This window comes from Nannobrachium achirus, assembly GCF_963921795.1.
Source record: "Nannobrachium achirus genome assembly, chromosome: 9".
Classification (NCBI taxonomy): Eukaryota; Metazoa; Chordata; class Actinopteri; order Myctophiformes; family Myctophidae; genus Nannobrachium; species Nannobrachium achirus.
Window position 1 is genome coordinate 56,645,390 of NC_137818.1, and position 288,358 is coordinate 56,933,747.

At 43.8% G+C, this 288,358-nt stretch overlaps 9 protein-coding genes and 3 long non-coding RNA genes across 17 annotated transcripts; 3 read left to right on the forward strand and 9 right to left on the reverse strand.

Moving 5' to 3' along the window:
* The first annotated feature begins 4,975 nt into the window (after positions 1 to 4,975).
* Positions 4,976 to 134,481, forward strand: LOC308291709 (nuclear receptor coactivator 3-like). Its single transcript, XM_080733832.1, has 26 exons — positions 4,976 to 5,066; positions 62,268 to 62,361; positions 83,430 to 83,537; positions 84,771 to 84,931; positions 95,299 to 95,399; positions 96,462 to 96,636; positions 101,596 to 101,784; positions 102,639 to 102,725; positions 102,937 to 103,077; positions 105,111 to 105,258; positions 106,439 to 106,692; positions 107,539 to 107,871; positions 108,467 to 108,858; positions 109,431 to 109,989; positions 110,872 to 111,158; positions 114,874 to 115,009; positions 116,367 to 116,525; positions 117,488 to 117,721; positions 118,131 to 118,236; positions 118,806 to 118,977; positions 121,193 to 121,516; positions 123,244 to 123,345; positions 125,560 to 125,821; positions 127,158 to 127,335; positions 128,403 to 128,607; positions 130,061 to 134,481. The coding sequence occupies exons 3-26, from the start codon at positions 83,446 to 83,448 to the stop codon at positions 130,070 to 130,072; spliced, it is 4,809 nt and encodes a 1,602-aa protein (XP_080589958.1). The 5' UTR covers positions 4,976 to 5,066; positions 62,268 to 62,361; positions 83,430 to 83,445; the 3' UTR covers positions 130,073 to 134,481.
* A 2,616-nt stretch (positions 134,482 to 137,097) lies between these two features.
* Positions 137,098 to 169,153, forward strand: rbm38 (RNA binding motif protein 38). The gene is made up of 4 exons (XM_080733845.1): positions 137,098 to 137,725; positions 143,739 to 143,862; positions 145,961 to 146,015; positions 166,658 to 169,153. The coding sequence occupies exons 1-4, from the start codon at positions 137,477 to 137,479 to the stop codon at positions 167,160 to 167,162; spliced, it is 933 nt and encodes a 310-aa protein (XP_080589971.1). The 5' UTR covers positions 137,098 to 137,476; the 3' UTR covers positions 167,163 to 169,153.
* Positions 156,125 to 162,336, reverse strand: LOC308291716. The gene is made up of 10 exons (XR_013962358.1): positions 162,236 to 162,336; positions 161,986 to 162,073; positions 161,762 to 161,882; positions 160,229 to 161,424; positions 159,972 to 160,059; positions 159,540 to 159,657; positions 158,537 to 159,004; positions 158,169 to 158,247; positions 157,227 to 157,347; positions 156,125 to 156,400 (listed from the first exon to the last, which is right to left on the reverse strand). It is a non-coding gene; the product is annotated as an uncharacterized lncRNA (long non-coding RNA).
* Positions 169,154 to 171,138: 1,985 nt separating the features above from the next.
* On the forward strand, positions 171,139 to 172,400 carry LOC308291655. Its single transcript, XR_013962349.1, has 3 exons — positions 171,139 to 171,215; positions 171,577 to 171,658; positions 172,295 to 172,400. It is a non-coding gene; the product is annotated as an uncharacterized lncRNA (long non-coding RNA).
* Positions 172,401 to 180,491: 8,091 nt separating this feature from the next.
* Positions 180,492 to 182,090, reverse strand: mipb (major intrinsic protein of lens fiber b; the record flags this gene model as incomplete). The annotated part of the gene is made up of 4 exons (XM_080733168.1): positions 180,492 to 180,677; positions 180,941 to 181,021; positions 181,157 to 181,321; positions 181,731 to 182,090. 4 exons carry the CDS (start codon positions 182,088 to 182,090, stop codon positions 180,492 to 180,494), a joined length of 792 nt encoding a protein of 263 aa, XP_080589294.1.
* Positions 182,091 to 186,719: 4,629 nt separating this feature from the next.
* Positions 186,720 to 190,750, reverse strand: LOC308291330 (aquaporin-4; the record flags this gene model as incomplete). Its single annotated transcript, XM_080733316.1, has 5 exons — positions 190,565 to 190,750; positions 189,729 to 189,890; positions 188,242 to 188,412; positions 187,808 to 187,888; positions 186,720 to 186,935 (listed from the first exon to the last, which is right to left on the reverse strand). The coding sequence occupies exons 1-5, from the start codon at positions 190,727 to 190,729 to the stop codon at positions 186,720 to 186,722; spliced, it is 795 nt and encodes a 264-aa protein (XP_080589442.1). The 5' UTR covers positions 190,730 to 190,750.
* Positions 190,751 to 197,968: 7,218 nt separating this feature from the next.
* Positions 197,969 to 231,446, reverse strand: baz2a (bromodomain adjacent to zinc finger domain, 2A). Of its 3 annotated transcripts, none has more exons than XM_080734208.1 (30): positions 231,326 to 231,446; positions 228,720 to 228,849; positions 226,568 to 227,467; positions 222,876 to 225,089; positions 222,362 to 222,631; positions 221,470 to 221,895; positions 221,154 to 221,214; positions 220,425 to 220,533; positions 220,184 to 220,285; positions 219,671 to 219,893; positions 219,203 to 219,264; positions 219,045 to 219,110; positions 218,488 to 218,949; positions 217,561 to 217,815; positions 215,633 to 215,847; positions 215,442 to 215,516; positions 215,117 to 215,327; positions 214,674 to 214,736; positions 214,442 to 214,586; positions 213,687 to 214,333; positions 212,251 to 212,599; positions 211,294 to 211,449; positions 210,153 to 210,313; positions 209,626 to 209,691; positions 208,872 to 209,158; positions 208,014 to 208,149; positions 206,152 to 206,298; positions 205,236 to 205,510; positions 204,617 to 204,772; positions 197,969 to 200,753 (listed from the first exon to the last, which is right to left on the reverse strand). In XM_080734208.1, exons 2-30 carry the CDS (start codon positions 228,847 to 228,849, stop codon positions 200,585 to 200,587), a joined length of 8,538 nt encoding a protein of 2,845 aa, XP_080590334.1. In that variant the 5' UTR covers positions 231,326 to 231,446; the 3' UTR covers positions 197,969 to 200,584. The 3 variants fall into 3 exon arrangements, with proteins under 3 accessions (XP_080590334.1, XP_080590333.1, XP_080590332.1); XM_080734207.1 differs by having other exon boundaries at positions 204,629 to 204,772; positions 222,876 to 225,356; XM_080734206.1 differs by having other exon boundaries at positions 222,876 to 225,356.
* Positions 231,447 to 233,804: 2,358 nt separating this feature from the next.
* On the reverse strand, positions 233,805 to 240,698 carry ptges3b (prostaglandin E synthase 3b (cytosolic)). Its single transcript, XM_080733645.1, has 8 exons — positions 240,554 to 240,698; positions 237,965 to 238,078; positions 237,751 to 237,820; positions 237,554 to 237,652; positions 237,315 to 237,404; positions 237,104 to 237,160; positions 236,767 to 236,794; positions 233,805 to 235,181 (listed from the first exon to the last, which is right to left on the reverse strand). Coding segments are annotated over exons 1-8 (480 nt in total). The 5' UTR covers positions 240,556 to 240,698; the 3' UTR covers positions 233,805 to 235,161.
* Positions 240,699 to 245,891: 5,193 nt separating this feature from the next.
* LOC308291256 lies at positions 245,892 to 248,329 on the reverse strand. Its single transcript, XR_013962324.1, has 3 exons — positions 246,546 to 248,329; positions 246,216 to 246,311; positions 245,892 to 246,004 (listed from the first exon to the last, which is right to left on the reverse strand). It is a non-coding gene; the product is annotated as an uncharacterized lncRNA (long non-coding RNA).
* A 1,581-nt stretch (positions 248,330 to 249,910) lies between these two features.
* On the reverse strand, positions 249,911 to 261,864 carry LOC308291255 (nascent polypeptide-associated complex subunit alpha). Of its 4 annotated transcripts, none has more exons than XM_080733232.1 (9): positions 261,802 to 261,853; positions 260,590 to 260,664; positions 257,022 to 258,185; positions 253,270 to 253,355; positions 252,624 to 252,701; positions 252,226 to 252,372; positions 251,974 to 252,102; positions 250,283 to 250,405; positions 249,911 to 250,042 (listed from the first exon to the last, which is right to left on the reverse strand). In XM_080733232.1, the coding sequence occupies exons 2-9, from the start codon at positions 260,657 to 260,659 to the stop codon at positions 250,028 to 250,030; spliced, it is 1,812 nt and encodes a 603-aa protein (XP_080589358.1). In that variant the 5' UTR covers positions 260,660 to 260,664; positions 261,802 to 261,853; the 3' UTR covers positions 249,911 to 250,027. The 4 variants fall into 4 exon arrangements, with proteins under 4 accessions (XP_080589358.1, XP_080589359.1, XP_080589360.1 ...); XM_080733233.1 differs by having other exon boundaries at positions 261,749 to 261,852; XM_080733234.1 differs by lacking the exon at positions 257,022 to 258,185 and having other exon boundaries at positions 261,802 to 261,864.
* Positions 261,865 to 262,962: 1,098 nt separating this feature from the next.
* Positions 262,963 to 268,844, reverse strand: prim1 (DNA primase subunit 1). The gene is made up of 13 exons (XM_080733722.1): positions 268,635 to 268,844; positions 267,490 to 267,647; positions 266,514 to 266,620; positions 265,992 to 266,065; positions 265,700 to 265,836; positions 265,501 to 265,559; positions 265,019 to 265,130; positions 264,454 to 264,543; positions 264,222 to 264,354; positions 263,817 to 263,886; positions 263,582 to 263,706; positions 263,333 to 263,431; positions 262,963 to 263,243 (listed from the first exon to the last, which is right to left on the reverse strand). Exons 1-13 carry the CDS (start codon positions 268,744 to 268,746, stop codon positions 263,224 to 263,226), a joined length of 1,296 nt encoding a protein of 431 aa, XP_080589848.1. The 5' UTR covers positions 268,747 to 268,844; the 3' UTR covers positions 262,963 to 263,223.
* A 3,130-nt stretch (positions 268,845 to 271,974) lies between these two features.
* On the reverse strand, positions 271,975 to 280,668 carry LOC308290998 (inositol monophosphatase 1-like; the record flags this gene model as incomplete). Its single annotated transcript, XM_080732911.1, has 8 exons — positions 271,975 to 272,126; positions 274,305 to 274,456; positions 275,187 to 275,295; positions 276,665 to 276,773; positions 276,894 to 276,939; positions 277,571 to 277,675; positions 278,198 to 278,331; positions 280,609 to 280,668. The coding sequence occupies 8 exons, from the start codon at positions 280,666 to 280,668 to the stop codon at positions 271,975 to 271,977; spliced, it is 867 nt and encodes a 288-aa protein (XP_080589037.1).
* Between the last annotated feature and the right edge of the window lie 7,690 nt (positions 280,669 to 288,358).

Below are 288,358 nucleotides of genomic sequence, written 5' to 3' on the forward strand. Positions count from 1 at the left end.
TAGGCCACCGTGCCACACCCAGCCTGCCAGCTCGCATATGGAGCCCACATATGGGCTTCATCTATAAGAGATAGGGGGTCTCCCTGTGCCAGGGTCCCCCACCACTTCCTCAATGCCTACATCACAGAATCCTCTTCTGCACTTGTACTGTACATTTTTCTGAATAGATTCTTCTAAATAGGGTGGTGCAACAGTTAATTGAACTAATATATTTAATCGTTTATTTAAAATAATATATTGATAATGATAATAGATGATCTAATCTAATAATAGATTTTCAAAAATACAAAAACGTGACAATCTATACAAGCTCACAGCTAGATTGGCATTTTTTTTTTTACACTAAACTCTTTGGGCTTCAGTGGTTAATCAGATTACTTGATTCAATCAATTATACAAAATTCTTTAAAAAATCACGTTGATTCATAGATATATAGATATACAATGTTTTGATTATCCCAAAAACCATCCTTTTCATTTATTTCATTAATTGAAAAAGTAATCAAAGAAGATAATCGATAGTTGCAGCCCTGTATCTTCCCTCAAAAAGGCTGCAATAGGAAAATAAATCGCTTGACGGTTATTCTCTTTTATTCCACTGCATGGACCATGGTGTAACCAGCTCAGTGGCCTTATGGTTAGAGTGTCCGCCCTGAGACTGGGAGGTTGGGATTCGATCCCCGGCCGGGCCATACCAAAGACTCTACAAACGGGACCCAATGCCTCCCTGCTTGGCACTCAGCATCAAGAGTTGGACTGGGGACATACTAGTGTCATGTCCAGGTGATGTACTTGAACATCAAGTTGCCTCACGCTAAGGAAACAGGACACAGGCTCAGGGCTCGGCAAGGCTTATGGACCATGAACACAACTGTAGCTTGCACTGCAGACAACCAATGACAAATGACATCAGTGATGATAGCAGCGTTCAACAACCCCCTGTGTCGAAGAGTACTAATTTACTAAAGAATGCTATAAAGGTAAAGCTAATGCAGTCTGCAAATGATCGCTATTTAACCTTTAGGCAACAGTCTGAAAGTAAACAGCTTCTGATAAGATTTGGCTGAGAAATAGGCCGTGATGCAGTGACGCAACATGGCATCACGGCCTATTGCATCATGGCAATAGGTCATGATAGAAAGGCTAGAAAGGTGTGCTCAGTAGCACGCACATCTCGAGGCATGCCCCAATAATAATACTTACAATCAAACTGTGTCTCTGTCTGTCTGTCTGTCTGTCTGTCTGTCTGTCTGTCTGTCTGTGTCTTGCTCTCTCCATGACAAATTGTCAAACATAGTCGAAAATTCAGTAGTGGTTTGATTTTGATAGACTGATTGAATACTTTATTAATAGTTTGCCAAGATAAGTACAGGGCAGTGCAGTACAATACATAGTCTGCCAAAAGGATTCTTTTCCAAGAAAGTCTATAGTTTGTTTCCATTGGGGTCCAGTTTGGACTCCAGTTTGATGTGGTGTCTGTCCGATGTACAGTGTGCACTATGTTTCCCACTGGGAAGTGCCGCTTGAATACATTATGTTGGATGAAGTCAGGGAACTTGGAAGGCCCCATGCAACACCAACTGGAAACTCTTCATGAAGTCAGCATATCATTTGACTGCGTGGTCAGTTACAGTCGACTAATGTATGTAAATTTGCCTCTGTAGGAACAGTGGTTACATGACCCTAAAGAAATGAGGTTGCAGATAATGACGCTATAGTGACATTTCTATTCTAACCTATTACTGTAGTAGCCAGCAGTGTTTTCATGTCAGCTTTTGATATTGCTTCAGCTTGCTTAGAATATGACTCGAGTATGTGACAAATAAAACCCTTCTTCGTTGGTACAAAAGAAATACCAGGTACTTTTACCATAATGGAAAAGAGACATTAAAACCTGTAGCATGGTTTTCAAATAGCCTACTTGACAAAACGCAAGGTCGAATCAATTTTCTTTTTGCTGCTGCTTGCTGCTGAATAAAAAAATACTTGAAGCATTCTAAAGTGAGTTGTGAGTCACCTTGACTTGAGCTGGAGTCATTTACATCAAAGTTTGGTTCAACATACAAGATGATGATTGCAATTGATTTTCTTTTTTTTGGGGGGGGGTTGTTATGGCAATGAATTCCTCCCCACACACATTTCTGTGTTGTCACTGCTGTTGTATCCTACAGACTCAGGAGCCTCTGCTGGGAGTATGTTGAGCCTTGGTCCTATCCTCCCACCTAACATGCACTTTCTGCTGACAGGTGACGCTCTGGTGGCGGCAGTGACTCAGAGGTAGAGTTGCCGTCGTAGAACACAGAGGGTTCCCAGTTCGATCCCGGGCTCCCCCAGAGTTAGTGTCGATGAGTCCTTGAGCAACACTCTGAACCCCTAGTTGCTCCCAATGTGCAGGTTGGTGCCTTGCAGGGTTTCCTCTGCTGTCTGTGTTTGAATGCGTGTGTGAATGTAATGCACAATCTCTGTAGAGCGCCTTGGATAAAGGCAATATATAAATGCACCATTTACCATTTGCTCCAGCTCGTAGGATTACAAACAGTGACAATTATCACCCTTTCATCCCCCAAACACGGGCCAATTGTGTTCGTGTAGACGCTTGACAAAGCCGGTTGCACCACGGTGGATTCCAAAACACAACCTCAGAGATGGAGGGCAGACACTTTGGCACTGCGCCACCCCAGCTCCTTCACCTTGACTTTTTTCATGATTTTGCTGTTTGCATTTTGGCCCAGCTCCAATGACAGAGGATGTGCATTACTTATGTCGTTGAAGGACTGCCAAATACGGTATTACACATATATTTGTTTGTGGACCCAGATCTGAAAATAGTTTGTGCCAGGGACCCCCACACAAGATTTGTGTTGTTTCAAAAAAATATATATACTTTTCTTTTTAAGTATAGCAGATCTACAAGATCACACGTGACATGCCGCAACCCTTTTGCGAACTTGTAGATTGGCTAACCACTGCTGTACAGAGCAGGAGTCATTTACATCAAAGTTTGGTCCAACATTATAAGATGATGATTGCAAGATTATAGTTACACTATTGTAATCTACTAGAAAATATATACGTTATACCCTCACGTCATGCCAAAACTGGATCTATTTTATTAGACAAAAATGATACTGTTTTGTTTACAATGATCACTGCTCAACTTTTTGTATTGATTGAGATTTGCATTTAATGAATGCATTGTAGTTGTTTTCAGTTGTATGAACTGTTGTGCAATGGAAGGTACAGCAGATATATAAAGTCAGTAAAACTCAGTTTACCTAATTGTAATTTTGAGAGACATAACAACTCCCCCATCAATAAAAAAAGAAAAAGAAAACTGGTAGGCCTAATTATATGGCACATTGTTAATTACACATCAGTTAGGCTACTAAAGTATTCCAGAAGGGGAGGAAAAGGAACAAAAAGAGCAGGGACGTGCAGAGAATGAGGCAGGGGCTGAAATTTCAAAGAAAAGGGCCTTTTGGTGAAAATATCGAAAATAGCAGACCTCCAAGCTCACAACGTGTTGCAGCATGGAGGTCGGCTACTTTCGTTACTCTATATCACACTAAACTAAGCAGTAAAAAGGAAATACTGGAGATGTGGCATACAGCATGGATTTCTACACAGCGAGGGCAATTCTTTCAACATAAAATGCTGCATTCAAGTTCTGGAGAGTTTGGACAAGGCAATTCTCTTGAATGCTGCCTTCAGGTACGGCATGGAAAGAGGGCATTTGCATTTCTTTCACCATAGTGAAAACGGCATTCATGGTCTGAGAGGGCACTTTTTACAGATTGTTAAAAGGGCAGGGGCTCAAGCTCCCTTTCATGTCTATGTGTGCACGTGCCTGAAAAAGAGAAATTGTAAATGCTAGCTAGCACAGAGGGAAATTATAGGCTACTTGTTTGAATTAACTGAACATAAAAGGAATACTGTAGGACAGCAGTAAATACTATTTAAAATATAATGTTATACACAAGAAGAATACATTTGTGTATATTTTTATCTAGATACAATACAGATAACAATACATGCCCTGTCGTCTTTGATCAACACATTATTATCGTTATCAGATGAGAAATACTATAGGCTACCTCTACCTGAGACAGCTGATATTTAATAGTCTTCAAGTTTTGACTGCCTTATTGTTATGCATCATCTTTTTACTTCAGGACCGGTTTCTGCTATAAGCAATATAAGCGGTCGCTGCTGGGAGCCACAACCACTAGGGGGAGGGAATATTTGGTTGGTCAAACTGCAGTTTTCCATGCATTTCGGGAGAATTTGGGGGGTTTGACTGAAGAATTTATTAGAAGTTTGCAATAGGAAAAAGTACAGTTTCACGACAGCACAAATCACTGGTACACGGTCAACTAAAAGGAGATCCTAGTAAGCTTTAAGGCTTATTTACGCAGGAACCACTTTATTTATCCCCCTAAAAAGCAGAGATGTAGTCTCTCTGAGTTTGGGCAAAAACTTCAAGCCACTTTCACCCCTGTTTTTTTGGGAGCCACCAAAACAAGTCCTGCTTAGGGCCACCACAATCCTAGAACCGGCCCTGCTCTATACACACAAAAAATGCTATGACGTGAGAGACAGAGGCACTCTAACTGCAGGATCCTGCAAACAAGGCGGTGTTTGCTTTTCGAATCTCCCCCAGGTTAACTAAAAATAAACACCGCGGTGGCATCTTTCTGCCTCTAATGTCATCGCATGACAGCCGTCTGCACTCTGCAGCCAGGCTGCAAGACAGTGTGCACGTCGTTGCATGAGCCCCATCCCTCCCCCTGGCGGTCAACGCGGTGTAGTCTTTAATTGTAGTCCGTATCCGGGTGGGCAGGCGGTGGCCGCGGAGGCGGCGCTCCGCGCGCGTTCACTACACTACCCGGCAGCCCCCGCGCCACGCCGCTGACGCCGCTAACGACTACAAGCTTGGCTTCTTGCGCTTCGCTTCGGGAGTCAGTCTATCCCATTTAAACAAACAGTGCTGAAGATGGCGGAGAGTTAATAGTGAAAAGAATAAATTAGTGATCCGGCAGTCAGAGAGGTACCGCCTGTTCGGTAAGGTAAGTTCATGCCGCTGTTGCTTCGCTCTTTTTTTACACCTTTATTCTAACCTGCTGTGTTTCGCTAATGCTGGATTTAGTTTGCATTTCGTGTTCTGCAATTTAAAGCCTCGGCTCGCTAGCGAGTAGTAGTAGTAGATAGATAGATAGATAGATAGATAGTACTGTACTGTACTGTACTGTACTGTACTGTACTGTACTGTACTGTACTGTACTGTGGGCAAAATGCACAGACTTCAGTCTCTAAACGACGGTGCATGCACACACATAGGCTACTACATTACATACGATGTTGTTGGCATCGGAGACGGTTACGGTGACACTGTGTGTGTGCGTGCGTGCCATGCATTTACGTGACTGACAGCGAAGATTTGAGTTGGCTGTGCTGTCTATCTATGATGTGTGAGAAGTGGACGTAGCCTATATTTACATGATATTATTGTGACTGCACGTATATTCTAGACATGGCTTGGTTTGTAGCGTGGACTGGTTGTTGTTGCCCACGAAATGAAGGCACGCTGGTGCTCGTTTTTTGAACTTATTTGCAAGGCATGCTAAATATTTACACATCAGCACACAGGCTTGTTTAGATCATAGAAAGGAAAAGTGCTTTTAGAATGGATACACGCATCACGACATGGCATGGGGAACTTTTGATGATAGACGGGGACATGACAGAACAGACAGATACATGTAACCACCACTCAAATTGTGTCGGTTTCGTGTCGCTCGCTCGCTCGCCGTCCCTGCAGAAGTGGCTACACTGTTACACATGATAGTGTCACAGTAGGGTGACTGACTGTAGCGCGCACAGCCCCGCACACACACAGCTGATGAGCCTGGCTGGCGCACTGGATACATTGTCGCAACTGCACGAGAAATGTTTAGTAGATTTGGTTGTTGTTGGGTGCAAAGAAGAAGCCGTTCACTCAGTCAGTGAGTCAGTGTACTGCTGCTGCCACGTTTTAAATGTTTAAAAGTTGCCGTTTTTTTCTTTCTACGAATACAGACCCATAATATGCTATTATCATGTCGCCTCTGTATGTGTTCTGTCGCCGATACAGAGTGTCTGTCTGTCTGTCTGTCTGTCTGTCTGTCTGTCTGTATGTCAAGCTGTGGTCCCAGAATGCTGACAGATAAGCTACGACCTCTGCAACTACAATGGAGTGTTTAGGGGCAGGCAATGAATGCTGGTTGGTTGTACACTACAGTACTCAAGTCAGCGAGTGCATTAAAGAGACATCACCATCATGCCTAGGAAAAGTGTGTGTGTGTGTGTGTGTGTGTGTGTGTGTGTGTGTGTGTGTGTGTGTGTGTGTGTGTGTGTGTGTGTGTGTGTGTGTGTGTGTGTGTGTGTGTGTGTGTGCTGTAGAGGTAATAAACCACTCATTTTCTTTAAATGTCCCGCACCCCCTTAATAATCGCTTCACAGTGGTGCTGATATCCAGGGTTTTATTGCGAATGTGTCTCTCTCAGTATGCACTATGTGTGGAAACCTTCATAAAAACGGGGGGGAAAACGGCAGGGAATTGTTGCAGACAGACACAACATGTCTGTGTTTAAAGGAGCTGACTACCAGAGAGTGTGTGGTGTGCTGGTATGATGATGATGGTGGCCTGATGGCCAGAGGGGCTGCTGAGATGATGATTATAAAAGAGGTGTTTAAATTTAGCACCAGTGTTGGCGGCTTTGTTCCCGGATGACCCGGGCCGTCTGCTTGCCCCAAGTGGAGGGGTGTGGCGGAGAGAGGAGCCCTGCATCTTGTTCCATAACACCCTCCTGACAGATTTACAGGCAACGCTTGTGTCCCAAACCCCTCAATTAAACGCACGACTCTACGCACGCACACACACACACACACACACACACACACACACACACACACACACACACACACACACACACACACACACACACACACACACAGGCACGCGGCGGCGCGTATAAATCCAACCACCAGGGGCGTCACAGGGGGGGGGGACTGAGTTACTAGGGCCCAAGGTGGAGGGGCCTGGAATTATGTTATACTTTAGCTGTTGAAAAATAGCAGATCTACAAGCTATTCTAGCTTGTAGATCTACGGCTATTGTTGAAAAGTCGTGAAAATGTGTGCAAACTGCAAATCTTTGAATATATGTATTTTTTTTTTAAGCGAACATTTGTACTTCAAATTTTGCTTCTGGGGGGTCCCCGGAACTAAATATTTTGAGATGGGGGTCCGTGGCCAAATACAAATCATTTTGGGGGTCCTTCACATGAAAAGGTTTGTGCACCACTGACATAGAAACATAGGTTTTAAAAAAAAAAAACCTTCAAAGATTTTCACGATTTTTAAAAAATAGCAGATCTACAAGCTTGCTACAAGCTTGTAGATCTGCTACAAGCTTGCTACAAGCTCACAGCCGCGCTGTGAGCTTGTATATCTGCTATTTTTCGATAGCTAAAGCACAAAACAACGCAGTGAATCCTCATCCTTGTACCCAGGGCCCAGAATTTGGTGCGACACCCCTGCCAACCACCCACACCCACCTCCTCATGCCTGTTGACTGAGGACAGAGGGCTGCTAAATGGAATAGAAGGGGGACGGTGCATGCATGCATTGGGAGGCGATGCGTTGGACGGGCAGACATGCAGGCAGGCTGCTGCCGGTCCCGGCCCGGACCTGAAAGCAAAAAGCACCCCCATGGCCGCGATGGGTGGCGGGGCGAATGGCCGGACGAGGGACGACGGTGACAGTGATGCATGATGTTGGTTGAATGGAGAAGGCAAATAGAGGGGGAAGGAGGGGTTGGCTGGCTGGTGACTGGGGTCATGCAGCCACTGGGGGTACGTATGTACGTTATAGGGATGGGACGATAATCGCCATTATCGTTTATCGTGATAAAGAAACGCTCACGATAATCGTATCGTGGAGATAACATTTTTCGTGAATTCGTCCTCTGTCATGCACTGGGATCAATTCAACTGTTATTTGCCGAGCTGCATATCTGGTACCACTTAAACCCTATGTAATTGACCAGTCGCTATGCCCCTCCTAAAGCCGTCCTTGTCCAATGCCAAGTTAGCAACAGGTTACTAACGCAGCAGACTTGGCAAGCTGCCATGGCGGCGCGCATCGGTGTCTGGCTGCTAGATAGAGATGGGATTTATGGTTCTTTGAAGTGAACCGCATCTCTGAGATCCGTTCCTTTCAAAGAGCCGTTCAAAAGACTGTCTCATTTTAGTTACTGGTTACTTTGTAGATTTTGATTATGATTGTAAATCACTTCCACCCATATAGGCCTATACATTTTGGCCATTGGATACATTTCTGGCATTTGAAAATAGGTGATCTACAAGCTCACAATGTGTCACGTTGCGATGCATTGTGAGCTTGTAGATCGGCTATTTGCAAATGATTTTTCTACATTTTACTCATTGGAAAACCTGTGAAACAGGACATTCTGCATAATGAGTACGTTCTAATATTACTTTAAGTACATTTTGAAACCAATACTATTTTACTTTTACTCTAGTACATTAATAACATTCCAAACTTGATTGCAGTATTGATATGTTTACTTAAGTAAAGACATGTAGTACTTTTCCCACCACTGTTCATTAGAAAGGAACGGCTCCCTACTGTGAACCGAATCATATCGTTCATTTCAAAGAGTCGTTCAACAGACTCGATTCGTTCACGAACGTCCCACCCACTCGCTTCCGTGTCACAAACACTGAAACAAAAACAGAACGGATTGCACTGACCTACACAAACCCACGGGAATAATTTAGGAGCACTTCATGAGAAAATATAACTGGTAACACTTGTGTACTGTATACTCCAGTATCTGGCTTAAAGTCCTGTTCGCAATTTGGTGTTAGGGGAGTTTCTCACCTGAACTGAGTCAGTGGGTCCCTAGACATGAAAAATCACAGAGGTGCTCGTCCGCCATAGTGCCAGGAATGGCGCAATGGCCAAATCAAATATGGCTGCCATCGGCTATGATGAAAATCCAACTTTTCTGTTTCTGCACATGTAATACCTCTATTTGGACTAATTGTGGTGTGGGGAATTCATTTCTGATATTGTTTTGACCATTTTGGGCGATTTGGACCTCACAAGGTCATGGTCAAGGTCATTTTGCTATTCCGAAGACCGTGGGCCATAACTTGGCCATTGTTAGGAGTAAAAACAGGTGCAGTAGGTCTAAATCAACTAATGCTGACATGTATAATTCATTTCTGACATTGTTTTGACCATTAAGGATCATCTTGTCTTTGAAATATCAATGTCAATGCCATTTTCTAAAAACGATTTTGTTCATTACTTGCACTTTTATAGTATTTTTTGTAAGTTTGTTACTATTTTATAGTAAGTTTGTTTTGTTTATAACAAAAGACATACTAGTGGGAAATATAACAAGTAAACATCCACATTTAACTTTAAAGGGGGGTTTTAAATGGGTGTTTAAATGAGCAAATAAGACTATTTACGAATAAAAGTGACAAATAAAATCACACAACAAAAGCACACACAAAATTAAATAACAATTTCCAAAGTGCACCATATTGGGATTGTGTGCATCCAAGTTAGTATGATGTGTTTTTACAGGATGTATTCAGCAAGGCAGCCATATCCTCGAGAGTCGAAGTGTTCCTTGCATCCGTCCATGTTCCATTGGTTCTAGTCTTTCCTCAGGTTCCTTGGCTGTTGCAAGCAGGTGGCAAGACATGCACTAGAAAGGTGCCTTGTTGGTCTCAGGCAGCAGTTGTACTTCTCTGCTACCAATGCTGTCTTGTTCTGTCAAGGTCTTTGCCTCTCCAAAGTTTGTTAGATATTGTATTCGGTGGGGACTAAGCTGCATGCTTAGTCCCCACCTGGCCCATGCAGTCATCTCCAGTTTCCAAGGCATATGTCCCCTGATCACTGTCTTGGCTAGTGGTGCTCCAAGATGAGAGACTGCTTGATGCTGTAGAAGCATGTGCCGCTGCACACCTAGTGCCATACTGCTACCAGATCTACTTAATCCCCAGTGCTTGGAAGTATCACTACGACAACTCTCTGGGGTCCACTCATAATCCTGACGACCCATTATTCCCTCCATTAGGTTAGGGTTATGGGTAGGTTTAGTTATAATAGGGCCAGTTGACTCCACATGTACCAGCAGCTTGGTGACAGCCTCCTCAATCTAGTTCAATCTTTAGGATCTCTTCACCTCCAGCCCCTTTTGCAGGGAGCCACTCATCATCATCAGAGATAACAGAGTCTATAGACGCACCCATCCCTCATCAACTTTACAAATTCTGGGTGTCTGAGGTGAACAAACAGCTCTCCAGCTGTGTGTTCGGAAAATGGTGTCCATTCAAGCTTGTGGCGATGTAGGTAGAACGGCTGCCTTGGAATCTGAAGGTTCCAGGGTCGATTTATGTCTCCTCCTGCTTATTTGTCGAAGTGTGCTTAAGCAAGACACTGAACCCCTAACTGCTCCCGATGAGCACCTTGCATGGTTTCTTGGTGTGAATGTATGTGTGAATGTGTGTGTTAATGGGTGAATGTGAAATCCATTGTACAGCGCTTTGGAGAAGAGCGCTATATACTGTAAATGCAGTCCATTTACCATTATCAGCTCTGTTGTCTCTGTTGATGATGTCGCTAGTGGAGAAGAGATCCCAGACATCTTGAATAGGATTGAGGAGGCTGACACCTGGTGCATGTACAGCCTCCATTATAACTAAGCCTATCCCTAACCTTCACTAACCTAATGGTCAGAATAATGGGATGTCGGAACTATGAGCGGACCCCAGAGAGTTGTTGTCTCCTTCACATTACTGCTATACTACACCCCATATTTCCAAGCACTGGGGATGAAGGAGATCTGGCAGCAGTATGGCACTGGTGAGACTCACTTGAACTGCATCAAGCAGTCTCATCTTGGAGCACCACTAGCCAAGACAGTGATCAAGGCACATATGCCTTGGAGACAGGAGATGACTGCATGGGCCAGGTGAGGATTAAACATGTAGTTATGGCTTCTGACCGAGTACAATGTCTAACAAACTTTGGAGAGGCAAAGACCTTGACAGAACAAGACACAGTATTGGTAGCAGAGAAGTACAACTGCTGAGACCAACAAGGCACCTTTCTAGCGCATTTCTTGCCACCTGCTTGAACAGCCAAGGAACCTGAGGAAAGACTAGAACCAATGGAACATGGAACAGGGCATGACATAAAGGCTTGTCCTGTTGTCCGGGACAAGTGCCCATACTATGGAGTGGAGGGAGCAAGGGGGGTCATTAGCCGTCCTTTTGTTATTATTTCAATGTATGAAATTCTTATCCGGACAAGTGACTTTTGTCTCCGGACAAGTGAATGGGAAATATACTTGTCCAAAGGACAACTGCCTCAAAAAGTCAATGTCAAGCTCTGATGGATGGAAGGAGCACTTTGACTTTAGTACACTCCTGCCATGTCTGAAGCAAGACACTCGACACTGATGGAGTTCTGTGCATCATATTTTGCCATGGAACAATGCCAAATCCATCCTGTAAAAACACCTCATACTAACTTGCATGCACACAATCCCAATATGGTGCACTTTGAGGGAAATTGTTATTTAATTGTGTGTGTGATTTTGTTGTGTAATTTTATTTGTCACTTTTATTCGTAAATAGTCTTATTTGCTCATTTAAACACCCATTTTAAACCCCAATTTAAAGTTAAATGTGGATGCTTACTTGTTGTATTTCTCACTAGTATGTCTTTTGTTATAAACAAAACAAACTTACTATAAAATAGTAACAAACTTACACAAAATACTATAAAAGTGCAAGTAATGAACAAAATCGTTTTTGAAAAATGGCATTGACATTGATATTTCAAAGACAAGATGATCCTTAATGGTCAAAACAATGTCAGAAATGAATTATACATGTCAGCATTAGTTGATTTAGACCTACTGCACCTGTTTTTACTCCTAACAATGGCCAAGTTATGGCCCATGGTCTTCGGAATAGCAAAATGACCTTGACCATGACCTTTTGTGGTCCAAATCGCCCAAAATGGTCAAAACAATATCAGAAATGAATTCCCCACACCACAATTAGTCCAAATAGAGGTATTACATGTGCATATACACCCAGAAACAGAAAAGTTAGATTTTCATCATAGCCGATGGCAGCCATATTTGATTTGGCCATTGTGCCATTCCTGGCACTATGGCGGACGAGCACCTCTGTGATTTTTAATGTCTAGGGACCCACTGACTCAGTTCAGGTGAGAAACTCCCCTAACACCAAATTGCGAACAGGACTTTAAGCCAGATACTGTATTAGTATGTTAATCTGACTTTAGTATAGGCTATTGTTTTCTTCCTGGACGTGCGTTAGTTTGTGGCAGGTTAGTCTGCAGCTGGGTGCTATTGCTGCACGCCGCCATGGCAGCTTGCCAAGGCACCCGCCTTAGTAACCTGTCGCTAAACGTGGCATTGGGCAAGCACGGGTTTAGGAGGGGCATAGCGACTGGTCAATTGGTAAAACGGACCTTTAAATAACATACTTGATAGTCTTTTTTTCCTCACTCTGTGAGAAATCTCTTTGCCAAAAAATAGCACAGCACGTTGTGAACTTGTAGATCGGCTATTTTTTGGCAAATGTTCCACCCCAGGATAATGTTGGGGATATTTAGTTTTTCACGATAATATCGTAAATCGCAATAGCACAATATCACAATAATCGTGACATTACATTTTCATATCGTCCCATCCCTAATGTATGGTATGTACGTATGGACGGGAGGGTGGAGGAGTGGGCAGGTTGTTGGATCGGGGGGTGCTAGGCTTGGGACTGGCAGGGGTGGAGAAGTGGGAGTCTGGAGTACCTCACACTTGTGGGGAGGGGATGGGATTGGGGGGAGGATGAATTCTTGAGGGGAGGAGCTCAGGTGGAGCGCAGGAATTCTACCTGGGCGCTGTTGTCTTTTGTCTCTCCTTCCTGTTCTGTTCTTTTGTCGTTTCCATTGTTGTCGTCTTCGCCACAGCTCATTCAGTTCCGGCGTTTTTTCTTCTCTCCCCCTCTTGCTTTTCCTGTTGGTTTTGTCCCAACAGGAAGTTTTGGACTCTTAATAGGCCACATCCTTTGGCTTTCTCTTTCACTCTCTCACTCTCTTTCTGCCTCTCTCTCTCGCACGCACAGCTGCACTATGGCGGTGAGCTGACTGAGCTGCTGAACTGTTGTGCTGTTGTTGTTGAGGCTCCACTCCCATGTGTCAGTACATGTTAAATAGGAATTAATCTTCTGCAGCTCTCATTGATTTGGCTCTGAGACGGAGAGAGAGACAGAGAGAGAGAGAGAGAGAGAGAGAGAGAGAGAGAGAAGGCGAGAATGAGAGAGTGAAAGATTTTTATTCCATTAATTTTCATCCACACTTGTCCCTCATAGAGGCTGAGAGGCATCTCCAAAGTAGAGGTGTCTGCAGGTGTTTGTTTTCATGTCCGTATGCCCCCAAAACCGGACGGTCTGGCATGTATACTGTACTTACACCAATCATGATCAAGGATAGCCATTTCATCAATTAACGAACTCATAAAAGGCACTGCTCAAACTAGGTGATATTTCTTTTGTGTCACGGTTGGATCATGCACGCCTATAAATGTACGACCTTTCGGGCAGTTCTGTCAGTTGGATCACACAATGATCTGTTTAGCATTAAAGGGTTTTTGTTACTTGTATGATCATTTCTGTGAAATCTTTAACCACTTAATAAAACCCTACCAGGACCCTACTAGATCCTCTAGTGTTTCCCTCTACACCTTGCCAAAAATAGCTGATCTACAAGCTCAAGCTATACTTTCGCCGAAGTTTCGGCCCTGGAATAGTAGACGCTAGGTTTTTAATTGGTCAAAACTTTCAAATATCTCTCAAAGTCGGTAGCCATGAAATCATCATCAGCATTGGTAATGAATTCTATATGGACCGTATGGATTTAGGCTACTTAATTAGTTAGGCTTGAAACCCAAATGAGCTTCATTTAATAGTATTGCTGGCAGTTCTGAAGCACAAATCTGACCCATATCCAAGGAAAGGCTCCCTGTGTACTATCGCAATGGTTCTCAACCTGTGGGTCAGGATCCCCAGGAGGGTCCCCAGATGATTAACTTTAATGTGCAACTTTTTAATACCTCTAAAATGACAAATTAAACGTTGGCCAAATTGTCAAATATTAGAGACAAAAAAATTGAACATTTTCACAATAGAACTGTGTTATACAAAATGTAATGCCTCAACTCTTAGTGCTCGTCAGGGTTGGGGGTCCCCATTTAAAATATGATTATTTTTTGGGGTCGCGGCCTGAAAAGGTTGAGAACCACTGTACTATCGCGTGTTCAGAACAAAGCTCATCTCATTCAGTTCAGTGCTAACGCGAAGCTTCTTCAAAGTGTTTATTATTATTCTTATTTATCAGAGATTGGAGTAGCTTCCATCATCCTCCATCATAATACAACTGTCAGTTTGTCATTACTTGATATTTCAGTTTTATGGTATAGGTGTTACTTCCTTGTTACACTTTTGACTCGCACACATACGCTCGCACGCACGTTTACACACACACACACACACACACACACACACACACGCACGTACACATGTGTTGCTCTCTGATATATCGTCATTAATGATTTACTTCAGAATTGTACATGTGTAGCTGTCAGAGTGAGATTTAACTCCTTCCCAGTCAGTAAGGTCTTGCTGTCAGCAATGTGTGTGTGTGAGAGAGAGAGTTTGTCTAGCTATACTTATGGGAACTAAACGCATGTTCACACACTACACACAGTCACCTGCAGGGGACCTCTGACAGTGTGGGGACAAAATAGTAGGTCCCCACAACGGCTAGGGGTTAGGTTTAGGGATAGAGGTTAGGGTAAGGCCACAGGACTTGCATAAAAATGAATGGAAGTATATGTAATGTCCCCACAAGTGATGTAAAGTGTGTGTGTGTGTGTGTGTGTGTGTGTGTGTGTGTGTGTGTGTGTGTGTGTGTGTGTGTGTGTGTGTGTGTGTGTGTGTGTGTGTGTGTGTGTGTGTGTGTGTGTGTGTGTGTGTGTGTGTGTGTGTGTGTGTGTGTGTGAGAGATGAGACTATCAGGGAAAGATGTGACAGGACCATGTGTTGCTCTTAGAGTGTACGTGTGTGTGTGTGTGTGTGTGCGCACAGGAAGTTGACTGAGTTTCATAAGTCAGGACTGCGCAGCAGCAGCAGCAACACAGAATTCAAGAAGAACGGAGCTCTGAGTGTTGTCACCCTGCCAGCAGTTTGTCATTAGCATAAATACCCAATGCCCTTGTACTGCAGCTCCTGCTGAAAACCAATCCAACGTCCAAATGTGTCGGGCGACGTAGAACGGAGCAAACGCATCACTGGGCGTGATAGTCTTATTAACCACCGAGTGGACATTTCCAAAGTCACCTGGACTGTTTCCTCTCCTGTTGACTTTTCAACGCACCGCTGCACAAACCAGTCGGCCAGGCAAACGGTTGTTGAACTAATGTGAGGTCATATGTTTGTTTTTTGTTTTTTTGTGTAACTTTTATACGACTCTGATACAGTGGTGGAAAAAGTACTCGCATTTAGAAATAACTCTTTTACAAGTAAAAGTCCGGAATTCAAAATGTACTTGGTATGTAAGTATTGGCATGAAAAAGTATCAAAAGTAAAAGTACAAAATGTTTGAAAATAGCATATCTAGCTCACTGCGCGCAGCGATGCAACATGTTGTGAGCTTGTAGATCGGCTATTTTCAAATAGCCTAGGTATAAAATAGTAGTGTAAAAGTACAATATTTGGAACCGAAATGTTGTGGAGTAGAAGTAAAAGTATTGGAAATTGGAAATACTCAAGTAAAATATAAATATCTCAACATTGTACAGTACTTAAGTAAATGTATTCAGTTACTTAAAGTTAGTTTCCACCACTGCTCGGATATACAGTAGCCTATTTGCAAATATGCCATCGGGAACTCTGCAGCATGCGTCCTCTCAATGTGTAAAATGTCTCAGAGGAGGTACTTTTATAGCAGTGGTTCTCAACCTGTGGGTCGGGACCACCAGGGGGGTTCCCAAATTATATTGGGGGGTCTCCAGATGATTAACGTAATGTGCAACAATGTTTTCTCACTCAACAGTAAACAAACCAACAAAGTTTTAAGTATATAGAGGGTATACTGCACAATGTGCACATCTATAAAGTGACAATTTAAGGAATTTTTAATACTTCTAAAATGACAAGTTAAACATTGGCCAAATTGTCAAATATTAGAGGCAGAAATTGTGAAAATAGCCGATCTACATGCTCACAGTGAGCATGTTGATCTGTTATTTTCCACAATAGAACAGTGCTATACAAAATGTAATGCCTCAACTCTTAGTGCTCGTAAGAATATGATTATTTTGGGGGTCGCAGCCTGAAAAGGTTGAGAACCACTGCTTTATAGGGCTGGAGATCAAGTAGACACAAATAGTGAACTTCTTCTAACACAGTTAATTTATAATCTTGTAACTCTTATGTTGTACACTCTCTGAGTTAAATTAAGACTGATCGTTTTGGGGGGTGACGGGGGGGCGGGGGGCATCAACTGGCTGGACAGTCTGTTCTGGAACTCTCGTCTTTTTATTCACAGAACGCTTCGGTGAAGCTACTGTCCTTTGCTTCCTGATTTTCTTTTTTTCCGAGAGCTTTACTCTGTGAGAGGAATGTCAAGTGCCTGTGTCCACCCGATCCCCAAGTTTTCATCCCATAGATTGGGATGAAATCAGCAGCACATTATCCCATAGCTATGGCCGGTTTGGGCCCAATCGCCCCAGTTAGTTGGGGCTTTGGGTCGTTTATTAGCCTTTCCTAACGCTGATAGAATGTGTTGTTTGGGGCAGATCAGCCTTCATTATGGGCAACTCGGTCACGTGACCGATGTCATCATGTTGGCGATGGTTCGAATCTACTTGATTTTCTGAAATGATTTCCACCCCTTTTTTAATCCCAAAAGCTTTCCTGTGGCATTTTCGTGCCGACGTCTTTATTAGTATCAATACAAATCCAACCCAATGTTTTATAACCACAATTGTGACGTGGTTATTCCTCTGGTTGATTCCCGCACCGCCCCACGGCCTGTGGGCCACGGGATCAATAAAGGAATCTATTTACCAATCAGTCAAGTCTGTACAACACGGCTTTTTAATGTACAGTACTTTTTTTTTTTTTTTTATCGTTTTCGTACGTGTCAGCGTGTATTATGACATTCCAATTCTAATTTTAACATGTTAGATAGTGTAGTGGTCAGTGCTGGTGGCTCGAAGGATTTTTGCCTCTTACCAAATGCAAATGGTAAGGCAGGTTCGAATCCGGGAGAGGAAAGAGGTGGTCATTTAATGATTTGACTGCAGCGTCTCTGCATTGGCTTTTTTTTTGCTTAAAAGTACATTTGATATAACTAATATGTATAAATAATGTAAATATAAATAGATAATTGCGACCGTAGGTCGCATTTACTACCAAAACCTCCACCGGCTGTCCGTCTGTCTGTCTGTGAGTCAGTCACACTTTTGCCCTGCTCATATCTCCACAACTGTTGCTCCCATCCATGCCACATTTTGCACACACACTCCTTACCTGCCAAACTACAACCTCCAAGGACCCCCGGAGCTTCAGGGACCCCCAGGTCCCTGGGGGACCCCCAGGTGTAAAAAATGACCAAATGTGCAAAAATGACCAAATGACCACCCCAACGGGGCTGCTCACGGGGAATTCCTGGGGACCACCCACTCCTGCTGCTCCAGAACGGATGCAAAAGTGGTGACGCCCCCAGTGGAGGACCCCCTCCACTGCAGCTCACATAAAATGCCGTAACTCGGCCTAGGAGCGTCCGGGAGAGCCGGAGCCGGTACCTATTCGTCCGCCAAGGCAACGCGGAGACCCCACCCCTCATTTCTCACATGGCCCTCTTCTAGCGCCACCTTCAGGCCGATTTTTAAAACACATTTTTGGCCACTGCTCCTACAGTTTTGGCCCTAAAATCACACAAATTGCTACACAGTATGTCTACACTCATGTCATCAACATGGATCAGGAAGATTTTGGAAAAACAAATTTTTGCCCTATTTGTGGAGATAAGTGACCTACGGTCGCTTATCTCCCGATTAGGGAGTCTTACTGGTTAGATATAAATGCAAGCAAGCTGTGACCCTTGTTTGGAATGTGTCTGTCATTCAATATGAGTTTTTATAAGAGGCTTAATAACTTTTATTCTCAATTTACCATATTGTTAAATGGTGCATTGATCTACTAAGACTATTATTATAAGTGAGCTTGTAGATCAGCTATTTTTGGCAAATAGATTTGGTAGAGAGTGAAAAAAGTATCAAGTACGTATATTATTGCGACCGTCAGGTCGCAGTTACTATCAAAACCTCCATCGCCTGTCTGTCCGGGGGGGCTGTAAATTAAAGTATCAAAGTTCGGTGCAAGTTACACTTTATTCTGACTCGCCTTTTGACGCTGAATCCAACTAACCCGGTCTCGTGTCTCTACGACGCTCCTAACTCCAAAGGTCAAGGAAAGGTCAATCTAGGCTTCAAAACGGGCCCTCTGTCCTTAAAATCAATAGAAAATTTAAAAAAAATCCTTCTGTTTCAGGCAGGGCATACTTTTCATGTTTGAAGGATGCCCGATCCAACGGAATTGGTTTCGTGTCTCTCCGACACTTTAAACCCTTTCCGTTTGCGGAAAAGACACGAAATTTGCGCGCCACGAACACGATGACACATTTTTTTGGATAAAAAACACTTATTCCGACTTACTTTTTGACGCCAAGTCCGTTGGTGCTGGTCCCGTTGTGTGAAAATCTTTCGGTCCGTTTCTAACACTCCTAGAAGGGCTAGCGCGGGTTCTAGAGGGCGTAGAGACAAAAGGCAAACAGATTCTTGATCCGCTCACCGAGACGAACGCGCTGATGTGTGTTTCATTTCTGAGCGACCCCTAGGGAGATAACTCTAATTCCAACTAGGGTTAGCGTTCACTCCGTACAGGAACATCGTAGGGAGATGACACACACATCAGCGTGTTCGTCTCGCAGAGATGAACGCGCCTATATAACTCTCCTCGCACACATACACTCCTGTGAGGAGATTGATATCTTTGGCGTGCTGGCCAAAGCCCTCTAAGGGCTATAGACTCTATGAGCCTTGTGAAATTGGAGATCCCAGGGGAAAGAAGGTTGTAGAGGAACATGTGAGACATCAAAACGTTCGTCTCGGAGAGCACTACAACATATCTCAGAACCGAGTTCTGACGTCTTATCGTCTTTGAGTTGTTAAGGCTAAAAGGCTAACCCTAGGCTAACTAGGGTTGGCGTTGGTTCACGAACCGACGCATCTCATGGGCTCAACTTTTAGTATGTTGTAGAGCGCATTGAGATGCACACGTGGATATGTTTTTCGTTTCTGTGCGACATTCCCGGTGCGACGCTAGGTTTAGCCTTCTTTTAATTACTAGAAAATCACAATAGAAATATTGGTTTACTGAGTGTCGACCTGAGGCTTAAAATTACATGTAGTTTAAATGTAGTCTAAAACACACCAGGAAGTGGCTATTTGAGGCACTTCCTGTTACTCGATTGAAATAAAACCTGTATATTCAGATTCAGCGCACCTTTTTAGGGGTGTCGCGTCCACAGGAAGGGGCGGAGCCATTTGCAACCAAGTCCTATATTCATAGCTCCTCATTACCTTTCATTTGATATGTGGTACGTCTCTATCAGCCTTAGTGGTAAAGTGGTGCTAAAATTGGCTCTACATGGTTCTCATCGCGGTTCACTAATATTCTCTGTATCGTTCCGATTTTAGCCCAAAAATTGAGAGAGAGACGTGAGAGAGAGAGAGAGAGAGACAGACAGACAGACGGACGGACGGACGGACGGACGGACAGACAGACAGACAGGCGATGGAGGTTTTGATAGTAACTGTGACCTGACGGTCACAACAATTGACTCTACATGGTTCTCATCGTCTTCTCTAATATTCTCTGTATCGTTGATCGATTTGTTCATGTTTGCACTATTTGGCGGCGGTGGCAGGGGGTCCCTGGGGGTCCGTGGAGGTCCGGGGGTCCTGAAGGTTGTGGTTTGGCAGGCAAGGAGTGTGTGTGTAAAATTTCACATGGATAGGGGCAACGATGGCGGAGATATGAGTAGGGCAAAAGTGTGACGTGACGTGACGTGACGTGACGTGACGTGACGTGACGTGACAGACTGGTGGACGGACTGACGGACGGACAGACAGTCGGTGGAGGTTTTGATAGTAACTGCGACCTGACGGTCGCAATAATATACGTACTTGATACTTTTTTCACTCTCTACCAAATCTATTTGCCAAAAATAGCTGATCTACAAGCTCACTTATAATAATAGTCTCCACTGGGGGCGTCACCACTTTTGCATCCGTTCTGGAGCAGCAGGAGTGGGTGGTCCCCAGGAATTCCCCGTGAGCAGCCCCGTTGGGGTGGTCATTTGGTCATTTTTGCACATTTGGTCATTTTTTACACCTGGGGGTCCCCCAGGGAAGCTCCGGGGGTCCTTGGAGGTTGTAGTTTGGCAGGTAAGGAGTGTGTGTGCAAAATGTGGCATGGATGGGGGCAACGGTTGTGGAGATATGAGCAGGGCAAAAGTGTGACTGACTCACAGACAGACAGACGGACAGCCGGTGGAGGTTTTGGTAGTAAATGCGACCTATGGTCGCAATTATCTATTTATATTTACATTATTTATACATATTAGTTATATCAAATGTACTTTTAAGCAAAAAAAAAGCCAATGCAGAGACGCTGCAGTCAAATCATTAAATGACCACCTCTTTCCTCTCCCGGATTCGAACCTGCCTTACCATTTGCATTTGGTAAGAGGCAAAAATCCTTCGAGCCATCAGCACTGACCACTACAATATCTAACATGTTAACATTAGAATTGGAATGTCATAATACACGCTGACACGTACGAAAACGATTTAAAAAAAAAAAAAGTACTGTACATTAAAAAGCCGTATTGTACAGACTTGACTGATTGGTAGATAGATTCCTTTATTGATCCCGTGGCCCACAGGCCGTGGGGCGGTGCGGGAATCAACCAGAGGAATAACCACGTCACAATTGTGGTTATAAAACATTGGGTTGGATTTGTATTGATACTAATAAAGACGTCGGCACGAAAATGCCACAGGAAAGCTTTTGGGATTAAAAAAGGGGTGGAAATCATTTCAGAAAATCAAGTAGATTCGAACCACCGCCAACATGATGACATCGGTCACGTGACCGAGTTGCCCATAATGAAGGCTGATCTGCCCCAAACAACACATTCTATCAGCGTTAGGAAAGGCTAATAAACGACCCAAAGCCCCAACTAACTGGGGCGATTGGGCCCAAACCGGCCATAGCTATGGGATAATGTGCTGCTGATTTCATCCCAATCTATGGGATGAAAACTTGGGGATCGGGTGCTGTGTCTCTCTCTCTCTCTCTCTCTCTATCTCTCTCTCTCTCTCTCTCTCTTTGTTGTTCTGTTACTTGTTGTTCCATCTCACTCGTCCCTCCTTTTTATCATCCTCTTGTTCAGTCCATCTCAGCCTTCACCGCGTCTCTCTCACCCTTTTCATTACTCACAATTAATTTGAGACTTAATCCTCCTCCGCTAAGTCAAAATCGCACTCCGGCTAAATAAGTTAAGTCTGCACTTAAATAACGGAGGTGAGCGGATTTGGACATACTTAAGAGTTGCGCTTGCTCGCATGCGTGTGTGTGTGTGTATGTTTCTGTGTGTGTCTTTGTCTGTGCCCGTGCCCGGCTATATCTGCACGGACGCAGTGTCTTTTCAGGTCACCCTAGTGCGGTGTGGTTTTTTGGTTTGTTTGTTTGCTCTTGTTGCAAGTGAATTATTTAATTTAGTTACTCATCCTCTGTTTTATTTAATTGTACAAGGATTATTAAATCACAAAAGGCTGGAAGTCCGAGCCTGATACCAAATGGTCTCTCCGGTTCTTTTGTTGCGATTACAGATTCATGCTTAAGTGAGAGAGATAGACGGACAGACAGACAGACAGACAGACAGACAGAGAGAGAGAGAGGGGCGGGAGAGGGTGGATGGATAGATCAGTAGTAGGAGGAGGAGGAGAAGAGAGTCGTTTTATTAACGTGGCGCGTCTCCCGCTAAAATTCAGGGAGTGCTGTTGCATCCAGCTGTTACTGGTTGCGCGAGGCTTTGGTTGCCATGGCAACACAGCCCTGCGCGCCTGCTCAAGGTCGTTCATCCACGGCTCTGAACTGAGCAGCGCGCCGCGCACACACGCGCGCGCGCGCGCCGCGCGCTCGCACTCACACAGTGCATATGGAGGGAGAGAGAGAGAGTGAGAGAGAGATGAAGAGGGAAAGAGAGAGAGAGAGAACTTCAAAGTGAACAATCAAAGGCACTTCGGCGAGGTTGGTTTTTGGTGAACAAACGCCAGCCACCCCTCCAGTGTGACCCCCACCCCTCCCTCTCCTCTCTCTTCAGCAAAGAAACAAACAAAATAGAACCCCTGGCCTTGGGGGTTGTATAGGTTCCTCTGGCAGCTGATAAAATATTTAGCTGGTCAGTGGGAGAGCGAGAGAGAGCGAGAGAGAGTGAGAAGAGGAGGATCCATCGGCGGCGAGAGGAGGAGAGATCTTTTGTGTTTGTCTCTCTCTCTCCTCTCTGATGGTGCATTGCTGCGAGGCTACCTGGGGCTTCTCCCACCCCTCCTAGCCTTATCTTCCTTCCTTTCCGTCCTTTCCTCCTCTCCTCTCCTCTCTTTACTTGGAGCTCCCTGGAGAGCAGAGGGCTGCAGCATCCCTCGGGGGAGGAGGAGGAGAGAAAGAGATGCACGCTGCAGGATGCACGCTGCATGATGCACACATTGCCAGCATTGACATACAAACACACTATACCAGCGGTCTTCAATGTTTTCAGGCCAAGGACCCCTTAGCTGAGAGAGAGATGAAGCAGGACCGACCCCCAGATTCCATATAGTGTCGTTGTTTGACAGCACAATCATCAGTGTATTTTGGATTCGTGTCAATTTGTGTTTTCAGATATTTAACCACGTGAACCGTCAATACTTAATACACTTGACCCTTCACTCTGTACTTAGTCCGCTCTTTTTTTCCCCTCTACACCAAACCTCTCTGCCGAAAAAATAGCCAATCTACAAGCTCACAACGCCTCGCAATTCAGGTGATTTATATAAAAAGAAGAAAAATGTTTCTATCACTCAAAGATTTGAAGGACCCCCTGTAGTAACTCTGAGGACCCCCTAGGGGTTCCGGACCCCCTGTTGAAGACCCCTGCACCACTCATCGGCACTCCATCTCTGTCAGAGACACACGGGGGGAGGGTGGTGGTCATAGGTGTGGAACTGTGGAGATGCCACGCTTCGCTTTAGGACACCCACACTCGCAAATGGACATGTGAATGAGTCATTGTTGCAAAAACACACAGAGCAGAGGTGCAGGTGAGTGGAACGAACAGACCACAGAGCAGTGATGGTCAGACAGATACCTGTCAGAGTTTTACGGTCGGATGCCGATTCCCAATTTTGGAGAGTACTAGACCAGTGGTTCTCAACCTTTTCAGACCCCCAAAATAATAATATTTAAACTGGAGACCCCCTCCCACCCTGACAAGCACTACGAGTTGAGGCATGTCGCAAGGTGTTGTTAGCATGTAGATCAGGCTATTTTCACAATTTCTGCCTCTATTATTTGACAATTTGTCATTTTAGATGTATTAAAATTTCCTTAAATTGTCACTTTAGACATGTGCAGATAGATACCCTTCACCCACTTAAAATTTATGCTGGTTTGTTTACTGTTGAGTGAGAAAACAATGTTGCACATTAAGGTAATCATCTGGGGACCCCCCGAAATAATTTGGGGACCCCGCTGGGGGTCCCGACCCACAGGTTGAGAACCACTGTACTAGACCGATGTTTAGAGAGAGAGAGAGGCTCAGGGGTAGAGCGGCCGCTTGGCAACCGGAAGGTTCCCAGTTCAATCCCGGGCTCCCCCAGAGTTATTGAGCAAGACTCTGAACCCCTAATTGCTCCCGATGTGCAGGTTGCTGCCTTGCATGGTTTCCTCTGCCATCGGTGCATGAATGTGTGTGAGAATAGGTGAGTGAATAGGTGAATGTGCATTCACTCAATCTATGTAAAGTGCCTTGGATGCACCATTTACCTTTATTCCTCTCACATCTTGTGTGTGATGCTGTTGGTGTTCTGTGGTCAGTGCGTGCACATGGCTGTGGCTCCATGGGGTTGGGGGGGGGGGGGGTCAGTGTGTGCACGTGGCTTGCAGCAGGGTGCACGCAGAGTTCAGCAGGCAACTTGGGTCCCCACACACACACAAACCATCGCATAGAGTCTCCATTTATTGGTAGAACATTAAGGAAACATGTCACATTTGTAGCGAATGACGTTATGGCGCGCGCACGAGTGTGTGTGTGTGTGTTGGAATAACACAGGCTGTCACTTGGTGTTGAGCCTGGCGGGGGGAAGGGGGCGGGGTTCTGAGAGGAGGGAGCCACAGTTTCACGTTTCCCCCTCGCTCTCTCCTGGCTGTAAGGTAATAGATGCTTGTTAAAGGGGTCCCTAAGAGAGGAGGTGTGTTAAAAGGGGTTCTGTTTTTTTACTTAGTTTCCATTGTAAACCTCCCCCCTCCCCAAAAGAAAACGGGCCTAGTTTACGTGTTTAAGAGCTCCCTTTCCACACACACACAGACACGCACACATACACATACATGCACAGTCGTACACAGGGGCGTCACACCAAATTCTGGGCCCTGGGTACAAGGATTCACTGCGGGCCCCCCATGAATGTTAACTATTGAAAAATAGCAGATATACAAGCTCACAGAGCGGCACCGAGTGCCGCGCTGCAAGCTTGCATTTCTGCCATTTTTGAAAAATCGTGAAAATGTGTGCAAGAAACCTATGTCAAGGACCCCCAAGATGATATGTATTTGGCCACGGACCCCGACCCGCAAAATTTAGTTAGAAATGTTTGCTTAAAAAATACATCTATTCAAAGATTTGCACACATTTTCACGACTTTTCAAAAATAGCAGATCTACAAGCTATTTCTCAATAGATAAAGTTATTAGGGCCCCTCCACCTTGGGCCCCAGTAACTCAGTCCCACTTTCCTACCCCTTGTGACGCCCCTGGTCGTACACACACACACACAATCTGAGGTAAATGTTACCAGCTGGGGCACAGCTAGCGACTGGCTTCAACTCTGCCTGAACCCGGACATTATTGTGTCTCCATGATGAGCATACCTCCACTCTGGACGTTATTGTTGTCTCCATGATGAGCATACCTCCACTCTGGACGTTATTGTGTCTCCATGATGAGCATACCTCCACTCCGGACGGCAGGAGAGCATGGCGCTTCCAAGGGCTGAGGTCCCCCGCACAGCACCACACACACCTGGTGGTGTCTTTGCCTCCGAGGTGACGTCATACCGGCCGTGGATTTTGCGGTCCTACAGGGTCTCGCTTGTCTGGACCAGTGGTTCTCAACCTTTTCAGGCCGCGACCCCCAAAATAATCATATTTTAACTGGGGACCCCCACCCCCCCACCCTGACGAGCACTACGAGTTGAGGCGTTACATTTTGTATGACGCGGTTCTATTGTGAAAATAGCCGATCTACATGCTCACAACTCCTCGCAACGTGACGCGTTGTGAGCATGTAGATAATTCACCCAATTATTTTTTTTTTCCTATCGATTACTCACCCCATGGAGACTTGAATTCATGGATATATTTCCGTTTTTGTCGCATTCCTAAGCCAATCATTTGATGACTAGCAGTGGTTCCCCCTATTGGAGACACAAAAGAGTCTCCTCAAACTATTGGTTTAGGAATGCGACAAAAACTCAAAAATATCCATGAATTCAAGTCTCCGTGGCCGTGATCGATTTTGTGAGTAAAAGTCATTTTGGTGGTGAAAGTATCCCTTTAACCACTTACCCTACGGTATATACTTTATTGACTGGAGTCCTTAAAGGGTACAGTATATACTAGGCCCCTACCTGTGTCCCTCTACACTAAATATTTGCCTGTGGTTCATGTGGTTAAGTATCCAATCCGTTCTCGTAGACTGTAGTTCCCAGCGTGCATAACCACACACACAGTATTTGGACTTGCATGTTTCCAATCAGAGTGTCGTAGACAAGTATTTTGGACTGGCCTGGACCAAAATGAGAAATGTGAGGATGCAGTTTCTGGAGCCAAACTGCTGAATTTCACATTCGACTGTCGTTGGAGAGATGACTGCCTTTGCCCACCTGTCTGTGGCTTGAGTGAGAACATGAACCCAGCCCTTTTTCGATTCGGCTGAGTTATACTTGGCTGTGCATTGTGTGCCGCGCGTGCCCAAAATAGCCGATCTGTAAGCAAGCACAGAGCGACGCGGGTGTGAGCTTGCAATCCGGCCAGATTCGTTGCGCAGCACCGGCGCGCAACCAAGTATAAATCAGACTCTAGCTGCAGCACGGTCGGGGAATGTCTTTGGTCGAATCAGCTTTTCCTCTGTCTTGCATTCTTTTCTCTCTCTCTCTCTCTCTCTCTCTCCATTCCTCTGTTTCTCTCTCTTTCTGTCTCACCATAAGTTTGTTTGTCCCGAGAGCTTTGAGTCGTAGTAAACACTAACAGCCAGCGACTTCGGAATGTTCTCTTTAGTGGAAAAAAAGGGGGCCAGAATTTAAATATTGATTTGAGGCAACACAAGACTAGACAACAACAGTTCCTTTAGTCTGCGTGTTTTCTCTTTTGTGCATGTTCAGCCGCTGTCCTGTATGCTCTGCATTAGGGAAAGTGTGTGTGTGTGTGGGAGGTGGGGGGGGGTCACCTGTGTTAATGTTTCTCTTTCACTGTGGAGTTGATGTGTTTTCTGGTGCTGTCTGCGTTCTCCTGTGACTGGAGACTGGCTGTAGACTAAAGATGCCCATGGATGTAATATCATCTTCTGCTGTGATCGGCCGGCCGCGTGCTCAGGTAACCATCCGGTGAACGGACTCGTCTCCTCTCCTGTGCGGAGGTGCGGGAGGCCAGTGTTAACTTCCTAGACTGAAACTACGACGAAAAATGTTTGTCGAACTGCCTTTATTCACAGACAAAAACCAGATAAAGGCTAAATAAAAACTTTAGCTATGGTGACTAAACTGACTAAATAATATACTGACAATTTTGTCGACAAATAAAAGCTAGACGAAAATGTTCCGGATGGACTAGTGGAAAAGATATCCAGTAGAACTAAGACGAGTAATTTTATGTTTAGCTGCGTAGGTGTCGCTCTCCAAAAATAGCTGATCTACAAGTGCACAACGCGTCTGCCGGTGACGCGTTCTGCGCTTGTAGATTGGCTATTTTTCGGCTAACAGGTAAGTATAAACCAAGACAAAAATAGACTTGCCATTTCCGGTTTACTTCCCGTATCTGCGTGAAGTAGGCAGACTCCTTTGTAGGAAACCGGAAGCAGGTTGGAGTCTATTCATTCCAATGGAAGAGTGAAGTTGAACACAGCTTCTGAACCATTCTTTAGCCCCATGGTCACTGAACTAAATCGTCATTGTCGGGTGAAAACCTTGTATGTCCAAAACCGCTCGTTTTGCATTTTAAAACATTTAAAAATGATTAAAACAAAAGTAGTTAAAACAGCCGATCTACAAGCACACAACGCCTCGCGGTGCCAGGCATTGTGTGCTTGTAGATCTGCTGTTTTCACTACTTTTGTGTGACGGCCTTGTATGATGAAGCAGGGCTTTACTTTGCGAAAGAACGTACAAATTTGAAACCTGGAGATATGAGTTTTCCACCCGACAATGACGAAATATTGGACCGGATAGCCACAAGCCACACAATATTCCCAAGAATTTCATTCTAAAATGGCTTTTTTCTGAGAGAAATCAGGAGATAACTTTATTATCGACCTTTCTCTGTCCCAGCAACACACAATTTCAGGGTTTAGTACCAGTTAATATTGAAAGTACTCTTTCAGAGTACACCTTCAGGATGTCGCTGATCACATGACCCCACAATCAATACTCCAGTTCTAGTTCTAACACAGAAGGTGGCGACTTTTTTCTTATTTCCTCACAACAACTCTAAGGTATATTAATGACATAGTTCAAAGTTGAAAATGGGTGTCTCATTTATGGTTCTGTGCCAAAAGTCTTACTGCTGATGGTTGTAAATATAAACTACTATTTTCATCTGTGTGTAGAGGCGTTGAATCCTTTTTCAGGTGAAAATTACGTTTTCCCTTTTCTCGAATGACATCTTGCACGACACATGTGGTTTGTGGCCAAACCATAAGCGATGATCTCACCTGACTGTGACGTATGACCGGTAGGTATTTGACAGGTCCACTGGCACAGCCATTCGGTCAGAGACGGGAGGGGTGAGCAGCAGGTGAACGAAACACGGTGGACAAGAAACCGTTAGAGATGCCTAGGCCAGTTATTCTGCAACTGCAGTGCACACTGTACACAATACGGTATGTTCTAACTGTACATTAGTTACATCTGACACACTCTTCCTTTCTCATCGCGGCGTCCCAGTAATATTCGCACTGTACTCCAATAGCCTATAAACACACATACCGTACACACACTGGTAATACGCACGTGTGGTACGTGTTAACTGCAAACCATTTTTCACTTGCACGTCTGTGACAGGTCCCCAGAAAGCCCTTGTGGAGAGTATGTGCTAGCCCAGCACGATCTCTTTCCCTATCTCACGGGGCTAAAAATAACACCATCTCCACACACTAGACGTAGAGAGAGAGGGGGGGGGGGGGACAAACACACACAGACAGCGAGAGAGAGGGTCAAAACACAACCAAAAGGAGAGAGAGGAGAGGGAGAGGGAGAATGAAGAAGCAAGCGTAGAGGAAGAGACGGTGACAGAAGATTAGAGGTGCAAAGGAAAAGGGGGTGTCATTAATAATTTACCTGGAAGCCATGTTTACTGTGACCTTTAACTGTGGTCACTAGTGTTCTGCCACAGCTAGCTAGCTAGCTAGCTAGCAGGCGGACTGACTGACTGAAACGCTATAAATGCTGCTTTTTAGGGGTGGGACAAAGAAAATCGATATTGTGATATACTCTATAATTATATGGAATTGTACTCTTATCATATATATCGTCGTTGTCGTGTGGAAACCTTGTATGTCCAAAACCGTTCGTTTTGTATTTATCGTTTTAAAAATGATCTAAACTACGCGAGGGGAGAGAGGAGTGAGCTTTTCCACCCTACTTTGCGTTTCATGATCGTTCCGTTTTTAACCCCCAAAAATGCTGTTGTCGTCTGAACGGAAGGCCTATCTGACTTTTCCTTTTGCGTTATTCTCGTTGCCAAAACGCAGTGTGAACGCCGCCTAAGACGAGTCATTTTATGTTTAGCAGCGTGGGTGTCGAGCTCCAAAAATAGCTGATCTACAAGTGCACAACGCGTCTGCCTGCGACGCGTTCTGCGCTTGTAGATTGGCTATTTTCGGCAGGTAAGTATAAACCAAGACAAAAATAGACTTGCCATCTCCGCTTTACTTCCCGTATCTGCGTGAAGGAGGCGGACTCCTTTGTAGGAAACCGGAAGCAGGTTGGAGTCTATTCATTCCAATGGAAGAGTGAAGTTGAACACAGCTTTTGAACCATTCTTTAGCTCCATGGTCACTGAACTAAATCGTCATTGTCGGGTGAAAACCTTGTCCAAAACCGTTCGTTTTGCATTTATCAGTTTAAAAATGATTTAACCTAGTGAAAACAGCCGATCTACAAGCACAACGCCTCGCACTGCTGTTTTCACTACTTTTGTGCGACGGCCTTGTTCAGGGCTTTACTTTGCGAAAGAACATACAAATTTGAAACTTGGAGATACGAGTTTAACTGTGCTAGCTAGCAAGCAGGCGGACTGACTGACTGAAACGCTATAAATGCTGCTTTTTAGGGGTGGGACAAAGAAAATCGATATTGTGATATACTCTATAATTATATGGAATTGTACTCTTATCATATATATCGTCGTTGTCGTGTGGAAACCTTGTATGTCCAAAACCATTCTTTTTGTATTTATCGTTTTAAAAATGATCTAAACTAGTGAAAATAGCAGATCTACAAGCACACAACGCCTCGCGGCGTGAGGCGTTGTGTGCTTGTAGATCGGCTATTTTCACTAGTTTTGTGTGTCAGTCTTATATGATGAAGCAGGGCTTTACTTTATGAAAAAACAAACATTTCTAACTTGGAGATACAAGGTTTCTGCCCGACAGTGACAATATATTATATTTTATTAAGAAAGCACTGTTCAGGTTTACATGCTTAGCACTTTAATGTGTCCAGCTTTATATATTTTATCCGTGTAAATTTAATTTGCACAGGAGATTTCATGAATGAAATCTTGTAAGAGTTGAGAACAAATGCATAATTATTCCACATTACTAGTGGACTGGCATACTCACCGACACCAGCATTTTGGCCAGTATCGGCAGCTTTTCCGATACCCATTTGTTCCATTTGTACACTCTCAGATTTATGTTGGTCCTTGCAAATAAAACAGGTCACACCACCAGTACTAGTACGGTGTCATACTGTACATATTCTGACAAAAACCTGGAGACTTGACATTCATTTATTGGGTATTATGATCAAAATAAGAACATATTACAAGGCGTGTAAAACAGAAAATCTAAAATGTGCCACGGACAAGGCCAAGTCTTTGCCACTGACACATTTGTCCGTGTACAGACATATTGATGACCCCTGGTTTACCTGCAGACCCCCGTCTCTGACTCCCGCTGTCAGGCCAATTCAACAAATAAAAAGTTGTGGCTGTTGAAATATCGTAAACTGGGTCTCAGCATCACACTTTTATACAGTCCAAGACTTGTTTTCCATTTTTATTTGTGCCACTTCAGTGTGATGTTTGAGACCTATTTCATCATACAATGTGGGTGAATGGAATTGCTACTTTCTGGTTCCTCGCTCGCAGAGCACCGTAGTGACGAATAGAGATGACAAGTGTTTGGACTTACATCATGCCCAGATATATGGCTTATACAACCCAAAGTTCTACCAAAGTTCACCATGGGCTCATGCCCTGGTTGGCCTGCTCCTGTACTTGCTGCTCCCACCTTAAGACGTTTTCAGGCACGTGCACAAATAGACATCAAAGGGGGCTTGAGTCCCTGCCCTTTTATCCATCTGTAAAAAGTGCCCTCTCCAGACGATGAATACAAGTAGTGAAAATAGCCGACCTCCAAGCTCACAATGTGTCGCAGCTATTTTCACCAAAAGGCCCTTTTAGATATTTCAGCCCCTGCCTCTCTAACATTCTCTGCACGTCCCTGGATGTTTTGTTCCTCTCCAACGGAGCCTGTCGCCCTCTCAGCTTTCCTATAACGTCTGTTTACAAAAAAAGGAAAGAAAACTTAAACTATATTTGTCCCTTTGACATCACATTAAACAACTTTGAGTAAACCCACGTGTGTATACACACACACACACACACACACACACACACACACACACTGCATTTGACTGGCTAATCAACAGTAATTCGTGACTGCTCCGCATTTAACCTTTGTCACGAGTCTCATGACGCACTCAAGTCGGAGAAAGAACAGAAATACAGCCGTGAAGTTTAAATTTAGAGGGAGGGCACTTGTTGCTCTGTGATTACCCCTCAGTGATAGACATGGCACAAGCTTGCGTCGTTGTGTGTATGTGTGCGTGACCGTGTGTATATACGCGTGCGCCGTGCGCATGCGTGTGCTCGAGAGTGTTCAGAGTTTAGACTCGCTGACAAAACAAAGCCACGGCACCGGTCAAGGGTTAGAGACATGTCGTTGCTGATTTTCCACAAATGTTCCACTACTCTACACACTCTGCTTGAATCTGTTTTTCCTGAGCGGCAAAAGAGAATGAAGGACAAGAAGGAAGAAATAGAAGAGAGGGGAAAGACTGAGAGAGGCGAGAGTTCGGGTTTAGGGAGGGGCCTCTGGTTTTCATGCCGGAGGGGGTTCGAGGACTGGGATTTGGAGGGACAGGAGAATGGGCAACGCCGTTGACATTGTTAAAATTCAAGTGTTTTTCAAACAGGCCATTTAGTTTGTAACGTTAGCCTATAAGGTAACATTACCCCTCTTGCTCCCTCAGGCAAGGTGTTAAAGACCACTTTACTTTGGCAGCTAAATGTAGGGCTGCATTGCTCAATGAAGCGCTTAGATTTGAGAGAGAGAGAGAGAGAGAGAGAGGGAGGAGGGGGAGAGAGAGAGAGAGATTGAATGAAACTAGCTTACTTACTTTTATTCTAAGTAAGTAAGATAGTTTTTGGGGGCCTTTGATTTTCTTATTTTGTTTTACCACATAGATTTGTATGCAGTCAAATATGTTGTACAGCCTTTACACACCGGTGCCAAGGCGAATAAACAACACGGAAATGCAAAACATTCGGCACCGGATATTTAGCATCCAATATAGTTGATGCCTTGTCAGTCATTTACTGAAGGTTGATGCCATTATTTGCAGTGCAGAAGCTCTGAAGAATCTCAAGGAACAACATGCCCTGGTGTGTAAGGAGGCTCAACATGGATTCAGGTAGACTCTAGGGCAGGGGTGGGCAACTTTGATGATGGAGAGGGCCACTATATTTCCACCTTCACTCCAGAGGGCCACATTGCATCTTGCTACGTCCTAGCATCTCATACAAAAGAAGCAAAAATAGCAGATCTACAAGCTCAAAACGCATCGCGCTGCGATGCGTTTTGAGCTTGTAGATCTGCTATTTTTACTTATTTTGAATTGGAATCCTGATTTTTTTTTTTTTTTTTATATCCTTTTGTTTTTGGAATCCTGAATGTTAAATGTATGAACTTAAATACAAATACATTGGACATAAAAAAAATACATTTTAATACTACTATAGCCTAGTCATTAAGCAACTAATATAGACTGACGCAATTAAAGCAGGTCATGCTTGGAATTGTAACAGCTGAAATCAATAAAATATCAGTATTCCAGTATTAACCAGCGGGCCCGCATTAAGTGAAGGTGGGGGCCGCATGTGGCCCCCGGGCCACCAGTTGCTCATGTATGCTCTGTCTAGGGAGAAAAAACACAGAAATAAAAACACCCAATCAAGTTTGCAAGTCTGGAAATGAACTCCCATGCTTTGAAACAAACTCTACTTAGAGGAAAAAGACTTGCGTGCTCACACTGGGGGATTGGATACATCATGATGATAATAATAGCAGCTTGTTAGACCGGCAGCACAGTGACTGTTCCAACACCTTTTAGCTCCGTTCCTCTCCTCAAGCTGACAACTGGCTCAGAACAACCCCTCCGCTCGCTCCTCTGCACAACGCTAGCGTTGGGTCAGAAGACTAGTGTCATGTAACAGAAAAGCGAGTTGAAAAATAAATGAAGCAGTGAGTGAGAGCATGAGAGCGGGGTGGGGGCGGAGGGGGGGGGTGAACCATAACTTAAAGGAATACTCTGCTTTTTTTGAGTGGTGCCAGCCACTGCAACGAGTGACCGAGAGTGTATGTCTGTATGTACAGCATGCTATTATGGAATCCGTAGAAGACGGTGGGGGAAGGAGCGCTTGTTTTCGGGTCTCCAGCGTCGGCAGGTTAGCTACTCACCGGCGTTAGGGTTACTGAGGTTAGGGTTTGGGTTAGGTTTAGGCATAGAGGTTAACATTCACCGGTGTCGGCAGGTTAGCTACTCACCGGCGTCTGCAGGTTAGCTACTCACCAGCGTCTGCAGGTTAGCTACTCACCTGCGTCTGCAGGTTAGCTACTCACCTGCGTCTGCAGGTTAGCTACTCACCGGCGTCTGCAGGTTAGCTACTCACCAGCGTCTGCAGGTTAGCTACTCACCAGCGTCTGCAGGTTAGCTACTCACCAGCGTCTGCAGGTTAGCTACTCACCAGCGTCTGCAGGTTGGCATTTTACCAGGTTAACATTCACCCGCGGCGTGCGGTCCAAGTGAACACATCCGAGCGCTCCCGACCTCCGCTCCAGCCAATCACAAGCTGCGCCTTCTAATTTATTCAACCCCGTCTCGAGAACAGTAAATGGGAAATGGTGCATTTGCAGTATATAGCTTTACAATACATAAATTGTGCATTACATTCACACACACATTCATATACCGATGGCAGATTAAACCATGCAAGGCACCAACCCGCTCATTCACACAGCGGCCATCTTGCCATTATGTTAATCAAATGCCACCCTGGTTTTTCAATGCAAACATGACCGCCAGTGATATGGTCAATTTTGTCTTGCTCAAGGACACTTTGACAATTCGGGGGGAGCCCGGGATCGAACTGGGAACCTTCGGTTGCCACTGTTTTCATAGTAGACAAAATATCTTTGCCGAATGCCGATTATAGCTGATCTACAAGCTCACAACGTGGCGCAGCACGCAAGGTTTGGACATGATTGTAGCTTATAGATCAACATTTCTTGCAGAAAGTTCACCCATTCAAATTGCTTTCAACCTGCCGTCCCTGTTTTGGGCCTGTGAGTTTAGTCGGAAGATTTTCTAAAACTAAAAATAAAAAAGAAATCCAAAAATGAAAAGAAAGAAAATCCATAAGCTCTCGATACATTATTTGTGTGACAGAAGTGTATCGTGCTTAAGTACAGTATTCTGAGAAGTTTGGGAGGTTTCACCTGCAGGCTGAGTGAGTGTGTGTGAACGCTTGTGCTTTGCTTACTGCTGGCCTCATGTGCCTGCACTCCAGATCGCTAGTCAGGCATGTGCACACATAGACATCAAGGGGGGCTTGAGCCCATGCCCTTTTATCCGTCTGTAAAAGAGCCCTCTCCAGACCATGAATGCTGTTTTTACTATGGTGAAATAAATGAAAATGCCTCCTTTTCCATGCCATACCTGAAGCATTCAAGAGCCTTGTCCAAACTCTCCTGAACTTGAATGCAGCATCTGATCTTATGTTGAAAGAATTGCCCTCTCTGTGTAGAAATCCATGCCGTTACGCCACATATCCAGTACTGACTTGATTATGCTTAGTTCAGTGTGGTATAAAGCACTGAAAATAGCCGACTTCCAAGCTCACACTGCGACGCGTTGTGAACTTGGAGGTCGGCTATTTTCTATATTTTCACCAAAAGGCCCTTTTTTGAAATTTCAGCTCCTGCCTCCCTAACATTCTCTGCACGTCCCTGTCGCTAGTAGGTACGTGCGTGCATGTGACGCGTGCGTGCGTGCAATGCCGTGGATGCGTGCCAGAGTGTGTGCATGTACCCCGATACCGCAGCAGTCAGGTGGAGGGGGTTGGGCGGGCGGGCGAGCGGGGAGCGACGGCGCTGCTGTTGGATGGTGGCGTTGGAGGAGAGAACGGAACAACAGGGAGCTTCTTCAGTAACCATGGCTGTTAATTAATCACACATACGCACGCACGCAAGAGGAGGCTATACATACACAGACAGTGATGAAGAGCCTAGAGAAACGCCCGCACACGTGTGTGTGTGTGTGTGTGTGTGTGTGTGTGTGTGTGTGTACATGCATGCATGTTGAATACACGTGTGTATTATTACACACATGTGCACGTAGGCTATAGGCACACGCAAACACACACACCACCTCGTTTTCAAGAGGCTGGAAGCCATTCTACCCGCCGCCGTTCCGTTTTCCCAACTGTTCTCATCCTCTCTCTCTCTCTCTCTCTCTCTCGCTCTCCTCCTCTCCACTCTTGCTCGCTCTATTTGCAGAGTGGCCCCTCCCCTCGGTGATGCTATGATCTAACTGCAGCAACCCCCACCAGCCCCCCCACCCATACTGCCACAGACCCCTGTTTCATACACACACACACACACACACACACACACACACAAACACACATTAAAAAAAGAGAGTACTACTTTAGACGCCCACCATTCAGCATGCTGCGAGTGAGGACGGGGCGTGCCTCTGCAGTTTGTGTGTGTGTGTGTTTTGATTAACTGCCATAACATGTAGTGTAGACTCTGGCTATGTCAATACTATGGCATGCATTGTTTTTTCTTTCTTTTTTCCGTCAAGGAGAGTTGTTGATCTTGCGGTTTTGACCCTCTTCGCTGTCTCAGTGGGAACGCTGCCGCCGAGAGGCTAGAGATGAAGCACACGTTGGTGAAAAACAAGACAATGAAGGCTCCTCTCTCTCTCCTCTCTCTCTCTCTCTCTCTCTCTCTCTCTCTCTCTCTAGATCAACCACTGTTTTTTCCCCCCCTTTCTCGTCCTCTGTGATCAAGGACTTTCAAATAAACAAGCAGCAGGAGGAGGAGGAGAAGGCAGCGGCGTCAGTTCAGAAAAAGCTAAGGTATGGCAACATGACTGCTGTCTTCCACGCGCGCCTTTGCGCGCGTGCAAGACACCAGTCATGTTGCCATACCTTAGCAACGGGGCACGATGAAAAGTACATTTTATTATTTCCCCCCTGTAGCCAAGGTATGGCAGCTGCCATAGCTTGCCATACCCAATTGACGCCTCTGGGGGAAAGACGGGTGGTGTGTGTGTGTGTGTGGGTACTTGGAAAAAGGTGGAGGGAGAAGGAGAAAAAAAAAGAGAATTGAGTGGAAAAACAAGGTAGGGAAAAGAAGAAGAAGAGGAGACTTTCAGCCTCAGATCTTTACAGTCTAAAATTCTTTGGAGCGGGTCAAAGTTCCCCCTCAGCGCGCCCGGAGACGCGCTCTGATTGGCTGCGCAAAGGTGAAATTAAAACCACGGTAAACTTTTGACCCCGCGAGGAGCCGGGGAGGAACGCCCATCTCGCTGGAGTGAGATCGTTGTGCCCCTCTCTCTCTCTCTCTCTCTCTCTCTCTCTCTCTCTCTCTCTCTCTCTCTCTCTCTCTCTCTCTGCTCCCTCCCTCCCTCTCCGTCCTTCCCTCCCTCCCTGGCTCCTTCTCTTTTTTTTCTCGATCTCACTCGACCCTCCCCTCTCCTCCCTCGTTCATTCCCCACCAGGCTGTCTTTCACTCTTCACTTTGCTCCCTTTCAGCTCCTCTACCCATCTCTCTCACTATTCCCTCTCTCACCCTCCTCCTCCTCTCCTCTCTCTCCCTATCACTCTCTCCCCCATGAATTTGTGCCTTGCTGCATATAGCCTGTCGAGAGTGAGAGAGAGAGGGAGAGAGAGAGAGAGGCAGAGGCATGGAGCAGGAAAGAGCCGGGTGGGGGAGGGGTGGAGAGGGAGGAGACAGACGGAGCGGGGGGATGGGAAGGGAGCGAGAGGGTGAAGCAGCAGCAGAGAGACAGAGAGAGACAGAGAGTGAGAGAGAGAGAGGGAGAGAGAGAGAGAGAGGCAGGAGGAATGCAGCCTTCTTGACTGTGTGCCATGATTGCACAAACTGCTCCCTGTGTTAAAGTGGAGGAAAATGCAGAAGAGAAGAGCGGTGCATGTATAAATAGACGTTGGAAACCATGGGGTCGGACGGACTGAGCGACAGGGTGGGGAGGGGGGGTTGGATGGGGGGCGTTTTCACTGCTAATGTTTTCTCTCATTACACATCAAACGGTTGATCGTGGTGGGGGGGGTCTGGAGTCGGCTGATTTAACACGATTCCATGAGCATCCCTCTCTCTCTCTCTCTCTCTGTCTGTCACTGCTTTGATTTCCACGTGCGGGCGCACACACCACACACATGCATGCATACATGCACACACACCCACACGCTCGCTCGCTGGCTTACCCGCCTGCCTGCCTGCATCCCCAGTCGTTAGGAGTTTCAGTGATGGGTTACTGTCTGTAGTTAATTGTGTTCACCACTCTCTCTCTGTCTCTACTGCATCTCTCTCTCTCTCTCTTTTAGAGCCGACCGGTGGCTTACAAGTTATTCTAACCTCGTCCCCTCGTCCGTCGTGGACCATGCACCGTGCACGGTGCATGATGTTGTTGCACATGGGCAGCCAGCAGCCGTACCGTCCGCTTTCCCCCTGATTTGAATGCGATAGATGTCATTTTTTGGGGGGGATCAGCGCAGAGCAGGAGGCGAGGAGGTGTGATCGGGATATAAAAAGAGACCCGCCGTAAGGACAGCTAGAGGAAGAGGCAGCGGAACTTATTGAGTTAAAGAGAGAGAGTGAAGTGGGGAGGAGGGGGGAGAGAGAGAGGGAGAGAGGAGCGGACAGCTTTAGTGAAGCTGTGTTCTGGTCCTCTGCCTGCTCTCACTGCACAATGGGCACCATATGGTCTCATAAGGTATGGAGATCACATCTAGGGATGGGACCATATGAACATGTCATATAGGGCTGTCACAATTATTACATAATCGTCTAATCGCAATTATTTGACATAATTGAGATTATTTTTCATAATCGTCATAATCGTTTCCATGTTGAAAAAATGTCATATATTTAAAAAAAGTCAAAAATAGTGGAAATAGCAGATCTACAAGCTCACAACGCGTCGCATCGCGACGCGTTGTGAGCTTGTAGATCGGCTATTTCCACTATCAATGTTATTGTTTAAGTATAAAGTTGTCAAATATGTCAGTAATTTCTTTGTATATTTAGGTTATGTGTCATATCAAAGAGATACCAAACAGAAATGTAATTATCAACGACAAAAACACAATTAAATCGTTAATCGCCAATTATTTGAGTGACAATTAATCGTCATGTAAAATGTCATATCGTGACAGCCCTAATCATGATTATTTGTGACCAAAGAAATCGCGATTTACTATATTATTGCAGTTTAGTATGTGAACGGTCACAGCTTTGTCTGTATGTATTTGTAACTCTGTCATGCCTGATACGGTTCTATGGGTTTGTCGTTCTGACATCATGCTCTGACATCACTGTGATGTCAGGGGAACCACTCTTAACAGAATGGGTTTGCTGCTCTGACATCACGCTCTGGCTTCGCTGTGATGTCACCATCATCAATATTAAGCCCATATCTAACAGTACTTCATATGGGAATGCCCATAAATGGAGGCCACATACCACACTAACAGAATCCATATATGGCCTGGGGCGTCCAGTGGCCTACTGGTCAAGGCGCATACCACATAGGCACTGCCACATAGGCATGGTTGCCGCGGCGTCGCCGGTTCGATTCCCGATCCGGACGATGTTTACCGCATGTCACTCCCCATCTCTCTCCCCATTTCCTGTCAGTCTACTGGACCTCCCTTGGTCAATAAAGGCAAAAGCCCCCCCAAAAAATAAAAAAAAATAAAGAATCCATATATGGCCAAGACAGATGGCCAAGACAGCCCATATCTGTGTGGCTGGCTCTACAGACAGGGATCTCCATGTATGGGCATAAAAGGGTATGATGTCAGATGTCATAGACATCATAGGACTTTCACATAACTAATAACTGAGTAAGCATGTCTGGGGTCTCACAGCATATCTCCATATACAGTACATGGATCTCCATATATGGGTGCCAGAGGTCTCCATATATGGGTAACTGGTCCGATATAGATCACTGGCCAGATCAAAATATCCCCAACATACATTATCCTTGGGCGGAACATTTGCCAAAAAAATAGCAGATCTATGTTGCGACGCGTTGTGAGCTTGTAGATCGGCTATTTTTTGGCAAAGAAATTTGGTAGAGAGTGAAAAAAAGTACGTTTTACCAATAGACGATTTCACGATAAATGAAATCTCTGCAATACGATTATCGCGACTGATTCTTATCACGATAAACGATAATATCACTTATCGTCCCATCCCTACTCACATCAGCTCCTTCCAAAAACTCTGCTCCCTGCCTCTCCTCTCCTCTGCTCTCCTCTATTCCTTTCCTTCTCTTCCCGTCCTCCTAGTGCCCCTCTTCTCACCTGTTCTTCACCTCCCCCCCAGATTCTCTTCTCTTCAGCTATACTCCCTTCCCCACGCCACCCGATTATCTTTCCCGAAAGACAAAGAACACACACATACAGTATGCACGCACACATGTGCATATCGTTGTCGTTGTCGGGCGGAAACCTTGTATGACCGTTTGTTTTGTATTTATCATTTTTTTAATTATTTAAACTAGCCGATCTACAAGCACACAACGCCTCGCACCGCGAGGCGTTGTGTGCTTGTAGATCTGCTGTTTTCACTACTTTTGTGTGACGGCCTTGCATGATGAAGCAGGGCTTTGCTTTGTGAAAAAAATTTACAAATTTGAAACTTGGAGATACGAGGTTTCTGCCCGACAGTATGTCCATACCAAGGGCGCACCCCGCCGACTATGCCTCCGCAGCGTCCTCAACATGCAAGAAGTGTCCTCCCAAACATTTTGGTGCACGCACACCCGCACCCGCTCACACGCACGGATAGATAAGGGGCCCCCATCCCCCTCTAATGGCAAAGGAGATGGATACTGACACAAGAGAAGATTTCTCAAGATGTCGCTCTCTGCCGTTTAACTCCCTCCGTTTTAAATATTTAAAGCGGCCGTGATATATACCGCTACCCCCTCCTCATCCCAACCTCGTTTTGTGCCGTCAGAAAGTTGCTGGTTTTCTCTGACGCTAACGTGAGTTGGCATCAGAGAGAGAGAGAGAGAGCAGCGCACGTGTGCGTGCACGTACGGCACCTCGCCGCCGGTCCGCGCAGACAGACCATGCTTGTTGCCTGCGAGTGAACGCCGGTTGATCGCTGATTGGGGAATTGTGCGTTTTTATTTTTAGGAGAGACGGGTTATCACTTGCACGTAATCATCACGTCTGCTTTTTCACAAGGTGTGCCCACTCGCTTGTTCCTCTTTCTGTCTATCGAGCGACTCGGCCAGAGGCGTCAATTTGGTATGGCAGCTGCCATACCTTGGCCACAGGGGAAACAAATAAAATGAACTTCTTAAAATGAATGCATCGCGCCTGTTGCTAAGGTACGGCAACATGACTGGTGTCTTGCACGCGCGCCTTCGCGCGCGTGCAAGACACCAGTCATGTTGCCGTACCTTAGCTTTTTGCTGAAGTGACGCCACTGGACTCGGCAGGCGTTTGTTTGTTTGCGGGTGGCTCTGCATGTTGCCATGCAGTTCCCCCCCCCATCCAGTGTCTGTGGCGTGAGCTTTTGTCTGCACAAAGTGATGGATGACTGGGAGCTAATGTGATTTAGATGCTACACCAGGAGCGAATGCACGTGCACGCATGTATGTGTGCGTGTGTTCGCGCACACACACGCATGGCTGGATCTGCAGTGCCTGTGTCGGTGCGTCTACTTCCCTCTCTCTCTCTCTTCATTTGCTCCTCTTTTCCTCACGTCCCTCTTCTCTTGTTCCTTCCATCTCTCACACTCCCCTCCCCATTATTTTCCTGCGCTGTGCAATTTTTGGACTCTGAGAGGGTGTGTGTGTGTGTGTGTGTGTGTGTGTGTGTGTGTGTGTGTGTGTGTGTGTGTGTGTGTGTGTGTGTGTGTGTGTGTGTGTGTGTGTGTGTGTGTGTGTGTGTGTGTGTGTGTGTGTGGTGAATCTGCTTTCCTATTGTCACCGCAGAGAGGGGAGGTGTGAAGACGGGGAGGGAGGGAGAAGAGGTGGGGGCGAGGTGGACGGGTGGCGTAGAAGATGGTGTTCCTTCTCTAAGACCTCATTGATGGGTTATTGTGAGCCAATTATGTTCCATTTCCACAGAGAAAGTCTCGCGGAGGAAGGTGTGCGCTCTGTACGCACATGTCTGTGTGTGTGTGTGTGTGCCTGTGTGCACTCGCATACTCTCGTGGCAACTTGAAGTGCGAGGAGCTTGAGTTTTATCTGCATGCAATTATCTCGAGAGAAAAACACCTTTGGTGTTGCGTACCGTTCTGTGTGTCCTACATACGCAGAGCGGCCCTTTTCTCTGGCAGTCTCAGACTTGAGCGCGTTCGTCGACCCCCTTTCTTGTCTACTTCACAGCCTCTACGCGGTCAAATGCCAAATCGTGAGTGTTGATTTAAACTCAGAACTTCAGAAGAGTGTGCGAAATGGAACCAAATCGGGTCCATTTGGTTTTCTATTTTGGTACGCTCTTCTGAGTTAAAAGGCCACTCAGGATTTTACCGTGTACAGCTGTGGACCAATGACCTGTTGATGATGCTACGATATTTGATATTTTGTGTCATTTGATATCGGGTGGATATTTGATGCGTGTGCCCAAAGCGTCGCCTTACAGCCACCATGAGCGCATACAGACATTCTTCAGACTCCATGACTCTTGGTTCAGGATTGCAATCTTTTTTATCTTCTTTGGCCGTCACAGTAAAAGTTCATCGCTCAGTGGTTTGCCACACGTATCAAAGCTCTTTTTTTGATCGATTTAATACTTTGTATTAGTGTGGTTGCTCCTGCAAGGAACCCAGACTTATAGTACTTGTCCGACTTTATTCCATCCATCTTCCATCCCCTCCTAGATTTTTTTGCTGCGCTACTTCTCCCTCAGTTTTGGTGACACACATTTGGGCCATTTGAGTATAATTTCAGTCGGGTTATGCTAAAAGGATAGGGACACAAAAAGCACCAGGGGATTTGTTTCCATTACGGTCCAGTGTACTCAATTCACCAGTAAGTAGGGCTGTCACGATTATGACATTTTACATGACGATTAACTCATTTTCTGCTATCCCCGTCGAAACCGGAGATTTCCCGCTGTACCACTCTGCTATGCCTGAGGAGCCCGAAGATTTAATTAGCTTTAATCATTGTGAAACGATTAAAAGTATGATCGCTGATTATAGCCGATTCTGGCTCTTTAGGCCCGCCTCCTAACTGTATCCGGTCGTATTTCCGGTTTGGACCGGATCTAGGTTTCCATATCTGGTCTGAGGTCCAATCGTAGCTCAGGTCGCATAGCTTTCCATTGTAAACAAGGAAGCTGACTGCACAGCCATAGAATGGTATTTTTTCACGCGTTTTTTTATTTATTTTGTAGCTGTTTGATTCTTTTACCCGCCTGGCATATGATCTGCGCACATATCGTCTGCTATGTGCGCGAACGTGTACACATGTTACCATAGCGCACAGCTGGCTGTTTTCAATGTTTTTTTATGTAAACACTGGCGGATACAGCAGGGATACAGCCTGGCAACGGATATGTCTATTTCAATGGGGTTTTTTAAAATAGCAGCAGGGGTTTTTAAAATGGCAGCAAATTAGTTAATTGTCGCTCAAATAATTGCGATTAACAATTTCATTTGTTGTTGACAATTACATTTCTGTTTGGCTTGTAGGCTTTGAAGTTGTACATTGCAGATATGACATATAAAGAATGACTGACATATTTGGCAACTTTATACTTAAAAAATAACATTGATTGTGGAATGGCCGATCTACAAGCTCACAACGCGTTGCATCGCGACACGTGAGCTATTTCCACTGTTTTTGAAAATGTTTGAAAATATATGAACATGTTTTAACATGGACACGATTATGACGATTATGCAAAATAATTGCGATTACGTCAAATAATTGCGATTAGACGATTATGTAATAATTTTGACAGCCCTATCAGTAAGACAGACAATACAATGCATGCAATACAGTTCATATCGGTACAAGCTCAGCCGTAGCAAAAGGTATATTTACAGAATAAGGTGGGGTGGGTGTTCTGCTAAGCAGAGGATGCCACTACCAAGGTGTTCAAAGGTGTTCTGCTGAGCACAATATTGTATTTTAAGGTCATCCATTATTTTATGTTAGTTTTGAGTTTGAATGGGGAGTTGATATCTTTAATGGCGTTTGGTAATTTTACGTTTTGGTGGAAGCATTCCCCCCACGTTGGAGCCGAATCTTGGGGGGGACGAGGTCAGATTAGCTGCGAGGCGTTGTGTGCTTGTAGATCTGCTGTTTTCACTATAGTTTAGTATATTTTATAGATGATAAATACAAAACGAACGGTTTTGGACATAGGCCTATATAGTACAAGGTTTCCACCCGACAACGACGATATGCTATAAATATAAGGTGCTGGGAGTGAAAATTATAATGTAGGGGTGCCTCGGATGAAAAAAATATTTAGGGGTGCCCTGAGACAAAAAAGTTTGGGAACCCCTGCTCTAGAGAAGTAGTTGGACAGGTATCTGGGCACTGATCACCTGAGTATCTTAGATGGCATTCACACCACGCTGTTTTACTGCGATTATAATGAAGTCTGGAGCGCATTGTCAGAAAGTGTGCTTAGTTTGGGCAGGTGTGAAGGCTTATACGAATTCTGGTGTGGATCAAACAAAGAAATTCTAATCCACAAAAAAAGCGGTGGTCCACATAATTTCGACCGCGTCATATTTGTTGTTTGGTGTGTTTCCTTGCTGCGGTTGGGAAAGTGCAGTGTGAATGCAAACGCACTAAATTAAAAATGCAACAATGTTGCCCCCCAAAATTGCATTGCATTGAGTCTACCGAACTAAGGGTAACCCAGAAGAACTTTACATAACTTACAATTTTCCCAAACCTGTCAAGTGCAGTGATGTTTTCTTTTACCTTGGCCCGTGATACTTTCCATTGTAAACAACAGAACCACCCCTGACGGGGGTGGTATGTCGTCGTCCACCCCTCCCTCCCCCGAAGAAATTGCCGATCTATGCATTGTGAGCTTGTAGATTGGCCATTTCCGCTAGTGTTCTTCTGTTCTAGGGCAGTGGTTCCAAACTTTTTATGTCGTGACCCAAAATAAAGAGAGATTAGACATTTGCCCGGGACCCAAACTAGTGAAAACAGCAGATCTACAAGCTCACAACGTGTCACTTTGTGCTGCGTTGAGAGCTTGTAGATATTTTCCACTACTTCTTGAACATTTGTCTTCTAATTTATGGAATGCCTTTGGTTTGTCTTTGATTTATTTGTCAAATTACCGAAAAATCATTGATTTTTCTTTTTAATTAATTAATTTTGGGAATGTTTTTTGAAAATATTTGTAATTATGATAATAAAAAAACGAAATGTAGGAAACACAAAACCAAGGGGCCCGTAAAAATCTGTACGCGACCCCCAAATGGCTCCCGACCTACTCTTTGGGAGACAGTGTTCCTAGGGAAAGCTCTTCTGCGACTGCGATACCGTAACCTTTGCTTGAAATCGACAATTAGTAACAGCGCTTTGGCAATTAGGACTACTGTGCTTTGGAAGAGAACAGTCGATGCAAATTAGGACAGAAAACAGACTTTGTTCCTTTTTAATGTTTCCAGCAGTGTTTTAAAGGTCGCTTTTGTTATTCATTAACACCTCAGTATCTCCCTTGTAAAGTGTCCATTTGCGTTTATTGTATTAAAATGTGTGTTTCCTGTTAATAATGTATGTAAGCACACTTATTATTCAAATGGTTTTGTTGCTGTTGTTGTTATTAAGGACTGCCATAATTATTGTGTCGCCTGTCTAAATGCTACAGTTTTTGATTTAGTTTCCCCCGGAGCCTTTTTGTGAGTTTCTAAGCCTTCACGTCTCTCCCTGGGTTGCAGTTAACGTGCTGCCACCAGCGTTGCCAGATTTTTATTGAGAGAAATATGCAACCAGGTCTATAAAAATTAGCCCAAAAGAAGCGATTATGTATATTAGGCCACACGAAACACTCTAATCCTACATGGGCTATTTGAAAGTAGCCGATCTACAAGCTCACAATGCGCCACGATGCGCATAAAAAAAATACAAAAGACAAGGTTACAAATGTTTACGTACATAATTTGTCCACAAAATGTCATTTGTCATACAGATTGTTCGTCGTGAAATTCACCGTCCGTCCTATGCCTGAGCGTCCCCAGCCGGGAATTTAAGTCTGAAATAGTTAAAAAATGGCTGCCAAACCTTATAGAATTTCTGGACAGAGCCCCTGGTGGAATACTTCAGCTTCTCCAATTTTAAGTGAGCCATCACATCTCCGACCCAACGTCTACTATCTTTATATATCTTGAAAAAGAAGTCAACATTTTGGAAGATTTTCAAATCACACTTGTATGGGGGTCTCTTAACACTACTACTGCCTTTTAATTTGAAGGGATGCTTGGTGCCTTGGTACCGCGCCGCTTTCTCCGTAGGCCGCCGCTATTATTTTGAAGGGCCGAGCGGGGGTTGTTTTTGCGCAGATGGATTATCACTTGACGTCAATGTTTACATCATCTAGTCACATGACAGTGTGGGCCCAGAAAAGAAACATGGCTGCGCCCTTTAACTACCAATATTTAATGTACAAGCAACTTTACAGAAAAAAACAAAAAGCCCAAAGTAGCTTATAATAAGCAAACATGGCAACACTGGCTGCCAGCACGTTACTCAATCAATACGTCAATGAATTCCTAACAGTGATGGTATCCATGTTCCCTGCATGTCCACAGTACATTTGAGTTGCAAAATGTACAGTAACTTGTACCCACGGTGGTCCATTTTCATTTGATCTCAAAGAGGGGCGGGAACGTGCCCGAGTCGAGGGCACGTGGATGTTTTTATCTGTTGCCATGGCAGCGGATTGACCATCAGGGCGGGGCTAGGGGGGAATGGGGGGAGGAGCTTATTGATTGACCTACTACACTAATGACTTTTGAATAGCCCTCCTGTGTCTGTCCTCTCCTCCTCGCCCGGGGAGAATCCATCTCTCCTGTCTATGGGATCACTTATATCTCTGCTAATTCCTGATGACATTATGAAGATAATCCCGCTCACTTTTCAGGGAAATAGTGCTTATTTTTCCACTTCAATCTTCCCCGCAATCCCTATTCTGGGGTGAACATGCGGGCGGGAAATAGCAGATATCTACAAGCTTATCGTCGTTGTCGGGTGAAAACCTTGTATGTCCAAAACCGTTCGTTTTGCATTTACCATTTTAAAAATGATATAAACTAGTGAAAACAGCCGATCTACAAGCACACAACGCGTTGTGTGCTTGTAGATCTGCTCTTTTCACTACTTTTGTGCGACAGCCTTGATGAAGTAGGGCTATACTTTGCGAAAGAAACGTACAAATTTGAAACTTGGAGACACGAGGTTTCCACCCGACAACAACGTTATAATGCAACGTGTTATATGAGCTTATAGATCAGGTGTAGAGGGGGAAAAGGGTGGGATCTACTAGTCTAGTCCCCTGGGGGGAAGTATACAGGGTTATATATATGCTAAATATTTTACCAACGCTTACACTGAGACATCTATTGCTCTTTAAATAAATATGACAGTCATGCTACTACACTCATTTGGTCTTGTATCATGGATGTGATCCTCTATTGTGGATAATGCATAGGGGGTCTTGCATAATTTATCAGCTCAAATGAGGTGTTCTAAATAGCCTAGTTATTTTCTTATTGATATAGAGTAGGCGAGACTGCACTCCATTGTTTTTACCCACATGAAGCCTATATATAAATACATATACTCGATTGACTGGAGTGGAGTCCCCCAGGGGTCTATCCGAGGCGCCCTACTTTTTTTTTTTGCCTCTACTACCCCAAATTTCTTTGCCGAAAATAGTCTGTCTACAAGCTCATGACGCATTGTGTGTTGAATGTTCCCCCCCTTACCAAGAGGTTAAGCACATGATCATGAACTCTAGCCGTCCCTGTTCTAGGGCAGTGGTTCTCAACCTGTGGGTCAGGCCCCCCGGGGGGGTCCCCAAATTATTTTGGGGGGTCCCCAGATGATTAGCTAAATCATCTGGCGTTGCGAGGCGTTGTGAGCGTGTAGATCTGATATTTTCACAATATAACCGTGTTATACAAAATGTAATGCATCAACACAATATAATAATTTGGGGGTTTGCAGCCTGAAAAGGTGGAGATTAGAACCACTGTTCTAGGGTAAACCTTTGAAACGAGCAGAACGGCTGTTTATGGTGGAGATGTTGCTTTTGAGGTGAAAAAAGGACCAGAACAGTATGAACCCCTGGGTACTCCAGTCAATGAAGTATACAGGGTTGAAGTGGTTAAGGTCCTATACTGTGTAGGTGCCTCTTATTATGACACCTATAGTATGTGTGACTCCCAACCTATGGGCCGTGAGGGCATTGCAAGTGGGCCATATAATTCACAAAACACTTAGAGATTTGATAGATAATATTACTTCAAAAGAGTTTATGTAAAAAGAAAATAAGTAGGTCACAGAGGCTTATTGTTATCAGTCATAGCACGGGAGTCTATCCCTTTTTCGCAATGTGTTAGACCAGGGTCTTCAATGTTTTCAGGCCAAGGACCCCCGGCTTAGTTGAGAGAGAGAGATGAAGCAGGGACCCCACACAACCTTTTCATAGATTCCATAGTTTCATCGTTTGACAGCACAATCATCAGTGTATTTTGGATTCATGTCAATCTGTGTTTTCAGATATTTAACCACTTGAACTGTCAATACTTAATAAACTTGACCTTTCACTCTGTACTTAGTCTGCTCTTTTCCCCCTCTACACCAAACCTCTTTGCCAAAAATAGCCGATCTACAAGGTCACAACGCCTCGCAGTTTTGGCTAAAGTTCGCAGAAAAAAAGTTTCTATCACACAAAGATTTGGAGGACCCCCTGGCCTGTAGTAACTCTGAGGACTCCCTAGGGGTCCCGGACCCCCTGTTGAAGACCCCTGTGTTAGACCCCTGGGAGATGGATTGCTGAGCTGGAGCGCAAAACCTACGATCAGCTCCCAGTACTTAAAAAGAAAGTAATTTGGGGGGGGGGAACTATCCCTTTTAACTGTGTCAAGTGGTCAGAGATGGGTGGGCCACGAACATAAAAATGTTGAGATTTTCAAGTGGGACCCTGATCCAGAAAAGGTGGAGAACCACTGCTTCAGCAGGATCTCCTGATGACGCGTGGCGCGTGACGCACATAATTCACACAAGCTGTCAACACTGCGATCACGCATTTCCGCCACACGTGGCTCTTGTTGTTTCTTCTGGGTTCAGTGGAAGGTAAGGTGACAGATGACACGAGTGTTTGTGTCACCATGCTTTATCTTATCGGGACTTTGTTTGTAGCTTCTGCGCAACTTTACAGCCAACGCTGAGCGACAGGAATGTGTCTCTGCCTCTGTGTGTGTGTGTGTGTGTGTGTGTGTGTGTGTGTGTGTGTGTGTGTGTGTGTGTGTGTGTGTGTGTGTGTGTGTGTGTGTGTGTGTGTGTGTGTGTGTGTGTGTGTGTGTGTGTGTGTGTGTGTGTGTGTGTGTGTGTGTGTGTGTGTGGAAATAAGCATGTGTCATCGTATATGCACACACGACACGATCAGCGTGGATCAAGGTTCACTCATGATAAAGTAGGACAAAACAAACAGTACTGACGCCTGCATACAGTAACAGTCATGATTGCATATAGGCTGCGTCTGATACGTCCCACAGTAGATGAGCTTATGGATTTTTTTCCCTTTTTTGGGGGGGGTTGACACTTTATTTGATAGTCACAGTGGAGAGACATAGAGTAGGGGAGTGACATGCAGAAAGTGGTCCTCAACAGAGAGTCCGGGACCCCACCTAATCTTTGTGTAATAGGAACATTTTTAACATTAACCACTTCAACCCTAGAATCCCTATTCTGTGGAGAACTTAGCTGATCTACAAGCTCTTGTATTTTCCTGCAAAGAGGTTTGGTGTAGAGGGAAAAAAGAGCAGACCAAGTACAATTTTTCTAAGTATTGAGGGTTTAAGTGGTTAAATGTCTGAAAACATGAACATTGAACATGAACAACGCTACACTATGATAGTGCAGTCAAAGTCTTTGAAGCCATCTATGAAAAAGTTCGGATCTGCAACACAATTTTATTCTCTCTCCAAGGGGTCCTTGGATTGAAATATTTGTGAGCTTGTAGATCGGCTATTTTTGGCAAAGAGGTTTGGCGTAGAGGGGGAAAAGAGCAGACTGGTACCGAGTGAAAGGTCAAGTTTATAAAGTATTGACAGTTCAAGTGGTTAAATATCTGAAAACACAGATTGACATGAATCCAAAATACGCCTGCTGGCCTAGTGGTCTAGGCGCATACTGGCTCTGATGCGTGACAGCACGTTGCAGGTTTGAGTCCCTATCCCGACGGCCCCTGCTTCATGTCACTCCCCATCTCTTTCCGTTTCCTGTCCACCTACTGTTCTACAATATACAAGCTCAAACTTTTTGTAGATTTTAGCAATTTTTTTTATTAGAATCCTGAAAATTAACAGTAACATACAAGGTTTCTACACGACAACGACATACTATAATATTGTCTCTGTTGGGTGGAAAGCTTGTAAGTCCAAAACCATTAATCTTCATGAAATGAGAAAAGAAAAAGCTGTTCCAATGGATATAATGGAGTTATGAGATTTAGTCACATGCTCTAATACTATTAATTTGTTAACCACTTTCAACCTGGAGTTATATTCATAACTAATTATAATCGCATTGGGGACGCATTATGAGCTTGAAACTATTGCTGAAAGTTTGCAAAAGTGTAAGACCGATATTTATTGATCTATTAAAACAAAAGAATAAGTGCAAGGTGACGATATCATTTCTCAAAGAAGATTTGTGAATTTAGAAACGCGGCTGTATCAATCGTCGATACTCAAATCAATGACGTCACATCCCCGCGTTTTTCAGCACAATGGCACAACATCCACGCCCAGCTGACCAGTATCATTGACTTCCACTGTATTGACCTTATTATGCATATCGTCGTTGTCGGTTGGAAACCTTGTATGTCCAAAACTGTTTGTTTTGTATGTATCATTTTTAAAATGATTTAAACTAGTGAAAACGGCCGATCTACAAGCACACAACGCCTCGCACCGCGAGGCGTTGTGTGCTTGTAGATCAGCTGTTTTCAGTACTTTGGTGCGATGGCCTTGTATGATAACTTTGCGAAAAAATGTACAAATTCGAAACTTGGGGATACGAGGTTTCTGGCCGACAGTGACGATATAGAACATAATAACTCATCCTAGACGGCCATGAGTCTGTTTAGAACGACTTAAACATACGCTGGCTTCATGCTGCTTCCTCTGCTGTCAAAGTTTATTTACAGTAGCAAGAACATAATGCATTAGTAGCCAAAAAACAAAGGCATGTAAGGTGAGTGTACTGTGTACATTTAAATGGCTGTACAAGTGGTGCAAAGAATGTAGTAGAGTCTTTAAACCAAGACTCTGACTCTGTGTCACCGTGTTGTGGAGAAGCTGGACCACTATGACTAAAGGCCTCTGAAACCTATAAACACACCACCACTGTTCAATGTGGTTAAGGTTGCTGTATAGTGATATTGTTTGGCTAAAAATAAACCTTGTTTCTTATAAGGTTAATCATCGCTACTGTACAAAGTGTTTGTTCAACAGGGCCCTCCTCATTCTCTCCAGCGTAAACAAAATAATATTTTTTCAGTTGGGTCACTGATTTCTGACGATCAGGACGATCAGAGAACACATTTAACTGCCTCACTTTTATAGTGTTCCAATTCCAATTTTGTGTGCTAATTTTATTTTTATTTTTCATCGCTTCCAATTTCACTTAAATCCTGCTTGATAGTGAAGTGTAGCCATTTGGCGTACTTGGTAAAATATCACTTTACTTTAGCACTTTTAAATAGCAATTTACTTCATGGCCTTGAATCAATTCCCTAGCATGTGATCTGAGTATTATTAAATGTCCTAAGGGAAGAGACATTACTGGCAGGCATGTGTACACATAGTCATGAAAGGGGGCTTGAGCCCCTGCCCTTTTACCTGTCTGTAAAAAGTGCCCTCCCAAGACCATGAATGCAGTTTTTACAATGGTGAAAGAAATTCAAATGCTCCCTTTCCATGCCATACCCGAAGGCGGCACTCAAAATAATTGCCTTTTCCAAACTCTCCTGAACTTGAATGCAGCATCTTATGTTGAAAGAATTGCCCTCTCTGTGTAAAAAGCCATGCTGTAGTAGCCATATTGTTGCCTTTTTTATGCTTAGTTTCGTGTGGTATCAAGTACTGAAAATAGCCGACCTCCAAGCTCACAACGTGTCGCACCGCGACGCGTTGTGAGCTTGGAGGTCTGCTATTTTCAATATTTTCACCAAAAGGCTCTTTTAGATATTTCAGCCCCTGCCTCTCTAACATTCTCTGCACGTCCCTGATTGCTGGAGATGTTGACGTTCGCTGTAGAGGATTATCTTTTGCCTAGTTTTTTTTTATTCTTTTTTTCAGAGTTGAATTAAAACAATAGGAATAAACATAATGATTAAAGAGCAGGGCAGCATGCATGCAGTGTTCCAGGTTTTTCAAACATTGCTTTGTTTGTACGAGATAAAGTGGAAGCTGAGATAAATCGCCTGTTTTATTGTTGTGAGAGTCAGCTCGCCGGGTGCTCTGCAAGTTAATTTGAAAGCAGTCTGTAGTAGCTTATGCTGCTATTATAAAGGCCAGCCAGTAGTTCATTTATTCGTTTGTCTTTTTTATGGTCTCCATCCACCATACTCACTTTTGGGTCACGACCCATCAGTTGGGAACCACTGTGAATGAATTGGCTACTATGAACTAGGCCTGTTACAACATTGCAATTATTGGAGATGCAATTGTTATTACATTAAGGTCATAATCGTCATGATCATTTCCATGTTGCATTTTCAAAAAATAGTGGAAATAGCAGATCTACAAGCTGAAAACGTGCCACGTCGTGATGCGTTTTGAGCTTGTAGATCTGCCACATCCACTATTGATATAAAGTTATTAAATTATCTGTTATTTGTCGTATCTGCCTTTTGTTTACAAAGCCTAAAAGCCAAACAGAAATGTAAATATTAATCATAAATTTCCGATCCTCAAAGCCAAAAACGGCACAATTAAAGCGTTAATCACAATTATTTGTGTGACAATTAATCGTTGAGTAAAATGTGCAATCGTGACAGCCCAAAAGCTTGTAACAAGCCCAAAAACTTTCTTGAGGTGTCTATCCTTTTAGTTGACTGTGTACCAGTGAACTGTACTGTCATGAAACTGTACCTTTTTCCTATGCAAACTTCTAATAAAGTCTTCAATCAATCAATCCCTATAACCATGAATGATTGAGAACCACATAGTAAAGGTCGTTGCACACTGCTGCGAGTGAATTTCGGAGCACCAAAAAAAAAAAAGAAGCTCACGTTATGTCAATCACGTTTTTTCGGATCAGGGTTGATTTTTTCAGATTTTCGCAACTGTCGCCACTGGGTCCTTTGCTCTCTCTCTCTCCTGAAAAATGCTTTTGAGGATTTGGGATTTCCAAAACGCAACGAAAAAACGCAGTGCAGTGCGCAACCAGCTTTAGGCTGAATAGGCTCATGTTAGTGTAGCGTAGTGAGTTTGGTTTCATGTTGGTGTAGCATATAGTGTCGGTACAGTGTTGTGTGTTTGGTTTCATGTTAGTGTACAGTAGCATAGTGTCAGTACAGTGTTGTGTGTGTGTGTGTGTGTGTGTGTGTGTGTGTGTGTGTGTGTGTGTTTCCTCTGCGTTCTTGGAAAGGATGACTCACGCAGAGGCTTATTTCCTTTTTTGAATATGTAAATGGTGTTGAGGGCACGCTAGGCTACAGTAGACACACCCTGGCCTGGACGGCTGCTTGGATGAGTCCTAGACCTGCTTTGGCCTATTTCTGCTTTTACACACACGCACACCTCGTCACCTCCCACCTTCATCCCAGTCTGTAGTGTGAAGCCAGACCCATATCGTCATTGTCGGGTGGAAACCTCTTATCTCCAAGTTTCAAATTTGTACATTCTTTCGCAAAGTATAGCCCTGTTTCATCATACAAGGCCGTCGCACAAAAGTAGTGAAAACAGCCGATCTACAAGCACACAACGCCTCGCGGTGCGAGGCGTTGTGTGCTTGTAGATCGGCTGTTTTCACTAGTTTAAATCATTTTTTAAATGATAAATGCAAAACGAACGGTTTTGGACATACAAGGTTTCCACCCGACAACGACGATATATTGGTTTGTTTGTTTCCTACTTTTAACCATGCACTTTCAAACTGAGGTGGGTCCTTATTTTGTGTATGTTGTTGTTATAAGAGTAGTTGCTTTTCAAAAGTTTCGAAAAGTTTTCCAAAAACTAGGCTTCAATGTAAAGCCTGACAGCACATCGCGATCTTTGCTGCACGTCTCTCCCCATCTCTCACTCTTCCTGTTTCCTGTCTGTCTCTACTGTAACTAATACTAACTATAGTAAATAAAGCCCAAAAAAGCCTCCAATATATTACTGTATATAAAAAATGTGCAGATCTAAAAGTCAAGTCACACGTTGTAGATCGTCTGTAAAGCTTGTAGATCGTCTGTTTTTTTTGCTTTCTTTTTGAAAAACTTTGATCAAATTGCTTTTTTCAAATTGACGTCAATCGATTTTGAGACGAATTCTAACTCTAGTTCTGCACATGCGCGTCACGTAGCCAAACACAAGCAGAGACTTCAGACCTGCCGATTTCCCATGTTGTCTTGCGGGTGGCTGCGGGCAGTTCCGGCAGGAGGAGTGCCGGTTGTCTTGTGTGCAGTTGGTTTGGCTTAAAGGTATATTCAGTGATTGTATTTCATTCAAATAAAAATATAATTGGTACATTTTCCTTTCATTCTCCTCACTAGAATGTGTGCTGACCATATAAGGACTTCCACCATGGCCCGTGTTACGAGCATAGCTAGATTTGTTTTTCAGAGGTGGCCAGCCAGTCCTCGACCAATCAGGGTAGAGTATGGCCGTAGTTATGTCAAGTTTTGAGAACCACAGTCACTCTGAATTAAGAACGTCTGCTAAATGCCTAGATTGTAAACTACTGAACTCATTCAATGCCACAGTCTCGTAGTAAATCAGTATCATACATATCCTGGAGCTGGAGACGTAGGCCTACCGATATTCAGTGATTGGGTCTAATGATCAAAACGAGAACATTATAATGGTGTAAAAAATCTATAAAAAAACAAAACATTTCCACGCTGTAAGGCCAGTAAGGGACAAGATGACCCCCGGCCACTTTCATTATCACTGAATACACCTTTAACGTTGTCGTGGTCAGTTTTCACTGACAGAACCACGACCCAAATGTGCTGCCAAACAGGGTCAACGACGGCGCGTCTTTCCTATTGTTTGGTTCCTGGTCAAAGTTCACCACGGTTGAACGACGCATCATGTGTATTGGTCGGACACGCGTAGGCACTGCAACACTTTGGAAGCACATGTGTGACCGTCCCTTTGTAGCAGTAGTGGCTCAGAGCCTCTGAGACCCGGGTTCGAATCCCGGGCGGTAAACCCTTTTACTTGGTCACACAATATTGCATAAAAGCAGTTTAACTGAACAGTGGAGGTAGTGACTCTTATTTGTGTGTGACTTGAAAGGCATTTTTTTTTTTTCAAATATGTCAGTAATTTCTTTGTATATTTTTTTTGTGTCATGATTGCCATGTGCAACTTCAAAGCCTAAAAGCCAAATAGAAATGTAATTGTCAACAACAAATACACAATTAAATTGTTAATCACAATTATTTGAGTTACAATTAATTGTCATGTAGAATGTCATAATCATGTCAGCCCCAGTCTTGTATGTTCATTTTAAAAGGAGCATGGCAGCGGTGGGGTGTGTCTTGTATGTTCATTTTAAAAGGAGCATGGTAGCAGTGGTGTGTGTCTTGTATGGGTGCATTTTAAAAGGAGCATGGCAGCGTGGAGCAGCGTTTCGCTCCCCTCTCGGGTGCCCCCTCTCTAGTGGAGACGGACTGTGGATTCAGTTTTTTTATTAGCCTCTGCGGTCTGATTTGTTTAAGGGGAGGCAACGTGCCAACATGTGGCTTGGCTCCTATTCTGCTCCAGTGTGAGTGCTGGTTTTGTTTTGAGGGGGGACTGGGCTAAGAAGACTAAAGCGGAGTCACCCAGAGTGCACGCATGCGCGCGCAGCCGGCAGCCGCTTACACACACACGCACAGACGCGCACACGCTCACGCACGCACGCACGCACGCACACACACACACACTCTGCAGCATTATGTATGCTTTTACTGTCCTGATTTTGTGCATGCTGGATACCATTCTCCATTGACTGTTTCCCTCATTCACAGCCATAAGAGAAGGAAGCAAAAATACATACATACATACATACACACACACACACACACACATATGGACGCGCGCATGCACACGCGCATACACACAACGTGCACCCCCTTACAAACACACAATACAGTTATATACCAAAAAAAAGGTAATAGAGATTGAAGGAAACAAAGGTCTGATAAACAAACTCTGTACTGTAAGTGAGCAGGGATTTGCATGGATGGCAGATTTCATAATCTCTCTCTGTCACTACCTGTACATGACGTACGTGTTCTCTGGACATCAGACAACAGGAGGATATGTATTGTATGTCCTTGTACTTTTAGAGCAATGGTTCTCAAAGGGGGTTCCAGGGGGTCCCCAGCAAAATGAGGTAGAGTTTTGACCACTTTTATACCTATTTCTTATACTTTGGGCAGTGGCGTCAGTTCAGCAAAAGCTAAGGTATGGCAACATGACTGGCGCGCGTGCAAGACACCAGTCATGTTGCCATACCTCAGCAACAGGCATGATGAATTTATTTTAAGAAGTACATTTAATTGTTTTCCCTGTAGCCAATGTATGGCAGCTGCCATACCCAATTGACGCCTCTGACTTTGCGTATTTGGAAATGTACGATCTGCAAGCTCACAAAGATTTACAAAGCGATGCAAAATGCAACAAGTCATGGCACTACCACCTGTGGCTCGTTATATCCAGATCTACTCTACTGCCTCGCCAACACAGCCCGACCCACGAGTTGATGTCTAAAGTTTCATAAAAGATCAAAATGTATTGGATAATAAAACAAACGTTTAATTCCCATCGAAGATAACTCGTATTTGTTTTAACGAGAGGAAGGCGCATTGATGCAAATGATTATGTGCACAGACCTCTCTCTCACGCATGCATGCACCCACTCACGCACGCACACATGCAAGCATGCACACACACACACACACACACACACACACACACACACACACACACACACACACACACACACACAAGTAGTACAGTATAAAATGGGGAGGCATCATGGTAACGACGAGACCTGAACGAGGAGGACAGTGTGGGTGGATGAAGAGGGTTTTACGTACTCTGTAAAATCCTTCGTTTTAATCTAATCTTACAAAGAGTGCACTCTCTTCAGAGAGAGTTAAATGGACGCTAAAGAGCGTGTGTGTGTGTGCTTGTGTGTATGTGTTTGTGTGTGTGTGTGTGTGTGTGTGTGCGCGCATGCGTGCGTGTCTGTCTGTGCGCGCACGCGCGCGTACAGTAGTAGTAGACGTGTTGAGACATCTGTCTCTGTGCCAGTGCGTCTGGGAGCTTAATTAACACTGGGCTCTTTTAACACAGAGAGTCGACCTCTGTGCGTCTGAAGCTCGATCGTTCGCTCTCTTACCACTTTCATATTCCAAGGTTGTTGTTTGTTTACTTGATGTTTCTATTAACCCTCCGTTACGAGATGAGCAGCGCGACACGCAGCCACACTACTGTACCATTAACTAGCGTTTATTCAGACCGTGTGATGTCAAAGCAGTGCACAAAGAGCACTGATGAGCCCACTGAAATGAATGCTCTCTCTCCCTCCCTCCCTCCCTCCCTCTCTCTCTCTCTCCCTCTCTCCCTCTCTCTCTCTTTCTGTAAAGAGAGCTGTGTGTCATATTGCAACTTAATTAACCCATTAAGACCCTGTGGCCGATTCTATAAATGCCTTCTAAATCTGTAGTTCTTAAACTTTCTTTGTGCCAAGGACCCCCGATATGATGTGTTTGGCCGCGGATCCCCCTCATCTGAAAACCATTTTTCAAAAATAGCAGATCTAGTGCCGCGCTGTGAGCTTGTAAATCTGCTATTTTTCAATGGCTAAAGCATAAAATAATGGTTAAATCGGTTCAAGTGCGAATCCCCCTCACCTGAAAATGTTCTGAGGCAGGGACCCCCAGGAAGAGAAGATTTTGTGTAATTTTTTTTCTCCAAAATTACACTTTCAAGATGAAAAAAAAGTCCAGATACATACAACATCACAGCAAACTTCGTGCCGCGCTTTACATATCTGCTATGTTTTAATAGCCAACTCTAGCTTACGAAACACCATGAAAATTGTGCATTTCCACAATTTATCTCTCTGTCATTTGCACAATATCTCTCTCTCTCTCTCACTCACTCACTCACTCACTCACTCACTCACTCACTCACTCACACACACACACACACACACACTCTCTCTCTCTCTTCCGCGCTCCGACGCTGCTCGCGAAGAAGTCACTTTTCCTCCTCTTCCGACACTCGGACAAATCGTAGTCCGCTCTCCCTTTGTCGCTGTCAACGCTATAAATTCTCGGGCCACTTAAAGAGATCGCTCTTTTTCCTCTCCCCCCTCTTCAATTAATAGGAAACACATCGTCTGAAGGAGGGTCTTTTGTGGGTTTGCGAGGGTCCATACATCACCCAAACTAGAGCCCCCCTCCCAACCCAACCACCACCCACCCCCTCCCGACAGCCCCCATCTGCTCCCAATCATGGGGCCAGCCAGCGGTCAGCTCACCAATGGTGAATGGCACACAGGCACACGCTCACACGCGTGTGTGTGCGCACACACACACACACACACACACACACACACACACACACACACACACACACACACACATACTAGGGATGGGACGATATGAAAATTTCATATCATGATGATTGTGACAAAAGATATCACGATTTACGATATTATCGTGATAAGCAAAATCCATTATCCTGGGGTGGAACATTTGCCAAAAAATAGCTGATCTACAAGCTCACAACGCGTCGTGTAGATTGGCAAAGACATTTGATAGAGAGTGGAAAAAAAACTGTATCAAGTATGTATATAAGTACCTTTTACCAATTCTAGAGGGTTTAAGTGGCACCGGATATGTAGCTCGGCAAATAAAAGGTGAATTGATCCCAGTGCATGGCGGAGCACGATATCACGATACATTAAATCTCCACGATACGATTATCGCAAGTGTTTTTTTATCACGATAAACGATAATATCGCTTATCGTCCCATCCCTAACACACACATACTTGATAGACGTAAGCTTGGCTATGTAACGCAGGCATGTTCTGCAGAATCTACGCGCGCACAATTCTTTTCTCGCCAACTTGCACTGTACACCAGTGGCACACATTCACACTTTCTCCCTAAAAACAGATGCACATTGTCTGCACACACGTGCATGCGCACACACACACACGTTTGTAGTACGTACACACACTCACCCAGACACGGTGACGGATGAACATGAGACACGCTGTCGGTTTGCTTCGCTGATGATGATACGCCGTCATGGAAACGCCCTGCTCTCTCCATGGTTACACACACACGCACGCACACACACACACACACACACACACACACACACACACACACACACACACACACACACACACACACACACACACACACACACACACACACACACACGGGTACGTGTAACCGTTCCTTATCGGAATCTAAACGGACACAAATGAGCCCATTATGAGCTTTGGGGATTAGACCAGTGATGTGACCCAATGGACTGTGTTTTCATTCTCTGTGATCCTCCACAATAAAGGGTTGGTTTTTGAAATCCTTCTGTACAGGTGGTCACATGCTGCATGTTAGTGGAATAGAAACGGCTTCTCCCTCTCTAAGATTTAGTTTTTGGGCTTTTTTATGCCTTTTATTGATGCTGAAGTAGACAGGAAACGGGGAGAGAGAGAGAGACGGGGAGTGACACGCTGCGAAGGCCGTCGGGATCGGGACTCGATCCCGCTACACTCTGTCAGGCTAGCGGTCTTCTCTCTCTACTCTTGTGTAGGGTTGGAAAAATCGTGAAAAGTTTGCAAATCTTTGAATATCTGTTTTTCAAAGCACACCATTGTAACCCAAATCTCTGCTTCTGGAACAACATATTTTGATATGGGGGTCACCGGCCAAATACATGTATTTTTGGGGGTCCTTTACATGACAACATTTGAGAAGCACTGATTTAGAAGAAGGATTTAGAAGACATCTATAGAATCGGGCCAAAATATTCAAAGACTACAAATCTTCACAATTTTTCAAAAATGGCAGATCTATAAGCTCGCAGCGCGCTGTGAGCTGGTATATCTGCTATTTTGCAATAGCTTAAAGTTATACCATGTAACTTTTTTTATAAAACAAATCTTAAAATTGTCCTAACTGTTAAATCGCTAAAGTTTTAGAACACCCACTCCGTTATTTTCAGCTTCTGAAGCATTCTCTTTATATGTTTTCTATGAGCCGTGAGGGGGGTAGAATTTCGCGGCAAAATGACGTAATCTGCATCATCCGTATACGTTGTGTATACATTGGCCAATTACATCGCAGATCATACACACATGATACACTACCGGCCAATTACAGTGCATCTTGCGTCTTTTCAGGAAATAGCTTGCTTCAACAGCTTTGTTTACGCTGGTCTAGAAGTCTAGCATGTAACTCCCCAACCGCTGCTCGTAGAGGGACACGAGAGACCTCTATGGATGCGTCTCGGCGAGGCGGACGCGGTGGTCTGAAGGCCCGGTCCGCGGCGAAAAACGGCCCAAAAAAGCAGACGCGACCGCAGTTTGCTATACTGCTACAGACCACTAGTTGAGCAACTTACACAGTATAGCTTTAAGGGTTAATGAACAGAAAATACATTTTCAGGTCGGGATACCAATATTATCCAAGTGAGAGAACTCGTACAGGACACAGTGAAACTGGAAGTGATGAAACAAATAAATGAGCAGACAAAATTCTGACTAAATATCCAGGCTAAAATGATCATTGTGAGGTTCTCTGTCCTGATTGGATGAAATTGGTGTCCCACCTGAACATGTATTTTTGTTGTTTACTAAAGAGCTGGAGAGACGGGTCGGGGAGACCACTGTTACTAAACAAACACTAGGATTGATTTTGCCTGGTTCCAGCCCATAGACCCTGCCCACTCTCAGAGTGGACTCTTTCTCTGGTCTGGAGCCGAGTACATGAATCGGCTTCAGCAGCCAAAACATTATGGCTGATCCAATGAGCGCAGGGGGTGGGTCTAACGAATATCCAATCAGCGCAGCAGTTGAAACGATTTCAAACGAAGTTCATACACGACAGGCACACACACACACACACACACACGCACGCTGAGTTCACCAAGCTGTTAATGTTGATTACATGTTTCTGGTCGAAGTTCTGTGTGGAAGCAGTCACTGGCACAGACAGAGACACACACACAAACACACACACACACCGCGGCCGTGCGTCGCGATCACCTTGCGTCGCGAGCACCATGCGTCGCGATCACTCGCGCGCATGCTCGTGCACGCTCGCAAAAAAGTCCCTCCACCGTAAATCGTTTAGAATAGGGCACAGTTTCAGACTAAAAATCAGGCTAGGATTGATTACTATCAGAATATTTAGAGCTTTAACCATAGACTGTAAAAAAAATATGGATGGTTGGAACCCATTGGTTTCTATGCTGCGAAAATTACATTTTTTTTGCCCTTGTATGGGTGTCGCCATCATTGTTGCGACCGTCTAATTCAAAAGCCCAAGACACTTTATTTGATTCTTGGCTTCAGTTTTTTTTTTTTTTTGGCTTCCGTCTCTTCATTAGCTCAGTGTTGGACAAAAGTACCCAATCCCTTCTTGAGTCAGTATAGATTCTCCCAAATATTATATTACTCAACTGCTGTACAAGTGAAAGTTGCTCGATCAAATTTGACTTAATTTGTATTCAAAAGTTACACGCACTACCTTTTCGCGAGTGTGTTTCAGTGTGTTTGTGTGCGATGGGTGGATGCATGGCTTGTGTGTTCACGGTAGCTCTGTGTGTGTGTGTGTGTGTGTGTGTGTGTGTGTGTGTGTGTGTGTGTGTGTGTGTGTGTGTGTGTGTGTGTGTGTGTGTGTGTGTGTGTGTGTGTGTGTGTGTGTGTGTGTGTGTGTGTGTGTGTGTGTGTGTGTGTGTGTGTGTGCGCGCGCGCACGCGCGTGCTCTCTAATAAAGACAAAGGCATTTGCTGACTGGGAGCGTGTGGTTTCCTCTCAAAGCGTATTTCCTAGTACAGCTCATTAAGTTGTTAATGGCGTTTTCCCGTGCAGTCATCAGCACTCGGATTAATAAATACTGCCTGTTATTCATTAATATCATCATAATGAACCTCAATGCGGCGTCGAGCGCAATCGCTTATCATATCTGTGTGTGTGTGTGTGTTCTCTTTCCAGACTTCATCGACCAGCCCAGATAGGACCACGCCTCCACCGGGAGGAGAGAGGGGGAGGACCAGACCGTCGTCCGTCTCTCGGCGCCCGTCACAAGGTGCGCTACGTTCCCTATGGTTGGCATGGTAACGGTTCGCCGCCACTCTGCGGTTTACGTTGACTTTGTTTTTTTCCTTTTTCGCGGGAGAGCTGCTGGGAGACAGTTTCACGTTGTTGCCATGCTGTTGCAACATCCCCGGGCCGCTGCCAGACAGGAGGCGAAAGGATTTCTGTAAAACAAATGTTTTTTTTTGGAAAGCCGTACGTACGTACTGAGCATTCAATTTGACCAGGCTTTGTCTCTGTCGGAGTTAAAAAGAAAAGAAAGGACGAGAGAAGTAGCAGACTATAGCGGTAATGGTTGACAAAGGGAGGGAGGAAATAAAAGACAGACGGAGTGAGAGAGAGAGAGATGCGTTAGTTTGCTCTCAGAGGACGGGAAGAAGGAGAGTGGAGAAGAAGTGCATGGGAGAGAACATGGCTAATGGGGAGACAGGAGGAGAAATCAAATTATTTTCTGTGCTCTACCTGCCATAGAGACCCAAACAGTGCATTAATCTTCAACTGTGTCTGCAGGTGACAGCACACGCTTCCACGTACGCGCACGCTCGCGCGCGCGCGCGCACACACACACACACACACACACACCTATCTAATAGGAGCCACACATGCACTGTAGACAACTTGGATCCTTAGTAGTCTGTTGTGAAATTCACAGCGTTCATTTATGCTCCATCTTACGACGGTGTTGTGTGCCAAAAAAATGTAAAGCTACAATCTAAAGGCTCACAACACGTTGTAGATGTGATGCATTTTGAGCTTGCATTTTTGCTAAATCAGACTTAAAGGAGAAGTTCACCCCTAAAATGTATTTTTTTCCTATTGATTACTCACCCCATGGAATTGTATTTTTTGCATTCCAAAGACAAAAAAAATTATTATAGTAAATTTACCACCATTGATTCCGGATGGGGACCCAAATGCATTCAGGTCACCATCCGGAATCAATGGGGGTACATTTTTTCTAATCAAGTTTTTGTCTTAGGAACGCGACAAAAACCTTTTGGGGGTGAACTACTCCTTTAAGCTGTTGTGTCTCGTCTCGAAATCTTTGGTCTGAAGCTAGGCTTAGGTCTTGAAGTGATGAGGGTGATGGTCCTTGCTGGTTTGTATGCAAAGAAGGAAGGACATACTGGTTAAGACTGGTGAGAGCAGAGGAAGGATGACGACGACGATGATGGGAGATACGCGACTCTGTTTCACCCAAACCTGCGTCACGGGGGGGGTTGACTCGCACCCAGCTCGGCCTCAAAACAGGAAAACAACGCCACTCTGGCCCCGGATCGGTCCTGATAATCTTAACAGGGAGCCGTCCGGCTGCCTCTTTTATCAAGTGTGAACCAGCGAAAATGATGTCCTTGTCTTCCGATCTGTCATGGCCACGCGACCACGCGCAGAGCCACGATGGCTGGCCGCCGTGTTAAAGCTCAGACACATCAGTGCGGTGGTGTGTGTGTGTGTGTGTGTGTGTGTATACGACCAGGGCCAGGCCACCAGAGCTGTGTGTGTGTGTGTGTGTGTGTGTGTGTGCTTGCGTGCCTCTGTTTTGTCAACAGAGATTACGAAAGACTGGGCGTCTGGCGGGGCCGGAGAGGTGACGGCCGGCCTGTCTGTGACGCCTAGCGTCAGTGTGCCAGCCTCTACTCCCCCCCACCCCCCCCCCCCTCGCAATAACACTCCTCCCATACTCGCCACTAAAGCCCCCCCTCTACACCCCCTGCACCCGCCCCCTGCCTCCGGAGTCGCACCCAGAAAAAGAATGAGAGAAACACTTATCAACACACACACAGGAAGTCTGTTGCCACTAGCATGGTCCTCTGTTCTGCTGTCTGTCTCTCTGTCTGTCTGCCTGCCTGTGCCTGCCTGTGTGTGTGTGTGTGTGTGTGTGTGTGTGTGTGTGTGTGTGTGTGTGTGTGTGTGTGTGTGTGTGTGTGTGTGTGTGTGTGTGTGTGTGTGTGTGTGTGTGTGTGTGTGTGTGTGTGTGTGTGTGTGTGTGTGTGTGTGTGTGTGTGTGTGTGTGTGTCTAACTGTCTGGCAGCGTTAAAAGGGAGGCGAAGGCCCCAGCGTCAGATGAGCATGCTCGGTCAACCACTGGGTTTATTCATAGAGCCTCGCTGTCATTTTGTTGTTAACGTCGGACTCACAAGGCCAGGCTCGAATTCAAGTGTTTTGCTCGGCTGTGGCTGGCTGTGAAAGCCTGTTGCTATCTTTGACATGCTTAAAGCCAGATATGCCAAGAATCTCCTTTGGTCTGCTTTGTGTGTGTGTGTGTGTGTGTGTGTGTGTGTGTGTGTGTGTGTGTGTGTGTGTGTGTGTGTGTGTGTGTGTGTGTGTGTGTGTGTGTGTGTGTGTGTGTGTGTGTGTGTGTGTGTGTGTGTGTGTGTGTGTGTGTGTGTGTGTGTGTGTGTGTGTGTGTGTGTGTGTGTGTGTGTGTGAATCCTCGCAGAGTGGAGGGAACCGGGAGGGTTTGATGCACTGGTTCTCACCCCAGGGGGGTCCCTGAAGGGGTTCTAAGGGGTCCTCCAGCGAAATGATTGAAAGTTAAGAACCAAAATTTTCCCTTTTAGGGGTCTAACACTGAGAGACACACAGAGAACCAAATGGACCTGTAGGTAAGGGGTCCATTTGTACACTCTGAGAGTTCAATTAATGTGTGAGGATTCTCCAGTGTAGATTAGAGTCCCAGAGATAAGAATTGTATCAAATGGAGGTTTGTGGCCTAATGCGTATCAAACTGGTGGTCCTTTGGGAACCCCTCATTTAATGCATGCTAACACAAAAGGGGATTCCTTGCTAAGTGTTTTGGCGTGAGTAAAGTCATCTTTTTCTTGACCTTTCAACTTAAGGTCATCCGTCATCTGTCTCTCAGTTTTTTGTCTTTACCCAGTCATAAGTTTAGTTTTTTGTTTGTTTGTGACTCATGTTGTGGGGATTTTATTCATCATCTATCCTCATTATCCAGACTATAGGTTTGATGCATTTACAATTAGTTGACGTCATGCTCTTTTATTAACCATTTACACACAGGGTTCTCTACTAGTGCAGGTCCACTCCTTTTTTTTTCTTCTTTTTTTTTTTACCTCTACACCAAATCACTTTGCTAAAAAATAGCTAATCTACAAGCACACACCCCTTTTGAGATGCTGCAGCAGAGAATGCCAGAAAATATCTGATCTACAAGCACACATTTTCACTACGATCCCCCTGGTTCCCATTGTTATGTTTTGTGTTGAAATCCCCATAGGGGAATCTTGGATCACGTCATATAAGAACTGTGTTCCAAAAATAAACCAGTGATCAGGGTATTTCTGTCAGGGGGGAGACTCTCCATCGTTTATGATATTCATTCATATTTGATATAGCCTATTTCCGGAAGAAATAATATTAATTCTGCCTTAAAAGTGGGGAAACTACACTTCCGGGACACCTCGGGGTCTGAAATCACTGTTCCTATACTAGCCGTGTCCATCCATGGGAAATGTAGTCCTTGGGTTTTGTTTGACTTGTTTCTAGCAGTTATTGTGTTACTCTTTGTGTACATTTGTACATTTCCACCTTCAGTCGATGCTTCGTATCCGTATGAGTAAAATCAATGCAAACTTTTGTAACTCAAATCTTTGCTTCTGGAGGTCCCTGGAACAACATATTTTGAGATGGGGGTCTGCTGCCAAATACATGTCATTTTGGGGGTCCTTGACATGAAAAGGTTTGATAATCATTCATTTAGATGAAGGATTCAGAAGACATAGAATCGGGTCAAAATATTCAAAGACTATGCAAAAACTTTTCAAAACGGCAGCCGGAATGAGGATCAGCATCTCTAAATCTGAGGCCATGGTTCTCAGCAGGAAACTGATGGATTCTTCTTCTACATCAAATCTGTTTGCCTAAAATAGGCGATCTATCTTGCATCGCATCATGTTGTTGTGAGCTTGTGGAAGGGCTATTTTTCGCCGTTCAACTCGGAAAAGCAAGGGTTCAAGTTCATTTGTAATGAGGCCCATTTCATTGTGAGACTGTGCGTCCGTACCGAGAGGCCAGCGGGTACAGAGCACGCTTTCATAACCCCTGTGCGTGTTTGTGTTGCCGTTTTGACTCTGGAAAGTGAAAGAAAACCACTCTGAGCAAAGTCCTCCTTGCGAAAGTTCTGGCTAGGTAAACACGGTGTGGTGTCAGGCAGCACACACACACAAACACACACGCGCACACACGGATCATGTTCAAGGTGCACTCGCACTCACACACTGAGACGCAGTGCTTTGTCCCTGTCATTTCTTTCTGGTTTGAATAGACTACCGGCTGAATAAAGGATTTCACACACTTCTGCCGCACAGGGAAAAGTCGATGTATTTTCATATGGTCACTGTCAGGTGGAAAACTTGTACGTTCAGTTCCTTTTTAGGAAACTGAATGAATAAACAAATACATTGATGAATAGATAACAATCTGTGTTCGAATGGATCCAATGTACGTATTATTTAGCCATAAGCCCTTGTTAATATTTTTCATTCGTTCAATATTTATACAACTCACAGACTTACTTTCAAAACTGCTCTACAAGCTCACAACGCGACACAACCACAAGTGTAACAGGTTTGAATTGTGTCTCATCCATCAAGTGGTTTGTCGTTCAGCACTTCATGTTTGGTTGTAAGATAGGCTACCGTTTGAGTTTCATGCATCCTTTCACCACATTACCATAGGTCTGTAGGCTCTTCCCTTACACCCTCCAGCTGAATCCCAATTTAGCGTCATATTAAATAGCATCAGTTGGTGCTGGGTGCAACTTCAAGTTCACTGTGGTCTACGACATCCACTGCTTGCTGTGCAAAATATTACGAAAATATTCTCCTCTTGATCCTAACTTGATAGTCCCAGCTTTGAGCCGTGCATTGCATCATTTTTACTCCGCTGTTTGCTATCTCACCATCACAGTTTAGTTTGTGAATAACAAATTAGTTTAGTTTGTGAATCACAAACTAAACAACGGATCACAAAGTGTGCATAATAGGCCAAGGAGGATACAACGTTCTCAGACGAAAACGAAATCAATTTCCAGGTACATTTCTGGTGCCTGTGTCATTCTGGCACGAGCATTGGGGACAGACATCCGGTTGCATCACCGTTGGAACCGTTTACCATTACAAAACCTAGGGTTCTCCGACTTTTTAATTTCAAGGACCACCATAATACAATAAGAGTGTACAAATGGAACCTATTTGAGCTGTTGCACACTCTAAGAGTTATAGACGCGAAGTGAGTCCCCCTGGACCTCACTTTGAGAACCACTACAATAATATGTAACAGCAACACTGCAGGTGTTGCCAATTCTTGGCCATCTGGACTGTGATGTACATCGGACCAGTTACCCATATATGGAGACCCCTGGTACCCATGTATGGAGATCCATGTATTGTATATAGTATGTCCTTTTTATGCCCATACATGGAGATCCCTGGCTGGTTCCCTGAACCATCATATAGATATGGGTTGTCTTCCTCCATATATGGGCATTCCCATATGAAGTCCAGTTAGATATGGGCTTAATATTGATGACATCAGGGATCTCCATACAATATATGGGCATAAAAGGGATTCGGTTAGGGTGGTTCTCATGACATCACAACATACAATATCTTTTATGCCCATACATGGAGATCCCTATCTGAACCAGCCACACAGATATGGGCCATGGCTTGGCCATCTGGCCAGTGATATATATCGATGACATCAGGGATCTTCATACATGGGCATGAAAGGGTATTCTGGGGAATACCCATATATGGACTTAAACTTTTACATAGGTGATGTCACCTGTGATATCACCTGTCATGTCACAGTGATGTGTCAGGGGAACCACAGTGTCAGGCGTGAACTTCAGAGATACGTGGACGGGACAAGATGTGCCAGACAGTGACATCAGAGCATGATGTCAGAGCGGCAAACCCCTAGACTGTAAACATTTGTACACGTCTACACGGACAAGCTGTGACGTTTCTCATGGTAAACTTGCGACCTACGGTTGCAAAAACAGGAACCCTTAAGGAATCGCGCCGATAACACATTAATTAATCTGCCTCTGCCATGGTTTTTCAGTGTTTTTACCTTATTTTCACCAGCTCCATGAACGCCCCATGTGTCCATACTGTATGCAAACAGAAGCTCCCGGTCGTGGCAGACGATGGTCTTTTTGTTCACCCAGAAAAGAAAGATTATAACCATGATCATCCGTGCTTTAGTTATGGTCTGTAGAAAAAGGCTTGTTTTGAACAAAATTGCCATCTTGGAGAAGAATCCGAGAGATATACATTTTTCTGAATTCCATAACATTTGTCTGAGGGCAGAAAGGAGGATTTCCGGCTGATGTCATTCCCGGATGCATCATGGGAATTGGAGTCTTTGCAATATAACAATGAAAACACCAAATGACGGAGAGCACCGTCAGTGGCGGCCATTGTGTTTAGAGGGAGCTGTTAAGGAGCTGGAATCGTTCAAATCCTAATAAATCCCAACCCTAAACGGTGTGACATGTTTTGTTCAACACTTGGCGCTCAAAGCATATCGTCGTTGTCGGGTGGAAACCTCGTATCTCCAAGTTTCAAATGTGTATTGTTCTTTCGCAAAGTAAAGCCCTGCTTCATCGTACAAGGCCGTCGCACAAAAGAAGTGAAAACAGCCGATCTACAAGCACACAACGCCTCGCGGACATACAAGGTTTTCACCCGATAGCGACGATGCGTTGGGCCTCAAGGCTCCTTCTCTTCCTGCCCAGTCATCCATCATCACCTTCACTCCATCCTCATTGGTCCGTCTGTCTGTCTCACTCTCTTTACTTCTATTACACATTCCCCTCCTCGTCCACAGCCCACTCCACCCCAGTAAGGTCATGCTTGTAAACAGCAGCCTAATGGTCTCAGACACACAAACACCATCAGTCATGGCTGTGGCGCCTCTTCCGTCCGTTCACCTTAAATCATTGATGCTCTTTTTCTCAGCAAACGAGGCAAATTCACAAAGAATGGATCGTGCTACTGGCACTTTGAATTCGATCGGTCCCGTTATTTGCCGCATTCGTTAACCACGCTACCCCCAGCGTCCCTGTATATTCTGGGGAGGACATTTGGACAAAAACAACAGATGTACAACAAGCTGACGACGCGTTGTGAGCATAATGGTTAATTATATTAGAGCTAAGCGACTCAAACGTGGAAGTTGACCTGATTATCATTATTTGACGTGGCCTGCGCAGCCGCACTGACGTCCGCTACGTTCCCGAACGCGATCCAGAGACCACATCACCCCAGTCCTCCACAACCTTCTCCTCCTTTACTGGCTCCGAGTAAAACACAGAATTTTACTTCAAAATACGAATCACTAATAATAATGCAATTTACAATTTAGGCATTTAGCAGACGCTCTTAAAGGAGCAGTTAACCCCCAAAATGAAACATTTCTATTGATTAGTCATGCCATGGAGACTTCAGTTCTATATATATATACTGTATGTGTATGTATATATGTATATATGTATGTATGTATGTATGTATGTATGTATGTATGTATATGTATTTGTATTTGTCACAATCCTAAGACAAAAAATGTATTATAGTAAATTTACCCCTATTGATTCTGGATGGGGACCCATATGCATGGGCCTGGATGGGGACCCAAATAAGGCCCTGGATGGGGACCCAAATGCATTTGGGTCAGAATCAATGGGGGTACATTTAGGGTCAAGGGTCAAGTAAATTTACCCCAATTGATTCTCACCCAAATGCATTTGGGACGCAAATACAAGGCCCTTGTATTTGGGTCCCCATCCATTGCCATGCATTTGGGTCCCCAACTCCCCATTCAGAATCAATCGGGGTAAATTTTCTATAATCCATTTTTGAGCGGTGGTAAACCGCTCCTAAGAGTGGCTGTGCGTGTGTCTGTAGCCTTTTTCCTCAGCGTTTTGCCATAGCAAAATGTGTGTACGTAGCATCATGTTTGTCTAGTGATGTCATATGTTGTATGTCTGTAGCCTTTTTCCTGTAGCCTTTTTCCTTTTTCTTGTGTGTAGCCTGTATTACATCACCAATTACATCCTAAACCTATATCCTAGTCTGAAGACGTTATGCAAGCACGACCACCGCTCACTTCACATTGGGTGTTATTTTTTGTCTTAGGAATGTGACAAATACAACAAAATATAATTGAACTAGAATTGAGTCTTCATGGCATGACTAATCAATAGAAGAAAAAAAACATTTTGGGGGTGAACTACTCCTTTAATCCAGAGCGACTTACTACTGTAGGCCTACAATAAGCAAGGACTGCACAAGGTAATCCATCAATACATCATATGCATAGAAATAGTTATCTAAAAAACATAGGTAGACCCAGAACCTATTCAGTGAAATCAATACAAATCTAAAGTAACAATGAAAACATGAAGAATCTGTACATCGAAGATATACAGTAGGCCTACACACTAAATCTTCGATGTACAGTACGATAGGATGCCAAGGTGAATTTGTATAGCACCTTTCATGACATGAAATGCAGCTCAAAGCGCTTTACAGAGCAAAAATGAAATGAAGTGATTTATAGAAAAAGTACAAATGATTAACAATAAAGCAGAAAGTAAAGAAAGGTAAAAACATAAATAATCACTACATACAGCCTCCATATACCTTCCTCCATATATGAAGTCCTGTTAGATATGGGCTTAATATTGATGACATCAGGGATCTCCATATATGGGCATAAAAGGGATTCTGTTAGTGTGGTTCCCCTGACATCACAGTGATGTCAGAGCGTGATGTCAGAGCTGGCAAACCCATAGACCGTAAAAAAGCGCACACGTCCAGACACATCCAGACGGAGACATGATGTGCCTTTTCTCTAAACTGCGACCTTCGGTCGCAATTACGCATGTTGGGACGCCAATGACTTATCCACATCTTGTGATTTTCCCAATGCTACCCAAGGACACCTTGATGGAGGAAACGCCACAACATTAGGGATTTAATTTGGACCAAAACTGTCACCTGAGTTTCAACATTCGATATAGTGATTAAGCGTTACATAAGTAAGTAAGCCTTGCCAAGCCCTGAGGCCCATAGGGCAGGAGGAGCCTATCTCCTGTTTCTGTAGCGTGAGGCAGCTTGATGTACAAGTACACCCCCTGGACATGATGCTAGTATGTCACAGGGACTTAACCCCAATCCAACCGTTATGTGTGAGACCAAAAAACGTGTAGTCTTAAGGCTACTTAAGAATGTCAGAGCAGTTCAGGAGTTGCATGCACATCCAAACATAAATTTGGATCTGGATAACAAGGGACAAAATGCAAAGAGGAATACGCTCACACAGCTCTTCAAAGCTCTCCCAATGACTTTAGATGTAGAGAATCGTGTGAATTATTTTATGTCCTACTCCTCCTAATGTCCTAACACATATAGTGGCATTCATCATTTATTTATCTTCTGAATTAAAGATGGAAAATTTGCGTGTTTGAAAACGTGTGGGAATGGTGTTAAACTGATTTGCTACTTAGACCTGAAACTTCCTAATCTTTGTGTAAAAACAATAGTCTAACCTCAATTGAACAAATAAAAAACTGTTTACAATAGCCTTCGAGACCATCAGGCTTTTGATTATAACCATATAAACAGTATCATGCTCACACTCACTGCGTCAGAATGCACAGTGTGAAAAAGGGCAGCTACACAGGCCAGCTGAACTCAGTAAAAATCAGCTGTTTGGCAAGGGAGAGCATCTATGATCAGCCTATCCTAGCTGGATTGCCCAACTAGTCAACCAGTTGCAGCCCATGTGGCAATTACTGTAGGCACTCTCGTTGTAAAGCTTATGTTCTACGCCAATCAGAACGAGAGCGTGTCGATATTGCGACATAGCATCTGTTTGACGGTCCATTCTTTCAACACGGGTGAATGTTAACCTGGTGAAATGCTAACCTGCCGGCGCGGGTGAGTAGCTAACCTGCCAACGCGGGCGCATGTTAACTTCTATGCCTAAACCTAACCTCAGTAACCGTGACGCGGGTGAGGAGCTAACCTGCCGACGCGGGTTGTCGAAAGAATGACCCATCGAAAGAGCGAGATTTCCCCATCAGAACACCTGTGTTGGTCCTCAACATGGCTGGTGTACTAGGACTACAAATGCAGAATAGTGCTTATATGCGTGCTGAAAGGCAGTTGGATGCTTGGACACGGCGTGCTGAAATGTACTGTACAGTACACATCATAAAGTATGACATGCAAATAAGAGATATTGCAGATTACCGTTTAGTTGATCCAAACTTCGGCTCACGAGAACACCTGGCATGGCGATTCCTTCACCTGGATACTAATACTGGCTGGAGTGGCTGCTGTCTGATTGATCACAGGAAAGTACTGCATTTTATTATAAATGCGCTTCAGTCACCACAGACTCTCTGAAGACTCTAACAACTTCCACTCTTCTAGCTCAGGTGTTTTGGGAATTTGACTTTTCTTTTGTACTGAGGCTCTTCTGCATAGAAAGGGGGGTATTTTGCACCAATGTTACCTCATTAAGAGGGGCGCATTTCACCTGTTGCAGGTGCTCAAGTATTGGATGATAAGATTTAGTTAGTGCCTGCAAAAGATTATTAAACAATTATTTTGTGACTCGACCCTCAGTTAGGCCATCTCCATGTTGGTACCGTACCTGGAGGAAATCTTGCTCTTTCGATGTGTCATTCTTTCGACAACCAGCGTCGGCAGGTTAGTTACTCACCCGTGCCATGGTTACTGAGGTTAGGGTTTGGGTTAGGTTTAGGCATAGAGGTTAACATTCACCCGCGTCGAAAGAATGAACCGTCAAGCAGATGCTATTCACAATATCGACCTGAATAGGAGGACATCTCACCTCGCCCCTCCTATGACCCTACCCTGCATGCTTGCTCACTCAACCTGTCTGTTTTATCTACTCCTCTCTACCTCTCTCTTTCTGTCTTTCAGCATCTCCTGCATTAATTCCAAGTCACTAAACTAGCCCAAGCGCAGAGCTTAATGAAGTCGTATTTGTAACGCATCGCAATATATGGTATTCTATCTTGGTCTTTATCTCATGCGGAGTGAGATTGAATGGATAAGCCGCTTAGGTGCTGATGACATTGCTGCCTCTGGTCTTCAAGCCTACCTTTATGATTTTTATGTGGGGACCAAGAAGTGAGCATTGATTACCTTCCCCTCCCTGTGGGCTACCGGTCCCTGGGGTTCGCTGGCAGGTTCTGCCGCACTGTAGCTAGGGATGGGACGATATGAAAATGTCACATCACGATTATTGTGACAAAAGAAATCGCGATTTACGATATTATCGCGATAATCAAAATCCAGCTTGTAGATCGGCTATTTTTTGGGCATTTGACATTTGATAAATAGTGAAAAAAAAGACTGTATCAAGTACGTATATAAGAACCTTTTACCAATTATAGAGGCTTTAAGTGGTACTTAAACCCTCGGCAAATAAAAGGTGAATTGATCCCAGTGCATGACGTAGCACGATATCACGATAAATGAAATCTCCACGTTACGATTATCGTGTTTTTTTATCCCGATAAACGATAATAACGCGTATCGTCCCATCCCAAACTGTAGCTGAAGAGTATGCAGCTCGAGCCCAGGAGATTCCACAGAGTCGGTAAACCTGGGCGAGTCGCATATAACTCTGTTAAATCCCGTTTTCAGGAGCGAATGCTAATGGCGAGGCAGCACGACGACGCCAGGGGTTTTAACCTTGAGCGTAGGCTCAGCCCCGAACGCATACCCAGAGGGATCACTGATACTGTAGGTTAACATGACCCGCCCCTCAAGGGAGGCTTGATGTGCATCTGTACAGTATGATGTGCGTGCGTGCTTGCGTGCTTGCTTGCGTGCACGTGCGTGCAGGGGTGTCACACTAAATTCTGGGCCCTGGGTACAAGGATTATTATGGTGTGCTTTAACTATTGAAAAATAGCAGATATACAAGCTCACAGCGCGGCACCGAGTGCTGCGCTGCGAGCTTGTAGATCTGCTATTTTTGAAAAATCGTGAACACTTAAGTCTTTGAATATTTCAAATCCCTCAGAAGTTTCTATGTCAGTGATTTTCATGTGAAGGACCCCCAAAATGATATGCATTTGGCCACGTATCCCCATCTCAAAATAATTAGTTCCAGGGACTCCCCAGAAGCAAATTTTGAGTTGCAAATGTTTGCTTAAAAAATAGATTTGCACACATTTTCACGATAGCAGATATATCTGCTATTTTTCAATAGCTAAAGTAAAACACAATTCCAGGCCCCTCCACCTTGGGCCCTAGTAACTCAGATCCACTCCCCCCCCCCCCCCCCCCCCACACACTTGTGACGCCCCTGCGTGCGTGAGAATGTGAGTGCACATGCACATACCCTTATGTGTCAGTAAAAGAACGGAAGCCCCCCCCCCCCCCCCCCCCACGGCTTGATGAGCAAGGAGCTTTATTCTCCGCTAGCTTCCAGATCCGTGCTATCAGAGTTATCCGTGAGAGGGGCGGAGCGTCACGTGTCTAGTACTTACCACTCTGATTAACTGCCTGGCACTGTATTCATGCCTTGTAGCCATCATTAACTATACATATGATGCCATCTATATAGTCTTTAATGAGAACATGAGGGCACATACTGTAGGTAGCGAGTGCATGAATAAATGATTGTCAGGAGAGGCAGACAGGTACATGATGGAAATGCCATGTCACTTTAAAGTCATGCCGTGCGACTGTTTCAAATGAAGAAGTTATCTTTTGTGGGGAACAGAACCAGCCAAGACAGAAAGGCGAAGTGAAATGCTACACTTTGCTATAGTAATGCTCAGGGCTGTCACGATTATGATATTTTACACGACGATTAATTGTCACTCAAATAATCGCGATTAACGATTTAATTGTGTATTTGTCGTTGACAATTACATTTCTGTTTGGCTTTTAGGCTTTGAAGTTGCACATGGTAGATATGACACATAACCTAAATATACAAATAAATGACTGACATATTTGACAACTTTATACTTAAAAAAGAACATTGATAGTGGAAATATCTGCAAGCGTTGTGAGCTTGTAAATCTGCTATTTCCACCACTTTTTTAAAGTGTTTGAAACTATATGAACATTTCTCAACATGGAAACGATTATGACGATTATACAAAATAATTGTGATTACCTCAAATAATTGCGATTAGATGATTATGTAATAATTATGACAGCCCTAGTAATGCTTTCCAAAATTTCCTCGGCGCTAGGACACAGCAACATTCGTTTTGGAGCAGTCCTTCCGCGGTTTTGTTATTTCCTGAAATCTGGGAATCGCGTTTCTAATGGCCATATACAGACGTCGCAACGACAACACCGCTACCAGAGTTGCCTCCAAAAGACTACTAAAATGAATGTTACACAGTAAAGGTCTTTGAACACTGCTGCGTTTTTTGGGCCGAATATCGGCACGAATTTTGGAGCAGGTAAATAAATAAATCTACCTCACGTTATGTCAATCGCGTTTGCACACTGCCGACCGTTATTTCTTCCGTATTCATTATTTTCGAACCCTGGTAGATCTTTTTCCCGATTTAGCAGCTGTCGCCACTGGGTTCCTGCTTTCTCTGTCTTCTCTCTCCCCTTTACCTGAAAAAAAAATGTTTTTGCAGATTTCGGATTTACAAAACGCAATGAAAAAACGCACCTTAAGACTTTAAAGGTGTATTCAGTGATAATGAAAGTGGCCGGGGGTCATCTTCTCCCTTACTGGCCTTACAGCGTGGAAATGTTTAGTTTTTTATAGATTTTTTACACCAATATAATGTTCTCGTTTTGATCATTAGACCCAATCACTGAATATCGGTAGGCCTACGTCTCCAGCTTCAGGATATCTATGAAACTGATTTACTACGAGACTGTGGCATTTTATGAGTTCAGTAGTTTACAATCAAGGCATTTAGCAGACGTTCTTAATTCAGAGCAACTGTGGTTCTCAAAACCTTTATTTTGACCATCATAACTAAACATCATAACATAACTACGGCCATACTCTACCCTGATTGGTCGAGGACTGGCTGGCCACCTCTGAAAACCAAATCTAGCTATGCTCGTAACCCGGGCCATGGTGGAAGTCCTTATATGGTCAGCACACATTCTAATGAGGAGAATGAATGGAAAATGTACCAATTGTATTTTTATTTGAATGAAATACAATCACTGAATATACCTTTAACATGTTGTTCGATTAGATTAGATTTTCTATGTGCTATCACATAAATGTAATCAATCAGTCAATCAATGAATCAATACTTGACTGTATGGCATGTGGAATAGATTGGTCTCATGGTCATTTTCCAGCATTACTGTGACTAGCTCACTTTTCTGCCTGTACAAAATGTATAGATTAACACTGAGGATTTGACGATCTAGTGCCGCACAATGTATTGCATTTTTATCGTCGTCGTTATATGAATCTCCACAATAAACACATCGCAGAGGGCTGAGATATCAAAGAGGCCCGGGATTCAGACAGCAGAAGAATATACCGCTTTCACAAACTTGACAGACATAATATCATATCTGATGGGAGCAGATATGAATGCTTGTTGTTGGTAGCACTGATACGGGGCATGGCTCCGTTCAAATATTACTTTCTGTTTTTATCTCTCGCAGAGCGCCGCCGTTCATCAGCGTCCGTTACAATTGGGCAGATGGGGGCGAATTAAACGAATACCTGGGAACTTACATGGGAGATTACTCATGCACTCATCGGGCACAAACGGACAGATACATCAATGACAACTCCTGTGTCATGTGTGATATGTTGTGTTGAAACACAAAATAACAGAGAGACAGAGTTGACTTCTTTACGATCGACGCTTGTATTGCAGCCAGAGAGACATTTGAAATTGTACGCTTTTGTTACATACTCACATCGCCGTCTCGGTATCACACCCAGGGGCGTTGCACCAAATTCTGGGCCCTGGGTACAAGGATTCACTCACATTTTGTGCTTTAACTATTGAAAAATAGCAGATATACAAGCTGCGAGCTTGTAGATCTGCTATTTTTAAAAAATTGGGAAAAAGTCTTTGAATATTTCAAATCTCTCTTTTTTTTTTTTTAAACCTTTGTTTTTATATCAGGTGGTTCTCAAACCTTTTCATGTGAAGGACCTCCAAAATTATATGAATTTGGCCACAGACCCCCATCTCAAAATATTGAGCTCCAGGGACGCAAGCAAAATCTTGAGTTACAAATGTTCGCTTAAAAAATTCATATATTCAAAGATTTGCACAGATTTTCACGACTTTTCAAAAATGGAAGATCTACAAGCTCGCAGCGCGGCACTCGGTGCCACGCTGTGAGCTTGTATATCTGCTATTCTAGCTAAAGTATAAAATAATTCCAGGCCCTGGAATTTTCCAGGTCACTTGGGCCCTAGTAACTCAGTCCCACTTTCCGACCCTTATAACGCCCCTGATCACAGCCATCACACATGTTCTCGATATAATACGGCCCTACCTCAAACCCTCCTCTCCTCTCATCTCCGCTGCTATATTGTGCCCACCACCAAAGACCCCGCTTGCTGCCTCTATGCCACCAGTCCCCCCCCCCCCCCCCCCCCCCCACTGCCTGTGGCGTGTAATTGACTTTTCTCCCCTGCACTGGAAAAAGCGGGCAGCCCGCGCCGGCAGGCTGGAGGTGACCCATTTCCCTGGGGCATTCAGCAGCCCTCCTAATCAACCATTCTCTGGGGCCGCCTCATTCACTCTGCAATTAGAGCACTCTCCTTTGAGAACTCCATCAATAGGCGGGCAGACGGGCGGGCAGGCAGGCAGGCAGGCATACATGCATGGAGGCAGGCAGGCAGGCAGGCAGGCAGGCAGGCAAGCGGGCGGCCAGGATAGATCAATAGAGTAGGGAAGGCAGAGAGAGTTTTCGCTCAAACGAACACTTTTTTTCCTTTTTAGCTCTTCAAGTTCTGATCCCTCCCATGTCTCTCTCTCTCTCTCTCCTCCATCTTCTCCTCCCCGTCTCCCCGGTGGCAGGTTTCATCAGACGACAGCGGGGCTGGAGGTTGGCGTTATAAGATGAGCGACAGGCAGACAGTTCAGACAGTTAGACAGACGACGCGGCGAGATAGGCGGGTAAGCGGAGGTAACGAATGAGACAAATTGAGGGACCGGACAGAAAGACAGACAGACAGACGGATAGACAGTACTGCACGGCACTCAAGGGAGAGATTAACCCATTTAGGCCTAGAATTAGTGGATGCTTTAACCAGTGAAAAATAGCAGATATACAAGCTCACAGCGCGGCACCGAGTACCGCGCTGTGAGCTTGTAGATCTGCTATTTTTTGGAAAAAGTCATGCAAATGTGTGCAAATCTTTGAATATATGTATTTTCAAAGCAAACATTTGTAACTCAAATTTTGCTTCTGGGGGGTCCCTGGAACTAAATATTTTGAGGGGGTCCGTGGCCAAATAAATATCATTTTGGGGGTCCCTCACATGAAAAGGTTTGAGAACCACTGACATAGTAGTCTCTCAAGAACAGACTAACTGAGCTCCAGTTCAAGTGAAAAGGACCTTTTCTTTGACGATGGCTGGCCAGATTGCTGACATAGAAACATAGGTTTTTCAAAAAACCTTAGAAGGATTCAAAAGACACTTATAGAATCGGGTCAAAATTCTAATTTTCACGATTTTTCAAAAATAGCAGATCTACAAGCTCGCAGCGCGGCACTCGGTGCCGTGCTGTGAGCTTGTATATCTGCTATTTTTCAATAGTTAAAGCATAAAATAATGATAGACAATACTGTGTACCCGTTCTGAATGGGTTTTAAAAGAGTGATTTGAAAGAAAGTGTGAGTTTGCGTGGGATGGAAGTGAGAGGAACGGCGTGTGTCTTCCTCCTGAGCGAAGCGTCTTCATGCGTGGAGCTTCTGGAGTTGGTATTCATGAGTATTCCCCATTGTTGTCTTGGATGGGAATACACTCGTGGCTCCCCTCTTCCTCACTCTCTCTCCGAGCCAAAAAGAAATGAAAGCTAGCTCCATATTGATTCTGGCTCGGTGAGAAAGGTACATTCTACCGCCCCGTGCGTGCGTGCGTGCGTGCGCGCTCTCATGCTTTCAATCAGACGGGAGAACGTTGGGGAAACAACACAGAGCGCGCGTGCGCGACAAGAGGATTAAAATATGCCGTCGTTGTCGGGTGGAAACCTTGTATGTCCAAAACCGTTTGTTTTGTATTTGTCATTTTCTAAAATGAATTAAACTAGTGAAAACAGCCGATCTACAAGCACACAACGCCTCGCGCCGCGAGGCGTTGTGTGCTTGTAGATCAGCTGTTTTCACTAGTGTTAGTGAAAAGTATTAGTGCGACGGCCTTGTATGATGAAGCAGGGCTTTACTTTGCGAAAATTGTACAAATGTGAAACTTGGAGACACACACACACACACACACACACACACACACACACACACACACACACACACACACACACACACGCACGCAACCGTAAAGAGAGAAAGCAATCAGGTATATTTCATGGTTTGTTTCTAATCTGTCAAGGAGATGTGGGAGAGACGTTGATGCCTGGGTGATTAAATAACGGTGGCTGCCGAGGCGGGCGGGCGGGCGGCGTCCGTTTGGCCTGATTTGCGATGCAGAAGAGGCAAGCGGCAGCGGTCTCTCTCTGGTCAGAGGATAACCATGTAATCAATGCAAAGAAAACACTGCACTGGCTGTGAAGGTTAAGAGGAATACTACTCATCTCTCCCCCCGTGTGTGTGTGCGTGTGCGTGTGTGCGTGTGCGTGTGTGTGTGTGCGTGCGCGTGTGTGCGCGCACACGCGCGTACTGTCAGGGGCGTCACAAGGGGGGGAACAGTGGGACTGAGTTACCAGGGCCCAAGGTGGAGGGACCTATTTTATGCTTTAGCTATTGAAAAATAGCAGATCACAGTGCGGCACTGAGCTTGTAGATCTACTATTTTTGAAAAAGTCGTGAAAACGTGTGCAAGTCTTTGAATAGATGTAATTTTTAAGCGAACATTTGTAACTCAAATTTTGCTTCTGGGGGGGTCCCTGGAACTAAATATTTTGAGATGGGGGTCCATGGCTAAATACACATGATATTGTGGGTCCTTCACATGAAAAGGCTTGAGCACCACTGACATAGAAACATAGGTTTTTCAAAAAAAGGATTTGAAATATTCAAAGACGTGCACAAATGTTCACGATTTTTCAAAAATAAGCAGCGCGGCACTCGGTCAGTCTCGGTGCCACGCTGCGAGCTTGTATATCTGCTATTTTTCAATAGTTAAGGCACAAAATGTGAGCCCAGGGCCCAGGATTTGGTGCGACACCCCTGCACATACAACCTCACATTGGACCATGTGTGTTCCTCCCTTCCTTCCCCTCCCCCTTCTTTCTCACACCTTTATCTCTCTGTTTCTTCTCCGCTCCCTCCTTTTTGCTTTCTCCCTCTCTCTCCCTCCCCCTACCTTCTATTCGCTCTGATTCCCCCATCACTCCCCCCCCCCCCCCCCCACACTTCCCCCGTCGTTTTCCTTCCCTCTCACCTGCATTCTCTCTCTCTCTCTCTCTACTAGGGATGGGTCGATATGAACATTTCATATCACGATTATTGTGACAAAAGAAATCGCGATATACGATATCATCGCGATAATCATAATACATTATCCTGGGGCGGAACATTTGCCAAAAAATAGCAGATCTACAAGCTCTCAACGCGTCGCAAACGCGACGCGTTGTGAGCTTGTAGATCGGCTATTTTTTGGCAAAGACATTTGGTAGAGAGTGAAAAAAAGACTGTATCAAGTACGTATATTCTAAGTACCTTTTACCAATTATAGAAGGTTTAAGTGGTAACGGATATGCAGCTCGGCAAATAAAGGATGAATTGATCCCAGTGCATGACGGAGGATGATATCACGATAAATTAAATCTCCACGATAAGATTTTCGTGTTTTTTATCATGATGAACGATAATATCGCGTATCGTCCCATCCCTACTCTCTGCATGCTCTCTACCGTTGTCTATTGTCTTGTTCACTCGCTCACCTTTATTTTCTTCCCATTCTCCCCCCTCCCTTGCAGATCTATCTCCCCATAACTCCCTCCCTCCCCCTTCCTCCACCCGTCCTCCCTCCCTCCCCCGTCGTTTTGTCTCCCTCTCTCCTTCTCTGATGACGAGCTTTATTGGCAGATTTGGCACCGAAGTTTAGAAACGGTATTGCCAAGGTGATTAGGCATAAACAGCTGTAATCTAAAATAAGTACACAATATCGTCATTTTCGGGTGGAAACCTTGTATCTCCAGGTTTCAAATGTGTACGTTCTTTCGCAAAGCAAAGCCCTGCTTCATCATACAAGGCCGTCGCACAATAGTAGTGAAAACAGCAGATCTACAAGCACAAGTGCTTGTAGATCGTCTGTTTTCACTAGTTTAAATCATTTTTAAAATGATAAATACAAAACAAACGGTTTTGGACATACAAGGTTTTTACCCAACAACGACGATATAATGCAACAATAAAATGATAGCTCTCTCTCTCTCTCTCCCTCCCTCCCTCCCTCTCTCTCTCTCTCTCTCTCCCTCCCTCCCTCTCTCTCTCTCGCTCTCCCTCTCTCTCTTGCTCTCTCTCCCGCCCTCACCTTTCCCCAGTGTCAGCTGCTGTCACTGTGGCGAAAGAAAGTGACCAATCAGAACATGCTTCACAGCACCGGCTTCTGCCTCTCCTCTCCTCTCCTCTCCTCTCCTCTCCTCTCCTCTCCTCTCCTCTCCTCTCCTCTCCTCTCCTCTCCTCTCCTCTCCTCTCCTCTCCTCTCCTCTCCTCCCCTCCCCTCTGCCCTCTCATCTCCTCTCGTCCACCTTTAACAGCCCACTTCCTGTAGACAGAAAGTGATGCATTGTGGGAGGCAGGAGGCTGTCTAACAGGGTTACTTGTACGGCGTGGCTTACCGTCAGAGACACTGCTAATCCTGTGTGTGTGTGTGTGTGTGTGTGTGTGTGTGTGTGTCTGTGTGTGTGTGTGTGTGTGTGTGTGTGTGTGTGTGTGTCTGTGTGTCTGTGTGTGTGTGTGTGTGTGTGTGTGTGTGTGTCTGTGTCTGTGTCTGTGTCTGTGTCTGTGTCTGTGTGTGTGTGTGTGTGTGTGTGTGTGTGTGTGTGTGTGTGTGTGTCTGTGTGTGTCTGTGTCTGTGTCTGTGTCTGTGTCTGTGTCTGTGTCTGTGTCTGTGTCTGTGTGTGTGTGTGTGTGTGTGTGTGTGTGTGTGTGTGTGTGTCTGTGTGTGTGTGTGTGTGTCTGTGTGCCAGCAAACACATACAGTATATGCACACATACCCAACAAACACAATATCACATGCACGAGCCCTCTTTGTCAACCAAGGAGCTGGCAGCTGTGCGGTACATGCAGAATCCCAGTGAGTGTTGAGTAAAAGCAGCAACACAGAATTTATTTCAATGAATAAATAACAATTTTAACTAATCGCAACGTTATGGATTGCAGCGTTGCCACCAAAGACTGCACAAATGGAACACTTAAGGCAGGGGTCTTCAACTCGGGGTCCTCAGAGTTACTGCAGGGGGTCCTCCAAATCTTTGTGTGACTTTTTTCTCCTTTTTTATATTAACCACTTGAACCCTAGCGTCCATATTCTTTTAGCCGAAAATAGCCGATCTACAAGCTCACAACGCCTCGCAAAGAGGTTTGGTGTAGAGGGGAAAAAGAGCAGACTAAGTACAGAGTGAAAGGTCAAGTTTATTAAGTATTGACGGTTCAAGAGTAAAAATCTGAAAACACAGATTGACATGAGTCCAAAACACATTGATGATTGTGCTGTCAAACGATGAAACTATATGGAATCTCTGAAAAGGTTGTGGGGGCCCCTGCTTCATCTCTCTCTCAACTAAGGGGTCCTTGGCCTGAAAATGTTGAAGACCCCTGACTTAAGGATTGGATGTGTCAGCTTTATGGTCCTTGTCAACCCGTTGTGTTTTGTCTTTTTCCCTCCAGGTGCTGATATGTGTACATGATGAGTGGACTGGGGGACACATCCATGGACCCTCTGAGCTCTGAAAACCGTAAACGCAAGCTCTCCACTTGCGACACACCTGGCCTGGGGTGAGTACCATCGTGTGAAGAAGACTAAGAGGACCTTCATTTTTTTAATTAAAAGGTTATTTCATTGTGTTCCTATTTTATGTAATTTAATGTTGCATCAAGGAGGTCCTGTACGTCCATACATGAAATCCAGTGAAATCCATGCATGAACCAAAAGCTATCTGATCTCCACAATCATTAGGACAATAACATTAACCAGAAGCAGGGATGTGTGTTTTCAAGTTGAAGTGGCTTACATAGAAGAGGGGCTTGTCTGATCAAATGAGTATCAAATATCTAAATATATTGTATCAAGCTACTTTAAAACTGTCTGTGGTGCACACAAAAGTTAGGGTAGATGCAAAAATGACCCCAGCCGTGTTTTAAAGTTAAATCCCCCTTAACTCTTTAAAAGGCACTCTCTGAGTTTCAGACCCCAAGGGTCAATTTGGCTCATAACTATCAATCAGTCAGCTGATTGACTATATCACTGGGGGTCCCCGGACCCCACGTTGAGAACCACTCCCTGTAGAACACAACATTGTTTGAGTAAAAGTACAAGGCACGTGCACACATAGACATCAAAGGGGGCTTGAGCCCCTGCCCTTTTATCCGTCTGTAAAAAGTGCCCTTTCCAGACCATAAATGCAGTTTCTACCACTTTTTGTGGTCACATGTTCAGATACTGGATTCTGATTGGCTTAAAACAGTGGTAAATCAGTCAACAACCTTGAGTTGGCTCATGGACCCCGTCCACTGTTGTGTTGCAGTTGTAACATTTCCAAGATCAATGCAAGTTACAACTGTGTTTTCTCTCATTTATATGGTAGAAGTGGTAGAAAAGCAATTTACCATTCGAGGGTCGTGGGTTGTTGGCTGATTTACCACTGTTTCAGGGTTGTTTGGCACTCGGTTTCGCCTCGTGCCACAACCCTGAAACAGTGGTAAATCAGCCAACAACCCACTCCCTCTCATGGTAAATGGCTTACTTTTACTATGGTAAAAGAAATGCAAATGCCCTCCTTTCCATGCCATACCTGAAGGCGGCATTCAAGAGAATTGCCTTGTCCAAACTCTCCTGAACTTGAATGCAGGATCTTATGTTGAAAGAATTCCATGAAATTTTCGATATTTTCACCAAAAGGCCCTTTTAGACATTTAAGCCCCTGCCTCTCTAACATTCTCTGCACGTCCCTGGTAGAAGTACGCCGCGCGTCTCCTCATCTCCCACATGTTGTTGTCGTCCCTCTGAAGGTGTGAGAGGAGGCGGCGAGAGCAGGAGAGCAAGTACATCGAGGAGCTGGCTGAGCTGATCTCCGCCAACCTCAGTGACATCGACAGCTTCAACGTCAAGCCCGACAAGTGTGCCATCCTCAAGGAGACGGTGCGGCAGATCCGGCAGATCAAAGAGCAGGGTGAGTCGTAGCGTCAAAGGTCCTTTCTATGTCGATTAGAGATGCTCCGATTGCGATTTTCGGGGCCGATACCGATCACCGATCAACTGGAATCAGTATCTGCCGATACTCCCGATCACAGCGCCAAATCCATACATTCTTCTATTTATTGTGTTACTGTAGCAGCATTTATATATTTAACGATTCTTCTTACTAAACATTGACATTGTATATTAAGTATAAACATTAGGAGATTGCAGGCTGAGGTCCTTGTAGATCGGCAAAGCCGATACCGATCAAAACCGATAGAGGCATTATCGGCCGATCGCGATCACTCACCGATCAATCGGCACATCTCTAATGTCGATAAGATGAGGCCAATCCCATGCCCCAACAACTGTACTTAATGTTTTTATATTTAGTTTTTTATTGTTTGAAATGTAAACAGAACTGCGGTACAGAAAGAGATTTAGGTTAAATGGCTAACACAATAAAGTCCCCGAGACTTGTTTCCATTGTGGTCCAATTGTACTAAAGGAGTAGTTCACCACTTTTCAACCTGTCTTCATATAATAGGTCCTCACTAATGTTCATGATAAAATATCACAATTTTTTTCTACTCGGTCCAAGTCTCCTTGGAGAGCTGTGGGAAGTTCAGAATCCATCGTCTTGTGACATCATCATTTTCCCCCAAAAAATTAATCAATATTTTTGAAAAACATTTTTAGATTTTTATTATCGCGAGAACAGTGGCTTCCACTTTAAAATTGCAACTTTTCAGGAGTAGAAAGCCTGCAGTTTCTATAAGCTGGATTGGCAATCGATGATGTCACAAGACGATGGGTTTCTGACCTGCCCACAGCCCTCCTCTGAGAAAAATATTTTTGAGTGAGGACCAATTATATGAACATAGGTTGAAAAGTGGTGGAGTGCCCCTTAAGTATATAAATTCATCAACAGAGCAAAGAATATGAACACATTAATACATGACATTTTATCAACAAATGAAACTATATGAGAATACTGTATGACACCATCTTTTGATAGACGTTTTTGGAGCGGTGAAAGCGCTCCCAATCGACAGGTATGTCTGTGGCTGGCTGGCTATGTGGCTGGCTGGCTGGCTGGCTGGCTGGCTGGCTGGGTATGTCCGTAGCATGGCAATACCTTGAGTGGCCACACAAGTTAAAGGAGGGGCGCTGTTGTGCAGGCACAAACACACACACACACACACACACACACACACACACACACACACACACACACACACACACACACACACACACACAGATTCACCGCTCCACTTCGAACCGAGGTTTGATTTTTTTGTTCAGGCCAGTGATTCACATCCTTTTAATCAATGGTGTCAGAGCAGTAGAATGAGAATTCTCCCATATTTGTAGTCATTTTGGGGTACCAGATCGTGGGTGCTCCCTCTGGTGTTTATGGCTGTGGGGGTCACTCACTTTGTAGAAGTAGTTAAGACAGGTATGAGGGCACTGTCCCTCTGTGTATCTTAAATACCAGTCCCATTGATATTTGCTTAACCCTGTCATCTACCCTGAGCGTTGGGTGGGTGTAAGTGTGCCAGGTGGGTCATGGGCTTAAGGCCGAGTAGTAGTCGTCTCAGTTTGTTTTTGTAACCCTGAAGCTTAGTTTTTAGTGACGTTGAGGTTTAAGCATAATCAAACTGGCTTTGAATCAGGGGGCTCCAGCGATTAGGACATTTTACATGGCGATTAATTGTCACTCAAATAATTGCGATTAACGATTGAATTGTGTTTTTGTCTTTAAATTACATTTCTGTTTGGCTTGTAGGCTTTGAAGTTGCACATGGCAATCATGACACATAACCTAAATATACAAAGAAATGAAGGACATACCTCACATCTTTACACTTTAAAAAGAACATTAATAGTGGAGATAGCTGATCTACAAGCTCACAACACGTCGACTCGCGACGCGTTGTGAGCTTGTAGATCTGCTATTTCCACTATTTTTTAAATGTTTGAAAATATATGCACATTTTTCAACATGTAAACGATTATGACAATTATCACAAAATAATTGCGATTATGTCAAATAATTGCGATTATGTCAAATAATTGCGATTAGACGATTATCTAATCATTGCGACAGCCCTAGCTCCAGCTAGGGTACACACGCCTGATGATTCACACAGGTCTCCAACAAAGATAGCTTCCTCCTGATTTGTCTTGTCTGAAAGAAATCTTATTTTAGTGTTAGTGTTGTGGCTCTGTGAAGAATGCGTCCTACATTCTTGGGCGGATTCACACTGCGGTCTCGAGACCGGTCTCGAGGCTACTTGGCAGATGTTTAAACCGGTTTTGACAGTGTGAAGCGTGCGGTCTTCCTCAGAAACGGATAGCCTCGAAACCACCTCAAGAGGTAGTCTCGAGACTGCATTGTGCGACCTCGAGACCGGTGAGCCGCAGTGTGAAGCAACCGGCCTCAAAAACGGTATTGATGTTGAACGTGACCTCATATAATGTCGACGAGTCAGCCGTCGGCACAAATAAACACTGGGTAACAGTTGTCGACATGGCCATGGGATCAGCGACTTCATCTCACAGAGAGATTGCTTGCTTGTAGGACTGTCTTCTAAAATTCGTTTATATGTTTTATATCACCAGTTAGCCTACTACTGTGGTGCGCTGGACTGGTGTCATGTACTTCCAATTGGGAGAAGTAGCAATTGGCGAACAGTTATTTATTGTCTCGCACCAGCGCACTGAGGCAGGGGTGAAAGTGAGACGGGACGGCCAGAACCGGCGCTCCGTTAAAACATTCGGAACACGGGACTGTAATCTAGGCTGACCTAGGATCAGATTCAGGTCCGTTATTAGCCGCGAGGCAGCGACATGAAGTATGGCTGTAACTGTGAGATGATGGTTATGCTGCTCTGGGATCAGATTTACAGCGGGAGGGGGGGGGGGGCTTGGTGCGTGCGTGCATGCATGTGTGTGCGCTGTCGCCCGTGGGGAAAGAAAAGCGGAAAGAGAAAGCACTAGCCTACAAGTTAAACCATGAACTGTTAAACCATGAAAACAAACCGAAAATGACTTACCGCTGTTGATAGAAAATAGCCTAAAAGTATTCCTTTATCCCTGACTTTTGTTTCGATGTTATAGATTCCTTGGCACTGCTTGTGCACTGCTGTGCCTGCTTGACGTGCCATTAATGTGAATATTAAGCCACAAGCGTTTCAGCCATGTTGATTATTAAATAATTAAAATAATAACGTGCGCTGCGCTGCATGTCTCGCTCATCATTCTGCACGTTTATGCGCCTGGAAAATAGCAGATCTACAAGCTCACAACGCGTCGCGGATGCAAGGTCAGTGTGAGCTTGTAGATCAGCGACACAGGTCAATTGATATGCAAATAGGCTTGTTTGTCTTGTCGAGGTGTGGGGGGTGCGAGACCCAAGACCACTGCAACAATGTTCCACACTGCGCTGTCGCGCGTCATTGAATTGTTACACCAACTTTCGTGCCTGAATTTATTGGCAACCACCATCAGCAATGTCGCATAGTTGATGACACTATGTGCATACCGCCACCTATAGGACCGGGCTGTATAGTGCTAGTGATCTCCAGGGAGGCCAGAAGGTCTGCCAATGTGAATGCTGGCCAGCGTGAACCAGCAACCGGTTTCAGAATCAGTTCTAATCAAACGGATTGCAGTGTGAATCCGCCCATTCTTTCACTGACAATGGGGCAAAGGAATCGGTCATGATCTGTGGTCGTTCTCCTTTGGAATTGACTGACTCACTCACGTCCTACTTCTGCTCTCCTAAACCCACAACAGACAGAAACTTGAACAAAAAAATACTTGACTGCATCGCCTCCCAAAAAGAACAGGTTTAGAACTCATGTCATGGCTATGCAAGGTGTATGGATGACACCTTGTTTGTTTTGTCGAGGATGCAACGTGTAGTATAAACTAGTAAGACGCCTCAAGGCGCCAATTCTTGGCCAGTGATATATATCGGACCAGTTACCCATATATGGAGATCCATGTACTGTATGTAGTACATCCCTTTTATGCCCATACATGGAGATCCTTGTCTGAACCAGCCGCACAGATATGGGCTGTCTTCTTCCATATATGGGCATTCCCACATGGAGTCCTGTTAGATATGAGCTTATTATTGATGACATCAGGGATCTCCATATATGGGCATAAAAGGGATTCTGTTAGAGTTGTTCCCATGACATCACAGCATACAATATCATTTATGCCCATACATACACAGATATGAGCCATGCCTTGGCCATCTGGCCAGTATCGATCAGGGATCTTCATATATGGGCATAAAAGGGATTCTGGGGAATACCCATAATATGGACTTTTACATAGGTGATGTCACCTGTGATCACCTGTGATGTCACAGCGATGTGTCTGTCAAGTTAACCAACCCATAGACTGTAAAAATGTGTACACACACGGAGACAAGCTGTGACATTTCTCATGGTAAACTGCAACCTTCGGTCGCAATTAAACTAAACATTACAACGAAGGTAATCATTTGATGATTGGAATGTGCAAGGGAACATCTGTGAAATAAACATTTGGAAGATCCATAATGATCTTGTATACAAAAAGCCTTGTTATTGCCCATACACAGATTGTTGTACCTGGAGGCAGTCCACAGAGCCTCCGTGACTCCCTGTCAATCTCAAAGACACCGGATTTCTTTTGAGGGCAAAAAAAAAAAAGCATAATAATAAATATTCACCAACACTGCAACAACTTTGGTTGTGAATTGACAGACGTGAGAGATTATCTTGTACAGTATATACTGTATTGCTGTTACCAGCACAGTCTTACGGACAGTGTCACAGCAACATTTCGCCGCTTGTACCTGTAAGAGCGAGTGACGAATAAACCCTCTTGATCCTTGATAGAATAATTGCTATGAAAATAATGGATGGTTGCAGCCCTGGTGCTACTACAGTATAGGAGCCTGTGGAGTCCAGAGAGAGAGGCAGAGCAGGGTGGGGGTGGAGTGGAGTGGTGTGGTGTGGTGTGGTGGTGCAGCTGTGGTCCAGCTGGGAGTCGGCTCCACCCAACCCTTTACGCAACATGTGACTCCTCTCAGAGTCCAGGTGCAAGGACGAATCACTCATTCATCTCCCCGCAATTTCACAGCCTCGACTGTTTATGTTTGGGGAGGGAAACATTGGCAGCGCATGTCACCTAGTCCCTTCGTGCGTGCTCGTGTGTACGTGTGCCTGTGTGCGTGCGTGCACGTGCACGCCCAACAAGCACGCACAGCTGTACGCTGGCCCGGCCTCGACATGGTCTGTTTAACCGAGGCGTGCAGGTAATCACTCGCCCGTCCATTTAGCTGGATTGCCAAATTATTAGATTGATTACAGCCGCTGCTGTCATAGCCCTGTCCTCTTTTGTGAATTGGTCTCTTCTTGCCACCAGTGAAGAATGTGGTCTTCAGTTTAAAATGCCCAATTGGGGGTGTTGATCACCATTACTGATTCCTGAGCGCGGCACGGCTGCAGCTCACCGCTCCAAGAGATGGGTCAAAGGCGGAGAACGAATTTCAAATTACAGCAATATATCTGACAAATAAAGATTATATTAATTCAGCTTGGGTTCTGCCAGTGCAGACTGTACAACCCAAGCGACCACCACGGACTAAAACTTTTCAGATGACTAAAACATGACTAATATAGGCCTGGGCCACAGGGTAGTGGTCCAGGCACCTAGGCTGGTAGTCCGACCTGACAGCGTGTCGTGGGTTTGAGTCCCGATCCCGACGACCTTTGCTGCGTGTCACCCCCCATCTCTCTCCCCTTTTCCTGTCAACCTACTGTATAACTATCAATAAAGGCAGAAAAAGCCCCCCAAAAAGCCTAAAACATGACTAATATAACATCGTCGGGTGGAAACCTCGTATCTCCAAGTTTCAATGTGTTTCATGCGTACGTTCTTTCGCAAAGCAAAGCCCTGCTTCATCAAACAAGGCCGTCGCACAAAAGTAAAAAAAAAAAACAGCAGATCTACAAGGTGCGAGGCGTTGTGTGCTTGTAGAGCGGCTGTTTTCACTAGTTTAAATCATTTTTTAAATAAAAAATGCGGATTTTAAAATGAAAAATGCGGATTTGGACATAGAAAGTTTTCACCCGACATCGACGATAACTAAATTACATTTTATTCAAAAGACTACGACTAGACCAGGGCAGGGGTGGGCAACTTTGATGATGGCGAGAGCCGCTATATTTCCACCTTCACTCCAGAGGGCCACATTGCATATTGCTACTTCCTACTTTGTCATTCTAGTATCTCATACAAAAGAAGCAAAAATAGCAGATCTACAAGCTCAAAACGCGATGCGTTTTGAGCTTGTAGATCGGCTATTTTTGCTTCTTTTGAATTGGAATCCTGAATTATTTTTTGTAATTTTTTTAATTGGAATCCTGAAATGTAACATTTTGATTTAATTTCAAACACATTTAGTTATATATTCATGTTGACTCTATGAACCTAAATACAAATACCTACATTGGACATACATTTTTTTTTACATTTTAATACTACTATACTAGTCATTAAAGGGGTATTTCGGTCAAAAACGACTTTCCTACCTTTCAAATGATGATTCGGGAAGCTTCTGGGTTGATCCAGGTGTTGTTTGACCCATAGCAGCATTTTGTTCCATTTTCGATTTTCTCCCCTGCACCCCACGGCTCCAAAACGGCACCTTTTGGGTCGTTCCGTAATCCGGTTATTATTCTCGCTCAAAATTCACTTTTCTCGCTCGATCTCAGTCCCTCATACTGTTGTTAGCATATCCGAGCTACACCAGCTCCTGGTCGCCGCCATGTTTGTTTACAAAAAGCTCAACTCTGAACTCAGGCCAACTAGAGAAACACTGGGAAATCCCGTTTTGTATCGCGTGATCGGATTTCCCAGTGTTTCTCTAGTTGGCCTGAGTTCAGAGTTGAGCTTTTTGTAAACAAACATGGCGGCGACCAGGAGCTGGTGTAGCTCGGATATGCTAACAACAGTATGAGGGACTGATACCGAGCGAGAAAAGTGAATTTTGAGCGAGAATAATAACCGGATTACGGAACGACCCAAAATGTGCCGTTTTGGAGCCGTGGGGTGCAGGGGAGAAAATCGAAAATGGAACAAAATGCTGCTATGGGTCAAACAACACCTGGATCAACCCAGAAGCTTCCCGAATCATCATTTGAAAGGTAGGAAAGTCGTTTTTGACCGAAATACCCCTTTAACACATCGGGTGCCCAGAATTATTCGACGTTTAATTTGCTGGTGCCCATGGCAACCCGCCATTTTACCTACCTTCGAAGTACTGGCGAGAAAAGTAATCCGAGTAAATGTAATCCAAGTATGTCCTGTTTATTTCGCGAAAATCTTTTCTTTCAGTCAGGACCGTTTTTTTATCAATTCTAAGCCACAGTGTTTGTGTTACGGCCGGTAGAAGAGGCTGAAAAAAAAGAAAAAAGGAAGAGAATCCGGAGAAAACAGCATTTTGTGCAGCCGCTAAACAGGAAGTCAACGAGACAGACAGCACGTCCGGGTGACGTAATTTCGCGCTGCATGTTGGGAAATGGAGTTTGTTTCATCACCGCGGTAGCCAAGTGCAGTAGCTACAGTACAGTATAGTTTACTGTACAACGCGTCGAACGCGTCGTGGGCACACGTAACATCAAAGAGATTGGCGCGTGGCACCACGTGGGCGTTTAATGTGTTAAGCTACTAATATAGGCTGACATAATTAAAGCAGGTCATGTTAGAATTGTAACAGCTGAAATCAATAATATATCAGTTTTCCGATATTAACCTGAGGGCCGCATTAAGTGAAGCTGAGGGCCGCATGTGGCCCCTGGGCCGCAGTTGCCCATGTATGGACCATACCAAAACTTGCTGTCAAAATGCCAGCGTAGAGAGGAAGGGGGGCATGCCATCAGCTTGTTGTGGGCACACAGCCTTTACGCTGCCACCCCTAACAGGAAGGGGAAGAGGCTGTGGTGCCTGCTGCTGGCACGTTGCTATAGCTACAAGGAAGTGAAGACATTGGGGGTTTAGGAGAGACGCTCTAGACCTCTCTCTAGCTCTCACATACCTGTTCCGCCTCTCTCCTCTCCTCACTTTCAATTTCTCTGTCTGCCATCTTCATTTTGCTCTTTGTTTCTGTCTCTCGGCCCCCCTCACCCTCCCTCCCCTCCTCCCTCCTTTAATGTATTCCAGTCTCTCCTCTACTTCCTCCTCTCTCGCCTGCATTTTTTTCTTTTTTACTATGTCTCATCGGTATTGCGGCATGATGAGGTGCAGCATCTTCAGGTTGCTCCAGCATCTTAAGATATTGAGTGAACCGATGGAGCATATCGCCGTTGTCGCGTGGAAACCTTGTATGTCCAAAACCGTGTGTTTTGTATTTATCATTTCTGAAACGATTTAAACTAGTGAAAACAGCCGATCTACAAGCACACAACGCCTCGCGCCGCGAGGCGTTGTGTGCTTGTAGATCGGCTGTTTTCGCTACTTTTGTGCGACGGCCTCGTATGATGAAGCAGTGCTTTACTTTGCGAAGGAACGTAAAAAAATGTGAAACTTGGAGATACGGGGTTTCTGCACGACAGTGACGATATCCCCCCCTTCCCTCTCTCCCTCCCTCTCTAGCTCTCTCTCTCTCTCTCTCTCTCTCATACACTCACTCTTGCCGTCCCTCACTCTCACTCACTCTTTCTCTGTCTCCGGTCTTTCACTTTCTCTTTCCCCCGCTCTTCTCTTCTCTTCTCTGTCGTTTCCTCTTCTTCTTTCTCTTCTCCACCTGCCTTCAGTTCAGAGTGCCTGGGTGGTGGTTAGACAGCTAGTGGCTGCGTGTGATTTTTCTTTCTTTCTTTCTTTCTTTCTTTGTGTGGGTATCTTTGCCCCCTGGGAGCTAATCAGATGGAATGATTCCTGTAGCCTAGCAGCCCCAGCAGCCTCCTTTTTCAGAACCCAGCCCTGCATTAAACCATGTAGACCGGGTTCACATTATTACGCAATATTTTATGCTTCAACTATTAAAAATAGCAGATATACAGCGCGGCACCGAGTGCCGCGCTGCGAGCTTGTAGATCTGCTATTTTTGAAAAATCGTGGAAATTTGAGAAAGTCTTTGAATATTTTGACCCGATTTTGTAAGTGCCTTCTGAATCCTTTTAAGTTTTTTTTTCAAAAACCTGTGTTTCTATATCAGTGGTGCTCAAACTTCTTCATGTGAAGGACCTCCATCTCAAAATATTTCGTTCCAGGGACCTCACAGAAGCAACATTTTAGTTACAAATGTTCGCTTTAAAAGACAATATATCAAAGATTTGCACAAATTTTCGTGACTTTTCTGTGAGCTTGTATATCTTCTATTTGTCAATAGCTAAAGTATAAATAATCCCTGGCCTAAATGGCTTAATACGGCAAGCAGCACCAGGCCCCCATACGGCATCCGTCCACACGTCCACACACAGCCCCACTTCCTCTATCTCTTAGCCCTGCTACTCTCTCTCTCTCTCTCTCTCTCTCTCACTCCTGTCTCCTTCTCTGACTCTCAACCCTCCATTAATTCAGGTGCCTTAGCCCCACCAGCCCAGGCTGCACATTACAGCCTCCCTTAGTCTCTCTCTCTCTCTCTCTCTCTCTCTCTCTCTCTCTCTCTCTCTCTCCACTCTCTCTCTCTCCCTCTCTCTCTCTCTCTCTCCCCCTCTCTCTCTCCCTCTCTCTCCCTCTCTCTCTCTCTCTCTCTCTCTCTCTCTCCTCTCCTCTCCTCTCTCTCTCTCTCTCCCCTCTCCTCTCTCCCTCTCTCTCCTCTCCTCTCTCTCTCTCTCTCTCTCTCTCTCTCTCTCTCTCTCCCTCTCTCTCTCAGCCCCAGCCTACCAGACAGTCCCTCAGAGTCTGACACTGAATATAAAGCATGAGGAGGGTTGCTACCTGCACCACATGCTCCCAGCCCTCTCTACCCCGCCTGACAGCCTCCTCAGAGGAACCTGCTTGTGCCGCCGCCGGCCGTCTCTCTCTCTCTCTCTCTCTCTCTCCTCTCTCTCTCTCTCTCTCTCTCTCTCTCTCCCCTCCTCTCACCTGTAGTTTTAATCAATAGGGGGAATGTTGAGAAACGCTGCCCCCTGCTGGGCATGGCCAGCGGATAAGGTGACTGGCAGTAGCTCCAGGTATCCTTTTTTGGTCGTTGCCTTCCATTTGCTGCTGCTGTTCTTCTTAGTACAGGGATCAGGGTTTCTGCAGGGAAGTTACCTGAGAACATGACTTTTATTGTTATATATTTTTTTGTACATGTGTGTCCGTCGTTTTTAATCGTGCTCTCCTTCCTCCCCGCGTTCCCCACAGGGAAAGCTTCGTCCAACGATGACGACGTCCAGAAGTCGGACGTGTCCTCCACGGGTCAGGGGGTCATCGACAAGGACCACCTCGGGCCGCTTCTGCTGCAGTGTGAGCGAGTCCGCGTTCTGGTCTGTTTGGGCGGCCGACAGACTTTGGGAATTTCCGCCGTCGGGGCTGGGCAGTATGACTTCAAATATATTTTGCGATTATTTCAAACTTTTGACTAATCAATGTGAAGTGTTGTGAGCTTGTAGATTGGCTGTTTTCACGACTTTTGTACACCACCATTGTACAACAGCGTCTATAGAGCATCGCAGCGGAAGTCGATGCCTGGGGTCACTTTCACTTTCACCATTCATTTTCGCCATAGACTTTTACAAAAATATTTATAACAATTATGTTAAGCCTCGAACCAAGCCATCCAGGATGGAGGTGAATCATGACCATATAACCTTTGATCCTATGTGAAAACATATTTTAATATTACATTATTTGATATACTACATTTAATAACTACCCTTTGTTTAGCGATTTTCAAAATGTTCTTTTCATAGAAAAAAAGGTTATATGATCATGATTCACCTCCATCCTGGATGGCTTGGTTCGAGGCTTAACATAATTGTTATAAATGTTTTTGTAAAAGTCTATGGCGAAAATGAATGGTGAAAGTGAAAGTGACCCCAGGCATCCACTTCCGCTGCGATGCTCTATGCTCCATTGACTCCTATTCTATGCTGTAACATAAAAAACGGCGCAAATAACACCGAAAAGGCAGAGAGACTCTCTTTTTCACGGCTACACTCAATCGTGATGGTCGGCCTCGGTTAGGATTTTAGTTTCACGACCGTTTGTAAACAAACTGATCTCTTCCTGTAATCGTCAGATTACACACACGTGCACACGCACGTGGCTTCCGGGGCTCTTCAAAATAAAACGACAGGCTATGGTGGCAGGCGTTGTGTTAAGAACAAAAACCGTTCCTCCACTATTCACTTGGCCTACATGTGTAAGATCAAGTCTGTTATGGGTTCTATCAAAACATCAGTTTTGATACATTTTCGGGTTAATTGCCCCGGCCCTATATCGGCGATCGATGGGGCCAATCCTTCGACCCATCCGATCGGCCCGTTCGTTTGTTCGTCGGCTCACTTCCTCTCCCATCCTGTCAGGCGCTGGATGGCTTCCTGTTTGTGGTGAACCGGGAGGGCAGCATTGTGTTCGTGTCGGACAACGTGACGCAGTACCTGCAGTACAAGCAGGAGGAGCTCATCAACACCAGCGTCTACAACATCCTGCATGACGACGACAGGGAGGAGTTCCACAAGAACCTGCCCAAGAACAACGGTACGGAACACCACACACACACACACACACACACACACACACACACACACACACACACACACACACACACACACACACACCAAAGGGGGCTTGAGCCCTGCCCTTTTACCCGTCTGTAAAAAGTGCCCTCTCCAGACCATGAATGCAGTTTTCGCTAAGGTGAAAGGCAGCATTCAAGAGAATTGCCTTGTCCAAACTCTCCTGAACTTGAACTTCTGAAGGCGGCATCTTATGTTGAAAGTTTAGTTTTGTTTTGTGTGGTATCAAGTACCGAAAATAGCCGACCTCCAAGCTCACAACGCGTCGCGCTGCGACGCGTTGTGAGCTTGGAGGTCGGCTATTTTCGATATTTTCACCAAAAGGCCCTTTTAGAAATGTCAGCCCCTGCCTCTCTAACATTCTCTGCACGTCCCTGACACACACTCTTATGCAGTGGTGGAAAGTAACTAAGTACATTTACTTAAGTACTGTACTTAATATTAGGTAACTTGAGTATTTCAAATTTCCCATACTTTCACTTCTACTCCACTACATCTCAGAGGCACATATTGTACTTTAAATCCACTACAATTATTTGACAACTTTTAGTTACTAGTTATTTTTTTTACTAATCATACATTAGCCACTTCAGCCCTATATACTGTATGTTTTGGCCATTTGAAAATAGACAATCTACAAGCTCACAATGTTTCGCGATGTAGATCTGCAATTTTTAGACATTTTATACATTTGGAAACTGTGACATGGGACATTCTGCATGATGAGTGCTTTCTACTTTTGGCACTTTGAGTACATTTTGATACCAATACTTTTGTACTTTTGTACATTTTGAATTCCGGACTTCTACTAACTTGTAACAGAGTATTTCTACATTGCAGTATTCTAGTTTTACTCAGGTAAAAGAATGGAGTACTTTTTCCACCACTTGATACATACATACACACGCACGCACGCACACTCACACTTATGCATGCATGCACGCACGCGCACACACAGCAGTGCTGCTAAGTCTAGTCAACAGAACTCTCTTTGACATCTCCCACAGGGATGAGGCACACAGAGAAGTTTTAAGAGGTTACAACACCCACAAGCACATCAACATAAACACACACACACACACACACACACACACACACACACACGCACACACACACGCACACACACGTGCACGCTCACATGCGCTCACATCCACAACACAATAACATACAAGTTATTTATTCATAACCCTCTCTTCTCTAATGAGGAGCACCTGGGAGGCCTGTTCATGTGTATGAGAGCTTTTTGGACACACACACACACACACACACACACACACACACACACACACACACACACACACACACACACACACACACACACACACACACACACACACACACACACAGAGTAGCCCCGCCCTCCCTCTCAACCCACACGTTGCTAAGCAGGCAGAGCGTAGAGGAGCTGTCAGTCAAACTCAGCGGTCCAGACACTGTAGAACAGGCCTGATCTGCCCATCTGGAAACCTCACTCACTGCTGAATATATGGATGTACTGTAATGCACGTGTGGGCGACGCGTATTACTGTACTTGTGAGGGACAAACTTGTATAGAGCAGTGCAGTAGAGAGAGAGACACTGGAGCAGCTCAGACGGTTCTAGCCTTTTTATTCAGGTGCCAGTAGAAACAATTGACTAACGTTTCGACGCTAATGCGTCTTCATCAGAGTCATGACTCTGACTCTGATGAAGACGCATTAGCGTCGAAACGTTAGTCAATTGTTTCTACTGGCACCTGAATAAAAAGGCTAGAACCGTCTGAGCTGCTCCAGTGTCTCTCTCTCTACTGCATACATCTGTCCCTGCTCCTGTGATGCACCAGACTATAGCCGTGTAGGCTGAGGCGCGCTGTAGAACCCCTTTGTTCTTGTATAGAGCAGTGTTTCTCAAACTTTCACATTTCAAGGTCTCCTTTTAACTCTGACAGCATACCAATGGAACCAAATGGACCCGTTAGGGTCCAGCATACCATTTGTATGCTGTTAGAGTTACAGACTTGTATGGGTCAATTTAGACCCTAAATGAACTTGAAGGAACCCACAAACTTTGCACAAAGTCCCTGGAATCCACTTTGAGAAACACTGGTATAGAGGATGATTAGGAAAAGATTACAGCTTGGGTTTAAGAGTTTAACATATTGTTTTTTGTCGGGTGGAAACCTTGTATTGTCCAAAACCTTTTGTTTTTATCATTTTAAAAATGATTCAAAATGGTGAAAATGGCTGATCTACAAGCACACAACGCCTCGCCTCGCACTAGTTTTGTGCGACAGTCTTGTGTGATGAAGCAGGGCTTTAATTTACGAATAAACATACAAATTTTAAACTTGCAGATACAGTACAAGGTGACGGCAGTTGACAATATTTTACACGTAGTTTGCGCCGATGTTCACACGCCGAAAAGCTTGTAGATTGGCTAGTTGTTAGGCTTTTTTCAGCATTCGAGGCTCGAGGCTGTCCTAACACTTCAAAGTCCTCACAGGTATGCTAATACAAGTGTGGGTGTGTGTGTGTTTGTTGCCCTGAACCAGGTCTGTTTCTCTTGTCAGCGCGTGGTCACGTGTCGCCGAGCATTCGCGAGAGTAAGCGTCTGTGTTTTGATTTACATGCTCCTGACTGTAATGAGCTTGCATATCTTGACGTCCGTGTCGTGTGCACTTGCTCGAGTGTGCGTGCATGCGTGTGAGTGTGCGTGCGAGTGCGTGCGCAGTGCGCGCACACCAGGAGCACTATTTATAAAGCTGATTAATTATGGATATGTGTGGCTGTGCTCAGCTGAACCTGCGACTCGATTAACTGGCCCAGCAGTGTTCCTAAGCAGCGACTGACTCCTAACTCGTCGTTGACACGACGCTCTCTCAACTCTACTCTCTCCTCTCTCCTGGCCGTTTCCTGTCCCCACGTCCCCCCCGTCTCCCTCTGTCGCTCCTCTCATCCCTAACTTCTGACGGCCCGTCTGTCCTCTCCTGTTCCTTCTCTTCTCTTTGTCCTGCGGTCCCCTGTCTTTCTCGCCCTCATTCATACTTAATATGGCAACCCACTATGTTGAATAATGCGGTTGTCATTTCTTTCACTGCATATCCCCCTCCCTTTGCTCTCTCTCCCTCTCTCTTTCTATCTCTCTCTCTGATCTCTCCCTATCTCTTAGCTCTCTCACTTCACTCTCTCTTTCTCCCTGCGTTCTCTCTCTTGTCTACAGTCTCTCTCTCTCTCTCTCTCTCTCTCTCTCTCTCTCTCTCTCTCTCTCTCTCTCATTGTGTCTCGTTGTGTGTGCTGCTCTCTCCCCTTCATTATCTGTTGGACCCATGAATGAAATGCGCTCTCTGTGCACATTCCTGTTGGATGACCGCTGACCACGGCAACTACAGTTCAACGCGCGCACACGCACACGCACACGCACACACACACACCGCACGCACGGAGGCAACCACACAGTACACTTTCGTGTCCGACCGCTATTCTCTTTTCACCCGTCCCAACGCCCAACCCGCGTCTTTGCCTCGCTGCTGTCTAATTGTGTCTGAGGGGAGATGTGGGGTCTTGGCGGCCATGTTCTCTTGCCTCTGTCAGCTTTTGGAGGGGAGGCTCCCGTGGCCTTGTTAAATCACCTCTCACTATCAGTTAAGCCTCCTGGCAACCCCCCCCCCCCCCCATTGCATATCCTCCCTCCACCTGGCGAAGCAGGAACCCTACCCCCCCCCCCCCCCCCCCCCCCCCGCTCTCTCCCCGGCCGACTCAAGGCCCTGGGGTTTGATAACGCGTCGCGGGGAGACCTTGGAGGAGAGTTGGGACGCCTCACTGAAGTTTGCCATCCTCCAACAGCCACCCCACCCCACCCCCTCCCCTCTCTCTCTCCCATGTGAAGGTGACCCGCTCGGAGACTGTGTGTGTGTGTGACTGTGTGTGTGACTGTGCGTGCACTCTGATGAGGAGTCAGGGTCTAAATGAGGATAGATGGCGGAGTGTCCGTGGCCCCTGCACCGCCACGGAGCAGAGGGAAAGAGAAGGCAGAGATATTGGAAATCGACACCGTGGGCTCCATTAATCCCATGGTCCATTTAGCCCGGAGTGTGAACGGGAGGGGAGGCTTCTGCTTCTCAATTTAAGCCGTTTAGGCCTAGAATTATTGGATGCTTTAACTATTGAAAAATAGCAGATGTATGCGAGCTTGTAGATCTGCTATTTTTTTTAAATGGTGAAAATGTGTGCACATTTTTCAGTGCAAACTTTTGTAACTCAAATCTCTGCTTCTGGGGGGTCCCTGGAACAACATATTTTGAGATGGGGGTCTGCAGCCAAATACATTTAATTTTGGGGGTCCTTGACATGAAAAAGTTTGAGAACCACTGATTTAGAGGAAGGATTTAGAAGTTGTGTCAAAGATCGGGTCAAAGATATTCAAAGACTTGCACGCATTTTTTAAAAATTGCAGATATACAAGCTCGCAGCGCGGCACTTGGTGCCATGCTGTGAGCTTGTTTATCTGCTATTTTTCAATAGTTAAAACATTAAATAATGTTTAAAGTGGTTAAAATCTAACGTGAGTCGGGATCGCGTTCCAGATCTTTGAGGGTTAAGACGGAAAATACATGTTGCGGTGTGGTTAGGCGGGCGGGCACGCGTGCATCCGCGCGTGTGTGTGTGTGTGTGTGTGTGTGTGTGTGTGCGTGCTCTCATGCGCGCCTGTGCACGTTTGAAGGTGAGGGGGTGGAGGTGTGTGTGTGTGCGCGAGCGCGAGAACGTAAACAATCCAATATTGTTTGTTTAGACCTTTGTATCCATTTGCTGCATGCATGGAATATTAATCTCTGAGGCCCTGTAGGTTATGAGTGCAGCTCATTGTGTTATTGCGAGTCGTCTGCCAGCAAATTTGTTAAACACGCATTATCCTGACGTCGCGTATCGTTGCCGTTTTCTTGCAGTAAATGGCGTGTCGTGGGGCGGCGAGGCGGTGCGACAGAAGAGCCACACCTTCACGTGCCGGATGCTGGTCAAGTTCGGCCACGGCCCCCACGGCCCCATGGAGGAGGTGCAGGGAGGAGGCCCCCGCTACGAGACAATGCAGTGCTTCGCCCTCACGCAGCCCAAGGCCATGATCGAGGAGGGAGAAGGTGAGCAGATGTTCACACACACACACACACACACACACACACACACACACACACACACACACACACAGAAATACAGTATATATCGTTGTTGTCGGGTGGAAACCTTGTATGTCCAAAATGTTGCGTTTTGTATTTATCATTTAAAAAAATGATTTAAACTAGTTAAAATAGCCGATCTACAAGCACACAACGCCTCGCACGCGAGGCGTTGTGTGCTTGTAGATCGGCTATTTTCAATAGTTTTGTCTTGTATGATGAAGCAGGGCTTTGCTTTACGTATAGGAGAAACTTGGAGATACAAGGTTTCTGCTATATACAGTATACACTGTATATAGGGTATAGCAGTGACTTTGATATATTATTCGTTCCCTTTTTTGACTTACCTTGCTCTATACTGTAGTCTGTTCTTGTTTTTCTTTGTTTTTTTCTTTATCGTTTTTAGTTTTTCTTACTTCTCTGTAACTTTGTAAATAACCTTATACTGCTGTGCTGCCTCTGGGCAACTGATTTCCCCCTTGGGATAATAAAGGTATCTATCTATCTATTTGATCCTGCAAGAAAAGAAAGAAGGATATTATGTAATTATTATAGCTTACTATTACATTTGACAAATACCCTTTGTTTAGCTTTTTTTCTTTTTTTTTAACAGAATCAAAGGTTTTATGGTCATGAATCGATTCACCAGGATCCTGGATGGCTTGATCCAAGGCTTAAAATAATTGATATTTTTGTAAATTCCTTAAAAAAAAAAAAAAGAAAGTATTGTTTGTATTTTATATTAATGTGCCAACAAACTACACTACTGTATATAGTGATGCATGCTGACTCTGTGCTGCCTCCTTCTCCTCCCTCAGACCTCCAGTCGTGCATGATCTGCGTGGCGCGCCGCGTCACCGCCATGGAGAGAACAGAGAGCTTCAACACCAGACACGAGCTCTCAGGTGAGAACCGGCTTATTACTGCCTTCAACACAGCATGGGAAAACACACCATGATACATACAATGATAGCTTCTCTGTCACATGTCCAAAACTGTTGCCTTGCCCTTTTCAGGATTCAAATTAAAACATTGCAGATCTGTTACGCCCCTACATACTGTATATATATATTCTGAATCTATATGTTCTACTAATCTGGTCCGTCCTTCCTCCAGGTAAGCTGATCCAGATCGACCAGAACTCCTTGCGCTCCTCCATGCGTCCAGGCTGGGAGGATCTGCTGAGGAGATGCATCCAGATGTTCCTGCAACACAGCGATGGACAGCCCTGGTCACACAAACGCCACTATCATGAAGGTGGGCTGGAGGCGCATGCGCGCACCCATGCACGCAGACACGCACGCACACAGACTGTTTGTGGTTTTATCTTCTTTAAATATATACATACAGTATAATATTTAAGAAGAACACCCAAACAATCCCTAAACCTAAAACTTACCGTAACCTTAACACTAAACCTAATCCCTGAATGCCGAATCCTAAACCCAACCTTTAAAAAACATATATATATTCATTGATTGATTGAATACTAGTTTCAAAACGGAAAAGCACAGGGAAGTACAGTTCAATACAAGGTCTGCTAAAGGGGATTAAACCCAAGAAAGCACTATGGCTTGTTTCCATTGGGGTCTTCTGTACTCAATTCATCGAAACATTTAATGACCGACAAATATACAACACTATGCAACAACCTCATATAAATGACCATACAAATGATCCTTCTGCTTACCAGAACAATGTCCTTGTGAGGTAGGTATCGATTTAGTTGATTACCTACAAAGGTAATAAATCACTGTGCGGTGTGCGCACACACACACACACACACACACACACACACACACGCACACACACGGACACGCACACACACACACACACACACACTCCTGATGCACTCACCTGTTGTTGATGATTGATGCATCAGCCAACATTTCAGTCCCACAAGTCACAGTACCAAACACCCTGGCATTGATCTCCATTGTGACCATTTCATGTTATATATCTCAGTGATTGATTGGTGGGCCAGTGTACGTTGATGTGATCAGATCGCGCGCGCGTGTGTGTGTGTGTGTGTGTGTGTGTGTGTGTGTGTGTGTGTGTGTGTGTGTGTGTGTGTGTGTGTGTGTGTGTGTGTGTGTGTGTGTGTGTGTGTGTGTGTGTGTGTGTGTGTGTGTGTGTGTGTGTGTGTGTCCAGTGGTGTACATATACTTAAAGAGGCGGTGCCATAGTTTGTACTTTTTGTGGTTTTCATGCGTCTATGAGGAGCAATTATGTATTCCCTTTGTATTTGGGGTTTCTTCCTGGAGGCTGACACCTTGTGGGTCAAAGGTCAACAGTGATTAAATTACATCATATAATCATCCCCTCCCCTTTTACCATTCACCCAACACTCTGGGTGTGGCTAACTTCAGCTGGGTCATCACCCACCATGACAACCAGGCATACTTAAAGGAGTAGTTCACCACTTTTCAACCTGTCTTCATATAATAGGTCCTCACTAATGTTCATGATAAAATATCACAATTCTTTTCTACTCGGTCCAAGTCTCCTAGGAGAGCTGTGGGAAGTTCAGAATCCATCGTCTTGTGACATCATCATTTTGCAAAAAAGAAATGTAATCAATATTTTTGAAAAAAATATTTAGATTTTTATTATCATGAGAACAATGGCTTCCACTTTAAAATTGCAACTTTTCAGGAATAGAAAGCCTGCAGTTTCTATAAGCTGGATTGGCAATCGATGATGTCACAAGACTATGGGTTTCTGACCTGCCCAATGCCCTCCTCTGAAAAAAAGAAAAAAAAAAGAAAAGCTATTTTTGAGTGAGGACCAATTATATGAACATAGGTTGAAAAGTGGTGGAGTGCCCCTTTAATGAACTGGTGGGTGTGGCCACATAAAAACCTAATTTTAACTCTTTCTGTAGTTCTGTACCCTTTATTTCCAGTTTCCAATACTTTTACGTCTAATCCACTAAATCTCGGATCCAAATATTGTACTTTTGCTGCACTACAATTATTTTAAAACGTACTAGTTACTTTGCAGATATAAATTATAATATTATAAAACATACATTAAGCACTCTAGCCATAATTTATACTAAGCTCTACAAGCTCTTCTACAAGCTCACAACGCGTCGCTTCTCTACATGATTTGAGCTTGTAGATGTGCTATTTTCAAACTTTTTGTACTTTTACTTTTCGTGTTCAAGTATATTTTGAAGCCAATACTTTCGGACTTTTATTCAAGGAAATGTTTAATTCCGGACTTTTACTTGTAACAGAGTATTTCTACATTGCAGTATTAATACTTTTCCCCCCCTGTGCCCCCAGCCTTCCTGCAGGGCCATGCAGAGACTCCTCTGTACCGCTTCTCCCTGTCAGACGGCACGCCGGTCACTGCCCAGACCAAGAGCAAGCTGTACCGACACCCTATGAGCAACGAGCCGCAAGGCTTCATCTCCACTCACCTGCTGCAGAGGTCAGAGCCTAGGCACGCACGCACGCACACACGCACGCACGCACACACACACACACACACACACACACACACCTACTGCAGAGGTCAGAGCATAGGCACACACACACACACACACACACACACACACACACACACACGCACACACACTCACATCTACTGCAGTGGTCAGAGCCTAGGCACGCACGCACGCACACAAGCACACACGCGCACACATCTACTGCAGAGGTCAGAGCCTAGACGCACACACACGCGCACACACACACACACACACTCGCGCGCACCAGTCCAGACTCAAGCAAACTGAAAGGAGCAAATGATCTTGTACTGTAGCTAAATATACAGTAAGTTAACCACTAGGCCCTATTTAGAAAATACTATACAAAATCACACCCGTGTCAACTGAGCGGTGGTTTCCCCCCCCCCCCCCCCCCGTGTGTGTGTGTGTGTGTGTGTGTGTGTGTGTGTGTGTGTGTGTGTGTGTGTGTGTGTGTGTGTGTGCCTGGTCTGGCCTGGCCTGAACAACAGCGCCCCTCCCTTAACATGTGGTCAGAAAAGGTTACTGCAGGCTACAGACAGACAGACAGACAGACAGACACGAAGACAGACAGACATACCCACACACACGGCCACGTATAGGAGCGTTGTGACCACCGCTCAAAAAGCAGTTCTACAGGCTTTTAGACAGCTTGTAGATCTGCTATTTTTTTATTAAATTGTTTGAATTTGTGACGTTTGAACATTTTCACCTATGCCCAACATAGGCAACATAGGAAAGTTGTTAACCATGAAATTTGTCAAAACCAGCACTAGACCTTCGCTCTGAGTAACATCGCTTCATTCCACACTTCATTGTCGGGCAGAGTTCTTCTTTTCCTCCACGAATCTTAACGCTCTTATTGTCGTTGTCGGGTGTAAACCTCGTATCTCCAGGTTTCAAATGTGTACGTTCTTTCGCAAAGTAAAGCCCTGCTTCATCATACAAGGCCGTCGCACAAAAGTAGTGAAAACAGCAGATCTACAAGCACACAACGCCTCGCACCGCGAGGCGTTGTGTGCTTGTAGATCGGCTGTTTTCACTAGTTTAAATCATTTTTAAAATGATAAATGCAAAACAAACGGTTTTGGACATACAAGGTTTTCACCCGACAACGACGTTATGTTTTGTGTACCTCCTGCACAGGGAGCCCAACGGCTACCGCCCGGCCCAGGGGGGTGGAGGAGGCATGATGCCCGGCCCCATGAGGCCGCCCCAGGGCATGGTGGGGGGGCCCAACAACCCCAACAACCCCCAGATGAACATGAACCCCGGCCCTGGAGGCATGGGCGGCATGGGCGGCATGGGGGGAGGCGGCATGAACAGGGGGTTCGGCGGCATGAACGAGCCAGGCCACATGGGGCACATGGGAGCCATGTACGGAGGAGGAGGAGGAGGAGGTGAGTGGTGGAAAGTCATTAAGTACATTTACTTTAATCCTGGTCTCTATACTGCCTCCCCCTGGCCAGCCGGGGCGGGGCGCCTGATGGAGGGGAAAGGAACTGGTTGGAATAACGTGTTCCTTCCACATGCTACGTCCAAACTGGGGAAATCTCCCCTTGTCAGGTGAAAAGAAGCAACTTGGACTCCTCATGCATAGAAGGAAGCATGAGGTCAGTCCGTTGTCTCCCCAGGCGCGGCAGAGGGAGAGCAGAGCCCAGGATTACATAGGCAATTGGCACTGGGTGAAAATGGGTTACAAAATCGTGGGATCAAAATAAATAAATAAAAAAAAATTAAGTACATTTACTCAAGTGCTCAAGTACAATTTTGAGGTACTTTTACTTGACTGGAGTAATTAAAAGATTGCAATAGTTTTACTTCTACTCCACTACGTCTCAGAGGCAAATATTTTACTTTTACTCCACTACAGTTATTTGAAATCTTTAGTTACTAGTTACTTTGTGTATTTTGATTATTATTACAAAACACACATTAACCACGTAAGCCCTCTATGCATTTCGGCCCTTTGAAAATAGAATATCTACAAGCCCACAATGTGTCGCGACGCATTATGAGCTTGTAGATCTGCTATTTTCCCAATATATTTTATAAATTTGAAAACTTGTGAAATGGTACATTCTGCATAATGGATACTTTCCACTTTTGATTCTTTAAGTACATTTTGATTGCAATACTTTTGTACTTTTAGGGCAATTTTGAATTCTAAGACTGTATTTCTGTATTGCAGTATTGATACTTTGTTCTTAAGTAACACATGTGAGTACTTTTTCCCACCACTCCAGGAGGAGGACCAGTGGGACCAGGGGGGCCGGGAGGAGGCGGCATGGGCCACCGCATGATGCAGATGAACCAGATGAACCAGATGGGCCACATGGGCCAGATGGGTCCCATGGGTGGCATGGGCCACCCGGCCATGCAGCAGCATCAGCACCCACAGCAGCAGCCCCCGTTCCAGGGGGGCCCCGGGGGGGGCTTTGGCCTCGGCGGCATGAGCAGCCCCTCGGGGAGCCCCCGCATGGGCGGGCCCGGACCCCAGGGCCCGCCGCAGGGGCTCCTGATGTCGCCCCGCAACCGAGGGAGCCCCAAGATGGGAGCCAGCCAGTTCTCACCGGGAGGTACGTATGTCTGGTCCCATATGTAGTCTCTGTTCGTAGAGGTCTTCTTCACAGGGTAACCCAACAATAACAGTAGAAATGTGCAATTCTGGGAAACTCCAAGTGTTGTTACATTGACACGGGTCGCGAGGAATCCACTGAGAACTGAATTCCGTCTTACTATTTACTGTATATTATTGCGATTGAAGGTCCATTGTTTACTTTGAGAAACGGCACCGCTTGTCTGTGTCCATGTAGACGTGTACACATTTTAACGGTCTATGGGTTCGCCTCTCTGACATCATGCTCTGATGTCACTGTGATGTCAGTAGAACCAATCTACTAGAATGGGTTTGCTGCTCTGACATCACACTCTGACTTCACTGTGATGTCACACTAACAGAATCCCTTTTATGCCCATATTGGAGTTCCCTGATGTCATCAATACTACTGATGCCCTGTTAGAGAGATCCCTGTGATGCCAGGGGGAACAAATCGTATCTGTGTCTCGGTCTGTTCCGATTCTATTACCTCGGGTGTAATCTCTGTGTGTATGTGTGTGTGTGTGTGTGTGCGTGTGTGTGCGTGTACGCGTGCGTGTGCGCGCGTCCCTTAGGTCTCCACTCTCCCATGAGTGGCCTGGGCCCTGGCGGCGGGGGCGGGGCCTCGTGCAACAGCAGCTTCTCCAGCAGCTCCCTGAACGCCCTGCAGGCCATCAGCGAGGGCGTGGGCAGCTCCCTGCCCTCCAGCCTGGCCTCGCCCTCCCCAGGCGTCCACGGCAACAAGCCCGACAGCTCCCCCAGCGTGCACTCCTCCTCCTCGTCCTCTGGGCCCCCGCCGCCCCAGCCCGGCACCGCCCAGACCGCCAAGCCCGGCCAGGACGGCTCCAAAAGCCCCTTAGGGGGAGGAGGGGGAGGAGGCCTGGGTCCCGGGCCCGGCGGGGACCACCACCACCCCCTGCACCATCACCACCATCACCACCACCACCACCAGCATCAGCACCCCCAGGTAGGGATGTTAACAATTCATCTAAAGTCCATTAATTAGCCAGTAGCTATGCCCCTCCCAAAAAGCTTTTGTCCAATGCTAGCTTAGAATAACTTCCTGCTTGCCAAGGTTTGCCTTGGCAACAGCCTTGGCAAGCTGCCAGTTGCTAAGCTAGCATTGGACAAAAGCTTTTAGGGGAGGGGCATAGCTAGCCTACTGGCTAATTGCTGTTAATCTTTTTATTTTTAAGTTTTTGGGGCGGTCAAGGTCCATTATTTGAGCCACGGACCACCATTTCATGACATTTAGCCTCTCAGACCCAAAATATTTGTTATAAGATTTTCTACATTCACTCAGCATCACACTCTAATTAGACTTATTAAGTAATACAGTAAATTAAGTAATGCAGATGTTTAACAGTAATTTGCGTCCATTTGGTTTCATTTTACACTCAAGAGTTAAAGAACTATAAGGGTCCATTTAGTCCATCATTTAGCTGGGGACCACCTGGAATCCCTTCGGACCACTGGTGATCCTCGGACCACTGGTTGAAAACTGCTGAATTAATCAATAATTTGCATCCCTCCTCCCAGGCCGAGAGCACCGCGGAGCGACCGGAGCCCAGCCAGGCTGCCGCGGCGGCGGGTAAAGAGTCTGCGGAGGGAGGAGGAGGCGGGGGAGGAGGAGGCGGCGACGGGGCGGGTGCCACGGCGAGCTCGGACCCGCCCCGGAGGTTGCCGGACAGCAAGGGCCACAAGAAGCTGCTGCAGCTGCTGACCTCGCCCACCGAGGAGCTGGGGGGAATGAACAGCAGTAGCGGTAGCGGCCCGGTAGGGCCTCCCGGCCCGCCCCAATCCGCCCCCGGCGGCAACAACACCCCCGACGGCAAGGACTCCGCCGGCGGCATGACCAGCCCCTCGTCCACTGGCGTCTCCTCGTCCTCTTCGGCGGCCTCCTCCGCCGCCAACCAGGGCCAGGCGGCGGCAGCGGCGGCCATGTCCTCGGCCCAGTACACCGCCTCGCTGCAGGAGAAGCACAAGATCCTCCACAAGCTCCTGCAGAACGGCAACACGCCCGACGAGGTGGCCAAGATCACGGCCGAGGCCACCGGCAAGGTGACGCTGAACAACGCGGCGTCGCAGGAGGGAGGAGGTAAGGGCTGGGCTATATGGTGATAAATATCGTTGAGACGATACAAATAGCCCCATTTCCACTGTAGGGCCAACCCAGAACTAGAACCAGAACCTTCCAGAACCAAGAACTTTCAAGAACCTGTGAAGTTCCGGGACCAAGTTCTGCTTACGTTTCATGACCAGAACTAACTGGGAAGGTCCCAAAAAAAGACGAGCAGCGCTGCTGGCCCCTCCCATAGGTTCCCAGAACTAAAGTTTAGTTCTACCTCAGAAGGAGGACCTAAAAAAGGTTCCAGGAACCTCATCTGGAACCGGGCCGTACGCAATGGAAACAAAACCAGAACCCCAGAAATAGGTTCAGGTTCCTGGATGTTCTGGTTCCACCTTGCAGTGGAAAAGGGGCTAAATTCTCCACAATATGCCTTTATAGAGATATCGTATATATATATTGTGATACAATGAGGGAGCCTTATAAAAAAATCCTGTTGAATTGTTAATAGAGAGATTCATTGCAGAATCCATTTAAACCTGCATTTTGGTCTAAATCAGTAGTTCTCAAACTTTCAAATGTCAAGGTGTCCCCTTAACTCTGACAGCATACAAGTGGAACAACGGGTCCATTTGGTTCCATTTGTACACTGTCAGAGTTACATACTTGTAAGGGTCAATTTAGTCCCTGGACCCCACTTTGAGGACCACTGGTCTAAATGGTATGTTACTCCTTTTTCTTTTAGTTTTTGTTACCTTTTAGGTGGTTGTACTGTTTAGTAACTTGACAAACAACCATAAAAACCAACATGAAAAAGAATTGTGATAAGCGTGTGTATCGTGATACAACTTGGAAAAATGTTGTGATATTGTATTTTTCCATATCGCCCACCCCTAGGAGGAGGGGAGGCAGGAGGGGGGGCCGCGGGAGGAGGAGGGGGCCCGGGGCCGGCGGGGACCCTGGAGCCCAAGCAGGAGCAGCACAGCCCCAAGAAGGAGAAGACCCACGCCCTGCTCCACTACCTCCTCAACAAGGACGACTCCAAGGAGCCGGTGGACGTCAAGCCCAAGCCAGAGGAGCTGGAGGGGAAGGGCCCCGGCCCGGGGGCCCCGTGCGGCCCTCCGCGGAGCGGCGGACCCGGGTCCGGTCCCACGCCGGAACATCCCGAGAGCAAGATCAAGTCGGAGCCACCCGATGAGGCAAGATCATCACTTGGTTTTTTGTTTTAATTATTGTATATACGGTTCCTACTCTGCAGTGTAGGTATTAGGGAATTTAAGGAGCCTGTTTCTACTACCGCGACATGAGGACTGCTATGACTGAATCGCCGTTGCGGTCCTAATCGTTAAGCAAACAGCCGTCGGCGACGGGGTCCCACCCCTTTTACTGAACGCTTTGCTTCCCATGGCGACGCTTCTATACAGCAGGCGTTTTAGGCTCAACGTGTAAAGGGAGCTTCTGTTGTAGTACAGACGGCTGCTACGGCGGCAGGTTGATCTATCGAGCGCTGATCATTTCCGGTTACCGTTGTCATCTGCTGTAGCCGTCCAAAGCTTAAATTCCCTACTACCTACACTGCAGGGTCCTTGCTCTGGTCCTTGCTCTGGCCTGTCTATAGTCTCTCAGAAACAGAACTTTTCTTCTGAGAGTTGCGACTTTCCGACGTGCAGATTTCTGAGCTCCAATTCGGGTGTAATGCTTTTCAGAAGTCGTGAGTGACGTCATTTTATAGTCGAATTGGACCTTTCCGACGAAAAAAGTTCGGTTTCGGATTCCTGAGTATTACCGTCCGCAATGGTTTCATTTTTGCAGTTAATTGTCTGACCGAAAGCTCCCGCTTGCATGAAGATTAAAGTGCTGTTTAGTCCCGCATAATCCCATAATATTACTGTCTAGTCCTGTATAATCCCACAATATTTCCATTGGGACCCAAAAACAGAAACACAGAATTAAGAGAGAGAGAGACAGACAGATGGCCATTATTGCACCAAGGACAGCGACACAGAGGGTTCTGCCTCAATTAACTGCATTATGCACAAACCTGTCGGGAACAACGTTTGTGAATTACTTCCTCCTCTGCATTAAGCCTTAAGATAAACTAGCCCTTACCCGTTCAAAGATATGAGCTCCGAAATGATGTGCAGTGTGTGGATTATGGGATGTGCACTGTGCACACAGTATATGAGGGATGGAAAGTAACTTTAACTGGTGCTTGCATGCTAATATGTAGGAGCATCAATGTAAGAAATACCCGTTCCATTTAACGGCTACAGAGATACTGTGTACCGATCTGCATGATTTTGGACAACATCTGTAACAGGGCCAGAACCCCCCCCCCCCCCCCCCCGCCCGCCTGCCCGCCTGCACACACCACACTCCCCCCCCCCCCCCCCCCCCCCCCGTGTGTGTGTGGGTTTGTGTGTGATTGTGCATGGCCTGAACAACAGCGCCCCTCCCTTAACATGTGTGGTCACAAAAGGTACTGTAGGCTAAATAGATATAGATACACCATAAAAATGCTATTATACAGCATACGATTTGTGAAAGTGACAAACGGGCTTCACAGTTATGTCAGGTGTGTTCATATGCTGATGGTGATGCGATTTCAGATCAATTGCTCCAGCCACCGAGGAGAAACGCTGAGACAGACAGACAGACACTCACTCACTCAGACATTCGCAAAATTATAGTATAGATGTGTTCATATCAAGCTAAAATAAAACTAAACACAACAGTGGTGGAAAAAGTATTCACATATTTTACTTAAGTAGAAGTATCAATGCTGCAATGTAGAAATACCGTACTCCATAAGTAAAAGTCCAAAATTAAAAATGTCCTTGAGTAAAAGTACAAAGGTATTGGTATCAAAATGTATTTTAAGTACCAAAAGTAAAAGTACAGAATGTTTGAAAATAGCAGATCTACAAGCTCACAACGCGACGCGTTGTGATCTTGTAGATCGGCTATTTTCAAACAGACTAGGTAAAAAATAGGGCTAAAGTGGTTTATGTATGTTTTATGATATTATAATTTATATCTGCAAAGTAACTAGTAACTAAAGTTTTCAAATAAATGTAGTGGAGTAAAAGAACAATATTTGGACCCAGATAGTGGAGTAGAAGTAAAAGTATTGAAAATTGGAAATACTCAAGTAAAGTACAAATACCTCAAAAGTGTACTTAAGTACAATACTTAAGTAAATGTACTTGGTTACTTTACACCACTGAAACACAACGCATGCTTCAGGTGCATTACATCAAGTGTATTGCGGGACTGTGCAGGATGTTGTGGGAGCTGTGGGTTTTTCTTTCGCTTTCTTTTTTTTTTAAACCGGTTAAAAGGTTTATTTTCAATTCTTCACTTGTGCAATTAAGGCCGGCCGCTCCGCGCCCCCGTGCTATTCAAAAACGACCTTCTCCCGCAACATTTGCATTCAGTCCTGCAGGACCTGCCGGATCCAAACCTAACGCAGGGCTCTACTGTGAAGCATCTACTGTAGTGTGAGGGTGATTAACTGTTGCACTCTGCCGATAACGAGCCAACACAAATCTCCCCATCAGTAGCGCCTTCATTTCCAATTATTGTGAGCTGTGTCAGCAATTAGTGTGCTGACAATGTGAATGTTTTGACTAATGACAGCCATATCTAACCTGCAAACAGTTACGCCCCCTCCCATCCCCCCTTTATTGGGAGAACCACGTCGACTGGATAGGGCGCAGGGACCAGTAATAATACAACAGTGAAATAAAACGTAATAAAAGCGTAGTGTTTCTTTGGCAGGATGTCCTTTTCATTAGGTCCACCTTTTTAGAGTGTCGGTGAGTATCGAGTGCTGTGTATTTAACTTTTGAACCCTCTGTTAATAAACTTTTAACGGCACCGCCCTCAAAGGCCAGAGAACCCTAGAAGATAAATCAAACACTTAGCTAGGTGACATAGCAGATATAGCCTAGTAGCACAGCTAAACTATCCACCCATGTTAACACAAGGGATAGATGTATATACTGCAGTTAGTTAACTGCATGAGTATATAGTCTGGCTACGCCAGGCTACACCAGATATCTTTGCTGAAAATAACCGATCTACAAGTTTGCAGCGAGTTGTATGTGGTTCATGTGGTGGGCGGTGGCTCAGAAGGTAGAGTGGCAGCTTGGGAATCACAAGGTTTCCGATTCGATCCCGGGCTCCCCCTTTAATTGGTTAGTGTCAAAGTGTTCTTCTTGGGTGAGCAGGTTGGTTGGTGCCTTGGATGGTTATACCTATGCCGTCGGTGTGTGAATGGCTCAATCAAGCACACATTGCTTTGGCCTAGAATTATTGAATGCTTTAACTATTTTTGGAAAAAGTCGTGAAAATGTGTGCAAATCTTTGAATATATGTATTTATAAAGCAAACGTTTTTAACTAAAATTTTGCTTCTTGGGGGTCCCTGGAACTAAATATTTTGAGATGGGTGGTCAGTGGCCAAATACATATCATTTTGGGGGTCCTTCACATGAAAAAGTTTGAGAACCACTGATAGTAGTCTCTCAAGAACAGACTAACTGAACTCCAGTTGAGTTAAAAGGACCTTTTCTTTGACGATGGCCAGCCAGATTGCTGGCTAATTTGCACGGTTTTCCAAAAATAGCAGATCTACAAGCTCGCAGCGTGGCACTCGGTGCCGCGCTGTGAGCTTGTAGATCTGCTATTTTTCAATAGTTAGAGCATAAAATAATGATACACAATAATGTGTACCCATTCTGAATGGGTTAAATTGCTTTGAATAAAGGAGCTATTTAAATTGCTTTGAATAAAGGAGCTATATAAATGCACTGAGGATTTTGCTGTGTACTGTGTGAAGCTTGTTACTATGTGAATTTGCTTGACTTTCGTGTTTTGACGGTGTGTTTCTCTCACTCTGCCTCTTCAACAGCTGGACAACTTGGAGTCTATCCTAGGAGGTCTGAGGGGCTCCGGCTCAGAGTTCTACTCCGACACGGCCGGAGGCGGCGGGGCAGCCGGCGATGCAGGAGGCAAGGCCCAGGGCTGTGGTGATGACAGTATGCAGGGTGAGCAGCAGTGTTCATTACCTAGACTAAAACTATGAAGAAAAGTGTTCGTCGACCACCTTTTGGTGATCACTGACAAAAACGAAATAAAAACTAAGCTACTGTATGATTACTAATTACTGTATGATTTCTGAAATGAAGACTAAATATATTGACAAATTCATCAACAAATAAAAACTATCCGGTAGAACTAAGAGACAAGTCATTTTACAGTATGTTTGGTTGCGCTTGGGTGTAAAAAAAATTGCGGATCTACAAGCTTGTAATGCGTCCCGTTGCGATGTGTTGTGAGCTTGTAGGACAGCTATTTTAGTTGTAAAATCAGCCATTACCAATCAAAGCCGTCAGATCAAATCAAAGCCATCAAAGGCCATTTTTTGTTGACAAAATCAAGTCTAGACTAAACAAAAACTTTTCAGGTGACAAAAAAGAAAAGAAAATCGAAATTTGCTGTCAAAATTAACCCTATAGTAAGCAGTAGAGAGCCCTGCACGGGACTGTTTCCTCTTAGTCCTGCTGCCACCCACTCCCATTGTATTTGAGTCCATTCCCACCGGTTTCCACAATGGTTTCATTCCCTGACTGCCCACAGTTGATTTCTGAGTGACCGCCCCGAGGATCCCCTGCTTTGATTTTCTTTTCAGCTTCCGTGCTCCTCCATGCTGCAACTGTGCTCCAACCCACACTGTTGCATGCTTCAGGTTAATGGCGCGCGCCAACATCCGTTTTATCGTGGGTTTTTATTACCGCCCATTCCAGCCCAATTTAAAGCATTTTAAGCCCAATTGGACCTGAGAGATGACCCACTGTTATGTTTTTGAGCGGTGCTCCTGGAAGGAGCTAAACTCCAACATCTGGCTTTGTCCGTTTGTCCAAAGTTTGTTGTACGCCCAGTGTATTTTACACCCAGGGTCACTTTGGGACGCAAAGCTTGGCCTACATCTTTGCACAAAGCGCAGAAAGTTTCTTGTATGCCCAGGGTCACATTGGCCTTGGCCTACATCTGCCTACATTTGGCCTACATCTTTACGCGAAGCGCCCAAAGTTTGTTGTACGCCTAGGGTCACATTTGCCAAGCAGTGCAGGGCGCAAAGCTTGGCCTACATCTTTGCACAAAGCGCCCAAAGTTTGTTGTAATCCCAGGGTCACATTGGCCTTGGCCTACATCTGGCCTACATCTTTGCACAAAGCTCCCTAAGTTTGTCGCCCAGGGTCACATTGGCCAAGCTTCACAGGTCGCTTGAAGCTGGGCATAAATAGCACTGCTCACTTCACACTAGGTGTGATTTTTCTTTTTTCGGGGGATGTCGAGAAGCATGTGAATAAAGACGTTTTTCTCTTCACATTCATCGTACAGGGAGTCCAGGGATGGCTCCAGGGCCACGTGGGCCCTTCCAGAGGGCCATGTCCGTGGACGGGAAGCCCATGGGGGGACCCGGAGGAGTGGGGAGACGCCCCATGCTCATCAAGCAGGAGAACGTGATGGGCGGCCCGGACGGCTACCCGGGAAACATGGGTCTGTGTCCAAGAGGCGTTGGAGCAAGTAACTAGAAGTTTTTAGTGCACATTTTTAACGTAATCCTCTCACTCAATGAGCATGTTTATACCACGTCCATGTTATTCTCAGGGGGTGGGGAAAACCTCACTCGGTTGGTGGTGGCGATTTTGTAAGAGTAAAAGTTGCCACCATGTGAATGTGGTATATTCGTATTCTGTGCTCTTTTACGCACTCTGGGGACAAACCTTCAGTTCCCCAGCCTTGAACCTTGGATATAACATTTGTTTATCGTTCAGGTCAGCTAATCGGTTACTACTTTGGTTGCTTAAAACATCTGTTAAACAAACCACACTGACTGAACCCCTAACTGCTCCCAATGAAGTCAGTTTATGTTCTACAAAAGTTACTTTGAGAGTTGTTTCACTGTGCAATGAAAATCTATTATACTGTATGTTATATTGAAGCCATAAGCCACAAGAGGCATGTGGTTACCTGGTATTTTATAAAGGCTGGGAGGCGTGGTGAGACGCGGCGAAGCCGAGTGTCTCCAACCCTCTCCGCCGTTATAAAATACAGGTAACCACATGCCTCTTGTGCCTCATAGACATGTACCAATTAAAACTGTTCTATTTCACTAATAATTCACTACAAGGTCTGGAAGAAAGTAGTTCCCAGCTACAAGAAAGTAGTTTCCAGCAACAACAACACAGGTGCAAATAATTGTTGCACTGTGGAACACTGAAAAGAAATAACACACCTGGGTTTGATATAAACTGATTCGAGGTGTGGATTATAGTCTCATATACCGCAGCAATTAAAGGGAAACCAGCCAATCAGAATCAAGGAATGGAACTAGCCGTTTTAGAAATAATATTTTGGAATAAGAAATTTCTAATCAACGGGTACATCACGGCAAGGCAAACTGTCATTGTGCTTCAACACGACGTCCTACTGACCACATTTTATCCTTTTCTCTCCAGGAGGACCAATGAACAGGGCCATGGTTCCCCAGAGGTCCCCGATGGGAGGGTCGGTGGAGTGGGGGATGCCCCGCTCCAGTGCCAGTCCCGTGGGCTCGGCGGGGCACCCCTCCATGATCCGCCCCGGCATGGACTACGGCAACGCCAAGGGCATGATGGGAGGCCCCATGGTCAGCCGCTCCAGCAGCGTGCCTGGATCCAGGTCCATGTTGCAGCAGCAGCTCATGGATATGGGTACGTCTCATGTTGTTGCAGTCCTGTCTGTCCCATGCACTAGTATAAACACATTGGGGGCGAATTTGAACCGTGAATAATTTCCTTTTTTTAGAACCTCATAAAGTCAATGCAAGCTTCCACATTGGCAACAAATGTCCTCTGAGCTAAAAATAGTTTTTTTGCCCTGGTGTCGAATTTTGCGGACATTCGCTGGCGAACTTCTACACCTTTGAGCAAGGTGAGGGAGTTTTGAAACAGAAGTAACCTGCTTGATGACACAGCTCAGTCTCATTGTGTTTTAAATAGTCCACAGTTTGTTTCTTTATGCCAGACAACATAATATCACAATCACAGATAACATCTGGGCTTTTATTAAGCTATATATTGTCAATGTATCATCCCTAATTGCGTTGTGTTCTGTATTCAGGTGGTTCAGGGGACATGGGGATGGGTATGAGCCCTTTCAGCCAGCAGGGCCAACCCAGCCAGTCTCCATCCTGGCCAGAGAACGTGATGGGCATGGACGGAAGCAGGTCAGTGATGCAGTCACCCTAGTTCAGGGTTTCTCAAAGTGGGTGAAGCTGACTCCTGACACTTTCAGCTGGCTTCAACTTTTTTCAGCGATTTCAATGATTAAGTGACGTGTCGTCAATTACGTTTTTGTTTCACCATTTCCTCTCCCCTTCTCTCTCCATACGATATACTGCTTGTAATGGTGGAGAAATTATTTTGTCAGCCAGTTCCCTTTTAAGCCTAGTGTTTATATTGTCCTTAATATTTTTTCCGCTTGTCGCTTCGACCCACTTAACACTTGTTGAGCAACGATCGACTAGACTGTGAAAAGAGTAGCTGACCATGCTTGGTCGTTTTCTAGATTTTGTCACTGTTTGTGTGAATGCAGCGCAAGTCTGACTTGAAAGCATATCTGCTAAATGGCTCAATTGTAAAATTATAATTGGAACCAAAATGACAATTTAGTAGTTGGTGCTAAAGCTGTGCGTGTGTGTGTGTGTGTGTGTGTGTGTGTGTGTGTGTGTGTGTGTGTGTGTGTGTGTGTGTGTGTGTGTGTGTGTGTGTGTGTGTGCGTGTGCGTGTGTTTCAGACGGCAGTTTAACAACCCCCTGGATGAACTCCTGGTGCCCCCCACCACCAGCGAGGGTCAGAGCGATGAGCGGGCGCTGCTGGACCAGCTGGACTCTCTGCTGAACAACACAGACGGCATCGCCCTGGAGGAGATAGACCGGGCCCTGGGCATCCCTGACCTGGTCAGCCAGGTGAGGAGGACCTAGATCAGTGGTTTTCAACCTTTTCAGGCCGCGACCCCCAAAATAATCATATTTCAACTGGGGGACCCCCACCCTGACAAGCACTTGAGTTGGCATTACATTTGGTTTGACTCAATCTGTTCCATTGTGAAAATAGCAGATCTACAAGCTCACAACGCCTCGCTTTGCGAGGCGTTGTGAGCATGTAGATCGGCTATTTTCACAATTTCTGCCTCTAATATTTGAACATTTTGCTAATGTTTAACCAGAGGTACTAAACATGTCTTAAAAGTCCTTAAATTGTCACTTTAGAAATGTGCAGATTACCCTCTATACACTTAAAATTTATGTCGGTTTGTTTACTGTCGAGTGAGAAAACAATGTTGCACATCAAGCCAATCATCTGGGGACCCCCCAGAATCATTTGGGGAACCCCCTGGGGGTCCCGACCCACATGTTGAGAACCACTGACCTAGATGAATGTACTGTACAGCGTTTCACTAAATGTGGGAAGTGGTCCCCCAGATAATTCGAAAAACATTAAGATTTTACTGATAATATAACGATAATATAAAAAAAAAAGATTCATGTAAAAACTAAATAATGACTTGGTTAGTTCCATTGATTGCTGGCAGAACACAATCAATTGATTGATCATTGGGGTGGCTGTGGCTCAGGAGGTAGAGCAGGTCGTCCAGTGATCCGTGGGCCGTTGTTCGAATCCCGGCCTCCAATGAGTCGGTCGGTACTAGCTTGCCTCCATTGGTGTGTGAATGTGGGAAGTGAGGACGCTGACGGCCGACTTTTCGCTACTTCAACTCACAATTTATGAATGAATGAACCCTTGTAAATCGCTTTAGAAATGCAAAAGAAATGGTATAAACATATATAAACATGCTCTGAAAATTAAGTAGGGTAGGCCGCGAACGCTCTCCTGATTTTCAAGTGGACCCTGATGCAGAAAAGGTCGGGAACCTCTGGATGTACCAAGTGCACTTTGTTCCCCCCCGTTCCGCCATCCTGCATGTAATCCAATCATGGAAAAGTGACTTAAGTGACTTATAACCAAAACATGTCTACGCATTAAACGTTTTGCTTATGAGCCACGGTGTGCGGGTCGTTCTCCGCTGTTAAGAGAGACGGATGAGCCCTGAGGGATCGGGCCATACCGCTGAGAGAGAGAAAGGGAAATAAAAAGAAAATACAATTACAGAGCTGACGAATAGGAAATTAATCAACCAGATGGATATGTATGACGAACCTCATCCTCTGTCTCATTCCTTATTCATCTTCACAGGTGTCAGTGGCTCAGGGGTTAAGAGCGGCCGCCTGGGAACCAGCGTTGATTTTGTCGTCTTTTGTCGACTGCGTTTTTTTCACTGACAAATAAAACGAATAAAAACGAAATAAAAAACTAAGCTGTGATGACTAAAACCAAGACTAAATATATTGACAATTTCGTCAACAAAATAAAAACTAGACTAAAACGTTAGGGAGGGACAACCAAGTGTAAAATCAGTCATTACGATGCCATCAAGGCCTGCCAAAATACATTTTCGTTGACTAAATCAACTGTAGATTTAGTCGCCTAAAATCTTATGATATTTAGTCGGCTAAAATTAGGCTAAGTTACTAGGGCCCAAGGTGGAGGGGGCCTTAATTATTTGATACTTTAGCTATTGAAAAATAGCAACTCTACAAGCTGAGCTTGTAGATCTGCTATTTTTGAAAAGTCGTGAAAATGTGTGCAAATCTTTGAATGTATGTATTTTTTAAGCGAACATTTGTAACTCAAATTTTGCTTCTGGGGTCCCTGGAACTAAATATTTTGAGATGGGAAACATAGGTTTTTCAAAAAACCTTAGAAGGATTTGAAATATTCAAAGACTTGCACAGATTTTCACGATTTTTCAAAAATGGCAGATCTACAAGCTTGCAGCGCAGCACTCGGTGCCGCGCTGTGAGCTTGCATATCTGCTATTTTTCAATGGTTAAAAGCACAAAATAACGTGTAATAACGCGTCCCCAGACTAAATGGGTTAAACCCCCTCCCGCTATGAAGAACATTCATGGGGGGCCCGCAGTGAATCCTCGTACCCAGGGCCCAGAATTTGGTGCGACACCCCTGCCCCCCGCCGGGCCGGGTCAAATGCAAGTGCCTTAATGTTCCTCTCTGGGATCACTAAACCCTCTTTTTGTCCCCCCCCCCCCCCTCCCTCCCCAGAGCCAAGGAGAGCAACAGATGGACCCCTTCCCGGGCCAGGACCCCTCCATGGTCCTGGACCAGAAGCCCCTGTACGGGCAGGGCTACCCGGGACCCCCCAGCATGGCCATGCAGTCGGCGTACGGGGGCAACCCCATGCAGGGCCAGCCCCAGCAGGGCGGCTTCGGGCCCATGCTGTCCCAGATGGGCCAGGGCGGCAGCTTCCCCGGCATGGGCGGGATGGGGGGCATGGGGCACCCCCGCGCCAACATGATGAGACCCCGCATGATGAGCGCCAACAAGCCCATGAGACTGCAGCTGCAGCAGAGACTACAGGGCCAGCAGGTACGCTTCCAAGCACAGCAGTGGTTCTCAGTGGACCCCCAAGGGGGTCCCCAGATTATTTTGGGGGGGTCCCCAGATGATTAACCTAAATGTGCAACATTGTTTTCTCACTCAACAGTAAACAAACCAACGTAAAGTTTAAGTGTATAGAGGGTAAATGCACATTTCTAAAGTGACAATTTAAGGACTTTGTAATACCTCTAAAACGACACGTTAAACGTACAAATTGTCAAATATTAGAGGCAGAAATTGTGAAAATATTGTGAAAATAGTAGATCTACAATGCAGGGCCAGCCCCAGCAGGCCGGCTTCGGGCCCATACATTGTGAGCTTGGCTATTTTCAAATAGCCGAAATGTATATAGGGTTGTGTAATATAAGGCTGAAGTGGTATGTTTTGTAATGATAATCAAAATCTGCAAAGTAACTAGTAGCCTAACTAACAGTTTCAAATAATTGTAGTGGAGCAAAAGTACAATATTTGGAACCGAGATGTAGTGCAGTAGAAGTACGGTAAGTAACTATTGAAAATTAAAGTACAAATACCTCAAAGTTTTACTTAAGTACAGTACTTAAGTAAATGTACTTATTTACTTTATTACACCACTGTACAGGACATATATGTACAGAGTACAGACAGATTTCATTCATTTGGATTCCATAGAGTCCAACATGTCTTTCTTGCCTAACTCCTGGGTTTCTCTAAAAGGATCATACTTACAGTATACAAAAATAGCAGACAAGGTCAAGTAGTACTTTAGGTCAAGGAGACCTACTTCAGCTTTTTAGGTACAAATTCCTGTTTGAAGTAAGAGAAATGATCACCAGATTTTGAAAATGTTCTTAGTTGAGCCTCCTGTATAGTATTTAAGTTTAAATACGCCATTACACTCTCTATCTAAGGGAACCTCCCACGGGTCACAGACAAAGTCAGAGAGAGAAGGATGAGGCTGGCAGGGCACTGCGTCAGGCACACAGAACTAGAGGCAAGCAAACTGACACTGTGGGAGGCAGGCCAGGGCAAAGCCAGGAAAGGCAAGAAGTGCACCACCTACCTACGTAGATGCATTACGGCGAGACAGCTTAGCTAACAACACTGAATAGCTCATGATACTAGGAGAGTGTGGAGGGCAGCGACTCGGGAGTCCCAAGTTGCTCAACCTTTTCAAGCTGTGACCCCCAAAAATAATCATATTTGAACTGGGGACCCCCACCCTTCACAAACACTTGGAATTGTAGGAGTTGGCATTACCTTTAGTTTGACTTGAACTGTTCCATTGTGAAAATAGCAGATCTATGTAGATCTGCTATTTTCACAATTTCTGACTGTGGCAATTTCTGACTTTCTCTGGCAATTTGACCAATATCTTAGACCAGAGGTACTAAAACTGAAAACGTCATTAAAGTCATTACATTGTCACTTGCAAATAACATGTATACTCTTATATTGTATGTTGGTCTGTTGACTGTTAAGGGAGAAAACAATGTTAACATTTAGCTAAACATCTGGGGAACCCCCAAAATAATTTGGGGACCCCTCTGGGGGTCCCGACCCAAAGGTTGAGAACCACTGGGCTAGACCACACTCTCGCATTGCATTGCATCGCATCGCATCACACCACACACTCTCTCTACCCACTGAGTGTGACGGTGGCTTGATAGATTTCCAATGTAATAATATTAACCTTCGTGCCGTGCTAATGTTGATTATTGCCTCTGCTTCCTCAGTTCATGAGTCAGACGCGGCAGGGCATGGCCATGAAGATGGAGAGCCCTGGAGGGGGCAACCCTGGCATGAGGCCGGGCATGCAGCCTGGCATGGGAGGACAGGTATGTGACAGACACCTGCACACACTCAGACTCACAAATACTCACACTGCTCATGAATATTCATAAAGTTCAGACTGAGTTGGACAAAGAAGTCCTTTCCATTTTCTGTACACCCGGCTCGTAAAAGCCTGCGCAAGGAACTTAAAGGAGTAGTTCACCCCTAAAATTGTTTATATTGATTACTCATGCCATGGAGGCTTGAGTTCAATACTATTTTTCGCATTCCTTAGACAAAAACAATATTGTAGTTAATATAATGGGGGTAAATATATTCAAATTAAATTATTGTTTTAGGAATGTGACTAATACAAAACATTATTATTGAACTCAAGTCTCCATGGCATGAGTAATCAATAGTAAAAAAGGCATTTTGGGGGTGAACTACTCCTTTAACAACTTCAACTCTTGCATCCAAATTCTGGGGAGAACAGTCTGCAAAAATAGCACTCAACTGCTTTAAATAACTTTAATTTCATAGGTGTCCTTTTAGACACCAGGGTAATCGCCTCCAGTTGAATTGTGTTAACATAATAGCATACTCTTTGGAATAAGTCCCAGATTGTAGCTTTATATAGACCAGGGGTGTCGAACTCATCTTGGGGTGAGGGCCGCATTGGATGAAAGGCGACTTGATGAGGGCCGAACCAGTCGCGGATCGGATGGCATGCACACTCGCGCACATGTTCGCTCTGTTTTTCTTCCTGTCGTCTCAGCCACTGCTGTAGCTAGCAGTATAGCAGTATATCATTTTACAAATTGTGTTCATTATTAAGTAAAATAGCTACTTTCATTATTGGTATTACAGTTGCAGTTAGGTACGAGAGATGCTATTTGTTTAAAGGAGTAGTTCATCCCCAAAATGACTTTTTTTTCTTTGATTACTCACGCCATGGAGAATTGAGTTCAATAATATATTTTTATTTTATTTGTCGCATTACTAAGACAAAAATGTGATAATAGTACACTTCCCCCCATTGATTCCGGATGTGGGTCCCCATCCGGAATCAATAGGCATGCATGCATTTATTGTAATCAAATTTCTGTTTTAGGAATGAGTCTACATTGGCTCCATGGCATTTTGGGGGTGAACTACTCCTTTAAGAAGTGCCAATAAGAATAAACCATTTGATAATAGAATCATTCAATTCCTGATAGTCTCCAGTACGCTATAATTTGTAAATGGCTAAAAAAATATTATTGATGCAGGACAATAATTATTTTTATTGTATTTTATAATAAAAAAAATAAAAGTAATGAACAATAATGGCATATTCAGAAAATATCGGAATAATAAAACATTTACATTTTTATTATTATTATATTTTTTAAATAAGTTATTTTTTTTAACAACATTAATTTCCATGTCTAATATGTGTAATCTTTGAGTACAGTTCGAATATAGTAGGTATGTTCAGGTATTATTCATAGCCAGACCAACCACCCTATTCCTAGCAATGCTGTCATCTTCAAAGAGAGAGAGAGAGCTGGTCACTTAACATTCCAATCAATCAACTCAATCACTGCCAGGTGGGAGAAACCTAGCCTGCAGTGTAGACATTAGTTAGGTTAATTCTTAAAACAATCATAACTCTTGACAGGAATGGGCTAGAGACTTACTTTTTTTTTCTAAATGCTCAGAAATGTATGCTCTAGCCTGGGGGGCCGGATTGAATCATCTCGCGGGCCGGATTCGGCCCGCGGGCCGTATGTTTGACATCCCTGATATAGACTTTAATCTCAATGGGACTAATCTGGTAATATAAAAGTAAAATAAGAAAGAAAACACATGCACCTGTGTTCACAGACCATTTTCACCCGCAAACCCCCCCCCCTCCCTTGTGATTTGCAAAACACATTTTTGGACACTGCTCCTACAGATTTTGCCCTAAAATCACGCAAAGCGGTACACAGTATCTCTACATTCATGTCATCGATATGCATCTGTTCCATCTGTTCCATCTAGCGCCACCATCAGGCCGATTTTTGCAAAACACATTTTTGGACACTGCTCCTACAGATTTTGCCCTAAAATCACGCAAAGCTACTACAGTCATGTCATCAACATGGATCTGTCCCATTTCCCATATTCCCTCCTGATAAAACCAAATGTGATAGAACCCATTCCGGTTCCTCAATGTCGGATCCAGTTTCCTCCGATTGCTCCAGTTTCCGGATCCCAACTCTAATCGTGACTTGTCTTCCCTCCTGGTCCAGCCTGGCTTCCTGAACGCCCAGATGATGGCCCAGCGCAGCAGAGAGATGGTCACCATGCAGATGAGGAGGCAGAGGATGATGATGCTCATGCAGCAGCAGCAGCAACAGCAGCAGCAGCAGGCGGCGGCCGCAGCAGCCGCCGCGGCGGGGGGCTTCAGCCCGCCTCCCAACGTCACGGCCCCCGGCGGCATGGACAACCCCATGGGAGGGCCCAACATGGGCCCTGCTGGCCCCCAGCAGTTTGGCTACGGAGGAAGCTATGGTGAGGTTCTTGGGCATTCAATCTTTTCTTTTAGCTGACAATTCCTCCTATTACTGCTTACCTCTACTGGCTGGTCTTGGAGAGGGTGCAAAGTGTAGACAAGTGATTCTAAACTCTTATAATTTCAAGTTAGACCCACATTCAGCCCCGGCTTAATTCACAGGCTTTAGGGGCTGCAGCCCTGAGCACCAAGTTCTGAGAGGTACCAAACGCTTGTACCACTAAAACGGTGCTGAAATGTGTCGGCAGCACCTGTCACCCCAGAATAGAAGGGTTTGATTGATTAATTGAATATTGTATTAGACAGAAACCTAAAATGGCCTGAGTACAGTCAAAACACTTAGTCTAAAAGGATTAGACCAAAAAAGTCCTTGCGGTCTTGGGGTCCTCCACTGGGGTTCATGTAGTTAACTGTGTTGACCTTGGCTAAGGTAGGAACGGCTGCATTGGGGAGGACGTTTGTTTGTTTGTTTGCTGTGTCACAGAACCCTATTTTGTACAATTCCGCTATTCCAGAATAGATACTTACTGACACCCAAAAGTTGCTGCAGTCATTTATGAGACGGGAGTCGATTTAATTAGATTGTGTTTAGTGTTTTGTTTCTGCCCGAGCCAAATGCTAAGCTACCGCACCTCACACCAGGTGGAGCAAATTGTGTTTTGTTCACCAGGCTTCTGGGTCCCACAAGGACACGCAAATTAATTTCACATGAATTCAGACAATTTTCTGATGTTACTGGGACACAGAACGCTTGCTGCTACTGCTGCTCCCTTGTGGCAAGTTTGTGTATTGCGAAAAGCGGGTTTCAGAGCCTGCAATGGTTGAACTTTGTACGTGATCAGATTATAGTGGCAGAATATGAAATGTAGTGCTATACATTGTATATAACATACTTGCATGACTATTATTAAGACGTGATTCTGTCAGAAAGCTGAGTGTATCCAATCCTATTGTCTCCTCCTGTGTGTGTCCCTGACTCTATAGAATCTGTAATGTTTTCTGTCCATTATGCCAGTACAGAGACATTAATTAGATGTATTCCTCGGCCTGGAAACCTGTCCAGGCCGATGCTGTAGAAGGACTCACAACTTGACTAATTAAACATCCAAAATGAAACAATTCAGGATGTCAGTGTTTTTTATTGGGGTTTTTAAATATAAATACCCAACATCCCTCCAAATGATTGCATGTCATGTGCAAAAAGTGTTGTAGAAAAGCATGTAGATCTTCTATTTTTGAAAATGTTGTTCGCCTATTTACAGTATGACATGCCCAAAGATCGGGGCACTGCCAGGGTGAAAGAGGTTAAACAGTGTTGTGTCGTGTGTTTCTCAGGGATGGGCCAGCAAGGAGACCCGTCATTCGGCCCCTCGGGGGGAAGTCCTCCTAACGCCATGATGTCAGGCCGCCTGGGCCCCCAGAACCCCATGATGCAACAGCACCCGCAGGGCGGGCCCATGTACCAGGGCGCCGACTTGAAAGGCTGGTCACAGGGAGGCATGGCCCGCAGCAGGTTTGTGTCGAAAATCGTTTGCATGTTTATGGTGCAAAATCAAACGCTATACATTCCACCGAACATCATCAGATCCTTCTAAACCGAAAGTCGTACTATAGTGAGCTGGGGGAAAAAGCACCCATTGCATCACCCGTTTGAAGGGATGGGATCCCCTGTCGTTGTCGCTTTTCAGTGTTGTTCTTACTCCCAACTCGTAATAGGTAGAATCAGACTTCATCTTGAAACAGGCTCTCCTGAACAAGGTGTTAGCCGAGTGAGTGCCTGTGTCAAGTAGTGAGGTGTCCGCTTCTGCCGACTCCGCACGGTTCGAGTTGCATACCCGATAGGCGTCTACTGCGAATCCACCAATCAGTCGACATGAGACAGGACAGGAGAGCCCTGTCAAATCAACCTATTACGCAGGGGAGTCCTGTTGCATCGAAAGTGTACCGCATTGACAGATTTGGCCCCAACTCTAACCGTTTGATGCAACAGGTCCACAGGTGATCCACCTGTGGACATACTTTTGTCCCAGAGCCACATATTATTTCATGCACTAAAATAAGCAATTCATTCTCATAATGCAAATGCAAATACATAATTCTAATTCCTATCATTCTCTACATCTAAAGTACAGTATATTGTTGATCAATAAAGTATTCCCATGTTCAGTCTTTAAACATACCAATGATGAAATGAAACAGACGAGGCATGTCAAAATAAAGATTACAATTTGTGAGATGTATGTATATATATACGTAATAAAGTATCTGTTTTCACAAATTGCATATGGAATTGTATTTAAAATAAATTAAACATAGCTTGCCATAGAGTTGTCAAGTATAAACAATACTACAAAAAATGCATGCGTGTTTTTCCTCTAAAGGGATTGTGTTTTTGGCCATGCCACCATGACCCAACCGTCCCCCCTTGCTGTGACCCACTTATGGGTCATGATCCACAGCGTGAATGCCGCTGTCCTAAACTCTGTAATATTCGTGTCAGGGTGAAAGGTACTTTATGTAGGTCTCCAGGTCACATCTTTGACTTGACCCGTCATTTCTCTTCCCCCTCCCCCCGGCCAGCTCCTACGCCCAGCAGCAGTTCGGGCAGCAGGGCGCCCCGGGCCAGCAGCAGTTCGCCCAGCAGGGGAACCCGGGCCAGTACGGGGGCATGATGATGAATGGCGGCATGCCAGCCAACGGCGGAGCGGCCCACATGGGCCAGATGGGAGGTCAGATGGGCATGAACCCCATGGCGATGGGACGGATGCCTATGGGGCCTGACCAGGTACGTACTGTACGCAGCAGTGTTCATTTCACCACTAAAACCATGACTCAAACTGTCGACTACCTTTTTTCAATGACGAAAACTAAATAAAAAAAGAATCTATTGCAGTGATGTTACTAGGTTTTCAATGTAATGGGTCCCGGGACCCACAGGTGGTCATTCAAATGGGTCCCAGAAAAGTTTTATGAGTCCTCAATACAATGTTTTCGAGCGCTGTGAGCTTGTAGATCGGCTATTTTCAAAATGTTTGCCTATTTCTTATATTTATTTTACAATTTGGCTAATGTTTGAACTTAGAACTAGGATTTCTAAATACACTAGGCTACAGACACCCATTTAATTATATTTATATCACTGGGACCCCAATTTATATTAAATGTTAAAATACTAGAGTACAAATGGAACAGGTCCATTTGGTTCCATTTGTTCACCAAGTTACAGACCCATAAAGTTCTATTTGGTTCCTAACTATCATTTATCTGGGGACCCCCTGGAACTCCCTCAAGGAGCCAGGACCCCACTTTGAGAACCACTAGTGAAAATAGTTTTTAGCTGTTCCAGGTTTAACTGATAATAAATCTTTACAGTGTTTATCTTACACAATACATTAAAAAAATAATTAAACTATCTAAACTAATATAGCAACTTAAGTAGAAGAAGTAAATTATTTTAACATGGACTCCAATGGAGGCGCATCCCCGGGACCCCAGGACCATGACATGAATGAGTCCCTGGGTGACTTGAATGTGTTTTTGATGCGGGATGCGCACGTAATGACATCACTGCTATTGGAAGTATTTCGGCATGCAACAACTGGTCATATGATGCATTTTGCATCATATGATGCATCAGATGATGCGATATCATATGATGCTTTGTAGCATGCTGAAATACTAAAATATCTAAAAACACAGATTGAACACAAAAAATAACTAACGGATTGTGTTGATCGTGTCCCAAACAACAATAAAATAAGATCTGGTTGTCCCAGAGGTGAAGTGGTCCTTTAAACTGAGACTAAATATATTGACATTTTCGTCAACAAACCAAAACTAGACTAAAATGTTAGGAAGGGATTAGTGGAGAAGAGATTCGGTAGAACTAAAAGACCAGTCAATTAACGTTTGGTTGTGCTCAGGTGTTGCGCTTTGAAAATAGCCGATCTAAAAGCTCACAGCGTGTCGCAGCGCAACGCGTTGTGAGCTTGTAGATCGGCTATTTTCAGCATGCAACCAAGTGTAAAATCAGGCACGCCGTGACCTGTTGAGCGCTTGTAGACTGCTATTTTTGAACATTTTTGAAAAAAACAATTTTATTAAAACAGATTCTTTTTACAAGCATAGAAATAAACCTCTAAAGTGCCTCGCCCTTCCCTACAGTACATGCCACTAACTCGTTATTTCTCTCTCTCTTTCTCTCTCCCCCTGTGTTACTGTTTTCTCTCCATCCACAGAAATATTGCTGAATGACATAATGCAGACATCTGCCTCACATACTGTGATCCCCATTCAGAAGAAATGACAAAGTGATGCAGTGTGTGCTGCAGTCTGTGTGTGCAGGCATGGACCTGTGTGTAGTGTTCCACTCCCTCCAGCAGGGGGGAGCGCTCTTCCTTTTGGACCTGAGGCCAGTAACACGGCAAACCTTTTTCCCAGCCTTTCTAAAAAAAGAAAAAAATGACTGAATGACACACATAATCATAGACATAAACCACCCATGATGTTCATGTAATACAGAGACACTGTGACACACACACACACACACACACACACACACACACACACACACACACACACACACACACACACCATAAAACAGTTAAGAAATAACGCCTGTACAATTCCTCTCTTTAGAATAATGTAGTTCTATATTCCTCTCTTTTACAAGACGGTTCCGCGTGTTCCTAAACACGCGCCGCTTGCTGGACCAAAACCCGAAGGAAAGAAGAAGTGGAGAAAAACGTTTGCTTGAGAACGATGTGGGATCACATGACTCTTTAAACATGGATGACAAATACATTGACGGAGGAGACGTCGTCCTCCTTGTCGATTGTTGTGCCATGATGCTGTGGTCTATTCCCTTCCTGTTTCAGAGCATTGTGGGATGTTTATTTTTTTCGCCAGTATCTATATCTATAATCGCTGGCTGCTGGAGGACCACTCTTGTACACCAGTGTTGTGGCGGTGGATGTGTACCAGGATTATGAACGTGACTAAAAAGTCGAGCGCCGATGCTCCGTAAGAATGTCGTTAAAAACAGTAGCACACACACGGTCCTCCGCCATGCTATGGCCCGCGGTACGTCAGAGATACTTGTAGGCTGTGTTTGCACTTTAAAGGGTAATTCAGACCGCCGCGATTTCTTTTTTTTTTCTCCTCAACAACATTCGAACGTGTACATTTATGCTCCGTCGTACTGCGGCGCCATACGAGTTTTCCCTGCGTTGCGACGCCGTTGTACGACGAAGTATAAATCGGGCTTAAAAACGGTTTTGTCTTGTCGTGAATCTTTGGTCTGAACTATGCTTAAGGAAAGGCCCTCGTTTTGAAAGGATTGTGGCAATATTTTGTGGTCATTTGAGGCCTTTTATCCGAGAACTAATTAATGCGTAACGTCGAATATTTACGGTTTTATTTTCGAGTTCCCTCTCCCATGTTTTTTCCTCTTCCGAGAATAATGGACTTTTAATTGGAAAACGTGGTGATCTATGTTCTAAATGAGTGACCAGTGGGAAGGCAGTAAGCACAGATTTTATCCAACACTCTCTTCTACAGTGTATTCCTTTATTATAGGTAAGTAGACACATTTAACGGTATACTCGATTTTTAAACCCTCTGAAAGTGGACGCTTTGAAACAAGACGGACCTCTCTTAAGGTACATATTACGTACCTGTGCTATTTATACAATTTATAAAGTGACTGTTTTAGAGTTGAGGTGTACATTTTTCAAAGCAAACCCGTAAAAAAAAAAAAGATATTTTGGCCGTTTTACAACAATGTGTAATGTTACCACTGCAAATTTTTAATTGGTTGCCAATTGTTAAACTGTCGCCTATAGAAATGTACACTGTAAAAGAAAGTGTCAGTCAGAATTTTATGTATGTATGCAGATTTCTAGCAATAACCCTTCCTCTTGACTTTCCTCCAAGGACAAACATTTAGGCATCATTTACTTAAAGTGACGGTACTGCAGTATTAGTTACCAAGTCTTGTTTGGATTTTTTTTTTCTTTCTTTTATCTGTGAATACGAATTGTAAATAAGCTTCAAAATGTACTATATATAAATATATATATGCTTTTGTAGGTCACATACTGTTTTTGCACAGATTGTAAGGCTTGATATTTAAAGTGTAATTTTCTTATTCTGTCATAGGTCAATACAGCTTTTATTTTCACTACTTCAACCTGTTGGTGGGGAAAAAAAGAGGGCCTCATTTTATCAAACACACGTTAGGTTGCTTTTAGAAAATTAATACTGCCACTTTCATTCTCCCAGAAAGCACTTTTCTTTAAAATAATTTGTGATTGTCAAATCATAAATGTCTTTCTTTTTTTCCCCAAGGACCTTGGCTTAACTATATGGTATAGTTAGACAAACATGTTTGTTTTTTTATTTAACTTTTTATTTTACTAATCGATTCATGTGAAGAAAACAACACAAAAGATGCCTATATAAAAGAGTAGACACATGATTGTGTTAGGCTCCTAAAAGGGGGCAAGATATTTTACGTGTGTGCGTGTGCGTGTGTGCGTGTGTGCGTGTGCGTGCGCGTGTGTGTACGTTTGTTTGTGTTGACATTTCTAGACTCAACCTCCTATGTTCAACTTCAGTTTCACAATGCTTCATTTACACTTCATCACGTGACCTGTTGTCGGACAAAACTATTTGTCAGAGAATATGGTTGTATGAAGGATAAACGAGCTCTGAGACTTTACTGTGCTTTTGTCTTTTGCTACTTGATAGTGACTTGACAGAGCTGATAGATTCTACAGTTGATAAAACTTCTCCTTTGAAGGACTTTCAACGCTGGCTGGTGTTAAGCTTCATTCATACTCGGTAGCACCACGTGTTGCTCGCCGTCAAAAGAACTGACAATAAAATAAGTGTGAGACGGGTAAAGGCTGATTTAGGCAGTCACACCTCTGTTGACGCCCCAGTCAACAGAGCTAGGCGTGACTACACACCTGTTGTGCATCGATGTGTGTACCGAATAAATCAGTAACACCCACACAAACATTCAGGAGAGGGAGAGACGGCGCTCTGTCATGACAGGTCTGGTATCTGACTTGTGTATTATTTGTTTCCTCGTGGCTACCTACCGACTGTACCACATAATTACACCAAGGCATGGCAAGCGGTTTTTGCTACAGGGGAAATAAAGGAGTGCTTTAGACCCAAAACCTGTGGCTGTTGTCTAGAGATGCCCTAAAATTGAGCCTGCTGTTGAAACGAATTAAACGCGAGGCAGATACCAGACGTGTCATGACAGCCCTGAAATGTTTGTGCTTCGAATTAACTCGACGCACAACAAGTTTAGTTTGACTCTGGCCAGGTTCGACTGCTTAAATCCCCCATCCAACAATCAGTTCTTGATGGCGAGCAACACAGTTGGCTTCATTCCAGCCATGGAAGTCAACCCCACTGCATAAACGTCCATGAGTGTTGAGAGGTTGTTGTTGTTCTTTTGCTTGTTAACACAGGTGGACATAATTGACTCATCATGTTGGATATTTTACATAATTTTTTGGTGACATGTGAGTTTGCCTTTATTTTTGTTCAGTTGTCTGTTAAGCTGTTTGTTTTTGTTTTAGAAATCTACCTTTTTTGAAGACATGCTCAATCCAAAGATTATTTTTTTCTGCTTGTGTTTGTTTGTCATTATGTGCGACACATAGAAAAGGTTCCCGGGGTAGATGATGGTGCAAAGTATTCATGTGTGCATTTTCTTTTTTTGCCGTTGCACATAATTTATAACGCTTTATTCTTCTATTCCCATCCTCCATATGACATAGAATAGACACAAGTCTGCTTCTGCTGAGGTGCTTTGACTTTGGTTTGTGATACTTTATCTTCTCTGCTCTCACGTAGGGCTGGGCAATATGTCGATATTAAATCTATATCATGATATGAGACTTAATATTGCCGGGGATTTTGGATATTGCATTAATGTGATATGGCGATAAGTGTTGTCTATTCCTGGTTCCCTTTTGATTCTTTGAAAGATTTTCGAGAAATGAAGTTAATGACAGCAAAAATAGCTGATCTATAAGCTCACAATGCTCAATACTCATTATTCCCCCCCAAAAATAAAAAAAATATAAGATATTGTCACAAATATCGATATTGAGGTATTTGGTCAATAAATATTGTGATATTATATTTTATCCATATCGCCCAGCCCTACTCCTAATCCTATGGCCAGTTGAGATATGATAGGCTCATATGCTCCAAAATATGTCTGATTTCACAAGAGTGTTCAGATTTTCTAAAGCTGTTTTAATAGAAAGGGGGTGGGGGGTGGTGTTTCTGGTTTCATCCTGCGAAAAAGGTTTGGAGTGGTGTTTTTCCTTTCTTTTTTTAAGCTTTTCTTTTAGGTTCAATGAAGAAAAGGAAACGGAATCATCTACAAATATTGAAAAGAACACTTGTCTGTTTCCCTTTAAAGCCCCCTCCCCCCCACCCCAAAAAAAAGAAAGAAAGAAAAGAAAAAGCATTATTGGATCTAATGAAAAAAAAAGAAGAAAAAAAGCTGGAAATAAAACCCATTGGGTGAATATACAGTCATACAGTTATTACAGGATGTAAATTACTATGGCATTTTTTTCGTACCTTATTTCTTGATGTTAATATTGATGTAAATACAAATTTATATTTAAACATTACAATGTCTTTGTGTTCTTTTTTTTTAAGTATGTAACAACGGTGAGGTTATTGTCACTACAAAGAAGGTACACTGAAAGTGAATCTGTTGCACTTTCATTTGAGTGTTCACATTGACGCGTCACCACTTTACAGTAGGCTCATTAACTGTCTTTGAATGTGTCGCTGGGCCTTTCAAGACGTGTGAGATTGACAGATTGAAGGTTCTTCTCATCTGAGCATTAATGATAATGAGGGGAGACTGAAGTCTGCGAGAACCAAGAGGAACCCAGAGGTGATAGGTTCTGCTGGAGACCGTGAAACTGTTAAAAAGGAATATCACAAAAACCTTAATTTAAGAAGTATCATTTTCCCCAAACTATGTTTCAAAAGACCTTTGGAAAAAGCTCACAACGTCTCTGACATGCCTTTATTGGGACAGCAGGGTTATTAAGTGGTTAGGGATACTGAATCCCAGTGATGGTCAGAGGATGGTGGTTAAAAGTAATACTTATTTATTAATTACGAGTAACTATCAGTACCGCAAAGTAGAAATACTGTTACGAGTCAAAGTCTTGTATTCAACATTTATTTATTTATCAAAATATACTTAAAGTTCCAAAAGTAAGAGTACTCATTATGTAGAATGAGTTTCACAAATGTTACAAAAATGTATGAAAACCTTTGAAAATAGCAGATCTGCAAGCTCACAAGACACCGGAAAGCAATGCGCTGTGAGCTTGTAGATGGACTATTTACATACAGCCAAAGTATTAAAATATTGTACTTAATATTGTACAAAAGTACAGAGTAGCCTCTGTACTTTTAGCCAACTAGCATCTGTAGATGGATGGATGGATACTTTATTAATACAGAAGGAAATGTGTTCTGTTCGACAGCTACATTTGCCATACATTCACACATCATAGATTGTCAGCAACGGCCAGAAAAAGCATCATGATGAATATATAAGACACATTACATCAATAGAAGTTATAAGAAGTTAAAACTCTTAAGTAAAAAACAAATGCAACACAGTTCAAGCCCATTAAAACCCAGAAAGCATCTGTGTCATTTTAGACTCATTGGCTATTCAAAAATGGCAGATATACAAGCTCACAGCGCGTCACTTGGTGCAGCGCGGCAAGCTTGTAAATCTGCTATTTTTTTTAATACAAATACAAATCTTGAACTTTTGAGAACTACTGGTTTAGAAGGCATTTGTAGAATCGGCCTCAGGTCTTGATGGGTTAAAAAACACTATAATGTAAATGAAAAACAAAAGGTGAGTTCATCTCCACATCGCTGTCATTAGGCTAATTAGCCCATCTGTTTACCTTTCATCATGTGTGTTTCCTGGTCTATTGTTTACTGCACCTGTTTGCACCTATTGTGTGGCCTGCTGTCTTCACTCATCACAGTGTCCTCCCCTTCCTTTTGGTCTCACACACACACACACACACACACACACACACACACACACACACACACACACACACACACACACACACACACACACACACACACACACACACACACACACACACACACCACACACACACACACACTGTAAATAAACAATAGACAGGCTCCAATTTCTTAAGTCTGGCCTTGAAGATAGATAGGCCTATAAGCTGTTTATTGTCTCTCTCTCTCTCTCTCTCTCTCTCTCTCTCTCTCTCTCTCTCACACACACACACACACACACACACACACACACACACACACACACACACACACACACACACACACACACATGCAGCAGCAAGCATTATAGTCAACAACATAATAATAAAATAAGATGCAAATGGAAACATTGTTGTAATAAACAAAACAAAAAACTATATTGACAATCATGTAGTACTAGTAATCATAGCCTTATGCAGTCAGTGGTGAACAGAAGTACATGTAGCTTTCAGTAGGCCTACTCAAGTACACATTTGACTGAGGTTAAAATTGGAGTAGGCCTACTCACTTTGACACTCAATACTATAGGCTACTAGGGTTCACTACTTTGTCCAGCACCACTGGTGCTATACATAGATGGTATACAGTAAATGGCACAGTCACCTGACAGCTCTGCAATGCTGACAACAAAGTGAACATGGCCTAATGAAGCCTATAATAATGATACATATAGTGCTATCTATCTGTTTGTCCTATCTATCTATCTATCGATCTATCTATCTATCTATCTATCTAATACACATTATGTCATTTTAACATGCTTATCAATTATCAATTGCCCAAATCATCATAGGCTACAATTGGCCTAGCTTTGTTCAATAATGCAATGGTTTAGCTGTCTAGTGTATTTTCTTTTGTCTTCTGTGTGTGTGTGTGTGTGTGTGTGAGAGAGAGAGAGAGAGAGAGAGAGAGAGAGAGAGAGAGAGAGAGAGAGAGAGAGAGAGAGAGAGAGAGAGAGAGAGAGAGAGAGAGAGAGAGAGAGAGAGAGAGAGAGAGAGGGGGCGGATATCACGACAGTGAGAGCAGCAGCTGAGTGGGAGGGGCCATAGGGTGGGACGAGAGAGAGAGACACACACACACAGAGAGTGAGAGAGAGAGAGAGAGAGAGAGTGACAGAGACAGACAGAGAGAGAGAGAGAGAGAGACGCTCCGTACGTTTATTGGACAAAAGGGAGTGGGAGTGAAAGAGAGAGAGAGCGAGAGGAGGGGGCTTCAACACACCTGTCAGGGCAGCCTGGGGGAGAGGAGAGCTTAACATTAACATAACATACATATAGATATATATAGGTTTGGTCCTCGTGTTTCCAGTTCGGTTCCAACAAGCTGAAGCTAGTGCTACACTTCATGGAGATCGTATTTAACCTCAACGGACGATAGCGTTAAAGTCGAAGGAGTGTTTTAGCTCGGATAGAAAGAAAACGAAAATAATAAGTTTCGTTTTGGGGATACACAACTTCCTGGCGACCACCTGAAGACAGCTTGGGACTCTATTTTTGGATTTTTTTATTTATTTTTGTTTTTTTAATCTCTCTCTCAACCGAATGAATTCCCCCGGCATGTTTCTAGGTCAGCTGGTGGGGGGCTCTCTGGAGATGCACCCCACCTCCACCTCCTCCAGCAGCAGCTCCATAGAGAAGGAGGACACCACCTTCACCAAGGTCTTCGTGGGGGGGCTGCCCTATCACACCAACAACGCGTCGCTCAGGAAATACTTCCAGAGTTTCGGGGACATCGACGAGGCCGTGGTCATCACTGACCGGACCACCGGCAAGTCCCGAGGATACGGCTTTGTGAGTGGACACGTTCTCTGTCTGTCTGGCTGGCTGCCACTGTCTGTCACTCTTTCTTTCTTTCTTTCTTTCTTTCTTTCTTTCTTTCTTTCTTTCTCTTTCTCAAACTTTTTCATGTCAAGGACCCCCAAATTGACGCTTATTAGCCCGCGGACCCCCCATTTGAAAAGATATGCCAGGGCGGCCCCCTTGAGAATATTTGTACAGCTCTAGCGGTGATTACCAACCATTTTAATTTCACGGACCCCCAGTTTGACATGCATTTTAGGCTACAGACCCCCATTTATGTCTGAGACCCCAATTTATATTGTGAAATCAATGTTAATTTAACTCGAGAGTAGCCTACCTATAGCCGACACATGGAACCAAATGGACCCATTGGTACCATTGGTACACTCTCTGACTTACATATCCATAAGGGTCCATTTGGTTCCTACTGTCATTTAGCTGAGGACCCCCCTGAAACTCCATCAAGGCCCCCTGGGGGTCCCCGGAACCAATGAGAACCAATGTATTACAATAATACTACACAGTGGTCGTGGTGGTGGAAGAAGGGCTCAAATGTTCTCAGTGGTCCCAGTGGTTCTTGAGGGGGTTCCAGCCCAGGTGGTCCCCATGCTAAATGATTGAGAGTTGGTAACCAAATTAATGGACCCTTGTAGATCTTGAACTCTTGAGAGTGTAAAATGACACCAATAACAATAAGTAATGCTTCATTACAGTGGTGGAAGAAGTAGCTTACTCATGCTACTCAAATGTTCTACTGGAAGGATATCTATTATATGTAGAAACACTATAAGTGAAAGCCTGGTACTGGTAGGCTTATTCACAATTTACTTGAGTAAAGGTACACTACAAACATATTGGCATCAAAAAAGTAGCCTACCAAAAGTAAGAAAGTTCTTTCTTTCTTTCTTTCTTTCTTACAATAATGCTTCATTAATAGCTAGCCTACTGCTCCTCACCAGAAATAGTCAATCTACAAGCTCACAAAGCTTCACCATTGTGAGCACATTGTGAGCTTGTAGACCTGCCAAGTGACACTGTGGTACGGCCACGTTTACAGTAGATTAGACCATGCTGTGATGGTGGTCACAGTGACACTAGCCTCGGAAACCCAGACTTTTATTTTCAGTGACACTGACTGGAGGAGTGCAATAGCCAACATTTTGCCAAATGAATATGCAATGCCAAAACAAAGGTCATACATTTGTTTTGTGTTTGTTATTTCACAAGTGTAGCCTAGCAGTCACTCTTGGAATAGCAAAGTATAGAGCATAGCAGCGGAAGTAGTTTACTGGTGCCACTTCAAATCTCCCATTCATTTTCCCCATAGACATTTACAAAAATATTTATAACAATTATGTTAAGCCTAGAACCAAGCCATCCAGGATTGCAGTGAATCATGACGATAGAATCTTTGATCCTATATGTGAAAACATATTTTAATATTACATTATTTGATATACTACAATTTATAACTACCCTTTGTTTAGCGACTTTCAAAATGTTCTTTTCATAGAAACAAAGGTTGTATGCATGATTCACTGCAATCCTGGATGGTTTGGTTCAAGGCTTAACATAATATAAATATTTTCGTGAAAGTCTATGAGGAAAATGAATGATTTTAAGTGGCACCAGTAAAGTAGGCCTACTTCCGCTGCGATGCTCTATTGACTTGAATGTGTTGGGGGAAAGTAAACACGACTTATTTTAGTTTTTGACACATAATATGCTTTTGATGCCCTAATCCAGTGGTTCTCAACCTGTGGGTCAGGACCCCCAGACCCAGTGGGGTCGCCAAATTATTTTGGGTGGTCCCCAGATGATTAACTTAATGTGCAACATTGTTTTCTCACTCAACGGTAAACAAACCATTAACCATCATGAAGTTTAAGTATATAGATTATAGAGGGTATATGCACATTACTAAAGTGACAATTTAAGGACCTTTTAATACCTCTAAAATGACAAATTAAACATTGGCCAAATTGTCAAATATTAGGGGCAGAAATTGTAAAAATAGACGATCTACATGCTCACAACGAGCAACGTTGTGAGCATGTAGATCTGCTATTTTCACAATAGAACTGTGTTATACAAAATGTAATGCCTCAACTCTTAGTGCTCGTCAGGGTGAAAGTTATCTCCAGACTCCTAGGAGGGTGTAGACTCTGAAACTGTGCAGACAACGCACCACATGCACTGTCAGATAGCAGCAGCCACATGAGAAGGGGGGCATTTTATTAAAAGGGGGCCATCAATTACATATTACATATTGATTTATTTACATTTTCACTAACCCTAACCTCAACCCCCCCACATAACATAACACCCACATAATGCCTAATCCTAGCCCCGACTTAAAATATTGTTCTAATTGTAACTGTAAATCCCTACAAAGATAGTAAAACGAGACACGCGCCCTCTCACGCACGCACGCACCTACACTACGTCACGCACACACACACACACTCGCGCACGCACACACACACGCAAAATATCGTACTAATATCGCACTAATTGTAACTGTAAATCCCTACACAGATAGTAAAACGAGTCACACCCTCACGCACACACGCACCTACAGTACATCACACACACACACACACACACACACACACACACACACACACACACACACACACACACACACACACACACACACACACACACACACACCATTGCTCTGTCCTTTGTCAACATACACATGCACATAAGTACATAATGAAAAGCCTGCTGCAGCTGTGAATAGATTGTCGTGTCATTACTGTGTGTGTGTGTGTGTGTGTGTGTGTGTGTGTGTGTGTGTGTGTGTGTGTGTGTGTGTGTGTGTGTGTGTGTGTGTGTGTGTGTGTGTGTGTGTGTGTGTGTGTGTGTGTGTGTGTGTGTGTGTGTGTGTGTCAGCAGAAGGTAGTCTCTGCTCACAGAGGTGTGACATGCCAGTTGGGTCTGTGAGATAAGGCCTCAGTAACGTTGTTTCATTGGGACAGCAACTCCCCCTCCCCCCTCTGCCATAGTGGAGTTGATCACAGCACAGTTACAGAGTTACACTGAGGGTCTAAATAATAAATGAACTCTCTGGATGTTACTCTCACACTTTGGAGACAAAGAAAAGAGATGGGGGTTTAGTTTAAAAACTATGCATAATTGCCTCAGTCCTAACCTGGAAACCAGTCTGTTTCCAAGGCCATGTTGATCTTTGCAACCAACGTGATTCTCATGAAAGAAAGGCCTTTTGGGTGGTGTTTAGGTCACTGTTTTCCGGACCAATTTTTACAGGTCGCGACTCGAGTACATTTTCCCCTTTTCCCCTCAGATCTACAAGCTCGCAACACGGCGCGTTGTGAGCTTGTAGATCAGCTATTTTCACTAGTTTGGATCTCAGGGAAACATCAAATGTATCTCTTGCCCAACACATGCGTTGTCAATACTAGCATAGGTTAAAAGTTGACCATACAACTGATACAAGGATAGGTTAGGCATATCGTATTCTAGCACAGGCCTCTTATCAGTCACCAAACCTACTTCTCTGGTGTCATGTGTTTCATTGCACCATCGTGGCTGGCTGGTGTGATTAGGGATGGGATGATATGAAAATGTCACATCACGATTATTGTGACAAAACAAATCGCGATTTACGATATTATCGCGATAATCAAAAGCCAAATATCCTGGGGCGGAACGTTTGCCAATAAATAGCAGATCTACAAGCTCACAACTTGTGGATCACAGCTTGTAGATCTGCTATTGTTTAGCAGACATTTGATAGAGAGTGAAAAAAAGACTATATCAAGTATGTAATATTGTAAGTACGTTTTACCAATTATAGAGGGTTTAAGTGGTACCGGATATGCAGCTCGGCAAATAAAAGGTGAATTGATCCCAGTGCATGACGGAGGACAATATCACGATAAATTAAACTTCCACGATGCGATTATCGTGAGTGTTTTTAATCACGATAAACGATAATATCGCTTATCGTCCCATCCCTAGTGTGATACCAGTAGTTAGTATGGTTTTGTTTTCCCCTCTCGGCCAGTTGGCCCATTTCACCCCTGACTTCCCCCAGCAGCAGCAGCAGCAGCGGGGCTAGAATTCATTCCCAGCACTGAGTCGAGTGCCTCTTGAAATGTACACAGTCAGCGACCAAACCATCCGCAACCGGTGTTTGTTTGCACGAGACTCCAGAGTCTGATGCTGCCAAATGAAAGCGAGAGCAGCAAACCGTGGCGATGGCGGTGGAGGTGAACGAGAAAAACCTGGTCGTATTGTTCTGCCCTGTCTCGCCTTGTCCAATAACAGGACATTTAAAACCCATTTAGGCCTAGAATTATTGAATGCTTTAGCTATTGAAAAATAGCAGATATACAAGCTCGCAGCGCGGCACCCTATTTTTCAATAGTTAGTTACTTACATACCTTTAATAAAGACTTTCACTACCGCCTTAACCCGCGATGCATTGTGAGCTTGTAGATCTGCTGTTTAACTTCTTCACCTTTAAAAAAATCAAACCCAAGTTTGAAGTGAGCGGTGGTGCATGTGTGTGTGTGTGTGTGTGTGTGTGTGTGTGTGTGTGTGTGTGTGTGTGTGTGTGTGTGTGTGTGTGTGTGTGTGTGTGTGTGTGTGTGTGTGTGTGTGTGTGTGTATTGCAGTTGATGCACAGGCCAGGCTAGACTCAACAGCACAAGACTCAACAGCACCTCTCTGGTCACCCAGGGTACTCAGGCTACATACACCAGAGGCTACATACAGACAGACACACACACAGACACACACACACGGATACACACACGGCCACGCTATGGAGACGGTGTGACCACTGCTCAAAAACAAACAAATAGATTGCCGACCCACTGTCTGGAAAACAGCGGTGTAAAAACCCTTCACACCAGACTTGGTATAAAATCTCTCCCTCTGCCCCCCCGACCCCCCTCTCTCTCTCTCTCTCATGTGCATTTTCAGGTTGCATAGACAGCTTTACCACACAGCTCACTAATCACTCCTGACCTGAAATAACCCCCCAGACACCCTCCCCCCCCTCCCCCAACCCCCCCCATGCAGGTTAGGTCACGGTTCCAGTTTATCTGGAAGAACGCCAGCGTCTCACTCCCACACTCCTGTCCACTCCCGGGGTGACGAGCAACACCTATAGATCAATTCTCCTGCACACACACACACATACACGCACGCGCACGTTCCTCTGCTTCAAACGAATTCCCACATACAGTATGTATGCGTAAGAGAGAGAGAGAGAGACAGGATTCAGAAGTATGAGGTTCATATACAAGGAACGTATTTTGTATTCGGGGCAGAGGGAGACAAAAATGATTACGATTCAAGTGCAACAACGTTACAGTACGAGACAAGTGACATTCCTTCTGGAGATGTGAGCAGGAAAGTAGCAGTTATAGCAGCTACAGACGTCGCATGTACCTTTGTGTCTTCATGTCGCTGGTTTCCATTGAAAATGAACAGTAGACGAGGGGTCATCAACGTTTTCAGGCCAAGGACCCCTTAGTTGAGAGAGAGATGAAGCAGGGACTCCCCCACAACCTTTTCATAGATTCCATATTGTTTCATCGTTTGACAGCACAATCATCAGTGTATTTTGGATTCATGTCCATGTGTGTTTTCAGATATTTAACCACTTCATGAACCATCAATACTTAAAAAACTTGACCTTTTACTCTTTTTCCCTTCTACACCAAACCTCTTTGCCAAAGATAGCCGATCTACAAGCTCGCTGCGAGGCTTTGTGAGTGTGTAGATCTGCCATTTTTGGCTAAAGTTCTCCAAAAATGGACACGTGGTTACTATAAAAAAGGAGGTTTCTATCACAAAGATTTGGAGGACCCCCTGTAGTAACTCTGAGGATCCCCTGTGGAAGACGCCTGCAGTAGACTGTACTATCATTGTAATTTGTATCTGCCCGCGTTTTCAGTTTGCACACTGTGGTGGCAGTATAAGTAATGCATGGTAATAACACTGCTGTTGTTCTGTTGGTCACCAGGTCACTATGGTGGGCAGAGGAGCGGCCGAACGGGCGTGCAAAGACGCCAACCCCATCATCGATGGCAGGAAGGCCAACGTTAACCTGGCGTATCTGGGAGCCAAGCCCCGCAGATCCCACGCCGGTGAGTCTACGCACACACACACACGCACACACGCGCACACACACCACACCACGCACGCACGCACGCACGCACGCACGCACGCACGCACGCACGCACGCGCGCACACACACACACACACACACACACACACACACACACACACACACACACACACACACACACACACACACACACACACACACACACACACACACACACACACACACACACACACACACACACACAGAGTGGTGTAAAACTTCAGCCCTATAAACTGTACATTTCGGCCATTTGGAATAGCCGACCTGGATCTACAAGCTCACGATGAGATTGTGAGCTTGTAGATCCAGGTCTGCTAAGACTGTAGATCTTAAAGACTTTTATAAATGATATACATTTGAAAACGTGTTCTGTATAAGGAATGCTTTCTACTTTTTAAATACACTTTGATGCCAAAAGCTTTGTACTTTTACTCAAGTACATTTCGAATACCGGACTTTTACTTGTAACGGAGTATTTCTACATTACAGTATTTATTTGATACTTTTACCTAAATGAAGACATTCGAGTACTTTTTTCCCAACACTGTACACACACAATAAACAACATGCCAAGCACTGCCACCAACTGCATGCTCGGAGTCAGAGCTGCGTTGGTGCCATGCAGTGTGACCGAGGACACAAATAAACACACGGCCGCAGCTGTCATGCAGCAGGCCATGCACGTTGTCAGTCACACCTCCACCCGGCACAGGACAGGACAGGACAGGACAGCTGCTGTCACGCTTTGGTGTGACGACCTCCAGGAAGCAATGCATGGTGGTTATCACCACGCTGTCTGAACCAGCCCCGGTGTGTGTGTGTGTGTGTGTGTGTGTGTGTGTGTGTGTGTGTGTGTGTGTGTGTGTGTGTCTGTGTCTGTGTGTGTGTGTGTGTGTGTGTGTGTGTGTGTGTGTGTGTGTGTGTGAGTGTGTGTGTGTGTGTCTGTGTGTGTGTGTGTGAGAGAGATGGTACGAACAGGATGTGAACTTCTGCGTGAAACATACGGAAGAGAATGTGCATAGAGATGGGGAAGTGTGTGTGTGTGTGTGTGTGTGTGTGTGTGTGTGTGTGCAGTGTCAAGCCGTTCTGATCGTTATATTTGGCAGCTTAAGGTTCAAGCTCAGGACATGGACTGTACACTGTAGAACAAAGCCAAGCAACTCGCAAACTAGTGCTGGCTTTGTGTCTGTATTGATGAGGCATATTGTTTCTTCTTCTGTATTCATAAGTAATACACACGTGATGAATGACCCTTTATTGTCGGTCGCTGAACTAATGAATTATATTGTAACGTTTGTAAATTCCTATGTTGATGTAATTTATTCAAAATAGAGTTGAAGTCAAGGCCTCATATTTGATTCTTACAACTGTTGTTTACTTGTGGATTCAAATAAAACAATCAAGTGTGTGTTTGTGAGAGAGAGAGAAAGAGAGAGAGAGAGAGAGAGAGAGAGAGACAGAGAGAGAGAGAGAGAGAGAGACAGAGAGAGAGAGGTGGGGGGACAGAGAACGGGAGAGAGGGAGAATGGGGACAATAAGAAGACGTGGGACTGACAGAATGATACATAACGGAATGTCTGTCCCTGCTTTGTCCTGTGTGACTCAGTTGTGTGCCTGCCTGCCTGCGTAAGAGAGAGATAATGTATCCACTGGGTTATGTGAGGATGTTGAAGGTCTGTTACTGTGTGAGCTAACAGTATGATAGAAAGATAAGGAACGGCAGCCAGGCCACAGCGCTCTGTGTCACACTGGTTCTCAACCTGTGGGTCGAGTGACATAAAAGTGACAATTTATGGACTTTTAAGACCTTTTAACACCATTACTGCGTCAAATGTAATCAACAAACTATACTATAAAACGGGTTAAACTTGGCAAATTTGGCCAAATTGGCAAATAATAATAATATAAGAAAGAGGCAACCTTTTGGAAAATAACCGATTTACAAGCTTACAACGCCTCGCTTTGTGTTTGTAACTATACAAGAACATCCTCATCAACTGACAATGTAAACATTTTGACTTTTTTTGACTCTCTCTCTCTCTCTCTCTCTCTCTCTCTCTCTCTCTCTCTCCCTCCAGAGATCTCCAGAGGAGTTCAGCAAGTCCATCCTTATTGGATTCAGAGACAATATGGGTAAGATTAAAACCCCTCTATTACTTCACTGATCGGAGTCCCCCAGGGCTCTGTTCTAGTTACACTAGTATTTCCCTCTACTAGACTAAAATAGTCGATCTACAAGCTCACCATGCGTCACGTTGCAGTGTGTCGTGCCAAACAATGTCTGTCTGTCTGTCTGTCTGTCTGTCTGTCTCTCTCTCTCTCTCTCTCTCTCTCTCTTTCTCTCTCTCTCTTTGCATTCCGTTCTGCTGTTAGATTGTGCTGATGCAAATGAAATGCCTCTTGGTTCGAAAGCAATGTTGTACTTTGGGAGAACATTGGATTAGATGAATAGATAGATAGATAGACCAGGAAAATTATCCTCACAATATTAATTTCTCAAATTCTATACTATATCCGTGGGGACATTTGGCCCACAGAAGTATAGTAATACAAGCAAACACAGTAACATGCACATCACGCACAGAAACACACATGTACACACACTCTCTAGTCGCGCCCTCTCACTCTGTCTCACTGGCCATGGTCCATTACGCTGGTGAGAATTCCCAACCTAACTTTCAGTCACGGTTGACCTGAGCTCCTCTGAAGCAATGAGCTGTTTAGTAAAACTTTTCTGTCAAACTGTAACCCTTTACCCTTTACAGCCTCAGTCCCATGTGACGCACACACACACACACGCACGCACACACACACACACACACACACACACACACACACACACACACACACACACACACACACACACACACACACACACACACACACATAGACAAGCATAACTCTCTCTCACTTGCGCTCCCAGAGCAGGTTGTATAAACACGTTGTGACTCATTCTTTAACATGCTCAGCTAAACTGCCACAAGTGGTGTGTGTGTGTGTGGATGTGTGTCAGTGAACTACTGGTTACACACACAAGCGCAGGCAGAGTTGATTTGTGGCAGTGAGCTCACTGGTTACTCAGTCAGAAGCCCTCCTTGTTTTGGCTGTGAAAGCACCATCAGTGTCTGAGGCTGGCGTCGTTAACTATTGAAAAATAGCAGATATACAAGCTCACAGCGCGGCACCGAGTGCAGATCTGTGTAGATCTGCTATTTTTTTTTAAATCATGAAAATTTGAATTTTGACCCGATTCTATAAGTGTCTTTTGAATCCTTCTAAGGTTTTTGGAAAAACCCTATGTTTCTATGTCAGCAATCTGGCCAGCCATCATCAAAGAAAAGGTCCTTTATCACATAACTGGAGCTCAGTTAGTCTGTTCTTGAGAGACTACTATGACAGTGGTTCTCAAACTTTTTCATGTGAAGGACACCCAAAATGATATTTATTTGGCCACAGACCTCCATCTCAAAATATTTAATTCCAGGGACCCCCCAGAAGCAAAATTTGAGTTACAAACGTTCGCTTTAAAAATACATTATGTTCAAAGATTTGCACACATTTTCAAGACTTTTTCAAAAATAGCAGATCTACAAGCTCGCAGCGCGGCACTCGGTGCCGCGCTGTGAGCTTGTATATCTGCTATTTTTCACTGGTTAAAAGCATTCAATAATTCTAGGCCTAAAATGTATTTACACTCCATTGCGCAAGGGTTTCACCTTCCCAAAAAAGGTGTAGATCTATTGTTAGCTTGTTAGATGGGTTCCTTTTTGGCAAAAGCACGACGCCGTCCTATACTATAAATTAGGCTTAAAAAGAGACAAGGACTGAGACTCGACTCTCTCTCTCTGAGAGTCAGTCATGGGGCACTAATGAGTCAGTCTCTCAGTTGAATCATAGCCTCGGTCGTTACGTTACGTTCGGCTGAACAGCTGCATGGATCTGACTCTGTGCTCTCACGTAATGAGTTGGTTGTTTTTCAGGTGTGCATTCTATTGTTTGGTCTCTCTCTCTCGACGCAGACAGAATGTAACCTTTTGTTTTCTTGGGGTTATTATCATATGTGTCATCAGAAACATCTATATTATGTCTTTGGGATGCCAGTGTTTGTTTTTTTGTATTTTGTATTGACCTTTATCTAACCAGGAGTAAAGTCTGAATGAGATTAAATGGTCTTCTTTTCCAAGGGAGCAAAAGAGCCATTAAAATAAAATCTCCCATAGCTCGGAAGCACTATTAATATTGCAGCCCTCAATTACAGAATGAGTGGTGTGGGATTTGAGGCTGACCCAGATACGTCTATGAATGAGTGAGTGAGTGAATGATGTGTGAGTGATACGTGTCTCACAGAAGATGGTCTTCTTAAGCGCAAGGAGTTGATTTCATAGTCTCTAGCTTTCAGGACACTTTAGAGATGCGACCCAAAAAAGGGGCAATATTTGATCTTACATGAAGAGACAGTACGACACACGCACTGTATTATACATATTAAAGGGTACATTCTGTGTATTATATTTGAACCAGTTATTTTTGAAACAGCAGAAAGTTGAAACAGACAGTAAAGTGAGGAATCTTCCAAATAACGCATCATTTGGCCAAGCCTTCAGGCTGTCCTAGGCCACCACTATCCTACCTTGACCAATTTATGGAATTATTTCGATTCTTTTTTTTTAATCTTTTGAAATAATTATTAATAAAACAAAATGTAGAAAACAACAAATAGAAGCTTATTTACTCACTTCCCAAAGTTGGACTGGGACCCACATATGGGTCCAGAGCCACTGTTTGGTAAACAGTGCTGTAAAGTGACAGGCTTTAGTAGTGAGGTAACACAGTAGGCTTCATTTCTCTGTCTGGATGGAAGACAGAGCAGTATAACGTCGTTGTCGGGTGGAAACCTTGTATGTCCAAAACCGTTGGCTTTGTATTTATCATTTTTAAAATGATTTAAACTAGTGAAAACAGCCGATCTACAAGCACACAACGCCTCGCACCGCGAGACGTTGTGTGCTTGCAGATCAGCTGTTTTCACTACTTTTGTGCGACGGCCTTGTATGATGAAGCAGTGCATTATTAAGCGAAAAAAATTACAAATTCAAAACTTGGAGATAGGAGGTTTCTGCCCGACAGTGGCGATAAGCATTTTAAAATAAGCCACTACTAGGTATTTGTTTCTCTCCTCCTTCTCCTCCTGCTTAACCTCCGTCATCGTGGCCGTAGGGGTCTCGTTGTCATCGACTCTGGGGTCTGGAGGCTGGGGGTGGGGGTTTACATTGTCCTTGCTTTGTTGGACACACGCCCATTGTAAACAACATAACAAACACAACAACTCAAACAAAGCACTGGTTCTGCTTCTGCTGCTGTTTTTTGGTGTATTTGTTTTAGCCAGGAGTGGATGAACCACTTGAGCCTGGCTTACCGGTATGTATACTTCATCAGGTAACAGGATAGGTGGGCACTGGGGACATCTGGGCACCTCAATGTGAAATTGGCTATTGTGTCTAAAATAAAAAAAGAATAATAATATATGAAAAATGGTCTTAATTAAATGTATACATGATAAGAACATGCTTAATCTGTGCATGCTTAATTTCTACAATTGCTACAAAACCTGTATATCCAGTCATTTTGGGGCATAAACAAGAAGTCGAAGGATAGAATTAAGTCTGATAACGATGTACCATGCATGTTCACATCAAGTATACTTCGTTTACATTACTCAATACCATTTTTCATTTAACTTTTTAACATTTTGGACAAAATAGAAAATTTTACATCGAGGTGCCCAGTTGTCCCTTGTGCCCACCTATCCTGTATCCCCTCGTATCGTACCACAAATAGTGAAAATCTACAAGCTCATCAATGTGATGCATCGCGGTGTGTCATGCGATCGTAAAAAAAAGATTGTCTATTAGTATTTTCGCTAAAAATATATCGTCGTTGTCGGGTGGAAAAAGTTTCAAATTTGTACGTTTCTTTCGCAAAGTAAAGCCCTGCTTCATCATACAAGGCCGTCGCACAAAAGTAGTGAAAACAGCAGATCTACAAGCACACAACGCCTCGCGGTGCGAGGCGTTGTGTGCTTGCAGATCGGCTGTTTTCACTAGTTTAAATCATTTTTAAAATGATAAATGCAAAATGAACGGTTTTGGACATACAAGGTTTTCAACCGACAACGACAATATATAACAATAGATGTAATTGTAATTATATTTAGTAACATGACAGGCAAGGACAGATCGACCCAACAGTAAGATGGCATGGCAGACAGGGGCAGATGCCAGGATGCTGACAGAGAAGTGAGAGTTAAAATGAGAAGTGGGAGCTGTGAAAAACAACAACTTTTGCTGTCCTTTTGAAGAGAGAGTGAAGGAAGGCAGGGGCTGGGTGTGTGTGGTGGTGCGTCTGTGGGTGGAGGAGTATTTCCTGTTGAAACAGGGGTGGTGGGGGGGATAAGAGGCCCCGGTTGATGCAGACTTCCACCTGCCGCTTGTAGTTGGTGAAGGCTTTTGTTCCGGTGCTACAAACAGGAGCTTGTTTTTCATTTGTGATGCGCCATAAATTCGTGATTTTGGGCTCTAGGGACATCTTGGGCACCTCAATGTGAGATTGGCTATTTTGTCGAAAATTAAAAAAAAATGAAATGTGTATATTTTGATGCTAATATACCTTTTTGAATACCAGACTTTTACTTGTAACGGAGTATTTGGTGGTATAGTAAAAAAAGTACTTCTTCCACCACTGGTTGATGCCATGATGTCACCTGGACGTCTTCATCTTCCGCCATTTTCTCTCTGGCTTTGAGGTTTCTTTTATAAAAACAAAAGTCCTTTTCCTAGAAATGATGGCTCTGTCTTTGTGCCTCCTTTGTCTTTCTTCTCTCTCCATCGAGGGCTTTAGAGAAGCAGCTGTTTGTCTCTTTATCCAGGGACCCAATTAGACAAAGCCCTTCTATAGGAGCCCCAATTATCAAATGTTGAGGAGGAAGGGGTGTTTGGGGAGGGGGTTCATACTATAGTTACATAAAGGATATAATGGTATAGAAAATGTGCTTCTTGAAAACCTGGAGCACCTCTATACAGCAAGCTTCCCTCCTCACTGTGTTTAAATAAAGTGTACCTGAACCATCACTAGAACCACTGCTCCCATCTCACTGGTACCATCGAAAAGTGAAGGCCTGTCCATAATGTCTCCGACCACCGAACCTTTCGTCGGAAAAGGTCCGGTTCAACTACAAAATGACATCACTCGCAACTTCTGAAAATACCCCCGAATTAGAGACAGTATATACTGGACAGCCCTTAACACCCCGTACTACCAGCCCAAAGTACCATTTGATTGATTGATTGATTGATTGAATACTTTTTTGACAGTTTGCAAAAAAGGCACAGTGGTACAGATTTATACAAAAGGATAACCCCAAAAAAGCCTATGACCTATTTCCTTTGAGGTCCCGTGTGTTCAATTCATCGAGACATTTAAAGACAAACATATAATATACAAAAATATGCAAAACATCATATATAGGGGTAGTAATAAAAAGTGTTTTTTTGAAGGAGGGTAAGGAGTTTTTTTTATGACTGTTGGTAGGGCATTCCACATTATGGTGGCATACAGTAGCAGTAGAACGATTTTAACTCCTTGTTTGAGCCGAATCTGGGTTGAACGAAATTGTTGGAGCTCCCTCTGGTGTTGTGCTTGTGTGTGCGTCACCATCCCAAAGGGAGCAACCAAACTGGTTCCACAGACCAGTAGTCTGAGTGGCAGACTGAAATGGAGCAACGCGTTTAAAATATGCCACTAGGTCTTTGTCTTTTAATAGAAACTGGAAGCCCCTGAGATTTTATCTCCTGCAAAGATTAAAATCTGTATATTAAGGAGATGCTGTGATACTAACTCTAGTCTACAGCAGGGGTCTTCAACATTTTTGAGCCCTTAGCTGAGAGAGAGATGAAGCAGGGACCCCCACCACTACACATTGGGTTCATGTTAAATGTGTGTCTTCAGACATTTCACAACATAAACGCATGTAAACGTAAAAGACCTTTGGCTCGGTACTATGTCCGAGCTTTTCCCCTCTGTACACCAAACCTCCTTCGTGAGAAAATCCCCCCTGGGTGTCCCGACCCACAGTTTGGGAACCACTGCTGTATGGCATGTGTCGTGCGTGCATGCGTGTGTGTGTGTGTGTATGTGCGTGCGTGCGTGCGTGTATGTGTGTGTTTCTCTCTGACTGACTGACTGACTTACTCCCCCTCCTCAAGAAAAGGAACTATTAAAAGCATATCCCTCTCCTGAGGCAGGAGGCAGGGGCATCACAAGGGGGGGGGGGGGGGGGGGGGGGGGGGGGGGGGGGGGGGGGGGGGGAGTGGGACTGAGTTACTAGGGCCCAATTACTAGGGCCCTTAATTATTTAGCTATTGAAAAAAAAGCAGATATACAAGCTCACCGAGTGCGGCGCTGCACAAACTTTCACGATTTGTGCCGCTCGCAATGCTGCACCGAATGCCGCGCTGCGAACTTGTAGATCTGCTATTTTTCAATAGTTTAAAGCACAAAATGTGAGTGAATCCTTGTACCCGGGGCCCAGAATTTGGTGTGACACCCCTGGCGGGAGGGACACGAAGGGTGATCCTTCACCTCTCCAACATCCTGTGCTTGTCACTCACTCTCTCATCTCATCTCATCCGGGGAGTCTTGACCTCCATCCAAACCGTAGAGAGAGGCAGTCCCAATTTAAAGCACTGTCCGAAATATTGGGCGCATGTTCGTATTAACGGCAGGCTTTGTTTCCCTCCCTCACTTAATGTTCTCTCTCACAAAGAGAGAGAGGAGAGGAGAGGAGGTATTCAGTGGAGGTTGTTGTGCTCTCGTGGGTCCATCGCAATCATACGCCCACGCAGCTGTTCCAATTAACCCTGCCGTGCTCGTCGTCTCCACAGCGTCCTTTTGTGAGACGTTGTCTGAGCGCTGGTTTTATATCCACCGTGTTTTTGTTGCACTGTGTGCGCGTGTGCGTGCGTGCAAGCGTGTGAGCGCGTGTACACACAGTGTTAGCATGTTTATGTGAATTTATGCGAGCACTTACTGGCCATTTATTCTTTACTTTGCCTTTTAGTGAGTACTTCTGTCCTTCCGGCTGTCTATGTACCCGTCCGTCTGTCTGTCTGTCTGTCTGTCTGTCTGTCTGTCTGTCTGTGTGCCTGACAGACAATGATGTTGCCAGGCACGGAGAGGAGAGGAGAGGAAAGGGAAGGCTCCGTTGTTGGTACAATGACATTGTCACATTGGATCAGTCAGTCTGCCTGCTGCAGAGCAGAGCACACAGCCATGGGGACCATGATGACGCTGCACTTGTGCTGTTATATTAGCGTCGAGCGACGCGACAGGGGCTGTGGTTTGGACCGCTTCTCAGAAAGGAGCACGAACTTGTAGATCGGCTGTTGTTGTGCATTGTAGGCTTATGTAAATGAAGTTGTCCCCCCCCCCCCCATTTGCCCTACTTTTAAGTCGACTCTGACTTTACTGTTGAGTTATCCTTAATGGAAGACCTCTGTAAAATGTAAGTCTTACGCTGAATAATTCAGTGAATGAGTGAGTGTGTGTGCGCGTGTGCGTCCGTGCGTGCATGCATACACAAAAGGTGTGACGAATAGGCTGCAAAAAAAAGCCAGTCAGTCAGTGTTTTAAACGTAAACAACACCTGATCCCGATGTGGTTCCCTCCCTCTGTTTGGGGGGTAAACATGACCTGTGAACCCCATGCCATGGCAGTTATCACTGTGCTCCGTTTGCTCTCTGTCTGTCAGTCAGTTAGCAACAAGGTCAGTGGTAGTGGCCTAGTGGGCCAACAAACATACTGTACAGGGGCGTCACAAGGGGGGGAAAAGTGGGACTGAGTTACTAGGGCCCAAGATGGAGGGACCTTCATTATTTTATACTTTAGCTATTGAAAATAGCAAATCAACGAGTGCCGTGCTGTGAGCTTGTATGTCTGCTATTTCTCAATAGTTAAAGCACAAAATAAGGGGTAATAATGCGTTCCCAGTATAAATGGGTTAAACCCCCTCCCCTATGAAGGACATTCATGGGGGGCCCTGCAGTGAATCCTTGTACCACTGGGCCCAGAATTTGGTGCGACACCCCTGGTAGTGGGCCTACACACGTACTGTAACCTGTGCAGTATTAAGTACCAGCAGCAGGTCCTGGGGGAGAGCGGTCGTGTCGTGCGGGTGCACAGCTCTGTTGTTTTTTGCTTAAGTGTGATGGCGTAACCTAGTTCTTGTGATCTGATCTGTGTTGTTGCTGCCAGATGTAAGCAAGGCTGGTTCGGGTTGAGCGGGCAGCCTCAGGCAAGGGCATGAGAGGAGAGAGAGAGAGAGAAAGAGAGAGAGAGAGAGAGAGAGAGAGAGAGAGAGAGAGAGAGAGAGAGAGAGAGAGAGAGAGAGGAGTCGGCTTGATTTATACTTAGCGCACCGGAAACACGGCCAATCCACAAGCTCACAACGCGTTGCAGTCGCAACCAGGGGTGTCGCACCAAATTCTGGGCCCTGCCGCCCTGGGTACTTTAACTATTGAAAAATAGCAGATAATACAAGCTCAAGATATATACAAGATATATTATGCGAGCTTGTAGATCTGCTATTTTTGAAAAATCGTGAAAATGTGTCTTTGAATATTTCAAATCTTGTGGTGCTCAAACCTTTTCATGTGAATCACCCCCAAAATGATAGGTATTTGGCCACAGACCCCATCTCAAAATATTTAGTTCCAGGGACCCCCCAGAAGCAAAATTTGAGTTACAAATGTTCGCTTAAAAAAATACATATATTCAAAGATTTGCACACATTTTCACGACTTTTCAAAAATAGCAGCTACTGTACAAGCTCACAGCGGGGCACCGAATGCCACGCTGCGAGCTTGTATAATTGCTATTTTTCAATAGCTAAAGTAGCTCCCACTTTTCCCCCCTTGTGACGCCCCTGGCCGTAATGTGTTGTGAGCTTGTTGATCGGCAATTCTTTGGGAGGTTCGCAGCTGAGAGTAAATCAAGCAGAAGGGCAGTCTCACATGCTGTCTCACAGCTCTCATGTCGTTCCTTACCTTTGGTTTGACAGGCCATTGCAGGTGGTGTAAAGTAACTAAGTACATTTACTCAAGTATTGTACTGTGATCTTGTTGATCACCCATTTTCAAAAGATTTTTAATACATTTTGGACTTGTGAAATGGGACCTTCTGCACAATGAGTACTTTCTACTTTTTTGATACCAATACTTTTGTATTTATACTTTTAATCCAGACCTTTACTTGTAAAAGCGTAATTTTTACATTGCAATATTGATACTTTTTTCCACCACTGGGCCATGTCTGTGTGTGTGTGTGTGTGTGTGTGTGTGTGTGTGTGTGTGTGTGTGTGTGTGTGTGTGTGTGTGTGTGTGTGTGTGTGTGTGTGTGTGTGTGTGTGTGTGTGTGTGTGTGTGTGTGTGCGTGCGTGGGTGAGTTGGGTGAGAGAGAGAGAGAGAGACTCAGTTTCAGTAAAATATTCATTGCCCAATTATTAACTATACGGACGTCGGTTTAATTCAGATGTTTTCACAGAATATTGAAGAAACCTCAAATCGTAATTTGCAAGAAAGAAAGAACACATTTTCAGCATGGAATGGATATGGTGTGATAATTAATCTTATTCACCAGGGAGAAATCTATTTTAAGTCACCTGGCTAGCAGTGGTGATGATAAGTGCTTTTTAAATGAGAGGGTGCCCTGTTTAAGAGAGGTGCAGTGTGTAAATAGTTCCACGTGTGTGTGTGTGTGTGTGTGTGTGTGTGTGTGTGTGTGTGTGTGTGTGTGTGTGTGTGTGTGTGTGTGTGTGTGTGCGTGCGTGTGCGTAAGTGCGCAGCAGTAACATGTAATATTTATACATTTTATTCTTACTTGAACCAGACAACTAAAGTTAAGACAGTGGCGGAAGAAGTACTTTCTTTTAGTTAAGTAGAAATAGCACAATAGAAAATACGCAAACACAAAAGTATTGACACAAAAGTATATGACAATAGCAAAGTAAAAGTAATTGCATTTTTACAGTATGTGGCTTTTAAAGGTGTCTGACTGTGAGTGTGCTGTGTTCAAGTTGTCTCACTGGCTACTCAGTCCTATTGCCTTTATAGTCTTTTTCCATGTATGGATAATAGTGGCAAGAGTAACTTGATTACCTCAAGAATATGACAATAAAATAACTTGGGGACTTTTCATTGTTCTGAACTTTTTATTGTATCCCGATCCCGTTTGCTGAACTTGCACAGACATGGACAAATCAAACAAGAGATTAGGCAACTACAGTATTTGTTGGTCATTTCATTGGAAATGCAGATCAGTGTTACTTTCCAGCACTCTCCATCCTTGTTACACCGGTCAGGTCGCAGGGTGCGGTGCGGTCGTTCTTCATGGACAGTTTGGTGCGACACTCTTTCAGGTCCAACCATGACTCACAATGATCAGGATATCCAGATATTGAAAAATACCTGCAATCACAGAGATAAAGTGAGCAACACTTTTTTTAGACTTGAGTTCATTAATCATTTTTGAGCGGTGCAAACCGCTCCTAAAAGTGGCTGTGCGTGTGTCTGTAGCCTTTTCCCTTAGCGTTTTGCCATAGCATGTGTGTAGCATAGCCTGTGTACATCCTAGACTCAAATCCTAGTCTGAAGACGTTATGCAAGCACGACCACCGCTCACTTCACATTGTGTGTGATTTTCGGTATTTGTCTCATTCCTAAGATAATAATTTGATTACAATGAATGTAGTACACTCATTGATTCCGGATGGGAGACCCAAATGCATTTGGGTACCGAATCAGTGGGGGTAAATTTACTATATATATATTTTGTCACATGCGACAAATACCAAAAGATATTATTGAACTCAAGTCTCCAACTCTCCATGGCATGAGTAATCAATAGAAAAAGTCATTTTGGCGGTGAACTACACCTTTAAGCTCTATATTCTGCTAGCAATCATTGCTATACAGAGTTTTTATTCAGATTTGTTGTTAACACATTTTTAAGGAGGCTTCGGCAATTTCAGTCAAACAGGAGAGAGCACCCATTTATCTGTTTCAATTTTGTCGTGTTCCAGTTCTGTCTGCTCATTTCACTGTGTCATCACTTCCAATTTCACGTGTTTACCCCATATCCTGGATGAATTCTCTCTCCTGATTGGATCAAAATGGTATCCCAATGCATTTTCTGTTTACTAAAGAGCTGGAGAGACAGGGACACCCCTGTTACTGAACAAACACTGTCATAATATAGATTTGATTGCACAAGTGAATTTGGCTGGCTACTTACGCAGAACAGCAGTCTGCACCTTTCTCACTGCAGCTGCAGTCCAGGCACTGACTGGTCCTCCATTTGGAGCCTACTGCATGCCATGTTCCATCCTCCTCATCATAGCAATGAGTCCTACCTCCTATGGATACATAATATAGGCAAATTAACTCTCTCTCTCTCTGGGCTCTATTTAGATTGTCTTAACCCATTTAGGCCTAGAATTATTGAATGCTTTAGCTATGGAAAAATAGCAGATATACAAGCTCACAGCGCGGCACTGAGTGCCGCTCTGCGAGCTTGTAGATCTGCTATTTTATAGGCAAATTAACTCTCTCTCTCTCTGGTCTCTATTTAGATTGTCTTAACCCATTTAGGCCTAGAATTATTGAATGCTTTAGCTATGGAAAAATAGCAGATATACAAGCTCATCTAAGCGAACGTTTGTAACTCAAATTTTGCTTCTGGGGGGGTCCCTGGAACTAGATATTTTGAGATGCGGGTCCATGGCCAAATAAATATCATTTTGGGGGTCCTTCACATGAAAAGGTTTGAGAACCACTGACATAGTAGTCTCTCAAGAACAGACCAACTGAGCTCCAGTTAAGTGAAAAGGACCTTTTCTTTGACGATGGCTAGCCAGATTGCTGACATAGAAACATGGGTTTTTCAAAAAATCTTAGAAGGATTCAAAAGACAAAATTCAAATTTGCACGATTTTTCAAAAATAGCAGATCTACAAGCTCGCAGCGCTGTGAGCTTGTATATCTGCTATTTTTCAATAGTTAAAGCATAAAATAATGATACACAATAATGTGTACCCGTTCTAAATGGGGTACCAGCTCTTATGCCTTAACTTAAAGGCCTGTCCATACTGTCTCCGACCACCGAACTTTTCATCAGAAAGGTCCGTTTCAACTACAAAATGACATCACTTGCAGTTGCATCATCTGAAAGCCTTACCCTGAATTAGAGTGAATTGGCAGAAAGCATGTATCACTGAAGGCAGGGCACATATCAGTAGAGCTGGAACCAAGTGTTTCTTCACAAGGACAAAAGAAAAAAGAGTTTTAATGAACTGGCTTTGATGAATCTGTATGTTTAATTTTGCATCATTTATTTACCTTTTTGTTATGCTGAGATTGTTAATCAGAACACACACTAACAACATTGGTGTGTGTAATAAATAATAAACAGATAACATATACAAAGCAAAACAAAATGTGTAGTCATTTGTAGTCAAAAACATTTGTAGTCATCTTTCATTAGATAAACTGCAACTAAAAATGACTACCATAGATTTATATGTATCCAAGGAAAACAAAACTCACCATGGTGGCAGCTGAGTGGGACCAATGCTTGTCTGCTTATGTGAATATGTTGCACTTGATGTGTGCTTGCCTCTGGTTTATAACTAGTGAGTACTCAGGGACTTTGGAATTAAATAAAGGGAGGAGGGATGTTACTGGAAACCTTCAACAAAACTCAGTCATTTCCAAAAAAAAGAGTGAGACCACAGAATATGACATAGGGATTTAGGGTTAGACAAATCCGCAAGAGATTAGGCAACTATACTTGTTTGTTGGTCATTTATTTATTGGAAATTAAGATCAGTATTTCATCCAATTTAGGCCTAACAAACACCACAGTATCAGTATTAGGCCTACTTTCCTACACCGGCGATCCTTGTTACACCGGTGCAGGGTGCAGTGGGGTCGTTCTTCATGTACAGTTTCTCACGACAGTCATTCAGATCCAACTTTGCCACACAATGATCAGGAAATACAGTATGTCTTGACCTGCAATCACAGAGTTAGAAGTGATACTTTTTGGGTTAAAATGAAATGTTTGTTAGAAGAAAAGGTTTAGAAGAAAGGTTTAAGCTCTATTCTGATAGTAATCATTGCTAGTGTTTGTTCAGATTTATTTGTAAACAGAAAATACATTTTCAGGTGTCTTGCCAATTTAAGCCAAACAGGAGAGAGTACCCATTTATCTGCTTCAATATTATAGTGTTCCATGTTCCAATTTTGTCTGCTCATTTCATCGTGTCATCACATTTCCGATTTCACATGTTTACCATTCCTGTATAAGTTCTCTTTTCTAGTTGTATCAAATTGGTATCCCAATGCATTTTCTATTTACTAAAGAGCTGGAGAGACAGGGACACCCCTGTTACTGAACAAACACTCTCTATATAGCAATGATTACTAGCAGAATATAGAGCTTATTAGTTGATTAATTCACTTATTTTACTGCGCCTTTAACATTAGAAAATGTAATGGCTTCTAACTTCACAAGTGAATCAATTGCCTTTTAAATGGTGGTACTTACGGATGACAGCACAATGCACCATCCCGCCCGCAGCTACAGCCCAGGCACTGACTGTTCCTCCAATCTGAGCCTACTGCATGCCATGTCCCATCCACCTCATCATGACAGTGAGTCATACCTATATCCATAGGTATACATAATAACGTCACTGTCGGGCAGAAACCTCGTATCTCCAAGTTTCAAATTTGTAATTTTTGTTCGCAAAGTAAAGCACTACTTCATCGCACAAGGCCGTCGCACAAAAGTAGTGAAAACAGCTGATCTATCTGTTTTCACTAGTTTAAATCATTTTTAAAATGAAAAATCCAAAACAAACGGTTTTGGACATACAAGGTTTCCACCTGACAATAATATAGGCAAATTAACTTAACCTTTTAACTTTGTTACAGACTACAACTGTAGTGGCAGCAGTGGCTGCTCTGCTGGTTTTACCTGGCTTCAAGGGTGTTCCAAAGCATCCAGCATGTACGACTGAAGGCAGGAGGGCACATGACAGTAAAGCTAGAAGAACCAAGTATTTCTTCACAAGGAAAAATACAAATTAATAATTTTATAGCTTTAATATACTGGCTTTGATGAATCAGGATATTATGTATAAATAGCTCATAATAGGACATGTAGTTATCTTTCATTAGATACACTACAACTAAAAATTACTATATTTATGGTACATGTAAAGCAAAACTCACCATGGTGGCAGCTGCGTAGGACCACTGGTTGTCTGCTTATATGAATATGTTGCACTTGATGTGTTTTTGCCTCTGGTTTATAACTAAAGTCCTCAGGGACTTTGGAATTAAGTAAAGGGAGGAGGGATGTTCCTGGAATCCTTCAACAAAACTTATGAGTCATTTCCAAAAAAAGGGAGACCACAGAATATGATGAAACAATCTCACAAACACGTTTCAAAGGGCATATTTATATGTGAGATATGAGTGGGAACATGGAGTATACAAGTATGTAAATGAGTAGTCTGGTTGGTGGACAGACTCTTATTATACTGTTGCTATATTACATATAGCTTAAAGACACCAACAACTGCAGGTGGTGTCCATAGTAGTCCTTGTTTAGGCGCAGGGCCGTGAATAGGCCAAACAGACAGACTAAAATAACCCAAAAGAGACACCTGTCCTCACAGAGGGGACTCAAATGAAGTCTAACATCACATTACAGCCATAATAAAGGCTTACATTTTATATTATACATTTGAGTACTTCACCATTATAGAACTCCTAGGTCCATGTGTCATGTAGAGAGCGAATATAATGGTAAATTAAATGTACGTTACATTTATTGTGTTAGATGTAGTATCATGTCATTACCAATATATTATTTAACAAATCAAATAATCTCTATAATCCATGTTTTCCTTTTCTTCATGTGAACATACAGGTCAGTTTGGGTAGTACAGTAGAATAAACTATTCTCATGTCGTCAGCGTCTCATTGGCTACGGAGTCCTACAGTCCCAAGAAAAAGGACAGGCACTCAGCATAAATGACACCACGTTTGTGACTTTTTCCATTTATGCTTTGTAGCAAGAGTAACTTGATTACCTCAAGAATATGACAATAAAAAGACTCTGGGACTTTAATTGTTAGGAACTTTTATTGAATCCTGAATCCGTTTGCTGAACTTGCACAGACATGGACAAATATGCAAGAGATTAGGCAACTATACTTGTTGTTGGTCATTTTTATTGGAAATTAAGATCAGTATTTCAGCCAATTTAGGCCTAACAAACTTCACAGTATTACTTTCCTACACCGTAAATAACCTCATCAGTGATGCAGGGTGCAGTGGGGTCGTTCTTCATGTACAGTTGCTCAAGACAGTCATGATCAAACCTTGCCACACAATAATCAGGAAATTTGGTATGTCTTCCCCTGCAATCACAAAAAAAATCACAGTGTTAAAGGTAGTGATATTTATTCGGTTAAAACAAAATGTTGTTTAAAGAAATACTAATATTATATTACTTATATATAGTCTGATAATAATCATTGCTATGAGTTCATGTATGAGTTCTCTCTCCTGATTGGATCAAATTGGTATCCCAATGTATTTTCTGTTTACTAAAGAGCTGGAGAGACAAGGACACCCCTGTTACTGAACAAACACTCTCTATATAGCAATGATTACTATCAGAATATAGAGCTATTTAACACTTATTTTAATGGCTTACCACTTCACAAGCGAAGCCTTTTAAATGGTGGTACTTACGCAGAACAGCATCGTGTTGTGCCATCCTTCTCGCAGCTGCATTTTGTGCACTCACTGTTCGTCCAAGCAGAGCCAAATTCATGCCATGTCCCATCCACGTCATCATTACAGCGAGTCATACCTATATCCATAGGTATACATAATATAGGCAAATTAACTTAACCTTTTAACTTTGTTACAGAATACAACTGTAGTGGCAGCAGTAGCTGCTCTGCTGGTTTTACCTTGCTCCTTGAGCTTTCCAAAGCAGTAGCATTGTATCACTGAAGGCAGGAGGGCACATGACAGTAAAGCTAGAAGAACCAAGTATTTCTTCACAAGGAAAGAGAAAAATAAATATATATAGTTTTAATAAACTGGCTTTGATGAATCAGGATATTATGTATTAATAGATCATAATAGGACATGTAGTTATCTTTCATTAGAAACACTTCAACTAAAAATGACTATATTTATATTTAAAGCAAAACTCACCATGGTGGCAGCTGCGTAGGACCACTGGTTGTCTCCTTATGTGAATATGTTGCACTTGATGTGTGCTTGCCCCTGGTTTATAATTTAGTGCGTCCTCAGGGACTTTGGAATTAAATAAATAGAGGGGAGGCGGGGGGGCTGTTACTGGAAACCTCCAACGAAACTCAGTCATTTCCCCAAAAAAGGGTGAGACCACAGAATATGATGAAACAGTCACAAACACGTTTCAAAGGGTGTATTTATATGTGAGATAGAAGTGAGAAAAAGGAGTATACAGGTATGTAAATAAATGGGTAGTCTGGTTGGTAGACATACTCTTATTATACTGTAGCTACAGTATATTACATATAGCTTAAACAACTGCAGGCGGTGTCCATAGTCCTTGTTTAGGCACAGGGCAGAGAATAGGCCAAACAGACAGACTTAAACAACCCAGAGGGGGCTCACATGAAGCTGTCTAACGGCATCATTACAGCTGGAATAAAGGCTTATATTTTAGAGAAATATAATACATTTTCCAAGTCCATGTGTCATGTGGAAAGCGAATATAATGGTAATTTAAATGTATGTTACATTATTGTGTTAAATGTAGTATCATGCCATTACCAAGCTATTATTTATCATTTTCTTCTTCAGCTTGGATAGTACGGTAAGATACAAAACAATTCTCATTCTCAGTTGTCAGTATTTCAAGTTGTCTCACTGGCTACTGAGTCCTGTAAGAAAAAGGCACTCAGACACCACATTTGTTTCCATTTCCATTTTTCCATTTTTCCATTTATGGTTTGTAGATAGAGAACTAGATTACCTCAAGAATATGGCAATAAAATGACTCTGGGAGACTTTAATTGTTAGGAACTTTATTGTATCCTGATTCTGTTGTACCCTGAACTTGCACAGACATGGACAAATCTGCAAGAGATACTTGTTTGTTGGTCATTTTCATAGGAAAGAATAGTAAGATCAGTATTTCAGACAATTTACGCCTAACAAACATCACAGTATTACCTTCCCACACCGCTCAACCCTGTCACACTGGTGCAGGGAGCAGTGGGGTCGTTCTTCATGTACAGTTTGTACTCGCACTCATTCACATCCAGCCTTTGAACACAATGATCAGGAAATCCAGATAGTGTTGTATACCTGCAATCACAGAGTTAAAGGGATATTTCACTTAAAAAAAGGTAATTTTATAATCTACTCAAACTTTAATAAGCCCCCCAGACATAGATATTTGATATTGATTTTATCAGACACGTCCCCCTTCCCATACAACCCCATTGTAACCTTAAACAACGTCCTTGGTTCTGGTGACTCATACTGCCCTCCTTAGGCGCAATTACTTTATTATATATATATATATATATATATATATATATATATATATATATATATATATATATCTATATTAGAAGGACAGTATCAGTAACCAGATCCAAGGACGGGTGCTTTTGATGAATCTTACATGGTTAAAATGGACGTATACTTATAACGTAGGGCATCTCAAGGACAAGGACACCCCTGTTACAGAAACAAACGCTCTCTATATAGCAATAATTACTATCAGAATATAGAGCTATTTAACACTTATTTTAATGGCTTTTCACTTTACAAGTGAATCAATTGCCTTGTAAATGGTGGTACTTACGGAGTACAGCAGGATGTTCCGCCATTCGAGGAGCAGCTGCAGCTTGTGCACCGACTGTTCTTCCATTCGGAGCCTACTGCATGCCATGTTCCATCCACCTTATCCTTACAACCAAAGAATTACAATATTTATACCTGTAAGTGTCTAAAACTCACCATGGTGGCAGCTGAGTGGGACCAATGGTTGTCTCTGCTACAGTATGTTGTAGTTGATGTGTGCTGGCCTCTAGAAACCTGAACAGCATGAGAGGAAAGTCTCCCAAACGCTTGGGAGACTTTCCTCTTGTATTTATACAAGTGAGATTGTATGTAAATGAGAAGTCTGATTGGTGGACAGACCCTTAATAGTTATATTCTTTCTACATGTAGCATGGCGAGACACACATAAGCAGGTGGTGTGCATAGTAGTCCTTGTTTAGGCACAGGGCTGTGAATAGGCCAAACAGACAGACTTAAATAACTCAAAAGAGACACCTGTCCTCACAGAGGAGGCTCACATAACATCATACAAACCAAAGGACCCATCTTTGGTAATCGGCTTATAATGAAACAAAGATTGTGCTTGGCACACAATTGCACTTGGGAAAGCCATCCCAAACCTAAAGGCTTATAACTTTTGCAAAATATTATACATTTTAGTACTTCGTCAATTATAGGACTCATCCTAAGTCTATGTGTCATGTAGAGGGCAGATGGCAATTTACTTTACATTTATTGTGTTAACTGTAGAATAATGTCATTATCTGATATCTCATATCAGTGGCGTATCAATATCTGATGTGGTCATATTTCCTGTACAATTTTAAGAATTTGCTCAGTGGAAAAAAGAAAAGAAACTATGCTCAAACTCAATTCCCATTATTGTAAGATATCTGATGCTATCTCTATTCTATTGATAACTCATTGAATTCTTTCTCCAGCAATTCCCAGATTCAGTTCTACCACTCTGTAAACATTTTACTTCTTGGAGAAAGAACAAATAAAACTAGAAATACTGTTCCTTCGAAACAGTGTGGGCTCGATTCCAACCCAACAAATAGGATACTTTAAGGTACTGTAAGGTACAGTACCTTACAGTATTGTACTGTACCTTACTATACTGTACTGCACCTTACTGTACTGTACTGTACTGTACTGTACTGTACTGTACTGTAACTTACTGTACTTTACTGTACTCTACTGTACTTTACTGTATTCTACTGTAACTTACTGTACTTTACTGTACTCTACTGTACCTTACTGTACTGTACTCTACTGTACCTTACTGTACTGTACTGTACCTTACTGTACTATACTATACTGTACTCTACTGTACCGTACTGTACCTTACTGTACTGTACTCTACTGTACCTTACTATACTGTACTTTACTGTACTCTACTGTACTTTACTGTACTCCACTGTACCTTACTGTACTTTATTCTACTTTACTGTACTTTATTGTACTTTACTGTACTCTACTGTACCTTACTGTACTGTATTGTACTTTACTGTACCTTACTGTACTGTACTCTACTGTACCTTTCTGTACTGTACCTTTCTGTACCTTACTGTACTTTACTGTACTCTACTGAACCTTACTGTACTTTTACTGTACTCTACTGAACCTTACTGTACTGTACATATTCTATGTGTTCTAGATCTACATTTTTGATTCTGTGTTTGGGAACCAGCAACTGTCAAATGGACTCCAACTGTAGTGGAGTATATTGAGTGCATATACTGTAGGCTAACAATCCCAGATCACATCTGTCCTCCACTATGTCTATAACCAAGGCGTTCTTCTATGTGGCCACTCCAGACTGAGGAGTGGAGCATGGCTTTTATTGTGTTTGTGGATCTGACTTGGAAATGCATTGGTTTTGATATCTCCCTGACAACCAACAACAACCACTAATATGGCTGACTGTCCCTGCGGGCTCTAGGATATATGGCTATGGGATTTACATCCCATCGCCCGGACTTGATTCTTGATCACAGCTGTGTAATCAGTAGAGTGGAGAGGGACATTTATTTATAGTTTTAACTATAACTATAGTTTTATACATCACACAGCTTAGACATTTGGATCAAATCAGAGAGCAGACCTGTGTGAACGCAATGATATAGATAGCATATCTGAAGTGTGAACACTGCAGCCACAGCGCCTTAACATAAACATGGGTCTATTATCCTTCTCTCCACTCTACTAAACCCATTGGAAATGCATTGGGTGCTTAAAGTTAAACATTTTTATTTTTTTATATTTATACTACAAAACATTTCAAAACCAAAAGTACAAGCACACGTGTCCTCAGTAAGCTGAACACATAAAAATTTGAATGGTGTTGAAAGGTGTAAGCGTTTAAGAGATGAAGCGCGCCAAAGTTTTGAGGAGATACTGACTAGTATAGTATAGTATATAAATAATGAAGATAACATACGTGTGCTCGCCTTCCAGGCGAGCCCACAACTAATGGTGGATTCATGGATTGCACTTATTAACCATTCTTCTTCTGCTACAGTATGTCTGCTTCTTTCTTTTACGTTATTTGACCTTAATCCTTTCTTTAACTTAACCTAAACCTAAACATAAAAGCTCAAATAAATCTTGAGCTTTTATGTATACGTATGCGGATTGTATACTCGAATAAATTCTTGACACCACTTTTTGGAGGGTGTTATTCCGTTATAAGCATCAACGAGTGCGTGCGCTCACGCTTGCTTGCTTGCTTGCGTGTGCTACAGTGTAATGCATGGTAGTAAACGTTCTTCTTTTTGTGCCCTGCTCTTCCAGGCTGGCCCAGCAGTACGCGCAGCAGTACGCCCAGCAGCTACAGTACGCCCAGCAGTTACAGTACGCCCAGCAGTACGTCTACCCGCAGGCCTTCCTCCAGCCCAGCCTGATGCTCCAGTCCCAGCTCAGCCCCGCCTCGGCGGCAGCGACGGCAGCGGCGACGGCACCAACACTGGCCTCCTCCCCGTACAGCTTGGACTACAGCTCGGCCTACAGCCACTACTCCAGCATGGTGGCTGCCGAGCAGCTGCAGCAGCAGCAGCAGCAGCAGCAGCAGTATCCTACTTACTCCCCCTCGCCGTCGCCCTCTGCTGCCTACCTCAGCTACAGCTTCTCCCCCGCCCCAGCCCCGGGACCCACCGTTGTGGCGGCGCCCCCGACCCCCCCGACCCCCATACACCACCACGCTTCCCTGGCTGCGCTCAGCGTAGCCGCCCCCGCGCCGCCCCCCGCCACCGCCTACCTCCACTACCCTCTGCCCCACCAGCCCGACCGCATGCAGTGAGGTGAGGCCGTCCCCAGTCCCCACCCCCCACTGCGGAAAAGACAGCGGGGTAGCGAGCGGCTTGTTGACTTGATCGACAAAATGGAACTGTGTGGCGCCATGACCTCATGACGCCATCTGAATGAGACAGTTTAAAATCCGGGAGAGAGTGTTACATAATCAAAGGGCTTTTTTAGAAAGCACTCTCATTCTGGTTTATTTAATTATTTTCTTTAAAATATACAGTATACAGTATGTTGTTGTGGTAGATATTGACCACGTTGAGCCTGGCGTCCCTGTTTTGGGCAAGTTATTATAGGCCAAGATTCTCAAAAACAAGCCTAGGCCTATATATACTTAATCTATGCCCTGGTGTTGTGCGGCGAAAACAGCCAATCTACAAGCTCACAACATGTCGCGATGCAACGCGTTGTGAGCTCGTATAGATCATCATACGACGGCGCCAGGCTTCAGTGGTTAATGTGAACGATAGATCGCCGCCTTTGGATGCTTTTCTTTTTTTTTCCCGGGAGCGGTGATAAGACATTGGGTGGTGAACTGAACATTTCGGAATTGTTTTGGGATCTCGCTGCTAGTCCCTGACCCTCACAGCTGAGCACGCTCAGAAGGCAGCCTGCTGCAGACTGGGTGGATTATTCTGATCTGTCTGACTTGATGCTGACGTGAACGCTGGTTGTCAGCCAAGGTTCTTCCTCCAGGAGCACAGATCCAATGAACCCTTCTTTAGGACAGTGGTTCTCAACCTGTGGGTCGGGACCCCCAGGGGGGTCCCCACAGGAATTATTTTGTATTAATATTATTATTATTATTATTATTTTATTATTATTTCTTTAATTTGTATTTTTGGGGGGCCATTAATAATCAACAAACTATACTATAAAACTGTTCAAACGTTAGCCAAATTGTCAAATAATATAAGGAAAAATAAAAGAAATTGAAAATAGCTGCTCGTGGATGGGCTGTTTTCACAATCTTTATCTGTGGAACCGAGACTAACTAATTGTAATGCCTACAATTCCAAGTGCTTATAAGGGTTGCGGGGGTCCTCAGTTCAAATTATTTATTTTGAAGGGGTCACCACCTGCAAAAGGTTGAGAACCACTGCTTTAGGATCTTTCTAGCCATGGGCTTAGGATCCTCTGCGGTTCAATGTTTGTTTTTGTCATTTTACCATACCTCTACTTGTATCTTCAATGAACAAAAATACAACAAAACTAGAGAACATTTCTAGACTCTTTCTGACTGTCCAATCCCCATTTACTCCTTTTTATGTACTGCTGGTAAGTTATTACATAATGATAATCACAGTTGAACTAAATATGCAATTATGATTGTGTACAGTAGAAGGACTAAATATGCAATTTAGATATACAATAGAACGACCATGGATAAGGTAGGCAACACTGTAATGTTCTTTTTGTATTGTCACTCGATGAGAAACTCTTCATTATATTTTACCCGAAAATCGTGGCACTCGCCAACCGATGGACTTCTTACAACCTGGGTTTGGTCCTGGAATATTTTTGAATTGTGATACTTCGTTACAGTATAATTGCAGATGAAAACCTGTTTTGTGCGTACGTGTGGTGTACGCAGACAACTACACAAAGTCACAAACAGAAGCACAATGTAGGCTTACATGCGCAAACTGTGCATGCATTTTCCTTTGTGTGTGTGTGTGTGTGTGTGTGTGTGTGTGTGTGTGTGCGTGTGTGTGTGTGTGTGTGTGTGTGTGTGTGTGTGTGTGTGTGTGTGTGTGTGAGATAGAGAGACAGAGAGAGATGCTGTACACCCCAGTGCCAGGATCTATTCAAGTCTATTGTTAGTGAGTCGTTCCATTGTCCGTCCCAGCTGCGGGAAAACAGAGAGAGAGAGAGAGAGAGAGCTGCTAATAGGAATCAAGCAGTTTTTTTGTACCGCTATTGTTCTTTACGACAAAGCCATACAGCAAAATGCAGACGGAATTATGCAAAAAATAAAACATATTTCTAAGTAAATAAAGTGTTGTTGTAATTGTTGTGTTCTAACATGCATTGTCCTGCCCCCTGCGTGCATGCAGCGTACAATAGACACAATCAGATATGTGCCCTGCTGTGTAAAAACAACGAAGTGCGGATTCCAGTGCAAATGTTGTACTGCCCCAACAACAACAAAAAGTGGAAGTTTATTCATTTACTAAATGCACTGTACATCTAACCACAGACAGTATATCCTGGTGTCAGTATACAGGTGTCAATATCCTAGTGTCAGTATCCTGATTTCAGTATCATGGTCAGTACCCATACAGGTGTCAATATCCTAGTGTCAGTATCCTGGTGTCAGTATCATGGTCAGTATCCTGGTTTCAGTATCATGGTCAGTATCCTGGTGTCAGCATCATGGTCAGTATTCTGGTCAGTATCCTGGTGTCAGCATCATGGTCAGTATTCTGGTCAGTATCCTGGTTTCAGTATCATGGTCAGTATCCTGGTGTCAGTATCATGGTCAGTATCCTGGTGTCAGTATCCTGGTGTCAGTATCATGGTCAGTATCCTGGTGTCAGTATCCTGGTGTCAGTATCCTGGTGTCAGTATCATGGTCAGTAATGTATCCTGGTGTCAGTATCCTGGTGTCAGTATCATGGTCAGTATCCTGGTTACAGTATCATCAGTATCATGGTCAGTATCCTGGTTTCAGTATCATGGTCAGTAACTTGACGCTAACATCAGTCAAGACGGCACCCCACAGTAGTATTGAGACTCTTGACAGACCTGGCCTATGCAGACGAGGACGACATCAGCCTGTTCTCACATTTATAACTCACACATTATATTGAACTCCCACATTGTGTCAGTGACCACTTGCTTTCTCCCCACAGAACAAGTAAAAACAATTGTAATCTGTCAGGGCGAGTCTAGATAACAGGTAAGCTTTTCCTGAGCCATTTTTTGCACTTTTTGAATGCAAAAAATAAACAAGTAAAAATAAAATAAAAGATCTTCTTTTAGTGGATCAAAGACAGTAGCCGTGAACTGGGTTGGTCAACACGGCCTGTTTTAGTTTTACCGTCATTATTGACATAACGTGGCCTGTTTTAGTTTTACCGTCATTATTGACATAACGGTGGCATCACTGTTGACATCACTTCCAAGATGCATGCAGCAGGTTCAATTTCAATTCAAAGGAGCTTTATTGGCATGAAAAAACATACGTTTACATTGCCAAAGTAAGTGTCAAAATATAATAAAAACAGTTGAAAATGGGGAACATAATATACAGTTGGAGAGGGTACATCATTGAGTTAACAGCTATGTCACATTGTCATTGTGTTGTTGTATATGCCTACACGGTATGAAGCTTTTTGGAACAAATATTAGCATTTATATTTTCTCAATACGATTTAAATAAAATACAAAAAAAGACTCAAATTTAAAATGTGTTTACTCTGTTTATAGTGTACGGTATGTGCAGTATAATTGTCAATAGTGAAGGTAAACCAATAATTACAGTAAATCTAAAAGTGTCAATTATGACAGTATGACAACGATGAGCTTGCATGGTTTCCTCCGCCATCGGTGTATGAATGTGTGTTTGAATGGGGGAATGTAAGGCTAATCTGTCTAAAGCTCCTTGGATAAAGGCGCTATAAACACACCATTTACAACCCTTGAGTGTAAGAGAACAGCCCTATGTTCCCTCAATGTTAACCACTATGCCTAACCCTAACCCTAATCCAAACCTTAACCCAAACCCTAACCTCAGTGAGGGAACATAACCATGATGGGGATTACATAATGTAAAACTATATCAGAAACTTAAATGATTAAAGTAAATGTATTAAACATTTTCAAAAATGTATATTTTTGATACACACCCACACAACTTTATTCACTACATAATAAATGTAGTGAATAATGTTCACTCTCTACATGACATGTGGACTTAGGACGAGAATCCTCCTTTTGTTTAATTCCAAAGTCCCCAAAGAGGGCTAGTTCTACACAGGAGACAAACACACATCAAGTAGGCCTACAACACATTAGACAACCATTTGCCCCATCAGCTGCCACCATGGTAAGGTTTGTTATACTTAGAAAGAGGAAGAAATAAGACTAAAAGACTAGCTAAAGATAGTTTGATATTTAGTTGACTAAGGCTAGACTAAGACTAAACAATTTCACATAACTAAAACAGGACTAAAACTAAATTGTGGGTTATTCATACAGTTACTTTGTTTTTACTATTACGATCTTATTTATTATCGATTAAGCGCCAATGTTATGTGCATAGTGCATGTTCTGATTAACATTTTCACAACAGACTATATTTCAGCATAACATAAGGTAAAGGATGCAAATGAATACATCCCTAAAGCCAGCACATTTAAACTCATCAAACTAACTCTCTCTCTTTTCCTTTTCTTTTTGCTGTGTAGAAATACTTGGCTCTAGCGTTACTGTTTTGTGCCCTGCCTTCAGTTATGGATGCTTTCTGCTATGTGAATGCCATCAAGCCAGGTAAAACCATAGCCAACATCATGGGTTTGGCCATGTTGAGGACCAACACAGGTGTTTCAATTAAGTCTGATTGGCAATTTGGTATAGTTCTATGCCAATCAGAACACGGAACACCCGTGTTGGTCCTCACTCCTCAGCATGGCCATGATATACAATTGTCAGTGGTGTAAAGTAACTATAGGCATTTTAAGAAACATTTGCACAAGTACTGTAATACAATACAGTTTTGAGGTAGGCTATTAAATACCTTACTGGAGTATTTCCAATTACTCCACTAAATCTCAGAGGCAAATATTGTAGCCTAAAGCCTAGGCTACTACTTCACTACAATTATATTAAAATGTAGGCTATTGCTAGTTACTTTTTAGATTTGTATTATTGTTTCAAAACATACATTAACCACTTCAGCCCTATAGTAGCCTATAGGCCTACATTTCGGCCATTCGAACATAGCCAATCTACAGGCTCATGTGACTTTTGACATTCAGCACAATGATTAGTCTACTTTTAGCCTACTTGTGGTAGCCTACTTTTTAAGTACATTTTTGATACGAATACATACTGTTGTAGTTGGATGAAGGATCCAGTGTGCACCATTTGAGAGAGAGTTAATTGGCATTAATGATGTATCCATAGATATGACTCATTGTTATGATGATGCGGATGGCAAATGGTATGCAGTGGGCGCCACCTGGAGGAACAGTGCGTGCATGGACTGTAGCTGCAGTGGATGCTGTAGCGCGTAAGTAAAGTAGTAGGCTACCACCAATTTTTCAGTGATATAAAGTAACATTAACAGTACTGTATTTAAGTTAGCTCTGGTCGTTAACGTTTTCCCCCTCTACAGGGGAGCGCTCAGGAAAACGGTTTTGAGGTCCTATTTCTTTTTCTTTTTCTTTACTGGAGTAGTAGGCCTACTTCCAATTTTCATCACTTTTACATTTAGCTACTCCACTAGGCCTACATCTCAGAGGCAAACATTGCAGTACGTACTTTTACTACAATTATTTGAAAACTTTAGTACCTCCGTGAAGTTGGCACCCCATATGATGAAAACATAATAAACTATACAAATTGTGTAGGCTAATTCTTTAGTGCTGGATTTGTGCTGACCCCTGGTATATTCTTTAATATATTTTATGTTATAAGTTTGCTGAGCCTTGCACCCCCAATTCTTTTGGCTCAAAATCTATTTTATATAGGTCTATATATATATATATATTAGCAGAATTTAGCAGCATACAGTTCAGTGCCCAACAGAGGGCGGTGTAGAACAGCAGTACAATGGTAGAACATAGCAGCAGAACAGTGGTAAATGATAACAGCACAAATTATAAAATGTAAGGCACAATTCAGCACAAATCCAAAGAAGGACACCATTGTTCACAGAGGTAGCCAACATTTCGTCCATTTGAAAATAGGCAATCTACAATCGCCTATTTTCAAAAGATTATTTATATTTTTTTATTTTATTTGTATTTATTTTTACTTGTGAAACTAGTCCTTGAAGGTGCCCGTTCGAACATGTGTGCTCCGAATGTGCAGTTTGGGTCTCAGAAGGTAGTCTAATGGAGAACCCAGACATATCAGTGATGTCAGACAGTCATCTACAAATTTGGGCACTATTTCAGCATGTGGCTGTTACCATGGCAGCGGTATCAGTGATGTCAGTTATCTCCAAATCTGTTTTAGTAAAAGTGATGTCAGACTCAGCATGCGTGTATAAAAGACACATCGGACAGAATGACATTCGGTTGTTTAATGCGTAGGTGACAGCTTGTCCGTATGTGTGTATCTCTGTCTGTCTATCACGCCTGACACTGTGGGGATCTCCATATATGGGCATAAAAGGGATTTATACTGTATATGATGTCAGACGAATCCATATAAGGCAGATGGCCAAGACGGCGCGACCTCGCCCTTTAGGGCCATCTGTGGTTGGTTCTTTAAATAAATTTTGATGCAAATACTTTTGTACTTTCACTCAGGTACATTTATAATTCCGGACTTTTAACAGAGTTTGGAGAATTTCGACATTGAAGTATCGATACTTTTACTTAGACTAAGTAAAAAATAAATGTAAAAAGTACTTTTTCCACTACTGAATTTACAGATAAGAAAGTTGATTTACATTTTCTAACTTGTGATTTGCAGGTATGCAGAGCCCAGGGGGTATCCTGATGACTGTGTGAGGGAGTTGGATGTGAAAGAGTGCGTCTACAAAGTCTACAAGAAGGACGACCCCACTGTATCATGCCCAGTTTGGGCATCAGTAGGGAAGTAATCAGTGGTGTAAAGCAGGGTTTCCCAATAGGCGTCCCGCGGGCCATTTGCGGCCCGCAGGGGGCTACTGTCTGGCCCACACCAACCCCAGTAATAATGGTGGTATAAGAGCAGCAACAACACTAGTATATCGTCGTTGTCGGGTGGAAATCTCGTATCTCCAAATTTGTATGTTCTTTCGCAAATCATACAAGACTGTCGCACAAAAGTAATGAAAACAGCCGATCTACAAGCACACAACGCCTCGCACCGCGAGGCGTTGTGCTTGTAGATCGGCTGTTTTCACTAGTTTAAATCATTTTTAAAATGATAAATTCAAAACGAACGGTTTTGGACACACAAGATTTTCACCCGACAACGACGAAAACTGTCGCTGGAGTAGTGGGAACGCCACCGTCGCCCCCTGCAATGTTGTGGCCCTCGGCTTGGTACCCTAGACATAATTCGGCCCTTGGGGAAAACTAATTGGGGAACCCTGGTGTAAAGTAAGTACATTTACTGAAGTACAATTACACTAAGTACATTTACTTAAGTATAAATATATCTGAGGTATTTGTACTTTACTTGAGTATTTTTACTTTAATAAAAAATGTTCTCGATGTTCTGCTCGTCAGGCTCACTTTGCCTAAAATAATACTTCTCTGTTCTGAGAACTTCATGTCCAATAAATAAAACAACCATCAAACACATATGCTTATCTTTTGTAGATGTTCTTACTTGCACCAGCAGCGCGCAAGCCAATGAGGATTGAGGGAGCAGAGTTCTTGACGTCACCACTAGCTACAGTATCACCACCCTACTTATGCACTCTGCTGGGGCGCTTTACCAGACATATTTGGCTATGATAACAGTAGGCGCAAGTTGGCACCTCGAGTGGCGAGTGCAGTCCAGTTTCCATGTCTGTGCAAATTCAACAAACAGGATGAGGATATAAGACGCATAAGGGCGAAAAGCGACCTCGCCCTAAAGAGCGAGGTCGCGCCATCTGTCTTGGCCATATATGGATTATGTTAGAGTGGTTCTCCTAACAGGGCATCATCTGGGATACAATCCCTTTTATGCCCATACATGGAGATCCCTGCTCTGAGTATCTGACATCACTGTGATGTCACCAGTGATGTCACAATGATGCGTCAGGGGAACCACAGTGTCAGGCATTACCCGCCCGGACGACTGGACAGACACGGACAAGCTGGGACGGTTCTGATAGTAAACACACCCTTCCCCCAAAGTGTTCCTAGTGGCTTAAGTGTTGTTTGGATGTTAGCCTTCAAAAAGAAGAGAAGATAAAAGAAAAGAATAAAGAATTCAAGACTAGAACAACTTTGATGGAGTGTGAAACAATGATCTTGGGAACATCTGGAGACCCTGTGGTCTCCAGATGTTCCCAAGATGATTGTTTCACACACTCATTGTTAAAAGGATTCCTGGCCAATAAGCCTTACCTTAAAATATTATAATTTCCCTCTATGACTAAAACATATTTAACATTTTCTTTATTTTTGATAGTTATCTTTTACTCAAGTAACTCCTGTTGCAAGTTGGCACCCACATTATGTGTGTTTTGGAGGCTTAGTTGGAAAAGCTCTTGACTCTTCATCAAAGGGGCGTGGGATCAAATCCCAACACTGGATTCAAGCAATTGACACTGATGTTTTGATTTTTCTCTCCTTTAAATGTCCATTGTCATTGACAATGCATTGGGCTCTTAAAGTTAAATATTTCAAAAACTACAAATTATTTCAAAGTAGAAATCTCAAGCATGCATGTCCACAGCAGGGCTGGCAACATTGGACTGTCAGAATCCAGGAGATTAGAATTTTAACTTTACTAACTGACTGATAAAAGGATACATTTGCAAAGTGTTGTAGTGATGGTGTGGTGGTATAATCACCAGACTCTATGATCAGAGATTCTATGTTCAGATCCCAATCTTCCTGGCGTTCACTGCTGGAGTCTTTTAACTTTAATAATTGAAGGTAACATATAATAATTGAAGTAACATACAAAGGAACTCTTCAACAACGCTAAAGCCCAAACCACACCAATGCTTTGTCTTGCAACAAAACTATTTTGAGGTCAACAGCACTTTGATCTATTATCAGACTCTGAGAGATAAGTACAGACTTGAGCCAAGAGTGGCTGAGGATGGTTGCCTAATCATTGGACTCTTAGCCTTGAGGCCTGAGTTCAATTCCCAGTTGATCTGTGGTTCAATGCTGGGGTGTTTAACTTTATTAAAGCGCTAACATACTAAAGAATTCTTCAACTAAGATGTGTGACTGAATGGTATCACAGCACATAGATTCCATGTTCAAATCAGCAGTTAAATTAATTGTAATTGAAGACTAACATACAAATGAATGGGACTAAAATTAATCTGTAGAATGTGTCTGAGTGGTGGTGTAATGGTCTAAGCATCTGATTTTATGTGCAACAACCAGTCCTTGTTCAAATCCCACATACCTCCTCAATGCTGGAGTTTCAACTTAACTTTAATAACTGATGGCAATCATATAAAATATCTCTTGAATAGTAAGAGACATCTGCATTTAACAAACTGAGTAATAGTGTAGATGTCTAATGTTCTCAGAGATTCCACGATCAAATCCCAGGCATCATGGTAATTAATTGCTATTTTTGGCATAACATAGAGAAGACAATATCACTGGTTTTCATTAGGCTACAGCCATCTAAACACTTCAATTTCAATCCAAAAGCCATAATTCAATGTTGCACAACAAAGATACCGGTAGGCCTATATGATGTATTTTCTACCCAGGCTTTTATTTATCATTCCTCTGTGTCCACTCCACTGGGGGGCGCACACAATCAGCGTAGGCCTACGTGGTCAGCCGTCCATACCCACACACCGCTGTCAGTTTTGAACGCAGCATCCTCGTTCAAACCTAATAGTCAAGTTGAGAAAATCCACCAGTTTTGCCTCCTCGGGGGAAATGGCACAGGCTTTCCACCGAGGAATGGAGGAATCGAGGAAAGAAGCGGCCAATCAGCGTCAATGTTAATTGTCCTCAGACACGTAAATGTTTGGGGTATTTGATTTTCTCTTGACATTTTTCCAGGTGTTTCGCCTTGATTCTGACGTAATTTTTTATCGGTGCATGCTACTGTTTGTGTTCTATAATCCGTCTGTCTTTCAATGTTATATGAGCTACATAAAGTATGTGTAAATAAGATATCCCTTTACTTTAGTTGACCTTGTACAGTGATTTGTACAGTCATGAATCTGTACTTTTTCCTATGCAACCTTCAAATAAATTCTTCAATCAATGAATCTCTCTGTTTAAGTTTTTTTCTCCCTCCCTCTCCCTCAAGATTTCAGCTGGCCATGGATTTCTTTTTCATAAAACACGTAACTTTCTTGTCCAGAAACAACACAGTCCCTCCTCTCCTAGGAAGTGTGAGGTATGTGGCTTGAACCTGCGGCCTGCACACAGCCTGCACCAAGGTAACAATTAACTATATCTATCCGCTCCACCACTACCTTCATGGTGACAGAGATTTTACAGGCAATTCTTATGTTGGTCTAAAGATTAGTAAAGATTCTGCATAAATAGCAGTGTGGGATTCAAACACACAGTCTCTGGATCACACAAACAGTGAGTTAACATAGTGAGCTACCACCCTCTGTGTGGTTTCCCTGCTGTTTTATCTCACTAAGATACATGCTAAGACTAAAAAGCACTTACAGTAAAGACAACTCTGATCTGATGGAACAGAAAACACCTTAAGATGTTGATCTGTAACTGATCCCAAGGCCCCTTTTGAAGAGTGCACAACCGGAAGACAAATACAACAGAAGAGAAACGTCAGAGAGCTTCATGGTGGCTCCCTGTCCCTGAATTAAAATGCCAAATGTGAACCAGAGTTCCTGGGTTCAAATCCAGCCAAGGTCATCCTGCTCTTCCCTCTGCAGCATATTTTGGAGATAAACATCCAAAAGAACCCAGGGTAAATTCTGAGACCTTGGTGGTTCTCTGCAATAAGGCGCTGTCTATATGTGAGCCAGAGGTTGTGAGTTCAAACAGAGAGCATGGTGACTCCCTGAGTAAAGTCATGCACAGTGTATGTGGTCAAGAGGTTGTGGGTACAAATCCTCCCAAGGACATTCTCTCGGAAGTATGTTTAGGAGGTTGAAATATAGTCCTTCAAAAACTGACTCTGTAAACAAACCTGTGATGTAACATCAAGAGACACTATTTCTCTCTGGTCCAGATATCTTGGTTTATTTTGAAGACTAGCGCGGACATCAGTCTTCACAATGCATGATTTGAACCTAGGACCTTCGGAATATGTCACTGACATCTTTACACTGTGAGCCACCATGACTGCTATACATGTCCATAGTAATGTGGCATTTTGGAATTGTGAATTAAGTTGCTCGGTTAAAGTATGTATAGGAACAGTGAGATGCCAAAGTTTTCAGATTTAAGTTTTAAAAGTTAAATATCTCCAAAACTACAAAACATTTCAAAGTAAAACGTTCAAGCATGTGTGTCCACAGTTAGGTCAATTATAAAAAGTATGAATGGAGTTTCTAGGTGAACGTGTTTTTTTAGGCGCACAAATCTGTCATTGAGCCCCATGTTAATATTTTGGCAATGACATATTTAAGAAATGTAGTTTGAACATTAACTTTTAATTAGCCTATGATGTGAGCCCCAGAGCCACCGTGTGGCTGAAAGTATTTATCGCAGGATATCTCCATACCCTCCTTCTCCAACATCACAATTAAAACACAATAATGATGAATACAAAGAAACATGAGCAATGAGACATCTTTCTATCAACTTTTTATGTTTATTATCATTTAAATATAATTGAAACTGCCTTGTGCTCCCAGTAAGGATCAAATAAAAGGAGACTCAATGTAAAGCTTGCACAGTCAGTCTGCAAGGAGCAGACCTGGTTCAGAGTCTGGGATAATAACTTTTCCTTTGAATTGCGCTGGTTTCAGAACAAAAAAGCAGATGGTTTATGTAAAAATGAATATTATATAATAGCAAATACCACAGTGAGGGGAGGAGAAATGATAAATGTCTTAAAAATTTATGACAAAAGTAACATAGTCATGGTACGAACAGGAGAGTGGTAATGAAAATAAAAATGAAATAAAAAGTAATGTATCTGCGAACTCGATCACACACATACACATACGGACGGACACACGCTCTCACACGCGCACACACACGCACGCACGCACGCACACGTACGCACACACACACACACACACACACACACACACACACACACACACACACACACACACACACACACACACACACACTTGCAATCACACTCTACAGGCACACACACACACACACACACACGCACACACGCACACATGCACACACTTACTCACTCACTCACTCACTCAGTACTCACTCACTCACTCACTCACAATCACTCACAATCACTCACTCTCGCACTCACAGTCACATACATACTGTATAATCCATCCAAACACTCTCTCTTACACACACACGCACACACACGAACACACACACACAGATAAAATGTAGTGATTTGAAAAATTAAACCCTGGTAAAATTCTAATGGTATCATACATCCACGTCTTGTGTCTGAAGTGCAGAAAACAAAATGAAACTGAAGAAGAAATGGAGAAATAAATAAAACTCAGGTGAATAATGAAAAAAAAAGAAGCATGCCCATGTTCACTGGTCTAACTCAACCTTTAAACCCCCTGTTCTACAGCAACCAACCCTCTATTACTCCACCCGTTCCACCCATCCATACCCTGCGTACCCTATCCATATGCATATATATAACTACATCCCCAACTACACCTCACCCTCTCTCTCTCTCTCACCCCACTGATCTCCACCTTTTCCCACATCTCCCCCTTCTTCACAAAACCTCTCTGGCTAACAAGAGAATGCAGGCTCCACACCTGCATATGCATCGTGGATGCGATGGGGTGGTGTGCGCGTAGCCCCGAAGAGGACCTCGCTATAGAGGGAAAGAGAAAAAACACGGACAGACAGGCACAGCAGGCAGCTGTCACAGGCTTTTGATCGACGTTTTGTTTTTGTTGTTTTATATCAAAAAATAAAAGGGAGGTAGGGAGGGAGGGAGGGAGGGATGGAGGGAGGGAGGGGGGGACCCACAATGCAATGTCCAGTGAGGATGATGATGATGATGACGAGGATGAGAGGAATCTCGTTGCACGCTGAGGTCGAAGGTTGTCGTGAAACCTGTTGTGAAATGTTCGTTTATGGTATTACAGCGGAGTGGGGAATGTGTGTGTGTGTGTGGGAGGGGGGGGGGGGGGTTGGGGTTATGTCTTCCGTATAATAGTTGTTAGTTAATGTGTCGGGATGTGACGTATATATATCTGGGTTAGTTCTGTGTGTCGTTGGCTGTCGCGGTGTGGGGGTTAAACTGCGGGGTTGGTTGGCAGACACAGGGGCCCTTGTCCCTCGTCCCTCGGCCCCCAGCTGGGGTTGGGGTGGTTGGGGTGGTGTCGGAGGGGTTGGGGGGGGGAAGGGGGTGGGGGTGGGGGGCAGGCTTATAGGGCTTGCGTCTTGAGCTCGATGGGCTCGCCGCGGGTGTCCTGCTGGGTCTCGGTCTCGGGGGGCCGGCTGCCCTTGAGTGTGGCGAGGCGCTCGGACAGGCCCCTCATGCGGGGGAACAGCATGAAGTCGTACAGCAGGGCGCCCATGGCCCCTCCTATCATGGGCCCCACCCAGTACACCTGCCAAAACACGTTAGTGTCGTTAGCGTTTGTGTCGTTTTAGCTTTGAGGAGTATACACAGTATACAGTAACACAGGTTTCCCTTGTATCTTACCCCAGTGTTTTTGTGGATTTCAGGGACTCTCTAGGTTCCTTTATGGGGGTCTAAATTGACGCTTACAATTCTGTAACTTTGACAGAGTACAAACGGAACGGAACCTTGTACACTGTCAAAGTTAAGGGGAGACCTTCAAATTTCAAAGTTTGAGAAACACATTCTTACCCAGTGGTTGATGAAGTTTCTGAACAGCACAGCAGGGGCGAAGGATCTGGCAGGGTTCATTCCGGCACCGGTGTAGTACATCTAAAACACAGAGAGTACAGAGGCTGTTCAGTGCGTGCGTGTGTGTGTGTGTGTGTGTGTGTGTGTGTGTGTGTGTGTGTACGTGAGTGTGTATGTGTGCGTGTCAGTGTCTGCTATATGATCCTCAGTCCTCACCCCCATGAGATGTCCAATGGTGACAGAGAAGCCGATGGAGAGAGCTGCAGAGCCCAGGCGTCCGTTTCTCCTCTCGTCCGTCACGGCGAAGATGCACACCACCAGCTGCATGGTGAGGAACACCTCCACAGTGGTGGCCATGCCCAGGCTGATGCCAGGCTGAAGCTGGAGACACACGCAAGGAGAACATGTTAATATTCAGAAAGGAGGCTCAAATGAAATCCAATGAAGTGTGCCACATGACGTCTTCACTCCCCTCTGTTTAGAGTTGACTTTTATTGTAATTTGTAGAAGACATGTCCACAGAAATGTGCTATACATCCTAGTTGGGCCCAATACCTCACAGTTATTTATACTGTCTATAAATTGCACACAAACTGTTATTTAAAAATTCTCCTTTACCCTATTGTTAAATTCTGTTAAATATTTTTTTTGCTGAACTTTCCATCTATATCCAATCAATCACAATAACTATAGACAGGTAAATGACACTTTTAAAAACCCTAACCCAGGCTTTTGCTGTCCACCTCACTAAAGCTGTCAGGTTTGTGTACTAACGTGGAGGCTTGCTTACCGTGTTCATGGCCATGTTGCCTCTCATGTTGTTGGGCGTGACTCCGTAAAGCACGGCGGCCCCGGCGACGGCGCCCAGACACTGGGCGGCCATGTAGAAGACGGCGCGGAAGAGAGACATCTGTGAGCCGACCAGGTAGGCGAAGGTGACGGCAGGGTTAATGTGGCCACCGCTGATGTGGCCGATGGACTGGATGAGGGTGGCGGCTGCCAGACCGAAGCACAGGGCCACATGCAGGACATGGTGAGGCCCGGTGGTCCAGCGCAGCGCGGCACCCATGCCGAAGAACACGAAGAACATGGTCCCCCAGAACTCTGCGAAGACCGCCCGCCAAAAATTCATGGACCGGAACTCCCACATTGTGACGCTTTGCTTTCTCCCCACGGAACAAGAAAAAAGGTTCTAAAAAAGAAAACGTTAATCTGTCAGGGCGAGTCTAAAAAAAAAAACAGGTAAGCTTCTCCTGTCCCCTTTTTTTTGCACTTTTTGAAATGCAAAATAAAAAAACAAAACAAAAAAATAAAAAAAAATGATCTCCCTTTTTGTAGATCAAAGACGGAGGAATCCAACTACCAAGCCGTGAACTGGGTTGGTGAAGTCAACTCAGCCTGCCGCCCCTGTCCACCTGTCGCAAAGACATAGGGAGTGAGATGCTTGGGGAGTTGTGTGGGAGTGAGCGTGGGAGATCTCAGGTAAAGGGTGGAACTGTCAAGATGAGGTGGGCATCAATGCTAAGAGGGATGTTTGTAAAGTAGAGACAGGGATAGACAGAGTGTCCGGTGGACCTTTTAGCCTCTCTGACGGAGTGGAGAGGGCCAGACGGGGGCTTTATAACTCCCCCCCAGGGGCCCCAGGTGACGCCATAATCCCTCCGGGGCGGGGGGTGGGCGGCGGGGCGGGGGGTGGGGGGGCGGCAACGCTCCACATCCCAAATTAAACAAACTTAACCCCCTCGGTTTCCCCCTCCGACCCCCCAGACCGAGAGGGGCAGTCTGACAGGGAGTCGGTCCATAGGGAGGGGGGAGGTGGTAACGAGATGGAGGAGACAGAGAAAGTGAAAGAGAGAGGGATGCTCTCTGTCAGCGGGTGGAAAAGAAGACCCCGTGGCCTTAGTGGAGAGTAAGAGGACCTGTGATGTTCATGTTCACCGCTGTCAATTCTTGACCGTCATCATAACATGAGAAACAAACAAGTGCTGATGGCGATGGACGGAAACACGCGCATGTACGAAAACACACACACGTTAGTAGGCTACATACAAGCATGCACAAACGCAGGCGCGCGCACGCCCGCGGCACACAAGCACACACACAGAAAATACAGTGATCCACTTTTGGGGCCCCGGACGGAAGAGCCTAATGCTAACATCATTGAACTGACCCATACACTGAAAGGCCTGACCTCGTGAAACCATTGTGTCTGCAGCGGCAAAGCATGTGATTGTTAACGGAAAAGCAAAAGTGATAAAAAAATGTGTATGGACATATGCAGAGAAGACATAGGCCTATATACGATATGAAGCACTTTGTTATATGCGTGACATACAAAATTCTGTGTGCCTTTCATATTCTGGGATCCATAAATGATCGAACTCTGCTGATAATTATTATAACCACATTCAAGAGCATAACAGTAAAGGACACAGCTGACTGAGCTGAGGGCTACGTGAGCGCAAGGTTCAATAAAGGTGCAGAACTCAGGGCCTTCAATAATAATGATTATAACACTCCATGATCAAAAGCAATGTAGTAATGACACCAGTATACAATGATGGACAATGTGTCAACTGCAGTATGAGTCAAAGAATAGATCACTCCTGGTCAACTATACGCGTATACACACACATGTATGTAACTCTGCTTGAGTCAAAGTAACAGTAGGGTTGCTTTAAAAATATATACTTAAAATTCAAAAATGCATTTTCATTTGAATATCAATTAAATTCTGTATCCGAATTTTGGCATCCTCCCCCCCCCCCCCCCCCCCCCCCCCCCAAAGAATTTATAAATAATTAGTCAATGCATAATGTAGACTTCTTCCTAAATATAGTTGAGTCAAAGGTATAATATTTGTCTTTGAAACGTAGTGTAGTGAAAGTCATCCAGAAACACAAATACCCAAGTAAAGTACTAGAACTCAAGTATATGTACTTCGTTACGGTCTGCCACTGCCAGCAGACGGAAAAAATGTGATACAAAGACATAAAGTAACGTAAGTAAAAAAGGCAGTGCAAGGAAAGTCAAAGAAACTGCAGCTGATCATCATGTTGTCTTCGAAACTGGTACTTTTCAGGATTCAAGCTCAAAACTTGTAGATCTGCAACTTTAGATGCTTTTGTGTGATGATGTGGTACAGTATGATCAAGAACATTAGAACATGGAGGTGCACGACAGGCAGCAACCAATGGCTCCCATTCTGACTGAGGCTTCCAGGCACTGCTGGTTCACTCAGAGCAGAACTGATTAGCCAGAGGTTTGCTTTGTGTGTGTGTGTGTGTGTGTGTGTGTGTGTGTGTGTGTGTGTGTGTGTGAGAGAGAGAGAGAGAGAGAGAGAGAGAGAGAGAGAGAGAGAGAGAGAGAGAGAGAGAGATAGAGGGGAGAGCGTGGGCACTGCAGGAGGGGCCAGAGTCGAGCACACCCACCAAAGCCCTGAAAATTCTCTGTGAGGGGCCGGAGAAAGTGCGTCTGTGTGTGTGTGTGTGTGTGTGTGTGTGTGTGTGTGCGTGCGTGCGTGCGTGCGTGCGTGCGTGTGTGTGTGTGTGTGTGTGTGCGTGTGTGTGTGTGTGTGCGTGCAGGGGTTTATTGACCAGTGCAGGAGCATCATAGCGCTGACCAGTGGAGAACTGGCCAGGCAGGGGGAGATGAATGGGGAACGCTGAGCTCACCATTTGAACTCCCTTTTATAGATGTTTGACAAAACACACACAATGCAAAATGCTGGCAGCACTGTCATATAGCTATTGTGTGTGTATCGTGTGTGTGTGTGTGTGTGTGTGTGTGTGTGTGTGCGGGTGCGCACGCATGTAATAATTAGTATGGTTTCACTGGGTTGTTGTATGAAAAAGAGAATGAAATGACATGGCACAGGGAATTAATAAATGCGCATGTGCGTGTGCACACATGCGCATTCTGAATTAAAAAAAACGCAGTTGTAATATTTATGAATAATATATTTAATATAGAATATTTACAGACAAAATGGCTACAGAGCAGGCGGCTGGTTTTGCCTCATTTAATATCAAAACATTTCAGACAAAAGAAACATGACTTTGATCAAAGATATAAGAATATGAATTTAGGTTTATCATAGTAATCATAATATTAAACAACTTTTTCAAACCAATTATACAGCAGTGTTACAAAGTGCATCACAGAAGAACGACACAGATCTACCCAGATCAAAACAAAACACAAAATAAAATAAAATAAAATAAAATAAAATAAAATAAAATAAAATTACATAGGGAAACGTAAACAGTTGGGTATAAAATAAGGTAAAGATATAAATGCTGTAAAGTGTCTTGAGATAACTTTGACACTTCAATCAAATTGAATTGAATTGAAGTTGAATTGAATTCTTTGCTTAGAAAAAGAGAAAACAGCCAGGCACACAGCAGGGTCTCAGAAAATAAATTAGAAAACAAATGTTTAAGAAGTTGTGAAAATAGCCGATCTACAAGCACACAACGCGTCGCGCAGAGCGACGCGTTGTGTGCTTGTAGATCTGCTGTTTTCACAGCAGATCTGATTGATTGATGGGGCATAAAGTGCATCAAGTGCATGGCTAACACTAACTTAAGTCAGTGAGAGACAATATTTAATTGACATTTTATTTAGTTCAACACAGGATCTGACACACATTTTGAAGATTCAATGTATCCCCCCGAGCAAGTGAGCTATTAGCTCAAAGGCAAAAATTGCAGCACTTGCACAGGAAAACAGGTTCAAGTGCAGGGTAGAAGAGAAAAGTTACACATATTTTAGCTTTACCCTGACTCTTAAAACAAAGATCTGCAGAAAACATGCTACCACAATTTGCAGTAGCCTGCTCAATATTTTTGGTCAATGAACTAAACGAGAGTGAGGAAAATGTTGACATTCAATAAATACATCCACATAGGCCTATTCGTACATTCTACAGTGTAAAACACACACTGCGTTAATTGCACACTGCATTCATTAGAAATCGGTTTTCAATGATTGTATATGTTTGAGTTGCCATTATAGGGGTGTGAAGCTGTGTTTCTGAGCAGATAGGACGCCTTTGAGTGGAGATGTACAGTACGCTAATTGACACTAGAGATGAGATATGATGGACTGATGATAGGAGCTTCATTGAACTGGGAGCAAAGAGTGAGGCGGCCTCTTTAGAATTTCAAAGCATTCAGGAGGACGGCGTGCAACAGAATACTGCTGCACAAAAAGAACATGAATGCATTTACATGGAAACGATTAAAACGACTATACGTGGTCCCCTCCTTTTTACCCTCTACAGCAGGGGTCTTCAACATGGGTCCAGAAGGGACCCCTAGGGGGTCCCCAGAGTTACTATCTTTGTGTGAGGTTAAAAAAGAGCAGACCAAGTGCAGAGTGAAAGGTCTGAAAAGAGACATTAACATGAATCCAACACACACACACACACACACACACACACACACACACACACACACACACACACACACACACACACACACACACACACACACACACACACACATCCTTCGTCAAAGAAAAGTTCCTTTGACGATGCTGTCTTGAGAGATTAGCCATTGAGTTACTCAAACCAATTACACGCACGCCCGCACGCACGCACGCACGCACGCACGCACGCACGCACGCACGCACGCACACACACACACACACACACACACACACACACACACACACACACACACACACACACCTTCACGAACAGCAATATAGTATTACAGAATTATGCGTGTGGAGGGGGGGAGACGACACCCAAGCAGGGACATTAACACACATGTGTTTAGTTGTTCTCCAGTTTGTGAGTCTGCTTGGCTCTCATGGCGTTCTGGGTGACCGTGGACAGTGAGGAGCGCGACACGCTGGCCGTCTCCACGATCTCGATGTCCTTGCAGGTCAGACAGGCCACCAGCTTCTGGCGGGACGCCGCCGGTGCGAAGAAGAACTCGTGGGAGACGCCGGCCAGCATGGCGCCGATCATCGGGCCGACCCAAAACACCTGAGGCAACACGGGTGAAATAGAGTTAATATATCCATAGACATATTAGACAGACGTTTATTTACAAACAATCCGATTTTGTGTTAAAAGGATCCCTGGCTTGGCTTATAAGCCTTATATGCCTTAATACATTATTGCGACCGTAGGTCACAGTTTACTATCAACCATCACAGCTTGACCATATCCGTCCGTCCGTCCGTCCGCCTGGACGGGTAACACCTGACACTGTGGTTCCCCTGACACATCACAGGTGATGTCATAGTGAGGTCAAATACTCAGAGCAGGGATCTCCATATATGGGCATAAAGAGGTGACATCACAGTGATGTCAGATTCTCAGAGCAGGGATCTCCATATATGGGCATAAAAGGGATTTGGTTCCCCCTGGCATCACAGGGATCTCCATATATGGGCATAAAAGGGATTTGGTTTCCCTGACATCACAGTGATGTCAGAGAGTGATGTCAGAGCTGAGAGTCAATCAACAAAAAAGACAAGCATTATCCATACATACAGACAGATACAGTCAAGATGTGACGGTTCTGATAGTAAACTGCGACCTATGGTCACAATACAAAATATTGATTTGATGTTCCTATTAACCTTAGGAAGTATTACGTTGTTTTTTTTATTAGCACATGCATTGCATACATTGCATAGGGCTGGACCACACATGGACATATGACATCATCAATGATAAAGATGAACTATTTCTTAAATAAATAAAAGTATTATTAAAATATTTATATTTAATGTAAGGCATATACTGTAAGCCGTATTAGTTCTGTCTTCAAAGTAAAAGTCTCAGTTGGACAGAAGGAAATGATCATCTGGAAAGCACAGATGTTCCCAGATGTCAGAGGGTCTTCTTACCCAGTGGTTTTCCCAGAAGTTAACGATGATGGCTGGACCCAGAGCACGAGCAGGATTCATGCATCCTCCAGAGAACCTTGCCTGGACAACGATATAATGATGCAAACATTCAACATTTGTGAGCCAATTTCAGAGGCATGGGGATCAAGGATTGATGGTGGGGGAGCCTAAATCACTGTTTACCAAACAGTGAGTCGCGACCCGTTTGTGGGTAAATTTTTCTGGGTCACGAGTCAACTCAAGTAAAAATCCCATTTATTTTCCCACATTTAAAGCAGTGGTTCCCAAAACAGTAATATATCAAGAACAGAAGTAGTGCTAATGAAAAGGAACAGAACAGAGAGGCCGCTGTTTTTCTCTTTTTTTTGACAATGGCTAGCCAGATTGGAGAAACAGTGATCCAAAAAAAATGGTTGGATTAGCCTAGTGCTTACCGCCATCAGGACTCCAGTGGTGTGGGCGAACCCGATGGCCAGGCTCCCTGTTGTGCCTGCGGGGCTCTCCCTCCGTCTCTGGTCCTCCACGGCGTACACGGTGAAGACCAGCTGGAAGGTGCACAGCACCTCCATGCCCAGAGCCTGGGCTGCGTTCACCTCCAGAGGCACCTGCAGGCCAGGGGAGAGGACTCTGAAAACTCTCCTCAAAGTATTTATTTTCTTTTTGTACTAAGGTAAAGCTCTCTACCAAGCACTCTTCGTTCCTACTCTCACCTATGGTAATGGAGTGTGGGTCATGACCAAAAGTAGGCTATAAGGTCGAAGGTACAAGCGGACGAAAATGGTTTTCTCAGACGGGTGGCTGGCATTCAGACACCCGACAGAAAATTGGAGTAGAACCGCTGCTTCTTCGCTTGGAAAAAAGGAGACAGCTTAGTTGGTTCTGGCATCTAGTGCGGATGCCTCCCGAGCGTCTCCCTGATGGAGGGAGTACCCCCCAGGAGGAAGTGGCTAATGTTGCGCAGGAGAGGGAACACTGGAAATCTGTTGGAACTGTTACCCCCGCGACCTGATTCCGGATAAGCGGTTGAAGATGGATGGATGGATGGAGGGGGCTATTCACAATAACACACAGAAGTGTGAAGACCGCACAACACCAGAGGGAGCTCCACTGATCTGGTTCAACCCAGACACCCAGGCACAAACCTGGGGTTACATTTCCTTCTAATGTTATGCCACCAAAATTGCCCTACCAACAGCCATCAAAAAGTGTGACTCCTTCAAAACCGCCATAAAAGAGCACAATTTGCAAAAGGACCTAGGAAAGCCTTCTAAGTTTGAATTGTCTCAATTGTTATCTGTACATATACGTTTATTTCTTTGCACTCCTATACTATCCAAACCTCCACCGGCTGTCAGTCCGTCAGTCCGTCAGTCAGTCACACTTTTGCCCTGCTCATATCTCCGCAACCGTTGCCTCGATCCATGCCTGCCAAACCACAACCCCCACCCATCAATTCTCACATGGCCCTCTTCTAGCGCCACCATGAGGCCGATTCTTGCAAAACACATTTTTGGACACTGCTCCTACAATTTTTGCCCTAAAATCACGCAAATCGGTACACAGTATGTCTACACTCATGTCATCAACATGGATCTGTCCCATATAGCGCCACCATCAGGACGATTTTGGAAAAAAACAATTTTGGCCTATTTGTGGAGATAAGCGACCAACGGTCGCTTATCTCCCGATTAGGGAGTCTTACTGTTTTCTACTAGTGTTGATGATTTCTTGTACAGTATGTTACTCTATGTCTTGATGAATTGAACACATATACACAGGTCCATAATGGAAGCAAAGTCCTTGGGGCTTATTGTCTTATCCTTTCAGCATCATTGTATGTTGTTACCACTGCATTTGCAGAAGTGTTAATAGTATTCAATCAATCAATCAATCAATCAATCAATCAATCAATCAATCAAACCTTGTTAACAAAGTAGTCTGCTCTGGCTTTGATTGGCAGGGCGAGGTAGAGGGCCCCGGCTCCCAGACAGCCTCCCACACACTGGGCGCTGACGTAGGCCACGCCCCTCAGCACGTCTATCCTCCGTGTGGCCAACATGGTCAGAGTGACAGCGGGGTTCACCTGGGGACACGAGGAATAAACACACCGTTGCTGTCGTCGGGCGGAAACCTTGCATGTCCAGAACTTTATTATTAGTTTTCAGGAAAAGCCGTGTTCATAATGGATCCAACGTAGTTATTATTTTTAGTCATGAGCACTTGTTAGTACTTTCTTAAACATTTCGTCACTGTTGGACAGAAACCTTGTATCTCAAATTTAAAATTTTAGTACGTTTTTTCGCGAAGTAAAGCCCTGCTTCATCAGACAAGGCCGTCGCACAAAAGTAGTGAAAACAGCAGATCTACAAGCACACAACACCTCGCAACGCGAGTCGTTGTGTGCTTGTAGATCGGCTGTTTTCACAAGTTAGTTTCTTTTTATTATAAAAATGAACGGTTTTGGACATACAAGGTTTCCACGCGACGACGATTTGTTAAATATGTATAAAAAAACACAGACACGCTTATGAGCTTTCACTTTGCACAACACTCTCTTGAACAACAAAGTAGCAGGCGTTTTTTATTCACAAATAAAACTATAACATGTTTAAATATGGACATACAAGGTTTCTGCCCGACAGCAACAATACACAGCATAATATATACTCAAATACTGACATTCAAACAGCCACACAACTCACAGGCTGACACGTCTTAAAATACATCACAGGAAAAAAAGGGGTGCTGCTGACTCACCTGAGTCCCGCTGATCTCCCCAAAGCAGTGGCACAGTGCCACTATGACCACCCCTGCAGCCAGGGCCGGGTACAGGGGCCCCACAGGGGCCTCGTCGGGGCCAGGCAGAGAGGCCCCCAGAACGGTACTCACCAACACCAGGGTGCCCAGCAGCTCTGCCAGCATGGCACGCCAGAACTGCCGACCACGGAGCTGCTCAGAGGGAAGGGGGCAGGGAAAAAGAGAGCCCATGGTTATCTTACTAGATGTTGTTTATCGTTGGGATAAATTATAAATGGTAAATGGTGCATTTATATAGCGCTTTTTATCCAAAGCGCTTTACAGAGATTGTGCATTACATTCACCCATTCACGCACACATTCATACACCGGTGGCGGAGGAATTCCATGCAAGGCACCATACCAACCTACTCACCGGGAGCAATTAGGGGTTCAGAGTCTTGCCCAAGGACCCTTCGACATTAACTCAAGAGGATCCCGGATTCGAACTGGGAACCCTTCGTGCTCTAATAACGGTTTCTCTACCCCTGAGCTATGCCACCCCATAGCTTCTATTATCAGCTAGGGGTCATCAACATGTCCGTACACGGACAAATGTGTCCATGGCAGAGACTTGGCCGTGTCCGTGGCAAATATTAGATTGTCTTTTTTACACACCATTATAATGTTCGTATTTTCTTTATAAGACACAATTACTGAATGTCAAGACTTCAGGTTTTATTCAGAATATCGTCACTGTCGGCAAACCTTGTATCTCCAAATTTCAAATGTGTAAATGTTTTCGCAAAGCAAAGCCTTGCTTCCTCAGATAAGGCCGCCGCACAAAAGTAGTGAAAACAGCAGATCTACAAGCACACAACCCCTCCGCGAGGCGTTGTGTGCTTGTAGATCGGCTGTTTTCACTAGTTTAAATCATTTTTAAAATGATAAATACAAAACAAACGATTTTGGACATACAAGGTTTCCACTTGACAACGACGATATGTATGACACTGATTTACTATGACACTATGGCATATTAGGAGGACACTTGTACTAGTGGTTCGCAAATGTTTGATTTGCGAGGACCCCCTTAACTCCAAGTGTACAAATGGAACCAAATGGACCCATCTGAACACTCTCAGAGTTACAGACCTGTTATGGTCATCCAGGGCTCGCTCTTGATCTGTTTCTGGTAATATTATTGTCTGCTCATTTTGCATGTCCAAAAATGGCCACCACAATATCAGCACATCTTTCTCTTCACAGTTATTCAATTGACATTGGAAACAACTTTACTTATAGCTGATCAAGTACAGTCCATATAAAGTCCCTGTTATATCTAGTGAGTGGAAATAAAGCAACTAATAGCACTTTCTACTGACACTCAAGGATATGCCACAATTGTTTTTAAATGCAAAATGTAGAATGTCCCAAGAGCAATGCAAAATAGTGAGATTTCTTTCAGATTGTGGACACATTATTAACCCTTAACATAATGACGTCTTCCTAGAGAAAAGAACAACTGAAAAATCTAATGAATACCATCTCTCATTGTTTACATTTACATGTATTTATTTATTTTATTTACATTCTTTCTGGTGCTCTTATTTTGCACAGTACAAATACTAACATATCCTTTGAAGTGCATTCATGAAGAGAAAATTACACAAAACACTATGGTAAATGCAAGGTTGTAAACTAGGTCGCTTACCTCATGCAGTCCCATTTCAAACAAGATGATGTTGTTTACGGTCTGTCAATCTGTCCAGATGGCTCTGTCTCTCTGTGTGTGTGTGTGTGTGTGTGTGTGTGTCGGCAGGATTTAAGGGTCTGGGGGTCTCTAGGCTGCACAGCTCATCACCTGTTCTGAAGTGTCCTTCAATGACAAACAGCCTCTTCTCTCTCTCTCTCTGTGTCTCTCACTCACTCTCTCATCATTCTGTACCAAAACCAGGCAAGTTCACGTATTGTCTTGCACACATTGCTGTCTTAACCACTTAATCTACTATATAATAATATTGTACTTTTATTTTGTTATTACAAATACTTGGCCCTATTGGGACAGACCGATGACAGCCAATGTCTTAGGACAAAGGTTATCTGTATTCGCTTGCGACCACACACTTGCTTGCCATGCCTTTGCGGTAATAACGTGGTAGATACAATGGCCACAAGGAAACAAGGCATGAAAAGGCAGGTGACAGACCTGTCATGATAGAGCTCTAGTCTCCCCCTCAATGTTTTGTGGGGATGACTAAATTATCCTGTGTGCTTCAATCAACCCAGATGCACAACAGGTGTGTAGTCATACCTGCTGAGTCATGGTCTGCCTTTTGATGTTGTTTTGTTTTCTTTGTGGCTATGTAGTATTAGTATCGACCACATTATCACACCAATAAGGCATGGTAAGCTAAGCAGTGTGTGGTGGCTTGGGAATAAAGATATCGTTATAGTCCTGAAACCATGTCTGTCATTTGTCCAACAATTGAACCTGTTATGCAGCCCCGCTCCTGTTTGCCCTCTACACCAACAGCTATATTCTCGTCCATGCCTTACCCCTTATCCCTAAACGTCTTTTCCTTTTTGTTACTATTTGGAAAACATTTTAAAATACTTCAGAGAGCCAATCTACATTGACACGTTGTGGGCTTGTAGGTCGTCTATTTGAACTATTTAAAAATGTTTTTTTTTCAAAATGGTAAAAAAAAGGCAAAGAAGTTTAGGGGTACGAAAATAGGAACCAAATCTCTTTGCCGAAAACAGCCGATCTACAAGCTTTACAATGAGCTTGTGTCGATACAAAAAAAAAAAGAAAAAGGGTTTTGAAATGCTTTAAAAAATAGGGCTGAAAGTGGTTAATAATGGCAACGTCCCCCCCTGTTTTGTACCTCTGCCAGTCCTCTCTAATTTGGAGTCCTTTGTAGCACCTGTTGCTTCACACACTTCCTGAGCCCGATTTTCATATGAATTAGGAGAGGGAAGCGACCATACTTATACACTGAAAGACGATCACAGAAGTTATGACATCAACAACATAGACTAATTTTGCCAATTTACAGATCAAACAATATAACATATTATGATCTATCTTTGTCCGATTGTCGTGGATCGTTACGGGAGTAAAGCAGTGATGATGACAGGTCAAAGATCAAAGGTGAGTGTCTACTAAATGGCCCATTTAAAAAAGAAAATCCAGAACATACGTTTTCTGAAAAACCTTGTTTCTATGTCAATGGTTCCCAGACTTTTTCATAATGGTTAAATTGGTCTAAAATGACACAGATGCTTTCTCGCCAGTTAAAATTGCAACTTGAAATAAATGGTGTCATTATTATACGATCTGGACACGATCAAAATCTCCATCCTGCCCCACTATCAATCTCCATCCTACCAAGTTATCAAAATGAACTCTCATCGCCCCCTCCCTCCCCCTGCCCACTACTTCATGTGATCACCATGGGGACAGCAGCCACTTTCATGATGCGGTTGCCATAGCAGCCATTGTACCGCTGCATCTGTGAATGCCTTTCACCTCCTATTTGATGCCAAACAAACATCGCTCTTCACCAAAACGACGACAGGGCAGGCTGTTGGGAATTCCTCTGTTTAAACAGATACTGATCGGCATTCACTTTTAATATTTTTTGCAAATCAGAGGGTTTCGTGGTCATTTGTTTTTTATATTTGGTTTAGAATATTTTTTGCATCTTATGAATATCAACTGTAACTTTAAGTTAGTTAGATGAACACCATCCCTTTCACACAGAAAATCTGGGATTGACACAAGATATTGAACACAGATATTTGACACTTAACCCTAGTGTTAGCTCACCTTTCTATCCAAGGCCGCTGCCATGTTAGTGAGCCAGTCTAATTGCTACAATATTGAATAATACTAGAACGCTCGCCCCAAAACACAATCGCCTCGGGCGTCTATCCGGCGGGGAGGGTCTCTGCCTGGCATTCCTAAACGTAACCTCTATGCCTAAATGGGTAAACCTAACCCTATTTCTAACCTTATCCTCAGTAAAACAAATACAAGAATACAAGAACCGCCTCGCCGAGCGGTCGGTGTGAGGCCGAGCGTGAATTGCGGCGAGCGATCTGGTTATCATATTGATTGATAACCATTGATAACTTTACGGTTTGCATAAAATCACAGAAAGTACAGTTCTAGATACGATAGTATGCTAAAAGGATTTCACCCAAGAAGGCACGGCTTTTTATATACAAGCTCACAAAGCGATCAGCAAAGATTTAGCAAAAGTTGCAATAATGAATGCTATAGGATATATTTTCTGTCTGCAGCAATAAGACTGTACAACTACTTATCTGGTTGGCTTGATCATGCTGATTAGGATGGGGGCTGATGGGATACAAGTTATCGGACTTGGTCTGTCATCTATTTATTAATATTGTAGTTTGACTGTGCTTAGACGGCAATTTTAGATGTTTTTCTTTTATTATAATGTGTTTCTATTGATGTCTCTATGAGAGCTGCTGTAACACTTGAATTTCCCCTATGCAAGACACTTATTTACCTAGTAAATAAGTGTCATACATATTCTGAAGAAAATATGGAGACTGACATTTGGTAATTGGGTCTTGTTATCAACATAAGAACATTGTAATCGTGTGTAAAAAAGAAAATCTGAAATTTGTCTTGTCCGTGTTGTGCGTGTACAGACATATTGATGACCCCTGCATGGGCAATAGACTAAAGCTAATGCTGTGTTAGTGCAATGATAATATGGAACCCTTTCCATTTCACTCAAAATGGGTGATGATCATGCTGAGATGGAAGCACACTGCAGCCTGTGGGTTTGGGGGGGGGACAGGTAAGGTAGGGGACGGAAAATGTCCAAAAACGGGGTCTCCTGACCTTCTTGGAGTCAGGGGCCCTCAGCGTGGCAGACCGGGTCCAGAATGAACTGGTTGGGGCGGAGAGTTAGCGCGCCCCATTATGGTGTGGATTACCCCCATCCACAGGCACCGTTATCCTCGCTTTTGTGGAGCTAAGCCCCCCCTGTTGTGGGGCAGGATGGTGGAGAGGGGGGGGCACAGTGGAACCCGCTGGCGTGGGGAGTTTTCAGCCCCCTCCACACAGATATGCTGACACTGACACAAAATAGACGCGCGCGCGCTCTCTCACACACACACACACACACACACACACACACACACACACACACACACACACACACACACACACACACTAAAACTCCTAACAAAGTGCCAGCTAAGGGATTTGAGAGAGTGAGAGAGAAAGAGAATTAATCTGTGGAAGTAAAAGAAGGCATCGCTATGCAGATTTGTTGATCATTAACATACAGTGTGTACAGCAGGGTTCCCCAATTAGTTTTCCCGAATTAAGTCTAGGGTACCAAGCCGAGGGCCACAACATTGCAGGGGGCGGCGGAGTTCAGATAGCGTCGTTGTCGGGTGAAAATCTTGTATGTCCAAAACCATTCGTTTTGCATTTATCATTTTAAAAAATGATTTAAACTAGTGAAAACAGCCGATCTACAAGCACACAACGCCTCGCACCGCGAGGCGTTGTGTGCTTGTAGATCTGCTGTTTTCACTACTTTTGCGCAACGGCCTTGTATGATTTGCAAAAGAACGTACACATTTGGAGATACAAGGTTTCCACCCGACAACGACGATATACTAGTGTTGTTGCTGCTCTTACACCACCAGTATTACAGGGGTTGGTGGGGGCCAGACAGTAGCCCACCGCGGGCCGCAAATGGCCCGCGGGCCGCCTATTGGGGAACCCTGGTGTACAGTAATAGCTACACACTGCAGCCGTGTAGAGAGTGCCCGACCAGCTGGTTTTGAAGGCAAGGCCTTCCCAGCAGCATGTGCTTCAGACAGCCAGGACGTGACAACCGCAAGACACTGCGTTTCCTTCACGGGCTCTTGAAGTGAGACACTGTGTGGTGTGTTGTCAACTCACCTCGCGTCGTATTTTGTAACTCAAATTTTGATTCTGGGTGGTCCTCGGAACTATAATATTTTGAGATATGAATTCTTTTTTACGGGGGTCCTTCACATGAAAAGGTTTGAGAACCACTGACATAGTAGTCGCTCAAGAACAGACTAACCGAGCTGTTAAATGTTAAGTGAAAAGGACCTTTCCGGCCAGATTGCTGACATAGAAATAGTTTTTTCAAAAAACCTTAGACGCATTCAAAAGACACTTATAGAATCGGGTCAAATTTCAAATTGTCATGATTTTTTGCCGCGCTGTGACCTTGTATATCTGCTATTTTTCAGTAGTTAAAGCATAAAATAATAATACACCATAATGTGTACCCGTTCTGAAGCATGAGGACGGCCATAGCTGGGTGGTTACTTGGACGAGCCAGAGCCCAGGTACGATTCCAGGCCAGCAATGTTGATGTGTGTCCCTGAGAAACACTCTTAACCCCAAGAGTGCTGTAGAATCCAACGGCCGCTCACTGCTCCTGGTTGTTATAGGATGGGTAAATAGACGCTTGTACTGTAGATCTGCTATTTTCATACATTTGAAATACTTTTGTAATTTTACTGAAGTCAATTTTGAATACCATACATGTACTTACGTATGAGTACTTTCCCCACCACTACAAGCTCTACTACAAGCATTAGTGAGCTTGTAGATCTGCCGTTTTCAAAAGATTTGTATACATTTCATATAATTTAAATATATGAAATGGGACATTCTGCATAATGAGTACTTCTACTTTTGGTACTGTAAGGGCATTTTGAAACCAATATTTTGTGCTTTTACTCAAGTAGATTTTGAATTCCAGACTTTTACTTGTAAGGGCACGGTCACACCCAGGGACGTGCAGAGAATGTTAGAGAGGCAGGGGCTGAAATTTCTCAAAATATCGAAAATAGTTGTCGGCTATTTTTGATGCTTGATTTCTACACAGATAGGGCAACTTTCAACATAGGCTATGATGCTGCGTTCAAGTTCAGGAGAGTTTGGACAAGGCAATTCTCTTGAATGCTGCCTTCAGGTACGGCATGGAAACGGGGCGGATAGGCAGATAAAAGGGCAGGGGCTCAAGCCCACTTTGATGTCTATGTGTGCACGTGCCTGGTCACATTGTTTTCTCAAAAAAGTAATGGCGGCGTGTCCGGTGTCCATGTCTTGCATTCAGCCAATGAGAATGCAGGGAAGGCGGTGCTACCACTCACCATTACACGGTTGGCATTGGTTATTGGGAAAATCCGCTGGCTGAGCACAAAAAGACTTTATCAGCCCACCAGCCATACTTTGGTGACCGTGCCCTAACAGTATTTCTACATTGCAGTATTAATATATTTACTAAAGTTAAACATTTGAGTACTTTTTCCACCACTGGTGCTAAGATCACACTGAAAACGTGTAGGAAAAAGGGGCCGTGGACAACGAATCCGCTCTACTAGATGTGTTTTTTATTCAACTCACAGTACATTCTACAGATGCTCACATGTTAACATCACCTTTGATACAACATAGTCTTGTAATACCTCCTCTTAAAAATGATAAATTGGTCCTAAAAATATATATAGAAAGGAACAAATTTAAAGTCACAAAAACTGTACATTGTTAAAAATTTCACTTAAACACCACGTTTGTTTTTTTTCATTTTAATATCTTTTTCTTTCCTTTTTTTATTTCGTTTTTTTATTTATTTGAAAAACAGCACTGTCCCTTCAGTGTAACAAGGAACATCAAAGTGTTATTTCCTACCAACCGATTTTTGCTTTCAGTGTAAGAAACTAGCTTAAATAAAAATCCAGGTTGCGGAGTCATCCTAGTCGCCTTCATTGACACACCAACTGTTCCCGTACAAATGTGTAGATTGGCCCTTGTACAGATGGAAAAACATAAGAAAAAAAAAGAGGAATGTAAAAACGGAATAAAATGGGCAGAATCTTTTGAGTTGTGTGGACTTCAGTCTTAAAAGGGGCCATTTTACGTCTTGTCCTTCGACCCGGTACATCATACAGGACTATCATTTTCCACGTGACAGACCTTTCAGTGCTTTCCGCCCCATCAGACCCGTTAACAAACTGGAAATATTAATATCTAGATGTAGTTTCACATCATATTCGTATTTTGCTTTAGATCAACTGAGAGCGGCGTCTTGATGCTCCTTTATCAGCGGTTAATTTGTCAGAAAATTTTGCTTTGTCCACTGCCGCTCCTACATTTGACCGTGTGTGTCTGTCTGTCCGTATGAGTACGGCAACAGCAGCTGCAGCCACCCAGCAGCCTGCACCGCTCAAACAAACTGGGTCTGATTTTTCCTCCTAACTTTATTTGAATACACATTATAGTGTAAAATAGCGAAAGCACAGCGAGAGCTCTGTAGGTTAAAACAAATCAGTAACAAATCAATAGGAATTATTTCAGTCCGATCGATGTGGTTCGCGACGCACGTCCACTGATCGTACGTCAAAGCAATAATAATAATAATAATAGGCTTTTGTTTTGGGTTACAGCCGATTACAAAAAAACCTTGGGAACCTGACGAAACACGAAATCCTCCAGTTAACAGCAGTGGTTCTCAACCTTCCCTGGACCAGGGCCCACTGGAAAGTCTTGGGGGGGGAACGCATTCATTCATTCATTCATGGCCAACCCATCCACCCATGGCTGCCTGCATCTTCAGAGCACGTTCATATTAATGATCAATCAACCAATGTTCCACCTGGAATCAATGGAACCAACGTAGCATACTTTCACCCATTAAAACCGGGAAAGCGCTGCGTGTTATTTTAAGACGTTTGCGTTGGCATTTCAAAAATAGTAGACTTACAAAGCTCTCAGCGCGCCACTTCGTGCCGCGCTGCGAGCTTGTACATCTGCTTTTTTGGGGGGGAACATTTCTGAACAGCAAGTGTGAGAACTACTGATTTAGAAGACATTATTAGAATCGGCCTCGGGTCTTAATGGGTTGAGATCTTATTTATTGGTATCACTTTTATTAAAATCAAACTCGGCCCACAGGTTGAGAACGTATGAGTTATAGAGAAACCAGTGTCATTCACACAGCAGCAGAGGAAGGGTGTGCACGTGTGTGTGTGTGTGTGTGTGTGTGTGTGTGTGTGTGTGGAAAGGAGGAATCATGTGCGTGTGTGTAAGAGTTTAAGTGGAGGTTATACAATGCCTACTTGTGACAATCCAAGAAGAAGAACACGCTCATTTTTTTTGTCGTCATTTAAACTGGCCTTTTTTTTTCATAAATCGTCTAGAGAACATCATCTTCTATTTAGGTAGGTCTGTACACATTCACTAACAAGCTATTGCTATTAAATAATCCCAGCTATGTGTAATCTTCATATATATATATAGAATATATAATAAAAAATATATTGGAGCCAAAAAATTACTTCTAGGCATAAGACCACGTTACATTACATCTCCATTGAACAGGTAAGAGAAAGGGGGGGCCCAGGCCTTGAAGAGGTTTCTCCTCCACTTCTAGATAGGTCCAGAAAACAGTCTCCTGACGCAGCGACAGTCAGTCTGAGAGACCCTTAGCACCCCCTCGCGGCGGGGACCCTGCTTATGATATGATGCTCTAGTGATAGGAGGAGGGTTCCATACAGGTGAAGAGAACCAGAGAATGAAGTGAAGAAGAGGTTAATGATCCCTCCCTCTCCACTAGTCGAGGGAATGTCAGGCAGAAGAAGAAAAACAAGTTCAAGCCAACAGCGGTTCGTTCGGGGAGGGGCCTTTTAAAAAACAGCTGATGCCAACAGTGGAAAACGATAAACAGGACAAATAATCAAATCTATACATATATACCTATACATGTTAAGAATACAAGGTGGGCTGGAACATCTTCCAGACAGTCTTTAAGTAGTAACGGGGGGGAAGAGGAGCCACAACAGTCTGAGGAAGCCCACCCACAACCAACCCCCACCGGGGGAGGGGGCGCTCCTGGTGCTTCTATAGCCCGATTTATACTTGCGTCGCGCGACTCCGTCGAAGAATAGCAAGACCGCGACCGCGTCCTTCTGAGCTTGTAGGCCGCTCTTCGGCGAGCATAAATCAGGGCCTTATGTTGTCCTTGTTCTCGTAGAACTCGGCCCAGCGGCTCTGGAAGAAGCGCCTCATGGAGTGCCCCGCTATCCCCACCTCCGACGTGTCCTCGTTGAAGAGCTCGCAGTTGTTGAACACCAGCTGGGCGTCGGCCGCAAACTCCTCACAGCTGCAGTACCTGCGGAGAGGGAGAGAGAGAGAGAGAGAGAGAGAATTACACCTCCGTTCAATCCCAGAGGTCATCAATATGTCCGTACACGGACGAATGTGTCCGTGGCAAGACTTGTGCTCGTCCGTGGCAAATACTACATTTTGTTTTTGATCATAAGACCCAATTACTGAAAGTCAAGTCTCCAGGTTTACTACAGAATATGTCAGACACCAATTTACCACGACACTATGGCATATTTAGTCCACTGGTACTAGTGGTTCTCAAATGTTTTATGTGCAATAACCCCCTTATACGGACCCGTACATGTCCATTTGGTTCCATTAGTTACAGACCTGTTATGGTCATTTAGGGCTGTGTTTCTGGTAATATATTAGTGGCCACACATTTTGTATGTCCGTAGCAAAAAAATCATTTTGACAAAAATGTCTACCACAAGCCAGCATGGCGATGAGCCCTGTTCAAACCACTTTTTCTTTTTTTTTCTTCCCCGTTTAGTCATTATGAGATGAGATGTCGGACCAATGCCATGGCACCGTCCTACTCCCCACTGACAGGTGCTGCCCCAAGTCCGAAGGATTCCCTGCCCTGCCCGGCTTCCCTGCCCTGAACACGGGCTAATTGTGTTCATGTAGAGACTTGTACTTGTAGACGCTCAACAAAGCTTTAACCCATTTAGGCCTAGAATTAGAAGGATTCAAAAGACACTTATTAGTCCAGGAAAAATGGGGGTGAACGTGGATTCGCCTGTAAAAGTTTTTTTCTCAACTGATTCTTGTAGCTTGGGGTCACCTCTTAAGGATTCAAGAGGATGACCAGTGATATCCATTGAGCATTTTTTATTATTAACCCCTTAATGCCTGAAACATGGGCTCCCATTGACTTTCTATACAGGAGGAAAATACTCAGAAAAAGATTATTTTTCGGGGTATTTAAGGAGGATCTGAGGGGTCTAACTAGGGGTTTGTCATGATGCTGAATCCATTGCAGGCATTTGTTTTGCACAAAAAACATTCCGTGGGCTAGAAATAGCCTCAGAAAACAATACACGTATGGGTGAGTATTCATGTTAGTCGGAGGCCTTAGGTTTTTTTTTCTCGTGCTAATCAGTCTAAAAGTGCAAAGTTTTGCACAGATGTAGCTCAGGGCATGCTCTAATGATTTAGCTAGGTCGGCGACCTTCGGGGTCACCACAACATCCACAAAACTCTGAAAAGTGATTACTCATCACTTTTCATCACTAAAGTCGATGGGAGCCCAACTTGATTTGGCCGCTGTGGCGACCCCGAATGTCGCAGACTTGGGCGCCCTAGCTAAATCATTAGAGCAAGCCCTGAGCTACATCTGTGCAAAATTTTGCACTTTTAGACTGATTAGCACGAGAAAAAAAACCCTAAGGCCTCCGACTAACATGAATACTCACCCATACGTGTATTGTTTTCTGAGGCTATTTCTAGCCCACGGAATGTTTTTTGTGCAAAACAAATGCCTGCAATGGATTCAGCATCATGACAAACCCCTAGTTAGACCCCTCAGATCCTCCTTAAATACCCCGAAAAATAATCTATTTCTGGGTATTTTCCTCCTGTATAGAAAGTCAATGGGAGCCCATGTTTCAGGCATTAAGGGGTTAATAATAAAAAATGCTCAATGGATATCACTGGTCATCCTCTTGAATCCTTAACACATTGACCGCCATTTTAACATACCTCCGTACTCCCACCTGCCATTCGTCTCCATAGACTTCCATGTAATTGGGTGTGCACGGATCATGCACACCCATGCCTAGATAATGCACCACGTGTGTCCACCTTGCTCACAGCTTTCAAACAAAAAAATCCGAATGGAAATCCGTTCAGGCATTCCTGAGATAACAGCCACTATGTTTAACAAAGATGGCTGCCAAAATGGCTGCCATGCTTGAAAGATGGGGTTGCTATGGGGGTTAAACATGAAATTTCGCGATTGCTATCATGCCTACTCCATTTTTTGGGGTCAAAATTTAAAAAAAAAAAAAAAAAATAAAAAATAATTTTTTTTTTTTTTTTTTTTTTTTAAATTCTCGGGACTATCGGGCCTGGCGGGGAAAGACATTGGAATAATCTCGGGACTATCGGGCCTGGCAGGGAATGAGTTAAGAGGTGACCCCAAGCTACAAGAATCAGTTGAGAAAAAAACTTTTACCGACGAAACCACGTTCAGCCAAAAATCACCGTTTTTTTCCCGGACTATATAGAATCAGGTCAAAAATAGCAGATCTACGAGCTCGCAGCGCGGCACTCGGTGCCGCGCTGTGAGCTTGTATATCTGCTATTTTTCAATAGTTAAAGCATAAAATAATGATACACAAAATGTGTACCCGTTCTAAATGGGTTAAGCACCGTGGTGAATTCGAACCCTTAAGACATCGGCTGGTGGGCAGGTTCCAACCGAGTGCCATTCAAACCCACTTCTAACAACTTAAGCCCTCAACTTAAGCCCTCCACTTTGTTTGACTGGAGTAACCCAGGGCTCTATACTCGGTCGTCTCCTTTTCCCCCACTCTATACCAAATCCCTTTCCCGAAAAAAGCACATCGATGAGGGTTCATGTGCCGAGTTCCACAAGCATCACTGACATGCCAATGATGGTAAAGCACACTCTCAAGTGTAATATTGCAAATATATAACATACAATCACAATATACTCATATTGTGGGGCAATTCGCTCCCAAAATAACCTTTTTGTGAGCGTTGTCTCAGTTTCTTTGGATACCTGTGGGCCTGAAGGAGACAATGGCCCACTCACCCTACTCACCCTAACCCAGACCCATTGACCTGGCTCTGGGCTAAACCAACTTGAGTGAGTCAATACCACATACATTGACTCAGACAACTTATCTACTGAAATGAGGGCCATTCTACACAGTTTTCTGGGGGGAAAAATACATGCTATATCAGTGGTGCTCAAACCATTTCATGTCAAGGACCTCCAAAATTATATGTAATTGGCCGTGGACCACCATCTCAAAATATTTTGTTCCATGGACCCCCAGAAAATTATATACATTTTCATTGTATACCACGACAGAAGTTTACATACACAATCCGTGCCAGCTACTTTGCACCACTTTGTGGTACTTTGCACCACATTCTTGCACACCAACCGGTACAGAAGGCCGCGATATGATTTAAAACATTAATAAGTAGAATATCCGAACATACTCCTCAAAGGCATAGAACCGCCAATTAATTAACCCATTTAGGCCTAGAATTATTAAATGCTTTAACCAGTGAAAAATAGCAGATATACAAGCTCACAGCGCAGCTGTGAGCTTGTAGATCTGCTATTTTTGAAAAAGTCGTGAAAATGTGTGCAAATCTTTGAATTTTCAAATTTTTATTTTCATATTTTTCAAAGCGAACGTTTGTAACTCATATTTTGCTTCTGGGGGGGTCCCTGGAACTAAATATTTTGAGATGCGGGTCCGTGGCCAAATAAATATCATTTTGGAGGTCCTTCACAGGAAAAGGTTTGAGAACCACTGAGATAGTAGTCTCTCAAGAACAGACTAATTGAGCTCCAGTTAAGTGAAAAGGACCTTTTCTTTGACGATGGCTAGCCAGATTGCTGACATAGAAACATAGGTTTTTCAAAAAATCTTAGGATTCTTCAGGAAGACACTTATAGAATCGGGTAAAAACTCTAATTTTCACGATTTTTAAAAAATAGCAGATCTACAAGCTCACAGCGCGGCACCATTTTTCAATAGTTAAAGCATAAAATAATGATACACAATAATGTGTACCCGTTCTAAATGGGTTAATATCCGAACATACTCCTCAATGGCATGGAATGTTGTGTGAATGTTGAAAATATAAATATTATATCACCAATGATCGTACCCGCCCTGCAGCAGCCTCTCTCTCATGGTGAGGAAGTCCATGGGGTTCTTGATGATCTTGCGGTAGCCTGGCACCAGCCGCGGGTTGACGGGCTCCAGGAAGGGCCAGGCGTCTGCGTGAGCCTCCATCTCCATCAGAATGATCCTGGAAAACACAACCACACCATGGTTTTAAAATAAACTGACGTCAATAATGACGGTAAACTTTCCAACTCGTTTCCTGGACACCAAAAGCCTTGTTTTGTTGGGTCAGTTGTTCGTCAGCTTAGCTTGCTAGATAATGTCATGTTTTATGTGAGCTTGTCTGCTAGGCTGGTAGTCAGCCTACAAGAGAACATCAACACCTAATCTCTTCACCAAAAATAGCTGATCTACAAGGCTAGCTCACAACACATTGCGATGCCTTGTGAGCTTGTAGATCTGCTGAATGTGGGACGAGACCGGATGTGTCTAGGATCGGGATTCTTTAGGATTTTAACGATTACGGTTCGTTAAGTTGGTTCCGGTTCCCAACCCTAGATGTGTCCCCTAACAACATGAAAGTGTTCAGATAAAACAGTCTAAAAGCGCAGTGTCATTTCCAAACAAACACGTCCACAGCTACTCACTCGCAGTAGGTGAGGTCGGGCTGGTTCCGCGTGGTCATGCGGCGCCGTTTGGACGGCGAGTGCCCCGCCCCCGAGCCTCCGGGACCCTCTCCGGAGTAGCGGGAGGACGAGGAGGAGGAGGAGTGCGGCGGCGGGGCGTCCTTGTGCCTGGTGGCCATGCCGGCGGTGCGGCGAGGCGTCAAGTCTTCCTCCGAGCTCTCGTCCTCGTACCTCCTCTTCTTCACCCGGTTCCTCTTCTTGGAGGAGCGCTGGCTGTTGGGCGAATCACCTTCCTCCTTTATGAACAACACGGGCAGGGGAGCACAAAATGACAGGTTTAGAGGCCGTGGAGGTCAAACAGATCAGGAGGATTGGGGCGATTTTCTTTTACCTTTTACAACTACTATAGTCACAGCATTATCCATCTCAAGTAAGACACGTGCACATCCACACGCTCACGGGATTGCCGAAAAAAGACTGCACATTAAACGGTTGAGCCGTTCCAAAAATATCAGGAAGTGTGTCAGCATGATTTCCGCAGGAACAGGAAACGAGATATGGGTCTTTTCCTGCAAAATTCAGGGAGCGGACGTGTACCCGTTTTTTTTTCTTTTTTTTTATCAAACTTACGTCCCGTTTCCTGTTCCTGAACCGGATCTGATGCGCACCATCGCGATTATTAATTAAATGAATTAAAATAATAACTTGTCAAACTTGTCAGTGGCAGCTTTATAGGTGGGCTACAACTCTTCCTATAGCAGTCAATGAGTAAAAGCAACTGCAACAGGGCAAAGGGAGAATTTCCCAAGGAGAAAGCGACGCCTGAAAAGGACTTATTCCAAAATGCCACTATAATCTTAGCCTGCATGCTGTGATTGCAGATTGGCTGTCTATTGATGGTGATTAGGTTAACATGGTTTTATTTAAGCGTCCTGACCTTGACAACGCAGGTGGGACAGAACCAGTCCCCCTCGGGCACCTGGGTGACCTTGGGCTTCAGGCAGTACATGTGGCAGCCGCGGTCACAACCGTCACACAGCAGCAGGTACTCATCGTTGTCTCCCTTCCTGCACACCTGGCAGTTCTGGAGATGCAGAGAAAGCACACGGTGCTGACGGTTAGAACCCCTGTCCCCTCAACCTCATGCTGCTAGTGGAGTGCCAAGTTACCCAGTAGAGCTGACCTGCAAAGCTTTTTTGGGGCTGTCGAAGCTTCTGGACAAAAATCGATTCTAATTTGAACCTGTTTGTTTACATATCCATATGGAGAAACTGGGTCATCCACCCGGTTGTGTTCCCCACTTACCTCAGGGTTAGGGATTGTGCTCATGTTTAGCTGTACAGTTCAAATTCAAAACATATTGATTTTAGCCCGGTGTGGTTTTAACCGTGGCTGCAGATGGCGTTAGCCAGCTTAGCTTTTAGCCACATCTACTAATCTGGTAGAAAACAGAAAAACAACTTATCACGTGGCTTTGAATGGAGCAGATCTACAAGCTCTCAACATGTTGTGCTGAAACGCGTTGAGGGCTTGTATGTCGGTTATTTTTGACAAATGAAAAATAATTGTGTATTATTTAATTATTTTACGTTTGAATATTGTGCCATCGAACGAAGCTTTGACGCATCTAACTGTTTGGGTCAGCTCTAGTTACAGTGTCAAAGATCACACTGGTTGTCAATGTGGGGTTTGGGGACCTCTAGCGGAACTTGAGGGGGTTCCAGGAGGTTCCCAGCTAAATGGAGAACAGTTGAAACACTTGAAACAGGAGCACTTCAATCTCTTTCAATCTCACCTTAATTAATTTAATTGGTCTGGACTACTGCTCATTATAAGATGACACCCTTTCTGTTAACACACACTGCATCTCAGAGTGTTCAGACCGTTCCTAGTGCCTACCAGTTTGATTGATTGAAGAGTTTATTAGCAGTTTGCAATAGAAAAAAGTAGTGACATGACAGCACACATCACTGGTAAAAGGTCAACTAAAAGGAGATCCTAGAAAGCCTTACGGCTTATTTTCACAGGAACCATAGTGAGATCATCGAAGGGAATTCCAAGCTAATGGAAAGTTAGTGTGCTGAAACAGAAGCCATTGTTCTTGAATCAATACAAAGTAAATAAAGAAAAGAAATCAAGAAAAAAAAAAAGCTGGAAATCTTGTTTGAAGTGACCAAAGGTGCCTACTGCCTACTGATGTCATTGTTAGGCAGATATCTTAACAGTTCACAGCCATCCCTGAGACACAGGATGCCCTGCCACAAAATATTGTTAATTTGTGGTCCTAGACATATTTGATTGAGAAACGGGATTGAGGACCAACTGGCATAGAGCAGCAGCACACAGCCACTAGGTAAGGTACCTTAACTGTAATATTGGTGATAGTAGCACAGTTACATTCTTATTTATCCATCTCTGGATACCCTGAAGAAGGCTGTGCTCGCCAGTACGTGTGGGTTATCCCAGTTTTCACCAGAAGAGTGCCTTGGTTTCTTTTTCCTTAGTTGCAAGTTTCCAGTCCCCCCTTTTTTAACTGCAACTTTGTTCTAGACTACTTATTTGGCAGTGTACAGTTTCATCTAACATATTTTCAGTACAAGTGAACAACCGGTCAGAATTTACCAGTATTTTCTGTCAGGTGGCTAGACTTAATTTCCCACTCTAATTATAGAAACAACTGTGGCAGCATTATCATCATCATTATGTTTCAGTTAAGGAACAAGGAAACCATACTCACTTAAAGAGGAATATTGCCAGTGCAAACGAACAGCAAAGATACCATATACATGAAAGTCTTACCACTTTGACAACAGATCTCTCCCAGGCGATGGCCTTCTCCAGCTGCAGTAGACACAGACACAGCTGGGGGGCGCTGCGGCACCGGTCCAGAGCCTGCCTCCACGTTCGCAGCCGAGGGGTGATCTCACTTTCAAGACTGTATGGGGAGAGAGAAGGAATATTTAAAAACAGGCAAGTTAACATACAGAATATATAGATGTGTGTGTATATATAGATGTATGACTGTCGCGGGAAAATAGCAGATCCACAAGCCTGCCACAGCACTGCGAGCTTGTAGACCTGCCATTTCTTTCAATAGTTTTGAATACAATAAAACGGAAGTCCCCCTATAATGACATGCCCAGAATAAGGATGCCATTCCCATTTTCACCTTCATTTTGTTTTGACTGACTAAGCGTGTTTTCATCTCTGTCGAGTGGAAACCTCATATGACCCAAACTGATCGTTTTTGAATGTCGACAAGCTCAAAGCACGTCGTGTTTTGAGCTTACGGATCAGCTACTTTTGGTGATTTTGTGTAACACTGTAGTAGTCACCTAGGGCTTTTGTCCCCCCTTTTTTCCCCAAGAATTCTTTTGGGGCTTTTATGCCCCAGGAAATGGGAATAGAAATGGGGAGTGACATGCAGCAAAGATCGTCGGGAACGGGATTCGAACACGCGACACGCTGTCAGGTTGTCATTGCAGCACAGGGTGCACGGACCACCACGCCGGCGGCCCAGGCCAAGTAGTGCGTAAAAAATGTAAAAAATAAATACAAATATAAACGTAAAATCTTAAGATAAGCTCTTTCTGCCCCGACAGCGACGTTTTCGCTAAGTGCTGTATCGATAAGTTTTAAAAACGAAATTAATTTCACCTCATAGCGTCCATGGGCTGCGGCTCCTCCCCGGGCGTTGGGGTGAGGGGAGCGAGACGCATGATCTCGGCGGCGTTCCAGAGCGGCTCCTTCAGGTAGCGCCGCTCGATGTTGCGCTCCAGGTTGGCCAGTCGCAGCACGGCCAGGTCCAGGGGGTGGGTGGCGATGCGCGGCAGGTCCGACCACTCCTTCTTGGTGCGCACGATCCAGTCGTCACGCGGGTCGGCGTCGTGCTCGTAGTACTGCAGGTCGTCACGCGTGGAGTCCGGCTCGGGGACTGTGTACGGCTGAGGAGGCCAAACACCGGAGGGAGTAAGAAGAGGGAGACTTTAACAATACAGGAAATCAGACGTCTATTTCTTTTTTATCGTAAAAATTTGCTTTAAAAATATAGACATTATTTCCATGGCACACATTTTTCAGATGGGGGTCCGTGGCCAAATACTGTACATTTTTGGGGGTCCTTGACATGAAGAAGTTTGAGAACCACTGCTCTATAGAACTATACAAAGCCATATGTATGATTTTTTTTTAAACTTTCAACCTTGTGTGCATATTAAAAAAGGAAAAGATAGGTTGTCTAATTTAGCTATGAACAGATTTTTAGTCGCCCATCTTTGTGCCTTGGGTACAAAAAGTGTGAAAACCACTGTAGCAGATGACTAAGTTTAAAGAGGAGAAGTTAAAACAACGAGTGAGTACATATTTAATTAGAATTGTAAAGAAGGTTTTCTAATAAAGAAGGTAACTTTACCTGAAATTCTACCACTGGTGTCTCTGTGTTAGGTTCACCTTCACTCTTCACAGTCTGAGGAGCCACCTTGAGAAAAAAAACACATCATTTCAAGATTCAATAACTTTATTGCCATGTCAACATAGTAGGAATTTGTCTTGGTTCACTCTGACATAAAAGATAGAACATAAAATCAAGTAACAACAGTGTCCTGAGCCAACAGTAGGATCATCACAGGGCACCTCTGCCACCTTCTGGACATTTGCTGCAACTGCATCCTTGGTTTAATGACGTGCTAATAAATCCCCAGCTTATTATATTCTAAGTTTATAACGACCTTCAAAGCCTGCATCCCACTTAGACCTCTTGGTTCCTTTCCTTCTGTCGGGTGGAAACCGCAAACCTTTTTCAGTATTCAAATTCAAATAACAAAAGTAGCAGAACTACATGCTCAAAACCTTGTCGAGCTCGCAGATCTGCTACAAAATGTCATAATTCAGTTCAGTTAACAGTCCATATAGTCTGAGCTCACGGTAGAGCGCTCTCACCTTGAGGTGGAGGTCGGCCGCAATGACCCGCTGCTCCAGATCCTCCACCCACTGCAGGGCGCTGACGTCCGTCTCCAGCGACCTCTCCTGCACCTGCCAGGGCTGCTGCAGAGCCTCCATCAGGGCATCGCCCTCCTCCATCTTCACCTGGAAGATGGAGTCTGTACAGGGGACACAATGGTACAGATGATGAGGGGAGTGGGTAGGGCTGTCACCATCATGACATTTTAGTTGACGATCAATGCTTGAGTTTTTGGGGGGATTGAACATTTCAATGTATATATAAAAATTAAATTTCTGTTTGGCTTTTAGGCTGTGTAAACTAAAATTGCACCGGGAGAATACAGTATGACAAATAATAACTAGAAAAGGTTGAAATTCTGGGAAATTGCAAGTGTGGATGCCTATATATTGTGATTCACGTGAAGCTTGACCAAACCTCAAATCCATATTGTCCAATCAGAAAAGGGACAGAACATTTCCGTTGAACGAAATGGAATTTTAGGGTAACAGAAAAGGTCCTTTGAACTATAGTCTGGTTGCCCTGTAGGCAACCACACTAATAAATAATAGTAATAATAAGTAGAGCATTCACCAAATATTCAAATATCAAAGTCACTATTCGACGTTGTTCACCGAAGTCGAATATTCGCTTTATTTTTTATTTTCATATAGTTTTCTCTTTAAAACATATATAGTTTATAAAGCTTGGCTAGATAGGAAGTCAGAAGAATGAGTTGTCAATGCACCTGGCGGATGAATTTGTTAATGCTCTATACGAGGGCTTCTCAAACCTTTTTAGGCCGTGAACCCCAAAATAAACATATTTGAACTGGGGACCCCCACCCTGACAAGCACTTGGAATTGTAGGTATTAATGTGACTCGGTTCCACAGATAAATATTGTGAAAATAGCAGATCTACATGCTCACAACGCCTCGCAACGCGAGGCGTTGTGAGCATGTAGATCGTCTATTTTCACAATGTTCGCCTCTTGCTTACTTAATATTTGACAGTTAGACCAGTCCTGTCGAATATCCGACTATTCGAATACTTTGAGGTCGAATAATTCGAATACTAAAAATCACTATTGGTGAATGCCCTAATAATAAGTATAGTGTGGTAACCGCGCCACCACTCACCGTGGGGGGGTTTTCTACACATGTCCCCCAGGCTCTCCATGTGCTTGGCCAGGTGCTTGTGGAGCACGCGCTCCCTCACTCCTCTGGGGTGCAGGGCCTGCAGGGTGGCGTACAGCTCCTCCGGGTCCTTGATCCACCACCAGCCACGCACCATGGCTGCAACAAACACAAAATAACTATCATGCCATGTCTCACAAGCACGCGCGCTAGGACAATCACAGGCTTTGCACGCGTACAAATTGAAGGTTGCGTCGACCGCGGCCGGCCACAAAATACAGACTAGAAGCGGCCGATAATTACACGCCTCGTCAGCCAAAACACTCTGGCTGACAGGTCGAGGTCGAGCTCATCGACGCGGTCTTTAACCACGGACGTTGTTCTGGGAGACGACGTTCGGGAGGTTATTACAGTTTAGCCTTTTGTATTAGTTTATATATTTTGTTTTCAATTTCAGTTTAGATTCGTTTTCAAAGTGGGTTTGATTGTTTAGTTTATCTTTTGGAAAAGGATTAGTTTTAGTTTAGTTTTTATGGAAAAGGATTAGTTTAGTTTTTATTTAAGTGTTAGTAGTTTACTGTACCTTTATTTCTACTTGTGTATATGACGTTTTTTTTTTTAGCATAGAACAAATAGTATCATATACTTGTCTGTCGTTAAATGTTTCGATGAATTGATTACAAAGGACCCCAATGGAGACAAGCCACAGGCTTTCTTGGAATATTCCTTTTAGCAGACCTTGTATTGTACTGCACTTCCCTGTATGTACCTTTGAAAATGGTTAATAAAGTAATCAATCAATCAATCAATCAGTCAATCAGTAGTCTAACTAAAAATGTCCCCCCACCCATTGCTAATTGTAGTTATTTTGTTATTGTTAACAATGACGAACCCGTTTTAGCCAACAATAAAAGCGTTAGTTTTAGCTACCAATAATGAACCCAGAGGCTTAATGCTTACATGCTGGGATGGGTTTGACCACCAACTGCGTGAAGTACTGCTGCTCCAGTTCCTGGAACACCGTGTTGGGCGGGCGGCCTCGCCGCTTGGCCGCCGCCCGCGCCCCTCTCCGGGCGGGGCTGCTCCCTCTGCTGCCCCGCCTCCGCCTGCGGCCCGGCCTGGCGGGGGAGCGGGGAGGAGCCGCGGGGCGGCCAGGAGGAGCGGCGGCGGCGACGGCGGGAAGAGGAGGAGCGGGAGCAGCGGAGGGAGCTGGAGGAGGAAGAGCCTGGCAGGCGGTGGGGAGGAGAGCCTGCAGCGATGCTGAGGTCAGCAGGTCAGCAGGATGCAGAGCAGGAAGGGCGGGGTCAGCCTAGAAGTTGGGAGGTGTAAGACACAGTATTAATATTTATTTATACAAAAACACTTGGGTTTACATGCATGCCAATAGAGCTCCAAAGTCTGGCGTAATTTACGCATCCTACCCGGGTCCCGTTTTTTTCCCCCCAACCCATTACGAATTCCTATAGACGTGTTTAATATCGCACCATATTTTAACCCATTTAGGCCTAGAATTAGAAGGATTCAAAAGACACTTATAGAATCGGGTCAAAATTCTAATGTTCACGACTTTTCAAAAATAGCAGATCTACGAGCTCGCAGCGCGGCACTCGGTGCCGCGCTGTGAGCTTGTATATCTGCTATTTTTCAATAGTTAAAGCATAAAATAATGATACACAAAATGTGTACCCGTTCTAAATGGGTTAACTGAGGAGGTTTGACTCATAAGGGTATGAAGCATCAACTGATGGCGAGAAAACATTGATGTTACTGCTGCCGAATTAATCAAATGTACGCCAGAATCAGACTGTATCAAGTAGGAGTGACTGAGTATCGTATAAAAGGTAAAGAGCCACCTCCTCAACAATATCTCCGGGACAGTTTGTTTATTTTTAGATGACCCAATGTTATTCTCCATAGAAAAATGACTTGCGTGACTCAGGGGATGAGTGAGTGACATCAGGACGTTGGTCCTCTATAGGCTCAGTAATATGAAGGTGTCACATGTACTCATGGCTCAGATCTGCTGCCAAGCCAATCAGAACATAACAAAATGATGGGAAAATGAACCGAAACAGGAAAACAAGAAAGTATGCCACCTTCTGGAATAGCCAGGACTACTGTTATGCACTGAGCCTATACGCAAAGTAAGGCAATTCTCTGGTTATTGAAAATGTCAACACTGCTATCAGGTTTCTAAACCTTGGGTCTTACCCCGATAACCTAGGAAATTCAGTGAGTTTGGGCAGTATAGTTCATTTACTTTTTTTTCCTTCAAAACTACTTACTTAACTCCAGTAATGGGGGTACTAGTATGAATGTATACACACCAACTGTAATAGTGCGTAACTAATATAACGTGCAGGGGCTTTAGACTTATGCCACGTTGCGTACAGTACCTTCAGGAGTGGAGCGACGAGAGCAGGCAGCGTGCTCGGCATCTGGGGGAGGAGTTTGGGCGGGGTGCTGCCGCGGGGCGAGGTAGGGGCCTGGGGCGCCGTCAGAGAGCTGGGGTCGCACGGCTCCTTGGGGAGCAGGTTGAACCACTGCCCCCGCTTCTCCGCCATCTCCTTCACGCTGTCCTCCGGCTGGTTGCCCTCGGGGGCGCCTCCCGGCGCCGCCGAACATGTGCCGTTGGTGGTGACCGCGTCCTGCTGCGACGAGTGGCTGAGCCAGTTCTGGAAGGCGGCCTGCGTGAGGTCCTGGTTGGCCGGCGAGCCCGGCCCTTCCTCGGACCCCGGGGACCGGACGCTGCTGCGGCGCCGGCGGCGGGTCCGGGCCTCGCGGAGGTGGAGCTCCACCTCGGGTTTGATCTTGCGAGGCCGCCCGCGGCCTCTGGCCTGGCTCATGAGAGAGCAGGTGCCGGGGAGGGGGTCCTCCTCCTCCTGGGAGGAGGCCTGCGAAGTCCTCTTGGCGGCAGGGGGGGCAGCGGGGGGAGAGGTGGGGAGGGCGGGAGGCGGAGGGGAGGCGGCGGGTACCTCCTCCACTTTGGGCTCTTTCTTGGAGAAGGTAATGGGTACCTCGGCTACAAGAATGTCTCCTGAAGCTGCAAGGACGGAGAAGCAGAGAAGAGGTTTTACCATGAATAGCAACACCAGAGATTTACCAACCTGAGAAAAAATGTGCTTTTCAATTAAATTGAATTTAAACCTACTTAAGATCTCGTCCGGCCCTTCCACTAGAACCGCTCCGAGGTGAGGTAGAGCCAAGTATCGACGCCGGAAACGGTCCTGGCCCAGAGCTATAGACCTCATGGAATGGGACGACTGTAGCAGCTTCTTACGGAACAAAGCTTGGCGCTGTGGGTAGCCAGGGGGGATGAGTGTCATTACATAAAGCATTCATAACAACAACAAAGCACCAAGTCTGTGTTGAGCGAGCCTTACCTTGGTTAGCTTATCTATCTGCCTTTCAAGTTCTGGGATGCTGGCATTGGTTGGACTTTCACTCTGCGATAAGGAAGATACAATGTTTAAGCAGGCTGCACTACAGATGGTTTCGTTCTGTACACAATAGCGTCACTGTCCGTCCCGACCCATCCGGTGTGTGTTATGTTTCCTTACGTTTGTAACAGTTTCCATGGGAAACGAACAGATCATCTGGTTAGTTCACAAAATAGCTACCCTTATCTTTATAAAACCCATCTACTAAACCTTTCTACACAGCAGACATTTTGATGGGTACAAATCTGGCTTTGAGAAAATGTTGCAATCGTCGCATTACAATATATTTTTATTATAGTTATATAGTGTTTTATACTGTACAACCACACCAATAACAAAAACATTCGGATCATCAAAAAGGTCTCCATTAAGAGTAGGACACGTACGTCCTCGAGTTTGGGTTCGAGTTTGGGTTCTTCTTTGATGCGTGAGCGTTCTTCTTTGATGCGCGAGCGCCGGCTGCTTCTCTCCAGCAGCAGACCACTCTCCTCCAGGCTGAGGTTCTCCTCTTCAGCCACTCTGGCACTCCGTCTCCTCTCCTCGAAACAGAGCTCTTCCTCAGAGCGACCGGTACGACGCGCTAGTGCTGCCTTCAACCTGGGAGGGACCACAAACCACCACAACAACAAATGAGGACTAACATTTCCAACAGGACTTACTGAATTTATTTAAATACTTTATTATCACAACTCTACAAATAAGCAGTCTTACTTGCGCAGCTTGCCCTCAATGATCCACTTGTTTTTCCTGTAGGTGGCCATGTTTTCCAGCGTGTTGTCAATATCACTGGAATATATAAAGGTACAGAGTGATATACCAGCATTGTGGCTGTAACAATAGGTGAAATGTAATTATTTTCATGGAATAATAATAAAAAGGGATCTCTTATTTCTTGTTCGAACCTGGTCACAATGTTGCTGCCATTCAGCTCTTCCACCAGGAAACCCAAGATGGCCGCCTTGGCGTCCGGGGGCAGGGCGTGGAAGGTCTTGGTCCTCAGCGTGTTGCACACCTCTATGTCGAATCCTCGAGAATCCAGGAAGATCCGGAGGGCCTCTGAGACGGTGCTGCGGGTCAGATCCAGGTCCACCAGCTTCTCCCCAAGGATCTTAACGGACTGAGAGAGGGAAGGAAAGCATAAAAATAAAACATAAGCGACGTGGTTCTTTGGAACAGAGTTTGGATTTGCAGCTTGGCCTTGACATAGGGAGGCGGACCAGTGATTTAAATGTCACTAGTTTGATCCCTGGCACCGACCACTGGGCGTATACCAGCTGTAAAACCACAGTGCCCATCAACTATAACGAATTGCCCTTGGGCACAGAACTGAGCATCAAAAATGATCCAGGGGAGCTGGAAATGCATTTGTAGGGGACTGTGTGTGTATCTGGGTGGGATAAAAGATCAAAGATCAAAAGTTCTTCATTGCTGCTGCTTCATTGCACTTACTCACAGTAGGGTTATCAAATCCATGCGTTGACTGCCTTACTCGACTTAAGTCGGGTTATAACGTTTCCTATTGGCCAAATTCCCATAATCCATCAGGAGATGACATCATCAGGAAATGATCACCACAGTTCACATCAATGTAATGAATTTCAAGAAAATGGATGTATCTCGGAATACCATCTCCAGATCGCGTTCTTGGTCAAAACAAGCCCTTTTTTACGGACCATAACAAAAGCATGGATGGCCGTGGTTATAATTTTTCTTTTCTGGGTGAAAGAAAAGACGAATCGTCGGGCGTTACGGGAAGTAATCCGATTACATATGGACGTTGGTGGGTTCATGGAGTAAAAACACTGAAAAGCCCCGGCAGAAGCTACTGAATTAATTAATTGTATACCTGGCAGTGGATGACGTGTTAATTGGCAATTCATTGAGTTTTCTTGTAGAGTTTACAAAGAGCATAATGTTTAACCCATTTAGGCCTAGAATTATTGAATGCTTTAACCAGTGAAAAATAGCAGATATACAAGCTCACAGCGCGGCACTCTGCGAGCTTGTAGATCTGCTATTTTTGAAAAAGTCGTGAAAATGTGTGCAAATCTTTGAATATATGTATTTTCAAAGCGAACGTTTGTAACTCAAATTTTGCTTCTGGGTGGTCCCTGGAATTAGATATTTTGAGATGGGGGTCCGTGGCCAAATACATATCATTTTGAGTGTCCTTCACATGAAAAGGTTTGAGAACCACTGATATAGTAGTCTCTCAAGAACAGACTAACTGAGCTCCAGTTAAGTGAAAAGGACCTTTTCTTTGACGATGGCTAGCCAGATTGCTGATATAGAAACATAGGTTCTTCAAACAATCTTAGAAGGATTCAAAGACACTTATAGAATCGGGTCAAAATTCTAATTTTCACGATTTTTCAAAAATACCAGATCTACAAGCTCGCAGCGCGGCACTCGGTGCCGCGCTGTGAGCTTGTATATCTGCTATTTTTCAATAGTTAAAGGACCAGGTCACCTCTGGGACAACCAGATCTTATTTTATTGTTGTGTGGGACACGATCAACACAATCCTGATTTTTTTTGTGTGTTCAATCTGTGTTTTTAGATGTGTTAGTATTTCAGCATGCTACAACTGGTCATATGATGCATTTTGCATCATATGACCAGTTGTAGCATGCTGAAATCGGCTGAAATACTAAAATATCTAAAAACACAGATTGAACACAAAAAATAACTCAGGATTGTGTTGATCGTGTCCCACACAACAATAAAATAAGATCTGGTTGTCCCAGAGGTGACCTGGTCCTTTAAAGCATAAAATAATGATACACAATCATGTGTACCCGTTCTGAGTCAGTTAAAGTGTTGCACACACCTGGTAAAAGGGTGGCAGGCCTGGATCATGCAGCGCGGCCTCCACTAGCTTCAGCAGCAGGTCCTGGAGCTCTCCTTGGCTGCTGCCCAGGCCGAGGAGGCCCTCCTGGAGAACGGCCAGGCTGGGCACGTCCTTGGGAACGTTGAGGCCGATCACTTTGCCATAGCCGCTGAGGAACTCCACCACCGTCAGGCAGTGTGCGAAGGCTGTGCCCGACAGAACCACACCGGGAATACGGGACAGCTCAGGGAGAAGCTGAGGGGGGAGAGAGAGGTGGGGTTGGGTGCAAGGATCAAATATCATGAACATCTGATAAACTACTTTTTGATCAAGTGTGACCAGATGTTGTCGTATCACATCAACGAAGAGGTTACACATCGTCACTGTCGGGCACAAACCTCGTATCTCCAAGTTTGAAATTTGTACATTTTTTCATAAAGTAAAGCCCTGCTTCACCATACAATGCAGTTTGCACGAAAGTAGTGAAAACAGCAGATCTACAAGCACACAACACCTCGCACTTAAATTATTTTTTAAAATGATAAATACAAAACAAACGGTTTTTGGACATACAAGGTTTCCACCTGACAACGACGATATATATAATTATAAAAGCTTTAGATGTGTGTATAGTTAATCCTCTGCTATGAGTTCAGATTACATCACACTAATAATACAATAGCGCAGTTCTGTAGTTCTCAAACTTTTTTAACTCCCCCTAAATTTGTACAAATGTATATGAAAATGTTAAAATGTTATCTGAAAATTGGTTAAACTGATTGTGATTCTATGTCAACTACTTTAGCTGGGGACCCCCTTGAACCCTCCCAAGAACCCCTGTGGGTCCCCTCCCCGGAGAACCAATACAATAGAGCAGAACAAATCAAAAAAACTATTTCAGCTGAAAAACATAATATGAAAGCTCACCTTGTGGTCGGTGAGACACATGTCCTCCACGGGCTTCTTGAGCTCCTCTATGATGAGCTGCTGTCTCTTCCTCTCCTCCAGACGTCTCTGGGCCTGGACCCGGCGCTCCGCCGCCTTCTTGGCCGCGGCGGCGGCAGCGGCGGCCGCCGCGGCCTCCGCCTGGGCCTTGGCCAGGGCCTTGGCCTTGCTGCGGGCCCCCAGAACCCTCTTGCCCTGGGCGATCCGCTCCTCGTCCGTCTGCTGCACGGGGGGAGGAACCTCCATGGCCTTGGTCCTCCTCCGGCGGCCGGGCTTCTTTGGCTCCGGAGGAGCAGCGGTGGAGGAGGACTCCTCGGACGCCGGCTGCTGCTGCTGCTGAATAGCCGGGGCCTGGGGGGTGGTGGTGGTGATGGCAGTCGGCTGAGCGGCTGGATCTGCTGCCTTTACCTCTTCCTGGTCCTTGGCCTCCTGCTCCTTCTCCAGCTGAAACCCGGAGGGAGTGATTTTTAGTTTCTTATTATGGTCGAGGTTCAAGTCGAAGACCTGGTTGGGTATTTGTACATTATCTATACGTATACCTTGGCTTTCTTCTTCTCTTCCTTGAGCTTCTTATTCTTGTTATCTTCTTTCCTTTTCATTCTCGCCTAAATGGATGTTGCAAAAATGTTTATATCCAAGTATTTATAGTATTTCAATGCTACAACATTTCTTTCAAATGGTTTTCATCTTATCTTACCTTTCTCTTCATTTTCTTCTTGATTTTTGCAAGTTTCTCCTTATCTTCCTCCGTAAGCGCTTCTACAGAAAAGAAAAAGAAACATCCATACAAACAATTAGCCACAATAAAACACTTAATCAACCTGCATACTATGGATTAATTACAAATGACACCATACACTTGATATGCATTTGGAAGTACAGCTTCAAGTTGTTTTTCTTTTCCTGTATAGTTTTTTTTTATAGTTTAGTTTTTTCTTAGATTTTTTTAAATGAATTTATGTAGATTGTATAATACCGTAATATGTTTATACAGTAGGCCCCAGCGGTTACTTGGCCCTCCGGCACACTTTTGTTTACCGGTGTTTATATAATATTTTTTTTATATCAACACATACGAAAAATGAAATAATCGATTAGTCAGATTACACTTATGCCCCATTTTATACAGGTTGTAAATTGTGTCAGATGAGTGTCAGACACTCACCCTTGGCCTCCAGTCTGTTAAACAGCTTGGCGTCGACCTTGCTGAGCAGGTCAACCATCTTGGGTTTGGGAGGCCTGCCGGGGCGTCGGCTCTGCCCGCCCCTCGGGCCTCGAACCCTGCTCGGCTTCTCCTTGTCCGGGTTCGGAGGTCGACCACGCCGACCGGTGATCGCCATGATCATGGACGGGACCTCCTCGTTAGCCAGAAGCACCCAGGTTTTCCCCTGTTCCAAAACATAAAACAGATCAGCCTTTTTCTGCACACATGATGTACAGTACATGTGTTTCCTTAATGTGAATAATTCAGGCTTCCAGATATTTGTTATGAACAAAAGTTCTTCTGAAGATTCTCCAATGATCCACACTTAAATTTCCATGACCAGACGGACACATGCCATAGACGGATGAGGGGTAGTCATGAACGCCGTTGGTCAAACCCAACACATGGGGAAGCAAGCTGGTCAAACTGAGGCGGATGAACCAATTCCGACTAACATACGTCTACATAACTTACCTCAGGACTCTCCCTCTCCTCGTAATAGTCCCCCACGGCCATGCGAGGGCTGAAGCTGAAGTGTTCTCTGGTGACGATGCCATCCTGGTGCCTCTTCAAATACTGAGGAAAAAAGAGTAGCGGAAATGGGAGAGAGGGGAAGAATGTTATGTTTTTTTTTTTTTTTACAAACAACTGCTACTCGTTGTCACAAAGGCAATCAGTGAAGCATACTCTTGTGGTGCCGTTTTTGAAAATTCACCTTTATGATTTCTGGAAACTGCTTCATCCTCCTGCCACAGGGGGTGTAGTACCAGGTCTCCCCCTTCATTCGGTTCTCCATCTTCCTCACACGGATCTCTCTCCTCCAGCTATGGAGAGAGTTCACAGATATAAGTCACTGAAACACAGTAATCCTCCTACAGTTAAGAGTTAACAACTTAAAGCCTACAGTATATAGTACTTGCCCCCCCAGGGCGCTATACTTGATACTTGGTCCACTCCTTTTCCCCTCCCTCTGTACCAAATCTCTTTGTGAGAAAATAGCCAATCTACAAGCCCACAATGAGTAGCAACACGCCACATTGTGACCTTGTAGATCTGCAATTGTTTTACCAATGTTCCCCCCAGAAAGAACAGGGAGGATTTCTTTACTTTATATTTATATGAATCCCTGTGGGGAAATGTATTCTCTGCATTTGACCCATTTTAACTATAAGTGCAGTGGGCAGCCACCTAGGAGCACTCGGAGTGGTTAAGGCTTCAGTATCTTGCTCAAAGATGCAAAAAAGCCAGGAGAAGCCGTGGATCAAACCCAGGGACCTCATGGTTACTTACTCCCCAGACAGCTCTATCCCCACTGCAGCCCCTAAAGCTGACCCAGACGCATTACTTTGAAACACATACAGTACAGCTAATTCACAGCAACTGAAAACAGGCAGGCAGACTCTAATGAGACCAGGACTGAATAAATGAAAAGCATCATTATTACCCATGAAGCAGTGGGAACTGGACCTGTTCCTCTGTCGCAACCCTCCTTTTGTTGCCTTCACCTGAAACACAAAACAACCGCAATTTAAGCCTTTCAGTATTTGCTACATTATTTACCACATCAATGCCACTTTGAGATGAAAAGACAACCTAAATTAACTAATTTAGGCCTAGAATTATTGAATGCTTTAACCAGTGAAAAATAGCAGATATACAAGCTCACAGCGCGGCACTGAGTGCCGCGCTGCGAGCTTGTAGATCTGCTATTTTTGAAAAAGTTGTGAAAATTCTGAATGGGTTAAGCAAACAAACATCACCTGTCGTAGAGCTGTCATCCGCATCTTGGTCGTTATCGACGTCGTTGGCTGCTGTGGTTTCAACCTCCAGTTTAGGCATCTCTGCTTCGTTTCCATCCTGGCCTTGTTGTTTCTTGCTCCTTCTGCGTTTCTTGGGCTTGATCTCGACCTCCGTGCTGGATGCTGAAGCTGAAGCACGAGCCAGGACCGCCTCGATGATGGCTCTGATGGGGTCGTCCTCTTCGGAGGGAGGAGGCCCGGCCGTCCCACAGACGCCGGCCGCTTCTTTGACCTCCACTTTCAGGGACTTCTTCCTCTTTCTCCCGGCTCCTTTGGGCGGCTTGGCTCCCTCCTCCGCCTTCATTTTCTCTTCCTCCTCGGGACTCTTTATCTTCGCCACCTTTGGAGTTCTGACTCTGGGCTTTCGCGGTGCCTTCTCGGAGGTTACTGGGCAAAAAGAAACGTGCAACGTTCAGATAAAGCTTGCCTTAACATTTCTTTTGCATTTTTTTTTGCATAACACTCCTTGATATGAAGTCATTTTGATGCATGTGACAGGTGCAGGGCTGTCATGATTGTCACAAATAATTGTGATTAACGATTTAATTGTGTTTAATTTCCGATTGGTTTTTAGGCTTAATATTAGTTCATAAACACAAATTGCACAGGATAGATATGTCAAATAACGTAAATATACAAAGAAATACTGACACATTTAATTATATTATACGTTCAAGAAACTGTCAAAATAGTGGAAATAGCTGATGCGCTTTTCAGCTACATATGTTTGAAAATGTATATGTATTTTTCAACATGGAAACCATTATGCAAAGAATAATGGCAATTATCTTATATTAGATAATTGCGATTTAGGCGATTATGCAGTAATTGTTAACAGGCCTACATTGAATACCTGGAGTAGAGGCCTTTGGAGTTCTGGGTTTCCGGGGTTTTCCTGGAGTTTTCACCTTCCTACCAGTGTCCGAAACGGCTGCGTCGGCTAAACACGGTGGTTGGTGCTCACCGAGGCTTACCGCAGGGACACTGGAGGTTACATTGCCGTCATCTTTCATCTTCAAAGTGGGGGGAGCCACTTCCTCATTAGCAGTGTTCTTACTGGTGATGATAGGTCCAGCTGAATCTGGTTTATCCTCTCCTTTTGGCTCCCATTTCATTTCAGTTCCTGTTCACAGAGCACATAAAATGATATTCAGTTTGCAATATGCAGATGTGTGTAATGAGGCAGGAAAGAAAATCAGACAGAAGTATCGTATTTCCATGTTAGAATCAGAGTAATGCCAAGGAATAATAGAGGAATACCTAATTAAGTAAATGCAACTTTACATTACTCCAGGAGAAATATGGAATATTCGAAAATATCTTAATGAATACTTGGCCGGATTGTCAAAGCCATTACGCATACATACCTCGGTGAAATGGCTGCAGAGGCTCATCCGAGTGTGAAGCGGACGCATCGCTCTGAGACGTCGTGTCGAGGTGGGATTCCTCCATCCGAGAGGTGTTGTTCATGGAAGAGTCCAGCAACGACTCCCTGGCGCTTAGGCGGCTGTCCATCGTCTCTTCTGCCTGGGACGTGTCCTCTGCCCGGGACGTGTCCTCGGCCCGGGACGTGTCCTCCTCCTGGGTCTCGTCCATCGTGTCCTCGTCCACGGAGTCTTCTGCACTGGAGCTGCTGTTCCTAGTGAGGTCACACACATTGGAACGCCCTTCTTCTGCGGTGAGGTCACACAATTTGGAAGGCTCTTCAGCAGTTAGGTCACAAACTTTAGAAGGCTCTTTTGCAGTTAGGTTGCACACTTTTGAAGGCTCTTCTGCTGTGAGGTCACAAACATTAGAAGGCTCTTCTTCTGCAGTGAGGTCGCACACACTAGAGGGCTCTGCTTCTGTGTGGGACGCATCGTCACCATCGAGTTGAGAGGTGTCTTCTTCTCCCACGCTGGAGCTGTCGTCCACTTCCGAGTCATTTTCCATGTGGGAACCGTTCTCAAAGCGAGACGAGTCTTCCGGGCATGAGCTGTCGTCAACCGGCTGAGTGGTGTCCACCGCGCTAGAGTCGTCATGGGTTTTAGAGGTGGTGTCGAGTCTCGAGTCTTTGCCGTCAAACTCAGACGTGTCGTTAATACGTGACAAGTCAGCGAAGGAGTCCTCTTCTGTCATGCTATTATCTTCTGCCATGGTGCTATGGAGCCGCGAGGAGTCCGTGTGCAGAGTTTGTGCCACTGTGGAGTCCTCTGCCCCACTGGACTCCTCTGAACTGTCCTGCTCCAGAGACTCATCCGCATTCGACAGTTTGTCATCCATCTCTTCGTCGTCGTTATAAGTGACGGTTGCTGCCGGCTCCTCTGCGGACTGCGAACTCCCTGGGGAACTAGCAAAAGAATGCCGCGAGTCCGTTTCAGGTTCCTGAGTCGGAGTCTCAGTAGCTTCCACGTTTGGTGAGCTCTTATCTGTACCCGCTTCAGGCTGAGGGAGACGCTTCTCAGACTCTCCGACGGCAGTCACAGCAGTTTTGTGTTCCGTCGTTCTACGATGATCTGGCTCTGGAGACCATCGTTTTAGGGATTGAGGAGGAGCGGTGCTTAAAGGGGAAGGATCGGACGAGGCAGGGCATTTATCCGCTGGGGAGGTGGTCTCTGGTTCAGGGGCCATTGTCACCAAGGCAGGGGGGGCAGGCAATGGCACAGTCCTCTGAGCTTGAGTGGTGAAAGGTGGCGTTGCAGACAGAGATGAGACCATAGGCCCTCGAAGGGTGGTAAGGGAGGGAGTGTTCACCTCTGATGCCGAGGACATCGCAGGCGTGGGACAGGCGGAAGGGACAGAGACTGATGGGGGAGGAGTACATGCTGTCTGAGGTTGAGGCGACAGGGTCACCATTTCAAAAGGTGTACTGCCCGTTGAAAGAGGAGTAGGTACGGGAAGCGGAGAAACTGAAGAACGAGGACCAGGTGGTGCCGAGGTCGGTGGTCTGCAGGAGGACGACATTAGCGACGGCGCCACGGTACCTGATGAGGAACTTGCAGTCACTGACGTTTCGCACACTAACGACGGAGGTGGCGCAGACCGATCTCGCGCACTGCCAGACGCATCTGGGAGGGAAGACATCAGAGGAGGAAGCGGCCTGGAGGAGCCTTGGACCATCTGCTGAAGAGCGGAGATGGGTGCAGTGACCGAGTAAGAAGGGGCGGTGAGCCCCGTGTGGGGTGGAGAGGCTACGGGGGGATGAGGAGAAGGTACGCTGACCGAATGGTGAGGAGACATGGCAGGTGGCCTGGATGTGTTCTCCAACAGGTGCGGAGGAGTGGATAACTTTGAAGGGGACGCCGATATGTTGGAGGAAGGGGATCCCACGGGCAGATGCGTGGACCCACCGGGGGAGAGCTGAGCTGCAGGGGGAGGCCTCAGGCCGTGGACCATTAGAGGTGGCGAGGAAAGTCTGGGAGGAGCAGCAGCGAGGGAGGATGACAAAGTGGGAGGTGTGGAGATCCGTGGTGGAGTAGATACGGCGGTAGGGGACGAAACAGCTGGGGGTCCTGGGGCAGACATGGGAGGCGCGGAGACCACCGGAGCTGTGGGAGTCCGGGGAGGGGTCGGTGCCTTCACAAGAGGAGACGGTGAAAGGGCTGCAGATGACGCAGACAGAGAGAGATGAGAAGACATGGAATGGGGAGCTTGTAGACTCATCAATGGCTCCCTCAGCGGTGAAGCCATTTCTGGGCGCGGGGCTGTTGGCTGTTCAGCATGCTGCCGATAGTCACTGGTAGGCCCCATATGAGGTACGGGGGGATTAGCTTGGTAATTGTCAGTTTTAGGTATTCGCTGGGCAACAGACGTCCTTTCCATTCCATTATAGCTGTTATCCACATCCTTGTATGCTTCACTCATACGCCCTAAGACAGAAAATAGATAAACAATTATTACTAAACAGTTGCTTAAAAAGTAGCATGATAGTTTTTGCAATGCATCTCAGTTAGTTTGCAATATAACAAGGCATTTGATAGTCTCACGTTAGGAAGTCGAACACCACTTATCTCTATTTGTTCTGAAATTGATTTTCTGTAAAAAGTGCAAGGCTAGCACACACAGATCACACCAGACCATCTGAGCCGATCACTTGAGCCAAGTTGTGGGCCAGTAAAGCAGGAACAGCACAACCTGGTGGTTAAACCATGGTGCTGCTACACCAGGCTATGCCTGGTACAAACTAAATCTGTTAAAAATAAGCGACCACAATGACAGCGGCACTATGTTGGATAAATATCTAAAGATACATTCATTTTAAATCAAAGGGAATTGAGGTCATAGGAGTGAAGTGAGGAGTCCCGGGGATTCATGACTTGGACACTTATTGGATACATTGTGATATGATTAATCACCAAGTTCCGTACAAATAAGATGTTTGGTACTGTAGTTACACAACATGACTTGTATATCATAGCTTTCCTTTTGTTTTAAAGACATGGGGAACTATGATAGCATGATAGCATGAATGTAACTTTTGAGGGAATACAAGCCTGGTCTTAGTTAAAAGTTAAAACTATTTTAACACGATGATCAGTAGTAAAAACAAGCCGTTTTAACTTTTGACAAAGAGGAAGACTGTAGTAGATCTGAACCACACCCCACTGGTGTGGCAGTTTGAGATGATTTATATCAGGAAATACAAGAAACAGGGAATCTAGTGTGTCATAGTGGAAAACAACCACTCAACACAAAGACGTGTCCTCAAACCACTTCTCAACTAAGAAAAGATAAGCCACTCTATTAGTCTGAAAGTAACATGTGAATCTTTGAGCATATTATGAATCTTAATTATCACTGCGTACCCAGAAACATTACATTACAAGAGCTCTTTCCCCACATCATTCTAATGCTTCATTTATGTGCCGAAAACAGCAGATCTACAAGCTTGCGTGTTGCTGATGCGACTCATTGTGAAGCTTGTCGATCGGCTATTGACACCGTCATACAACGAAGTATAAATCGGGCTTTCGTCTCATTCCACAACTTTGTTCTGAACTAGGCTTAAAAGATTTAAGATAGCTAATTACAATCAATCAAAACATTCTACAATGTGCTTCCATGTGTGCAATGCTCTCACCTTGCATGACAGAAGACATTCCCACATTGCCAGCATGAGGGCTTCTCTCCCTGCTCGGGTGGCCTTGCGGTGAACCACTCTCCTGCACCGCTGACGGGGACATCATGGATACCGATGACATCCCCATGGGCAAAGGGCTGCCGGTACCCCCTCGGCCCAGACCGTGGTGCTGCGGGCTCCCGCGAGGCGGCGTGAAGTTCTGGGAGGCCGGGGGCATCATCTGCCCCTGGCCCTGGGACTGAGGCTGGGGCTGGGGTGGTGGCTGCGGCTGGGGAGACGGTAGAGGAGGGTGCTGCTGGGCCTGGTGCTGGTAGTAGGGCATCCCGTTGGGCATCATGCCATAATGCTGAGGTTGCTGGTGTTGCTGGTGGTGATGATGTGGGTGGTGGTGGGAGTGCATGTGCTGCTGGGACTGTTGGTGTGGGGCCGGCTGTAGGGACTGCTGCTGGTGGTGCTGTGAGGTCGCGATCCCAGGGTGCACTTGGCTCTGGTAGGCCCCGTACATGCCGTGGGAAGTGTAGCCCATCTGCTGGGGGCTGGGGTTACTCCTGTTCCAGTACTGGCCTGAAGTCAACGACATGCTCGGGGGGCCTGCCACGGAGGACTGGTGGGAGCTGCCCATGCCCCCGTTTAGTTGGTACTGTCCGTGACCCTGGTAGTGGTGCTGTGACTGAGGCTGCATCATCCCCGGGGCAGCCTGCTTGGGGTGCATGCCGTGCCCAGGAGAGGGACCCATGGCTGGGCTATACTGAGGCTGTCCTCCCCAAAGGTAGTCGTAGCCCATGCTGCTCTGGTGGTGGTTGCTCATGTGAGGGTAAGGAGCCGTTGGCGGGTGGGGACCCGGCACACCGGACCCGAGTACAGTAGTGACGCCATTCACATTCATTTCGCCGTTCATATCTGTCGTAGAGAAAAGCCATTAGTCGAGCCATGTAGATATACAGTCATGTGTTAGATTATAAAAGATATATTAACAAATAACATGATACCATTTCTTGCAGGCATTTTTTGCAGCAATAGGCATTCAACATAATTGCTTTCCGTTAACGTGCCTCCACTAGTTCCACTGGTGAGGGCAGGGTCTGCGTTTCCCAGCAAATATGCAAATTTCACGCAAGCAAAAATAATTGATGTATGCAGAAAGATCACACAGTTGAATAGGAGGTTAGGAGGAGGGCATCTCACAATCATCATGTCCTGTGAAAGATGGGGATATAGCACATGCACAATTTAACTGGAGCAGCCGTGCTGAAAGGTGATTGGCAGATCAACAGAAGCTGCGTATGTGCTCCATCTCCATTTGTCACAGGCTGTGACATCTCCTCTTTCCATCCTTAATGTAATGAAGAAGAAAAGAGCCACCAGATAAGACGCTGCCATGAGCTATTCTTGAGCTTATTTCTTTCAAATATATGCATGGCAAATATATAAAACATTAAAGGCACTACGATTTTGCCCATTCTGGTCAGTGGTGTGATATGAATTTTAGAAGTGGTGCCCCTGTAAATTCGTGACGTGATGATTCATGTGCGTGCATGTGAGGCACGCTTGCGTGCAGCTAAATAAGTCTGGGCTCACCGAGCCCAACCGAGCCCACGGCATCTCACCCCTGATTCTGGTATGTTTGGGGGGTGTAGCGGTTCATTTCTGAACTAACTCTGATGTGTCCTGGGAAACACTCTTGATGTGTCCACTAATTACAACAGGTGGCACCAAATCCGCCAAAAGAGAGGATCTTCAGGATTAACACTTCAATGTATAATAACCCCCACCCAGACCCTTGACGCAGAGTTCCAAGCGGGGAGACATCGGGTGCCCTTTCTAAAAGTAAATATGTTTTACTTTATTGATAGTCTGGAGAGAGATGTGGAGAGAGATGGGGATCTGACCCGGCTGGGAATCAAACCCCGACCTCCCAGTCTCAGGGCGGGCACTCCAACCACAAGGCCACTGAGCTGGTCCACATCTACAGTATGTACAGTAAACAAATGTCGGTATGGAAGAAACTTAAGAAACTTAATTAACTTATATTTTTTTTCTTAATTCTCCATTCAACAATATATGCCAACCACATCTAAAGCAAGAGAAGGTGAACTAATCCCCCACTTTCAGTGCATTAATTAATTATCAGCTGAATGACCGTGATACTCACTTTTCCCTTGCTGTGGGAAACTCATGGAGGACCCGTTAGTATAGAGAGAATCCCCTGAGGTCAGTTTCAGTCCTGAGTTCGCCGACGCCGAGGCATGGCCACCATAGTTGAAATGGTTATTCGCCTCCATCTGCGACACCAACAACAAATAGCATAAACATTTAATTATCCATGGCACAAATTATTGAGCTTAATATAACACATAATTAAGATACTCTGTTATTCAAACAAATAAAAGACATCGTCATCTGTACATACAGAGACTCCCGTCCAGGACAGGCTTCAGATCTGATCTGAACCCATTTGGTTTGGCGCTAGGAGGAACCCGTTGCGATCGCATGCCCTTGCCGACGTCGACCCGAGGCAGGGTTTGAACCCACAACCTTCCTTCCGTGTGAAAGGTGAATGCTTTAAACAGTAAAAACTACACTAATAATAGACCAACAAGACAAAACAAATAAACAACAAAAAACTATTTAAATAAACCACCAACCGATAATAAGGCTTTTCTCTGTGGTATACTATTTATTACCTGACTTTTTATTATGGTCTTAAAGGTTGACTGCCTGATTAATCAAGCTAAATCAAAGACATTTTAAGACTGAAGACTTAGATGTAAAATGAAGAATTGAATACAAGTCTGTGTGACCTGGTTGGTGGATATCACAGATTCAGTGAAGAACCTTGTTTTGAAGGCCTGTGAGACTGAATTCAAGACTTGCATAATTATATAAATATATACAATACTTTTTTTTTAAAAGCTTGCAAATAATGACAATTTTAAGAAATGTCTTGGGACCTGCAGGCGGTCTATAAACTAAGTTATTTATAGAACACTGCATTTCCTAAAAGTTTTATTTTTTATGTTACATAATAAGCACAGTTTCCTCCCTCCTCCTTCCAACAACACAAGCTATATCTCGTGTGTACTAGTAGTGCATGTATGGCTTTGGCAAAAAAATAATGGCTGCTTATCATAATAACAGCATCATCCCCAACAAATACACCGTCAAAATGTCGCAACTGTCTGGGCCAACAGAACAGACAGCAGATGCACCGGGGCCTCTGCATAATGGACAATGATACACACACACACACTCATCATTAAGCAAAGAAGCAGCGTTTATTACTCCGTTAGTACGACGACGCAGTCGCTCGCCGCACAACAACTACAGATCTGAGGACGGCCGTTCCCAGCTTGTAGATCTGTAGTTCTTGTGTGGCGAGGATGAGTGTAAATAAATTAAAGCTTTTTGTTTTATTTTTAACGTTGAGTCTCTCTCTCTCAAAACGAAAACGAGCAGACAGACAGGCCCACACAGCCAAGAAGAGGAAAAATGTACCAAAGCACTTACTTGACAATTAAAAGAAAAACGTTATACAACGCCATAGAACCATTTAAAACAACGGTAGTTTCATTTTGTTTTTATTACGCACCTAATTAAAAGGGTTAGACACCCGGCTAAGCCATTTCTGTTTCATTTTCATTTTCACAGAAACCCCAAATAAAGGCCTTCTTGTTCTTCTAGTTAACGTAAAAAAAAAGCTAACATTAGCAAGCGTGCATGCTCCGCTTCTCTCTGCCATTAAAAGAAACACCGGGAACGATTCACTCGGAAACTTTGCACGTCCGGTCAAGAGCGGATATCCCAATATGGATTGGAGACGGCGCGCGCGATGGACATCAAAGCCGGATACGGTGGGCGGGCTCTAGACCGGATATGAGCTCCGAGGGGTGAATAGGAACCAGGCTTTCCGCAGGTACCGCGGGGAAGCCTCTGTGTGTGTGACGCGAGGGGTTTAGCTGTGCTCCGCTGCCTTTCGGCTCTTCTCTCGGCTTTCTCTCATCCAGACTATTAACAATTCACACACTAGTCTTAACAAACTGTTTAACTCTTTTTCTACTAGCAGCTGAAAGCGAACATGGTTCGATCCCCCCCCATCACCGGTTCACACACTGCTTGTTTATATATTAGGGGACGGGATCGTTATCAAAACATCGAAACAACAGGCGTTGTCTCCAAGGTTATTTAGCTCCAATCAACAAACATGAATGATGATAACGCACGCACACAAACCTGGCTATCAGATGTTAGCCCTGGACTGATGCTGCTAGATAGAAGAGACAACCAGGAGGGCTAAAAGCCAGCATAGTAGCATTTAGCTTTAAGTAACAGTTCCCATCAGTTAGCTGTGTGTGGCTAACAGAGCTAGCCAACAGACCCAGTTCCCATCAGTTAGCTGTGTGGTGGCTAACAGAGCTAGCTAATAGAGAACCCCAGGTTGCAGGTACAGACAGAGGAACCACCAACCACGCTTGTTTGAAACTGAGACTCACTCACTCACACACCAGATGTGGTTGGAAATGTTGGGGGGTAATGACTTGATTACTAACATAGATTAGGATCTCTTAATTGCGAAGTCTAATTAAGTCGCAGTCGTCATCAACACGCCTTTTGTTCAGCGAGCTAGCCTAACAGCCCAGATGAAGTTACATTGTTGTTTACGGGGTGCAGACTAGAGCATCCTCCTCCTCCTCCATCTACTACTATCACACACTCCACTCCAAAGTTTGGCTGGAATCGGAATTAAAAAACCCCTCTAACCTTTTCGGATCTCGGATTCCAAGGACGCGGTTGGCTTTAGACCTCCGACAGAGCCGCTTTGTGACCGCAGATGGCACGGCGATGAATAGTAAACAACTATTCTCTAACCTTTGGGTTTTAAATTAGCAAACATGGCTGGTGCGTGCTCCTCCGTCCAGTACAACCATGATGATGATCATCACACAGAACACCAGAGACAGAGCAGCGTCAAGTTACACAACAAGCGTCAACACACACACATCCGCTCTATGGTGCATATTTGACTTTCATCATAAAAGTGTGTATGGACAATTATTGTACACTTTCTTTTTAAAATGTTCAGTGATTTATAAGCAGTGATGGAAAAAGTATTCGATTTTTTCAATACTGGATTGAAAAAATACTCTGTTACAAGTAAAAGTCCGGAATTCAAAATGTACTTGAGTAAAAGTATGAAAGTGTTGTCATCAAAATGTACTTAAAGTGCCAAAAGTAAAAGTAGGCCTACAAAATGTTTCAAAATAGCAGATCTACAAGCTCTGCTATTTTCAAACATACATGCATCGCAACACTTGTAGATCAGCTATTTTCAAATAGTCAATGTATAGCATAGTAAATGCTACATGTATGTTTTATAATATAATTTTATGTAAAGTAACTATTAAAGTTTCCAAATAATTGTAGTGGAGTAAATTACAACATTTGCCTCTGCAGTGGAGTAAAAGTAAAACTGTTCAAAAATAATCAAGTAGGCAAAACAAATTCTTTGGGGCGGTCACTTTTGGACAATAATCTCCAAAAGGCTGTGGCTGACTATCTCACATTTGGCAACAACTGAGAATTCAACACAAATACTGTTTAAATAGTATTATGTATTCAAAGCCAAATAAATGTAACAGCTCTCATGTTATCTGCTGTAGCTTGTTGCATTGTGAACTTGTAGATCATCTATTTTCAAATAGTCAATGTACATTTATAGGGTTAGTGGTTAAACTGATTTTGATGCTATATTATTTGACTGGGGATTGGCTATTTTTGGTGAAGATAGTTGGTGTAGAGTAGACCATTGATTCTCAAAGTGGGGTCCAGGGACCCCCAGGGGTCCTTGAGGGAGTTCCAGGGGTCCCCAGCTAAAAGATAGTTAGGAACCAACTGGACAGAATGGGTATGTAACTCAGAGATTTTATAAATGGAACCAAATGTTCAATTTGTACACTCTGAGTTAAATTAACATTGATTTTACAACATAAATTGGGGTCTCAGAGATAGAAATGCCATTAAATGGGGGTTCGTAGCCTAATGCATGTAGGGTCTTTGAAATTGAAATGTTTGGGAAAAATCTTCTCTTATGGGCATATCTTTTCAAATTGGTGTCCGCGGGCTAATAAGTGTCAATTTGGGGGTTCTTGACATGTAAACGTTTGAGAGACTGTAGGCCCTAGAGAAAAAAAGTAGGGGGCATAGTATAGCACTTTTTTGAAGGAAACCAGCACTCACTTCGAAGATTATTCTTGTTTATTCAAGGGTTCACCCAGCACCTCGTTTTGGCCCGGACGCCTTCCTCAGCGCGAGGAAGGCCTCCGGGCGAAAACTTCTAAGTGAGTGCTGGTTTCCTTTTTCAAAAAAAGTTTGTTGTTTGAACCGTGCACCCGAGATACAGTATTCTTGAATCACACATTGATGAGTGCTCCTCTTCCTTCAAGGCATAGTATAGAGCCATGGGGGACACCAGGTTTAAGTGGTTAAGGGTCCATACCAAACACAAGGCAAAAATAAAGCAGCAGTCCTTGGAACTTTTATTTTGATAAGCAAAGTGGAAAAACTGAAAATTATATTGCGGATTGCATCAAACTTCTCTGAAATGACAGCAAAGAAAGTGGAACGAATAGGAAGTAGGTTAATATTGCTCGGCAGGGAAGTGTATTGGCAATTCCGGGTCCTGGTTCCACTATACTTTATAAATCATAATCATGGATTTATCAAGGCATTTATGGCAGAAACCGGGAAATTGCCACTTTGTGTTCATGCTGCCTGTGTCCAAACGGTTACTGATACTGATGTTAGTCCTTCACAACCCAAAGGTTTATCCTTTGCAATGACCACTCCCCGATGTATCCATTAGGAGTGAGTTTCAAACTTTTTAATTTCAAGGACCCCCAGTTTGGTATGCACTAGGGTCTAATTTCTAATGCATAGGCCATGGACTCCCACTCTGTATGTGGACAAATGGAACCGTAAGGGTCCACTTAGTTCCATTTGTACTTGAGTTACTGGTCCATTTCTTCTTTGGCTTCCATTCTCAGAGATCTGTAAGGCAAGGGTCCATTTGGTCCAATGGTACCCCCACAAAAACTCTGGACTCGAGATCCACTCTGTCACTGCATTAGGGCGGTCACAAATTCAAACATGCATCTGTATTTTAGAATTCTGTAAACGGAAGCAAGCTTACAAAACCATCAAATCAAAGTTTGCAATAAATAAATAAAAATACACCTTTAAAATGAGTCTTAGACAGTTTATTATAAAGATGTAGACAATAAAAAAATTTTTTCACTGTAATTCAACATTGAAGTTTTCAGCCTGTGATAACCACCAGTCAGGTTGAAATACACAATAACTATGCTTATACTGGTCTCCCCTTAGAATTTTGTTTTTGACAGTGCAAATATAATTTGGTCATTTCGCGTTGCCATATTCTCCAACATTCCCTTCCCTACAACACCAACAAGAGAGGATCTATTGTAGATGAATTATCACGATTTTAAATAAATTGAAAAACCAAACGAAAACACACAAAAACTGGATGTTGAGGCCAAGACAGACATCAAGCTTCACTTTAACCACATAACCCCTTCATACTTTGTTGTACGACGATTAGCAAAAATAGCCGATCTAAATGCTCACAATGGGATTCAGTGAGAGCTTATAGACAGACCATTTTTGAGCATTTGAGGATTTATACAATTTTCTTCACCAATGACATGACCAAAATAGGAATGCCAGGGTCAAAGTGCTTAATTGCCTGTGAAATGTACTACCATAGTTCTGCCATTTCATGAGTGACAATGTTAGGTCAGCATGGAAAACAACTGCTGCACTAAAACCGTATGACCGTTATGTTCAAATAATACATCAAGAACAGCAAGAAGCCGATGGCTGAGACGATGCAGCGTGTTGTCTGCAAGAATTCCAGAATATTCCAATTTTACAAACTTAGACATCTGACAAGTAGATACACAAAAGGGAAAATGTGTAAGTTGGAAGGCTAAACTACAGAAACACAGACCAGTTTCTTGGATATCTAATATGCGCCACATGGAAGGCTTAAGAGGAACCGACTCAGAAAATACATTTTCTGAGGTACATAGCTAGTGTCTTCTTAAATCATAGTCATTAAAGAAACTACTTTTGTTAACTAAGCTATTAACATTGGGAGGTGGTGTAAAACAAATGCATGTTTTTCTCATTTAAGTTGCAAACAATGTACTTTTTTTTTTCTTTTTCTCTCTTCACATGTATTGCTCAGTTGAGTATGACTATACATTTTTTCCCAACAAATAATGTGTGCTTAGTTGTAATAATCAACAGTAAAACATGATACCAAAAAGGTGCAGTACTGCAAATGGAAGTGGAGATAGCTGCTCTGTACAATACTATGCATATCAACCTTCAGTGGACTGATCGGTAAAGAGTTCTGGAGCTTAGGCTATGGATTTAAATATGGCTACCAACTCATATGTACAGGTTTGTTATTTCATCACTGACTTCAATTTCAAGATATACATTTTTTTCTTCTTTTTTTTCATGATTCCTCCCATCTTCCGTTCTTGCATTTCTCTTTCTACCCTTGGAGTCTTCTATTCCAAATCTGGCATTTCTGGGGGGAAAAAGTGACAAGAGAAACATCTCAAACACTGCCTTTTTTAATTTTATTTTGAATGAAGCAGAATTAATTTATCCTAGAAGCATTTTACACAATTGCATGATAGCAAATGTTCATATGGGCCTGTTAAGGGAGCGTTCTTAACCCATTTATACCTTTCAATCCAGGAACCTGTTTTGGTGTAGTTGTTGATGTATACAGTATATACAAACATTATGTTTTGTAATTTATTTGAATACGATTTAGGATTTAAAACTTCAGGATTTAAAGGCATTTTCAGAATCGACCTTGGGTCTAAAAAAAGTCTAAGATAAATGCAGTCAAGGAAGATGCTATTTGGTTCAACTCAGTTGGAGTAGGCTATCCTTTCAAAAGTCTAAAAGTGTATATTTACCGATACAAATACAGGCAAATAACTCACACAAGATTATAGATTTTTATAGCCTTCACTCTTTATGTAGTTAGTGAGTCAAAGGAACCATGTGCATCCATTCAAGTGGCCACCTATGGGTGGAAATTGGTAGCACACCGGGAAACTGAATGGGTCCCCAATAAAATGAGCTTTTTTGACAAATTGTAATGTTTAACTCTTATCTAATATGGCTATAATTATAGCTATCATGTTTGCTGAATTTATCTGCATATTTATTTCGTATTGTTTTGAAAACTTGAAAGAAACGCGTATGCAGACAGTGCTGCTGGGTAGCTTGCCATTGGGATTGAGATCCTGAGGGACCAAATGCAAAAATGTTGCAAGAATGGTGTTCTTTAAATACCTGTGGGTGGGAATTGGCTGTCAGAAAAATGAAAACTACGGGTCCTGCAAAATCCTGTACCTTCCCGCAAGAAACTCTATATAGCACACCTGAAGCATGTCTGGTCATGCTTAATTCTTAGCTTGATATGCCTTGATATGAACGCATTTATCATATGGCTAAATGCAGATGAGGAGTATTTAAAAAAACGTCATTACCGACAGCTATGAGCATAATGCATCTATTTAATAACCTACAGTCAAGCAGTAAGTCTGGTGGAGCCTACTGTGTTGCTGTCCGTGGTGCTGTACTGTAATTGCCATCTGTCTCTCTCAGCGATTGCGTCCACCGCGGCATGACAACTCGGGACAGTTGGCTAGTCGACATGCCATTCACTAGCATAACGGCTTGCTAGGGGTGCCTCACAAGCCACAAGTCACTGCAACTGTCTTACCGCCAGCCAGTGACATAAACTTTAAGTCTTGGTGGTGGACATAAAGGTGGTATAACCGTTCGTTATTCAGTTGGGGACGAAACAAAATGTGCACTCCCCTCTATCCCAACGCAATGATGGTCGTCTCTGTCGGGTGGGAACCTCATGTCCAAAATCCGAAAAGCTCAAAAGCTTTCTAGCTTGCAGATCTGCTACTTTTGATGGATAAAGAGGCTTCTGCTTGACAACAATAGGCATACTCCCCTTTTATTCTCCTTCATCTGACTGACTAACAGACAATATCATTAATAGTATTAAAGGTTTTCCATAGCCTCAAGTTCCCTCAGACTTCACAAAGTTAACTCAAAGATGCCCCAAGGTAAATACTTACTCTCATCATCACTATCTGCAGACTCATCCTAAGAAGAGATAAGCAAAGTACATACGGTAGTTAATTATAAGATTAATGTGATAGAACTCAGACAAGACTCAATCAGATTCATTATCAGATTTATACTGCCATTTATCAAACGCATAACAACCAGTGGTATGTAGCTACTGAGGATCTGAACTTATTTCTCCTACTCCGTTTTTCCGTTTTCATAAATGGCAGACATTAAGCCTAGAACGACAGTGTTGCTTGCTGAAAATAGATTTTCGGAAAACACTACTGGCATGTGATTGAGTATAAATTACTTTTTTTGAGTGACAATAAAAAGGTTTCTTACATCTTCAGCACCATCTAGATCAGGTAGGTCATCTTCTCCTCCCATGGTGTTCATCATCTGTAATAATACATTATTTAGGACAGGTATTTCTTAGTTAAATTGCACATGAATGTACCATACTGTTTAACCAGTTTAACACATTTATTTTTTCTCCATGATATATTTGTTTGCAATTGGGAAAATAATTGAGAATGAGATAAATTTGACTTACATCTGAGAACTGGTCAAAGTTGCCAAGCTCTTCATCTGAATCATCCTCCCAGTCTTTCCAATTGTTAAAGTCAACACTGAGCCAAGTTAACTGTGGGCATAAATAGTACTTGTCATTATATTTTGATCACATTCAACATCACACTTAATCAACAATGTGTCAAAACAGGAAAATCCTTTAACACTGAAGTAAACAGTGGTCACATTCATTTTGTCTCAACGTGTGGACGCGTGACTGACCTTAGCCTTTTCTTTTGTTAGCCTCGGCCATGGCTTCCCGGGCTCTGCTTTTCGTAAACAGCACAACACTGAACGATCTGTGCGTTTATGTTTGGATTCCTACGTTTGAGAGGGAAGAACGACATTCAATAATAATATCTAATGAGACATAAAACAATATTAAATAAATAATTGAGTGCCGAGTCAGCTCAACTTACCTTTTGATCAATGGCTTCAAAAAGGTCTACTTCATTCGCATGTTTTGACATATCAGTTCCTCCAAGACAGCTGTTTGGGAAAGCAAGTGATACTTAATGAACAGCCAGTATTTATGCACAGGAAGAGGAAATGACAAATAAGAACCACACTAGTGGAAACAGCAATACCCCTTACAAGATAGTTTTTGAAAAAATTGATTTGCGGCAAACCCACCTGAACTCAAACTTTGTTTTATCAAAGTTGATCTTGACATCCTTGCTGTCTGCAATGCAAAACTCAATGAAGACAGCGTCCCTCCTATCGTACCACTTGGCAGTTGCTGGATGCCTATACACAAGGAGGACACAGAGACATTAACAACTTAGATAAAAAAGAAGAAAAAAAATATCACAATTGAAACTGCTACTATTATTTCCTTAGTCAAATTACATTGCAATGTGTGAATAGTTAATTCACCATGTATGCTACATTTATAGTACAGACGGTTAGCACCACCACTTACTAGTCTCGCGTGGCCAGACTAGTGACTCCCACAATTTGCAAAAGCTCCCGTCATACAGTCTGGGAGACGGAAGTTCTAATCATGAGTATCCGGCATGAGAATCGATAAAGCGGATGTGAAGCCTCCTCCCCACTTTCGTTTTGTTTTTACAGTTGCGTACATTTATCCTAATATAAATCAAAATCATCTGAGCATATTTAGCTTGCTGCTTGGCAGAAATGATATTTTCAAATATATTTTCGTGAACGGAACTCGGATTTCGGGAGGTGTAGTTCCAGATTCTATATAGCATTCATAGATTGTGGAATAGTTGTCTGGCTGCGTGAGACTAGCCTCTTACAGTCTTTAGAAACATTCAACTTCAACCTAACAAACACATGGTCCAAGCCAATCATAATTGTTACAGTTGGGTTTATGGACAATTACACAGCAAGCTGAAAGCTCATGTAGCATCGACTAAAAGGTAATAAATGATAAACAGACAGACCACCTGCACAGGACAGGTGGGCTGTTCTTTAGACACAATGCCTTGCCATCAAAAACCATATGTATCAGGTTGCTATACAACAGCATCCAATTACAGAGTGCTCTGATGACAAGATGGCACCAATAAATTCTAGAGAGCAAAAGATCTCAGCATTTTCAACTACAAACCACTTCAATTCGAACAGACCTCTCAGTCACAATTCACATTTCTTCACACCTATACCATGGTAAAAATTCCTAACATTACCAGCAGAGGTGGTGGTTTCACTTTCAATACTGTGCACATGATTCATCAAGGAAGCATTCAAGGAAGCATTAGACTATAATATAGCTTGCATTATTCTTTTTTTACAGAACTCAAGTGGTCTTCTCAAATTTTCATTGTACTGTATATTAATTACATATACGTATGCATATTCTCACATTTTCAAATCATGTTCTTGCCATTGCGTATTGTGTATACTATTTGAACCTGTGTAGAGTGAGTGTGCAACCAGTTATTTCCTTATTGAGATAAAACCTTTATTAATTCCCCTAGGGAAGCGCAGGTATCATAGCAGCAACAGCAGTAAAAATTTAACTCGGGAGAGTCAAGATTAAGTGACAAAAAAACAAGATATGGGGATGTGGGGGGTGGGTTTACTGAGCTGTTGGCCTGACATGATCTCTGCTTTGAATCTCTAAATGAGTGAAATATCAGTCTATCAATGAACATAAATGCACAGTGAATATATGAATGGATATACTATTGTACATGTATCATCACCAGTAAATATATATGCACAGACTGTCACACATAGGCTATCCATTCTTACATTCATAGTTTATTATTATTATTATTATATACAAGGAATATGCATAAATATATGTAATTAATAAGTCGGTCTGTCTGTCAACAGACCTCCAGATGATTGCAGCAAGCAATCGGAATGACTGGCGGTCTATGGCCTTTTAATACTAGCCAGACAAATCCTCTTATGAGATATAGCATGCATGAAGCAACCAGAACCAAGCAGGGCCACACACAGTGGCTGCGCCTCACCCCCCTCCCTCGATCCTAACTTTGCTAATGTTAGCTGCCCGGCTTGCAGATTTAATGTTATACTTAATAGTAGCAGTTAAAGGGTAACTCAGGGGCAGCTTCCCAGTTCCCACACTGCTAACGTTAGTTGTGGAACCACTGCTAGCCTTAAGTATGAATAGAGAAGCACAATGAATGAACCAAGTGGCTGCAATGCTATTCCAAGCTGATAAGTAACGCTAGCCCACCATCCATATGAGCCATGCGGTTGCACCTGATCCATCCATGCCATGATTACAGAGAAGTCACGTTAGCATCTATGTTGATCAACTCCCAACTTAAATGTCTGGCTAACCGTCAGACGTTGAATGGCAATGTATATACACACTCGTTGGATGGTAATCTATTGCCGGAATAGAACTGTTCTGCGTCTTTGGTTGGTTTTGTTCAATTTCAAATAAACAAGGTTCCAATAAGAACCAACTAGCTAGCTAGCGAGCTAACCCGTTAGCTTACATCCTAGTATATGCTAGCTAGCTAGGGGGCAACAAGGCCATTACCTCCCGCCTTTGGTCAAATAGAATCATATCGCATCATTATAACCATCATCATAATGACACCATTTCAAACTAAAGAGGGAAGATAAGTGTCCTGCGCCGTTGGAATTACGTCATTTCTGAGTTAGGATAAAATCATTTTTATTAAACGTTACTAATAACTAAGGAAGGCTGGAGCATTTCTTGCGTCTCTTCTCCAACATTACAACGCCAAAACAAAACAAAAACAAGCTTACATTGTCTCGGGGTTATGCGTAAATCTTCTGTTTTCTTTCTACAGAAACAACAACCAGGGCTTCTTTCTTTCTGACAGCTATTCTGAAAAGATTATTCGATTTCAGTTCCACGTTTATTCGGCGCAAAAGGCTCCAATGGACTGTGTGTGTGTGGTGGAGTAGAGTGCACTCTCTCTCCGCGTGCGTAGCTGCGTGCGTGCGTACTAGAGGTGGGAGGTTGGCGAACGAATCGAGTCTTTTGAACGGCTCCTTGAAATGAACGATGGGATCCGTTCCTTTTTTATTGCGACCGTAGGTCGCACTTACTACAGAAAGCTCCACCAGGTGTCCGTGCGTCAGTCAGTCCGTCACACACACGTCACACTTTTGCCCTGCTCATATCTCCGCAACCGTTGCCCCGATCCATGCCAGATTTTGCACACACACTCCTTACCTGCCAAACTACAACCTCCAAGGACCCCCGGAGCTCCAGGGACCCCCAGCTCCCTCGGGGACCCCCAAGTGTAAAAAATGAGCACATGTGCAAAAATTACCAAATGACCACCCCAACGCGGCTGCTCACGGGGAATTCCTGGGGACCACCCACTCCTGGTGCTCCAGAACGGATGCAAAAGTGGTGACGCCCCCAGTGGAGGACCCCCTCCACTGCAGCTCACATAAAATGCCGTAACTCGGCCTAGGAGCGTCCGGGAGAGCCGGGGCCGGTACCTATTCGTCCGCCAAGGCAACGCGGAGACCCCACCCCTCATTTCTCACATGGCCCTCTTCTAGCGCCACCTTCAGGCCGATTTTTACAACACATTTTTGCCCACTACTCCTACAGTTTTGGCCCTAAAATCACGAAAATCACTACACAGTATGTCTACACTCATGTCATCAACATGGCTCCGGAAGATTTTGGAAAAACAAAATTTTGCCCTATTTCTCCCGATTAGGGAGTCTTACTGGTTTGAGGAGAGGGAGTCAATTCTTTACCATAGACTGTATAAAAGATAGAGTTCTTTCCAGAGTATTTCTACATTGCAGTGTAAAAAACGTGAAAGTATCAACACTGCAATGTAGAGTAAAATACTTATCAAAATGTATCAAAATTTGCCAATAGTAGAAAGTGCTCACTATGCAGAATGTCCCATTTCACAAGTTTTCCAATGAATAAGATGTAGAAAAGTAATTTGAAAATTAAATAGCAGATCTACAAGCTCACAATGCGTCGCATTTGTGCCACAAATGCACACATTTTGTTGTGAGCTTGTAGATTGGCTATTTTCAAATGGCAGGAATGTTCCTATACGTCCAAAATAAATGTATTTAGGGTTGAAGTGATTTGTTATTATAATCAAAATCTACAAAGTATAGTGAGACAGTCCTTTGAACGGCTCTTTGAAAGGAACGGATCCCAGAGATCCAGCTCACTTCAAAGAGCCATAAATCCCATCTCTAGTGCGAGCCGTACGCGAGTACCGCCCTACCGCCCCGACGACTGCGACGAGAATGACGCGCTTAGCGGCGCGCCGGGCGGACCCTAGACGTTTCTAGAGCGTTCAGCCCGAAAATAGCGGATCTACAAGCCCACGGCGTGCGGCGCACGCTACGCGCGGTGGGCTTGTTGATCCGCTATTCCCCCGGCGCGCGTTCCCGCCGTACGGTGGTGTATATACGCGTTCTAGGCCAGCATGGCCCGCCGCGCCCTGTGGTCTCTATGGTGATGATATGATACTGCACAGACTGGGCACCTCAATGTGTGAACATGGGCTATTTATTTCTCTTTTCTTACAAAATGTGAAAAAGTAAATTAAAAGAATAAAAGTATGCTTTGGAAAATAGTCTGACTCTGAAGTAACCTCGCGTCTCAGTCTGAAGTGATGTAAAGCACTGGTTCCCAAACACTGGGTCGGGACCCATTTGTGGGTCACGGACACATTTTTATGGGTCCCTTAATTTTTGGTCTCCTACGTTTTGTTTTTAATTAGTATTATATTATTATAAAATGCAATGATCTTTCTAAGTAATTTCACAAATAAATACAATAAAAACCCAAGAAATTCCAAGTTTTTTGAAATTTCACTTTCAAAAAACGTTTGGTCATTCTATTGTATAATCAGGCTTTTATGAACACCCTGAATAGTTTTTAATTTGCTTGATTCAATATTTAGATATTTGATGTAGGCTAAATGTTATCAGGCCCTCCAGGCCCAGGGCCTCTCCCCATACACACCCATTGTAACTTTAAACTCCATTTTAACCATGATAGATTTATTAAAAATACCCATTATTTTTTTCTGGTGACTCATACTACCCTCCTAATACGTGAGCAGGCCGTGGTTTTTCAATAACCTTTTTCATTTATCTTAAAAAATAAAATACAAAAGAAAAAAAAAGATATTGAAAAAAACAAACAACAAGAAAAAAAAAAAAAAACAAGGCTTGCTCATGTATTAGGATGGTCACCATGAGTCACCAGAAAAAGTAATGGGTGTTTTAAATTAATCTATCATGGTTAAAATGCTTCATGCTTCAACTTAATGTTTATGCCACATATGCCACAATGACTGGATATAGCCACAGGTTTTGTAGCAATTTGTACCAATTCTTGAAATATTAGGCAGAAAATCTCAAATGTTCAAATCATCTATAGGCCTACTTTCCCTTTATTTCAGACCATTTTTTCAAAGCATAACATTATTATATTATAGCCAATTTAACCGACTTCTCACATGTCCACTCAAAAATCTAAGATATCTACATACATGGCATAATTCAGCCAGTACATAATGTAGGCCTACATGAGGTCAGACATTGGGTGCATAAGATTGGGCACAAAGCTGTTAGCACTTCGGATACTGTGTAGGTCTATAAAGCAGCAGCTATCTAGGCCTATGTGATTTAGAAAAGTGCAAGTGTTTCAGTGGCACAGAGCATTGTACATGAGATAAAGTGCAGAGTGTCAACATTATTGTCAGGTTCAACCATGTAGATGTAGTCCACAAAGGGCTGTAGCGTTTACAGGTTAATCCACATGGGAAAGTAAAGCCTATGGCCAGCCTGATGACAGGCAGTGGTCGGGCCTTGTCCAACAGTCTGATGGTAGAAATATTCAAATATTCCTGATATGACTGGAGTGAAATAATTATATACAAGCTGGTCAGATATGAAAAAAAAACTGTGCACGAGGTAGTTAAAACAGTGGCTAAACAGTAGTAGCAGATATGCAACATGAGATTAAAAAGATTGCGACAGTTATACATACATTATACATATGTATGATCATTTTGTGAATCAGGGGGTTTCTGAGAGAGACCCCAACAAGTCTGTATTAAAACTTCTCTGACTGTCTTGTCTTGATACTGGCCTTCCACAGGGGTGTGTTCTAGCTTGCTACGTGGTTTGAGGGCAGCTTCCTTGACCTTAATGTCACCAAGACCAAGGAGCTGTGTTTGGGAGGTGGGACAGGAGCAGAGGGCTCAGGTTCCATCTTTAGGCCTGTTATAATAATGACTATGTCATTAATATACCTTAGAGGAGTTGTGTGGAAATAGAAAAAAGTTCCCCCTCTTATGTGTTGCCTAGAACTGGAGGATTGATTTGGGGGTTTGTATTGTAAAGTACAACTTGATAACATCACACATTTTACTTTACAATACAAACCCCAAAATCAATCCTCCAGTTCTAGGCAACACAGAAGAGGGGGAACTTTTTTTCTATTTCCACACAACTCCTCTAAGGTATATTGACATAGTTCAATATTGAAAATGGGTGGTCTTCCCCTTTAAGTATCTGGGAAAACTATACACAATAAAATCCCCTTTCAGACCAATGCAGATAGAATTTATTAAAAAGGCAAGGCAGTGGTACCGTATTCTAGTACCAGACCCTGAATCGCTAGCCACACCCCTTTAAATTTTTTGTTTTGGCGATTAAGTGAAACGAAATGTCAATTCAGGCTGAGTGTCAGGTAGGCAGTGGCTTTATCTTCAGGCAACTGAGAAGTTTTAATGTTAGAAAACACACCCTGACCATTTAGCAGTGTTTCTCAAAGGGGGGTACGCGTACCCCTATGGGTATGCAGGGGTACTGCAGGGTGTGCGTAGGTGAGGAATACTAGAAAATGGAAATATGTATTTTACTGTTATGGTTAATGATAAAACATTGACAGAGTATGTGTGAACCTGCGTATACATTCCTAAACCAAATTACATCAATAACTTGACTATAACAGTTATTGAATAGAAGGCAATGTTTATTTGCCGTATTATTGGAAACAATTGAAATGTGGTTTAAAGGGTTTTTTCCGGAATGCACTAAATCTATCAGTGAATATTCTAACATTTATCAGTATCACTACTTCTGATATTGTACAATTCTGACAATCAGATTAAATAAACGTTAAAGTAGGCCTAAAAGTGCTTTTCCCGAGTACAAAGAGACAAGACAAGACATGAAAGCGTTTTATTTTGTCTCTTTAACTGAGATTTGAACTTTTCAGAAAAATACTTGAAAACCATAAAGTCTGATCCTTGTCATGGACTGGATATTTCCCAGTATCACTTTCAGGTGAACGATCTCACATACATGCAATTAGAAATGCTTAGAACGGAATGTTCTGATGATCTATCACAAGTTACCACTTGTGAAAACGAGACAGACCACTGGTATATTGTCAGGTGTTCATCTTACTAAGCAGGACCAGTACAACAGCAACAGCATGAGGGCGTATGAATTGAGGGCCCTGTGGTGGTGAGCACTGGAAGTGCATATCATTTTAAAAATAAAAACAGTTTTACTTCCAGTATAAATACAACTGAGGATACACACTGTATATAGACACCATGTATATATAAATTCAAATAAAAACCTTTACTTCCTCAAAAGTAAACAGGGAAGAGGATGATGTACAAATCCCATTCTTCCTCTAAGTTTCATTAGACGTTTGAGATGGTACATAAATCTGGTGTGAGTGGTCTAAAGTCTGCAGACTGACCCTTGTTGGATAACCAATGTGAATTATCTATGGGGAAGAGACATGAGACTGACTATAATATTCATGGTTTTATTTTTGTGAGGAAACAGTGTCTGACACCATTTGAATATCCATTGCTAGACCCCGGTTACTGATCAGACATACAGAAAATCACTTACTGCACCTATAAAGATGACTTTGAATTTACAATATTTGTACAATATTTAAAGAAATGTACACTCAATGCAGAGCAGAACCGTCTCATCCTTAGATGCCAACCATCAACATAATTTCAAAATTAATTGTTTTGGACTGCAGGACCAACATAGGCTATTTACCACAGGTTTTTACAACCACAAAATGACAACATCCACATTTTATCAAGCCACAACTTTATTTCCATCTTGGGTAAAAAAATTATAAATAAAGTGTAGATTAAGTTAGCAACTGTTCTTAACAACTTCCCTTCCAGTATCCCGTTACATGGCCAACTCCTGCAAAGGAAAACAAACTTAATACATGATCAAATATGCTTCTTCATGGTTAAAATGTGTTTCTCTCTTCTCAGGACAAAAGTTGGCTTCAGCAAACTCAGAAGAACGAAAGTCAATGTATGAATCATCATTGAAGAGTTTTAGAATTGTGTATAAAGACAGTTTAATGTTATCTGCTAATAACCAGAAAGAGATTTTCTTAAAATCTTACCATGATAGTATTGACAATGTTGTTCTTCAGGGCCCGTACAGCCTTCGCCTGCGACATTACGAGTTCAATGTCTTTCACTTTGACTGCCGCCTCAACCTATAAACAAATAAAACAAAACAAGGATATATCACACCGGTTTATATCACATCGGTCTATACATAATGATATACTCTTCTCAGTGGTTGGGAGGGTTGTCTTCAGCGCGTATCAGAAGGTAACTTCAGCGCAAATCAGAATGTTACTGTAGTTAATGTTTAAATCATCGTCGAAGAGTTAAAGTCCTACGGTACATCTGTTCAAATTTTCAACTTTTAAATGAGGACATCTTACCTCTTCTTCGCTCTCCTCCTGTAAAGTTGGTGTCCTCTGGCTTGCGACATGAGGTCCTTCATCTCGACTGCAGTCTCGTCAACCTATTAAAAATATAATAAAGGATGTATTATACAGGTAACATAACCAATCTGGATAGACCCAAAGTCTGATCTGCCAGTGTTTACATAGCCCATGCCATGTGCACTGCATGCTACTGCATAGTCTAGACCCTCCAGGAAAACGCGGGCAAACCTTGATTATGCAATGAAATATGCAGCATTTTTATGTGAAATGCGATGGTATGGTATTGGTTCTCAAAGTGGGGTATGGTATTGGTTCCCTCAGGGAGTTCCAGGAGTCCCCAGAATAATGTCTTAATCTCATAAAAATCTATTTAACCACTTGAATCATATATACAGAACACAACAAGCTTACAACAGCACTAAAGCGACGTGTTGTGTGTAGATCCATTTTCAAAGTCATCTTGAAAATAGTTTGGAATTATTGAAAATCATAACTCTTATATGGGGGCACAAAATATTTTTCAGATGGGTGTGGGCAGTCAAATACATATTCATTTAGGGGTCCTTGAGTGCATTGAGCTATTCAAACAGATATAATTTTGTCTGCCTTTCATTATTTTCAAGGCAACAAAGCAAATCTTTGTCAACTATGTCAACTATCTGCCTTTCAATTTACCATAGTACTTACTTATGCAGCAGGTAAATTAAGGCTACATTATTGAGCAAGGAGGAGTGTATCTATCCTCTGCTGCTGCATTCTGTCTGCACAGCGCCCGGTGCATCAAGCACATGCACGTACACACACACACACACACACACACACACACACACACACACACACACACACACACACACACACACACACACACACACACACACACACACACACACACACAGGAGCGATGTTTTTCACGGCACACCACAGCGTTTTTCTGGAGGGTCTAATATACACTGCTCAAAAAAATAAAGGGAACGCATAATCATTGCAATGTAACTCCAAGTCAATCACACTTTTGGGATATCAAGTTATCAACCTGGCCAGTTAGGAAGCAACACTGATTATGACTGAATCAGTTTCATCTGCTGTTGTGCAAATGGAAAAGACAACAGGTGAAAATGAGGCAATTTGCAAGACAACCCCTAAAAAAGGAATGGTTTTGCAGGTGGTGGCCACAGACCATTTGCCTGTCCTCATCCTTTCTGGCAGATTTTTGGTTAGTTTTGGATTTTGCCAGTGCCCTGACCACTAGAGGTAGCATGAGGCGGTATCTGCAACCCACAGAAGTTGCTCAGGTAGTGCTGCTCATCCAGGATGGCACATCAATGTGCACTGTGGCAAGAAGGTTTGCTGTGTCTCCAGGAGACAGGCCAGTACACCAGGAGACGTGGAGGGGGCCAACAACCCAGCCGCAGGACCGCTATCTGGTCCTTTGTGCAAGGAGGAACAGGAGAAGCACTGTCAGAGCCCTACAAAACGACCTTCAGCAGGCCACTAATGTGAATGTTTCTGCTCAAACTGTGAGAAACGGACTCCATGATGGAGGTATGAGGGCCCGACGTCCACAAGTGGGGCCTGTTCTCACAGCCCAACACCGTGCAGCCCGATTGACATTTGCCAGAGAACACATGGACTGGCAGTTCTGTGTTGGGTTTTTTAGGTGTTCCCTTTATTTTTTTGAGCCGTGTACATATACTCTTCTCAGTCTTTGGGAGAGGGTTGTCGTCAGCGCGTATCAGAAGATTACTTCAGCGCAAATCAGAACCTTACTGTGGTTAATGTTTAAGTCATCATCGAAGAGTAAAAAAAGTCCTACAGTAAATCATCAGCTCCGATTCTCAACTTCTAAATGAGGCTCACTTACCTCTTCTTCGCTCTCCTCCATCCAGTACTGTTGGCGTCTGTGTTTTCCTGGATGTTTGAAACGGCTTCTCCCTGTACCTTGAACCTTTCTGCAGCAGCCAACTGGGCTTGCTGGGAGAGATCCTCGATCTACGGCACAAAGACGACAAATGTCACTCTGATGAACAGAGCTTTTATCATCTACAACAGGGGTCTTCAATGTCTTCAGGCCAAGGACCCCTTAAATGAGAGCGATGAAGCAGGGACCCCCACAATCTGTTTCCATCTAGTTTCATCTTTTGCACAATCAGTGTATTTTGGAATCATGAAGATTTGTTTTTAACCACTTGAACCGTCAATACTACCGTAATAAAAAAAAACTTTACCTTTAACTCTGTACTTAGTCTGCTCTTTTTCCCCTCTACACCAAAGCTCTTTGCTGAAAATAGCCGATCTACACGCTCACGCCTCGCAACGCGAGACAAGAGCTTGTAGATCTATTTTTGGCATAAGTTCGGCTAGGGTTCAAGTGCTTAATATGAAAAGTTTCAATCACAAAGATTTGGACGACCCCCTGTAGTTACTCAGAAGACCCCTTGGGGGTCCTGGAGCCCCTGTTGAAGACCCCTGATCTACAACAATTTGACTGGTAGGCAACCGCCAATCGACGGGGTTAAGACAATAATCCCTTTACGTTACATACCTTAGCCTCTCCAAAGACAATGTATGCGTCTCGCGTCGTGCCGCAGGGTTCTTGTAGACATCTGGTTTGGTGATGACTAGCAGGATGTTCTGGTCACCCTGTTGACTCCCGTTACCTGCCCATCAGTTATATCATGGCAACGTAACTACACAACCCAAACCTCTATCAACGTGGTTCTAGCCCTTTAAATGTATAGTCTAAGTGATATTTTATTGGTTTAAGTTTTGTGAAAAGGTTAAAACCATGTTTGGAACTGTACACAAGTGTTTGTTCAATAACTCACCGTCTCTCCAGCTCTTTAACAGAATAAATGTTCAGGTGGGTCACCAATTTCAGCCAATCAGGAAAGAGTACTCGTTTATCAACTAATCATTCCTTTGTAATCACTTCCAATTCCACTTGTTTATCCTGTACGAGTTCTCTCCTGATTTGATCAAATTGGTATCAAGACCTGAAAATACAATTTGGGAGCATACTGTATAGCCTTGTAAACCAGCCTTCGGAAATCTACATTTCATTTGGATTCCCGGGAGGCGCTGGTTCACGAGGCTAGAGCATACACTCCTACAGAAAATCACTTACCGCACCTATAAAGATTACTTGACGTTTACAATATGTGTACAATATTTAAAGAAATGTACACTAAAATGCAGAGAACAGAACAGTCTCGTCCTTAAATACACCTACCATCAAAATAATTTCAAAATTCAATGTTTTGGACTGCAGGACCTACCATCAAAATAATTTCAAAATTCAATGTTTTGGACTGCAGGACGAATATAAGTTTTACTATCAACCACAAAAAACATCCAAATAGTTATTTTTTTTCATTTTATCAAGCCACAACTTTATTTCCATCTTGGGTATAAATTGTACAAACGAGTGTATAATTAAGTCAGCAACTGTTCTTGACAACTTCGCCTCCAGTGTCCCGTTACATCGTCAACTCCTGCAAAGGAAAACAGCGCTTATTCATATCCATCTTATTATTACATGATCAAATATGCTTTTTCATGGTTAGAATATGTTCTTCTCTTCTCAGGACATAAAAGTTGGCTTCAGTAAACTCAGAAGAACGAAAGTCAATGTATCAATCATCATTGAAGAGTTTTAGAATGTCTTGTTTAACAAAGACTGATTATATGTCACCTGCCAATAACCAGAAAAAAAAATCTTCTTCAAATCTTACCATGATTGCGTTGACAATGTCGTTGTTGTTGTTTTTCAGGGCGCGTACAGCCTTCGCCCGCGACACGTTGGCTTGCGACATGACGAGTTCAATGTCTTTCACCTCGACTCCCGTCTCGTCAACCTATAAAAATAAAACAAAGGATATATATATATATATATATAACACAACATAACACCAATCTGAATAGGGCAAAATTCTCATTTGGGCTGCCAGTGTTTACATAGCCTACGCTATGTGCACTGCATCTATATACATATACTCTTCTCAGGCCCCTTTTAGATGAAAACAGGCTTCACTGTAAACAGCTAAGAGCCGTTTAGTTTTCATTTTTTGTGGTCTTTAGATGAAAACGCAATTTGTCCCTAAACGCGGTAATTTGCATGCCAGGTCGCTAGGTGGCGCATGTCGCCATGACCGCACTGCCCAAGTTCCGTTCTACTTCCTAGCAGCCAGCAAAGAAGTCCTCCTCAGTCAGTCAACACAACGCACTGCCGACACTGCACAGGCAGACTGACTGGCTGGCTGGCTAACTAAAAATGCTTAAAAAGTTTGTTCCAGACGGTCGGAACAGACACATGTACCATACACATCCCGGGACTATATTTATTCCTTATGATACGATACAGAAAAAGGCGTTCACTTCACGTTTCGTTTCAACACAGAGGACTGGAGTCAATGCCTTTACTGCAGCTTATGGAGGGGATGTGTAAGGGGATAACCCTTACACACAGACGGCGACGAGCTATAGATGTTGGATCGTGTCATGATAAACATTATAGGCTACTGTCGCTATTTTCAGCGTCGGCTATATTTGCAGTTGTCTGCTATTTTCACAACGCACCGCGACGCGTTGTGAGCTTGTAGGTCGGCTATTTTCACAACGCACCGCGACGCGTTGTGAGCTTGTAGATCGGCTATTTTCACAACGCACCGCGACGCGTTGTGAGCTTGTAGGTCGGCTATTTTCACAACGCACCGCGACGCGTTGTGAGCTTGTAGATCGGCTATTTTCACAACGCACCGCGGTGTTGTGAGCTTGTAGATGGGCTATTTTCAAATAGCTACGGTATAAATTAGGGCTAACGTTAGCAAATAAATGTACTTAATAGTTACTTTACAGTTTACACCACTGAACTGATGTTTAAAAAGCAATTAAATTGCTCTTCATTAAGGTACAGTATGAGTATGAGCTCAAAGCTATTTATCATAGTGGCATAAAATGAAGGGGGGGAAAAAGACGATATCAATCGCCGATTATTTGTATGACAATTATAATCATCTGGAGAAATTCCTAATCGTGACAGCCCTAGGACGTCCCACATCTTATCATTTTCAGTGGTTTGCTGCGTTTACGGTATTTAGATGAAAGCGGGAGATACAAAGCGTTTTTACCTTTTCCACTTTCAAAGGGGGTTTCACTTTGTTACGGTTTCACCCCCCGAAGACGCCATTTTCGTCTAAATGACCCCCCACAAACGACTATAAATCATTACGTTTATAGTGAAGCCCGTTTTAATGTAATAGGGGCCTCAGTAAGGGAGGGTTGACTTCAGCGCGTATCACAAGGCTGCTTGAGCGCAAATCAGAAGGTCAGTGTAGTCGATGTTTTTTAAATCATCATCGAAGAATAGAAAAGTCCTACAGTAAATCATCTGTTCTAATTTTCATCTTATAAATGAGGCTCTTACCTCTTCCTCTTCGCTCTCCTCCTGTACTGTTGGCGTCTGTGTGTTTTCCTGGATGTTTGAAACGGCTTCTCCCTGTACCTTGAACTTTTCTGCGGCAGCCAACTGGGCTTGCTGGGAGAGATCCTCGATCTAGGGCACAAAGACGACAGAAATGTCACCGATGAACACAGCTTTCATCATCTACAACTATTCGACTCTGGTAGCCAACCACCCATGGGGGGGAAAAGACAAGAAAGCCCTTCTCTTACATACCTTAGCCTCACCAAAGACAATGTACGTGTCTGACGCGGGGCTCTTGTAGACGTCTGGTTTGGTGATGACGAACAAGATGTTCTTGGACTTGCGAATGGTGACCCTGGTGACTCCTGTTACCTGCCTCAACCCAAGCTTTGACATTGCCTGCATGAATAAAAAGGTATTAGGAATTTTAAGTTACAAAGCAAGAAAAATACGTTTTAAGATTAATATACTTAAAACAATGCTTTTTAACTCATGATCAAATATGTTTCTTCATGGTTAAAATGTGTCGTTCACTTCTCAGGACATAAACGTTGGCTTCAGTAAACTCAGAAGAACGAAAGTCAATGTATGAATCATCATTGAAGGGTTTTAGAATTAGAACAAATATACGTTTTAAGATGCAATGTTACCTTTCGTGCCTTCTTTTCACTACGGCTCTGTTTTGCTTTGCTTACTGGTTCCTCGTCTATTTCAGCGGCGGCAGCAAGCTGGACAAATTAAAGGAATGTTGACACTTGATGAATCAAATACAGATCTTTAAACATCTACATCTTGAAAATATATTATTTTGCAAGCATCCAAGTTGTTCAAGCTGCAGGCAAATGTGATGGGTTTCTCAAATCACATTTTAACACATTGCAAGCTTTTAGATGTCAGCTACGTACGACGGAGTAATCTGGAATTCTGTGTCTGAGTATCCAGACAGATGCGTTTATTAATCAAATTTGAACCATGATCTAACAAACAAATCAGTTAATGTGTCTTTTTAACTCCATAACTCCAAACTGGATACGGCAAAATTCCGATTTGGGCTGCCAGTGTTAATGTAGCCTATGTGCAGCACTGCATCTATACAACTATACTCTTCTCGGTACAGAAAGGTTGGCTTCAGCAAACTCAGAAGAACGAAAGTCACTGTGTCAAATCATCATCGAAGAGTCAAAAAGTCCTACAGAACGTCATCCGTTCTAATCAAACATGCCAGACCAAGCAGAATGACACAATTCAAGCTGTGCCAATCAAACCCGTTCTGGGCGAGCATGATGCAGCTCTCACCTGGGCCTGCTGCGTCTGTGTCTGTGCAGAGTCCTGTTCCTCTAGGTCTGGTACTGATTCATCGCTGTCTGACTCGGTGCCAGATCCTATAGACGGCAACCAAAGACAGGTAGATTAGTCACAACATATTGAGCTGTGGATTAGCAAATTGGGTGTCAAATAATCTGTCAAACCTGGGGGAGAAATGAATATGTGGATGATATATGAGGAACAGTGTTTATGTGAAAAGGAAAACATTATCTGAAAATCTGGTGCACTTAAGAGAAATTATTATATTAAACCGTAATCTGCAAAAGAGTTAATCATTAAAACAGCTTATATCAATTTGGATCTTGAGTATGGTATGATCAACACGAAGTAACAACCCAAATTCACACAAATATGAGTCGCCCCCCCCCCCCCCCCCCCCCAAAAAAAAAAGGTTACTATAAATTATACCTGCAGTGATAAAAAAAGAAAGAAAATTAAAGGCAAAAAAGAAAAACATTAAAAGTTACTGACTTGCTGAAGGGAAGAGACAGATTTTCGTTTCCGTCCTCAATTATTTGAGTCACCAATGACCAGACCTTTTTTACACATTACATAACATCTTTGAAACAGACCAGTTGCAAGTTAGGCTAAAAGCAAAGGTAAAGGTAAGGCAAATTCAATGCAAGTCTGTAACAGATTTCCAGAACTATTGACAAGTGGGAACAAACAAAGAGTGGACAAAGAGGAGAGAAAATAGAAATACCCTTGTCGTTCTTGATCACAGGTTCCACCTTGGTTTTAACAGGAGTGGGGGTAGGTTTTGGGGTTGAATCGATTACCTCAACCGTGGGTTTATCAGCGGCAGGTTTTGAAACAGCCTCTGCAAAAGTAAGCTTTTTGGGAGCTGGGGCTGGGGCAGCAGGTTCAACAGGAGTGGGCATAGCGGTGTCCGATGAGGGCTCAGCTGGTGCTTTGGCAGCCTCAACAGGGGCAGGTTTAGGTTCTGCAGGTGTTTCGGAAACCTCAACAGGGGCGGGTTTAGCCTCTGCTTCTACGGCAACCTCAACAAGGGCGGGTTTAGCCTCCGCTTCTACGGCAACCTCAACAGGGGCGGGTTTAGCCTCCGCTTCTACGGCAACCTCAACAGGGGCGGGTTTAGCCTCCGCTTCTACGGCAACCTCAACAGGGGCGGGTTTCGCCTCCGCTTCTACGGCAACCTCAACGGGGGCGGGTTTAGCCTCTTCAGCTGGTACAGCAACTTCAACAGGGGCGGGTTTAGCCTCTTCAGCTGGTACAGCAACCTCGACAGGGGCGGGTTTAGCCTCTTCGGCTGGAAGGGCAACCTCGACAGGGGCGGGTTTAGCCTCTTCGGCTGGAAGGGCAACCTCGACAGGGGCGGGTTTAGCCTCTTCGGCTGGAAGGGCAACCTCAACAGGGGCGGGTTTAGCCTCTTCGGCTGGAAGGGCAACCTCAACAGGGGCGGGTTTAGCCTCTTCGGCTGGAAGGGCAACCTCAACAGGGGCGGGTTTAGCCTCTTCGGCTGGAAGGGCAACCTCAACAGGGGCGGGTTTAGCCTCTTCGGCTGGAAGGGCAACTTCAACAGGGGCGGGTTTAGCCTCTTCGGCTGGAAGGGCAACCTCAACAGGGGCGGGTTTAGCCTCTTCGGCTGGAAGGGCAACCTCAACAGGGGCGGGTTTAGCCTCTTCAGCTGGAAGGGCAACCTCAACAGGGGCGGGTTTAGCCTCGGCAGCTGGTACGGCAACCTCCGCAGGAGCGGGTTTGGCCTCTGCAGCTGGCTCAGCAACCTTAATGGGTGTGGATTCGGCCTCTACAGCTGGTACAGCAACCTCAACAGGGGCAGGTTTAGCCTCTGCAGCTGGTTTAGCAACCTCAGCATGAGCAGGTTTGACCTCAACAGCTGGCACTGCCGTCTCAGCCATGGCCACTGAAATGGTTGTTTCGACGGGAACCACCTTAGTAACCTCAATTGGCTCAGGTTTCGGTTTAGCAGCCACTGCGGGCTCATCAAAATCAATGACTGGTTTAGGGGCATCTGAAGCAGACACAACTGGCAAGGGTTGTGTCACAGGGGGTATGAAAACTGGCACTTGACACTCAGGTGGAATAAGTGGAGGTAGGTCGTCATCATCTAAGGATGGCAAAACGGGTGAAGCTGCCTTAATCGCAACCTCTTTGGGAGGGCTGGTTGCAAGAGCATCTGAAAAGGAGACTGGGGCTGGGGCAGCTGGTTTTGAGGTCACTTTAAAAGCAGCCGGGGCTGCAGCAAGCTTAGTAGGGGTGGGTGAGGCTGCCTTTGGCTCAACTGGGGCTGTTTCAGCCACATCAGATGGCCCCGGCACTATTGGTTTTACCTCTGCTGGGATAGGTTCAGCTTCAGCAGGAATAGGGGCAGGCACAAAGCCCTCCGCTTTCTTTGATACCTTCCCTTGTTTGCCAGCCTTGACGACCTTTGGGGCGGAAGAGCGTCCAGGTGAGGAGGCTAGGGGAGACACTAAGGGAGAGCACGGCGAGGAAACTAGAGGAGATGCTACAGGAGGGGTGCGTGGGTTAGAGGAGGCAGTAGCTTTTGGGGAGGAGGGAGAGGAGGAAGAAGCAGACATCGAGGAGCGCTTTCTTCTTCCTGGGACAGCCTTTGGGGCAGAAGAACTCTGCCCACTCTTGGCACCTTTGTCTTTGGGCTTTGCAGGACCAGAGGCAGCATGGGGCTGCTGGGAGGGAGCTGGGGCAGGAGGTGTAGCTGGATAAAACATTGATTCATTTTATTCTGTTTCTTATTTTAAATTAAGAATGCCAAAACCATGCGGATTAAGTGATCAGAGAACAAGGGGCAAGTTGTCATTGGAAGGTTAGACCACCCCACAAAACAGTAACACTGCTGATGTAAGAAAAAACACAGAAACATACTACACATTCAGAAAGACACACTTTCATCTTTAGTTAAATTACCTCAAACCTTTTGCGAATGTGGTACTCCAAAAACAAACCAGATGCACTCACGGCACACAGAAAAGGCATTCGCAAAAACAACACTACATTACTTTTGGGATGTTTCAGGACTAGTTTAATTAGGCATGGGTGCACATTTTGTGTGTGAAAATGTGTGAGATGAATTGTAACATTATCTTAATTGAATGAAACATGTTAGTTGCAAGTTTGAGAAATGTATGGGTTCCACTTCTTGGTTCCTCTCCGATACACCAACAAATATTTTCTCGTATGTAGTTAATTTAATCACTAGGAATGTTACAATCTTTTAAATTAAAATATTTTTGAGCCAAGTGATGCGACTAGATTCGTCTTTGTTGCTGTAATGAACACATGCTTATTGGAACTTACTTTCTGATATTGCCATATTGTGAATTTTGACAGTGGTTTGCTTGTGTTAACACTCTTGAAACAGTGGGGGGAAAAAAGACTACTGTTTAAAAGTCAAATATTCCATGAGGAAAGGAACAACACATAGTGTTAAATAATGTTAAAAGTAGAAGAAAGATTACAGAAAGACATGAATATTTTCCTTCCAAGAAAAAGTTACGATAGGTTAGGTTTGTTTTGCAATAATGGACTGGTCTGCTTCAAGGAGAGATAAATGCCATTATAAGTTTTCTCCGAGTAGAACACTTGAATGCGAGTGATAAGCGAAATATTTTTAATATCTAGAACAAGAGGAAACGAAAGATCTGAAAGGTGGGGTTGAGGGTTGCAGAGATAGAAAGATTGGGGGTGGTCAGTGTTCCACCTTTTTACACAAGTTAACCCACCTGACAGGTGCCGTGTTGAGTGGGATGGACCTGCGCAATTAGACATCACCTTCGACGGGATACTCTTAGTGGGGATTATAATCGGTACTCTCTCAAGAATTTCATTTCGAGTTGCCGCGTCAGCAATCACATCAGGTTTGGTTTCAATTTCTTCAGATGCTGCAGGCTCTTGGGCATCACTTGCCTTCCCATCCACTACATCCGCACATGGCTCTTCAGAAGCAGTCACAGCATCTGCGCATGGCTCTTCGGAAGCAGGCATTGCCACATCTGCACACAGCTCTTCAGAAGCAGGCACTGCCACAACATCGGCACACAGCTCTTCAGAAGCAGGCACTGCCACAACATCCTCACTTGGCTCTTCAGAAGCAAGCACTGGCACATCTGCACATGGCTCTTCAGAAGCAAGCACTGGCACATCTGCACATGGCTCTTCAGAGACGGGTACATCGATGCATGGCTCTTCAGAGATAGGCACAGTCACATCAGCAACTGGCTCTTCAGAAGCAGGTACAGCCAAAACATCTGCACATGGCTCCTCAGGAGCAGGCACATCTGCACTTGGCTCTTCAGAAGCAGGCACATCTGCACTTGGCTCTTCAGGAGCAGGCACATCTGCACTTGGCTCTTCAGGAGCAGGCACATCTGCACTTGGCTCTTCAGGAGCAGGCCCGTCAACAGCATCTGCACATGGTTCTTCAGAAGCTGCTGCTGGTTTTTCATCAAGAGCATCTTCAGTGACTACTACTGGTTCTTCTGCTACAGCTTCCACAAGAGCATCAACTGTGACCTCTTCTGTTGCTTGGTTAGCAGGTTCTTCAAGAGCGACCACCGACTCTTGAGCCTCAACCTTTTTTTCAGTGCGAATATCAAGCGATTCAATGGCAGACACAAGAGCCGCGACAGGTTGCTGAGATTCTTCAATTACTGATGGTTCGGCGGCAGGCAATTGCAGGGAGATGGATGTGCTCTCGAGGACAGATTCGGTTTGGATCACAATAACAGGATCACCGTTAGAAGTTTCTTCAAGCAGCGGCTGAGAGTGAATAACTTGAGCGGCACTAGAGGATTCTGGCGGTGATGGATTCTCCGAAGGGGAAGTCTTGAGCACTTCAGGAATAGCCATCTCTGGTGGTGCAGAAGAACTCAACACCCCCACCACAGCTGATAAAGGGGAAAGTAGGAGGAGCAAGAGGAGCAGCATGGGGAAGGGCAGTCACAGTAGTAAACTGAGGAGCAGCTATTAAGAGATTAATGAACATGTTTTGGTGAACATAAAGGAGTGGTGCGCAATCTGTCCATGGAACCGGTGAATGTGAGAATATTCGGGGATGCAGACGTGTTGTGTGCACTCAGAATGTGTGTCCATATCCCAAAATATCATGCAGTGTCTAAATGTGACAGATTAATGAAATCCTTAAGCCCCCAAATATTATACCACCTATGGAGTTAAGCGTTGAAGTTGAAAGACTATCCATTTACTAAAACAGAAGAGGCAGGTGTCACCTCAGTTAAAATAGATATTTTACATTACAGATACAGTAAGACTTATTGGTAACCAATTACAAACATTTATAGCTTTATGAAACATCTCAAACAAGTGTTGCTTAACCTGTTAGGTGTTCAATCATTTTCCCATCCATTTCAAAAGTCAAATTGATATCAACTCATTTACTACCCCAACTCGAGATTCCAGAGATATTCCCGTTGGTCCAGGGCACCACACCCCCCGAGATGCGTTTCATTTCATTTAATCGAAAATCACGTCAAGTACGGACTCTAACATTATTCACCATTCTTGACATTTGTGGAATTTCATAAAGGAAATGAACAAATCCAATAAACTGTGCTGTACAAAAAAAAAAAAAAAAAAACCACCTACGCCATATTAATATGTTATTAATCTTGTAACCCAGTAATGTTTGTGTAGTTACTGAATCTTCATCTCCAAAATCATTTGAACCTGCAAGGCTCCCGCCCCAATCAAACTTAAGTTGTACAGTTAAAAATGAGAAATGAAAATTAATCTGGTGAAATATTTTGCTTGGATGACAATGAATGAGAAAATGACTTGAAAATGTAAAAGTTAAAATGACTATACCTAGACAAAATGCAAATAGCAAAATGTCAAAAAGAAAAAGCAGTAACCCCAGAAGGGTCCCTGAAAAATCCCTTTCAGGAAAGATTCTAAACCCCAATAAAAGATGTTATTTTCATGTGTAGTAAACAATGGTTAAAAGACATTTAAAACATGTGCACAGTGAGGTTTTACATAGGAGATAAGTCGGGCAGTGCTATCTAATCCAAGCCAGGCTAAAGGTTCCACTAACACATCTTTCCCAACAAGGTTAGGTGTTAGGTATCAATGAAAAGTCAGTGCAGTCAACTACTAAAATACCATGCATTGTGCGTCAAACCCAGTCAAAGCAAGTCACCACAGGCTATTGTGAGTTTGTGTAACAAAAGGGTCCTGGATTACCCATTCCAACTGCATCAATGGGCACCACAAAATGTGAAGATATAGCAAACTTTAGTCTTTTAAGAAGCTTGTGTTTTTCCTGGGAAATATTTCTGGCCATCCAAAAACAACTTGCCACTGATAATTGCACCAAAGACAGGTCAATACCAATTGCCTAGTGTGTAAATGTAAATTTAATAAATTACAGAGTTTGCATCCTGTGGGGAAACATTTGGCAAAAATAGCTGATCTACAAGCTCTCAACACGTCACACTGCGAGATGGTAGATCGGCTATTTATGATTTTTGTTGGTGTGTGAAAAATGATTTAATTAAGTGGTTAAAACCAGTTTAATTAACAGCTCCAAGCTCATATATGCTGACAGTTGAGATGCCATTGAGTTCTCCCACTTTGATTTTGTACAAGGTGTAAAATAGTAGTCAAACAGGTCTGCTTCTACCCTTGGCAAAGGAATAGCACGTGTATGGAGACCTGGAGGGTGTGGCATCACTAACAATAACTTTTTCATTAATACCAGAGCAAGCCAAATGATCCGGTAAAATGTATCAATGGCGACTCCAAGTGTACAGGTACTAAAGTCAGAAAGTTTGACAATGCTTTCAAAAACATAACAGTGGTGTAAGTGCTTTTTGGATGGTTTTAAAGGACTCAAAGAGTTCAATGGCCAGTCAACCATTCCTAAATATAAACCTGAAACCAAAATTCCAGCATAGTATAGGTTAGGCCTGCCTTTAGTACCCGGTTTAACAGCTGGTGATCACCAAGAGCTGTCCCATGTCTACTGCCCCCCCGCAGATGGTGCCATTTCACCGACCCGTCACCTGTTCAATCTCAACTTGCTACTGAACACAAAAATAGTTAGCCCTTATCTATTTGACAAAACATGAAAACGTGTTCTGGACGTGTGGATATGGCTTATCCATGATTCCAAAACACGTCTTCGTGTTATGCATGTTAACTGGCCACGAACACAGCTTTATGCCAACAACACTGTCAACAAGTTATTAAAGAGTTCCAGGACCCTGTCAGTGTGCTTCTGTTTTTTTTAGTATAATAAAAGCGTGCAAGTTAAGCAAAGTGAATACATACCGGTCTCGACTTGAGGCTGCTGCATCTCCTGCTCGGTGACCGGGACAGTTTCTGTGGCTTCGCCAGGCATAGTTGCTGAAAAGAAAAACAGAGGCTTGTTTTAGGCTCAAGTAACATTTAACAGTAAAACTAAATAAAAAGGACATAAGCTAAAACATCGCACCAACCCTCACTGTCATACTATGGCAGCATACTATGGTAGGAGTTCTCAACTTTTTTTGGCTCGGGGCACCCGTCAATAACTTTCATCTAAAACAGGCACCCCTGAATTACACTTATTTTTTAAAATATTATGTCATGTTACACTACGTAAACATGCAAATCTCTCACCCTATGATACAGTTTATGTCAAGGAGTAAAACTTCACAAAGAATATCCGTTTCCGTAGGAACAGACTGAAAATGTTATAGCCTACTTGACATTTAACCCCTTAAACCCCAGCTCAGCTTGTAGATCTGCCATTTTTGGTGAAGATAGTTGGTGACTTGGTGTAGATGGAAAAGGCACTTGTCAAGTACAGTGCAACTCAAGTCCGTTTCACTAAAAGTCCAGAGGGTTTAAGTGGTTTGCCTGCCGTGAAGTGATGTTGATATTACCACAGTATACTGAGTAACCAGTCCACTCGCCCGATTATTCACACTCGCCCTAATAATTCCTGAACTGGTGCCACGACGGCACCCACTTTAAGAAACCTTGTACTATGGAACTTAAAACACTTTGGCATTAACACTGATCGTTATCGTAGTAGTCGCAGAAAGCAGAACCCATGCTTCAGCTCTAGCAGCTAGCTAGCCTAGCAGCGCTGTCTATCCAAACGTTAGCCTCCGAGGAAGGGAAGCTAGTCACGTACGACAAATAACGCATGTGATTTTCTCACACATTGACACAGGTTTGAGCAGCTTGACAGTCGCCCCACCGACGTCAACCCGGCGTTAATGTCATAATGTTGACTCGAGGCCTTGACAACTTTCTCAGGCTTGATAACGAGAGCCTTCTGTCTGGCGTTGGGAGCTTGACAAGTCGCGTTCCCCCATTTTGATGTCAGCAATCGGCTAGCTAACAGCCTGTTTTACACCGTAAACATTAACTAAACGTGTAAATGTTTACACGAGCAGAAAGACCACAAACTCCGCTAACAGTTTGGACGTGTATCACGCACCTTAACGTCCAATAATCAGTGGATGTTGTTAGATTATCCGAGGAGACACTCACCGACTCAGGATGCTATATCCAAGATGGCTGGGAAAGAGAACATCTAACCCCTGTCGCCGTGAGGTAATATCCGGTTTAATAATAATAACGTTGTTCTTCCGGGTCGTTTCTGGAAAAAAGTACGCATGTTTTACAAAATGTATCAATACTGCAGTGTAAGTAAAAGTCCAAACAAAGTTTTGATATCAAAATGTACTCAAAGTACCAAGAGTAGAAAGTACCCATTATGCCGAATGATGTATACAAATATTTTGAAAATAGCAGATCAGGCCATTTTCAAGTGGCTAATGTATTATAAACATCTAAATCTACAAAGTAACTTGTAAATAAAGTTCATAATTGTAGTGGAGTAAAAGTATAATATTTGAATCCGAGATGTAGTGGAGTAGAAGCCAAAGTATTGGTGGTAATTGGAAATACTCCAGTAAAGTAAAGGTAGGCTACCTCAAAATTTTATTAAAGTAAAATACTTAGTAGGCTAAATATACTTAGTTACTTTCCACCACTGGTTATTTGTCGCCTCTTTGGCTATGTTCTCTGGTTTGCAGTATAGTCTCTTCTTTTCTTTTTTTTATCCATAATTACACCCCTGGGTTTATCCAGTTTTATTTTGTATCTATGGTTTGGTCAAGGAGTTTTTAATCACGCAATCTTTTCTCTACAGAATGCGGGTGTAGTGCGACATCTAGTGACTGAATGTTGTCCATGCTAGTTGATTCTCAAACATTTTCATGTCAAGTGTGTTGAAAATTATTCCAAGATTTCTTTCAATATGGAAAAATAGTAGGCCTAGTCGATGCAATCATTTCAAGTGGATACAATTATTTTAAAGCTTAATTAACTAATTTTGCTGGGGAGCCCCTGGAAACAACTCAAGGACCCCTGGGGGTCCCTGCCCAGACCTCTTTGAGAACCACTGGTCTATACCTTTCTTTTACAGACACTGTATAAATGGCTAAATTAGAACACTATTATTGACCAGGGTCCATAAACATGACTCTGACGACTTGCTTCCTCTTGCAGATGGCTGGCTATACACAAATAAACAATTAGTCATGTTGGCATTCAAAGCCATAACCTTAAAAAGACAAAGTTGTATAAAGAGGGTTTATTTGAGAAAATTGGTTACGTAAGACTGTACAATTGAACATATAGACCCAACATAGTGAAAAACAATACCAAATAACCATATGTATACTACAAAATTATAAAGATAGGGAAAATAAGAATATTGAGTGTGTGTCTCAGATTAGCCAATCGCTTAGGTGTAGCAGCATTTTACAAGAAAAAGTCAGGCTCTGCACCACAGAATTAAATTAAATTATGTGTCACCATTATCAGTTTCCCAAATCTGTCCATATGCCATATAGTACACATTGTTACTGGGAACTGCATAGCATTCTGATGGTCAGGAGTTCCAGTTCAGAAGTCCTTCTGAAGATCTATTAAAAAAAAGAATATGAAAAAATAAACAACAATAAATTACCAATACAAAACAAATAATAAAATAAAACCAAAAACGAATACTTACCACTTTTTCTAAGAAGCTCTCCTTTGCGTGAACGGGCCAGTCCGTCCAGAAACTGATCAAAGCATTTCACATACTTGGCCAGGCTTGTTCTTTTGTAATCTGTAAGAACAGTAAAGCCCTTTGTGAGTAGACATAATGTGAGTAGACACAAACTGTTAGAAGCTTTCTTGGGGATTAAGACAGTTTATTACAAGATATAACCACACATGTATAAACAATGTATATTAGTCAAACAGAAGACTGTTGCACCTCTGATCTTCCGTTTCTCGGTTGCATCCATGTCCATTTCTTTCTCCTTGGTGTCCTCCTCTGCCTCCTCCTCCTTCTCCTCTTCCTCGCCGTCTATCGGTCGATCTAGTTCCTCACAGATCTGACTGTGAAAAGGTTAACGAAATCAGCTCCGGTCAATATCGCAAGTTCAACACAACACATACTCTTATGCATTGCACAAAAGAGCAACACAGGACCCTGAATGACAGCTTACCTGATAGTGGGCACAGCGAAAGGATCAAACTTCTCTAATTCTTTTAGGTCAATGGGAACAGAAATACGTCCTGAAGGTAAACAAGACAAGAGACAGCCAGGGTCAGCCATTCGATACAGCTACAACAGACATACAACCAGGACCTTTATTAACAACTTAAACCCTATACTTAGTCAACCGGGATCCTCCAGTGCTCTATACGATGTGATTTTCACATCGACCCAATTGGAACACTAAAGGCTAGGTTGTGTATACCACGTCTTTCTTACGATTACTAATGCTGCTACAATATCTGAGGAACCGAACAAAAATAAATGTTACTCTTATAGACATGTACACAAGACGTAAAGCGAAAGACCATCTTGTACCGTGGGTTCATGTGGTTAAAAAGACCACTGTGCTCACCTGTTTTGGGGTGTACACTGAAAGGACTCTTCAGTAAATGGTTCACCCCTTTACTGACGTTCACATCAAGTCGTGGGTAACAGTACTGCAGCATGATCTCTTTATCAAAGTATTGGCCCTTCTTGACAGTAGCCTGAAAGAGGAAGAATTATAGCGTTAACGCTACACATTTATGCTATAATTCTATGATGAGAGGATACGTTGTGACTGTGACACGTTCATGTTTATCTACCCGTTTGCCTTTGGCTTGAGCTGTGAGCCTTCCCCAACGCTTCTCTGGGTTCTTCTCATTCTCGAAATACTGGAGCAGATCCTTTCTGACATGTGAGAACTTAGTTAAGGTTAAGATCAGATCCGGTCAACTTAGAAAATGTTCCTGTACACTAACAATGTTGTTCCCTTTGTCGCTTTGTGTTAGGACAGCAGAAGAAATATGTATATGACCAATCTGTTCCTCTTTCTTGCCCATAAATGAAATAGATGGAATTGCCATCTTTCAATCTATGTCTATATTTCAGGTAGATGAGAGACAGGATATGTAGGAGAGGTGTGCACCTCGGGTATGTTTTGAACAGGGAAAGAACTATAACCTTATTCCTATGATACATGCTATAACTTGGTGATGCCAAGTTCACTTCTGGGACACAAACCTGGGCCTCTGTGATGGTGGCAGAATGTTTTATCTCAACAATACCCGGACCCCCGTCCCTGGCTGTCTGAAGTAATGTTGTGGAATTAATGAATTTGCCATGTTTACATGTGTGGGTATTGGGTAACATTACTATTTTAGAAAGGATATCATCAGGTACAAGTGCCAGCACTTTCTCTGCTGATTCCTTGCTGCCCAATATGTCTTGTCCATGCAGTGCATATTGAGGAAAGTAGCGTTCCACTACCGCCAGTGATTCCCTGTAGCAATTACAAGAAAATATAATGTTCAGCCACACAAGTTACGAATGTCTCATTGAGGTATTATATTATCATTATTATGAGATATATCAATATAAGCAACTTGATTAAAACAATCCTCCTTAGAGGTGTACATACAGTAGCTGAGCTGAGCTCAAAAGCAATCCTCATTATTCTACAATCGATAGTTCGGACCTTTTTGATCACCAAATTGCACCACATGTCAGATATTGAATTGTAGATAGAATACAGTATATGACGATTCCTAGCCTAGTGCTGTGATTTGACGACAATACAGTGTGTTGGTTGACTCATAGCAGTTCACATATGCATACCCGCAGTACATACAAATCATGGGATTATTACTTACTTGATGAAAGGATGCATTGGATCTGTCAGCATTACTTTCCTCACATTCTCTGAGCCACCCTATACAACAGCCATCACACATGAAAAGAAACATCAGCTTCTTCATGACAACTAAAGCTTAATTTACACCTTGACATGAAACAGTTTGAGGATCGCTGCTTTACAGATCCATTGTGAGGAGGTATATGAAAGGTTGTCACCTTCACCAGGCTGAGGTACTCTGCCACAGCAGAGCGGCCCGCCACAGACAGCTTCCTGGCAGCTTCATCACACACCCAGCAATGAACTCCTCTTCTGCCCGAGTACACCCACAGGCAGTGTCGGAAACCAAAGTCATCTGGAACATTGCAAAATTATAAACTGCCCTTTAAGCTATTATTTACAGTTACACACCATTGTGACAAATTTCAAATCCATGAAAGATGAGCAGACACAAGCAGATGCTCAGCTCAATATCAAAACAACACAAAATGATTGTTTCCTTTAACTTACCCCGAAGGGCTCTGTCAAGTATACGGATCGCGATAGTCATCAGGGTCCAGCACTTGGAACAAATGTCTGCAGCACTGAAATGAAAATATTGCATGGTATTGATTTGCTCCTCTCCTTTTAATATTAATGTGTATGTGTGTGTGTGTGTGTGTGTGTGTGTGTGTGTGTGTGTGTGTGTGTGTGTGTGTGTGTGTGTGTGTGTGTGTGTGTGTGTGTGTGGGGAGGCTCTCTCCATTCCGACATGTCGCCACTCCGAAATTGACTTCTTATTGTCGGAGTGGCGACACTCCCATGGGGGTTCGGTTTAGGGTTAGGGTTAGAGATAGGGTTAGTGTCGGAATGGAGACATGTCGGAAAGGAGACATGTCGGAGTGGAGAGATGCACCCATGTGTGTGTGTGTGTGTGTGTGTGTGTGTGTGTGTGTGTGTGTGTGTGTGTGTGTGTGTGTGTGTGTGTGTGTGTGAGACAGTGCAACATTGTACAAACGCTTGTCTTCCAGCTAAACACTATTGTTCAGTTACCTGCAGCAACTTCTGACGTCATCGTAATCTGTCATGTCAATATCAAAGACCAACTCTTTCTCCAGAGCCGTGAAGGTACCAGACTTCACAGTGTTGTGTTGATTGGGCTGTGTGTGGATGAAAGAACAAAGACTATGTTAGCATCATCTATATTCTAAACATTATGCATTCAGTATGATTTGTTCAAACCACTTGCCTCTTAAGTTTAAGCCCCATCTGTGACCAGTTCTGGTTAGTGTAGCAGAGTGGCTCAGAGCCTCTGCCAGAAGACCAAAAGCCAAGGGGTTGACTTTCAGGTTGCCCGACTGACAGATGCATTCCATCTTCATTAAATATGATTGGCTATGGCTATTCATGTACAACAATGCTACCTTTTTACTAGCTGCAGTTGCACTGATTCTGTTTTTCAAAGTGACTGTCGCCACTCGGCACGGCAGTTATCGATTGGATTTAACACTCATTTGTTCTACAAGAACATGACCTGTTCTTGCCAAACAGGCAAGTGCCTCTGAGATCTTCGTGTCAACTCCTGCTAATATCTCCCCTGCAGGGAATAATAGTGAACCCTATTTCGGCTTGCATGCACCCACTTAAACATCAGTACAGTGCAAGTAAAAACATTTAATTGGACGCACCAGTGCTATGTGTGGGTGCACCTATGGAAAACTTGGGTGCACCAGTTGCAACCAACTGAAGGGTCAGTCTGGAATGCCCTGGCCAAGGGAGAATCCACTTTCGGCTATGCCTTCCTGCACGGGAGACCCAGGTTCGGATCCTGCCGGGTTCTACCCAAGCATGCATACAGTACATGCTTGCACAGCAAGAAAAACAATGTTTTTCAGTATCTCGGCTACATTGAAAAAGAAAATGAGGGCCTGCCCCTCAGCTGTAGTTGAAATATCGGTTATGGTGATGATGAAAGTGACAAGAGAGGACCGTGGAAACAATGGGGAGAAGCAAGAAAGCAAGCAATCACCCTGTGACTGTACACAGCTCCCAGGTCGATCTTGTACGGGTTCATCTTCTGCATCTCCTTCTCCAGGTCGCCCTGTGTGCTGAAGGACTGGTAGCGCACGTAGATGTCATCTCTCAGCGTGAAGGAGAACTCGCGATTCTGGAAGTAGTTCTTGTACACTGAAGTTTGGAAAAGGAAAATACATAATTATCCTGGCTGTCACTAAGGTTAACTGGTTGGGATCTTGAGATTGAAGGCTCATAAAGCATTTTTGAACATCTTCAAATCTTGAAGGTGCTTCTCTTCTGGGGGTCCCTGGCACAAAACATTTTCAGATGGGGGTCTGCAGCCAAATATATATTAATTTGGGGATTCTTGGCTCAAAATAGTTTTAGAGCCAATGTCATAAAGGACTATAAAGTGAGTGGATTTGGTGACCGTACTCAACAGACCGATACGATTTTGAATCTTGAGTTCAGTCACGATTCACAAACTTCATCTTGTAAATAATCCTTTTTCCAAACATGAGTTAGATAATAAACCATCTTAGATAAAGCCACTAGCTACTACTAGATTACTTATTGCCCAGCTTAAACCTAATTGGTTTTTTTTGGGGACCCCAGGTGTCATTGAGCAGGTTCCAAGGGGTCACCAGCAAAATTAGGAACAGTTGAGCTAGCAGATCTGTATTTTGTTTGCCTATGACATGCCTAGTCCTGGATCAAGACTATCATATATGTATTGTATTGATTTTTACAGAAAGTAAATTAACATAAAAAAATACATCAAATGTAAAAACTAAAGGCTTGGTCCAAGGCTATGACATGCCCAAATACTATGGGCGGATGCCAGGTTGAAAGTGGTTAATTTGAATAATTTAGAATAATCTAGAAGCCAATTCTATCAATGAGAGAATGCACTATAATGACTATTCAGATTCTGTCTCTCCACCTATGCTGCATAGACAGACAGTTGGAAAATTATGTAGTAGGCCTACCTAAAACAACTAATCTGTAACTGAGAGTGTACACATGGAACCAAATCTGGTTCTCAGAGTCAAGGGGGTCCTTGAAATGAAAACGTTTGAGGATCTTTTACATGACAATGGTTTGAGCACCAGAAAGCTTTTATTTATTTACCCAGACCAGACAACAAAACAGTCTCACCTCCTCCATAGTTGAGCCAGCGGTAGTACTGTGAGAAGGGGAACAGCCTCCTGTAGTACAGAGGCAACAAGTCCGGCAGAGCGGCTTGATCATAGTCTGCATTAACTGGCATGATGTCTACAGTGGAGCAGCTGATTATGATTGGGTGGCGAGCAAAAAAGAAATGATGATCAAATGTTATGAAGAAATTAATGATCAGCCGCTGTCAGATTCGTGTTGTTTATGCTCCGAGCGCGCGAAAAAGTCTGAAAAGGAAGTTAACATCCGGTTAAACAAGGTCTGGTCAGTTACATCTTTACTAAGCGACGATTGTTATCATCCGGGGCTGATTCAGGAGTTAACTTTTTTCCATTGCACAAAGCTTGTAGGCCTATTTAGATTTAGAGTATTGCCCAAGCGAGGAACAGAACAATATTATCATAAAGCTTGTTTTGGAAAAGTCATTAACTCGTTGACGCAGTCGCAGCGGCGGAGAGAGAGAGTAAGATTGTCTGTGACGTGACGTCAATAACTTATCCTTGGTATGTATATTATTTTCTAGATGTGTTCTTCATGTTGTAAATTCCAGCAGGACGTGAGAGACATTGCCACCACGTGGCTTCTCACAAAAATACACTATATTTTATGTATTGTGCTAATAATAACACATGTAAAACATGGTCACAAATTAAATAACACAACATGTAGACATAAGGAACGTTGGACAAAATACTTATAAAACTTATACAAAAAAATAAATAATACAAAGCCAACATTTTTGTCCTGGTAGCTAGCTATCAATAAATGTACACTTAAGCATGTGAAATTTAGCACACAAAACATTTTAATAATTTGATTCCTACAGTAGGCCTACAACAATGGAAATTAGCTCTTAAGCTTTTCTTTTTGTTTTATTAATTTGACAGACATGTATAAATATCATGTATATGCATTTTTGTCAATAAAGATGTCAATCAATATATTATATATATGTGTGTGTGTGTGACACCGTGTGTGTGTGTGTGTGTGTGTGTGTGTGTGTGTGTGTGTGTGTGTGTGTGTGTGTGTGTGTGTGTGTGTGTGTGTGTGTAAATGTGTATATAATATATATATGCCCAAAGACAGTTAGATTGTCCACAATTCTAAACTGTCATGCAGACCTACTAAAGGAACTTTATTACTTAGTTTTCGGTGATATCATCACCAGGAGGATAAAGCCTCACTGATGGATTCTGCAGCATTATGGTTTTATACTCAGTTTTTTTGATTGATTGATTGATTGATTGATTGATTGATTGAAACTTTATTAATCAGAAATGTAAACAGCAAGAGGTACAGTTAGACATTAAAGGTGATACACCATGCATTTAAAAAAGTATTTATGTCATATTGTTGTCAATAAAGGCATACAAGCCACACACAAAAAAAACATCTTTAAAAAAAGTCCTGGGACTTGTATTCAATTCACCAACATAGAATAAAAAAAGAACACAATAATACATACTGTACATGTCATCATCAAAAGGGAAACACGTCTGCAGTGAATGACCCCTCCTTTCTATGGGATATTGCATTTACCTCACCTTGTGGTCTCCTGATATATAGTTTAGTTTTGAAAGAAACCAGCACTTGATTCACATTTTTCAATGGATGGTGTCAGGGCATTCCGCATTTTGGTGGCAGTTAAACGGTGTCAGACCGCCATTCCGAAACACCTCCATTCCGAAACAGGGTTAGGGTTAGGGTTAGGGTTAGGGGTAGGGTTAGGGGTAGGGTTAGGGTTAGTTAGGGTTAGGGTTAGGGTAAGGGTTAGGGTTAGGGTTAGGGTAAGGGTTAGGGTTAGAAGTCAATGTTCGGAATGGGGTGTTTCGGAATGGCGGGGTGTAACCCAGTTAAACATGGATTAACATACACACACTGCTAGGGGCTTTTAAGCCGTGACATCATTTTGTAGGCAGAGGAGAACTCTGCCCCCAGAGCATTTTCTGTCCCTCGCTATTTCAACAGATCTGAGACAAAAATAACGACTAAAGTATAATTCTAACACTTTCCTTTCAACAACAAAGAGAAGAAAAATGTGTAAATAGTAAAAATAGTAAAAAGGTTCACGGAAACTGGGGGCAGACATTCTCCTCTGCCTACAAAATGATGTCATACTTAACAGCCCCATTAGGCTACTAAATAGTATTTATAGGAGTCATTCAGAGCAGGAGGTAACTTAGTGGCTGAAGGACTTTGCATTCCCCAAAACAAAAAGAAAAGCTAGGTCACTATCGCAATCTTTCTTCATTCTTTAGGTACAACTGGCTCAACCAATTTGCATAATGAAATGAACTAATGTCTAAATGTTTCGAGGTGTAAGACTACTCACCCATTTTGATGATATATTAACCTAATGATAATCATCACTCTTTATTTAACATTTGTTAACAAGCACTATGTAACTTTCCTCTTCTACCCCGCGTTTGAAGTGCTGAAATGTTTACCATTGAGCTAATAGAGCCGGCCTGCTTGCTCAGGGGATAAATGAATATTGATCATAATTCATGTCAGATCCTGTGTCTAGGTGAGACATGACCTTTGACACAATGTCTCAGTAGAAGAGCAGGGAGACAAAATACAACCACCCTAATTATATAAATGATACCATACAGATTGGACAAAATTACATTTTATTAATTTAAAATAAATAAATAAACACAAAACACAGTGAAAGACATATAGGCATATAATCATAGATAAACAGAATAAAAGATAAAATGTAACCTTGCATTATTGCAGAAACTATACAAGACTACAGTCTAAAGGACAACATGCATTTGCCTTTAAAAGCCAACCTAAATATTTGCATGAATGTGCCAAAGTATTTGGAATTTGTTCAAATGACAATAATGGTTTCAAGATGTGTGCAAGTGACTACTACTACTAGATGATGTGGAGGTTGAACGAGGAGTTTAGATCTGTGGTTGTCACTTTTTCATGTATTTGGCCGTGGACCCCCAAGAGTTGCTGCTAGCATGCAAGATTTGTGTTTCAAAAATATTCAATATTTTTTCAATTTTTTCCAAGATTGTTTGACAAACAATCAATCAAAGTTTATTTATGTAGCACATTTCATACATTAAGCACAGTGCTTCAAATTGGTTAAAATGAAATATTATAGACAGGAGGATAACAGCAAATAAAATACAAAAGCATGAGAGGAAACAAAAAAGCATTGGGAAATATATAAAAGTACATTTTGATGCTATTTACATTAACACATTTGCTGGGGACCCCTTGGAACACCCTAAAAATAACCCTGTGAGAACCACTGGTTTAGATGATATTAATTCTACTGCTAAACAGATCAAACGTCCCTTTAATGTCCATTCTGTAAAGGGAGTTTGTGATTGGATGGATCCTCATCGTCACGACAACAAGGAAAAGCCTGGACCACTTGTGAGACGCGATTGGCTACGTCTGCTGAGCAGGCAGCAATGACCTTCCTGGACATCATGTCAAACTGAGAACCTGGAGAGAGACGACACAGTACTGACCACAGACATAGAAAGGTAGACGCCTCTTCCGGCTGGGGGGTGCTGGTCCAAGACTCCTGGCAAGCCTCCCAATTAGCCTTATTCACGGCCCGCCCACCTACTTCCGTTTCTCAGTTTTCCCCGGGTGCTGACTTCAATTCGAAGGGGAAACTATACTGGACTTAAAGCCAACAAATCATTATTTCTAACAGTAAAGTAAATTATAGTGCTTTGTGCCGTTTAGTATCTTGTGTTCTTGATCATGCTAGCCGTATTTTATACTTTACTATTCGGAAATTGCATTAAATTTGCGATTTCTGTGCCAACTCCATAGGCTATGGTAGGATTTACCCCTTCAAAATGTGACTTCAGCACCCGTGGGATGCTTAGTGGGCGGGCCGTGAATTGGGCTAATAACTCTACGCAAGCCTCCAGAATTCTGAGGCGGGGCTCTTGGGAATTCTGAAGGACGCTTCCTTGTGCGTCACAGAATGGGAAGCTTCGTAGTCCAATCAGATGCAGGACTGGCAGGATTCCCTCTTTCCAGAGGGAGGGGGCAGAGTGCCTTCCGCAGTTCCACAGTTATGCACTTCCGCCAGAGGTGTTTGACCAGTCGCGCTAATGAACTGCAGCGGCGGAGGAGGTATCTAGCTTTTTATATCTGTGGTACTGACTGTTAGTGACTGTTAAATGACTGGTTACTGACTGACTGACAGACTGCCAGATAGACAGACTGCCAGATAGACAGACCGGTTTACTGACTGGTTCACTGACTGACTGACTGACTGACTGACTGGTTTAATGCCTGACTGAATGACTGACTAGTCTTGCGTAGCCAGACAACTACGATCTCTGAATGCTATATATAGTCTGGAGTCTGGAACAACACCAAAGCAGACAAAGGAAGCGATTGTCATTTCTGTCCACGAAAATATATGATACAACAAAATCTTTAAATCATAAAAACATTGTTTGAAATTCACATCTCTGATAAGCAGCATGGTAGGCCTATATACAGTATTATGCCTCGACTAATTTGATTCACGGCAGGACAAATGTGGGCTACTGCAAAGACGAAACAGAAGTGCGGAGGAGGCGGGACATCCGCTTTACCCCCGGATCATTTTCATCGCTTCCTTTGCACAGACTTCCACAAATCTTTAAAAGAGGTTGGACGAAGGTCATTCTGCTACAAAGATCCACCTGATTGGAACGATCTTCCTCTAACTCTTAGATCTATTTCATCCTTCTGTCGCTTCAGGACTTCCCTACATTCACATCTTGACTCAACTTGTTTATGCTTCTAAATTGACTGTACTTGTAGGGACATATACTGTAGCTTACAATGTGGTTGGTGGGGTACAGTAGGTGGGAGAGGGTGCACAAGCTACAGTATCTGTGTATGAATATATCTATATACTTGCATCTATCTACCGGTACGTCAGTTGTTCATGTTTTTATGGGACCACTCGAAAATTAGATGCTTTATCTCAAAGGACTATCCCTTCAACACAAATCTGACAATCTGTATGATGGAAGCATTTGAAAATGGTTTCTGTCATTGAACACGGGGACATATTATGAATAAAATTACATCTCTGTTTGGCTTTTAGGCAAAAGGTGCACATGGCTGATATGAAAAATAACTCAAAATCTACTAACCTTTTGTACTATGAAAAACATGAATAGTGGAACTAGCCGATCTACAATCTCAAAACATGTGTGTTTTGAGCTTGTAGATCGGCTATTTCCACTGCTTTTGAAAATGAACGATTTTCAACATGGAAATGATTATGACGATTATGCAAAATTGTGCCATTATCTGTAATAATTGGGACCATTCTACTCGAGAGACTAATGACTGACTGACTGACTGACTGACTGACTGACTGACTGACTGGCTGGTTCACTGACTGTTGAAGCCGGTTGACAGACTGACTCCAGCATGTGTAGGTGTTGGTGATGAGGATGAGTTGTGTGTGTGTGTGTGTGTGTGTGTGTGTGTGTGTGTGTGTGTGTGTGTGTGTGTGTGTGTGTGTGTGTGTGTGTGTGTGTGCGTGCGTGCGTGCGTGCGTGCGTGCGTGCGTGCGTGCGTGCGTGCGTGCGTGCGTGCGTGCGTGCGTGCGTGCGTGCGTGCGTGCGTGCGTGCGTGCGTGCGTGCGTGCGCTTGTACCATCGGTATCCATGACGACCCCTCCAGCCTCGGAGACGATGAGCGTGGAGGCAGCGATGTCCCAGCAGTGCATCCCGATGTGATAATACACGTCTGCTCCTCCCGTTGCTATGAGGCACATGTCCACTGCTGCCGTCCCCACCGCACGCACCCTGACACACACGACGCGCAAGCGCAAGCGCACACACACACACACACACACACACACACACACACACACACACACACACACACACACACACACACACACACACACACACACACACACGCTGTGAATACAGCTGTTGATGCTACTGAGTTCTCTACCAATATGTATCGTATTGTACTGTATTGTACTGTATCATTGCTGTTGGGTAGAATCCTTCAATCTCCATATTCTAACTGTTCGTGTTTTTTCGTAAATTAATGCCCCACTAACAGGGTTCTTCAATAGGCGGCCCGCGAGGGGCAACTATCCGGCCCCTACCAACCCCTGTTGGGCAAGTGAAAGTTACAGGTATGGTGTGTGCAATATGAAATATGAGCTTACCATAATCGTAATCCCTAATTTGACCCTTGGAAAACTGATTGGGGAACCGGAACCGGTTACACATCTCTATTCAGAAACATTGCTATTCAGAAGATTGACTTCCATTATTCTAAATGGAGGTGTCACCTAACCCTAACCTAAACCCTAACCCTAACCTTCTAAGTAGGGGTGTTTCTGAATGGAGGTCTGCCCCCTGGGGAACCTGCCCTACTTGGTCATACTACAGCGTCACACAAAAATATCAAAAGTAACAGATCCACAAGCTTGTTGATCTGCTTTATATTGTGATAAACAGCTGTATTACTGTAGTATTTGTATTGTGATAAACAGTAGCATGTGTAGTGTCATCCTACCCATGAACAGGTAGTTTCAACAGTCTGTAGATGTTGGAGGTCATAGTTGACAGAGACAGGTCGTCTCTCTCTGCTCCGATCTCTGTCACCACCACACACTGGTGGATGTCTGTGGCACACGCACGCACGCACGCACGCACGCACGCACGCACACACGCACACACGCACACACACACACACACACACACACACACACACACACACACACACACTTGAATTATTTTATTTAGATCGGCACAAGAAGTGCATACATAATAGATCCAAACATTGATCAAGAGTAATTACATTAGGAGCCAACCAGTTAAAACTGGATGCACTTGCTTGCACAAGGACAATAAGTTGACAGTTATATCCTAAAGCCATAATACATACTACCAAAGGCTGAACGTAAAGCTGAAATGGGCAGTATTTAAGCTATTACTGTATTAAAATTATTATTTTTTGTATTAATGAACACATTATCTGGGGTATTTGGAATATACTGAAATGAATTGACATCTGTGGCGTTGTGATCATCAAACCGGTCCGATTTTACAGTACTGTGTTTCTACATTTTTGTTGTGCTTTCCTGTACTTCTCTGATGTTATCGGAGACCATATCCACCAGGAGGTCATATCTGGCAAATGGACAGTCCTTCACTGTATAGCGGCTGCAAGCATTTAGGATGTGACCGACTGTGTCTTTGTCGCACAGGGCAGTGTGTAGGATACAGTGTGGGGCATGTTCGGATGCCATGTTGCCAGATTAAACAGCAATACTTGTAAACAGGCTTTAATGGTGAAAATAAGAAGGTCTTCTCCAGTGGTGTTATTTAAGAGGACAGAGACAGTGTGACAGTGAGTGGTTTGCAAAAGTTGGAAAAGCCCGTTTTCCTGCATGGCAGGTTTAGACTGGTCCAGTGTTGTGCACAGAGGGATCGCTCCATTCCTAGAATGAAGGCTCTCAGGGGCAGGGGTGTCGCACCAAATTCTGGGCCATGGGTACAAGTATTCACTGCGGGCCCCCCATGAATGTTCTTCATAGGGGGAGAGGGCTTAACCCATTTAGACTGGGAATGCATTATTTTGAGCTTTAACTATTGAAAAATAGCAGATATACAAGCTCACACTGCGAGCTTGTAGATCTGCTATTTTTCAATAGCTAAAGTATAAAATAATTAAGGCCCCTCCACCTTGGGCCCTAGCAACTCAGTCCCACTTTCCCCCCCTTGTGACTCCCCTGCCCAGGGGTTTGATTGACAGTGCATGATGTGTACCATCCCGCTCATAGATTGGACGTGCATGCTTTAGCGGCTCTGTGATGATGATGCGGTTGTTAAGCACAACAGTTGTGCTATCGAAAGCCGGCATATTGATGCACATGCACGTGCACGCACGCACGCACGCATGCACGCGCACACACACACACACAGGCTAAGAAACTATGTTGGATCAATGGATGAACAGGCGGACAGACGGATGGACGAACGGATGGATACCTTTCTGTGCAGATACTTGTAGAGGGACTCCGTTGAGAAATGCTCCTCTTCCTCTCTGAGCAGAGTACATTTTATCTTCAACACAACTGTACACAATGCCAAACTCCACCTGAACAACACAACACAATACCATTGACCATAGAAGTACCGTTAACTTCCATTATGTAGTGTTTGGTAGCATGCAGTAGTATTGGGTAATACTGTGTGTGTATAGTATTGTTGTGTGTACCTGTTTGTTGACAGCGAAGGCAATAGATATCGCTACAAAAGGAAACCTGAGAAAACACGAGCATGTTAACTTTTATATTGTAATATTGTACTGATCTTTAATGTGAATGATAAATTGACGGGACCAATGATTTGCCCTTGAGCAAAGCATCTCAAGGGCAAACTGTGACCCAACTGCACAGTGAAGAGTAAAAGACTGTGGTTGTACTGGTAAGCTCCCAGTGACCAACAGTACAGTAGAAGACTGTGGTTTTACTGGTCAGCACCCAGTGACCATAGACTCTTGTTGTACTGGTCAGCTCCCAGTGACCATAGACTCTTGTTGTACTGGTCAGCTCCCAGTGACCAACAGTAGTAGACTGTGGTTGTACTGGTCAGCTCCCAGTGACCAACAGTAGTAGACTGTGGTTGTACTGGTCAGCTCCCAGTGACCAACAGTAGTAGACTGTGCTTGTACTGGTCAGCTCCCAGTGACCAACAGTAGTAGACTGTGGTTGTACTGGTCAGCTCCCAGTGATCAACACAACAGTAGTAGACTGTGCAGGGAGCCACTAGGTCCCATTTTACAGACACTCTGAGAAGTGTTCTAATCTGACTGTGTAATGTATAAATAAACTATATAATAAGGGTAATAATAATAATAATAATAATAATAATAATAGTGAGAAGTGTTCTGACCTGTGCACAAAGTTGACGGTTCCATCGATGGGGTCTATGATCCAGGTGGGGCTGTCAGTCAGAACCACTGGCTCCCCGACCACTACAGACTCCTCCCCTATGAACCTGACATGGGGTCAAAGTTCAGACACCAAACCAAGTAAGACACATCCTGTTCACTATGCTGACTTCTTCTTCACACTGGTGACGCTCTGTTATTTTGGCCTATGATGGAAAAATATTAATATCCAGTCGGGTGAAGTTGACAATTTATTGAAGAAAATTCAGCAACAGAGAAACAGCATACACAGCATCAGAGCTCTGGCCTACTCGCCAGAGCTTGCGCCCCGTGGGGCAGAAGACCTCCTGAAGTGTCATATGGGACACCTCTTAAGCCCCTTTTCCACTGACAAACCGGCAAGCATGACATGGGCCAAGTTATTGTGGAACATCTTGCTTTCCATTACATTTCTGGTCGTGAAATGGCTCGAGGGACCCCCCAAAAAGCTCCCCCTTTGAGCGCACACATATTGTGCCCTCTTTTGGCAACTGCCCCTCCAGTGGTCTCTGCATGGCCCTGACAGACAGACAGACAGACAGACAGACAGACAGACAGACAGACAGACAGACAGACAGACAGACAGGTACCTGTGTTCAGGGTAGGCATCTCTGATGGAGGACATGATGAGTCTCTCTACAGCCTGGTCTGTCTCAGTCACCAGGTCAGCAGGAGAACTCTTCAACATCACATCCTTCTGCTGCTGGAACGCCTTCAACACCATCTACAATAACAATACATATCATAATAACAACACCACCACCTATAATACGTGTAATAATAATAATAATCAGGGACGTGCTGGCCATTGGGAAAAGCGGAACAACTCCCGAACGGCCGGTCCATTCCCACCAATCTTTGACTATAGAGAGAGATCGCTCTCTCATGGCTGCCACCGCCTATGTTGCCAGTATTGCCATAGCAACAATACTTTTCCTGGTGGTATTGCCTGGCTTTTTTTATTTGTATTAATTATATAAACCTAGAAAATGTGGTTAAAAACTAAGTTAAATGTAAGCCTACATCGTCATGTACCATGTACAAGGCAGCGGATGATTCAAATGAGTGGAAATATCTCAGAAGCAATGCCCAAATGCGTCTATAAAAACTAAATATAGCAAAACGACCGAGAATGTATTAAATATTTCAACCAACACAAATCAATCAACACCATTTTTTTCTTTTACAAAACATACTTAATAAACTCCTTATTGTCTATGCCAATGTGCTACACATTTTACAATGATAGTACGTCTGCATTAACCACTGAGCCACAAAGAAACATACTGTAATAAGCCATTGTTTTGAAAGCCAATGTACAATCACGACACATTTTCAGAAATGTTTCTCATTACATATTTATTTATTTACTTGGCCTTCAATGACATGCCCAAAATGGGGCATACCAGGTTACATAAGAAAACCTTAAGACATCCAGGAGGTTAAGACAGGCATTAAATATGGCATGGTGAAAGTCTATTCCGTAATTGGGATTTCAATATTTGGGTCTTATCTGTACATTTAGTACTTCCATCGCACATTACATGAGCCAAAGGGCCATTTAGGTGCAGGTACAGTCATATGCTTATTGTAGAGATTGCTGGCTTGTCAGAGGTTATAGCTGAGGTGAGGAGGAGATCAAGTTCTACCAGTTCTACCTTATCAATCCAAAACTCTTTTTTGGTACGGTAGCTTCAACAGTTGTGGTGATATCATGATGAGAAAGTCTTAGACCTCGCAGAGTTGTGATACAAGATATGTGGAACAATGGAAATAGAAAGGTCATGTACTGTACGTGACGTACATGACCAGTGATTAGACAATGATAAAGGGCATGGCAGGATTTAAAGGAATGCAGTGTCACGTCTACTTTCATGCAATGGGACCCTAGGCTGTGGTCAGTGGTTTCCACTGACTATGATTATGGAGGGTTACTACAGCATATTGTTATTTTTGGACACTTTCAAACACTTTCTCTGAAGGGTTTACTTGTCCTGTGCTGCCCTCCTTTGCTTTTGTAGAAATCCTTCTGAATCTGTTTTTAACTTTACCTGCACAATTTGTCACTGCGGTCCCATTGACCTTAATTGTTTCATTGTCTGACCACCATTTTCCAAAAACTAGGTTTCTCCAACAAAGGATTAAACACACGTTTTGCTATTTTCAGGGAATTCAGGTTATTATCAAATATTACTTCTAGCTGTCTTGTTCTCATCTGATGCAATCATGTACAGTAACAGGTACAGTACCACAATTCTCCTGCAACATATTAATGAGCAAGTCATCCCAACACAATTAGGTACTCAACAAAGAAAATATTTATATAGACCATATTTTTCATTGAAAAGAGATAAACAAAATGGGCCACTTACAATCACATTGGCCCCACTGGCTTGTCTATCATGTGAATACCGCCCCCTCCCCAAAAATCTGTTGCACTGCCAATAGCCATGCACAATGAGGGCCTCTCCAATTCCTTTTCCTGGGCTGAATCAGGGGCCCAACACGTCCCTGATAATAATAATTAAAGATGACCGGGCCTTCGCATCTTTTTCCACAGAGGGGTGGAAGGAAGCTAACGTGCAGTTACCACTGGAGTACTTGAGTGGAGTACAACTCACACGTAAGATATTGTTTTCAGGCGTGTATATACAGTATATATATACACACAGGATAGGGTGACGTGGGTGCTGGAGGTGTGCCCAGAAATATAGCCCGGGTGAACCCCCTCCACCAGGGTGAACCCCCCCCCCCCCCCCCAGGCCGGGGTGGTAAAAGGATAGCCCTGGGGGAGAGGAGAGATATCCCCTAACCCAGACCACTAAAACAGAGAGAGAACCCAATGAAGTGACAGGTCTTTACGACATACAGTAATGATTATGATTATTATAAACAATAACATTAAAGAAAACAGTTAGAGCCAGACAGAAGAAAAGACACAGACAGACAGACAGACAGACAGACAGACAGACAGACAGACATACAGACAGATCATTCCTACCTGACTGGCTTCTCTGGCGAGACGAATTCCAAACTGTAAACATTCTGTCCACTGAGCCATGATGCCGCAAAACCCCTGGATGTTACCATGGAAACCGTGTTCAATAAACAACCAATATGTTTCATCCTGGTCGATAACAATCAATACGCTCATGTTCAATAACACAGACAGACAGACAGACAGACAGACAGACAGACAGACAGACAGACAGACAGACAGACAGACAGACAGACAGACAGACAGACAGACAGACAGAGACACAGACAAAGATCATTATGTTCAATAACAATAATAATAATTAATCAGAGGAGGTGTTTACCTGTATGTGATGTCAGCTCTTCTGGGACTATTTACTTCACACAACTTTATACTTGCTGCTCTGTCAGTCTGACCACGCCCCCCCTCCCAGCAGTGCACCAATAGGAGTGCTGCGTGTTCTCCAGGCTCCTCCCTCCCTCCGTTTTACCTCGAGCCAGAAATTAACCACTGATAGACCCTCTGGTCTGATTGAAAGGGTTCTGAGCTGCACTGTGTTGGTCCACTGTAGAGGATTTCTAGGTTCACTTGTTGTTTTGTGTTCTGTTGTAGGTTTTGCGTGCGTGCGTGCGTGCGTGCGTGCGTGCGTGCGTGCGTGTGTGCGTGTGGTTTCTACTCCCTCCTGTTGTGACTGAGTTCTTCAAGTTCAAGTTTAAGTTACTTTTATTGCCACACAACCAGGATTGTGGTATTTAGTTTCAGTACAGAATGTTGTTGCAGCATTTCTTGTTGTCCTAGTCTAGTCTTCTCCTATGTTTTTCTCTTTTCTCTTTCGCCCCGGCCTGTGCAATAACTGGATTGGGGCGCACTACAAATTCCAAATCTATGAACCTACGGTGTGTTCTTTTTTGATCAAAATGTCTTCACTAAAAATAGCCGATCTACAATCTGCAAAGCTTTGTGACTTTGTAGATCAGCTATTTTTGGCAAATGTTCACCCTCAGAATAGGGATCTTCATAATCATCATCATCAAACAGAACGTTGTCCCATAGAGATTTATTAAAACAAAACATCAAATGTTTGTCCTACAAAAACAACTTCTGTAAGAGAGGATGACTGTTGATGTTTTAGTAGAACTATTGTTCATTTGAAATGTACATTTGAAAACAGTAGCCTACAGTTTGTCCCTGCAGGACAGAAATGTAGGCCTACATAGGTGTTGTTTTTCTCCAAGAACCACAGAAGAAAAATAAGTCAGACAGACAGACAGACAGACAGACAGACAGACAGACAGACAGACAGACAGACAGACAGATCAGTCTTATGATATAAGACAGTACAAGCACTGTAGCTGTAGGACACAGAACACACACACGCACGCACGCACGCACGCTGCATGGTCCATGTCCTATACATGCCGGTTTCATGTTCCGTGATTGGCTGTCGGCGCGAGCGGTGCGTTGGCCTGATTGGCTGGTTGGAGTGCAGGAAACGGAGGGAGGAGGAGGGACAAACTGACACCAGTGTTTTTATAAAAGACGAGTTAGACAACTATCACCTCCTTGTCGTTCCAGACAGATGAAAAATAGAAAATATATAAATAGTGTTAAAGAATATTTATCTAATGTTAAAGCCAAAAGGGACACCTCAGAGACTTTTCATTTAAGCTTAAAATTAAGAGATACGTTTCCACATAATCAACAGAAATATTTTTTAAAGCTTTTAGTAGAAAAGCTAGTTTTCCAGCATACTTTTCCCCTTTGAGAAAATATATTTTTGTCCTTTTTATAACGCAATATGTTTCTGAGTGAGGCTATTTGTAGTCAGCGTGCGTGGGCTTTTCTTTCGTGAACTCCCATCGAGGTCGTGAGCATCTGGTTTTCCTGTCATGCGGAGAGGAGGACACTCATGAGGTCACCGTGTCACGACAGGAGCGAATGAAGTGAGCGTGCAGTGCACGTGGAGCACATGAATGCCCTTAACATCCAGAGTACACAACATACCAAGACCTCACATATCATTCGGCTCAGTTACAACTAACTGTGTGTGTGTGTGTGTTCTATATTACTGTACAGGTCACACAGAATTCAGACCAACTTGCACCTTGTGCACTCATGGCCATAGGTATATGGCCAACTTGTGTGCCAGCAGAGCGCGCAAGTACTGTGATCGGTGATGAGTGCTGTCTGAGTGTCTGTATATGTGGGTGGGCAAGTTGGCACTCTGTCTAGGTGCCAACTTGCGCCTTGTTATTTATATCAGGTCGCACTTGTTGGTGGTGACATCACCAAGAGTGCTGCTCCCTTATTGGCTAAAGGCCCTGCCTTTGTACTGTTGGCCGGAAACAGACAGACAGCACCGAACACAGTAGTTGCGTGCTCTGCTGGCGCAAGTAGACTAATGAACTGTCTTGAACGCAAGCATACAAGTGCAGAAAATGGAATCTATATTTTCTGTCCAAGTCATATACTTTTAATAGAATAGCTTCAATAGCTGCAACACTATCTCTGACCGAATCTTTGTACGCACGTTAGCCCTTACTGTAAATTTATAGCAAAATTCCGAACAGTATTATACTGTATTAGTATCAGACATTATTATACTGTAAACAGCAAAGCATTCTGGTAGTGAAAATTACTTTTTTACAGCAATTTACGAGAATACCATTATCATAGGAATTACTGTAAATTTGCTGTTAATAGCAAAGCATTCTGGGAGAGATTTTTTTTTTTTTTTTTTTCAGCAATTAAAGAGAATGTCATTATTGTCAGGAATTGCTGTAAATTTGCTCTTAACAGCAAATCATCCTGGGAAGAAGACAGCAAAGTATTCTGGTAAAAGCATTTGTCTAGTTATTAGGGGCATTTTGTAAGCTTCTGGGAGCTAAAATGTGTCATGTCCATGTGTCTGCCTAGGCAAGCTGACTGACATTATGACAGAATTTGATTTGTCAGTATTTGAGCCTCCAACCCTAACCCTAGCTGCTATCTCTAGGTTAGGGTTCAGCTCCCTCACCCTGGTGGTTGGAAAAGGAACACTTCGAAGAACTCTAACAGGGATTGAGTATTGGAGCATGCTTATCTTCTCTGTATTGTTCCAATTTTAAGAATGTCACAGACATTGATAAAATTTGGACTATACAGAGCTCTGTATAGTCCAAATTTTATCAATGTCTGTGACATTCTTAAAATTGGAACAATACAGAGAAGATTAGCATGCTCCAATACTCATTGGACCATGCTAATCTTCTCTGTGTTGTCCCAATTTTAGCTACATGTCATCATTCTGCATAATCTGCACATACTGTATATTTAGTTTAAGAAACTTTGGAAAGGAATACAGTAAGTTACTGAAAAACATTTAACAAGAATACTGTAAATTACTGAAAAACTTTGAACAGGAATACAGTAAGTTACTGGAAAAAACTTTGAGCAGGAATGCAGTATTTAACTGTACATCTATTTTCAGTAATATACTGTAATTCCAAATACAGTAAGAGAGAGACAAAAAGCAGTAGATAGATAGAACACGTGCTGCCAGTACTTTACTGTAAATCTGCAGTGAAAAGGCTAACAGTACGTATGTACGTATGTACGTACGTCTGCAATCTGCGCATCTCGAGAACCGTTCGTCCGACCGGCTTCAAATTTGACACACGAGGGAGAGCAGTGCCTGGCGTCAAGTCATCCAGTTGTCCAGAACCGCAGGAAAAAACTCTGCCCATGGCTCTAATGAGCCAATTTATTGCCATGGCAATCCGAGCCTTACTGCAGCTTCATTTTACAAATTCACCACACATGCAATTTGATCAGTCCACTTTTCACAGTCAGCTTGAACTCTTCAGACATTCTCCACAGACGTTTACCACTGCACAAGGACTTTCCCGAACAACCGATTCCCCCTTAAGCCCATATATGGGCAGGCCCATATATGCCCATATACTGATAACACCAGTAAGACTCCCTAATCGATCAGGGATCTCCATATATGGGCATAAAAGGGACAAGGACTGACAGATATAGAGATCTCCATATATGGGCTCAAAAGGGACACAGACAGACAGACCATTAAAACGGGTGCTATGAAATGACGCATTCCCTATTTTCATTGGACCCAAGTAGGCCGATACCCGACGGGCACAGGTCTAGTTGTATTAAATGAGGCTCTCTCCGTTGAATTTCCCCGTTTTGAACAAGGACAGCCTATGAAATTGTAATGGACCTGCAACTACGGTCCCACTAATGCTGTCCCACAGATCATGCTCTAAAAGTGTGGGGAGAAAAACAGCAACTGGACCCAATTGTTTGTTTTCCTTGTGTTTTCTGCTTTTTGTGTTATTGTAGCAATAATACGGTGGAAGTACAATAAGTGTGCAACTGGACACTAGGGACATGTGGGTACTTGGAGAGGTGGGCACCTGGACAACTGGACACTAGGGATATGTGGGCACTTGGGTAGGTGGCCACCTGGATAACTGGGCGATAGGGACATGTGGGCACTTGGAGAAGTGGGTACCTCTGGACAACTGGCCACCAAAACTATCTTGGCACTAGGGACATGTGGTGGCCTGATCTCTAGATGTGAGTCCGCAAAGCTTATGTTTCTCCGACAGTGTGCAAGGACCGACAGATACAGATCTCCATATAGCCATATCAGGTGGATGGATCACTGCTGCAACGTACCGGTAGCTGTGAGCGCCCACAAAGCGGACACGTTCTCGTTACATGAGAGGAAATACCCCCTCTTCTCGGGTTACAAATACAAACTTGAACTATCAATTCATGAATGGATAGAGAACCGGTTCTCAACGTGAGTTTTTGGAGCTGTGTGAAGCACAGGCTCCCTATACGTGGCTGTGTGGGTCTGTGTGTGTGTGTGTGTGTGTGTCTGTGTGTGTGTGTGTCTGTGTGTATGTAGCCTGAACTTCCTAAACTTCGGCACGCTACTAGTCCCACAGTTTTGCCACCACACACTCGCGCCATATGTCAAATCGACCGGCTTACTCGGGAATCGTGGGCTAGTAACTTGCTAAGAGAGAGGTTCAATAGTTTAATTGATATTAATTTATTAGTGAATTAATTTTCCCCATTGACTTATAATGGGAATCGCAAAAACTCACATTCAATTATTTGTCTCTCGCAAACCATAGGGGCTAGAGTTTCAAGACTTGGAGAGGAGGTTCATAATGATTTCAAGGATTAAATAAAAAATAATTGTGTCATTTGGCCGCATGGTGGCGCCATAACACCCCACTTTACGTTTTGGCCTGTAACTCTTGAACCGTAGGTCGGAAAATTAAAAATATTTTTCCCTGGATTCCTTGGGTCATGACGCATCTCCCCATATAGGCCACGCCCATTTGCGCCATGATAGATTTTCCACCATCTTGAATTTTCTCCAAAACACCCTTTTTCCTCCTTTTCCTACATATTTTCTTCAAATGTCACAAAAATCGGTACACATGATCCACACACACACACACACACACACACACACACACACACACACACACACACACACACACACAGCTCCACTTCACACGGGTGTGATTTTTTTTTTATTATTATCATCCCAGCCAGCACGCCCACATGGGTCCCGCATGGGTACAGGGTGGGCTTCCCTACATGGGCCCCATGTGGGAATGTCCGCGGTTTCCACAAGGGTCCCTCGTGGGTTAGCCCACGTGGGCTCTGTGTGGGTTCTACATGGGCCCTGGGTGGGCCCCACCTCGGCTAATTTATATGGGACCCAGGTGGGAACCACTTGGGCTAGCCCACGTGGGTTCAACGTGGGTTCTACCTGGGCCCTGGGTGGGCCCCACCTCGGCAAATTTATATGGGACCCAAGTGGGAACCGCCTGGGCTAGCCCACGTGGGTTCTATGTGGGAATGTCCGCGGTTTCCACAAGGGTCCCTCGTGGGTTAGCCCACGTGGGCTCTGCGTGGGTTTTACATGGGCCCTGGGTGGGCCCCACCTTGGCTAATTTATATGGGACCCAGGTGGGAACCACTTGGGCTAGCCCACGTGGGCTCAACGTGGGTTCTACATGGGCCCTGGGTGGGCCCCACCTCGGCAAATTTATATGGGACCCAAGTGGGAACCACTTGGGCTAGCCCATGTGGGATCAACGTGGGTCCTGCTGGGGCCCTGGGTGGGCCCCACATCGGCAAATGTGTATGGGACCCAAGTGGGATCCACTTGGGCTAGCCCACGTGGGCTCTGGGTGGGTTCTGCATGGGTCCTGGGTGGGCCCCACCTCGGCAAATGTATATGGGACCCAGGTGGGAGCCGCTTGGGCTAGCCTGCGTGGGCTCTAGGTGGGTTCTACATGGGCCCTGGGTGGGCCCCACCAAGGCAATTCTATGCGGGAACCATAGGGGATAAACATGGGATCCAAGTGGGCTCAACTTTGATCCTAGGAAGATTTTAATGGTAGACTAAACAGTGTTTGACATGAACTGTGTTAATTATTGAAACACCTGAAATACATTTTGGATGAAAATAGACAATAAACTGTATATTTGACGTTTATTACAAAAATAAACAAGATAATAAAATACGATCAAAATAAAGATAGCAGCAGCATGAAGGAAGAGGCAAACAGTTCAAATGTGCAAGTGTACATACAGTACATAAAAAAAAAAAAAAACACTTGAAATGCAAAAAGAGATATTCCCATAATGCTCCACCGACTGCTAACAGAACAAAATAAAGGATACAAAATTTCCAAAAACATAAATTGTGTAAGAGGTGCATCAAAATCTTGAATGTTGTAACAAAACTGTTTTAGGGCATAGGTTTTCTGGAATCCAGTGTTCATTCATGTTGCATTCATCAATCTGGGTCCGCTGTGCTTGTGGGTGTTTTTTTGAGCCAACCACAGGGGAGAGAGAGAGAGAGAGTTTGTCTATTGGGGTGGCATCATCCAGTTCTTTTTCTGTTGTATGTCCTTAGACTCCGTTGCAGCAATCCAGTCGAGTGTGTCATTGTCTAGGTCATGATCATTCTCGGCCACGATCACCATTCAGTGGCTGGTATATAGGGCAGCTGGTCATCACATGCTCCACAGTCTGTGATGGATCCTGTGCATTGCTGCACTGAAACGTCCCACACTGCACTGAAACGTCCCACACCTGTCCTCAGGGGATTGAGGGTTGTCCACTCCTTACGGGGGAGGTGCTGTTCAGGAACATCTGTGAAATCCTTGATGAATTGGCGAAGCCTGGATGGTTCCACTGGTCTGTCCATCTTGTCTTCACCCAGGAAGCCTTAACCTTAGATATCTCCGACATGGCAATTCCTGAGTTTATGGCAAAAGTCAAAGAAAGGCAAAGCCACAAGATATGAATGTAAAGTAGTCATTCTATCTTTAAACACACTTACACTGGCGTCACCAGCAATGAGATTTTAGTAGGCGAAATACCAGCCGAAATGCCAGTGAAGTGCATTACAACGCATTGTGAGCTTGTAGATCGGCTATATTCAAATAGACAAAATGTATAGGGCTGAAGAGATTAATGTAGGCCTATGTTTTATAGCCTAATAATATTCTAAATAAGTAACTAGTAACTAAAGTTCAATAGTGTAGTACACAGGAGACAGACCATTTGGCGAGCGCGTGGCACATTTGATTCTTTGTAAAGCCAGGTGACAATGGCCCAAAGTAAACCCCCCTGTCACCCGATGAAAACAATAGCAAAAATTTGCATCTCTAAAAGCAAGTTGAGTAGGCCTGGGCTATCAGCTGCCTACTGTCTACATGCCTGCTACTGT

Excerpts from the sequence above, each read along its gene's own strand:
- LOC308291709 (XM_080733832.1), top strand. The coding sequence starts at position 83,446 with ATGATGAGTGGACTGGGGGACACATCCATGGACCCTCTGAGCTCTGAA. Across the intron at positions 108,859-109,430 it reads ACCAGCATCAGCACCCCCAG|GCCGAGAGCACCGCGGAGCG; the intron begins GTAGGGATGTTA and ends CCCTCCTCCCAG. Across the intron at positions 118,978-121,192 it reads TCCCTGACCTGGTCAGCCAG|AGCCAAGGAGAGCAACAGAT; the intron begins GTGAGGAGGACC and ends CTCCCTCCCCAG.
- rbm38 (XM_080733845.1), top strand. The coding sequence starts at position 137,477 with ATGAATTCCCCCGGCATGTTTCTAGGTCAGCTGGTGGGGGGCTCTCTG. Across the intron at positions 143,863-145,960 it reads GCCCCGCAGATCCCACGCCG|AGATCTCCAGAGGAGTTCAG; the intron begins GTGAGTCTACGC and ends CTCTCCCTCCAG. Across the intron at positions 146,016-166,657 it reads TGGATTCAGAGACAATATGG|GCTGGCCCAGCAGTACGCGC; the intron begins GTAAGATTAAAA and ends CTGCTCTTCCAG.
- baz2a (XM_080734206.1), bottom strand. The coding sequence starts at position 228,849 with ATGGAGGCGAATAACCATTTCAACTATGGTGGCCATGCCTCGGCGTCG. Across the intron at positions 208,150-208,871 it reads CAGCCCATGGACGCTATGAG|TCTTGAAAGTGAGATCACCC; the intron begins GTGAAATTAATT and ends CTCCCCATACAG. Across the intron at positions 204,773-205,235 it reads CCCGACCTCACCTACTGCGA|GATCATTCTGATGGAGATGG; the intron begins GTGAGTAGCTGT and ends TGTGTTTTCCAG.
- ptges3b (XM_080733645.1), bottom strand. Across the intron at positions 237,821-237,964 it reads AAAACAAAGTTTGAGTTCAG|CTGTCTTGGAGGAACTGATA; the intron begins GTGGGTTTGCCG and ends TTTCCCAAACAG. Across the intron at positions 237,161-237,314 it reads ACTTTGACCAGTTCTCAGAT|ATGATGAACACCATGGGAGG; the intron begins GTAAGTCAAATT and ends GTATTATTACAG.
- LOC308291255 (XM_080733232.1), bottom strand. The coding sequence starts at position 260,659 with ATGCCTGGCGAAGCCACAGAAACTGTCCCGGTCACCGAGCAGGAGATG. Across the intron at positions 252,702-253,269 it reads CACAGACGCAGCAGGCCCAG|CTTGCTGCCGCCGCTGAAAT; the intron begins GTGAGAGCTGCA and ends TAATTTGTCCAG. Across the intron at positions 252,373-252,623 it reads GTGAAAAGAAGGCACGAAAG|GCAATGTCAAAGCTTGGGTT; the intron begins GTAACATTGCAT and ends TTATTCATGCAG.
- prim1 (XM_080733722.1), bottom strand. The coding sequence starts at position 268,746 with ATGCCAGTTAATGCAGACTATGATCAAGCCGCTCTGCCGGACTTGTTG. Across the intron at positions 265,560-265,699 it reads AGTACCTCAGCCTGGTGAAG|GGTGGCTCAGAGAATGTGAG; the intron begins GTGACAACCTTT and ends GCTGTTGTATAG. Across the intron at positions 265,131-265,500 it reads CCAATGCATCCTTTCATCAA|GGAATCACTGGCGGTAGTGG; the intron begins GTAAGTAATAAT and ends TAATTGCTACAG.